Below are 288,358 nucleotides of genomic sequence, written 5' to 3' on the forward strand. Positions count from 1 at the left end.
ACCTCTTTGAAAATCCTATTCCCAAATACAATCACATACTGGGGATTAAGACTTGAACATATGAATTGGGAGAGGAGACACAAATCAGCCCATGAAGCTGGCCTATAAGGAAGACTCCAAAAATGCTGCTGCAGATTCTTCTATTGCTGTTATTGTCATGCTTCTTATTATGAGAATAGTTAATGAAATAACTGTACTACTCTCAGAAAGCAGTAAGTCACCAATGCCAAAGTAACAATAGGCTGGCTTCTTATATTTTATTTCACAGATGACATTCTAATCACCAAGATATTTAAATATGGCTTTCAGCCCCATCATGTGATTCAGGAAAATTCTGAGTGCAAGCTGTGGTAATTTCCCACAGTAGTCGAAGAACTAATAGGGTCAGGATCCAAGGTTCAGTTCATGCTTAGGCCAATTCCATTTTTTTCTGTTGTGCAGAATGTACCCCATCCTTGGTCAATCACACCACAAGTAAAAGTCATTGTTTCATAATGAGAACAGGGCAAGAGGTTGTGCATGGATCAGCAGAAACTTGTGGGCCGTGACCAGGAACACAGCCCTTCTCAAAGTGAATAAATGATTTCTTATAGATCTTTCTTTTTCAGAGTCGAATAGGAAAATGCTTGAGAAATGACGACTGTGCCCCAAAGAAGTAGCAAGTAGAAAATTAACTTTGACTTTCCCTTTTTAGAGGATTTAAGCTAATAAAATGAAATTATTGGAACCAATAGAAACATTGAATGGTCACCCTCTTAATTTACTTCTCATTCCTCTTATAATGTCCTTGGAAGATATGAAAGCATTCCACTCTGAGGGAATAATGGAGGAATAAAATCTTGGTTATACTTTTTGGCATGGATACACATAGTTTATTTTTCTATCAAAAACCCCTATCAACAATTCATATTTGCAATAATATTTGTTGCATAATAGATATAAATGAAAGGTTTATATATTCAATAACCTATCTTCAAAATTTTCAAATTACTATAATTTAGAATCAGACATTTACATAGAACTTCAGCTGATGAAGAAAATTTTAAAAGAATGATTCTCTTCTTTCCATTGCAAATCAATTGGATATTTAAATTAATCTCTTCTGTCCAAATATGCTTTTTTGTGACACTAAATTCAATAAACTTAGAAGTACCACTTGTAAAATATGCCCTAAAGAAATACTTCTAACGTGGTTCTCTCACTAGGAGAAAATAACTGATAGCACTCTGTGCAAGCTACAGTTTTATTGAATGCTATTTTTATATGTTTATGCTTCTGACATATTTCAACACTTAGAAATCTATCATTCAGATCACCACATAGAATTTATTAAGGTTGAACATCTCTTTATATCCCACCCTGCAAAGTCTCTCAAAGAAGTCATCAGGTCTTTTCAACTCAAAGTCCTTTAGGGCTACAAAAGACAATCACTAAAGCATACTCCCCATAGCGACAGTAACCCTGAGTTGGCCCCAAACTTAAGGTAGCTCTATAAACTTAACACAGCTCTACAATAACTCTAGATGCAAATGATACTCAAAATTTCCCCTGGCCAGGCACATTAGGGACTAGGAAATAATTAAGAAATATCCTTCTTCATACTGAAGACAAGACACCAAGAGTACAATTGTAGGCAGATTGTATTTGCCTTTAAAGTATTAAAGTGGCCTTTAAAGAAATCTAATTTACTACAAGCTTAAATACCAAGAAAACAAATTTTTAAGTACTTTGATTATCATACAAACTCCATAGATACAGCTAACCATAGCTTCTGCTCAGGGATATACCTCCCTAGTTTTGCATAAGAATAGTTTTCAGTTTTTGTATTAGCCATCACAACTATCTATTTTTCATTCTTATCGTTTAGTAAATGTTATAAGAAAATTATTTCTTTGTTACAAGGTGCAACTAAGTGAGTAAATGGACCTTCAAAAGATTAGGTAATTTGTGTAAGCTACCACATCTAGTAAATGCAAGTGTAAAGATCTCAACCCTGGTCTGAGCAACTCCCCAAACCTGTGTTCATTCTGGCATGCACAGGTGACACTAATTTTGTCTTTAAATATTTCGAGAACATGAACAAAGAGATAGAGGCTTTGAAGAAGTGATGTGATTGGAGTCTGCTTTAACACATGGTTTTACTTGTGCATGTATTTGATAATTTTAGAATATTGCTATAAACTCAAGATATATATTTTTGAAAAAGAAGTGTTTTTATAAATGAAATCAGTACTTTATTGATTTCATCTGATGTCATTTTTTTCTAGCTTGCTAACATTGACATAGGATAAAGAATTTTCTTTTTATGAGGAATTGCAAAGAAAACTTAAACATGCACAACATAAATTCATACCCTATTTCTTGGTCAGAATTACGTTTCTCTTAGAGCAATTCCTTTTATCCTCTTTCCTTCACTCTCACAATTGTTCTGCCTTTTCTATTTAGGTATTTCTTTGATGGTGCATTTTCAGGTATTAGGTAGCAAGAAGACAGGGGGCTGAATGCCATTTCAGACCCAGCTACGTAGCAACTTGGCTTCTGTTCCACATGGTTGGGTGGAAAAATAATTGTTTAGTATTTAGCCTAATACTTAAGACTGTGTCCATGTCCCGCCTCTGAACAGCTAGGCTTGATTCCTTACCCTAGGCCCTGACTTCAGCTTCCTGCTAATGCACAACCTGGGAGGCAGCAGTGATGGCTAAGGAGACTGGATTTGTGCCACCCACATGGGAGACTGCTTTTGCCCTGGCCCAGCTCCAGCTGCTGTGAACATTTGAACAGTGAACTAGTGGTCGGGATTCTCTCTTTCTCTTTCTATGTCCCACATCCCCAACTCTCAAATAAATGTAATGATTTTAGAATTTTAAAAGATAAAAATAAAACTGTGAACAATGGAATTAAAAGTTTATTTTTGTGCAAAAATTTTGAAATTTATGCATATGAGCAGTTTTCAAAAAGGACATGGAAAGTATGTATTATGAAGTAAACTATACATGGATTTTAATTTTTTTGCACCAAAATAAACATCTTTCAATTTCATTTTCCACTAACTTTTTGAAATACCTTTATATACATATACATGAAGAAATAAACCCCATTAGTTTTGTTTCTGTACAGAACTCCGACAAATGATTCCAGCAGTAGGGTGCCACTGAAACAAATTCCTAAACATATAGAAATGACTTTGGAACTATGGAATGGATAGCAGCTAGAAGAGTTTCGAGGTACATTCTGGAAACAGGGATGTGAAAGGCGATTCTGGTGAGTTCTCAGCAGGAAATGAGGAACACGTTATTGGAAATTGGAAGAAAGGCTAACCCCAGTATAAAATGGCAAAGGAAACAGCTGGTCTGTGTTCTAGTGCGTTGTTGGATATTTAGGTCAGTAAATTTTTAAGAAAAAAAACACTGAGGAAATCTCTTGGGTATTCCTAAATGCTTACAGTCAAAGGTGAGAAAAGAGAATTACAGGAATTGTGAAGCAAAAAATAATCACAACTTGGAACTCTGAAAAATTTCTCTGCATATCCATATTGCAAAGAAACAAGTTCCAAAGAGAACGCTATGAATATAGCTGGACACCATTTGACAAAATGATCCAGGGGGAGACCAATAGACTTAATCAGCAATCTCTGTAGAAGCCTGGACTAGAGCTGCATGTCAGTAGGCACACAGGGCACAGCAAGACTGGACACCACGAAGGAAGGCTGTTGGAATTCACAGATTTGACATGATAGGACAGTAGAGCTGTTTTGTTGCAAATGGGCCCTACTCTTGAAGAAGAGGGAAAAATGGCCCCAAAAGCAATTCAGAAATGATCAAGTCCACCACTTTGGTTTCAATAGGCCAGACAGCTTCTGTCTAGAGCTGTGAGAATGAGGTTACCCTGCAGATCCAAGTGGCTGGTACCACCTCCCAGGCAGAGGTAGTACAAACCCTACCCCAGTGGGTCAGGGAGGCAGGTCTATGGCGTGAGCATCTCCAAAGGTAAAGACAACTAACCGAAGAGGATTAAGCCATCGACTTCAATGGAATTTTCCTTGCTAAGTTTTGGACTTGCTTGGGAAGAATGACACCTTCTTTCTTTGCTATTTTTCGTTATTAGCATAGGGGTGTCTACCCTGTGCCTGTCCTACTATTGTATTTTGGAAGAGCATAACTTACCAGGAATGAAGGGTAATTTTGTCTCACCAGTTAATTGCATCTTGAGTCCCCTCCTTGTCAGATTTACATGATATTTATATGAGACTCTGGACTTCACCCTTTGGAGTTCATGCTGAAATGGGTAAGACTCTGAGGGCAGCCATTGAGGTGGAATATATGCATTTTCTATGTGAAAGGGACTGGTTTGGGGCATGGGGAGAATGGGTTGGGCAGAATCCTGTGGATTGAATTTGTTCTTGAAAAAGTACACTGAGGGAGGAAACTCTCTGAAGCTAAAAAGATTCAGTGGTTTATATTCCACAGATAGATCATCAGACCCTTTTTTTTGCATAATATAAGTTAAATATGCTGGGAAATACCCACTTGCCTTAGTCAGCGGTGGGAAGAAAGAGAGAATTTATACAGAAAAACACAAGGTTCATTCAGAGCCTAGAGGCAGAAAGTGTTGGCCTGTTTTTATCTTCCAGAGATGTTTAACAAAAGTGTGATGTCACATAGATCTTTCTGAGCTGAATAACTGCGGGATTCCATGGTGACCTTCACATTTGAATTCACACTCCTACTCAATGGGTGGCTTTCTTCAGAACAAAAGTTTTTATTTACATATTTGTTACAAAGTCCAAAAAGACTGCAAGGAAAGAAAATGGGACAATTGAACAGCAGCCCATGCAGAACAATTAATAATATGGTGACTGAGGGATGAAACATACATACACTGAGTGCGTTGGCTGTGATATAATTCCTATTTAGCTGATTTCCAAAGAACAGTGACTCACAGATGAGCTGTAAACCTTAGGCTTTATGTTTTGTAAAACACCAAACCAGTGTATCACCATTTTGTATGTGAACTTGGGCATAAAGTCATTATCTTCTGGTTTGAAAACAGAGCTGGTGGCCCAAGGGAAAGGATCAAATAGTCTAGAAAGATACTCAAATACCCAAAGGGGATATCGTATAGGAAAGGAGGGAGAGTAACACATTCCTTCTCTTCTGTTTCAATTCTTTCTTGCTAGAAAATAATTATTGTCATCACTTACAGGGGTCAAAAAACTTCACTGGATTTTCTGAAGGCTTCAACAGTCTGCACCGAAGCTGCTAATAATGTCCCCCAGAGTCTGGCTCTCAGAGAGTTTCTGAGAACTGAGAAAGCAGACGGGAGTGTATACTGCTATAAAGCTCAAGCATTGCAAACCATTCAGACCGAATGTTTCACAAATGTCAAGTTCTTTTGAGCACATATTGAAAACAAGTAGAGGACAGAGGGGAGTATCCTGCCCAGGCCTGTACCTCACCTCCAAGGAGTCTACCTCAATCCATGAAAGAAATCTCACACTATCTCCCATCAAATGTAAAGTCACCTATTAGCAAGCAGGATGAGCTTTCTGGAGCTGCAGGGTCTCTCTCTCTGTCTTAAGATACAGACAGCATCCACTTGTCTGGAATGCCCATTTCAAAGAGAACTCCGGATCAGTTCTGATCTTGACCCTCTTGGACAAGGGCGTCCACAGGTCCAGAGTGCACACTGGAGTCCACTCTACTGACACACAGGGCTTGGCCTGTGGATATCTTCTCCTGTACAGCCATTCAGGTAGGTGGTAGGTCCTGTATTGCCACTGTGACCCATCTCATAAGCCACATGTCACTCACTTCAATTAACTAAACCTGAGGCATTTGCTTAGAATAAGGAACTCATCTACTAATTAGCACTCCCCAGGGTGTTGACTATAGGTTAACTTGTATTTTACCATGAAGTAACATATTTAGGGTAAATTATTGCATAGATAATACTTTTCTCAGTAGAGGACTAAGCATTGCAGCTGGGGTGTGAAACTTAATTCTAAGTATTTTCAAGTTTTAAGACAACTAAACAAAAGGGAAGGAGGAAAGACAGGAAAAGGATAGAAAGGGAAGGGGAGAAAGGGGAAGGTGGGGGAAGGGAGGGGGGAAGGGAGGAGAGGAGGGAAGGGGAGGGGAGGGGAAAGGGAGGGAGGCAAGGAAGAGAGGGAGGGGAGAGAAAGGGAGGGAAGGGAGAGGAGGGAAGGGGAGGGGAGGAGAAGAGGGGAGAAAGGGAAGAGAGGGGAGGGAAGGGGAGGGGAGGGGAAACAGGGAAGGGGGAGGGGAAAGGAAAGGAAAGGAAGTTCTTTCCTTCCATAATTTCATCACCCATACATGACTGACACCCAGGATGGCTCTTTTTTTGGATAAGTGAGTGGAGTGGGTGCAAATAGAAAAATATTTGAAGTCAAGGATAGCCTAGTTCTACAGAACCCTTTATGTGTCTTCTTTTTAAGTAATCAATACATATTTGGTGATTAAGAATAACTGAAAATGTCTAGGAAAACTTTCCCATTTTTCTTTCGTCCCTTCCTCCTTCCTTTCTTTTCATTTTAATTTAAAAAGGGGATCATGGTCATCAAAAACCAAATGCACAAAGTCAAAACTCAGTGTCAAACTCGTAGGGGCTGATCAGAAAGAATCAGACCTGGGGGCCGGCGCCACGGCTCACTAGGCTAATCCTCCGCCTAGCGGCGCCGGCACACCAGGTTCTAGTCCCGGTTGGGGCGCCGGATTCTGTCCCGGTTGCCCCTCTTCCAGGCCAGCTCTCTGCTGTGGCCCGGGAGTGCAGTGGATGGCCCAAGTGCTTGGGCCCTGCACCCCATGGGAGACCAGATAAGCACCTGGCTCCTGGCTCCTGCCATCAGATCAGCGCGGTGCGCCGGCCGCAGCGCGCCGGCCGCGGCGGCCATTGGAGGGTGAACCAATGGCAAAGGAAGACCTTTCTCTCTGTCTCTCTCTCTCACTGTCCACTCTGCCTGTCAAAAAAAAAAAAAAAAAAAAAAAGAATCAGACCTGGGACTGGACATGGATGGAGATGTTTTCACATAGAATCTCTCTTTTGTTTGGTGGCCAGAACCAGTGCTCTCCTGTCTTCCCTGAAACTCAGTTCCCAAAATTTGGAAGAAATAATTCAATAGATAGAATGTTAAGACAAAAATGATAGCTTCATTAGGCAAAAACTCTGAGGCAAAGGTAAGATTTTCAGGAAGAAGCAGACGGTAAAGCCACGTGCTACAGCCCCCAGCCTCAAGGACTGCACAAGACTGGCGGAGCAACAGAGGTGCCACCTCACCCCAACAATGTGCAGGGTTTTGACAGGGGCTACATGCCTGGGTCCAAAGCTGGAGTCATGGAACGGCAGTCTCTGGTGTTCCTTTCTTGTCCTCCAAGTCGAAACACTTAGAACATAGTAACTTCACTTTGGACACGGTCCCATTATAATTTTCTTTTTTTTAAAAGAATTATTTTATTCATTTCAACATCAGAGTTACACAGAGAAGGAGAGGCAGAGAGAGAGATAGAGGTCTTCCATCCACTGGTTCACTCCCCAGATGACCGCAACAGCCAGAGCTGAGTCAATCTGAAGCCAGGAGCTTCTTCCCAGTCTCCCACACGGGTGCAGGCACCCAAGGACTTGGGCCATCTTCCACTGCTTTCCCAGGCCATAGCAGAGAGCTGGATCAGAAGAGGAGCAACCTGGACTCAGCCGGTGCCCATATGGGATGCTGGCGCTGCAGGCTGGGGCTTTAACCCACTATGCCACAGTGCCGGCCCCCACTATAATTTTCTTAAGTGTGACCAAAACCTCCAAGAAAACCAACTTGTTCATTTTTGCCTCAGGGATGTAGAATTAATCCCAAAGCGGACAACATTGGCACCAGGCAGGAGGGCGGTGTTAGGCTAAGTAAGAAAAAGATAATTCTCTGTTGGGAACAAAATCCAGAATTTGGTGAAGCATTCATTACAGGTTGGTCTTCATACATTTGCTCAATTTCTGTGTTGTATCAATGACTCCAAAACACATCTTAGTACTCAACAGTGACAACTTAGAAAAGCAATGGATAGAACCAGCACTGTGGCATAGTGAGTAAAGCTGCTGGCTGCAGTGCCAGCATCCCATATGGGCACTGGTTTGAGTCCTGGCTGCTCCACTTCCAATCCAGCTCTCTGCTATGGCCTGGGAAAGCCTAGAAGATAGCCTGAGTGCCTGGGCCCCTGCACCTGCGTGGTAGACCCAGAGGAGGCTCCTGGCTCCTTGCTTTGGATTGGCCCAGCTCCCGCCGGTGCAGCCATTTGAAGAGTGAACCAGCGGAAGGAAGATCTCTCCCCCCACCCCACCACCTCTCTGTAACTCTGCCTTTCAAATAAATAAATAAATCTTAAAAAAAAAAAAAGCAATGGAAACAAGCAAGCACTTCTGATAAGGAGGGAGGCCTAATAAACTCTCCAGCCAACATGTTGACAATGACTAAAAGATATAAGCTATAAATAGAAATATAAATTAAACAAAAATGGTAAGATGGTATAGATATAAATGTAGGCAGGTACTGTGGTGCAGTGGGTTAAGACATCACTTGGGATACTTGCATCCCATACCAGAGTGCCAGTTTGGGTCCAGGCTGCTCTTCTTCTGATCCAGCTTCCTGCTAATGCACACCCAGGGAGGCAGCAGATGATGGCTCAAGTACTTGTGTCCCTGCCACCCACATAGGAGACTTGGATGAAACTCCCAGCTCCTGGCTTCAGCCTGGCCCAGTCCTGGCTGTTGCAGGCATTTGGGAAGTAACTCAGATGATGGAAAATCTCTCTCTTATATTCTGTCTCTCGATCTCTGTTGCTGGGCCTTTCAAATAGGTAGGAATAAACAAAATTTCAAAAACAAATAAATATAAATGACAACAATGAACAGAAATAAAACAGAATGTTACCATAGCTAAAGCCTAAAACTCTGCGTGTAAAATATAGAAACAGATTTTTTTAATGTCAGGAAATAAAATTATCTAATTTAAAACCTAGGTGACAAGTAGATGGAAGAATAATGATTTTTAATCCCTCACTAGCTGATTCATTTCAGAAGGGTATGGCAATGTCAATCTTTAACAGAGACGCCCTCTAAGAACACACAACTTAGTAAAGAATAATGACTTTACAGAGGAAGTGAAATAATAGATGCACGAGGTTAGATTCCAACTTTGACTTCTGGCAGCACAAAACACCCTGAACAAAGTCAACTGAAACCCTGCACAAATGCATGTGTACAATTTAACTGCATTGATGAGTGCAGAACAGAAAAACAAGCATTCAGAAGGGTTTGTGGAGCCAGTCCCCATGTGGCCTATTTCCTCTCTAAGAGTTTCTACTCAACCCCAGACTCATGTGCTGCTCCCAGGGTCTGCACAGCACACCAGGGTCAGGTGGTCACGCCTAGCACACTGCTGAAACTGGGGAACCCACGTGGAAAGGTGAAGAGGAAAGAAAACCCAAGGCCCAGAAGGGCAAGGACGTGCACCTGTCTCCAGCCTGGTCCTGGCTGAGGCCGGAGAAGGGCTTATTGGAACGGGAGACTCTCCTGCATATCCAGAACCACCACCTTACTGCCATTAGGATTTACATGCAGAGTTCGTAGCACCTCTGTTGTTTAGAAAAATCTCTGGTGGCGAATAAAATTCAAAAATTTATATTCCAAGATGATTGGTAGAGGCAGGTAAAAATAAAAAGAATCTAAGGAGAGAACTAATAAACTGAAGAATAAATCTGAAGATATTATCCAGAATGCAGTCTGGAGAAAGAATACTGCAGAAAACAAAAGAGAGGGGCTGGTGCTGTGGCATACCAGATAAAGCCACCTCCTGCAGTGCCGGCATCCCATATGGGCACTGGTTCAAGTCCCTGCTGCTCCATTTCTGATCCAGCTCTCTGCTATGGCCTGGGAAAGCAGTAGAAGATGGCCAAAGTCCTTGGGTCCCTGCACCCGAATGTAAAGACCCAGATGAAGCTCCTGGCTCCTGGTTTCAGAATGGTGCAGCTCCAGCCATTGCAGCCAATTGGGGAATGAACCAGCGTATAGAAGACCTCTCTTTCTCTCTGCCTCTCCTTCTCTCTCTGTGTCACTCTGGCTTTCAAATAAATAAACAAACCTTTAAAAAAGAAAACAAAAGAGAGAGGTTAAGATGACACACACTTAACCAGAGCCCCTGAAATGGTAATAGAGGGAAAAAGAATGAGGAAAAGATAAAGGCTAATGATTTTCCAGGCATGTTAAAACACGGTCATGAGAATGAGGAATACCAACTATGAACAAAAAATCCAGTTGCACTTCCAAAAAGTGATCATTTCAACCAGTTAAAATTTTAAATTTCTGAACATCAGAAACGACACAATCCAACTTCAAAAATGATAAACTAGCAAGGCAGTAGTTAAAAAGAAACAGAAAGTCTAAACTTCTAAGGCACTTCGTCCTGTCACTTTCTCAAAGCATCTTGAACCTCCCCTCCTAACACATCACAGCTATAATTATAGATTTGCCTACATAATTCTCAGACTGTTGACCACCTGTCTGCACATTAGAAAGTCTCTGTGAATAAGGAACACATTCTTCTTTTTAATTATTTCATTCCATTTATCTTTATATCCCCAGCTCTAGCACACACTCCAAAAACTTGAATGACTGGGTGAGCCTTCTAATGTAAATATTTTAAAAGGATATATGTTAAAATTTCTTCATAACATCATTAAAGTGATGTGACCATATAATGAATTATTTAAATCAGAACAGTTTTGAACAACTATTCCAGAACAATAGGCACAGTTCAATTTTATGTACCATCAAACATGTAACACAGACAGGAAATACTTTAAAATAAACTAGAGAATGCTGTCTTAATATAATTAGGAACTGTGCCACATTAAAAAGAACAGTTGAGACATGACTATATTCACATGCAAGTATAGTTTCTCTTCTAATGTATTTATTACCCACATATGGCAACAAATTTTACTTTTTGTAGAGTATTTAATATCAATATACCATAAATCTGATACCAATAACTGGAAAGATTTAAACTGTACAAAGTCATCTTGAGAAACTAGAAAAACTACAGTTTTTAATTTTTTGCTGAATGAATTAAACTAAGCGACTTCAAGCAGATCAGAAATTATCCTACAGATTCCTAGAGATTTCATAAAACTGTTACTATAAACTATTATAGAATGTAATTGATTAAAGTTATTTTAAAGGAAAATGGTCATATGATTAGAAACACAATTTTAATTTGTACATGCAAACTTCTGACATGTTTCTTATTTTGTTTTTTTAGTGTTTCTTTAAAATTTTAATGTTTTAAAACATTTTTTAATTGACATAAAATTTGTACCTATCATGTGCAACACGTTTTGAATGTATATATACACATCATGGAATGGTTAAATCTAGCTAATTAACAAACACACTACCTTTGCTTTTTTATATTTTTGTTAACATTTAAATTTCCAATTTAGTATTTCCCATGTAATACAATCATATCTAACCATTAGGCCCCACAGGGATTTCATCCTTATATAAGGAAAATCATTCCTTTTTTTTTTTTTTTCAAAGAAATTTTATGTTTCTGTCTTTATAAGTTTGCTTTTCTGGTTTCTTACCCAAAGCAAGTTACAGTGCTAAAACATTATTTCACAGTAGTGTTAGCTAAGATCCCCAATGTAAAAGAGAATAATGAAACATGTGTGTGACTACAGAGCACAAGGAGAACCTTATATGTTACTTGTAATATATTGAATAAAATAAAATCAATCTGTCAAATTTTTCTTTGTAGGAGCATCACCTCTACTCTGGATTATACTGTAGATAAAATGGACCCATTTTATCTACATTGTCTACATCTCTTATTGTCTTAGGACTTGCAGGAAAGAGACATACAAGGATTCATATTTTGCTGTAAACTGTCCAGGATTGTTTGAATCACTAAGCCTCTGTCTATGATCAATGCAGTGTATTTTGAATAACTCATCAGAACTCAAAACTTGGGAGAATTTAAATAAAAATTTATCTTCCAGGAAAATATTTTATTCATATTCAAAGTGAACATTATATGCATTAGATCAGCCCCAAGGGCAAAAATCTTTGTGTACTGCATTAGGTGCTGATTCTCCAACACCCAGCCCTCAACCCAGCAAGTTTAATTGGCGTTGGCTGAATGAATGAATTTGGATAATCATCATAATGCTAATTTGTTTCTAAAACAAAAAGCATGCAGTCGAATAAACTCAGTGCCCCCAAGCTGATCAAACAACAAACCAGTATTTAAGAATCTACCATATAGGGGCCAGTGCTGTGGCACAGTGGACAAAGCTGCTGCTGTGGCACAGTGGGTAAAGCCGCTACCTGCAGTGCCAGCATCACTTATGGACCCTGGTTCGAGACCTGGGTGCTCCACTTTCAATCCAGCTCTCCGCTATGGCCTGGGAAAGCAGTAGAAGGTGGCCAAGTGCTTGAGCCCCTGCACCCACATGGGAGACCTAAAAGAAGCTCCTGGCTCTCTGGCTTCAGATCAGCCCAGCTCCAGCCATTCTGGCCATTTGGGGAGTGAACCAGTGAATGGAAAACCTCTCTCTCTCTCTGCCTCTGCCTCTCTATAACTCTGTCTTTCAAATAAATAATAAACCTTTAAAAAGAAAAAGAACCTACTATCATAATAGTTGTTATTTAAAGAACACCAACTACGTTCTGTACTTCAGTAAATTAACACATTGAATGCAATAGCAACCCTCTGGGAAAGACAGCTGATATTTTGTCCATCTCAACACTGAGAAACCACATTGACAATTACCCTTCTGAAGGTCTCAAGATAATTACAGGATCAATTTTGATTTCAGCTTTGCCTGACAATTGACTTTGTGGCTGTAACTTATGTCCATTGTTCCCTAGACCCAAACTGAACTTCCTCACCCTTTTCTAACTGATGCCTTCATTGGACGAACAAAGACCTTGTGCTTTTCTTGGCTATACATTAAACACTGTGAACACAAGCCATATAAGGAGAATAAACCTCAATATTTTCATACCAATGAGCCACTCACCCACATGCCCCCAAGAATCTGATACATGGCCCTCCCCTCATCATCCCAACCCCACCTCATTGCATTGAAAAGCAATCTTAAATGGCAGTTTTCATTAAGCTTTTATATGATTAGTTTATGGTGATTATATATATATAATATGATGTATATAATTACTTATTTTTATGTTTATTACAATAAAATCAATTTTGAGCAATCTGTGCCTTGGGGCTGGCATTGTGGCACAGTGGGTTAAGCTGCTGCCTGTGATGCTGGCATCCCATATGGGCCCCAGTTCAAGTCTCAGATGCCCCTCCTCTGATCCAGCTCCCTGGTAATGCACCTGAGAAAACAGCACAAGATGGTTCAAGTGCATGGGCTCCTGCACCCACATGGGAGACCTGGCTTCCATGTAGGCCAGCCCCAGCTGTTACAAGCATTTAAAGAGTGAAGTGGAGGATGGAAGATCTCTCTCTCTCTCCCTCTCTCTCTCTCTCCCTCTCTCTTTCTCTTTTGACAGGCAGAGTTAGTGAGAGAGAGAGAGACAGAGAGAAAGGTCTTCCCTTTTCCGTTGGTTCACCCCCAAAATGGCCACTACGGCCGGCACACTGCAGCCAGCGCACTGCGCCGATCCAAAGCCAGGAGCCAGGTGTTCCCTCCTGGTCTCCCATGCAGGTGCAGGGCCCAAGCACCTGGGCCATCCTCCACTGCCTTCCCAGGCCACAGCAGAGAGCTGGACTGGAAGAGGAGCAACCAGGACAGAATCTGCCGCCCCAACCGGGACTAGAACCCAAGGTGCCGGCGCCTCAGGTGGAGGATTAGCCAAGTGAGCCACCATGGCGCTGGCCCTCTCTCTCTCTTTATAATGTATTATTATAAATAAAGAAAACACTGGGCCAGAATTGTGGCATAGCAGGTAAAAGTCACAGCCTGCTATGCTGGCATCCCATATAGGTGCCAGTTCGAGTCCCAGCTGTTCCACTTCTGATCTGGCTCCTGGCTGATGCACCTAGGAAAGCAGCAGGGGATGGCCCAAGTATTTGGGCCCCTGCACCCATATGGGAGACCCTCATGAAGCTCCTGGTTCCTGGCTTCCACCTGACCCAGCCCTGGCCGTTGCGACCATTTGGGGAGTGAAAAGGCAGATGGAATATTTCTTTCTCTCTCTCTCCCCACCCCCCCATCTCTCTGTGATCTACCTTTAAAAAATAAAATAAATCTTAAAAAAAGAAAGAAATCTTTTAAAAATCTGATGATTTTAAAAATCAGGCTTCTTAGCAGTTTTAAACTCAATATGTTGCCATAAAACAGCTGAAAGGTGGTTCTGTTTATTTTATTTTAAACTGATTCTTGAACCTGATAAATATTCTAAAATCACAAACTCTCAAGTGGTGAATTCATTAAATAACTGCATTTAGCAGACTATCAAAGGACAACTGTGCTTTCATTTCTAGGTCCTGGCAATCCTAACTGCTAAGAAGCGTCAGCTTATGCCAGAGCAGGAGGGAAACTCAGAGCAGCTTTTCCTGCCATAAAGAAAGCTATCTTACTTAAAATGGTTGGTGGAAGGTATTAACGGAGGGCATTATTGGTAATAAACAGTACTTTTAAGTTTTAAAAGTGGAAATCATTTTCCAGCTAAATTTGAACCATACCTTTAAAACTAAAAAAAAAAAAAAAAAAAAAAAAAAGAAAGAAAGAAAGAAAGAAAAAAGAATAAAAACCTCAGGGTTTCAAATAATGCCATTTCCATGATCCTGGGCAATAGAATGCTAAGTTATTATTAGATCTAACATTTATTGAACACTTCACACGAGACAGGCACAGTGCTAAGTGCTCTACAATTATTATTCCATTTGAAACTCTCGGCAGCCCTAGGAAGGGAGACACTGCTATTCTGCTCATTTGCAGGTTGAAGAAGCCAAGCCTTGGACAGCATCACATTGGTCGGAGGTGCCAGGGCTGATCCAGATCCAGAGTGGTCAGACTCCAGAGTCTGAACTCTTAATAAGCTATTTCTTCCTGCATCTGGCATGCTCCACGTGGAAAATTGAAGTTTGACAGAGATTACTGGTGATATTAATTCCTTCTGTAATGGTCTAGGAATTTCAAATTCTCTCTCCACAGCATTCCCTTCAGTGATACAACTGTTAACCTTATCTTTCCCTGTTGGGTGAAGAGAGGAAAAGAAAGATACCTTCAACATCAGCCATAATTTTTAACTATACTTTTTATTTATTTGCAAGGCAGAGAGAGACACAGAGAGACATCTTCTGCTTGCTGGTGCAGTTCCTCAAATGCCCACAACAGCCAGGGCTGAGCTAGGCTGAATCCAGAAACTGGAAATTCAATCCGGGTCTCCCACATGGGTGGCAAGAACTCAGCTACTTGAGCCATGACCTACTGCTTCCTGTAGGGTGTACACTAGTAGGAAGCTGGAATTAGGAGTGCAGCAGAGACTCAAACTCAGGCACTTGGATATGGGATACAAGCATCTCAAGTGCACTCTTAACCAGGAAGTGAAACACTCACCTCGGTAATATCTATAAGTGAATAAATCAACATTTAAAGAAATAAGTTCAATTTCTTCAGGGCCATAGAACTAATTAATAATTTATAGGGGGTTCAACTCAATTGTTCTAAGTCATAGTGATTTCATATTATTACTTAATGAGATAGGTATTTGGGGAAAATATAACGCACATCAAACACTAACCATTAGAATATCAGCTGCTCCTGTAATCTGATAACATAATTCTTTAGGCCTTCTCAGAGCACAAGCAATGAAAGAAAATTTTCTTCCAGAAATATACACCATCTTAACTATATGACGATTTTCCAGAAATTTCCTGGAATAGTTCACATTTTGTCCCATCATGACCTTCTCTCTCTCTCTCTTTTTTTTTTTTAATATTTATTTATTTATTTATTTGAACAGCAGAGCAACAAAGGGAAAAGGACAGATAGAGAAAGAGACAGAGAGAAAAAGAGGTATCTTCCATCTGCAGGTTCACTTCCCAAATACCTGCAGTACCCAAGGCTGGGCCAGGCCAAAATCAGAAGCCAGGAGCTCTGTCCTGGTCTCCCACATGGATGGCAGGGGCCTGAGTACTTGAGCCATCATCAGCTGCCTCCCCAGGCGTGTTCATGGGGAGCTGGATCAGACGTGCAGCAGCTGGGACTCTCGCTGGGACTCTGATTCGGGAGGCCAGCACGGCAAGTGGCAGCTGTGCCACACCACCAGCCCCACCACCGCTGCCTTGCAATAGTGATGCTAAAGGAAATGGCTTCACTCATTCTTGAAAATGCAGTTTCTCCTTTCGGGGTATTATGGGCTGCAATGTATTCCTGCAAAGTTGAAGTTCTGACCGCTAGGACCCCGGAATGGATGGTATTTGCAGACAGCGCTCTGAAGAGTTTGGTGACCAGGCACTGTTATGGACCCTGGTCCAGCCTGACAGGTGTCTTTACAAGGAAAGGAAACTCAGACACCCAGAGACACCAGCGCACCGGCAGAGAATAGCGCATCGGGGAGCACAGGGAGGAGAAGGTGGCCAGGCAGAAGCCAACCAGAGAGGGCACAGGAGAAACCACAGCTGACACTTTTCGATCACGGACTTCCGGCCTCCATGGCAGTGAGACAGTAAGTTCCTCGGGCAGCCCTGTGAGCCCCAACTCATGACCCGCCAAGCTTTCCAATTTCTGCCACCAACAAAATCCCACATGTGACTCATGAACATATAAACTTCAATGTGTATCTAAGACAAAAGCACTTTTAAGTCTTATCTAGATATGACAGTCATTTTGAGAATGCAAGACACATTAGCAGCTACAAAATTTTTATATTTAAAAATGTTAGGGGGCCAGCACTGTGGCGTAGCAGGTAAAGCCCCAGCCTGTGGTACCAGTATCCCATATGGGCACAGGTTTGAGTCCCGGCTGCTCCACTTCCGATCCAGCTCTCTGCTTTGGCATAGGAAAGCAGTAGAAGGTGGCCCAAGTCCTTGGGCCCCTGTACCCACAAGGGAGACCAGGAAGAAGCTCCTGGCTTCTGGCTTTGGATCAGCACAGCTCCGGCTGTTGCAGTCACTGGGGAGTGAAACAGCAGATGGAAGACCTCTCTCTGCCTCTACCTCTCTCTCTGTAACTCTGTCTTTCAAATAAATCTTTAAAAAATATTTAGAAGCCGGTGCCGCGGCTCACTAGGCTAATCTTCCACCTTGCGGCGCCAGCACACAGGGTTCTAGTCCCGGTCGGAGAGCCAGATTCTGTCCTGGTTGCCCCTCTTCCAGGCCAGCTCTCTGCTGTGGCCAGGGAGTGCAGTGGAGGATGGCCCAAGTGCTTGGGCCCTGCAACCCATGGGAGACCAGGGTAAGTACCTGGCTCCTGCCACCGGATCAGCGCAGTGCGCCGGCCACAGCACACCGGCCGCGGTGGCAATTGGAGGGTGAACCAATGGCAAAAGGAAGACCTTTCTCTCTGTCTCTCTCTCTCACTGTCCACTCTGCCTGTCAAAAAATAAAAAAATAAAAAATAATAAAAAAATTAAAGTTTAAAAAAATATTTAGGACAATGCAGCTGTTTGACAATAGGAATTTGTGTGCAATATTTTATTGGAGGACAGAGTAATCTATGGGCAACACCAAAAAGGACAGGAATACAAATAAATAACTAGCATGAAAGAATGAATCCATCTCCATAAACACTTAATTAGGTGTCATTCTAAACCACTGTGTGTTCAGGATGGGGCCAGATGAAGAAGATCCATTTATAGATTGTTTTATATGTATTATTTACAGGTACTCAAAATATCAACACCACCCTAAACTCTATTAAGTCACTTAAGCACAGTCAGAAATAAGTCCCCAGCCAGGAGAAAAATAAAGGAACAGGAGGGTCCTTCAGAAAGTTACAAATTAAAGATAAGTTTACTTTGATGCAAAAAACTTTCAATCCACTTATGGTTTTTTCATAATTGCATTTGTCATGAACATTTTTAAGATCTCTTACAGAGTTATGATTTTTAGCAATTCCCAAAGGCAGCATTAAAAGCTTTCATGTAGTTATTTCATGCCATTTCCTTATCTTCTTAAGAGCAGCTGGCCTTCAAGTTCACCCATATATAGAAAAATCATGCAATTTTTCATCCAATGAGGGATACTACTGAGCATGAGAAGAGGAGTCATTACTAAGAATGCTAGAATGTGACAAATGAGTAGCAGATCTATGACAGCAAAATCAGTACATATGACCACACTTGCCTGTACATGGGTAGATAGCACCATAAGAGCCAGTTTGCTAAAATCTGATTGTCTGTTCAGTAACAGAATAGAACGGAGGGGCCAGTGTTGTGGTGCAGTGTGTTAACTCACTGCTTGCAACCCCAAGAGCCTATATATGAGAGTTGGCTTCATTCCCAGCTGCTCTGCTTCCAATTCAGCTTCCTGCCAACGCACCTGGAAAAGTATCAGATGATGGCCCAAGTGCTTGGGCCCCTGCAACCCATGTGGGAGACCCAAGATGGAGTTCCAGGTTCCTGGCTTTGGCCTGGCCAGGCCTGGCCATTGAGGTTGTTTGGGGAGAGATCAAGGATGGTAGATCTCGTTCTCTCTGCTTCTTCATTTTTTCCTGTCACTCTGCCTTTCAAGTAAATAAATAAATAGTTTTAGAATAGAATAGAATAATTTTAAGGATTATAGTTGCAAGTAGAATGTTGAACACACAGTGATTGACATCAACATCACCACCACTAGCAAAATGCATTTGTATGCATGTGTACAGAGAAATATCTGCAAGTAGAGGAGTCGTGGGATTAAATTCATCTACTTTTGTTGAAAGTGAATATTGGGAAAATATGTCACACCTTAAAATTTATGATTATATCTTCTTTCTTAGAAAATTTAAGGATAATATTTGCATTAGTACTATAACAAAATTGGACATAGTTTTTTTGCCTCCCAAAGATCTGTAAGGAGTTGGGCAAGGAATCACAAAACTAAAAAGTATTTCTTGGGGCCAGCATTGTAGCATAGCAGGTAAGGCTGCCTCCTGTGATGCTGCCATCCCATATTGGTGCTGGTTCAAGTCCTGGCTGCTCCTCCTCCAATCCAGCTCCCTGTTGACTCACCTGGCAAGGCAGTACAAGATGGCCCAAGTGTGTGCGCCCTTGTACCCTCGTGAGAGACCCAGATGAAGCTCCTGGCTCTGACCCAGCACAGCCTTGCTGTTGTAGCCATTTGGAGAGTAAATTATCAGATGGAAAATAATCTCTCTCTCTCTCTCTTTCTCTCTCTCTCTCATCTATTTCTTTGTTTCTCCCTTTCTCTCTGTAACTCTACCTTCCTTCCAGGTAAATAAATAAAACTTTTTTTTTCATAAAAAAAGTATTCCTCTACATCAGCAGGCTGTTTATGAAGGATCCCACAGCACCCTCAAGGTTTTGTTTGTTTGTTTTAAGTACACTTGGAACTGAAGTTGCAGTTCTTTATCTATTTTCAGCCATTTCTGTGCTATGAGGACTGCACAACATTTTTCAATGTGGCATAAAGTCATTGATTAGTAGCCTAATGCCATTGTCAGCTGCTCCTTTCTGCAAGTTCCCACTGACCAAGTTGACACTGCTGACCCTCTCTGTACAGCCTGCTTCCTTCTCTGTAGCCCCACCAGCACAGAGAGCTCCTAGAGGTCAAAGGTCCTCTCCTGGCCGGCACTGACTCATAACATGCAATGCACAGATCCCAGATGGAATGCGTGCTCCACAGTTTTGTCAAATGAACTAAAAGGAAAAAAATCTGCTCTTCTTGAGCAATGTCTTTAGCAGGAAGCAACTAAAAGGATACATAGAAAAGAAGTAACAAAAAAGGTTCCATAAGAAAAAGCAAATAGAGAAGTCTAGGCTTTGTTTGTCTCTTCTTTTGCTCAGTTTTGCAAAGAGAAGATGTCAGGTCCATATCAATGCCTTCAAGTTGCTGAGGCATGGTGACTAGGGAACTTCACCTGCCAAAAACTGAGAGGGACTTGAGCTTATTATGCAATTAAAGGACTGAAGTACTTTGAATTCCCCTAAGAAAGAACATTTCATGTACTCTAAAGGTGACTAAGTACTTGACCCAGGGAAGGCTGGCCCTTCTATCTCAGGGAGATTCAAATGAGCCTCTCAGTTTAGCTAAATTAGGCTTGTGTAGGCCTAAGACAATAGGGGAACCAAATAAATTCATACAATTCCTTCCAGCTCTTTGATATATAATTTACCCTTAGAGAGTAATTTTGAAACCACACACTAAACGTTGAAAAATTATAAGCAACTTTGAACTACAGAGCACATTTGACTTTTATGAGCCTGCCTTGAAATATTCTCTAAAATTCATTTATAAAAATATTAGTAGGGAAAAATATGTAGGGGCACATTTAGTCTCAAGGCGATTGTCCGAATTATAATAATAGTGTAAAAAATAGCTTGTGGTGTGAACAGCAAATGATTGTAGAAAGAATTTATCAGTATTTTTAGAAATAATCTCTGAGAGTTGTTAAACAACAAAACTAATTATTTTTAAAAACATACTAGGACATCTTGTGCACAGAGACTTGAATATGCAAAATAGTTAATTATGCATTCTATTTATAAATTTGCCTTAGTGCTAAAGGAAAGGTTTCTCCATTTGTGGTTCAGTGAAAAAAATTTTTTTTTTCTCATCATTTGGTTTTAATCAACATTTTAATTGTTAAGGAGCACCTCAAAGGCCTGCAATGGCAGGATCTGGGTCTGTTTGAAGCCAGGGACTTAATTCAGGTCCCCCACATGGGCGGTAGGAACTCAACTACTTAAGCCATCCCCACTAGCCTTAGCAGGAAGCTGGAGTCAGGAGCAGAACCAGGTATTGAACTCCAGCATTCTGATATAAGGTGCACATTAATTCTTCAGCTAAATGCCTGCTCTGTAGGCATTCCACAACTTTATTTTCGTACAAGAAACCATGGACAACAAAGGATCCCTCCTCCCCTTGCTAAACAGCAAGCTTCCTAAGGCTGCCTAATACTAGCAACCCCAAAACAGTCATTTGCCTGCCCATTGCATAGCAACTTCATCACCTCTGATGGTATTTCAGCAGCCATCTTTAAACATGTGATGTGTGTAAAGGCTTGATTAGTCCAGACCCATGTTCAGAGGATTGTATCCACCTCTTTGCACCTCTCATGTTCTATCCCTTTGTTTCACCCAGTTCCACACCCATAAATTCTCAAACTCCTTTCTGAACTGGGAGGCTGATTTTAGCTTTGACATGACCTGCCCCTTTCTCCTGCAGTCCTGTAATTAATAACAAATGCTCTCTTTCTCAGAAGGCACACTTTGCTTTTGTGTAACAGTAATAGTCTGCCCACAAGTAGGAAGGCCTGCCGTCTGACAACAGCCCTAATCATTTGCCAGGCTTTTCCAAACACTTAGATATCTTAGACCTGAGGTGGGTGCTATGGTTTGAACATTTAATGTCCCCCAGAGGCCCATGTGCTAAAGGCTTGGTCCCCAGGGTGGCTTTACGGGAAGGTGGAGGAAACTTTAGGAAGTGGGACCTCCTGGGAGGTCCTTAGATCATGCAGCCACGTGCCCTTGGAAGGCAATGTTTATGGAAGGGTTGCTATGGAGGCCTGAGTTTGGGCCCTGTCTCCTGCTTCCCGGATCACCTTGTGAAACTTCCTCAGCAAACACTCCACATCTGCGGCATGGCTATCACCTGGGGCTGCATCACGCCCCCACAACCTTGAGCCAAAACAAGCCTCTCTTTCATCAGTGGCTTGTCTTAGGCACTTCATTTGTAGTCATGAAAAGCTGGCTGACATAGGATAGCATTAATCCCCATATTCACTTATGTATCTCTGTCTTCTACTAGAATTGTACCTTTATGGGATGAACTGCATCTCTATTCAGTGTTTGGCATATAGTGGGTATTCAACCAAGGATTACTGAATAATTGAATAAATAATGAACAGGCCTCCTTATAAATGAAGGAGACCAAAGTACAAGTTATTTCCAGTGTAATCCTCACTAACATTATTTCTTGAAAGACCAAATGATGAATGAGATGAGATGGGGCCTGGAATTTGCCAAGGATGAGTTATTAAGCAGCCCTGCAGATAAGCATAGAAACCCAAGTTTTAAAAGAACTTCTGGCTGGCGCCACGGCTCTCTAGGCTAATCCTCCACCTGCGGCACCAGCAACCCGGGTTCTAGTCCTGGTTGGGGTGCTGGATTCTGTCCTGGTTGCTCCTCTTCCAGTCCAGCTCTCTGCTGTGGCCCGGGAGTGCAGTGGAGGATGGCCCAAGTGCTTGGGCCCCTGCACCCGCATGGGAGACCAGGAAGAAGCACCTGGCTCCTGGCTTCGGATCGGTAGTGGCCATTTGGGGGGGGGGGGTGAACCAACGGAAGGAAGACCTTTCTCTCTGTCTCTGTCTCTGTCTCTCTCTCCCTGTCTAACTCTGCCTGTCAAAAAAAAAAAAAAAAAAAAAAAAAAAAGGACTTCTTAGCTCTACCACTATGAAACAAGGTCACAAAAAGTACTAGATAACTGACACCATCAAGAGCCTATGCAATAGGATCCTTGGGGAAGATGACAGGTGTTAAGTTTGGATAGACAGAATGGTAGACAGGGGTCACTTGGCTCATTCTTAAAAGAACGTACGTTAAACTAACGTTAAACTAAGGAGTAAGCAAAGGGAAGTTGAAGGTGCAACAAATATTTGATAAGCAAGAAAGAGGTAGAAATTTTGTTTTTGTAGGTGGCTATCTCTTCCCAGAAGACAGAATGTGAAGAAGAGGAAAAAAAGGAACAGGAGGACCACAGAAAATAATTTTGCTAAGGTCGTGAGAAATGGACCCAATGAATATCAATGGGGAGAAAATGCTGAAGCTAGAATAATGAACCACGTTGGAGTTAGAACTTAAAAAACACAGTGGCTAGTTAGATACGAATTACGAATTCAAGGGTGAATCTGGGAAACCAAGTAGCTAGTGTTCCTCTAATTATGATTAAAAATATAAGGTTAACATTTGTGGTTTTAGGAGAGGGTAGAAAAAGGCATTTGGAAATGTTAGTTGTAGCAAAAGGGAAGACTTGGGCTGGGATATAGTCTTAGAAGTCATTTGCACATGGGGCCGGCGTTGTAGTGTAGCAGTGAAAGCCACCATCTGCAGTGTTGGCATTCCATATGGGCGCCGGTTAGAGTCCTGGCTGTTCCACTTCCGATCCAGCTCTCTTCTGTGGCTGGGGAAAGCAATAGAAGATGGCACAAGTGCTTGAGCCCCTGCACTGACATGGGTGACCCAGAAGAAGCTCCTGGCTCCTGGCTTTGAATTGGCCCAGCTCTGGCCCTTGCAGCCATTTAGAGAGTGATCCCACAAATGGAAGACTCTGTCTGTAACTCTACCTCTGAAATAAATAAATAGAATCAAAAATAAATAAAAAAACTAAACAAAGTTCACAGGGATCCGACCTCATGGGAAGAGCCAGGTAGGACTCCCTCAAGGATGTGCCTTTTTTTTTTTTTTTTTTTTTTAGGAAGTCCCTTTTGAGCTGAATGCGTGACACGCTTATGATTCAACAAGGTAAAGAACTGGACGAGAAGTTATCAGAGGGAAAGGCCTGTGTAAGGGCACTGGGAGCAAGCCTGGTGTCATTGAGAAAAGGAAAAATCCAGATGTGGTTGAAGGGCAGTAAAACAGGGCGGTGCCCAAAGACGAGCGGAATGAGGTAAGCCGAGGTCAGACCCTGCATCGCGCAGGTCAGGTGTCGAAGTCGCTCTGTAAGGTGTACTGGTTGTTCCTCTTGTTATCCGCCCAGCTCTCCCTTTCCTCAGGCTCACCCTGCGGACTGCATTCCTCAGGCTTCTTGCCCTGCAACTCCCAACTAGGCTTGGCCAGCGGGGGCAGATGAAGATGAGAGGGCTCCTGGGCACCTCCTCCGTGTCTCATGGCAGCAGCCCTGGGGGTGCGGTGGGCTGGCTGGTCTCACAAAGGCAGCTCCCTGCGGTGTGCTCTCTCCTCCTCCCAGTGAGCTCCAGTAACACAACGTCCTCTCTTTGTTTCTTCAAGGTGAGGAACAGTAAACAACTTTCACTTTTGTCTCCTTTTGTTCACAGCATCTCCTATGGGTCTCCTGCACTGGGACCATATTGCAAAGTGGCTCTTCCATGTTAACTTCTACATCCGAACCACTTGAACTGAAGTGTGCTCTCCGCTGGGCCCATGATTAACAACTAATGGTACAGCCATCACCCATTTGTATTTTTATGTTTTTTTCAACTTAACATTTATTTGTTTTTTGAGATAGCAAATTATTGTTACCTTATAGTTAAAGTCTTAATGGCTCTAGTAAATAGTCCAATAAATAAAAAGTAAAGAGACCGCAGTCCAACAAGAAAATAGGCAAGGGCTATGAATAATAATCAAATGAAAAGATGTTCAACTTCACTCACACAAATTTTAAAATAATCACAAAATCATTACAAAGACAGCAGTTATTAATTCCTATCAACTTGTTTGACAAAGACTTACAGCAAACTTTGACAAAACATTGTCCTCACAGTAAAGCAGATATACATAGGCATTTTTTCTTTTAGGTTATTTTATTTGTCTTTCTGTGTCTGCCTTATTGCACTTGACATGATAACCCCCAAATCCAATCATTTTGCTATTTGGGAAGGGAAAATCAAGATTTGGTCATTGACAGAATATGGAGGTTAAAAAAAAAAAGAAGACTCAATAATTCTGTTCTGAAACCAAATGAAATAAAAATATTGGTTGAAAGAAATCCTACATCCGGCTAAAAAGCCCCTGAGAGTATTTCAGGCATGGAAAGCCAAGACACTGTGGAAGAAAAAAAAAAAAAAAAAAAAAAAAAAAAAAAAAAAAAACTAAATGAAAGATCTCTGCAAGTGAGATCCCAGTGGAAAGAACGGGTCATCAAAGAAGGAGGTACCTTTCTCTGAAGGGAGGAGAGAACTTCCACTTTGACTATGACCTTGTCTAAATATGATCAGAGTCGGTGAACTCAAAAGGCCTCCACAGCCTTGGCAACTCATGACAAGAGCCTAGGGTGATTACTGACGCCATAAACAAGAGTGTCAATTTGTGGCCGGCGCCGTGGCTCAATAGGCTAATCCTCCGCCTGCAGCGCCGGCACATGGGGTTCTAGTCCCGCTCGGGGCGCCAGATTCTGTCCCGGTTTCTCCTCTTCCAGTCCAGCTCTCTGCTGTGGCCAGGGAGTACAGTGGAGGATGGCCCAGGTCCTTGGGCTCTGCACCCACATGGGAGAAGCACCTGGCTCCTAGCTTCAGATCAGCATGGTGCACCGGCTGCAGCGGCCTTCGGAGGGTGAACCAACAACAGCAAAGGAAGATCTTTCTCTCTCTCTCTCTCTCACTGTCCACTCTGCCTGTCAGAAAGAAAGAAAGAAAGAAAGAAAGAAAGAAAGAAAGAAAGAAAGAAAGAAAGTCAATTTGTTAAGCCAACAACAGGAGTCACTGTGCACTTACTCCTCACATAGGATCTCTGTCCTAAATGTGCTGTACATTGTGATTTAATGCTATAACTAGTACTCAAATAGTATTTTACACTTTGTGTTTCTGTGTGAGTGCAAACTGTTGAAAGCTTTACTTAATATATGATAAATTGATCTGTATATAAAGATAATTGAAAATTAATCTCTATGTGAATGGAAGGGGAGAGGGAGTGGGAGAGGGGAGGGTTGCGGGTGGGAGGGAAGTTATGGGGGGGGGAAGCCATTGTAATCCATAAGCTGTACTTTGGAAATTTATATTCATTAAATAAAAGTTAAAAAAAAGAAATCCTGCAATGTTTCATAGCAAACATATATGCCAAAAATTGCCTATGATACTGATAAGAATGACTGGAAACATCTTTAGTTCACTCCCTGCCCCATATCTTTAAATTCTCTAAATCAAATCCTGCAAAAACACTAATAAAACCAAACAAAAAAGTCAATGCCTTATTGGCATCAACCAGTGTTTACAGAAGGCCCAGGTGCAAAGCATCAGGAAAGGTTTTGGAACCTGGACTCTGTAGGTTTAATTCTTTTCATGGACTTAAAGGAAAGAAGGAGGCAAAGAACAGAGGAAGAGAAGGGAACAGCAGGGAGGACCATGGGGGAGGCATTTGAACATAAAATTTTCCTCTTCCTTTCCTGGCAATCTCTATCCTTGATATAAATTCATATGTAAAGTTATAGTCCAAATGGTAAGTGATTTTCTTAGTCCATTTTCTGTTGCTAAAACAGAATGCTGGAGGCTAGGTAATTTATCCAGCCTAGAAGTTTAGTTGAGCCCCTGGGTCTGCAGCTGGGGAGTCCAACAGCACGGCACCAGTCTCTACATGGCTTCTGCTGGGGACCTTGTACTGCTTCAACTCAGCATAGAAGCGGATGGGCAAGTGAGCACATAAAACATGAGTGGCAGCCTTTGCTTTGGGTCAACCCAGTTGCAGAAGAGCTTGATTCTCCCCCTACAGCCCCCAACAACCTAATTATCTCTTAAAGGCCCTGATATTTCTCAATACAGTTGCACTGGTAACTATGGTTCCAACACATGGACTTTTGGAGAACACAGTCACACCACAACAATGTGGAGGAATTTCTAGGTGCTAGCATGATTTTATTTTTTTTTATTTTTTTTATTTTTTATTTTATTTTATTTATTTATTTATTTTTTTGACAGGCAGAGTGGACAGTGAGAGAGAGAGACAGAGAGAAAGGTCTTCCTTTGCCGTTGGTTCACCCTCCAATGGCCGCCGTGGCCAGCGTGCTGCGGCCGGCGCACCGCGCTGATCCGATGGCAGGAGCCAGGAACCAGGTGCTTTTCCTGGTCTCCCATGGGGTGCAGGGCCCAAGCACCTGGGCCATCCTCCACTGTACTCCCTGGCCACAGCAGAGAGCTGGCCTGGAAGAGGGGCAACCGGGACAGAATCCGGCACCCCAACCGGGACTAGAACCTGGTGTGCCGGCGCCGCTAGGCGGAGGATTAGCCTAGTGAGCTGCGGCGCCGGCCTGCTAGCATAATTTTAAAAAATTGAATTTTGAAGATTGTGAAGTGCTCAGAAATTATTTTCTAATGGCTAACATTATAAGCTTATAACATTTTCATTTTTCTCACCCTACACATTCTAACCACATTTGCAATTGTGAACTAAAAGTACATCTTCCTTCTCTTTTTTATGTTTTAATGAATAAAAGTTATTTGCTAACCTTGCAACTGATCAAAATGTTTTGTTCAAGCAGATGCAGGTCTATAAGCCTCAGGGGCTGACTGCAGGGGCGTAACTGAAATACCAGAGTCCAGATCCTAGAGTAGAAAGGAATTCAAGACCACCAGCCAAAACAGTCAATTTTCATATCAACGAAAGCTCCACCTAAGTGGCGCAGCCATCACAGAAACCTGTTTGGTGACCTCCCCCAACTCCCCCTTTTCCTTTAAAAATCTTCTTGCTAACTTGAAAATTGGGAAGAACATATTTGAGACTAAAGAGTACACCTCCCCCCAGGTGGCCACTTGAAAATACCTGTTTCCATGCACCCAGCTCTCGTCTTTGTCACATTGAGGATCCAGCTTTGATCAGCCTGATAACAGAATGGCGAGCCAGCCAGGAGACAAGTGCATCTTTCAAATGGTCTAACCTCCTTCCTATGGAAAAGGGGCAAGGAGTGCTCTGATGCATAGGTTGCTTCTAGTGAGCTGAACTCCCAGCAGGGACGTTAGGGACTCCTCAGCAGCTTCTGAGGGTCCTTGTTCCCAGGGAGCCACCCTTACCTTCCTGACATGGATGAGCTGCCCATAAATGCTTTGTTGCTGCAAGGGAACAGGAATTGACATGGATTAGAATGAACAAGGGAGTGGATGAACTCTAAATTTGAGTAAGGAATTGATAAAATCCAGGACTGGGTAAGTCAAACTCCATTGCATATGAAGAATCCTCTTTCTAGGGTTGGCATTATTGTGTAGGAAGTAAAGTTGAAACTTTTGATGTCCAGCATACAATATGGGCAGTAGTCTGAGTCCTAGTTGCTCCACTTCCAATCTAGCTCCCTGCAATTGTGCCTGGGAAAGCAATGGAAGATGGAGCAAGTACTTAGACCCCTGTACTCACATGTGAGACCTGGAAGAAGCTCCTGGCTCCTGGTGTCTGTCTGGCACAGTACTGGCTGTTGCAGCATTTGGGAAGTGAACCAGTGGATGGAAGACTTCTCTCTCTGTGTGTCTCTCCCTCTCTCTCTGTAACGCTTACTTGCGAATAAATAAATTTTTAAAGGAACTTCTTCTCCACTGTTTGGGCTTTACACCATTTGGAACTAGCTTAGGTCGTTCTGTTGCTTGAAGTGAAAATTCTAAGACTCTTGCCCCACACCCTGCAACAGAACTTGATTTGGAAAAATATCTGTGGGTGTGTAGGAATTTTGTCCTCTTTGATAATCTATGGGCAACTCAATTTTTTTTAATTTTTTTTTTTTTTTTTGACAGGCAGAGTGGACAGTGAGAGAGAGAGACAGAGAGAAAGGTCTTCCTTTGCCGTTGGTTCACCCTCCAATGGCCGCCGCGGCCGGCGCACCGCGCTGATCCGATGGCAGGAGCCAGGAGCCAGGTGCTTTTCCTGGTCTCCCATGGGGTGCAGGGCCCAAGCACCTGGGCCATCCTCCACTGCACTCCCGGGCCACAGCAGAGAGCTGGCCTGGAAGAGGGGCAACCGGGACAGAATCCGGCGCCCCAACCAGGACTATAACCCGGTGTGCCGGCGCCGCAAGGCGGAGGATTAGCCTAGTGAGCCGCGGCGCCGGCCCTGGGCAACTCAATTTTAATCCCATCCAGAAGCCCCCTGAACCTTACGCTTGCTGATTGGAGCAGTCTATAAATATGATCCTATGACTAAGAAAACTATAGTAATATTGTACAGCCCATGTATGTTTAGATTCTAAAAATGAGAAGGCCCAGGGGCTCCCCTGGATCTCGTAAATCCAATTATATCAGAAGTCTCTGATGCAGTTGACAGTGGAGAATAGTAATCATAAGAATAACACATACAAAACAATCTAACTATTAGAGAGCCAACTGGAGGACCTGCACTTAAGACATAATTTTCTTTACATGCAAAAATGTTCAACTTCTTGCCTGGGACTAGAGTTATTTTACAAACTAAGAGCTCGAATAAGGGGCTTTTTCCCCCTTACAGGTGCCAGCTGAGATGTTGCTATGACAATTTAAACTTCCTTCCTTTGAGGCCAGCATTCTGGCACAGCACGTTTGGCCATGACTTGCACTGTCAGCATCCTATGTCTGAGCACTGGTTTGAGTCCTGGCTGCTCCACTTCTATTCCAGTTCCCTTCTAATGCAGCTGGGAGAGCAGCAGATGATGACCCAAGTGCTTGGAGCCCTGACACTAACTAGGAAGATGAATATAGAATTCCTGGCTCATGGCTTTAGCTTGGCCCAGCCCTGGCTGTTGTGGCCATTTGGAGAGGGAACCAGCAGATGGAAGATCTCTGTCTCTCTTTCTCTCTTTCTCTGTCTGCCTTGCAAATAAATGAATCATTTTTTTAAAATTACTATTTTTTCACTAAAAATGTGATTAAATAAGATTAAGAGCAAGAAGTATTTCTAATCACTTAGTAGTTATTTTTCAAAAAAGAAAGAGAAGATTTTAAAAACAATTTGCTACAAGAACTATCTTATTTTTCTTTTGATATGTTATATGTGTGTACATGTTGTTTATCTACATGACATAAATCCTTTTAGAGCTATGTTTTCATTGTCTTACAGGTAAATGAGCACTCACATAAAGTATAACTATTAAATTTACCCAAATACCTTTCAGTTCATATGGCTTGTATAAATCTTTGTTAAATAAGCTATTTTAAATGTGTTGGTAAAATAAGCTAAAGATGTCTTCGAATTTGCTAACATATGTTTGTGGCTAAGTATGATTACATTTATCTCTGTTAGATGTGTCAGATCATAAAAACATAAATTTAATCTAAGATCAGGTAAAAGTGAGCTATATATCAAGTATAACAATTTAATTTTTAAATAATGACTATGCTTGTCTAATGTTTCAGTTTTCATCAATAATCTAATTTCAATTGTTAAAAGTCATTTGGGTAAATGTAAATCAGATAAATGTTTCTAAATAAAAGTTAAAGGACTCTTGACAATATGTTTGTCTATTACCAAATATCTTTTATACATTTTTAATATATGATAAACAATTCAAGACTAAAGTCACTAAGTGTTTAAATTCTGTTTTTTAATTAATTTAATTTATTTATTTTGATTTTTCAGTTAATTTAGAGATTTATAAGGGGTTTTCTGAAAATGCAAATTAAAGGAATCAGTAGGCACAGGAGAGAGAAATATACAGGAAGCTATGATCTGACAATGTGTTTTCAGTAAGTGAAGCTTTAGAGTATAAGACCTGTGTTTCCATTAAGGGAAAAAGAGTAATATTTGCCCTACTAATAACTAACGGAATGTGAGAAGTTTGAAGAAGCCTGGTGGAAGATCAATCCTGTATTAGATTAGGTTGGCTGAGATTACAAGGGAACTATTTATGAACTTCTAAAAATTGAGCTTTAATAGCAAAGGCCTACTGACACAAAACTAGAATTTGACCCCTGTGTTTAAAGCAGCAAGGTTTTCTTAAAATATCAATGTTGATCAATATTTGCATTATGTCGAACTTTAATTTTTCAATCTGCTTGTTCACATTTTCAACCATATTCTGAACCACAGCCTGTCTTTCTCCACAATTTTCATCTTAGTGGGACTCTTTCCTCAACCATCTAGCCAGCTGCTGTCAGTTCCCTCCTCCCTGGCTCTGTTCTACTTGACATTGACTATCTCAGAAACCTAAGGGAACGGGACCATTTGACTCTTTTCTTTTGGCCCTTCCTAATGTATTTATTTATTTTTTTAAAAAAGATTTATTTTTATGTATTTGAAAGACATAGTTACAGAGAGAGGTAGAGACAGAGAGAGAGGTCTTCCATCTGCTGGTTCACTCCCTAGAAGGCCGCAATGGCTGGAGCTGCGCTGATCTGAAGCCAGGAGCCAAGAGCTTCTTCCCAGTCTCCCACATGGGTGCAGGGGCCCAAAGACTTGGGCCATCTTCTACTGCTATTCCAGGCCATAGCAGAGAGCTGGACTGGAAGAGGAGCAGCCAGGACTAAAACCTGGCACCCATATGGGATGCCAGCACTGCAAGCGGAGGATTAACCAAGTGAGCCATGGCGCCGGCCCCTAAATTTATAATAGACTGTAGCTCAACTTAGCCTAAGGAACCCTCCTTCTAAAATTCTCTTTGTTGCTCAAATGTGGCTAAAAAGGTTTTTGACACCAAATCTTGGTTGTCAATCTTTCCCCATCACCATGGAACCAGATAAGATCAACAACCAGAACCTGCTTGACAACCTCTCCCCTATCTCCCTTTTCCTTTAAAAGTCCTGTCCTCTTGCTAACTTGAAAACTGGGAAGAGCTGGGGCCAGCACTGTGGCACAGTAGTGGGTACAGGTGCCATCTGCGACTCCAGCATCTCATATCAGAGCACCAGTTTACATCTCAGCTGCTCTGCTTCCAATCCAGCTCCCTGCTAATTTGACTGTGATGGTCCAAGTGTGTGGGCCCTACCATCCATATGGGAGATCAGGATGGAGTTCTAGGCTCCTAGCTCTGCCTGGCCTGGCCCTAGATTTTGCAACCATTTTGGGAGTGAACTAGTAAACGGAAGATCTATCGATCTCTCTCTCTCTCTCTCTCTCTCTCTCTTTCTCTGTCTCAACTCTGTCATTCAAATGAATAAACACATCTTAAAAAGAGAACATTGGGAAGAATGTATTTGGGACTAAAGAGTCTGTGTTCTCCCAGGTGGTGACCACTTGAATAAAACTGTTTTCTTGCATCAACTGTTGCCGACAGTGTATTGACTGTCCAGTATTGACCAGCCCAGCCCTAATTGCAGCCAGTAACAAAATTAGCTCAGTTATTAAGCTAATTGCATTCCAAGCACTATGCAACAAGCTTGACAGATAGGAATAATATTTCCTTTCCCCTACACTAAGGTATCCAACATGTGTGAAATCTTTACTGTCAAGGCTCATGCGGATATTTATATCATTATTTGTGTGCCATAAAACATGAGCAACTTAAGAATCATCCTGCTTTAGGCCAGCGCCGTAGCTCACCTGGCTAATCCTCTGCCTGCAGTGCCGGCACCCAGGTTCTAGACCTGGTCGGGGCACCAGGATTCTGTTCCGGTTGCTCCTCTTCCAGTCCAGCTCTCTGCTGTGGCCTGGGAGTGCAGTGGAGGATGGCCCAAGTCCTTGGGCCCTGCACCCGCATGGGAGACCAGGAGGAAGCACCTGGCTCCTGCCTTCGGATCATCGCAGCGCACCGGCCGCAGCGGCCACTGGGGGGTGAACCAACGGAAGGAAGACCTTTCTCTCTGTCTCTCTCTCTCACTGTCTAACTCTGCCTGTCAAAAATTTTAAAAAAAGAATCATCCTGCTTTAGATTTATTGACATTCCAATTCCACCTGTGGTTACCCAGGCAGGGCCAGGCCAAATGTTTCCCACCCCTAAATGTATGTATCCATGAATTAGGCAAGGTCTGAACGAATAAAAAAACTGTGTTAGCAGTGTTTATTCATAAAAAGTGGAAATATAGGGGCTGGCGCTGTGGGTAGAGGTTTAAGTTGTCGCCTACAGTGCTGGCATCCCATATGGGCGCCAGTTGGAGTCCCGGCTGCTCCACTTCCAATCCAGCTCTCTGCTATGGCCTGGGAAAGCAGTAGAAGATGGCCCAAGTCCTTGGGCCCCTTCACCCGCATGGGAAGACCCAGAGGAAGCTCCTGGCTCCTGGCTTCGGATCAGCACAGCTCCGGCCGTCGCTGCCAATTGAGGAATAAACCAGCAGATGGAAGACCTCTCTCTCTCTGTCTCTGTGTCTCACTCTCTCTGCCTCTCCTTCTCTCTCTGTGTGACTCTGAGTTTCAAATAAATAAATAAATCTTAAAAAAAAAAAGTGGAAATATAAATAAAAGGCAGACAGGAGTTTGACTTTGTGATGTCTCTTTTGTTAACAACTACTATTGATATTTAAGATAGAAAAATTATATGTGTTATATATATATTCCATTTTAATATTTTATTTTTAGTATATTTGTTGTAAGCATATAAATACATATAGCTCATATTTTTTCAGTATTTTGAAACTTTGTGTTATCTCTGCTTTTAAAGTTGAATTTCTGAATCCGTCCATCTAAATGATTGTCATAGATTGTTTACTGTCTTGAGAGCATTTCATTAAATGTTAATGAGGGAAATTAGATCTCCAGCTGTCAAGCCTTTAGTGCTTCCAAGTGATCTTCATTTTTACCAGGTTTAACCCCAATTAACAAGAGTGCTAAAGTCTCCAGTTTTTTTTATCATAAACAACAAAAAATGCTTGATAGAAAAAGGAATTATCACTACAACAGAAAATTTTAAAGTGGCACCAATGCAATATGAGAATTTATAGCCTGGAAGATACGGTAAGTCAAATTTTGAATAACAAAATTTAACCATCTTACTCTTCCAGAATCAGTCTACCTTGTTTCGTTAGTGAAACTGTCACAGGGAGAGGCACTGGCAGTTCTTGTCTCATGCCGAAGAATTTCCATGTGGACAACAGTAGTGAGAAAAGCAGCTTTGCTGCAAGCATGGAGTCTGACCCAGCAATCAGGACAGGGCCTCCAGGGCAGGAGTCGCCCATATAGCTGGCAAGTGGGGGCTCTTTTATCACACAAGGTGGTGCCAAAAAAAAAAAAAAAAGAGTGTTCTGCTCCCTGATTGGATAGTTTAAAGGATTGAAACTGCATCCAATCAGCAGGGCAGAAAAAGGGTCATGGATGTGTACACTTTTGATTGGTCTGTGCAGATAGGGAATTACAACCAACCAGAGAGGCATGAATAGAAATTATTGTCCAATCGGCAAAGGATGGGCCTCATTGCTTCTGGAGGGGGTGAGGAGAACGTTTCTGGGCTTGTCACAAATAGGCACCAGGTGCTTCACTCATTGTTCTTGATGAAGCCAACTGCTGCCCAAGGCAGCTCCCAGGAGGAAGAGGGGTTTTCTGTCCACTCTTGGAAAGACCTTGCCCCTCTCTCACACCAGCAGGCTCTTACCTAACAGCCTATTTACCCATCTCACGCCTCAGAAAATGGGTTCACATGTAGTGAATCCGCACTTCACACAATTAAAATATGCCATTTAGAATCCAACAGAATGGTTTTCTACTGTCCTTACAGGATCATGACTACTTGAATCTTTCCTCTATTCCTGATGTGCCTTTTAAGCCTTGAGAGTTAGATAGTACTTCAGGGATTAGTTCACTCAAATTCTCACCCATTACTCACTCGGTATAGAATGAGTCCCAGAACAGGAAGTCACCTACTCAAAGTTAAACAACTGGCAGGTGTCCAAGGCAGAGCTTGAGTTGAGCCCCTCACTATTCTCTTAAACACTCAGTAATTCGCTGTATTATCATTCTCTGAGTTTTCAGCATCGTGTTGTAAAATGTTCATTGTATACAAACTTAAGTCAAAATACATTGTAATTAAATGATTTCTACATCCACCAACATTCTTTTTTTTACGTTTACCTAAAAGGCTCTGATATTTGAACTTGAATATGAAACAGCTCAGAAAAATAACAGGTGATAAGCCATGGCCCTTCGTTATTTGCTGTGTCAATAGCAGATGATATTCCACTTGGAAAAGTAAATGCTACTAAAGCTGACATTAAATAAGCTTTTAAGAAAGTTGGTGCATTTATTTTCTATCAAAGTGACCACAGATAAATCCCCAATCTTTATATGCTGCTGTTATAGTGCGTCTATTAATTTGATTGAATTAGTTTCCTCTTGGAGGGTGAACTTAGCATAAATCATTTTTCACCCTGTTATTTGCATCTGTGTGGTAGAGACAACTGTGGATTAATTAAACCACATTTCCTTTTCCTTGCAGGCACACTGCTCCCCAGGGACATCCCCCAGCTTCCCTTGCAGCTGTGAGTGAGGGGGACAAGTAATTAGGCCCCAAACAAAGAGGTCCAGGAATCTTCCGTTTATAGCTATCTCATTCTTCCACTTCCATATTATGTTTAGGCCGTGGATAGACAGTGCTAGAAATACAAGATGCTGGGTTTTTGCAGGATAATTTGCTCTATCTTTTCAACTTTCAGCCTTTGCAAGCAGCTCCAACAACTCCTCCTCTTATCCCCTCTCTCACAATCCCTTCCTTTCTCTGTCTCACCTCTTCCTTTCTTCATCACCTCTAAATTTTTCTCGAGCAACTTTATAAGCAATCGCCATGGTAACAGGCATTGTGGTGGCCCAGGGCCAAAGAGGGAACAGCTTTTAACTCAGAGCCCCTCCACTTTTCCTTTGTTCATCTCTTCACCCATTTGACATTGTGGCCCCTCCCATCTCTCTCTGGCCGCCATGATGACCCTTCTGCCTCTTCCCATGCATGGAGACATTCATTATAGATCTTTCTCCTCTCCCAGGGGGATCACAGGGATCAATATTTTCTTCCAAACAAGATTTTTATTCAAAATTAGATTTTTATCACTTGATGCTCAGTTTCTTTGTGGTTTTGCCATGTGGGGTCCAAGAAAAACAAAGTATCAAACTCATTTCTGATCTAATTAAAATGGCCAATGGTACTTGTCCTTTCCTTGGAGTTACTCCTTTAACATTGGACACCCAAATTTAAACACGTCTGAACCAGTGCATTTCCAATTTGGTTGGCTGAGATAGGAATTTGGGTCATTTTATCAAATCATCCTCAAACTTTTTTGGAAATTTTTATTTATTTCTTTTACAAGAAAGACAGAAATCCTATCTAAAGGTTCACTCTCCATATGCCTGCAATGGCCTAAAAGTGCCAAAGTCATGAGTGGGGAACTCAGTCCAGGTCCCCCCACTTAGGTGGCTGGAACCCAATGACTTGAGCCATTATTGTGCCTCCCCTTGGTCTGCATTAGCAGGAAGCTGTAGCCAGGAATCAAATCCAGGCACCTTGATGGGGGATGTGAGGATCTTAACTGGCATCCAATCACCAGGAAGAACACCCATTCCACATCCCCAACTTTTGACTGAATAGATGACCAGTAGACAGCAATGTGTTTCCCTGCATTGCCGCTCACTGTTTTACTCTTCGTGATCTATTCTATACCCAGGCTTCTCCAATTTGAACACGTATCAGAATTTCCTAGAAAATTTGTTATAGTGGTTTCCTGGGCATCTCCATAGATTTAGTAGTTCTGGGGGCAAGGCACATTAATTCGCATTTTTAAAAAAAGATCCATGATATCCTAGTAGTCTGACACCATTCTTTGAGTACCAGTAGCCTACAAACCAACTTGATGCTTACAGGAGCTGCAATAGAAAGGTCTGAGATAAAAACAGTGAGAGAGAGAGACAGAGAGAAAGGTCTTCCTTTTCCGTTGGTTCACCCTCCAATGGCTGCTACGGCCAGCACACTGCGGCTGGCGCACCGCGCTGATCCGATGGCAGGAGCCAGGTGCTTCTCCTGGTCTCCCATGCGGGTGCAGGGCCCAAGCACTTGGGCCATCCTCCACTGCACTCCCTGGCCACAGCAGAGAGCTGGACAGGAAGAGGAGCAACCGGGACAGAATCCAGCGCCCTGACCGGGACTAGAACCTGGTGTGCTGGTGCCACAGGCGGAGGAATAGCCTAGTAAACAGCGGCGCCGGCCCATCATTACATCTTACAATCCTACAGCTAAAAGGGAACTTATCAAGTCTGAGATTATCATTATGAAGATGAGGAAACTGAGACCTAGGAAGAAGGTTTCATACTTAAGAAGAGCCAGAAATAAAATATAAGTCTGGTAGAGGATGTTTGCAAAGATGGCCCGAGCAGCCCCTCCCAGCCCTCTTTCTCCATGGGACTTCACTGCTGGACTCTCAGGAGGCGGTATCTCCTTGCTTTCCTCTTTGGCCTTGCCTGGCCAGGGACACAGTTTCATCAGGTGAAGTGCAATGGAATGGGGATTGTGAGACTTTCATAGTGAGGCCTGAAGAGAACTCTTTTTTTTTTTTCTTTTGACAGGAAGAATTAGACAGTGAGAGAAAGAGAGACAGAGAGAAAGGTCTTCCTTCCATTCGTTCACCCTCCAAATGGCCGCTGCGGCCGACGCACTGCACCGATCCGAAGCCAGGAGCCAGGTGCTTCCTCTTGGTCTCCCATGCAGGTGCAGGGCCCAAGCACTTGGGCCATCCTCCACTGCCTTCTCGGGCCACAGCAGAGAGCTGGACTGGAAGAGGAGCAACCGGGACAGAATCCGGCGCCCCAACCGGGACTAGAACCTGGGGTGCAGGCAGAGGATTAGCCTAGTGAGCCACGGCGCCAGCCTGAAGAGAACTCTTTCTACCTAGATAAAAGCCAGTCAAGTTTCACCTGGAGAAAAGCCATTCCGAATCATGCAGCCATCCCAGCAACGGAAATAGAAGGATTGCCTGTCAACACACAGAATTATGAAGAATAATCAATTGTTGTAAGTCGCTGGCTTGGGGGAGGATTATTTTATAACAATTATAACCACAACAGTGGTCTCCAGGGTCCATCCAGAGGACTCTACTTCACTACATATGCATCATCGTCACTCCTTCCTCCTACTTCTCATTTGATCAGTTAACCAATACCTTTTTCAACTTTACAATATTTTAGAAACTCTTTACTCAAATATTAGGAAAAACATAATTCTTACCACCTTCAGCAACTTCATGATCAAGAATGGAAAATAGACCAAACAAATAATAAACTAATAGAACCATGTACAGAAATAAAAAATAGGAATGCTGTGCATGTGTGTAATGTTTAATGGTTGGAAAATCAAGCATGGGATGAACATAGGAGAGTTTGTGGAGGAATTGTTGCCTGGACATCATAAATTATATACCAGACAAAGACAATGATAGAATGACATAAATTTATTATCATTCCTTACCCAAATGTATTCTACTGAATTATTTGTATCACTGACTCCTCCCAATAGTATAGATAATATGGGATTATACTAATATATGTATTTACCTTGATTACTATAAAAAGAACATTTAAAGAAAAAAAAACACACATTTCCCATTATCTCTTCAACATTTTTGTCTCCAAAAGTATTCAGAGAGCCCTTCCAGTAGTCGGCATTTGGCCTAGTGGTTAAAATGGAGTTCCTGGGTTCAATAGCTCCAGCCCTTGACAACAACTTCCTGCTAATGCAAATCCCAGGAGGCACTGACGATGACTCAAATAACTGGGCTCCTACCACCTGTGTGGGAGGCCTTGCTAGAGTTAAAAGTTTCAGGCTCACAACTTTGGTCTCAGCCTGGTGTTGGGCCATTGCAGACATTTGGCAAGTGAATCAGAAGATGGGAGACTCTCTCTCTCTTTCTCCTTTCAAATAATTTTTAAGTTTTCTTATTTTTATTTATTTGAAAGGCAGCACAAAAAAGAGAGGAGAGAGAGAGAGATTAAAGTTAACTCTAGTTAACTCCCCAAATGCCCACAACAGCTGGAGCTGGGACGAACCAAAGGCAGAAACCAGGAATCCCATTGATGTATTCCACTTGGGTGACATGGATCCATGTATGAAGCCATCACCTGCTGCCTCCTAGGGTGTGCATTAGCAGGGAGCTAGCTGGATCAGAAGCAGAGGCCAGAATTCATCTCAGGCACTCTGACAAAGAATGTGGGTGTCCCAAATGGTGGCTTAACCCACTGCAGCACAACACCCACCCCTCAAATGAATCTTTTGAAGAAAATAAAGATGTTTTATTTGCCAGTAATACATTTACCAAACTGACAAATCAAACCATTTGGAACATCTGTGAGTCCCATCATCAGGAAAGAGTAAATCCCAATGCCCTTGACTGCGCCATCACCAAAAATTCCATTATAGTGCAGGTAAGCCTGTTATACAGATGAGGACATTTCACTAGCTACTCTGTGGCTTAGAAATCACTGAGTGATGAGATGGAGATCAAGGCAGATTAAGCTCTAGGCAGAGCATCCAAGAAGTAACCGACTCCACGAACTGACCCAGGGTGCTAGGTTTGAGGCTGCTTCACCTACCTCATTGCTGAATCAGGAAGGTGGTGACTCAGAGCCACACTGTCTATGACACCAACTGAAGAGCAGAGTCATGGTCTGTATCTCACCTAACTTAGTTTGGAATTCAAATCTCCATCAGTGTACAAGATCGAGGACACCCAAGCCTCACCTGGAATCTTAGCAATAGAACATCTGGGAAATGTTTTCTTTTGTTTTCTAACCTCCAGTCACTACAGTATTGGAAGACACAGTATAAAAACCTGGGAAGAGGGACTGGCATTTTGGTGAAGCAGACTGGGATACCACCTGTGGTTCCAGAATCTCGTATGAGCACTGGGTCAAGTCCCAGATGTTCCACGTCTGATCCAGCTCCCTGCTAATGCACTCAGTAAGGCACCAGAAGATGTATTGACTGTCTGGGCCCCTGCCACTCATACAGGAGATCAAATGGAGTTCCAGGTTCCTGGCTTTACCCTGGCCAAGCCCTAGTCATTGCAGCCACTTCTCTCTCTTCCCCTCTCTCTCTCTCTGTAACTCTGATTTTCAAATAAATAAATAAATAAGTCCTTAAAAGAAACAAACAAATAAAATGGGAATACATGTTTAAAAGAATCAAACCACCCCCAGAGGATGATAAATGTGACTTTATCAAAAGAATAAAGCCCAGAGTAGGTATACTCTCCCCCACTCTACAGAGAATATTAAAAAGGTCAGATCAACCTATAACAGTAAGAAGGGCCTATGTAGGAACCATATCCAAAACCGCTAGAAATCATTTCTTGAAAGATTTTGACATTGATCTTTGAAAATATTTACATAATTTCTGTAAAGCTAATGAAAACCTCCCATGAATTTCTTTTCAATGTTTAACCAAATTTATTTTTTGTTACAAAGGTTGACACAGTTCTGATATGTTTATAACAGAGGAATATTTTTAAAAATTGATCATATACTCCATATAATGTATGTGGTTTGATATATAAAGTTATGCTTTTGATTTTGAGAAAAATTTTGTCAGAAGATAAGCTTAGAAGAAAGGCAGCTCTGTGGTTCAGGGAAAAGTCAGATGTTGTGAACGAGTGTGGCCTGCAGCTGTAACACATGAATCATTATAAGGAGCTGAAAGTCTCATTGTGGAGTGCACAGAACGGTTAGTCTAAGCAGCAGAGCTTTGGCAAGAAACCAGCTGGAGAGCTGGATGCAGTGATAGTGATAAATTGGAATTTTCTTTTTTAAAACATAGGCAGCGAAGGCTCCTTCCCACCAAGACAGACTAATGATACTAAATAGAAAGACTAAAGATGCAGAATTGGCAAAGTCTGGAATAAAATTTTGCAGACTTTTTTTTACTCCCTTATTCAAGAAGAGAGACCCTAAAAAAACAAATAATGAAACTCAAAAACCCCTCACCATGTTTATATGCCAGCACCATGGAAAATGTTGTTTTCTTTCATACCTCCCAAATACCACCTCACATAGTATGTAGACTCATAGGCTATTGTTATTCCTCAAGGATGGATCTATGAGTGACTTCTAATAAAATTTTTGCTTATTTCTATTCTCCACGGTTAACACATATTTCTTTTGCAAAGAAAAATCTATAAAAGTAAAAGAAAGTTACTTTTCTACCCTCCTCAAAAAATCATTTTAAAATATTAGCAACAGAATGAAGACTTTTAAGAAATGAGTATTTTTTTAAGTTGAACTGTAATAAAAGTACTTCAGTATAGATTTGCCACTTAAAAGGAAATCCTACAGATCACGGGAATTTTTACTCACAGCATATTATTTGACCAACACAAAAATCTCATCAAGTGGGTGGAGTGAGTATAATGGTTTTCATTTTACAACGGAGATTACAACAGCTGTATGACATTTATGTTTACTTTACGCTGATACTAAATAAAAAGCTATCTCAATCCCCCACACACAACAAAAATGAGCAAGCAAAAAACCCCACAAAATATTTTAGGTTTCATTTATATCATATAATATATGGAAATCACTTTATGTATTACCTGAAACACACTACGATTGTTGTAAACAGAGAAAATTCTTTTTGAAGAGAACCTTAGGCAGTGTTAAAATGAGGAGGGAAGGTTTTCTCAGGACTTTCTTCCATCACCAGCAACCAATGGATTTGTTTCACCAGGATGCTGGCATCTCTGCGTGGCTATTTCGCCCAAATCAGTGACATTAATGGAAGAAATATGTCCAGATAAGAGAAGACATTAACACTGACTGACAGCACTTTTGTGGGCCTCATCAGTCCTCCTCAGAATTCCTTTTCCATTTTGGAAAAATAGGAATCTGTTCTTTATTTTTTGAAAGGCATAGAGATATAGATAGAAAAAGATCTTCCATCTGCCGATTCATTCCTCAAATGCTCACAACAGCCTGGTCTGGATCAGGTGCAAGCCAGGAGCCCAGGGCTCATCCAGGTCTCCCACGTGGTGGTCAGGGACCCAAGGACTTGAGCCATCACCACTGCTCCCAGGGTGCCCATCGGCAGGAAAGTGGAATGGGAAGCAGAGCCAGAACTGGAGCCCAGGCACCCTGCTGTGGGAGGGCGGCCTCCCTAGCCGCGTCTTAAGCACTGTGCGATGCCTGCCTCTCTGCAGAGTTCAGATCAGCTTGACTAAGGTGGAAGAGCAAAGGCTGTTTGCCCTGACTAATCACAATATTCCACGTCCACTTAGACTTACTTGGATAGACAAAAAAGAACAAACCAAAACTAAAATCCTTAGGGAATATTTACAATGAACACACAACAGTTGACAGGAAACTTTCTGATATATTCTGTATCTGTCCCAAAAGAGATTAATTGAAGAAAAGCACACAATCAATGGAGCATTTGAATATTGGAAATTAGAAATGCATCTAAATGTTCAGATTGAATGTCAAGTACAATTTTTATTTAAATTTTTTTTTTGCTCTGATAAAATAACAAAATGACTTGTGCCACATCCTACAGAAGCTTAAACATGTAAGCACAATCCTGTACTCAACTTAAGAAACAAGTAAGCTTGCCTTAAGCTATAGCGCCTTTTAACCTTACAAGAAACAACATTAAATTACATTTTCAAAATCTATTTCCACAGTGGCCAAAGGGCTTCCTATAAACACAATATTTTTCTATGGGTAGTTAAGCACTGCCAGGAAGCAGCATCTATGTCAAGAGGGGAAATGAAGCATTTATTTTAGGAAGGAGCATAATTTATCTTGTACTTTTGGATTATGATTAATCAAAAATTCCAATAATATACACTCATGTATAGCTTCTGAAAATAGTTATCTTCTTAACAAAACAAACCAGAACAGACATAAGCTATTAAAAAAAAGATAAGTAGAGTGAAAAATCAAAAGGCTATAGAAACAACAAAACTTTCTTTTGATTACCTTCTCTTGTACAAAGGAATTGTGAAGCTTTTCATGCCATCAATTTACCCTATGTCTTGTGTTTCCAAACTGAGCCATCCCCAAAGTGTGCAATAATGGCCATTCTTCTGACTAGAGAAAACTAGTGAATGAGCCAATGGTATGCAACACAAATTGGATCTTGAGGATACAAAAATAAAGGATTGAGAATTTATTACATTTTAGCAATAGAACAGTGTCACATAGAGCAGCCAACTCTAAATGTTTTTAAAGCCATTTGAAGATAATATCACCAATTACCACCAGATATAAGCAGACTGAAGTGAACCATTTTTAAACTCTCAAATTAGTGACAACAACAAAAATGTAGGTCCTTTCCAGTTCTAGTGATAATCTGAGGAAATATAACCTGAGTTTGTATATTCTGATGGGAATTTAATTGTCCAATCCTCTCATAAAACAAAATTGACAATATTTACTAAGAGTCACAAAAATATTCAAAGTTTTGATCCTGACTTCTCTGTGATATAAAAATTGAAACATTTTAAAAGTGAAGATGATCATTGCAGAATTGCTTTGATATTTTAAAACAGGAAACTACAAAAAGTACACAGCATTAAAGGTATCTGTAAGTCAATCTAGGGAAAGTTCTCATCAACATAAAGTTAAGCAACAGGATCCTAAATTGTATGTGCGTGTGTGTGTGTCTACACAAGACTACAATTTTATTTTTAAAACAAACTAAAGAACATGTTAGAATTTTAACTGTGGTAGGGCTTGGATAGTGTTAAGGCTATGGAATTTTAATGTAGCTACACATTCATTTTGCCTTATATGAATATCATTATCGATTCTTTTTTCAAAAATGTTTATTTATTTATTTGAGAGACAGGAAAAGACAGAGAGAGCTCCCACCTGCTGGTTCACTCCCCAAATGCCCACAACAGCCAGGCCTGGGCCAGGAGCCCAGAACTCCGCCAGGGTCTCCCACTTGAGTGGCAGCTCAGTCAACTGAGCTGTCAGCACTGCCTCTCAGAGTCTGCATAGTTGGTATGCATCTGTTATTTGATGTGACTAGCTTCTCCCCTCTTTTTTTTTTTTTGGATGTGATGAAATATGTTGACATGCCATAGATCTCCATGCTAAAATGCATTTCCAAACTGGCACGTGGAGTTCACTGCAAATCAAATAGTCTTCAGAGAGAGCCAATTGTGACCATCAGGCTCTTAGGATGATTTTCAGCTTTTAAGCAAGACGCTGGGGCGCCAGGCCCACTGGAAGAGTGGAAGGCAGCTCCAGGAGCAGGGAGGGGTTCCTGGGCAGGGAAGTGGACAGGATGAGGGAAGGCAGGGATGCCAGCAACAGAAGCTTCTTGGTGGCTCCTGAGAGGCTGCCTTGGTGCCCTTTGGAGGGGCAGTACAGGACTGTAGCATGCAGCCGTTCTAATACCAGGGACCTCAACAGGTGCGTGGAAACTGGAATCAAAACACAAGTTTCTTTTGGTGGCAAAGAATTTAAATATATGCCTAGTGTTTTGATGATATGCATTTCCTGTGAGCTTCTTAGGGACATCTCTTTATGCATGGATTTCTTTCTTTCTTTCTTTGAAACCAAATGAATTTATCTTCTAACTCCATTTTCCCTGAGCCTTTTGGAGTGACCTCACAGAAGCGGGCATTGAGACAGCTAGCTGTCCACTGTCTCTGTGCTGTCTGTGTTCCCACACAGCTTGGGTTCCCCATGAGAGAGGAGCTGTGGTGCTTTGTCACCGTGTAACCTGCAGAGGTGGCCGCTACCCCACCAGCATTCAATAATATTATTGACAGAATCGATTCCGTTACAACATTAATATTCCATCATCATGTTTGCTTTAAAACCCAGGTTGTTTCCATGGGTTCACATGTATTATTGCCATACCAAGATGGCCCTATCTGACACTCATCAGCAAACAGTGCCTGGAAACAAACACAATTCCTCTGTCATCCCCACAACCCTCCTCCCAGCCCCTGTCAAAAGAGAGAGAGAGAGAAAGCAAATAAAAAGTTTAAAACCATTTAAAAATACTGTTAAAGGAGAATAGGGGGAACCTCATTTTTTCAAGTTAATCCTCTGTGTTACATAGATAAGTATGTACGTAATTTTACTTTCTGCTTGTGTAATGATTTCATAATGGTCCAAATCCCTTGTGATGAGCTACTCTTCTCTACTCTGAAGCTCCATGTCCTATGGATTTAATCTGGAGGCAATGAGAATTCCTCCAAAACTAGGCTCCTAGGATGTTTAATCAGAGTGTAGGCAGCTTACTCATGGCTGGTTACTGCACCTGCCTTTGCCCCATGTTACGGAAAAACTTTCTGAAAAGCAGAAATAAATGTTAAGTGTTTAGATAGGGTGTTTAGTACATGCAAAGTCATGATTGGATGGAGCAGTACTCTTTCTTCAATACTATCTTTCACCTAGGATTCATAACTGAAAATATAATTCTAGAAGACTTTATTAAAACTGCTAATTTGGGGCTGGCGTTGTGGCTTAGCAGGTGAAGTCTCAGCCTGCAATGATGGCATCCCATATGGGCGCCAGTTCAATTCCTGGCTGCTCCATTTCCGATTCAGCTCCCTGCTATTGCACCTGGGAAAGCAGTGAAGGATGGCGCAAGAAGCTCCTGACTCCCGGCTTTGGCCTGGCCCAGCCCCAGCATTTGTGGTCATTTGGAAAATGAGCCAGCAGATGGAAGACCTCTCTTGGTAATTTTGCATATCTCTCTCTCTCTCTGTCTCTGTCTCTCTCTCTTTTTCCCTCTGTAACTCTGCCTTTCAAAAAAATAAAATAAATCTTTAGAAATAAAGACCCTTCCAATTTAAGGAAAAACTAATTAGGAAATAAGTGATGGAAAGAATTTTCTGTAACTTAAATGCAAGAAAACATCATTGGAGGCTGAAACACCTAGCATCTTACAAAGCTGACCATACAGGTCAGAATAGGCTAACTATCCTAACAAACCACATGAGCATCTCGGGGACTTAGCACACGGTTTTCTTCTCACTCATGTTGCACCTTTGGAAATCATTCAGGGGTGCATGTTTCTTCCAGTTAGTGGCTCTGCCCCATGCCCATGGGCCTCAGCGGGCTCACTGCCTCCTCTGCATCCCACTGCTGAGAGATGAGAGACAGCAGGTGTGGACTAAAGTCTTCCCTTTGAGTGGATGTGGTGGTCAAGAGATGGTTCCACCATCCTTTGAATTCTAATTCAAAATAAAATGTTTATTAAGATGTGGCTTCATCTAAAAGGTTTTGTAAAGGAAATATAAGAGCATCATTAGGTAATTAACATCAGTATTAATGATAACTAATATCCTCACTGGTAATGGTAAAAACAAATTGTTGGGAGTTTGTATAGCTGAGATATGACACCAAAGGTCTCTTCAAGGTAAAACTTCTGTTGCTCCGGGACCTGGGTCTGAATTCCTTCAAATTCCTCAGACTCAGGTAAGCGGTCCATGTGCCATGACCCATGGATTGGCCAAGGAAAGAGTTATGGGCAATGATGCACCCAGATCTAAAACCCAGCCAAGAGAAAGCGCAGCATGTGTCACACTGACCGCAGGGTACAGGACAAGCGTTTGCACACCCTACATGTATATGAAGGATCCTGGCTCTCCTTAGTCATTTAAGTACCTTGAAGCACATTTGAAAGTTCCTTTTTTTTTTTTTTTTTTTTTTTTACAGATCATCAAGTTTGCAAAAATTTACAGAAACCGATAGAAAAGTGAAGTGATACTTGAATATCATTATACATACTTGTTGGGCTACAGAACTGTCGCACTGTTTGCTTGTCTCTGACAAATTCTTTTTCTGTTGGTCTAAAGGAATAGATTCAGAAGACAGTTGCCCAAGGGTTACCCTTACTACAGACTGAGTTCTGTTTCCACTGAAGTCATGTTGAAGTTCTAATCCCCAGCACTTCAGTGTGTGACTCCATAAGGCGATAAGGTCTTTTAAAAGGTAGCTAAGAGGCAAGTGTTTGGCATCTTGGTTAAGACACCAGTTAAATGCCCTCATCCCATATTGGAGTGCCCGGGTTTGAGTCCTGGCTGCACTCTCCATTCCAACTTCCTGCTAACGCACACCCTGGGAGGCAGCAGGTGATGGCTCAACTACTTCAGTCCCTGCCACACACACGGGAGACTTGTACTGAGCTGCTGGCGGTTGGGGACCATTGTCAGCATTTGGGGAAAGAACCAGCAGATGAGAGCATGAGAATGTTCCCTCTCTCTCTCTCTCTCAACAAATAAATGAATAATTTTTTTAGAAAAAGTAGTTGAGATTAAATGAGGCCATTAAAGTGGATCCTTGATGTAACCAATTGTGTCCTTACAATCAAGAAGAGATTGGGGCACAGACACACACAGGGGATAGACCACACGAAGAAACAGGGAGAAGACAAACCTACTACACCCTAGAAGCAAGGCCTGAGAAGTAGCCAGGCTTGCTGACGCTCGGTCTCAGACATCTGGTCTCCAAAACTGTGAGAAAGGGAGGTCTGCTCCTGGCCGGTGGAAACAGGTCATGGACAACTTAGCAAACCAATACGCCTGTGTTTACTAAAATCCTACACCTCGGTGTGGTCAAACACAGGGCCCTTCTAGCTTTTAGGATAGCTTTGGCTTTCTCTAAAATGAATTTTTAAAATGCACTGAGGCCCAGCCATCCTTATCCGGGGGATTTTTTTCTTTTCAATGGTTCAGAAGAGACTAAGGTGGATTCACAGTTTTCCAATTAGGATGGCACTTTGAGGGTAGTTAAGCCTGGTGGTTAAGCCACTGGTTAGGATGCCTGCTTCCCAAATCAGAATACCTGAGTTCAAGACTGGGCTCCTACTCCCAACTCCAGTTTTTTGGGCAAAAGTCTCCAGGCACAATTTAATAATCGACTGTTCCCTAAGAGTATCCCAGACAGGAAAAGGAGGAGAGCTAAGCTGGGAAATTTTAAATTTGCATCCCTTTACCAGGGAGAACTTGGTCTTATTAGTCTACAAAAATTGTTTTAAAAGAAGTTAACCTTGAAAGTGAAACATTTTAATGTTTATAGACAATAGCCATTTCCCAAAGTGGGCCTCTTGTAATATTAGCTTCAAGTAGAATCCCTCAATAGGAAGCTTTCATGATCAAATGGATTTGGAAAATACTACACCCTTCATAACATACTGAGGACTCACAATTTACAGAAATATATAAAAGGCTCTAAGAAATCCTGCAGTTAAAAGATAAAAGAAAACTGTTTTGTTCAACTCAGAATTTTCCAAACTCATCTGACCATGAAACCCTTAATAAAATTATTAGCAAACATCCTATGCGGTAGCGTCTCAGACTAAAGTTTTGACAGAGAGACATGAAGATCCCTTGTTAAACAATAATGAAACAGGTAACAGATGGCTATGCTAGCATTATAATGTGAAAGGAATTGAACTTCCCTCTCCTAAAAAATAATAACATGTAGTGGTTTTGAGCAAAGCAATACAGTTTGCTTACTCAAATATACCAATTCTTCTTGAAATGCTAATTTGATTATGCGTTTCTTTAAATGCACGCACCATACTAACTGCCAAAGCACAAGCAAAACTCACAATTCAGCCATACGAGTGTTGTTTATTTCCAAAGAATGTCTGGCCCTGATCATGACTGGAGTCTTGGTTCTTCTGAAGTGAGTTAAGAGGCAGCATGAAGAACAAAGAGAGAATCTTCTGGAAGCCTGATTTGACTTCAATTATTTCTAACCAAGTAAGCTTTGCCGTGCTGTTCAATCTGTGTCAAATACATGACTGGCTCAGAGAGAGCTGGCCTTACCCATTGGCAACCATTTCAGTTTTTTCATTGTTTATGCCAAAAACAATCAGCCCAAATCAAACATATTTCAGACAGAAAAAGCCCTCTCCAAAATGGTGAGAAGTCAAGTGAGAAGTCAAATGGATTGATACTTTATTTACTTCACAATTTAATATTGAATATTTTCCTACCGGCCATGACTCAAAAATAAAGCACAACAGATATGTTTGAGATGTGAAATTAGCATTAGGTTGATTTTTGTTTAATATTAAAGTATTAATCTGTAGTTCTTAGAGAACTTGGTCTTCAGAAATGTTTTCATATTTATCTAAAATTTTAGGTGTTGTCAAGGCAGGGGAAAATATACCCTGGGGTGATTCATGGAAACTGGGTAGGTAGATGACTTTTATGCAAATTGATAAATTGATTTGATTCTAAAATTTATATTGAATTGTAAGGAACTTTGAATAGACAGAACAAACCTGAAAGAGGGCAAAGAAGGATTCAGACTTCAATTTTCAAAACTTAACTACAAAGCCACAGTAATCATGACAATGTGATGCTTATGGCACAAAGATAAACCCATAGATGGATGTAAAGTAACTGACAGTACTGAAATAAATCCTTACAACTATGGGCGACTGACTTTTTTACAAGGGTACCAAGACTGTTCAGTGTCAGGGTGGGGGGACAGTGAAAGTGAAAACATACAAATATCCATCAAAGGATGAATGGATAAACAAAATGTGGTATATCCACAGAGTAGAGTAATATTTATCCATGAAAAGGACTGAACTACTTACATATTTTACAAGTTGGATAAGAGTAGAAAACGTGATGTTAAATGAAAGAAACCTGTCTCAAAACCCACATACCCTATGTTCCATTCACGCAAAAAATCCCAGATGCAGAAACCTGTAGAAACAGAGTACACTAATGGTTGTTTGGGATTGGAAGTGGGCTCTATGGATATAGGCAGTGATAGCTAAAGGGTATGAAGTTTACTTTTATTTTATTAAAGTGTTTTAAAGTCAACTGTGGTGATGGTTGCACATATCTTTGAATATAAAAAAGCTATTGTATTGTACACTTTAAGTGGGAGAATTGATGAATTATATCTCCATAAAGATATTTCAAAACTTGATAATACAGGAAAAATGGAAGAAATAGACAATTTTATTGTCATAATGAAAAATTATAGCAAATCTTTTCTAAATATTAATAGAGTAAGCAGATGAAAATTCAGCTAATTGCAGAAAACTTCAAAAATATAATTAAATAAAACAGTAAATAGAACACAAAATAAAGTATCTTGCTGAAGGACACATGGAGTATTTGCAGAATTAATTATGTGTTAGTTCATAAAGCAAGGCTCCAAAGTTTCAGAAAATGAGTCACACAAAAAATCTCATCCTGTGACCACAATGCAATGAAGTTAAAATCTAATGACAAAAGAATTTTAATATCATATGTTTAAACACCAAGTGAGAACAGAAGTTGCAATAAAAGTTTGAAAATATTTTCACATATTTTGTATCCATTTTATAGAAATCCTAAATGTGATAAATATATAAATCTACCTATATACATTATTAAAATTTAACAAGTGCACAGGAGTCTTGCTGTTCCTAAGGTCTGTGTTCTAAGCATTAGTTCCAAAGCATGAGGTAAGCAAACATCTCTGGCCAGCAGACAGGAGAAGTCAGTCAGGTACTTGCAAATACCTACATGTTGCTGGGAAACTCTTCTATGAGTGGCTGTAGGGGTAGGTAGCAAGCTAGCAAAGCAAACTTTTTTTTTTAACTCTTCTATATATACATAATTCCCAGTATCCATTTATGTGGGAACCATGTTGGAAAGTTCCTGGTATTTTGTGTGTGTGTGATTTTTCTCCAGCAACATTTATTTTAACCAAAAGGCTATTCAAATATGAACTACCTGAAAAAACAAAGCCTTATGAGATTTTCCCTAAGATTTTCCTTCTCCTTTTCCGGTTCAAATCGGTCCACATTTAGGTGCACCTATCTTAATAACTCCCCTAGAAAGAACACCACAATGTTGCCAAGCAAAAAAATACCCATGTATATTTCCTGGAGCTTTGGTGGACATAATTATATAGATATTATAGGTATTTTACTGACTCAACTGAAAATAGATTTCCCCTAGTAAAAGTATGTAATATACTAGAAAAGTTCTACAAAACTAATACCTAAAGTACATGTAGTTAGGAATACCACTAAATTAAAACAATTTCTTTTAGGTTACATAGACACAACTTGCAAAAAAATCCCATTATTTTAGAACAACAGTGATGTTAAAATATGACAACCATGTATCTGATAGACATAATGTCCTAAGGTACCAAATGCAAATTTCAGAAGTGTAATTCATGCTTTGAAATTTAGAGCAAGCTTTTAGTTGTATATATCTATAAGAAATAGAAGGACTTCTGAACAAAGCTCCAACAAAAGTTTTGACAATATTATGTTACTATCTCAAAATCCTTAGTAACATTTCAAGATATGTGGGAAAGGATAGAATTATTTATAAAAAGTTTTGGTTTCCTCTGGAAAATTCTCAAGAAGAATATCTTTATATTCAATGGTTTACCACCACATGTGTCAATGCTGATTCTCTTAAACATCATATATAGAATGAGAACATTTCTGTTCTATTTTCTTTCTATAGTAAATGCTACTTATAATTAAAGATGATATGGGTTAACATTGATTAACTATTTTGTATGTATGAGGATCTAGGCCATGTGTTTTATATTTTTTATTTCTAATCTGCATAGCAACATGACAAAGTCATTGTTAGCATTATTTCATTATCATTTCATTTTCAAATGTAAAATCTGAGCCCACAAAAGTTTAATCAGCCAGAGGTCATTTACCCAGTAAACATTCAACCCACGCCTGTAGTTCTCCAAAGTCCAGGATCTTTCTTCCATTCTGTGATTTCATTTGATTCACCTTGTTGATCAAGCAGGTATACAACAAAATCCATATGGGTATTACATAGCCTACAATATTCAAAATGTAAGGAGCGGCAGGTGTTTGGTGTAGCCACCACTTGAGAGACCCACATCCCATAGCAGAGCACCTGGATGCAAGTAACAGCCAAGCTGTGCTCCCAGTTCCAGCATCCTGCTAACGTGCACCCTGGAAGGCAACAGTTATGGCTCAAGTATTTGGGTCTCTGCCACCCTTGTGGGAGACCTGGATTGAGTCCCCAACTCTTGGCTTCAACCTAGCCCAGCACTGGCTGTTGCAGGCATTTGGAATATGACTTGGGAGACAGGATATCTGTCTGTCTCTCTGCACTTCACATAAATCACAGACACACACACACACACACACACAAGTTCCAGATTAAAACAAAGAGTCAGCCTTGAGCAAGAGATTCCCACCCTACTTCTAGCCTGCTGAATTTGCCACTGAAGATCCACGTATGTCCTTAGGCTTTCTTCATGGAATTGTGTTACATTTGACGTTACATTTGACATTGCATAGCTTCAAAAGCTGTGATAATGCAAGTATTTTCAATTTGTCTTTTTCCAAAATCTACTATACCCTCTTTTGGAGCCACAGTCCTAAACTTTTCATGTGTATTATAATATGGAGTTGGCCCACTGCCAAAATCTGGTTTGGTAGGTCTGGAATGGGATTGAAGATTTCCAAATGATTCAGAAACCGGTGACACCAATATGACACTTTGAGAAAAATGACTGAATTTTAGCCTCCATGACAAACTGAATATAATTATCATGTTTAAATGGTAATGATAGCAATTCTATAACACAGGGTGACTATGGCTAAGAATAATTTATCATGCATTTCAAAATATCAAGAAGAGAGGATTTTGAATGTTCTTACCATAAAGAAATGATAAATATTTGAAATGATGGATATGCTAATTACCCTGATTTGATCATTATACATGTTATACACGAATTGAATTATCATATTATACTCCATACAAGCATATAATTATGTTGTATAAGTTAATTTTTTGGTTTAAGATATTATTTAAATAGAACCTTAAAAAAATAAGGTGTTAAGAAGATGGTTTCCAAGTTTGGATGCTTACACATAAATATAGTTATGATTTGCTCCTGTCACTAGATCTGATCTAGGAAGAATCTCTTCAACTCTCTGACCCCTGAAGTTGTGTGGCTTTAATGAGATCAAAAATGAAAGCCCTTCCCTCAGTGTCTGTCACTTAACAAAAACTTGAAAACACGCTTGGAGGCCAGTGTTTTGGTGCAGCTGGCTGGTTGGGCCACCGCCAGCAATGCCAACATCCCAGCTGCCCCACTTTCCATCCAGCTCCCTGCTAATACACCTGGGAAAGCAGCAAATGACCCAGGTGCTTGGGCCCCTGCACCCACATTGGAGACCTGGAGGGAGTTCCAGGCTCTTGACTTCAGCCTGGTACAGCCCTGGCTGTTGTAGCCACTTGGGGAATGAATCACTGGATGAAAGGTGTGTGTGTGTGTGCATGTGTGTGTGTGTGTGTGTTCCTGTGCCTGGCTGGAAGACTGCCTGTCTAGCCTATACAGGAGATCAAGAGGGTGTGGCACACCATGCCCTCTGGGGAGAACCCTGGTTGAAGACTCAGCACACTGAGACCTACCCATGACCTGACTTCTGGCAGGTGGCAGGGGCCCCAGGCACATTTCCCTCACCCCTGCTTCCTGTTGAGGGCCATGTAATTTTTCATCTAGGTAAACAGCTCCTGGGTGTGACCCAGACCCATAAGACCACTTGGAAGACTATGTAATCTTTAAGCTGACTGGAGAAGCATAGTGGCACTGGTATCGGCTTTATCCTATAGAATTAGTGTTGCTACCCTGAGCTAGCTACTCCCCTTTGCCTGCCCTATAACAGCTTGTGCCCGACTGTTAATAAATGGACATGTTTACAGAAACTGTCTCTGGTGCTTCTTGTCGAAGAACACTGTCACCCCATCATCCCAACAGTGTGGGCCTCTCAGGATGAGCCCACATGTATGTGAGGGTGTGTCTCTCTTCCTGTAACTCTTCCATTCGAATAAATAATTTTTAAACACATGCACACATGTGCACATTTGTTCCCATTCACTCTCCCCTTTTAAGGCTCAGATCCTCACACTCTGAATCTAGTGTTTTTTTTTTTTTCTAGTCCATATCATTACTGCTAAGAAAAATCAACATGCTGCCTGTTCAAAATATTGCAGTTCAAAAATGCTGCCTGTCTTAAACTGCTATGCATCAAACCAAGAATTCGTTTCCTTGATGATTAATCTTAGACCCGTCACTAGGTGAGTTTTCCACTGGCACCAGTTTGATTTGGCATTTCAAGCTTCCTTGGGCAATAACACCATGTGTTGGGAGGAAGAGAATGAGGATAGAAATTCAACACTTAACAAAGCAGTCTAGAAGGTACCACTTTCTAGGCAGCAACCATTCACCTGAGCTTCTTACAGAGACTCAGTGCCGCTCTGGTTCCTTTGAACATGGCTGGCAGGTAGCTTGATTCCTTCTGGCCTGACCAGCTTTTGCTCTGGCTTCAGATACACATAAAGTCCTTTCTGTTACTGGACACACTTCAGCAGACATAAGTGCCTTGGAAGAGGCTAAAAGAATAAATTCACTACACCGAGTAATAGCTGCTATGGAAGAGGACAAGAAAAAATGAAAAAGTTGTATAATTTACACTTTAATCTTTATGGATATAGATCCTTGGTGAAATGTAAAATAATGTTCTTAGATTTATTAACTTCTTGATAGCCTGTGGGCTTTCATATTACCAGGCTCTTAATTTTAAAAGATTTTCTAACAAAGAGTAAATTGTAGTAAATTTTACTAAAAAATAGAATGGTATAGTCATTAAAATGTGATTGAAATAATATGAAATACTTATTTGAAATAACAACTGGCATCACCAGAAAGCATCTTTAACCTTTCAGTAACTTTATAGTTCTGAGTATTGCTTCCAAATTTAGACTTCATCAGCAACAACAAGAAAACGTCCAAGAACACTGGTCTCATTCAGATTTGGTACATATTTAGAACATATTTTTGCCCTCTTTCACTTATAGTTTTCCTAAAGATCAAAAAACTCACAACAAAAATTGGGAACACAAAATACATAAAACAATGTTTACCAGTACTGTATCTTGTAGTCTATCCTTTCCTGGCAATCACTTACTCTCAGGGATCTAATTCACTGTCCTTATTTTCTCCAGGTCCATGTCTGAACCTTGGTTCTGCTGCTTCCAAGCTGTGTGACACTCACAAAATTACCCAACCTCTCTAATCCTCCATTTCCTTATGTGTAATAAATGTAGTAATTCCCACACAGAGTTACTGTATGGATGAAGTTAAGGCACCATCTAGGATGTAAGCTAGAAGACAGTAGGCACTGAACAAATAAGGGCTTTTGTCACATTATAAATATTAAACAATAATGTAAATAACAGTAAAGACTGAGTAAAATTACAAAGGAAGACAAGTAGGGCATTGTTATGCGATGTCTACTCATTTGAAACATAAAATCACAGAGTTGCTTTCCACAAGAACCCCAGGAAGTCAAAATGTATAAATTTATTTAGAACCAAATTTTTTAGAGTTTTTCTTTAATATTGCATTTTTACTGTCTCCAGAGTTTAGCATATTAGGCTATTCTTTGGTTTTGCTGAATTTATTAGTTTTTCTTCTTATAACCATTGTGTCTGATGCTCTGTTCCCCCAGTGTAACCTATGGACAAATACAAAGCACTTACTACTCCATTAATATGTAAATGCTGTGATTTAGATGATGGTCTATTCTGTAATACCTGAAGTCTGAAAGTGTATTTATTTTGGAGCCATTGTTGTGGTGCAGGGGGTTAAGCTACCACCTGCAACTCAGGATATGAGCAGGGGTTTGAGTCCTGGCTGCTCCACTTCCAATCCAGTCCCCTGCTTATGCCCCTGGAAAAAAAAAAAGGAGATGATCCAACTGCCTAGGCTCCTGACACTCATGTACAGGGACCCAGATGGAGTTTCAGGTAAATGGCTATAGCCTGACTCAGCCCCCAGATGCAGCAAACAATTGAAGACTGACCCAGAGGGTGGAAAATCTCTCTCTCTCTCTCTCTGTCTCTCCCTCTCTCTCCAACTTTGCCTTTCAAATAAGTAAATAAATCTTAAAAATAAAAGTGCATTTGTAGAAGGAAAATTTAGTACAATTATCATAAATTAAAGATATCATTTTTAAGATGTTATTGTTACATAGGCAAAATTACCAAACCCACAAAATATGTAGCAGTTTGGAGTTTAATTGCAACTGGGAGACTATCCCTTGGAAAGTGTATGTGGATGGAAATATTTATGAGTTGGCACGGACAGCTGGCTCCCTCCATTTGCTATGGAATGATTTTAACTGTTACCTTGTTTTACAAGCTGGATTTTATCTAGCACATTTATGGGAGGATTGGACAAGTCTATACGTTCACTCCGCATGCTGAGGTTGTTTTAGTTTTCAACTTCAGATACACTTGAGAAGCTTTTAATAAACATTTTACAGGAAAGTGATCAAATGAAACAAACTAGCAACATTTTCCATATAACAGTGATACATTTTACATGGTCTATTGTTTTATACATCATCCATTTTGTACCAGATTTTAGCAGAGGAAAAGATCCTACCTCAAGAATTTTTATTTTTGGACGGCAGGCAAACAAAAGTCCAAAAGTAAACAAACATCAAATCCAGGAAGAAGGCATAAAACAGCAAAAATCAAAACCATGACTTGCATGTTAATCTAAAAAAGAAACCATATAATGAGTTTTCTACTCATTCTGATTACAAAGTTTGTCAAAACAGAGGTCTTTCTCATAAAAGATTTGAGGCCCCTAAGTTACTCTTAAATATGGAAATAATTAATTCTCAGAAAATATTACTAAAGATAGGTAGCCAACTGGGAATGTATGTGTCTAAAATAGCTAATTAAATTTTAAGAATATATCTTAAAGAAATAACGTGGGTTCACCAAATCTACACACTCAAAAATGAGCTTATAAAACCATTAAAATAGAAAAAAAAAGTTAGCACCTTAATCTGTCCAAAGTAAGGAAATGACTACAAGAGTCACTTACAAGGGATGATCCTGAAACTACTAAAAAAATAATGTTAAAAGAAAATATAATGACATGGGGAAATGGGATGTTATCTCATAAGTAAAAAATATATAGTGTGGTCTGATTTTTGTTTAAAATCTGTACTTAGAGGACAGCATTGTGGCACTGTGGGCTAGGCCAACGCCTGTGACTCCAGCCAGTATCCCATATAAGTGCCACTTCGAGTCTCAGCTGCTCCATTTCCCATCCAACTCTCTGCTCATAAGCCTGAGAAAGCAGGGGAAGATGGTGCAAGCGCTAGGGTCCCTGCCACCTACGTGGGAGACCCAGATGAAGCTGCTGGCTACTGGCTTCAGCCCAGCCCCAGCTATTGAAGACATTTGGAGAGTGAACCAGTAGATGAAAGATTGATCTCTCCCTCTCTTTCTCTCTCTCTCTCTCTCTCTCTCTAACTCGGCCTTTTAAATAAACAAATCTTTAAAAAGAAAAAAAAAACTTACAGTTAATGCAACGGAAAGTTAGTTTTCAGTTCTATTTACCAGTAGTTTTTTTTTCTACATGAATCAGAATTTTTTACTTTGGAGTTCAATGTATTTTCTAAAGTTTCTAGCAATGGATACATATATTTATCATCATTGTGATAAATACTTTAGCACAATAATGAACAAGGGGGGAAAATGTGACTATCTCTGTACAAGTAATTAAACTATTTCTAGACAGCCATTTCTGCTTCCCTACTATGTCAGAATCATTCAGAGGTGTCCAACCTGAACCAGTCACCATAATTACCAAGTCATTAACCAAGGTGGAGAACTGAACAGGGATCAAAATAAGTTAGGAGTTAGGGAGTAATCTGGGGAACCTAGGTAGAATGTGGTAGGCCAGCCAGGTGATCAACGGGTCCAGGGCCCAAAACCAAGGGGTGGAAGCTAAATACCTGGTAGTCTACTATTCAATAGAGGAATAGTCTAATTTGATGATTCTTAATGGACCCTATCTTAAGTTAACTAGGCTTAACATACACACAAAAAAATATACATCATCATGAACACATCTTGCTTTTGAATGGGTAACATCTCTATCAATGTTTTAAGTCCTGTTCTTCTCTGAAAAACATTCAAAACTGCTTAGTGACTGTGAAACCCAGCAGATGCTAAATTTTCAGCAGAGTTCTAGGTGCGTCCTAATTTTCCTGGAATTATATTAGGAAAGCAACATTACAATGAATTCCTCAAGGGTGAACATTGCTGTAACCATTAGGACACTGCTAAGGATGCCTGCATCCCATATCAGAGTGCCCAGGTCTGAATCTTTAGTTCACCTGCTAGGTCCAGCTTTCTACTAATGGGCACCCTAGGAGGCATCAGGTGACGGCTCAAGTACTTGGGCCCCTGCCCCCTTATGGGAAACACAGACTAAGTTCCAGGCCCCTGGCTTCAGCCTGGCTTAGCCCCAGTGATTGCAGGGAGCAATCTAGCAGATGGCATATCTCTCTATGTCTCTCACTGTCTGTCTCTGATTCTATGCCTTTCAATAAATAAAATAAACAAGAAAAAATAGAAATAAATATAAACCTTAAATTCCAGTGGAACCCAGTGGCCTAAGTTTAAATTCTGAACTCCAAAGTAAAACTTCCATCCTTGTCTCCCAGTGCTTTTGCTGTGTCTCGTACAAGGAGATGAGGAGGTAGACACTGCTGGGGAATACCCTGCCAATGTCCCAGAAAACCATCAAAAGTCTTCCAATGTGACAATCTCTGTGGCAGGGAAATAACTATTTAATCTATTTTAAGTCTGATCTACAGATTAAAACAATCCCAGTTCAATTATATGTCCTTTATAAATTGAGTGGGTTTTTCTTTTTTTTTAACTCACCTCTAAATTTCTTCAGTTTTTTTGAAAATGAGATGCCCAAAACTGAACTTTGTACCAATAAATACAACGTACTGACCCCATGCACACTAATGCTGGGAGGGTTCCACTCTCAGCACTTGTTGAGAATTCATCTCAGATTATGAGTAGGTTACAGCTTTCAGAGCAGTCAGTGCTATGGTTGCAAAGGTTAAAATAGAACAAATCAGAGCAGAGTTGTATCTAACAATAGTTGCCATCTGTTAAATTGGTACTAGTAAGGAGACAGTTTTAATTCATTGCACCTGTGATAAAAACATGACCCACGGCCTGGCCGGTCAAGTTTCTCCAAGGGCTTCGCAGAGGGTACTGTCATGTCCCACTATTAGCACTCAAGGACAAAGCTTCCTCTTCCAGCACCTTCCTCCTAGAGGAAGGACCTTCCTTGAGCTCATCTCTGCAGAGCTAACCAGAGCAGCTAATCAGTGGCCAGAAGCCTTTCTCCGTGTGTGAGAGCAGATCTCCAGGAACAACCTGCATGGCAATCCCGTGACAGGCCATTCCCTGTATCCTAGCACAGGTCCACAGCCAAGCCCGGGCTTTACACCATCTCCCATTCCACTTTCCAGTTCACTCCCTGTGGTTTGAACACTTCATACCCAGTACTTGGCCACACCCCTAATGAGCCAATCTGAGCGATTACAAGTGGTCCACTAGGTGGCAGAGGTGTTTCCAAGAAAGGGAAGATGAACAATGTTCAAGTCTCTAATTAGCTCAGCAAACATGAAATGGAAGGGATCATAATTACAGAACTATATGACATTTCCAATAGATAATAAACAGATATTTAATAGATACTAAGTGTGAGGACATGTACACATATACATATACATATACAGGAGTTCCAGTTTCAAACAGGTTATGAAAGTCCATCACAAATAGCAACAGCTACTGGCTAAGCCAACACTGCTTATTTAAAATAATTTTTAAACAACATTTGCCTCTTTTTTTCATTCTCAGGAGAGAGTGAATTGAAAGGAAATCCTGGATTGCTGGTGCTCCAGGCATACACTCATTTATTTCCAGGCTGCACACTTACAAGCTCTGGGCCTCTTCCTGTGTCTGTCATGTACTGCATGGAAGAACTTGTCACTTAACCAGAACTAACATTTCCTCCCAGCCACACAGCTGGACTCTAGTACTGACCTAGTCACAGTTTTCAGGAACTTCTGTTTGTTCCCTTTCTGTAGTTTGTGTTCAAGCTACCTTAGACATTACCCTCTTGGTTTGACAACAACATTACCTCTATGTGAGTTCTATATGACAACAGACTAGATTTGAGGGCTGATTTTGCTGCATATTAACTAACTGATCTTGGACATGTTTTCCTTTATTTTTAAAATTTATTTAAGAGGCAGAGCCACAGAGAGAGAAAGGAAAGAACAGAGGGAGAGGTCTTCCATTCACTGGTTCACTCCCCTAATGGCTGAAACTGCTGGAGCTGGGCCAATCCAAAGCCAGGAGCCAGGAGCCTCCTCCGGGTGTCCCACATGGGTGCAAGGGCCCAAGCAACTGGGCTATTTTCCACTCTTTCCCAGGCACACCAGCAGGGAGCCAGATCAGAAGAGGAGCAGCCGGGACTTGAACTGGCGTCCATAAGGAATACCGGCACCACAGGTGGAGGCTGAACCTGCTATGTCACAGCGCCGGCATCTGGCTGTGTTTTCTGACATCCTCAAACCTTGATTTTGTTGCCAACAAAATGGAGAAAATAGGAATACCTATGGGATCATTTCACATGAGAGTATGTGAAAATAATTTTAAAGTATCATAGAAATGTAATTGGTCAAATATATGGATGCCCATGTGTAAACATAGAGATAAATGTATTTTGTCATTTAGTATTAAAAAATCAAATAAGAAAGAAACAAAGACCCCAGGAATATCGATATTGCAAACCTAGAAACATTACAAGGGCTTACAGCCCTTGTCTTGACTGTTTGCTTCTTCATACTCTCTGTTGAACTCTTTCCTTACTGTAGAGTGAATTTTATGAGTATAAAGTAAACTAAAAAGAGATCTTTGTAAAAATTAAGAGTTGGAATAGGAGAAGGAGGAGGAAGAGTTGCAGCGTGGGCAGGAGAGAGGGTAGGGTAGGAAGAATCACTATGCTCCTGTATCTGCATATATGAAATACATGAAACTTGTATGCCTTAAACAAAATTGAAAAAGAGAGAGAGAGACTACAAGGGCAAGTTCTGATGGGTCCATCTCAAAAGTCCTTAGAGGCAAGCACCTGTGTCAGTGGAAGGCCATGGCTGTGACAAAAACACAGAGGTTCACCTGCTGGAGAGCTTGATGGGACTTGGCAGGACACTGTGAGAGAAGAGGTGAGTAGCTCATTGATGAGTGGGACGTGTGCTCTGCTATGACTAGCTCCGTTCATCCAAATGTAGTAGTGTAGTCTCCAGAACTTCAGACCCAATTATTTGTTTTGAATTCTTGTCATAGTAATTGAATCTTTAATTGATTGCCTTCTCAATGCATGTCTTTGTTTTTTAATCTACCTTCTAGAGTGCCGATTACATTGGAAGTTTTTTTTTCATTTTTGATATAAGATCATCATGGAAAATGCATGTTTGCTATGCAAAAAGAATCAGGTGGTTTAAAGTCTTACAAAGCAGGAAGTGTGGCCCGAGACCCTGTAGCGCTGGCATCACGTTGGAGACTGTTGGAAATACAGATTCCCGGGTTTTACCCCAGAGCCCTTGAATCAGAATCGCATGTTAACAAGATTTAAAGGTTTGAAAAGAACTTGTTTTGCTCATCGAATATTTATGAGGGGAGTTCAAATAGGTCATGAGAAATGTGCATTATCTTTTAATTCAATTTTTCGATGGACATTTTAAAGTGCCCTCAGATCTTTACTTGAATTGTTTTGTCATTTGACCTCATAACACTAATTTTCTGTATCACTCCATTCGAGGTTATGAGGTTTCCCCTTTTAGCATTTATCCACTTTTTTTCCAACCCCCATGGAACACTCCATGGAACGTGAGGCCTCCTTTGGTTGGGCCCCCACCACCTTACGGAGCCTCTTTGCTTTCTCCTCTCTCTCAAGCGGTGTTTCAGATGTGTTTCCATGCTTAAAACTGACATCAAGACGCTAAATGTGCATTGCATAGGGTCCCAAGTGGGCATTCATTCTGACTACAGCATTGCTCAAAATATTAAATGCAGTGATTCTAAGAAGGTTGTTAGCCAGAAAAACATTAAAGAGGCAGTGGAAGTGGAAAGTATTCATGGTTGCACTGAGGTTGGCCTGAGGCACTGTGGAACATTCTCCTTCTTAATCTCTTTTCATTATATGAGTAGAATCTGTTTAAGGAATGCCTAATTCTGCATGACCTGCCTCCTCAAGGAATTGGGCTTGGCTTGGGGAGGTAAAGATGGGAACTTGATTTCATAAGAAGGGTGAATAAGGAGGGTGAGGAAAAGCAAGGTGCGATTCCGTCCCAGTGCTGACTCTGAGGACACGGAATGAGCCCTGGGCCTCAGCACCCAGAATGAACTCCCGGGTGGCAAGGAAGGAATGAGGAAATAGAGGGATCCGAGCAGCACCAAAGGCTGATGGTGGGGACGTGGACTCCTCCCCAGCGCATGCACAAGGCCTCCCGGGGATCTTTGTGGTGTGAGATGAGAGCACTGGGGACAGACTTCTACCATACTTTGATTTAAAAAGTGAATCAGTATTCAAAGGGATGATTTTTAAAAGCGTTCTAGGTGGGAAAACACTCAGAACTGCATTGCTAAACGTAACCTTTAAGGTAAGACAACCACCAGAATATTAAAACCCTATTAAAGTGTCATCAATTTGACCTGAAAATGCTTTGGTATGAGTAATTAGAAAGCAGCAAAGCAGCTTGGATTCTGTTCTTTCTATCATGATATATAAATATAAATACAGATATATAGATGATATAGATATACTGATATTGACATATATCTATTTATATATATATATAGAAACAGAATATTTCAATTGCAGATTAGTATTAAACAGAGAGAATGACTGAGGTGACTATGGATACCTAATTATAGGCTCACTATAATTAAGAGAACTCACAAGGCTGACTATTGTGTGAAGCCACAAATGACAGTGTAAGCTCATATAAGGATCTGACTGTGAAGGGGTTATTTCAGTCCCTGAGACTGTGTTTTCCCATGTGTCCAATGTCGATTGCTTTCACTTTGCCTGGCTTAATTCGTAGGAACAGATGGTACAAAAGACTCCTGTTTTCTGGTCAACAGTCTTACAAGGATTTTTTTCCTGACCTTTCAAAAAGTCATGTAAAGGAAAAGAATGAATATATTTATCAAAGCAGGTAAGAAATTATCTTGGGGCAGGTGTTGTGGCGCAGCGGGTTAAGCTCTGCTTGGGACACCTGCAGCCCATGTCAGAGTGCCTGACTGCAGTCCTGGCTACTCCGCTTGCAATACAGCTTCCTACTAATGTGCCTGGGAAGCAGCAGATGATGGCCCACATACAAGTGCTGAGTACTAGTGCTAAATGGAATACTCCAGCCTCCTGGCTCAGCCTGCTCCAGCCCTAGCTGTTGCAGGCACTTGGGAAGTGAACCAGCAGATGGAAATGAATCCATACAAAAATTATCTGATTAAAAAGCATAAAATTCTTGAAGCAAATGCTCAGAAAATCTGGAATAATTCATCATAACTGTGTCTTCAAAGTCAAATAATTGATGCAAAAAATGACTAAAAGTGTTTATATCATTAGATGCAGAATCTTAAATGCAGGCTTTTATACTCTACTGGGAAAGGGTCAAGATTTTTTAGTACTCAGAAAAGCAGAGCATGTTTAAGGCATTCCACTTACTTACGCCCTGTAGTTGTGTGAATAGGAAGGAATGTGGTGGGCATAGTCACATGATTGATCTCTTATGAGAAGGGGAAATGTGGGTCAGCACTGACCCAGTAGACAAAGCCCCAGCCTGCAATGCCGGCATACCATATGGGTGTCGGTGCCTGTTCTGGCTCTCCATTTCTGATCCAGCCACCTGCTGATGATGGCCTGGAAAAAGTGGCAGAGGATGGCCCACGTGCCTGGAGCCCTGCTACCCATGAGGGAGACCTGGAGGAAGCTCCTGGCTCCAGTCCCAGCCATTGTGGCCATCTTGGGGGTGAACCAGCAGATGGAAGATCTCTCTCTCTCTCTCTCTCTCTCTCTGTATCTCTACCTCTCTCTGAGCCCTGACTTTAAAATAAACAAATAAATCTTAAAAAAAAAAAAAAAGGAAGGAAGAAACTGGAAACAAATAAAACCTATGAAGAGGCAACTTCCCGCTGCTGCTCGCTTTCAGTGCAGACAGCAAGGAAGAGCTTAGGGAATCATTTCCTGTCAGTACGACAGGAAGTTGCCACGGCCATAATGGAAGTCTCTTGCCCCTCCTTGCCACCAGATGTCCTAAAATCAGAGATATGCTTTCTTGTTACATAATGAAATGCCCAGAGCAGAGGCAAGTGGCCATGCCTCTCTCTGGCCTAAAGAACACATCTGTTTTTGCTTAAGTGTTTTTGAAGGTACTTATTTTTTTTATTCTGGGATAATTTCAAATCTAGAGAAGAGCTAAAAGAATTACTAACAGCATTCGTGTTCCCTTCACCCAGATTCACCAGTTATTAACTTTGCCACATTTGCTTCATCTCTTGCTCTCTATTTGTGTGTAGGTGCGTTTTCATGTGCATTTTCATGTGAATTTTGTTTTCTGAATGGTCTGAAGATTAAGTAAAGACATTGGCCCTCCTTACACTTTAATTATTCGGTTGTGGCTCTTAAGAAAAGGACATTCTCTCACTCAGTTCCAGTATAATGAACAATCTAAGGAAATTTTTCAAAAATCTATTTTGGCCTAATGCTCTTACCTGTTCTCCACAGTCCATATTCAAATTGTACCAACTGTTCAGCCATATTATTACATTTTAATATGTAAATTTATCAAATCAACTGGATATTTGATTTTCCTTAAAGGACAATGGACAATCAGAAGTTACAATTATTTTCTAAAATTCATTAGGTACCAACACAGATATGTTACTAATTCATTGAACAAATATAACAGAATGTCTTCCATTGTTCATGTACAGTAAAAAATCCTGAATTAAGGTAACATAGCTTAGCTAATTAGTAGAAATCTAATTAGGAGAATATACAAATAAAAGCCAGAATTAGTCTCTAATAATTCATTTTACTACATGATAATTGTAGAAGAAAGGCTCGTTTGTTCTTGGAAGCCCAGTGAATTAATTCATGTGCCACATGATGACATTTTGGACGAAGATGGACCACTTATACAACGGTGATCTCATAAGATTATAATGGAGCTGAAAAAATTCGTATCATTAGAATTTTAACGTACCTTTTCTATGTCTGTTTAGGCACACAAATACTTACCATTGTATTATAGTTGCATGTAGTATCCAACAAGTATAACCTGCTGCAATAGGCTGTAATATATAGCCCAGGTGTGCAGTAGGCTGTACCACATATGCTTGTACAGTTACATTCTCTGATGTTCGCACAATGACCAAATCACCTAAAGACACATTTCCCAGAGCATACACCATTGGTAAGTAAGGCTAAACTGTATATTTAGAGGTTGTAAGGTTCTTTACAATTTAGCTCATCTATTTGCCATTTTTCAAAGCACAACAGTGTAAAGATCTGTTGGTGGCATAGCAAAAGCTAAAGCACTTTTTATCCAAATTTGAGTATGATACTTGGAAAAACAAAACAAAACAAAACAAAACAAAACAAGGATAAATTCCTTCCTTCTCCTGAAGCTTTCTTAAGGCACCACCTAAAAACTTGCTTTCATGCCAGGACTGTTTACAATGCAATCCCAGGTATGGGAGAAGGAAGATTAACAAAGCAGTCAGTGAGAGAGCTGCCACGAGCCATCTACTGGACAAGCTCCAATATTCTTTGTACAGCTGTATAGGTCAATTAGGAAACCCATGAAGACATCCCAAGGGGTCAAAGTAGTAACGTTAAGGCTGAGCCCCCCAAAACTGTTCAAATGCAGACATCACAGCCACTTTCCCGAACACACTTGCGGGACAAGAAATTCCAGCAGCTTTTAGGGGAAAAAATAGCCAATACACGACTTTGTAAATATCCTACCTAGTGATTTTTTTAATGAAGCTAGAGAATTCTAACCAAACAAAAATATGCTAAAATAATGTTTACCCTAACTGCAGCAGGACTAAGATGAGTATAACCTTGGAAGGGTCAAATATAGTGAAAACCTTAGCTGTCATGTTTTTCACTTGGATAATGTTTTTGATTTCATTTCTAAATCAACTTAGAGAATTTCAGTCACCCAAATGTTGTATTTCTTCATATCCGTAATAGAATCTCTTAAGTATTAATAAATAATAATTATGGGGTCTGAACCACACCTATGACACACGATCTATAAGTTACAGAATGTGAGTATATGTGACATAATGTGATCTATAAGTCACATTGCTCCAGAAACAATGATCTCTCAAATGTTTCTAAGGAAAACTAGAGAACATGAGCCCAGTAGGTATTTATATGTCTAAGCAATTTTCACTGCAACTGCTATTGTACTTTAAAATTGCATATATATTTAAAATTTTAAAACCAGTTCAAATTTTAAAAGATAATTTTGAGAGTTATTTCTTGTCTCTTCTAAAAATCGTGTTTCAGCCAGTGTTTTTTAATTTAATAATAAAATTCTTTTATCTATTTCTGACTAAATTAACAATTACTTCAAGGCTTTTATTTGCTATTTAAATGCACTTCTTAAAAATTACTATTTTGGTATTATGCAAATAATATTAATAACCCTTCACTACACTCTGTGTAGATATGAGAAGGAGTTTTGTATTGATTTTGGGTAATTACATTGGGGGGATTCTGCCAAATTTACAGAAAATGTGTATTGTGGGAAAACTATGCATGAACTTCAACTTTTGTACTAAACTAAACATCTTTTCATTTTGGAAGATTTTTTTTTTTTTTTTTTTTTTGGCAGGCAGAGTGGACAGTGAGAGAGAGAGACAGAGAGAAAGGTCTTCCTTTTGCCGTTGGTTCACCCTCCAATGGCCGCCGCGGCTGGCGCGCTGCAGCTGGCATACCACGCTGATCCGAAGCCAGGAGCCAGGTACTTATCCTGGTCTCCCATGGGGTGCAGGGCCCAGGGACTTGGGCCATCCTCCACTGTACTCCCAGGCCACAGCAGAGAGCTGGCCTGGAAGAGGGGCAACCGGGACAGAATCCAGCGCCCCATCCGGGACTAGAACCCGGTGTGCTGGCGCCGCAAGGCGGAGGATTAGCCTAGTGAGCCGTGGCGCCAGCCTAAGATTTATTTATTTATTTGAAGGGCAAAGTTACAGAGAGAAAGAGGGAGAGATAAAGAGAGACATCTTCCATTCACTGGTCACTCCCCAAATGACCACAACAGACAAGGTCTGGTCAGGTGCAAGTCAGGAGACTGGAATTCCATCAGGGTCTCCCACGTGGGTTACAGGGACCCATGCACTTGGGCCGTCTTCCACTTCTTTCCCAAGCACACAACAGTATAACCTGCTGGCCCAAATCTAAGCATCTTTTCATTCCATTTTCCATGAACTTTTTGAACTCCCTGTATGTACGAATATGTGTGTGCGTATTTTATTCAAAATAGTTTGTTCTTAAGAAAAGTAAATTTAGTTAAGTTACAGTTAATGATAGTAACTTAAAAGGCCTTGACAAATAATTTAATTATACTATTTATCCTGTAGATAATAAATTTTAAGTAAAGCAAGAAAACAAAATGTCTAAACCAAATCCAATAGTAACATGTCATTGGTGTATCATATTCCCATGAATAATGACTAATGTGGGAGAAAACAGAAATTTCACCTGGTACATAAATCTCCTGATAAAGGTTATTGGAGACACACCACCTGCAACAATGCAACTTACACTGTCCTTGCCTAATTCATCCAACCAACTCACATCCTTAAACTTTAATATTTAAAAATCGAAGTCAAAGTTTTAAAGAGTCCTCAGAGCCATCAGTGTGGCACGACAGGCTAAACTATCTCTTGGGACACCTGCATCCCACATCAGAGCTCCTGTTTGATCTCCGGTTGCTCTGCTTCTGATGCAGCTTCTTGTTAGTGGCCTGAGAGGCAATGGATGATGGCTCAAGTGCTTGGGTCTCCATCATCCACATGGGAGACCCAGATGGAGTTCCTGGCTTCTGGCTTCCACCTAGCCCCACCCCAGCTGTCACAAGCATTCAGAGACTGAATCAGCAAATGGGAGATTTCTCTTTCTCTCTCTCTCTCGCTCACTCTCGCTCTTGCTCTTTCTCTCCCTCTCTCTCTTCACTTATCTCTCTGTAGTTCTCCCGTTCATATAAATAAGATAAAATAAATCTTTAAGAAAAAATAATACTCAAGTAGAGAAAAAATCCAAAGCTCTTTGAAATAAGCTATATGAAAACATGGTCACCAGTACTGGACACAAATGAAGTTTTCTGTGTTTTTTTTTTTCCCCACAGTAGAAAATATCCCAGATGGTGAAGAGACACCCATGATTGTCTGGGCTCTTCCACTGCATCGCCCCTGAAGGGAGCAGCTGTATTTGACATTCACTGGATAGCTCTTGTTTTTCTAAAGATTTATTTATTTTCCTGAAAGGCAGAGTTACAGAGAGATAGAGTGAGATATTCCATCCACTATTGCACTCCTCAAATAGCCACAACAGCTGGAACTGGACCGATCCAAAGCCAGGAGTCAAGAGCTTCTTCCAGGTATCCCATGTGGGTGCTATGGCCCAAGCACTTGGGCCATCTTCTGCTGCCTTCCCAGGTGCAAAAAGCAGGGAGCTGGATCACAAGTGGAGCAGCTGGAAATGGAATCAGAGCCCACATGGGATGCCTGCATTGCAGGCAGTGACTTCACCCATTAAGCCACAGTGCTAGCTGCTGGATGGCCATTTGCACACAACAGGAGTTATGGACGCATGCCAAGTAGAATCAACCACATAATCCACATTTGCAGCTTCACGCTCTCAAATTTTCCATTCCCATGTTGCCGTGTCTTCAACCCATATCAGGAAGAACTGGGGTTAGGAGGTGAATTCACTAGAACAGAGTGGCTTTGGAGAAAATAACATGCACATCATGAGAGGAGACTGAGAATCTCTGTATCAATATGCCCAAACAGGCACAAGTTTGTGTGAATCCCATGAGTATGCATCAGCACTATGCACTAGAATCTGAAACTTTGATTCTGAAGTCCAACTGTATGTGGGGAAGATCCTGAAAGGGCAGTGTCGTTTACTGCATCCATACATAATACCCAACCGGTGAGGTTGTGAGGATGAAAATCAATCCAGTGTGTCACTTTGGTGATCCATCATCCTACTCAACTCATGCTTTTAGCTGCAAGGAACTGAGCGATTCACTTTTAAGTCCTAGAGTGAGGAGGCTGACGGTAGGTGATTGCACCTGTAGGTTCAGTAGTAACTCAGCAATGTCAGGGCCCCATCTTTGTTAGCCTCCTGGCCCTTTCCCCTGTTTGTAAATTTGTGGTCAAAAGATGGTCTCCTGGGCCAGGCATTTTCACCCGTTAAGACACCCATGTCCTGTCAGGGAGTGTCTGAGTTCTATTCCAAGCTCTGGCTCCCAATTTTATCTTCCTGCTAGTGCAGATGCTGGGAGGCAGCAGGGATGGCCAATATAGTTGGGTCCCTGTCACCCATGTGGGTGTCCCACATCAGGCTCCAACCTCAGCCTAGTACTGGGGAATGAACCAAAAGATGAGAAGATGAGAGGGAGATCTCTCTATGCCTCTCTCTTTCTCTCTCTCTCTCTCTCTGTCTCTTAAAGATGTCTTATTTCCAGTCATCACATTAGTGTTCTCTATCCCATTTCCTCTTAGGTCTCACTAACTGGAAATACATCAAATACTGAGTACTTCAAAAAGTTTGTGGAAAATGTTTATTTTGAAATCCACGCATAGTGTTTTTCATAATATGTATTTTTCATGAAACTTTTGGAGAGCCTTCATGTGCATGAATTTCAAAATGGTTTTGCACCAGAATTCATAAAAATGCCATTTCCAGGGCCAGCAATGTGGCACAGCAGTTTAAGCCAAAGCCTGTGATGGAAGTATCTCATCTCAGAGCATCAGTTCGAGTCCTGTCTGCTCCATTTCCAATCCAGCTACTCGCTAATGTACCTGAGAAAGCATCAGAGGATGGCCTAAATGCTTGAGTCCCTGCTACCCATGTGGGAGAACCTGATGGAGACCCAGGTTGCTGGCTGAGGTCTGGCCCAGACCCGGCTGTTGCAGGCATTTGGAGAATGAAGCAGCAGATAGAAGATTCATTCTCTCTCTCTCTGTGTGTGTGTGTGTGTGTGTCTCCCTCTCTTTCTTTGTAACTCTGCCTTTCAAGTGAATAAAATAAATCTTTAAAAAAAAGTCATCTTGCCAAAATTTTTTGCAGTACCCTCCTACTTAGCTCCAGGACCAGCTGGAGAATTTGGTAGTCAGCTTTTGCAGGTTCTCCAAGCCATGTGCTCAGGAGAGAGGGTGGTGGAAATAGATGTTCATAACCAACAAAGTCTCTCGTGTTTGCTTTGAAGAACTTTGAAAAGTGTGTTAGTAGCAGCAATAATTCCCTGAGGATAAAACATTTTGTCTGTGCTCTACTGTTGTTTACTTCAGTGGGCGTTTATTTTTCTCCTGAGGTTGTTTATGTTATCAGCTCCCATAACCTCTCCGAGTCACGTCTCAGTGGCAAGAGATAGCAAGTGTTGTTTTGCAAAAGTCAACAAGCGTGCCTTCTATGAAACCTGCCCAGGCATCACAACACATCCTAAGTTCATCCCAAGGGAGACAAAGATGCACATAATCAAATGTTTTATTGAAAGCATTTTCTTAAAATTTTAATTTGCTAGTAAATTTATTCATTAAATAAAATAATTAACACACAGCACTTCCTCTAAGTAACGACTCAAGCTAAGTGTGACAAGGTATCCTAAGCTTGCAATACCTGACTCGTCTTCCGTGTTGCTTCCTCTAGCCCACACTTGCTCAGTTAATCTTTATTGCCATCTTCTGGAAGATTTGTTTTTACATGCAAATAAGTTAATTCCAGGCCAACACAGTTCTTCTCTTAAAGGGACTCGGAAACACAGAGCCTTTTCAGAATCTCACAACACTGAAAAAATACATCAACTATCAGCACCACAGAGCACCTGAGCCCGGGCTGTGAAAGCAGTGCACCTGTTACAGAACACCCTCGAAACTGAATGAATTGATATAGAACCCCCAAAATTGGGTCCATTTTCTAACACCCAGGCGCTGGAAGAATGTAGTTTGTTTTGCAGCAACCAGAGCAGTCGTACACCTATTGCTCAATTCCCAGACTCCCTGAGGGATTAAGGGTGATGACTCTTATAGATTAAAGTGCAGGGTTGAACAGCAAACATGGAGGTCTCTGGTTGGTCCACCGTGCTAGTGGCTTCTCTTTGATTGGTCAGTGACAGGAGGCCAGCATATTTTCTTTGGAACAGCCGATGGCCTTTGCTTTGTCTGGGACTACAGGTAGACCAGGTATTACTTTGATCATAACCTGGGAAGCTCTTCAAATACAGCCTAACATTGAGATGGTAACTATTGAGTTCTGTGTCTTTGAAATTGGGACCTTGTGGAGCTGGCCACACGCATTTGCCACTCCTTATTTATTTCAAAGGCAGAGCAACAGAGAGAGAACGATAGACAGAAAGAGAGAGAGAGATCTTCCATCCACTGGTCCCAACAGCAAGGGCTGGACCAGACTGAAGCCAGGAGCCAGGAACTCTATCCTGGTCTCCTACATAAGGACGAGGCAACAAGCCCCTGAGCAACATCCACTATCTTCCCAGGTGCATTAACAGGGAGTTGGGTTAGAATTGGAACAGCCAGGGCTAGAACCAGCACTCAAATATGAGTTGCCAGCATTACAGAGGCAGCTTTACCCACTACATGACAAGAAAACTGCAGCTTTCCTGCAAAGCCACAATGTCAGGGAGAGAAGGGTGACAGTGCCCTTCTCACAAAGAACACCATAGATAAGTTTCGCCTAACATGTCCGTTTATTAACAGCACCCTGAAGTGAGTTAATCTTTGACAGGGAGCTGACTTGGAGTAAAACAGGAGAAGACAAAGTAACTACAAACTGAGGGAGAGAAACCGGGGTCTGACAGAATCTACATCAAGGGCATTAGCAGTCAGAGCTCCTTGCTACACCTTGGAATGCATTTCAGAAATGTCAGAAAAGCCACATCGCTGGAAAAACAACTTTCCATTTATAATCAGAGCCTGTATTGCCCTGTAAGAGTCCCTTTTTTGATGGTATAAAGCTTTGATCTATGTCAAAAGGCAAGTACCATTGGTAATAGCAATCTGTTGAGCCAAAATCCATCAGCTGTACTTTGGTATAAATGAGTTTGGGCTGCTTTCCTACTGTGGCAGGTCGAGTGGGGTGCCAAGGTGAAGAATGGAATTCATGAGTAATAGGACCGTCATGTCTCTGAATATCATCCATTACTGCCTTGATGTCCAAAAGGAAGACACAACAGAGCCACACTTTGGAGCTAGAACTGCACAGGGTGGGGAGAGAGCAAGCTGTGAATACACCAACGGCAGTCAAGAGGGTCTGGCGACCATGGTTAGTAAGCGGCTCGTACCTAGAAATCTGATCGCAATACATTGGATATCCTCTAACACAAGCTGAGCATTTGTGGAGTCTCCATTGATGGCAATGGTGCACCTTCGAGTGCAGAGGCGGGCAGTGATATCCAGGAGCCTTATCAGAAGAGAGTAGCATCTTAGCCACTCAGCCAGGCCTTAAAGATGGGTTCCAACCTCTGAGTCCAGGCATACAAAGAGTAGCACAAATACTTATCCCTAGACAGATCAGGGTTTCAAAAGCTTATTAGGACAGTGTATCTCCACTATATGTCATCTTGATTTATAAAGAAAATGGTCATATTTTCACCTCGGGAAAAATGTAGAAAGCTTCTGATAAAAGCAGCTCCAGCCCCTCCTCACACCTGCGATCCTCCATCTCCATGTAATAGACAAAAAGCTCTGACCTGGAGAGGAGGCAGGGCCTGGTTCTCTAGATGGGGCTCAAGGGCAAGCTACAGGAAGGAAAGCAAAAGAATTAGCAAGCTCAGGCCGGTGCCACGGCTCACTAGGCTAATCCTCCTCCTTGCAGTGCCGGCACACCGGGTTCTAGTCCCGGTTGGGGCGCCAGATTCTGTCCTGGTTGCCCCTCTTCCAGCCCAGCTCTCTGCTGTGGCCAGGGAGTGCAGTGGAGGATGGCCCAAGTCCTTGGGCCCTGCACCCCATGGGAGACCAGGATAAGTACCTGGCTCCTGCCATTGGATCAGCATGGTGCGCCGGCCACAGCGCGCCGGCCGCGAGGGACTTAGGGTTGAGACTGAGCTCTGAATAGAAGACAGATAGCTCCTTGATGTGCAAAGAGAAGACTTAAAAAGGATACTGAGGTAACAGGGAGCAGAAGAAGAGGCAGGGAGCAAACAGGCTTGAGTATTGCTATAGTTTGTATGTGATTTGTGCCTACCCACTCCCCCAACTCATGCAGGTGGTTAAACCCCCAAGCTCTATGTTAATTGTTTAGTGGGTTCATGTTAATGGTGGTTAGGTTAATGGCAGAAGCTTGATCCAATTACAGTGTCCCAGGGAGTGGGCCTAGTGGGAGATCCTTAGGTCCCTGGGGTGTACCCTGGGAAGGTAGTTCTCACATAAGAGGCAATTATCTGCTTTAAGTTCAGCTCAGCTCTTCTCTTTCTGCTTCCTGGCTTGCCATGGAATCCTCATATGCCACCTCCACTCCTAGGCATGGGTTCCACCATTCTCCACCCTCATCAGATGCCAGCCTAATGGCACTACCTGATCTTGCACTGTGCGGTGCTGAGTCTATGCGCAAAAACAAACCTTGTCCCTTCACCAGTACCTTTTCTCAGGTATCTTAGTGCAGCAACAGAAAGCTAACCTTGCATAATGATTTTTGCATTTTGGTATTTTGTATTTTGTATTTCTTTTTTTTTAAAGAACGTGATCAAGCATTCATTTGTGTAGCAGATACTATTGAATCTGTACCATATGTACATATATCCATTAACAAAACATTGCCTACAACCTTGACTCTATTGAGGAAGCCTAATATAAAGTAATAACCCAAACCTTTTCTTACACAGTGAAGTATGTATTCACTATAGAAGGCAAAAGAACAGCTTAGTTGCTCTGAGAGAGAACAGTAAGACCAAGTAGCCAACAACTTTAGATTAGCCAATGACATTTCCATGGAAGTTGTATTGAGGCATTCCAATAATGCACAATAGGTACACATTAGCAAATCTGTTTAAGTATTTTAGAATGCAAATTTAAACTTTATGATTCTATATGAGGATTCTTCAAAAGGTTAATGGAGAATGGAATGAAAAAATATGGTTAAGACATCTATATCCCATTTTGTAGCATCTGGGTTCTGCTCCCAGCTGTAGCTCCTAACTCCAGTTTCCTACTAATACATATTCTTGAAGGCAGCAGATGATTGCTCAAGTGGTGGGTCCCTGCCACATGGAAGACATGGGTTGAGTTCCTGGCTACTGGCTTTGGCCTCAGCCCAGCATTGGCCATTACAGACGTTTGGGAAAGAACTAATGGGTCAGAGCTCCCTCAGTCTTTCTCTTGTTTCTGTCTGTGTCTCTCTCAAATAAATATAATTTTTATTATCATTTTATTTTGGTGTAAAAGATTTTTCAAATCCATGTATACAAGAGATATTCAAAAACTTTGTGAAAAAATATGTATAAAAACTATGCATAGATTTCAAATTTCTTACATGAAATAAAATGTCTTTAAATTACAGTACTCAGAGCCAATGTTTTGGTGCAAGAGAAAAGCCACCATTTGCAATACCTTCATCCCATATCATAGAACCAGTTCAAGTCCTGGCTGCTCCACTCTGATTCATCTCCCTGCTAATGTACCTCGGAAAGCAGCTGCAGATGGTCCAAGCATTTGGGCCCCTGCCACCTATGTGGGAGACCCAGATGGAGTTCTTGGCTTCTATCTTCAGCCTGGCCCAGTCCCAGCCATTGAGGCCATTTGGGGAGTAAGCCAGAGGATGGATCTCTCTCTCTCTCTCTCTCCCCCTCCCCCTCTCTCTGTCACTCTGCCTTTCAGAAAAATAAAAAATCATTTTAATAAATGAAAAAAGTCAGTACTCTATAAACTTCATGAAGTAGTTTCATATAATATATACATATTATGTACATGCATGCATGTATGTGCATGCTATCCATGTACCAATATAAAGTGCATACAGATACATTACTATAGAGGGATTAGCGTACAGTGGCTAATGACAAACAACTAAAGCCTATTTTAAGGAAAAACAGCTTTTACTCGAGATATGACATACCATTGCTAGACTCTTAATCACTTTTTTCCTCATATGAGATAAAAGTTTTTCACCAAAAAAAATTTAGAGGCTGGGGAAGATAAGTTCCTAGATTCTATTTTTTAAAATATTTTACAGGTGCCAGTGCTGTGGCAGCAAGTCCTTGGGCCCCTGCACCCTCGTGGGAGACCCAGAAGAAGCTCCTGGCTCCTGGCTTCAGATTGGCGCAGCTCTAGATTTTTTGGCCATCTGGGGAGTGGGCCAGTGGATGGAAGACTCTCTCTCTCTCTGCCGCTGCCTTTCTGTAATGCTTTTTCAAATAAAGAAATAAATCTTTAAAAAATAAATAAATAAATATTTTACAAATGTATTTCATTTGAGAAGCTTAGAGATAAAGAGAGAGAACTTCCACTTGCTGGTTCACTCCCCAAATGCCCACAACAGCAGAAACTGAGCTGAGGCCAAAACCAGGCCAAGAATTCAATGCAGTTCTCCCACGTGGGTGGCAGGGATGCAGTTAACTTGAATCATCAATGCTGCCTCAAGGGGCTATGATGGCAGGAAGCTGGAGTTAAGGGGTTGAAGAGGGCATCAAACCCAGGTACTCCGATATGGGACACGAGGCCAAACACCTGAAATCCAGATTCTGCTCCTAAATGTATTTACTTTTATACATATGTATGTCTACAAATACACACACACACACACACACACATGCATACACATATATACTTCTCAAATTGGAATATTGAACCTTGGTTACTCTGTGTAATCATAATTTAATGGCTCAAATCTGGCTGTGCCTACAAACCCAAATAGGCATCCATGTTCATGATTAGAGGCTTCCAATTTGACACAAAATTCCAAGTGCCAGTGGATGTACTCGTCCTGGAAAAATATCAAAATTGTCGCAAATATCTCCAGAGCAAGCAAACAAGCTCATTCTGGCTTAACATATAATGTATCTCAAATGTGGTCAACTCCCACAGGAGGGTGAAAATTCTCTTCTTTCAAGTGTTCCAGCTGGAGGTTGATGGTCTCACCAATTTTGCTTTTCTATACAGAAATCAGTGAGCATCTAAGAGACTAGGAAGAGGTCCTCTGGAGTGCTTTTTATGTGGCATGTTCAATCTGTGGAAGTTCACTGAGCGAATATTTGTGATTTATACGAATGTCTCTGTTTGTATAATATTTGTCAATTATGATTGTTTTAGTTTTAGAGGGAAAATAATCAAGTCTAGAGAAAGAGATCTTTAGTAGGAGTCACAAGAAAAAAGTCTTAACAATTTTAATAGGAACGCTCATAGAATCTTCTACAAAATCGGGAATCAGTGGGTAAGACATATCTCCTGGCATGTTTATTTTAAATAATGGGAGAATATAGAGCAGGTGCACAAAAGCTAATAAAATCAGAGATCATCATATTCACCTAAAAGAAAATTTCACCTTAATTGTAGACTCTTAGAGTCAGCATCCTCCTCTAATCTGTATTCTTATCAGAGCTTTATCTCACATATGGCCTTCATTCAGCCACACCTGGAAGGTTTCAAGTTTGCTCTTTGCAATATCTATAAGCTAGTACTCATAAACACTGCATCTTTCAGCTGTAAATAAAGAGTAAAAGTTGTGGGTGCTCACTCTGGGATACAAGGAAGGATGATGTGAAACTGCACCTTCTTGCTGTCTTCCTGGAGATCTAAGGTCAATTTGAAAGTGTTTCTCTCTCTCTCTCTCTCTCTCTCTTTTTTTTTTTTTTTTTTTTTTTTTGACAGGCAGAGTGGAGAGTGAGAGAGAGAGAGAGACAGAGAGAAAGGTCTTCCTTTGCCGTTGGTTCACCCTCCAATGGCCGCCACGGCCGGCGCACTGTGGCCGGCACACCACGCTGATCCGAAGGCAGGAGCCAGGTGCTTCTCCTGGTCTCCCATGCGGGTGCAGGGCCCAAGGACATGGGCCATCCTCCACTGCACTCCCGGGCCACAGCAGAGAGCTGGACTGGAAGAGGGGCAACCGGGACAGAATCCGGCGCCCTGACCAGGACTAGAACCCACTGTGCCAGCGCTGCAGGCGGAGGATTAGCCTAGTGAGCCGTGGCGCCGGCCTGAAAGTGTTTCTCTTCCTTGGGACTCATTTTGCTGTCCTTTTCTATACCTTTTTGCATTTACAGATATTTGCAGACATGAAACAATTTCTTCTAAGTGTTCCTCCTTTTTGATACGTTCCATTTACTGAGGCATTTTTCAGATCTTAATCTGCTGGTCTGGATTTTCATCTCACATGTAAAGACTCCTCTACTCTATCTCCCACCAACAACTGAAATCGTGGATTTTCCTTAGACAGGTGAGACTGAGGAGGAATCGTGTAATTAGTACTGACTCCCCCTCCGGCTGCACAGTAGCTGTGAGGCTCTAGGTAAGAATCAGATCAAATGTATCTCCTCGTAAGTGGTGTATCATCAGCAACCTAGGACAAGAGTTACGCAGATTCACAACAGTCATTTACTTATAAACAAAAAAAAAAAAAGAGGAAAGAGCAAAGTTTTAGAATAATGGGAAATTGTAGTTTTCAACATCCATTATTTTCTTCAAGAAGAGAGCCTTACATTCACTGGAAAGAAAGAAAAAAAAATAAAGTCCTTGAGTCTTCACTCATGTTGTGGTTTCTCCCAAAAGTTGATTCAGATCGAATCATACAAGCCTTCATTCACTTTGTTTATGAAACCAGTTACTCATGGTCACTTCGGTTTTTTTCCCCCCGTGGAATCCTAACAGAAGAATTGCCTAAGCCTTTTGTTCTCAAAGGTTAAAAAATACCCCATGAACCACTACATCATTGCCAAACTATGTCCAGGTCAACAGGAGCAAACTCAGCAACATGATCTAAGATTCCTGGAGAAGGAACGGAGAGATCTGAATTGTTTAAATGAGCTCTGCAATTAACTAGCTGGAAAAAAAATGAGCCAACTGTCCTATGTTAAGTCTTTGCCACAGACTTTTTTTTTTTTTAAATGAAAGAGCAGGTGTCTAAGGGTAGCCTTTCCAAAATGTGCTCCAAAGCATCAGTTGCTTTATTAAAAGTTAGGGCAATTCGGAGACCCATATCTCTTTCCTGGAGCTTCACAAGGAACATTATCACAGTGCAGTTTCTGAGAATTCCTGCAGTTCTGCTTAACTCTGCTCAACTCACACAGAACATCTACATTTTTTGGTAACATAACACCCCTTCACATCTGTGGAGCCTGCGTTGCAAAACCCTGTACAGGCGATTTTCAAGTTCTGCAGAATCCATGCAGGGATTGCCAGGAAAACCTAGCAAGGACTGGAGAGCTGGGGGGAGGCAGGGAGGAAGTGCTCAGCAGGCAAGACATCGGGAGCTCCAGCCCCACTCTTATCTTCTTACTTTTGAGCCTCGAAATACAGAATCATTTTGAATAAAGGAATGCATGACTTAAAAAAAATTTGTATCTCCAACTGTTTGACTTAGAAATAATTTATTTCTGATCTCCGTTGACATGTTGAGCTTCTTGTGGGATTGCACAGAAAAGGCCTACGGTGTTACAAGACAGGTTCTTGCAGTAGATGGAGTTGTTATTCATGATTATTCAGAGCTGCCCAACACTTGCCGTGCTATCTTGGAGGCAGTTCAGTCCCCTGCCTCGTAGGTTTGGACTTGACCTGCATTGGCCAATGAGGTGTGAGTACTGAATGTGTGTTTGTGGCTTTCTTATGAGCCCCTTGACCTTTCTTCACCATGAGAAGGTCATGCCACAGAGCAGGTGCTCCTCAGAACAAGTCCAGAAACGAGACGATGCCTAAAGCCCAGCTGAGACCAACAGGGCTACAGCCAACCCACAGCCCTCACGCACTGTGAGCAAGAAAACCAGGTTTGCTGTAAGCCTCTGAGATCTGGGGGTTGCTTGTTGACCCAGCAAAACCTGATTGCTACAGTTCTAAATCAAGAGTCTCCAGTGTTACCGTTGAATAGCTTTAAACTATTTATATGGTCCAAGATAGAAGATGTTATGTTTACTAAGAGTTTTGCCAAGTAATTTGCATCACTTTCAAAAAAAAGCAATATGGTGTCTTTCCTCCCTGTACACCAGATCCCATTATTCTCCTTCCAAAGGATGTACTTTGGCCCCCACGACTCACAGAACAATCAGAAGTTGACAGCAATGCCAACAGTACTTACTGTATATAACTTCCCACCAGCAGCATCAAAGAATTTTCCCTTTGTTCACAAAGCCAAATACTGCACTGAGGTTGGGATTTGAATTAGAAAAGTTTTAATATTGCTTTATCCATGCCTGTAATTGTTTTCAGACAACTTAGTTGAGTCAAAATTAAAACTCAGCTATGTTTAATCAAGCTGGAAATCAAACAAGAACTTTCCCAACCAACACACATGAAAAGTCCAGAAAATAAAAAGCTGTGTTCCCCTGCCCCCTGATAAAAATTGAAAACACATCTCCTAAAATCAGGTACACTGGGGATGAATAAACTCTCACTTTATTCGAGTTCTTGAAATGTATAGGATACTTACACAAAAACAATGTTCCATAGTGTGTGAAATGATCTTGGGAGGATCAGAAAAACACTCACCTTGGAGAAAAATCAACTCATGGTTGTGCACAAAGAAAAGGATAAAGAAAGGCTATGGAAGTAGTCTGTCCTTACTGAGATAAACACACCCAAAAAACGGGTCCCCAAACTGAAAAGAGAATTTTGCAAGGACTAGAAAATACAAAACAACAAAGTCACATTCCTAAGAAGAGATTCCGGAGGGCAACACTGAGAGTTTGTGATTCTTTTAAAAAGGATGAGAAAGGATTTGTGACCTACTGAGGAGAGGAATTTCTCTTATCTGCATAATCAAGAAACAAAAACTTCTAATTAGTCAGCACCAACTATGTGACAATAAAGTTGAATGACACAATGTTAGTAGGGCATAGCAACCTGATGCAGTACATGATGTGCCCATTTCACAGATGAGACAAAATCTCCAACAGTTTAAGTCCCATGTTCTCTCAACTACAAAAAAGTAGACTGAAAAAGAGAGAGAGGTCAAAGATGCTAACAAAAACTTAGCCTGCGGCTCACTAGGCTAATCCTCCCCTTGCGGCGCCGGCACACCAGGGTTCTAGTTCTGGTCTGGGCACCGGATTCTGTCCCAGTTGCTCCTCTTCCTATCCAGCTCTCTGCTGTGGCCAGGGAGTGCAGTGGAGGATGGCCCAAGTCCTTGGGCCCTGCACCTGCATGGGAGACCAGGAGAAGTACCTGGCTCCTGGCTTCAGATCAGCGCGATGCGCCGGCTGCGGTGGCCATTGGTGGGTGAACCAACGAAAAAGGAAGACCTTTCTCTCCGTCTCTCTCTCTCACTGTCCACTCTGCCTGTCAAAAAAAAAAGAGAGAGAGAGAGAGAGATAAAAAAGAGAGAGAAGACTCAACTAGTATCAGAAATGAAAGAGATAACATTGTAACTAATGCCAATAGAAATAAAAGAATACTATGGAGAGTTGTAAACCAACAAGTTGGATAACCTAGAACGAATGGATTAATTCTTAGAAACACACAGCCATATACTATCAACCAGGGAAAATAAAAATTGTAATATTTTCTGCCCTTAGCATTACTAAACACTTGTCCTTCAAATCATATTTTTGAGGCATTCCACATAGGTGTTCACAATTTCACAAATTATACATTTCCATAGATCCAGCCTTTTTAGTTTAGTTGGTTGGTTGACGGCTAGCTCTTTTATATTTCATTTAGTAGCAGGGGGAAAAAATCAAGAAGCCGAGTCAGGGACAAGAGAAAGCTGAGAACATTGCTATCATGCTGCAAGTTTGTTCCCAAGGGATTTCACCACATCATCAGGGGAAAGTCTGACAGCAAAACTTTTCCTCAAAAGGTTTTAATGTTCTGGCCTGCAGAGTTACCCTGCACTGGGAAGTCCCAGAGTACTTTTCAAATGAAATTTTAAAAATTTTAAAACATTTCAGAAGGTTTTTTAAATATTCTAGATCAGAATGGGATTAAATTTTGTTCCCCAAGAATGTCAGATATGCGTTATTTTTTTCAAGTTCATTTTGGAATCATTTCTGTAAGTTACTCAATAGTCATTAATTTTCCCTTTGCAACTTTTACTTGATATAAATTCTTATAGTACCAGCCATCACCTGACGTAGATATAACAGACCATCTGAGTCAGCCATATTTAGCTGCATACACACACAGGTTATATCCTTGGCAAAATGCAACTCAAGCACTGTCTTTAATTCAAGGACCTAACTGGTATGTGTACGTGCATATTGGTGTGTGTGTGTATACTTGCTGACTCAGTTTCTCTTAAAGAAAACTCACAACATTGAACAGAAAATCCACTTCACAGCTTTTTATAACTCATGGGATTGTACAAATGTAAAGAACAGTAGAGGGCCGGCGCCGCGGCTCACTAGGCTAATCCTCCGCCTTGCGGCGCCGGCACACCGGGTTCTAGTCCCGGTCGGGGTGCCGGATTCTGTCCCGGTTGCCCCTCTTCCAGGCCAGCTCTCTGCTGTGGCCAGGGAGTGCAGTGGAGGATGGCCCAGGTGCTTGGGCCCTGCACCCCATGGGAGACCAGGAAAAGCACCTGGCTCCTGGCTCCTGGCTCCTGGCTCCTGCCATCGGATCAGCGCGGTGCGCCGGCCGCAGCGCGCCGGCCGCGGCGGCCATTGGAGGGTGAACCAACGGCAAAGGAAGACCTTTCTCTCTGTCTCTCTCTCTCACTGTCCACTCTGCCTGTCAAAAAAAAAAAAAAAAAAGAACAGAGAGAGACCATCCATCATAATAAGACCATCTTTGTTCAAGTAAATCTAATGTTTCCAACTGCTATTTCTTTAAAAGTACAAACAAATTTGTGAACTTTATACCCCAAATACTGTTCACGAAGGATCAACTCTTTCTTGATTTTATCTTATAAATATTGATCTGGATTGGGTATCCTTTAGAAAGTTACATATTTCTATGTGTAGATAAAAGTGCCAATTAAACATTTAATTTAATCCCTCTAATATACCAAAAAACATCCTCAGTAGATACACCTTTTTTTAAAAGTCACTCTAGTTTCTAATAGATTGATATAACATCAAAATTTTCTCCCCCAACCTGGTCCTTTTGTGCTTCTCCGAAAAATCAAGAAAACAAATCCAGCATAGTCATGGCAGGAATTCAGAAAGATGCATCAAGAAAATGAATGATGTCTCAAATGTCTCTCTTTTGCTTTTAACTTTCCTAAAGATACAGAAGAACCAATTTTATGACCCCGCACACTTAGATTGGACCCCTATATTCATTATAATAGCGTAAAATGGAGGAGGGGAGTAAAATGGAGATAAGCTATATGATTATATGGAACAGTCAACTTCCATCTAAGATCTGGAACACGGACTCCTGCTGGCTGCTTGCCTCTCCATAACAAGGTGAGTCTGAGCCTGGATACCCAGAAATATCCCTGCAGGCTGAAAACCGGGGAGCAGAAGCCCAGAACAGTCCTCAGAGTGAGTGCTCCACGCAAGGCAGACGTCTTCATCTCAGACTTGTCTCCATGCCCACAACACACGCTTGACCATCTTGCCTTGTCACTGATTTTGTGGTCTTACGTAAGTTCATTTCCATGTCAGATTAAGGAAAATACTGAAAGGAAAACAGGGAGCCGCGTGTACTACCTGAGTGGCTCGCATAAAAATGTGCCCAGGTGGTTTCTGCCGTCACCTTCCTTCTCAAATAAAGAGTTGATGGCATTTAGCATCGATGTCTGAGCCTCTACTGCACCATTTATCCTTCCCAAGTTCATCAACGACTCCGCCTTCGCTCTGAAAGCCTCTTCTGCCGACACGCCTATCTAACCTTCTAATGTTCATGTCGAAAAGCTGCCTTTCTGACTGCAGTTGACGGTTGGCAGGAACTGGGAAGGAAACGAGCTATCCAACAGCCACAGAACTAAGAAGGAAGGCTCCTTTTCCAAGACGTATTCCTAATTCTTGCGGGGTTACAGAGCACAGCTCGATAACAGCGAGGATCGGTCCCTACAACACCAGCTTTGGCCGGCTTGCCCCTCCTGACAGACTGCCCCATTATCTCAGGCACTGCCTGGGTCTCAGACATCGCCTTCATGTGAGTAACTAACCCAGCTCCCGCCCTGCCCTCCAGCCCTGCATTTCAACCTCCTGCTTGACTGACACTTCCACCTCAACCCAAACTCTTGATTGACACTTCCACCTCCATGTTCACCGACGCCTCTGGCTCCAAACTGTGTCCAGAAAGGAATTTCTCGTCTTGCCCTCCACCTACCTTGCTTTCTCCTGCTCAGAGCCTCTCCCTTCTCGCTCTTCTGCTTCCTATTTGCCACCAATATCTGCCACTCATCTCTGAAGTCATGTGTGGTTTCTCTTTCCATTGTCTCCAACACAGATTCTACACCAGTTTCTCTTTTCCAAGCGAGGCTCCTGTTTTGGTGTCTGCTAGGAGTGCTGTCAAAGTCTTCAATGTCTCCTTACAGTGATCAGTCGTATCTTCTGTTTTAAACCAAGTCTGCTTACAGCACAGCCCACACCGGCCACTGTGACCTCATATTCTATATTTGTACGAATTGCAAAACGCATCCCATCTTCAAGGCACTTGACTTTGGCCTCTCAGGAAACTTGACATTGTTTAATACACTTAGGACAACTGAAACATGGTCATCACAAATACAGACATCTACAGGGTCACTATGTGAGTGACCTGCTCTAAGATTGTGCAGTGCACAATCAGCACCCAACACCAGCAGCCTTGCAATCCTGCCATTCCTTAACTCCACACGCCTGAGGGCCCCTCACCACTTGTGACAGTGAATGCACACCCATTGTCCTAGAACAGGAGAGTCACCATACTTGTCATCAGCCTGCAACTCCAGTTCTCTCCCCTTCCTGCTTGCCTTCCCTGCTCTCGAACTGGTATAATTTCTCAGAACTCACTCACACTTGCTATCATCTCCTTAATTATGTATCTGCCTCTATGCCCTCTCCCCCCCCCCTTTTTTTTTTTAAATCTGTAAATATCCCACCCATTTTTCAAATGTCATTTCTTCCAGGAAGCCTCATCTCTTCCCCATCCCAAATAGGAAGTGAGTGTCTCCCACAGGGGCTATCTCATCTCCACTTGATTATACCCACAACAGGAAACTCACTATTTCACAAAGAAGTTCCTTCCCATTGGGGTTGGACTGAAATCTACCTTATTCTCTAACTTGCCGATGTTATTTTCTCCTTTGAATTAATAATGAAAACTTCCTCGTCCTCCCTTAGCTTGCAATCCCACCTCTGCTACTTGCCAGCTGCGGGAACCTGGCAAAGTTACTCAGTGCCGACACAATAACAGCATCCATCGAGATATTCCTGGAGAAAGGAGCTTGTAAGGGTGCGTCCCACCTTGCCAGTCAGCCCCTGTGACTCGGGGGTGCACTGGATTTGTAGCCCCAAGCATGTTCTCGCAGAAGCTTGCATGGGAATCTTGGCTCAGCCCATCACCATCTCTCCATTTGTATTACTGTCCAAATTCCCATTTCCACCTCCCTGGGAAACAATTCCTAAAGAGGTCGGGGTATTGCTAGAGCCCCCATAGAGTTTTGACGACCCCTGCTAACACATTCGAGTCACAGCCATCCCGTGGGTGAGGTCTACGCTCTCTGCAGCCTGGACGGAGCTCAGCACAGTGACAAAGGCAGCCATACTGGTCACTGGCATTGTCCACTGCCCTCTTGGTCCCTCATTCCAGCTTTCGGTCCTCAGGCAGAGCTGCAAAACATAGACTGGCACAGACATCCTTTCTCAGCCAGCTTCCTTGGGGCCTCAGCAAAATCAATCAATTTACATGCCCTGTGCTCTTTGCATCATTGCCCTGGACGGACCTGGCGCTCGCCAGATAATTTGGCAAAGTAATTGTGCTGTTGAGCCAATGGGAATTAATGGTTTAATTTTTCACCCTTCGAAGTCATGAAAAAAATGTTAATTTTAGGCCAAACTTAGGACCTTGACACATCCTTGGAATCACTTTAAGTCTTTGATAACACTTGATTTTTTACTGCAGGTATCATAACGATGCTTACAGGTTTTTCTCAGTTCTCTCGATTTATCTGTACCTTTGTGTTATGCATGTTTGTGTGTGTGTGCAGATGTGTTAACAAGAAGGGTATTTTCCATCACACGTCCTCATTTAAATGTGAAATCTGAAAAAAGGGAGAACCTGCAGAGGCAGAGAGCAGAACATTGGATACCAAAGCTAGGGGGAAGAGGGGAGGCAAATGGAGAAACATTGGTCAAAAAATGCAATGTTTCTATTAGGAGAAATAAATGATGAGCATCTGAGGTGATGAATATGCGAATTCACTTGATTGAGTCAAGCCATATGGTGTGCATTATTATAGCATCACTCATATGCCATGAACATGTGCAATCCTAACTTGTGAATATTCAACTTTTTAAAGTGGTAGCATCTTTAGGGAGGAAATGGTGATTAGCTCACTAGAAGAGGATGGTATGAGTTTCTCAATAAGAAATTCTGTAGCCCTCATAAAATAAATTTACTTCTCAAAAATGGCATGCATTATCTAAGGCTGGGTTCAATAATTAATCCACATTCATTTATATCCCATGCCACACACACTTACACATAAAGAGATATTTCACAAATACTGCTTGCTAGTTTTGGAGGGTGAAAATTTACTGCCAGCAGATAGTTCTCTAAAAATTAAGAAATCAGGGGCCGGTTCTGTGGTGTACCGGGTAAAGCCGCCACCTGCAGTGCCAGCATCTCATATGGGCTCCAGTTCGAGTCCCCGCTGCTCCGCTTCTGATCCAGCTCTCTGCTATGGCCTGGGAAAGCAGTAGAAGATGGCCCAAGTCCCTGGGACCCTGCACCCATGTGAGAGATGCAGAGGAAGCTCCTGGCTCCTAGCTTTGGATCTGTGCAGCTCTAGCCATTCCAGCCTTCTGGGGAGTGAAGCAGTGGATGGAAGACCTCTCTCTTTCTCTTTGCCTCTGCTTCTCTATAACTCTGCCTTTCAAATAAATAAATAAATCTTTAAAAAATTAAGAAATTAACATAAAAATATAAGGAAAGAGATCAAATACCTTGGGGCCACATCTGGTGAACTTCTCTTTCCTCAATATTTTGCTAATGCTTTCTTAATGCCAGACTTCAAATGAATCATCCAAGAAAATTAAAAGGCCCCTTATAATCAAATAGATTTTTCAACCAAAGTCAACAAAAACACAACTTTCCTGCATATTTCATGTATCCCAAAAACAGGAAATGACTGAAATTCCTCTAAAAGTTAGATTATTCTCTGAGCATAGTCCCTCAACTTTTTCCACTTAGCAGTTGTCCATGCTAAATGTGTTCGCTCCTTAAACTTACAGTTATATTTGCAAGCTGATTCTGCTCACTGCCTTGGCTGGCCTTCCTGACAAACATCTTCTACTGGCTTGCTCTTGTTTTGAGAGATGTGGCAAGTTTCAGAAAAATTGAAATGAAAATAAAATAAGGAAACAAATAAGAGACTCAAAAGGTTGTTCGCACCACTCATGCAGACACCACGGGTATTCTGTGCACTCACTGTAACATCCCTATCCTGAGTCCATCCAACTGAGTAAGGAGTTGGTCAAGACGAAAGCATCAGTGAGGTCCATCTTTTGTTTGCACAAACACCCAGCACTCTCATTAATTAAGCAAGGAGGAACATGCTTTTACCACACTGCATAATCAACACAGATATGTCATGGATAAAAGACACTAAAAAGAGATCTCTTTGGTGCAAATTGGCAGCTGGAGAAGAGATGGTTGGGGAGACATGAGCCAATCAGAATATTTATCTGGGGCAACCAGTTGACTAATCAACTGAAGTTGCTATCCAACACCCGGCATAAGTCAGAGGAGATATTTCCTAAAGTAATGAAGAAGAAAACACTTTCTCTCAAGACCCAAAAGATCACACACATCCTTAAATACTTTCATTGTTAAGGAGATTAAACTACATTTTCAATCAATATTGTACACATCCTAAATACTGCATTGTTTGAAGACTGTAAGAGTCTCCCCAAGGTGCAGATTGTCTTGCACCCTGGAAGCTTCTCTCTACCTCCTGACTCCCTTGCTGTTCCGCCTTGGGATCCATGTCACAGGGCCCTGCACAGCCACGCTCCAGCTGCCGAGACCTTGTACGTGGTGAGGGCCCCACGCACTGCCACTCACCTACTCTGCAGCTCCTTCGCCCATGCCTAGCAGGAACTGTGTGGGAAAGGTCTTTGGACCAAGAGTGAGCAGTCCTGAGTATCACCACCACTGTGCTATGTTAGCTGTCGGCTTCAGGCAAACCACTGAACCTCACCTGATTTCTGTTTCTTGAATGTGTCATAAAAAAAAAGAAAAAAATTTGATCCTTTGCTCACTCAAGAGGTAATATCTGAGGACCTCCTAAAACAAATATGATCCTGAAGGCTAGAGACACCCCCTAAACTAGACCCCATGTCTGTCCTGAGGAACATTCTGGGGAGACAGGCATTTGAATTGTTAAGTAGAATATAGGGCAGTAAGTGCCAACCGCAGAGAGGCAGCCAGTAACCCTCCTGGAAAATAAACACTCCTCAGTGTTACTGATAAAAGATATCCCTCATACTTAAACTTGTAGCAAAACAGATACAAATATGAGTCAGCTAACATAGATTTCAAATGCAAGCAAAGCCAAAAGGAAAGATGGAAATGTTTATGGCTTCTAGAAGGTTATCCTGTAGATATATGCATGTTCTTCCAAAAGTTCACAGAAAATGGAATTAAAAGATAAATTTATCTTGGTGCCAAACAATTTCAAACTCATGCATAGTCTTTTTCATAATATGCATTTTTACATGAACTCTCAGAAGTCGCCTCAAACATACATATATACACACGTGTGTATATACACACATATATACACATTTAAACAACATATATGCACACATATTTAAACACACATCCACACAAATGCATATATACATACACATCATCTCTGTATGTGATTTACATGCTAAAAATTGCTGATGCTTCTATACCTATTAGTACAAGACTCTTTCAAATATCTACACTCTATGATGTTGTTAAAATTTCCAAATCAACTAATATTGAAGTGCCTTTGAAGACAAAAAATTGCCGGAGTGGGGTGGGGATGGCATTTGGCACAGCAGTTAGATGTCCACACCCACATGGGAGTGTCGGGGTTCAAATCCCAGCCCTGCTTCATATTCCAGCTTCCTGCTAACATGGATCCTGAGGGGCAGCAGGTGGTGGCTCCTGTCCCCATGTCCTTGCCATCCCTGTGGGAGACCCAGCTGGAGTTCCGTCTCCTGACTTGTCCTAACACATTACCAGCTGTTACGAGCAGTACAGGCAATAAACCAGTGGATGGAAAATCTCTCTCAATATGTCTCTCTCTCTCTCTCTCTCCCATTTCTTTCTCTCTCTCATTCTTTTCAAATAAATAAAAGGAAATTTTTAGACTAAAAACCCCTTAGCCTATATAATCACTATTTTAATGGGGAAGATAAGTAAAGCCTTCTGAATTACTTACTTAAATTGATGCTTTCTACTGTAAAGCAGCTACACTGGAGATGTCCCACAAGCTCTCATCGTAAAAGAACTCATGTAATGAAAACACAGCTTCAATTTTCTGTGATTGACCTGATCTTATTCTCAAGCCACAAACTGCTGAACGTCAAGAGGAAAGAAACATTACATTTTCCAAGTAGAAGCATTAAGTTTCCTCCCATCTAAAAGAGGAGTCACACAAATACAAGTCTGTATGCTTGAAAGGTAACAGTGAAACATGGAGAAAGAAAGTGGCATGGTACCTGAGAGTTGCTTTAAAGTACGTTTGCAAGAAGGGGAAGGGAAGGAATAGAAGGAGAGAGAAGGAGAGGGCACAGCAGGCGAGAAAGGAGGGAAAGGAAGGAAAAGCATGATTGTAAATTGCCACCGGAACACAGGTGACATGAAAACTGTGCTAAATCCAAGCCAAAGTGGGAAAGACTCACATCGACATCATCATCCCTAAACCTGTAGATCCAGGCAAGTCCACACTACTGGCCATCTAATCTACAAATGTGGTGAAACTGACAGAAGAACACCAAAAATTTTGAGAAGGAGAGGCCAGCGTTGGGGTACAGTGGATTAGGCCATTGCCTGGGATGCCCACATCCCATTTCGAGAGGGCCTGGTTTGAGTTGCATCTCTTCTGCTACCCATCCAGCTTCCTGGTAGTGCAGCGGGGGATGGCTCAAGTGCTTGGGCCCTTGCCACTCATGTGGAAAACCTGGATGGGGTTCCAGGCTCTTGGCTTTGGCCTGGCCCAGCCCTCACTGTTGCAGACATTTGGGAAATGAAACTGCTAATAAAAGACGTTCTCTCTCTCTCTTTTTCCCCTCTCTCCCTCTCCCCCCACCTCTTTCTCTCTCTGTGTCTTTCTCTCTCACTCTGCCTTTCAAATAAATACATAAATACTTACAAAAAATGTTTAGAAGGAAGGTGCTGAGATTGGTAAGGGCTCCCCCAAGTAAGGCTGGGTCTTGGATGGACTGAAGGCTGAGCGAGAGCGTGGTGTCACCATTGACATCTCCTGTGCCAAGTTGAGACCTACAAGTGTGATGTGACAATTTGTGATCTCCCAGGACACCGTGACTTTATCAAAAACATGAGACTCCAGGCACATCCCAGACTGACCATGCTGCTGTCAGTGTGGGTAAGCTTGAAGTGAGTATCTCCAAGAACAGGCAGGTCTGTGAGCACAGCCTCCTGTTTACAGCCTGAGTGTGAAGCGACCCACGGCTGGTATTAACAAAGTGCATTCCACCTGTTGCCCTATGCAGCCAGAAGAGATACGTGGAAATCATGGAGGAAGCCAGTACCCACATAAAGAAGATTGGCTACACTGCCCAACACAGTAGCATGTGTGCCCATTTCTGTTTGGAATGATGACAACACACTGAACCCAAGTGCTGACTTGTCTTGGTTCGACAGCTGAAAAGTCACCCTCAAGGATGACAGTGCTAGTATAATCACACTGCTTGACGCTCTGGACTGAACCCTTCCCCCACCTCATCCAACTGGTAGCTTTAGTGCCTGCCTCTCCAGGAAGTGTGAGAGATTGGTGGTGTTGCTTCTGTCCCCGTGGCTCAAACGGCACCCAGTATTCTCAAACCTGGCATGGGATCACCTCAGCTCCAGCCAATGTTGCCGCTTAAGTCTGGTCTGTTGAGATGCACCGGGAGGCACTGAGTGGAGCTCTTCCCAAGGAGAATTCGGGCTTCAATGTTGAGAACGTGTCTGTCAGAGATGTTCATCACGCCAATGTTGCTGCTGACAGTGAAAATGACCACCAGTGGAGGCCAGCTGGCTCCACTGCCCAGGTTATCATCCTGAACCATCCAGTGCTGGCTCTGCCCTTGTACCATGCTGTCACACAGCTCATCTTGCCTGCCAGTGTGCTGGGATGAAGGAAAAGACTGGTGTGCATTCTAGTAAGAGGCTGGAAGGGAGCCTAAATTCTTGAAATTGAGTGCAGGCGTTTAGGAAGTGAACCAGGAGATGGAAGATGTTTCTCCCTCTCTCTCTTTCCCTCTCTCTCTCTCTCCCCCACCTTTCCCTCTCTCTCTCTCCCCCACCTTTCTCTCTCTCTCTCTCTCTCTCTCTCTCTCTCTCTCTCCCTCTCTCTCTCTCTCTCCATATGTGTGGGTGGCAGAGGGGTGTGCTGGTGTGTGCATTTAGGTGTGAATATATCAAAATTTTCCTGTGCTGATGCTGCATTGTGGCTCCAGATGAGGCTGTGTCTTCCAGGTTAATGTGTAGGTGGCCCTGCAGGATCTGCCCAGAACAACAGGCCACCAGCCCAGACATGCTCAGATTCCTCATGTGCGTCTGGAGGCTACCACTGCCACAATATCCAACTCCAAGAAAGGTGACAGCAAAGGCACTGCCTTGTACCCCATTTCAAATCACTTACTGGGAAGCAAAAATTGTATTAGATCGGAAGGAAGGAAGTTACAGAAGCTGAAGGTGGATGGCCTTTGTCCCAAGTGCATGACTTTGGATCGTCAGAGTCTCAATGAAGAGGTAGGGCTTCCAGTGCCAAGTTCACCATCTTTCTAGCTGCCTCTTCTCTTCTTGATTATGGGTTAAACCTTCATGAATCATAGCACCATCCACATTTAATTAGCAAGGAAGTGCACTGTTGTTTGCAAGGTGTTTTCTATGCCAGTCACATCAGTTTCATTCCTGTAACTTTGGAATTAGAATTGTGGTGTGGTGGTGTGCAGGGATGGCCGCTGGGCATGGTGGTTAAGCCACCACTTGGGACAACCATATCCAATATTGGGAGTGCCTGCTTTGAGTTTCAGCTCCTGTACTTCCCAACCGGCTTCCTGCTAACGCACCCCCTGGGAGGCAGCACACGTGAGAGAACTGGATTGAGTTTCCAGGCTCCTGGCTTTGGCTTGCCCTAGCCTTGGCTGTTGTGAGCATTTGGGGAATGAGCCAATGGATGGAAGTTCTTTCTCCATTTATCTATCTCTGTCTCTCTCTCTCTCTCTCTTTCCGTGTCTCTCTGCCTTTGAAATAAAATTAAAATTAATAAGTAAAAATTTAAAAAAAGAAAGGAAGAGGGACAGGGCAGAAATATTAGATCAGCAACCAGAAGCACTTTGAGTAAGAGCAGAAGCTCCTTCACCTCACAGGCATATATGGGTCTCTGCGCTAGGAAACAGATGGCCACGAGAGGAATGTTTTGTTACTTAAGCACAGAGCAAAGTTCTAAATATAGGAAACCACTAAGGATCCTTCATACCGCAGTTCGTTTTTTTTTGTACTTACATAGTCCTATAAATTACAAATAAACATATATTGCTGAATGAGGTGGGTTATATTTGGCTACATTAAGTTTCCTTGGAAAACTTTTCAAATAACACTAGATCTGACAAAAGAATCCAAACGCCATTATTATCTTTACATGTTTTCTCAAATGAGCAACACTGCCTTCGCTCCATGTGAATATGTAGTTCATAGAGTTCACAAGTGAACACTTTCAGCTCCATCAGAAATTCTTCAATCAACAAATAGGAATCATGTCCCAAAAAAGACGAGTATCATCTCTGCTTGACCCCTGAAGTTCAGGTGTTCCGTGAAGCAGTGCCCAGCATGGCGCTTTTGTCCCTGCTGGTTGATGGTTTGCTCTTTGACCTCTCCAAATACACACATCAGGAGACTGCCTATTTTTTTTTTAATTTTCCATGAGTTCCACCTTCCAAGGTTTCTGAAATTTTGCTGAAGATTTGTCTTGAAGATGCACTGAGGAATTAATTCACTGGTTCACATTTTGCAGCCCCTCAGTGAGTTCCTGAAGGCCATAGTGTAACATCCAGTTCCCTGGAATTTTCCACTCTGGAGGGATTAATATCCACCTTGGTCTACCACACCAATTTGCTCGTGATTATTTTTGAAAATATATGTCTTTATTTTTTATTTTATTTTATTTATTTGACAGGTAGAGTTAAAGACAGTGAGAGGGAGAGACAGAGAAAAAGATCTTCCATCCACTGGTTCACTCCCCAAACAGCAGCAACGGCCAGAGCTGAGACGATCCAAAGCCAGGAGCCAGGAGCTTCCTCCAGGTCTCCCACGTGGGTGCAGGGGCCCAAGGACTTGGGCCATCTTCTACTGCTTTCCCAGGCCATAGCAGAGAGCTGGATCAGAAGAGGAGCAGCTGGGACTAGAACAGGTGCCCATATGGGATGCCGGCGGCACAGGTGGAGGATTTACCAAGTGCCCCACAGTATCGAACCAATTGTCATTTTCATAATGGATGAGTTACCTACCAGGTCTTTCTTCTTCCATCTGGAACACCACACACCCCCCAACTCCAAACACACACACAATATGTTCTGCACACCACAGCGCTACTGTCAAAATACCTTTACTCACGTACTTGTATGGCAAACACTTCCACAGTATCTAGTAAGTACCAGGAACCACTCAAAATGCTTTCTAAATATTAATTCTTTTGATCTTTAACCTGATGGAGCAATTATCATGCCATTATCATCCCATTTGACAGGTAAAAAAACAGAGACACAGAGGAAAAAAAAAAAAAAAACACTTTGCCCAAAATCATTCAATCAACTCGTCAGGGAGCCAGGGCGCAACCAATGTAGCCACAGCTCCAGAGTCCCTTCACCCTGAGCGTGTCCTTGTCCTGCCTAAGAAGGCCCATGACCTCCCCATCTCCCGCACTAGGTCCTGCATAGCATGGGCTGTTCCCAGAAGAATCAAGCACTCTCTCATCTCAGGGTCTTGGGTTTCTCCCCGTGCCTAACACTCATCTCCCAGAGACCTGCTGCCTTGCTCTTTCCCCCTGAAGATTCCTCAGCAAACACTGGAGAGGCCTTTCTGAGTCCGCACCCAGGCATGGCTTGTCCTCTGCCCTGCTCTATTCTCCTTCAGAGAGCTGAGTGTTGCCTAATGATATGCATTTTGTGTATCTCCACCCATTAAAATGTGAGCTTGGAGTGGGCATTTGGCCTAGCAGTTAAGATGTCCACATCCTATACCAGTACCTGGGTTGAATTCCTGGCCCCTGCTTGGAATTTCCACTCCTGCAGATGCAGACCCTGGGAGGTGACAGGTGATGGATCAGGTGGTTGGGTCCCTGCCCCTACATGGGAGACTTGCATTGAGTTCCTATCTCCTACCTTCAGCCTGATCCAGTTCTGGTTGTTGTAGCTATTTAGAAAATGAACCAGTGGGTGGAACCACTCTCTCTGTATCTGTCTTTCTCTCTCTTTCTTCCTCCCTCTCAAATAATTTAATTTGCATAGGTTCCAGGCACTGTTCTAAGAGCTTTTTTTTTATTTTTAAAGATTTTATTTATTTATTTGACAGGTAGAGTTACAGACAGTGAGAGAGAGAGAGACAGAGAGAAAGGTCTTCCTTCTCTCCCCAAATGGCCACTACGGCCAGAGCTGCGCCCATCCGAAGCCAGGAGCCAGGTGCTTCTTCCTGGTCTCCCATGCAGGTGCAGGAGCCCAAGCATTTGGGCCATCTTCCACTGCTATCCCAGGCCACAGCAGAGAGCTGGATTGGAAGAGGAGCAACCGGGACTAGAACCGGTGCCCATATGGGATGCCGGCACCGCAGGTAGAGGATTAACCTAGTGTGTCACGGGGCCGGCCCTTGTTCTAAGAGCTTTAAAAATTCTTTTAAAAATTAACCAATTAACTCTACTGAACATCCCATGAGTTAGATGCTAATTATATTCCTTTTCCTGCATGAAAGCAGTGGAGCACAGAGAAGTTAAGCAACTTGTCCCAAGTGGCAGAGCTGGCAGTGGTAAATTTGAATCAGGAATCCATCAATCTGGTTCCAGAGTCTGTTCTGTGCAATACTTCTTTTCTCATAAGCCTTTATGATTGATGGGAAAATTACAGGTTTACATTTTCCTACTGGAATTTAGATCAGAACAATTTGACACAAGCAAAATTTTAGAGCTTGCTAGCCGGGAACCATATTAATTTAGAATTTTTTCTTGTTAGAAATGATAGCCACGAAAACTAAACACACAATGGCGAAAGCTAGAAACAGGACAGCTTGATATGAACTGTGATTTAATAACGTCCTAGAATCTACATAAAAACTTTTGATTGGTCAATCTTACCAAGGAGGCATGTACCAATGCCATCTCACTTGTTAAAGTGATAAGTTTAAGTACATAATTGATCAAAAAGATAGGGTAAGTGTCCAAGAGATTTCACAAATAAGACCAGTGTCTGCAAATAATGAAGGATAGAAATAAAAGGGAGAGAATGATCCTGCGGGGGAAGCGGGACACACAGCAGACTCATAGAATGGCAAATGCCCAAAACAGCACTCTGGCCTCAGAATCAACCCTTGGGGCATTCGGATCTGGCTAAAAGGCCCATGAGAGTCTCACAGGCATGGAAAGCCAAGACACTGTGGCAAAAACAACCTGAATGAAAGATCTCAGTGAACAAGACCCCAGCAGAAAGAATAGGCCATCAAAGAAGGAGGCACCTTTCGCTGAAGGGAGGAAGGAACCTCCACTGTGATATGGCCTTGACTAAACAAGTTCAGAGTTGGTGAACTCAAGAGGCTTCCATAGCGTTGACAGCTCATGGCAAGAGCCTTGGGTAATTACTGATGTCATAAATAAGAGTGTCAGTTCTTAAATCAACAATGGGAGTCACTGTGCATCTGCTCCCCACGTAGGATCTCTGTCCTTAATGTGTTTTACTATGAGAGTTAACAATAACACTACTAGTCGAACAGTCCTCTATATCTTTTGTGGGTGTGTGGGTGCAGTCTGTTGAAATCTTTGCTTAGTATATACTAAGTTGATCTTCTGTGTATAAAGATAATTGAAAATTAATCTTGATGAAGAGTGGGATGGGAGAGGGAATGGGAGATGGGAGGGCTGCGGGAGGGAGGGAGGTTGCGGGGAGAAAGCCACACAATGCAAAAGTTGCACTTTGTAAATTCACATTTATTAAATAAAAAAAATAAAACTTTCGATCGGAATAAAAGCAACTTCTGGGAAATCTGTGTCCATAGAATGCTATGCGAAGAATAACCGAAGACAAAATAGATTTCACAGTGCCTGCTCTTCTGTGCCAGCCAGGATGGGCTAAGCAATGTGATGCTTACAGGGGACAACAAGTTGCAGTCATGTCAAGGGTTTGCAATCGAAAAGGTTGTTTTTCTGCTCTTCTCTGCTCAAGTCTCACACATGTTGCAAGGGGTGCTGCTTCCAGTGTCCCCTCCTGGGACCCTCACCTCTGATGTGTCCTTAGTTGAGGTGACAAGCTCTCTCTTACTTCTTTACCACATTAATTCACTTCTATGCCTGCCTCTAGACGGGTTATGTTGAAGTGCCATGCCCAGGGTGCTTCAGAATCAAGAGGAACCTCTCATTACTAAGTATTTCACCCAATCAGAATCCATCATGTGCTGACATTGTGGTGTAACAACCTAAGCTGCTACTTGGGACACCCACATCCCATATTGGAGTGCCTGGGATCACTTCCTGCCTTTGCTTCCGATCTAACTTCCTGTCAATGCACCTAGGAGGCTGTAGATGATGGCTCAATAACTTGGGCCCTTGCCACCCACAGGGGAGACACAGATAAAGTTCCTGGCTCCTGACTTCAGTCTGGCCCAGCCCTGGTTGTTGCCGGCATTTGGGGAGTGAACCAGTGGATGGAAAATCCTTCTCTATGTCTCTCTCTTTCTCTCCTCTCTCTCTCTCTTCCTCTCTCTCTCTCTCTTTCTCTTTCACTCTCTCACTGTATGTGTGTTGCTCTGCCTTTCTAATAAATAAACAAATAAGCATTTTTAAAAATCAAAGCAAATGAAAATCAATCAGCATGTGGCACCCAGAAAACCACATGAACTCTGTGCTCTGATGACAAGGAAGAGCCGTGGCAAGGGGAGCGAGCTATCAGTGGGGCAGCCGGCAAACGTTTTTGCCATGGTGAGTGTTGGCAACAACAATGAGAATGCTAGCAAATTCAGCGGTCACTGGGAACTCACAAGAAGCCAGACAAAGGGCTGTGTTTGCCTTCCTTCACTCAATGCCCAAGTCCTACAAGGTCAGCCCTTTCTTTCCATGCCTATTTTACTGACAAAAACGCTGAAGAGCTAAGGATAAAATACCTTTGTGGGCCTTCAATCCAGTAAATATTGGGCCTGGGACAAGATCCCCAGGCAGGGATTTCACTTCAATCCCATCCAGGTGGCATGTACCAATGCCATCTTACTAGTCAAACTGATCAGTTTAAGTTCATAATTGATCGTAATAATAGGATTAAGTACCAAAGTGATCACATAAACAAGACTAGTGTCTGCTAATACTAACTGATAGAATAAAAAATGGAGAGAAAGATCCAACATGGCAAGTGGGATCCACAGCAGACTCATAGAATGGCAGATGTCCTAAATAGCACCCAGGCCTCAGAATCAGCCCTTAAGGCAATCGGATCTGGCTGAAGAGCCCATGAGAGTTTCTCAGGCATCAGTGCTTTGTACTTTGTGTGTTTGTTTTAGTGCAAACTGTTGAAATCTCTACTTAGTAAATACTAAGTTGATCTTCTGTATATAAAAATAATTGAAAATGAGTCTTGATGAAGAATGGGATGGGAGAGGGAGTGGGAAGTAGGGTGGTTGCAGGTGGGTGGGAGGTTGTGGGAGGAAGGGCCGCTATAATCCAGAAGTTGTACTTTGGAAATTTATTTTTCTTAAATAAAATTTGAAAAGATCCCTAGGCAGGCGGCTCAGTCTCCACTCCTGCAAGTGCTGCCCTCGAATGCTTCCCGGCCGAATTGCCCCAGAGTCAGGGCACTGGACGCTTTATCTCCGGGGATCGCAGGCTCTGCAATAGTATTCACCACTGCAGCTTGACTGCAACGTGAATTTGACCCTGGAAGCAGAGCTTCCACCATAAATTTCCCCAAGAGCCTGGTGCCAAGATCACGGAGAACAGCCTGTGCTCTTCAGACGACAGTGATAAGAGGGCCGACGCTGCTGAGAGCTGCAAGTGCTGACCCGGCAGCATGTCTCCAGGCAAGGGGCATTTCTGCTGCCTCACTGCAGCCTGTGCACTGGCTCCTCGGGGAGCAGCTGGGACGCGGCACGCTAGAGCCTCATGCTATTGCAAGGGCCGTCATGCTATTGCAAGGGCCGTCAGCAGGAAGTCCACTGAGCCTGCACTGGGTCCTGCCTGCCTACTCATTTGAAGGTTAAGAGACCCTTTCCATTCCAAAGTGAGAGCAATGGAAGAAAAAGGGGAGCCTCTGCCTACAAAAATTATGCTGAAATCATTCAGCCACCCCTGAGAATTCACACCAATGACACCAAAATAAAATGTAACTAGCAGAGTGTGTGGTGTTGGCTCTCCAGCAGGTGCTTGCTGTGCTGTGGTCACTGGCACAACACACACACACACACACACACACACATACAGCATGTCTTCTCTGTCCTGCCCCATGTCCCCATGTATGTTCCCTACACTCAGCTGGATCTCTCTCAACCCTCTGCATCCCCACTGGATTCTTTCCTTAACCCTTGGCTGCATCGGACTCTGTTAGGACGTATTAGTTCAGGCTTTTCATCGGCCCCTGGCTGGTCTGCTGTTCCAACCCCACGAGGACCAAGGAGGCTCTAACAGGTTCCCACTTTCCCCTGGTTATACCCTGGAACCCTAAGATATAAGGCATCAATTCTTTTCTGTTTTGGGATATGGGTGAGGTGGGGGAAAGGGCAGGATTGGGCTCTCTCCCATTCACTCCTATCACCCCTACATTATGTTGATTTTTGGTATAATCTCCATGCCTTGTTGCTTTTGAGACTTTGTATTCTGATATTCCCAAGCCAAACTTTTGAACTTTAAAACACATTATCTGTTGCAAGCACTTGGCTTCTATGAGTGTTGGCTTTGGTATGAATTTAAAAATCCATTCATCACTCCAGCTGACACCACCTCTTTCAGCTGTACCTGCCCTCCTTCTGAGAGCAAATGTGTAAAGAAAATTAGGTAGTGGGGAAAAGAGAATGAATTCAAAGCTGCCCAGTAAGGGAGCAGAGAAGCGAGGTCAGGAAACTGTGGTTGATGTACCTCTAGATACTATTCACTGGATCTGCTTTCTGGAACGCCGAGCGGGTTCTCTTATTCTGAGGTTACTCTGTCGTTGTAAACAGCTAAGTTGTACAGCAATTGCTCTGTGCCAGCACCTTGGACGACTTTATCCTTCCATCCTCACAAACAACACTACAAGTTGGAGGTTTTTATCTTGCTTCCCAGATAAGGAAGGGGAGTCTCCGGAACATTCCTCAACCATGTCCACAAAGGTTGCAGCTGGTAGAACCAGCCGCTATGCTAGTCCCTGGGTGTATGAAGATTAATGACATCAAGTTGAATAATATGAAGACAAATGCACTGACTGGTGCAGACACCAAACTTTTCAACGGATCCTGATGGCCCATTTGGCTGAGATTGCTGTTGAGACTTCTACAAACAGGAGGGCCATTTGACTAAGGATGATGGGACGTGTCCCACAGAGATTGGCACCTGAGCTATTCATGAAAGGTAAGGAGGAAGTTTAGACAAGTGGAGCAAATGAGAAGAGAACCAAAAGACAGGGTATTTTAGGTACAAGCAACAGTATCCATACAAGCAAAGAAGCAAAGTGAAACAGAATGCTTTGCTCCTTGCCTTAGACTATTTCTCCAGTTATCTACAAGTGACCCCAAAACTTCAGTTTATGTAACAACAGTTACTATATTTATAAGCCCTCTTTGGAACAGAGATCACCTGTGCCCTGCTTAGCATCATCCAGGATAGCGTTAATGCTGGGGACTGAAATCCAGGGAAGCCTCATTCACATGTAAATCCACACTGGCAGGCAGCTGAGTCCTTACCTGGGTCTGTGCAGGATCACCTTACTCCTGGTCTGTCCACGTGGCATGGACTTCCTCACAATATGGTGGCTGAGTTCAGCAGTGAATGCCCTGAGAGAGAGAGTAAAACAAGTGGAAGCCATAACACACTTTTAACAAGCCTTGTAAGTCAGGCAATGCCACTTCCACCATGCATGTCTGTTGAGACAGCTACGAAATGCTACCTGATTTCAAAGGAAAAAGAAAACATCTCAACGTTTGAGTAGTTGTGAAAGTTTTCTGGCAGAGTATGTTGAGCTGGAAATTTAGCTGTGGTCATTTTTTGAAGCATACCATAGGGCATAACTGTAACCGTGGAGCAACCATATATAATGCAAACAAAGCCACTACCCATAACTAACCTGTTTTATCCCGATCTAGTCACGCTATTAGCTGTGTGAGATCACTCACTGACTCACTGCTTACTAGGAGGGGGTTACCAGCAAAAGCTAAAAAAAGGATTGAAGTCAATCCAAGTCATCCTCCTGAGTTACCCACACAGTAGCTGGGCACAGGGACACCCAACCATCAGGGCACAAAATGCTAGTTGTGCTGTCTTGGCCCCTTGGCAAACAACACATGCATGAGTTGTCTGCTATAAATTGTCTGCAAAGGCGCACATTTGATCCTTGCAATTGAAAGACCATCTCAAGCTATTCGTCCTAGCTGCCATAGGGACCTTTTGTCTAAAAGCTGTGTTGATGAGTCTTGACCAAGAATCCCTCATGATTTTGCAGAGTTATTTAAGAAAAAGTCCTTACTGTTTGTGGAAATGACCCCAGAATGGCTTAAACTCTTTTTACTTCACCTCACTTCCTGGGTGCCTGCCATGCCATTTAATTGTAACAGATTGCAGGATGCTGTACGCCCCACGGGGACCAGAATGTGAGAAGCTCAGCATTCTACCCCACACTAACAAACTGGCAATTTGCCTCCCATTGGACTAGAGGGACACTAAAAAGATTAGAGCCCTCTCACCCAGCATCATTTAACTCTGACTTTTTAATTTCTTCACTACCTCTCCTCACCTCAGAGACCTCGAGTGGAAAAGCAAAGAGCGATTCTTTTCGGTCTCCCATGGCGATGAGAATCTGCATAGTGGTGAGCAAGTGACAACAGGGATCCTGTTACCATGGAGTTTGCATTTCAGCTGGAGTGACAGATGGTAATCAAACAGTCATGTAGATATGGGATATAACTGAAAAGGGAGAAGGGGTATGAAAAAAAGCACCTGCTTCTAGGAGAGTGTGTTATGCAGAAATGGACAAACAGAGAGATAAGGCTTTGCTGAGGAAGTGGTAGCCAACCTGAAGCTGGAATGGGAGAGAGAGGAGGAGGGGGAAGAGAGAGAAGGAGGTAGAGAAGGGAAGACCAGACAGAGAGAACAAAGCACAGGAGCGTCAGAGCAGGAGGTGCAAGGTGACCTCAAGGAACACAAAGGACGGCACAGCACACGATGCTTGGAAAGTGGTGCTGGGTGACCTGGATGGCCCTTGTCCTGAGCACACAGAAGAACCATTAACAAGCTTCAAGACTCCAGATGTGTCAGTCTGTTGCACTCAGGAGCACGTTGTTGTCAGATAGAAAAAAAAAAAAAAAAAAAAAACAAGTAAGAGTTGGAGAGCATTGTGCTGGCTTTCCCATCTTCTGCCACACCTGGACACTATAGCTGCTGCCCACTTTATTTAGGAACATGTGTCCTCCTTTCCATGATTCCATGATTGTCTGTTCCACCACTGACAATATCCCCAAAATGGAACGTTCATCCTATCACTCTCCTTAAACACCTGGAGAAGCAAAGTCAGGACGGAAGGTAAGTTCAAAGACCCCTCAGCTTTTTGTAATCCTACACAATCTGTCTACCAGACAATCAACGCCCACTCTTCCTCCAAATGAATCTTCCACTTCATCCCAACATTATATTTATTTCCACCTCGTGTGACTGTTCATGTCATGCCTCTCCCTTGGGATGATCTTGCTGTTTTTCTACCCTATTCTTAACTCATCCCTCAAAACCTCCCACAGGTTCTAATGTGTGGCTGCTTTCATGGCCACTGTAGTTCTCGAGTCATCTCCTTCTGAGATCTTAGAGCTCTGTTACCTCCACCCCCATATTTGCAACTGGTCACAATGAATGCAGAAGCTCACTGCATTCTCTAACTTTTCACATAGGTTGATCTTGTCTCTTCCAAGGAAAATGCAATTTCCTTTTAGGCAGGAAGTATGGGTTTTAGCTCCTTTGTATTATTTATAGCACTTTATTGAAGGGCAAACCTTGGGGAAGAAAACAGAAGTCTTCAACAAGCTCTACTGGTGGTGGGGGGGGGGGGCGGATGCGTTTGGCCTGGTGCTCAAGGCTCTGGTTAAGATGTCCAGGTCTGGTGTCTAAGTGCCCAGCTCTCGCTCCTGCCTGCAGCTTCCTCCTAGCACAGACCCTGGGAGACAGCACTGATGGCTCAAGCAATTGGGTCCCTGCCATCAACTTTAGAGACCTGGATTGATTTCCTGACTTCTGGCTAGAGCCTTAAACCCAGTCCTGGGTCCTCATACGCATTTGGGGAGTAGCTGAGACCAACTCTTTCTCTGTGTCTCTCTCTGTCACTCTCCCCCCCTTCCTCTCTCACTCCCTCTGCCTCTCAAATAAATACAAATTTTAAAAGAAGAAAAGCACCACTGGTACATAAACCCTTGAGTTGACCTGAGAACGCACAGCAGTTCTATTGTATAAGCAACACTGCCATCTAGTGGTGTGATGGACTCTTCTACCAATAGGCCAAGGACAAGCATTTAGAGGGAGGATGTTAGGGATTATTTAATGAACCCCAATTATCCTCGGCCATTACTCTTATTTAGGAAGGGATTTCAAGTACGGTGCTCTGTGCTTTTCTGCCCAGTGACTTCCCCACCCTCTCGTGGCCCAGCAGCCCACAACTGCTGGGAAGGGGTCCTTGCAAGCACTCTCGCAAACCACAGCTTCCCTTTCCCGTAGGAAGATCTCCAGGAGGTTTTGTGACAATTATGCAATTTTTAATTCTCTGCTTCCTGTGAAGATAGAGGCCTATGTGGATAAATATTTATTTTGGAAATAAAATATGTAATTCGGGAAGAACGTTGAGATGGTAAATATGATAGTGGGAGTAGACACTCACTTCAAAGCCAGATGAGAGACAAGGCAGCGTGGCTTGGAGGAGAGTTTGTGGATGTGGCTTCCTTGGGCCTCGGGGTCAGAGGCCAATCCTTCCCATCGAAGTCATGTGGTCATTATGGCAGCTATCTAGGGACTCATTTTCTTGCCCAAAGCACAAGGACAGCATACAGCTTCCAGGCTGCTTTCAGGGGGGTTAAACAGAATCCTGTACAATAAAACTTCATATGGCATAAGGGAGTCCACAATTAATAGCTGTTATTATTATTTTGCATTTTACTAGGAATAATTGTCCTTATGCTTTCAATTAGATTTTTCTTTTTTAAGAACCAAAATCCTAAAGTAGGCCTTTAGTCTAGTGGTTAAGATGCTAGTTTAAGATGACAGCATCCCACATCCGACTGTCTGGGTTCAAGTCCAGCTCTGTGCCTGACTGCAGTTTCATGTTTATGTAGACCCTGGGAGGCAGCAGGCAATGGCTCAAGTAATTAGATTCCTGCTACTCACATGGTAAACCCTCAGAGTGCACATCTCCTGGCTTCCAGCCCAGCCCAGGCCCAGCTCTGGCCATTGCATGCAATTTGGAGAGCGAATCAGTGGATGGGAGTGTTCTCTCTCTCCAAAATTAAAATAAAAATAATGATAATGATAATGTTTAAGCATGGAGTTGTCAAAAACTAATTCTTATTACAATTAAAATTACCTCTCTCCTGGTTATTTCTATGCTACAAAATAATATGTTTGGGAAAACTACCTTAAATCCCTTATACAGAGGTAGGAATTCTAATCCACCACAGTTCTCAAAGTTTGAAAACTAAAGGGTTGAGACGAACTGGAGCAGACTATAATTATCTTCAAACACAGCAGTTGAAAAATGACCTCTTTAACTCAAGAACTCTTGATTTGTGAAGGGAGAAAATAGGGACAGAAATAAGAAACATAAACAAAGTTAATCACAGCAAAAAATCCAGACTTGCTCATTAGTGTGGCCCCCCTGTGGACAGAATGTGAATCACACCCACCCTGCAAAATGCATGCATTTTGTTAGAAAGCTTCATCTGTGTCTTTTAAGTTTTATTTGAACCCTAAGATTAAGCAAGAGCTTATTTCAAACATTTTCCCTTTTTGTCCATTATCTAGAACTTAGTAAACATTTTTCAGATGAGGAGCATTACATATAGTGGTTTATTTCCTAGGCAATCACTCAAATTAATGACACAGACAGGTCCTCCCCGTAAACCCCGCAGGCCAGACTAGCAGAAGTAGCAGAGGAGGACAGTGATGTTTCTGTGGGATTTCAAAGAGTAATAGGATTTCTGGACTGCAAAAAAAATTGAAATTTCTACATTCTTGCCGAGTGAGCAAAATATACCCTTCCCCCACTTTCAGCGCTGACAAAGGAGCAAAAAAAAAAATCTCTCCATCTCTCCACCCAAGATGAACCATCATCTTCCTCCCCTTCTGAGAATGATGGTAGAAGCAGTGCCTGTGGGCCCAGGGCCTGAGATCTATTTCCCATGGGGATGTTTGTGATCTCAGAATCTGAGTGGTTACAGCAAAGGCCTATTCTGTGCTCTTGCAATGACCATCACAGTTTGGCTGCAGCTCTGTCTCAGTGTTCCTTATCCTCTGGGTCAGGCTGGAGCAGTAGCCACTGGGGCCGGTGCTGCGGCACAGTGGGTTAAAGCCCCAGCCTGCAGTGCCCGCATCCCATTTGGGTGCCAGTTCGAGTCCCAGATGCCCCTCTTCCGATCTAGCTCTCTGCTATGGCCTGGGAAAGCAGAAGATGGCCCAAGTTCTTGGGCCCCTGCACCTGCATGGGAGACCTGGAAGAAGCTCCTGGCTGCTGCCTCCTGGCTTTGGATCAGCTTAGCTCTGGTTGTTTCGGTCATTTGGAAAATGAACCAATGGAATGGAAGACCTCTCTCTTTCTGGCTCTACCTCTCTCTGTAATTCTGTCTTTTAAAATAAATAAAAGAAGCAGCAGCCACTAACAGACATGTGCTAGTCTGATGACAGAGGGGAAAAAAATGAAAGACTGATGAAATCAGTCTTCAAGTTTCCCTCTTTCACTCAACTCAAGACACGTTCCAGGGCCAGGCTGTCCATCAGGGGGACAGTAAGAGCCCTCCTCTGATAGGGAGGGGCTCCAGAGGAGGGGCAGCAAATATTTTGAGAAAATAATGAAACATGTGTCCTTTTAGGAACATAAGCAGATCACTTAAGATCTCTCAGTCTTCAGACTCAACCTAGAGATCAGAGGTGATGTAGCCTAAGCCCAGGTTTGCAGGGAGTCAAGCCTGCTTTTAACCATGGAGTCTCTTACCCAGAGATTCAGCCCTTAACCATGGAGTCTCTCACCCAGAGACTCAGCCCAAGAGATGCCAAATGGATCTCTGGCATCTACATTTTCAAAATGCTCCAGAATCAAGAGGCTAAACAGCAAATTTCTTGGCAATGCTCTCTAGACGCACTCAAAAAGCTCAGAAACCTGAAAAGCTCTTCGAAAATGCATTCTCCTGGGCCTGGCCACCCTTCTAACACCAAAATTCTGTAGCTTGTAGTCAATAACTTCCCTTTATTTTCAATTTTTTTTCAATAAGGAGGGACTTTCCTTGCATTGCTTATGTAATTTTAAACACAGGAGTTGACAACATCCGTGGTAAAATGGAATTAAAAGATAATGCGGATTTCTTACCAAGATGGCACCCAAGGCAAAGAAAGGACCTCTGCCCCTCCTCAAGTCAAAGACAAAGCAAAGGCCTTGAAAGCCTAGAAAGCAGTGCTGAAGGCATCCAAGTCTGGAAAAAAAAAATCCACAGGTCACCCACCTCACAGCCCAAGACACTGCAGCCTCCTGGGGAAAAACAGCACGGGGGGGTGGGGTGGGAGGTTGGGTCGGGGTTTGGTAAGTGATCTTGCCATTGTAAAGTTCCCCCTGTACTGGGCCTGCCTCAAAGAAGACAGAAGACAGCATCACATGGTGTGCATTGCACTCAGTGTCAAGGACAACCGCTTTGAAGCTGCACAGTGATGATGTGGCCAAGGTCAGCACCTTCATCAGAACGGATAGAGAGAAGTCACACGTCCAGTTGGCTGCTGACTGTGATGCCAACAAAACTGGGATCACCTAACCTGAGCCTAGCTGGCTATTCTAACAGATGTTTGCTCACTGTTAAACAATATTGGAGCACTTATTTTCCATGAAGTTTTTGAAGACCCTGCCTATGTTTGATACTTGATTGTGTCCCAATGTAATGAGAATTTAGATGGCTGATTAAACCAGGGAAAAAGAACAGGTATTGACTTGCTCATTAAGAAGTTGTAAGGGAAGGTGGCTTCACTGGGGAGTTAGGTGACAGAGGAGTAAAGGGCTATGATGCCTAAAGTGTGACACCAGTGTCCTTCCAAAAGTACGTGGAAAATGGAAGGTAAATATGTGTCTTTTGGTGGGGGAAAAAAAATAAAATCCATGAATTTGAAAGCTCTTCAAAGAGTTCGTAGGGATGTGCAATACAGAAAAACTATGCATGGATTTCCATTTTTTTTCCATCTAAAGAAATTCATCTTCCAACTCCATCTCCCTTGGACTTTGGAAGGAACCCTGTCTGCAGCTGGCTGCACACAATAATGATGACTGAGGCGATGATGAAGACCCTGTTGATTCTGTGATCAAATGCCCAACACAACATGAAACTCTTCCCTGCATCCTCAGGATGCCTCAGGAAGTAGGAAGGCCTGGCTGCCAGAAAGGTGAGAACACACAGCTCAGGTTCACCTGTCTGTCTCTCATCCTTTAAGGCTCACGATGCCAGCCACTGCCCAGCACAGACATCAGTGCACCCAGTGCCTTCCAGGACATTCCACCAGAAAGCATCTCTAAACCATAACAACACAAACAAAATAGCAACCCAAGTGTTGAGGAAGCAAGACTTCACACGGTTTTTTTCTTTGTTAAAGATTCATTTATATATTTGCAAGACACAGAGACAGAGAGAGGGGAACAGTCAAAAAGATCTTCCATCTACTGGTTCACACCTCAAATGGCCACAACGGCTGGAACTGGGTCAGGCTGAAGCCGGGAGCCAAGAACACCATCTGGATCTCTCACGCAGGTGGCAGGGACTCAGGTACTTGGACCATCATCCCAGGAGGCAGGGCAGGAAGCAAAGAAGCCGTGACTTGAAGCGACACTGATATGGGAAGCCCAGCATCCCACGCAGATCCTCAACCCACTATGCCACAAACGCTCACCCCAAGACTCAGTACTTGGTGGCATGGCAGTGGTCCACCTCCTCTCTGTGTCCGAGCCAGCTGCCCTCCTCTCTGCAGATGTACCATGCTCACATGGAACCCACATGCACGTGGACGACCACAAATGGCAGCACAGCATGTCACTTAGCCATGTGCTTCCACGGCTGTTGTATTATTCTCTTTAAGAAAAAAATCAACCACTACAACAGCTAAGGCTCATACAGACTGAAGTGGTTTGTGTAAATCAGGGTTATTTCCTAAGCATTGTAGTGTGTTTAGCAGCATCTGTGGGTTCTACCCTCTTGGTGCACACCCCCCCCCCCCGCCCCGTGTCAACTGTCATAATCAAAGATGTCACTGGGGCAGGGGTCTGGTGTTGCAGTTTAGCTATGGCTTGAAACACTCATATCCCATATCCCATATCGGAGTGCCAGGGTTTGTGTGCTGGCTCCACTCTCCACTCCAGCTTCCTGTTCACACACACCCTAGAAGGCAGTAGGTGATAACTGAAATGCCTGTGTCCCTGCCACCCTTATGGGAGATCTAGATTGAGTTCCCCCAGCTGCTGACTGTGGCTTGGCTCAGCCTGGGATATCATGAGCATTTGGGGAAATGAACCAGCAGATGGGAGATCTCTCTATATTTATACTTCTATCTCTTTTTCTCTCCCTCACCTACCAAATAAATAAATTTTTTAAAAAATGTCACCAGACATTGTCAGAGAATTACTAACCTAAAACAATGCAGCAAACAGGGAAAAGTGCATTCCAACTCAGACCCTCTGACTACACACTGGTGCACTCTCCATCACAGTTCTCAGACTAACCCTGGAGTCAGGGCATTTTGCTGTCCCTGTGACATCCGGACAACTCCTTCATTTTGCTGGTAAATAAACCAAAGTCCAAAGATGTGAGGTGACTATCACAATATCATGGCTCAGAATATTTTAAAAATAATTTTAAGTATTCAGTTCATTGAAAATAGATTTTAGGAGGCCGGCACCGTGGAACAGTAGGTTAATCCTTCACCTGAGGCGCTGGCAGCCCATGTGCACGCCAGTTCTAGTCCAGGTTGCTCCTCTTCCAGTCCAGCTCTCTGTTGTGGCCCGGGAGGGCAGTGGAGGATGGCCCAGGGGCTTGGGTCCCTGAACCCGCAAGGGAGACCTGGAAGAAGCACCTGGCTCCTGGCTTCAGATCAGCACAGCTCCGGCCATTGCAGCCATTTGGGGAGTGAATCAACGGAAGGAAGACTTCTCTCTCTGCCCCTTACTGTCCATAACTCTACCTCTCAAATAAATAAATAAAATCTTTTTAAAAAAGGAAGAAAAGAAAATAGATCTCAGTAAAAAATAAGAATGAGAATAGGAGAGCAAGGAGGAAGCAGGGTGGGAGTGTGGGTGGGAGGGCAGGTACCGAGGGAAGATCACTATGTTCCTCAAGTTATGAAATGCATGAAGTTTATATGCCTTAAATAAAAGGATTCTAGGAAAAAAGTTATAAAACAAATAGCCTTGTGAAAAGTCCTATCACAGATATGCATCATAAGAGACGGGCACATCTTGTCCTGAGGTCAACCCATCAGCCATTGCATATCTCGAGAGAGTGCTTCCGAGGAATGCCAGCTGTTGGATTAGAAATCCTCGCCAACCCCTGCCCCCACCTGTACCCTAGCTTCTCACAGAGTCCACAGCACTGCTGGTAACTTATTAAATTAGAGGAGTGGGCATTTAGCTTACTGGTTAAGATGCTCACATCCCACTTGGGAGTGTCTGGATTCGAGTCCTGTCTCAAGTGCCTGACTCCAGCTTCCTGCTGGTGCAAATGCTGAGTGGCAGCAGTGATGGCTCAAGTAGTTGGGTTCTTATCTGGGAGATCTGGATTGACTTCCCCAGTCCTGGTTTTGTGCTCGGCCCAGCTTGATTACTAAGGGCATTCAGAGAGTGAACTGGCAATTGGGAGCGCTCTCTCTCTCTCTCTCTCTCTCGCTCTCGCTCTCGCTCTCGCTCTCTCCACTCTACTCCCCTTGACTCTTTATTATTATTATTATTTTTTGACAGGCAGAGTGGACAGTGAGAGAGAGACAGAGAGAAAGGTCTTCCTTTTGCCGTTGGTTCACCCTCCAATGGCCGCCACGGCTGGCACATCGCGCTGATCCGATGGCAGGAGCCAGGTGCTTCTCCTGGTCTCCCATGGGGTGCAGGACCCAAGCACTTGGGCCATCCTCCACTGCACTCCCAGGCCATAGCAGAGAGTTGGCCTGAAAGAGGGGCAACCGGGACAGAATCCGGCGCCCTGACCGGGACTAGAACCCGGTGTGCCGGCGCCACAGGCTGAGGATTAGCCTATTGAGCCACAGCGCCAGCCTCCCCTTGACTCTTAAAAATTTAGCAGGAATAGGGGCTGGCGCTGTGGCATGGTAGGCTAAGCCTCCACTTTCATATGGGCACCAGTTCGTGTCCCTGATCTAGCTCCCTGTTTATGGTCTGGGATAACAGCGGAGGATGGACCAAGTGCTTGGGCCACTACACCCATTTGGGGGACCTAGAAGAATAGAAGAAGCTCCAGGCTCCTGGCTTCTGATCGGCCAAGCTCTGCGCATTGCTGCCATTTAGGGAGTGAACCAGCAGATGGAAGACCTTTCTCTCTCTGTCTCTCTGTCTATAACTCTGCCTCTCAGATAAATAAATAAAATCTTTTTTAAAAATTAGAAAAACACAGAAATTAGAAACTGAATTTAATGGCATGGATTCCTATGAATGAGGTGTGGTTTTGTTTGTTTGTTTGTTTGTTTTGTATTTAAAAGCAAGATTTATACAAGTCAGAGACTTCCAGCCAGAGTTGCCTGGAGGGGGGCTCCAAGACAGGAAAACCAAAAGGGGCTGGTGGTAGTGGGGTTCAATTACTTGAACCATCAGCCCCTGCCTACCAGGGTCCACATTAGCCACAGCCAGGCATCAAATCCATGCACTGCAATGTAGAATTCAAGCATCTAAATCACTGGCTAGATACCCACCCTCTCTTTTGTTTGTATTCTGATGGGCATCTGGTACAGCAATAAAGATATGACTTGAGGCACCCACATCCCATACTGGAATCCCTGGATTCAAATCCTGACTCCACTTCCCATCCAGCTTCCTGCTATGGCACACCCTGGGAGTCAGCAGAGATGGCTCAAGTACTCAGGTCCCTGTCACTCACGTGGGAGACCTGGACTGAATTCAGGGCTTCTAGCTTCGATAATGCCTGGTTCTGGCTGTTGTAGGCATTTGGGGAGTGGATTAGACACTGTCCTGGAAGTTCTCTCTGTCTGCCTATCGAATAAAGATTTTAAGTAAGTTGAAATTTTAAAAAACGAGTACTCCCTAATCTATTAAAATACTTAGGGAAAACTAGTTTCTAGTAGTAAATGTATTATTAAACTGATTTGTTCACAACATCCAGAGACTTAAACATTTAACTAAGGCTTCAAAAGAGAGGAAATGCAACTATATTAATACTATTTTGGAGTAAACCACTTTCATATTCTTTTGGAAAAATGTGGTAATAATCAAAATCGATTCAGTTTGATTTATGACATAATGCAACCTCTAAATTTTGTTATAAATAAAATATTGCAAGCCATCTAAAGAAAAGTAATTTCCCCCTTCTAGATTAGAAATTATTTCAGAATCCCTTACAAACCTAAATGGAAAGGTATTCCTTCTAACAATTTGTGTAACTATTCATTTACATCTGGTGGTTCAATCTTACAATTTATTTACAAAAGAGGCTGTTAGAAAGCAAGTGGCCCCACCTGTGACTGACTGACGCTTCTTCACCCAGAGGAAATCAATTTATAACCAATTACACCTTTTCTTGTACTTGGTGCTAATGCAAGAATGGCGTCCAGCCACTCAAGGAAGAAAACACATTGGTGAATGACTGGATGGTTGGCTGGGTTCACATGCACGTTAATTTAATCATTCATAACTCGTCTATTTTATAAAAATAGAAAGTTATTTCCCCCATTAGAAGAGGAACTTTAATTAAAAAAAGAAATCCATATACAAAAATCACCAGAATGATAGTCCAACTCAAATGCAATGCACTGTGTTATGCAATGGATCTCTCTAACTTGAAAAAAATAATTTGCAGAACTTGTTGAAATTGCATATTTGTGGGCATATCCTCCAAAGTTCCTGATTCGATATTCAGACAGAGAACTCAAGGATCTGAATTTTCATCATGCATCCTGACATCCACTGGCCCACTTTACCCGCTCCTAAGGACTCATTTTTGAGCTATGTATGCCAAGAACTATCAGCTTGAGAGTCTTAAAGAATCTCCTAGTAGCAGCTTCCCTCTAAACCTTGGACTGAAAAATTAGTTTCACATATGTACATATATATGTATATATACACATATACAAAAGTGTACTTCAAAAACTTTGTGGGAAAATAGAGTTAAAAGATGAGTTTATCTCAGTGCAAAATACTGGAAATCCATGCACAGTTTTTTCATAATATGTATTCTCTGATCTTTCTGAAGGCTCTTCACAAACATTTACACACTTAAATTTATATACCTGTAGATATCTATTTCTATCTATTTGTAATTAATACAGCTCTTCAGATACAGACATAAACAAACAAAAAGATCAGCTCAGTCATTAATTAGTCAAGAGAGGGCAAGTTAAACATTTTAATCCTATTCCCTCACCTTAAAGATGGGGTCACGAGCCGGCGCCGTGGCTCAATAGGCTAATCCTCCGCCTTGCGGCGCCGGCACACCAGGTTCTAGTCCCAGTCGGGGCACCAGATTCTGTTCTGGTTGCCCCTCTTCCAGGCCAGCTCTCTGCTGTGGCCAGGGAGTGCAGTGGAGGATGGCCCAAGTGCTTGGGCCCTGCACCCCATGGGAGACCAGGAAAAGCACCTGGCTCCTGCCTTCGGATCAGCACGATGTGCCGGCCGTGGCGGCCATTGGAGGGTGAACCAACGGCAAAAGGAAGACCTTTCTCTCTGTCTCTCTCTCTCACTGTCCACTCTGCCTGTCAAAAAAAAAAAAAAAAAAAAAAAAAAAAAAAAAAAAAAGATGGGGTCACAACACCACTGCATGTAACTGGGAGAAAAACTGAATGGGGGCAGTTGTACTTAGTCCAGAATCTAGCCAGGAGTGAGCATCTGTGAATAGTAGGAGCCTTTATCAAAAGAGGGAGGTAGAGGCAGGAAAACCCACGGATTAACCTCATCAGTAAAAACTGCATGGGGCCAGCATTGTGGTGTTAACAGACTAAGCTGTTGCAACACCGCCATCCCATATCCAGCTCCCTGTTGACAGCCTGGGAAAGCAGTGGGAGATGGCCCAAGTGCTTGGGCCCCTGCACCCACATGGGAGACCCAGATGAACCTCCTGGCTCCTGGCTTCTGACCCGCCCAGCCTCAGCTGTTGCAACCATTTGGGGAGTTAATCACTGGATGGAAGATTCTCTCTCTCTCTCTCTCCCTGTAACTCTTTCAGATAAACAAATACATCTGAAAGAAAGAGAGAGAGAGAGGGAGGGAAGGAGGGAGGAAGGGAGGAACTGATAAACACCTTCTAGAGCCCTTTCCCACACATCACTGTATTATGCCTTCACATGTATGTAGGAGGTGGACTATAAGAGACACTGTTCCAGTCTACAGCTGAAGTGTAGACTCAGCCCACGGCCAGACTCAGTGAAAACAATAAATAAGCCTAACACTGGGAAAGTGGGTGCTTCTTCCGCCTTTGAGCGTGCCTCCAGAATGCTGTTGCAAGTTTTGGAGCTCGGAGTGAGTTTAAACTGTGTGTCCAGCCCGTGTAGCACTGTCCTTCCAAGCACACATTTTTGAGGCAGACAATTTGTCTCTGCCACATTCATAGTTGCGGTACCTAAGCAACGTAATTACCTGTCTCCTAAGCTTCCATTTCCTCTGGTAAAAATGGGACCAATAAATCAAGGACTAAGGAGCACACTTGCGAACTCATACATTATCCAGCATTTACTGAAGCTTCCAAAGAATTGGTTTCCCAAGGCAAAGCCCAGAGTTCCGTGCTTGGACTTGGAGCTGTGGTTTCTGCCGCTAACTACCTTTCTCCTAGTGTAAACCGAGGGCTAAGGGAGAGACAACTGGTCACCCTTCTATTCGCTTACTTCATCAGGAAAAAGAGTGAGCAGTGCAGAAGAACTCATGGAAGAGTCAAATTTTCATCCTGTCCACCACCCTACCCGTCTCCAGAGACCACTGCTATTCTTTCACTTCCCTTAAAAACAAACAAACAAACAAGCTTTCTCTGGGGAATTCCCTTGTAGACTTTCATGGTTTTGTCCCCGATTCTTTTGGGGCTGAAAAATTACCCTGTGTGCCTGCGTTCAACCTTCTGGGTCTCTGTTACAGACGGAGAGCTGCTGGGCCGGGGGCCCACACAGAGCTCACAGGTTCCTGTTTGGAACTTTTTTGTGGTTTTCAGTTGGTTTTGGCAGAATGCTTCCAGGGTGGGAGGATGTGCGATGGGTTTCCTTCAAGAGTTCTTTTAGGCTCAAAGGAAACTGACCAGTCTGTTCCCAGGGATGTTAGAGGGACAAGGGTCAGAATGCAGGGAAAATGTGGGAAGCAAAGCCTATTGAGAATGTGGTTGACACTATGGGTTATAAAGCAGAAGCCATACTCTGGTGTCACCAAAAGAAACTTTCTCACAAAATCCTTTTCTAAAAGTGTATTCGTTGGGGCCAGTGCTGTGGCCCAGCATGACACCAGCTTCCCATGTCAGAGTGCTGCTCCACTTCTGACCCAGCTCCTTGCTACCACACCTGGAAAAGCTGGCTCAAGTTACTGGGCCCTGGCCACCACTGTGGGAGACCAGGATGGACTTCAGCCTAGCCCAGATCTGGCTGTTGCAACCATTTGGAGAGTGAGCCAGCAGATGGAAGATCTCTCTTTCTCTCTCTCTCACTGTCTCTCCCTCTCTCTCTTTCACTGTCTCCCAAATAACTAAATATTAAAAAATAACCTTTTATTCCTTCACGCTGCCCTATTACTTTGTAATACATTTTATGAATATACATATATATATGTACTTTGAATACATTTTATGAATATACATATATATATATACACTTTGTACCAATGCCAAAATGTTATCTGATAAAATTGATATTTTGCTGGAAATTAAATCATAGTATGGACTTCCAGTATGAAATGATAATTGTGTATGTTTATTGAAATGATAATGAAAATTTAGAAAGCTGACAAATAGCAAAGAACCACAACATTCCAAACATAGCTTCTCACAGTTCCTGCAGTCAGTGCACAGTACATCTCTCGACTCAACAGATATTTAGCTGAAATGAGTGAAACACACAGAACTTTTCCCTGCTATTTTCTTCTCTCCTTCATAGTCTGATGTCTGAAAATGTGTAGAATTGGGGTTTTTTTCATCTTCAGGAAATTTAAGGTAAGAAACTGATATTCTGCTCTTAATTCTTTCCAAACAACTTTTTTTCTTGAATGAACTCATGACACATATATAGTTTAAAAGTTAAAAATAAAATATGTTTTATAATATGAGATTATCTACTATGAATGTTAGTATCTAGTAATTCTATAAAAAAATTTTTTAAATGCCATTTTGATTTTATTACAATTCATCTTTCTAGTCATGTAATAATTATTTGTAATTTTTTAAATCTAGCTACAGTGCATTTTCTTCTATTAATAATCAAATTTATTTTGGCGACTAATTTGGATTATTTAATAATTTCTTTCTAGGGGCTGGCACTGTGGTATAAGTGGGTAAAGCCACTGCCTGCAGCGCCAGCATCCCATTTGGGCACTGGTTCAAGTCCCAGCTGCTCCACTTCTGAGCCAGTTCCCTGCTGATGACCTGTGAAAGCATCAGAAGATGGCCCAAGTCTTGGCCCCTGCACCCATGTGGGAGACCCAGATGAAGCTCTGGATGCTGGGTGTCAACAGTGGCATAAGCACATTGATGAACTGGCTTTCCCAACAGACGTTGAACATAAGCATACTCTCTGACCTTGTAATTTCCCCTTTGTATATCTCTACCAATAAGGGCAGTAAACCCTTGGTATCCATGAGGGACCAGTTTCAAGAGTCCCTGAAGGTACCAAGCTTCATTAAGTCCTTTATATTAAATGACACAGTGTTTGCCTATAATCTACAGCATCCTCCTATATACTTGAAACCATCTCTAGATTGCTTATAATCCCTAACACAATGTGAATGCTTAATAGCTGTGATACTGTGTTTGTTTAGAGAATGATGACAAGAAAAATAAGTTTGTACACATTCAATACAGATGTTTCCAACATGGGCCTAACCACACAGTACATGAGCTGCAGCAGGTTGAATCCACAGATGCAGAATCAGTGGATATGGTGACTGACTCTAGCATGTTCCCCCAAAAATGCATACAATAACTTTCATCACAATGCTTTGCATAACGAGCCCAGGAATGACACATATGCCCACCAAAAGTGCAATAAAAAATGAAATGATGAAAGATTATTCAGAAATTAAGATGAACAAACTATAAACATAAATCTACATACACATGGTCAGCTGATCTTCAATAAGGTGCCAGGAACACCCAAGGAGAAAAGGGACAATCTCAACAACGTTGGTGGGGAAACTGGGTATCTACACGTGAAAGACGAAGCAGTGCCGCATCCAACAACACTTACAAAAGCGAATTCAAAATTGATTACAGTTAAGACCTGAAACCATGCAACTGGTAGAGGAAAATACAGAGGAAACGCCCCCTTTACACAGGCAATGATTCCTCGACTATGGCACCAAAACATAGGCAACCGAAGCACAGACAGTGGGACTGCATCGAACTCGATTGTTTCTACACAGCAAGAAAAAAAAAAAAAACAGCACCAAAAGGTAGCCAACATAATGGAAGAAAATACTTACACGGTATGTTTCCAATGAGGTGATAGCCTGAAAAATGTATAGGGAATTTAGACAACTCAATAACAAAAACATACCCAATCAAAAGTGAGAAAAGGATCCAACTAGACTTGTTTCGAGGTGGTTACTTGTTGTCTAATGGGCACAAAGCTTCCCTTTGGGAAGATGAGAAAGTTCTGGAGATGGATGGTGATGACAGTTTCACAGCACATGTATGTGCTCCATGCCACTGAATTGTGGACTAAAAGCCACAATGTGAACTAAAATGTTACATTTTGTGTTTACGTATATTTTGACACAATTAAAAGACTTTTTTAAAAGTCTGCATTCTGGCCGGTGCCTCGGCTCACTAGGCTAATCCTCCGTATGTGGTGCCAGCACCCTGGGGTTCTAGTCCCGGTTGGGTCACAGGATTCTGTCCCAGTTGCCCCTCTTCCAGTCCAGCTCTCTGCTGTGGCCCGGGAGTGCAGTGGAGGATGGCCCAAGTACTTGGGCCCTGCACCCCATGGGAGACCAGGAGAAGCACCTGGCTCCTGGCTTTAGATCAGCGCAGCATGCCAACCATAGCAGCCATTTGGGGGGGTGAACCAACAGAAGGAAGACCTTTCTCTCTGTCTCTGTCTCTCTCCCTCTCTCTGTCTAACTCTGCCTGTCAAAAAAGAAAAAAAAAAAAAAGTCTGCATTCCAGGAACCAGTGCTGTGGTACAGCAGGTTAAACTGCCACCTGCAGCGCAAACATCCTATATGGGCACCAGTTTGGGTCTCCACTACTCTGCTTTTGATCCTGTGAAAGCAGCAGAAGATGGCCCAAGTACTTGGGCCACAGGACTCACATGGGAGACCCAGATGAAGCTCCTGGCTCCTGGCTTCAGCCTGGCCCAGTCCTGATCATTGCAACCTTTTAGGGAGTGAACCTCGGATAGAAGAGTTTCTTTTCTCTTTCTTTCTTCCTTCCTTCCTTCCTTCCTTCCTTCCTTCCTTCCTTCCTTCCTTCCTTCCTTTCTTTCTTTCTTTCTTTCTTTCTCCCTCTCTCTCTCCCCCCTCCCAACTCTGCCTTTCTTTCTTTTTTTTTTTTTGACAGGCAGAGTGGACAGTGAGAGAGAGAGAGAAAGGTCTTCCTTTTGCCATTGGTTCACCCTCAATGGCCGCCACAGCTGGCGCACTGCGGCCGGCGCACCACGCTGATCCGAAGGCAGGAGCCAGGTGCTTCTCCAGGTCTCCCATGGGGTGCAGGGCCCAAGCACTTGGGCCATACTCCACTGCACTCCCTGGCCACAGCAGAGAGCTGGCCTGGAAGAGGGGCAACCGGGAAAGAATCCGGCGCCCCAACCGGGACTAGAAGCCGGTGTGCTGGCGCCGCTAGGTGGAGGATTAGCCTATTGAGCCGTGGCGCCGGCCTCTGCCTTTCAAATAAAAAAAATTTTTTTTAAAAGTATGCATTGCTTGCAAGGTCTCAGGCAATACCTTTGCTTCTGATCTTGGTACCACACTAAGTAGTGAATTGTAGTAGAGAGGAAAAGAAAGAAAGCATATGAGTTCCTTAGGAAAAGCAAGTCTCAGTTCCAATAAACTGGTAGCCAGTGCATCATATAAACTTAATGCTTTTTGCAATTGCTTCATGAAGAAATATTATCTAATAGGATAAGTAGGATTTGTAAAATAAGGCTGAGTGTGTCACTGAACATAATATAGGTATTAGCAAAGAAAATGAGGAAATCAGAAGACGTGATCATTTTAGAGCCAATAAAGTAATAGAATCTAGGTTGTACATCAAGCAGAACTTCGGCTTTGTCCTGCAAGTGCACCATTGGCTTAGTAAAGACATTTAGTTTGCCTGTTATAATTACTTACTTGGCTAACTGGCCAAAAAGATACTTTGGGAGTGGGCGTTTGGCCCATCAGTTAAGATGCCACTTGGGAGGCCCACATCCGATATCAGAGTGTGTGGGTTCAAATTCTGTTTTGGCTTCTGATTCTCGCTTCCTGCTAATGTGCACCCTGGGAGGTGATGTCACAAGTACTTAGGCTCCTCCCATCCAAAGGAGAGATCTGATTGGAGTGCCAGGCTCCTGGCTTCAGCCTGGCCTTGTCGAGGCTATTGTGGACATTTGGGGAACGAACCAGAGGATGGAAAATCAATCTCTCTCTCTCTCTCTCTCTCTCCCCCCCCCACCCCCCATCTCTTTCCTCTCTCATTCTCTGTGTTTCTGCCTTTCAAATAAAATTAAAATAAATAAACACAAAGATGTTAAAATATATTGTGTGACTAAATAATAAAAAAAGTAGGCATGGAGAACTGAAAAAGAAAAGTGTTTTCAAAAAGAGAGTTTCTCTGGCTCACTGGGTTTCCTGAGTTCCTGTTGTCCTCAAGTGCAGTATGACGTGAAGAGCACGGTGTACCTTCCTGAGAAATCATCAGTGTTGTCCTCAGAGAGCACAGAGCGATCAGAAAACAAGTTTGGCAAAGCACAGTGCCAAACGTACACTCAGCTACTGTTGAGGAGAGAAACCACCCTTGAGTTTGGTGTGAAGGGACAGCAGAGCACACACATGCCAAGGTGAGCCTTAACTGCTATGATTTCTTTTTCTGGACTTATGAGTTTTATTAAATATATAATTGTTAGTGTCTATAAATGTAAATGTAGCTATAAATGTTGTCAATCATTTTACTTTTTCTATTTTATTATCTTTCTCACACATATGACAAATTATTGGGGATGTTCTGACCAGTGACTTCTATAAAAGGGAAAATATATGAAAAGGTGGCTTTATTCGTGCCATACATTCCTTCCTGTCATGAAAAGCATTTCTGACCCACAGGGACTCATTCATTCATGGAGATCCTTACTAACTGAAAGCTGATTAACTGTTTCAGAAGCTTAGGTACTATCTAATTCATTAGCAATTTCACTCCAGAGTTTAAATCTGTATCTTATAATTGCCTCAGTATAGTGCAATATGTTATATGGCCTGAAAAAGAAACTGAGTGACAAACATCTCTACCTGCAAGTAACAAAGTGATAATTTATCAACATCATTGGGATGTCAGGATAGCTAAGACCCTGAGTAGTGTCTGATGGAAGGAAGAATACATGATGGTTAACACAGCTGTAATGATAAGTGGGTATTCAAAGTAGCCCAAATTTTTGTGACGGTTGATCCACATATGGGGGAAGTTCTAATTTATTTAATTGTCATTCATTAAAAACCCCTACTCCCTCAAGCTGTTTCTAACAGACACTACTGCATTACTTTGTTATGGAAAATCGCTGAGTATGAAGGAGCTTAAGAGCTTTCATCAGGGCAGGCATTTTGGCACAGAAGGTTAAGCTGCCATTTGGGATGCCCACATGCTATATCAGAGTGCCAGGTTCAAATCCCAGCTACTCCCCTTCCAACCAAGCTTCCTGCCCATGTAATCCGTGGAGGCAACCAGTAAAGGCTCAAGTACTTGAACCCCTGCCATGCATGTGAAGAGCTGGATTAAGTTTCAGGCTGCTGGCTTAGACCTGGTGCAGACATAACTGTCATAAGCATTTGGGGAGTGGAGCAGTAGATGGAAGAGTCTCTCTCTCTCTCTCTGTCCTCTCTCTCTCTCCATTCTGCCTTTCAAGTAAATAAACAAACTTTAAAAAATATATTTAAAAAGTTTGAACCAATTACAATCAAAACACTGGCAGAGTGGGAATGGGAATACAATTCAGTATGCCAACAAGTCATGCATTTCCCATGGAATCTGGTTTCTTTTTATTCTACTTCTAAAATGTTCATTAGCTCCAAATCTAAGTCCAGAATGAAGGAAAGAAGTTATCCATTCAATGACAAGATCTGAGCAGGAAACTAAGTAGCTGGAAATTTCAGCTGGGTTGGGAGGTGGACAGGGTGTAATTCCCAGCAGCTAGCTTTTGCAGAAGCTGTTAAGGGTGTAAGGAATGCTGTGTGCATGACAAAATTCATACAAAGATGATATATTTGTTAATATGCTATTTCAGAAGAATTAAACTGTAAACTGAATGGCAAGTTTTGAAAGCACTGAAGAGATGCAAGAAATGGATCAGAGAAATGGGTAAGATTTGTCTAAATTCTACTAAGAGTATTTTTTTAGAAAGCTTTTACTTAATGAATACAAATTTCGTAGGTACAACTTTAGGAATATAGTGGTTCTTCCCCCATACTTGCCCTCCCACCCCCACTCTCGTCCCACTTCCTAATCCCTTTCCCATCCCATTCTTCATTAAGATTCATTTTTAATTAACTTTATATACAGAAGAGCAACTCTATACTAAGTAAAGATGTCCACAATTTGTACCCACACAGACATACAGAGTATAAAGTACTGTTTAAAAACAAGTTTTGCAATTAATACTCATAGTACAACTCATTAAGGACAGAGGTCCTACATGGGGAGTAAGTGCACAGTGACTTCTGTTGTTGATTTAACAATTAACACTCTTATTTATGATGTCAGCGATCACTCAAGGTTCTTGTCATGAGCTGTCTAGGCTATGGAAGCCTTTTGAGTCCACAGACTCCATCAGTATTTAGACAGGGCCATAAGAAAAGCAAAGTCCTCTCCTCCCCTCAGAGGAAAGTACATCCTTCTTTGATGGCCACTTCTTTCCACTGGGGTCTCACAGAGATCCTTCATGTGGATGGATCATTTTTTGCCACAGTGCCTTGGCTTTCCACGCCTGAAATGTTCTCATGGGCTTTTCAGCCAGATCCGAAAGCCTTAAGGACTGATTCTGAGGTCAGAGTACTGTTTAGGGCATTTGTCATTCTTTGAGTCTGCTGTGTGGACTGCTTCTCATGTTGGAATATTCTCTCCTTTTTAATTCTATCTACTGTTATTATCAGACACTTGGTCTTATTTATATGATCCCTTTGACATTTAATCCTATCTATATGATCAATTGCACACTTAATACTATCACTTTAACATGTGAGATGGCATCAGTATCACCCAGCTTAATGGGATCTGGAGCCCCATGGCAAGTTTTTAGCTTTACCCTTAGGGGTAAGTCTGTGGGAATGTACACCGAACTGTACATCTCCTCCCTCTCATTCCCACTCTATTTTTTACTGGGATCTATTTTCAATTGGACTTAAACACCTGAAAATAATTCTGTGTTAAGTAAAGAGTTCAACCAATGGTATTAAGTAGAAAAAGAAAATAGTAAAAAAAAATAATAAGATAAGATAATAAACTGTTCCTCGACAGGCAAAACAAGGGCTGCTCAAGTCATTGCTTCTTATGGTGTCAATTTCACCTCTACAGGTTTCCTTTTAGGTGCTCTGTTATTTGTCAGAGATCAGGGAGAACATATGGTATTTGTCCCTTTGGGGTTGGTTTATTTCACTCAGGATGATGTTTTCCAGATTCATTCATTTTATTGAAAATGATAGGATTTTTTACTGCTGTATAGTATTCCATAGAAACATATCCCATAATTTCTTTATCCAGTCTTCTGTTGACAAGCATTTAGATTGATTCCATGTCTTAGCTATTGTGAATTGAGCTGCAATAAACACGGAGGTGCAGATAACTCTTTTATTTGTGGATTTCATTTCCCTTGGGTAAATTCCGAGGAGTAGGATGGCTGGGTCATATGGTAGGACTATATTCATATTTCTGAGTTATCTCCAAATTGTCTTCCATAGTGGTTTTACCAGTTTGCATTCCCACCAACAGTGGATTAGGGAACCTTTTTCCTCACATCCTCGCTAGCATTTGTTGTTTGTTGATTACTGTATGAAAGCCATTCTAACCGGGGTGAGGTGAAGCCTCATTGTGGTAAGAGTATTCTTCTACACCTTCAAATACAGCTTATCATTTTCACAGCTACAGTAAAAATGTCTAGAACTTTTTCCAAAACTAGTAATTCTGTTTGCATTTCCCTAAACTTTAGCATAATCTATGCTTTGAATGGTTAAGGGTGACTTTAGAATGTATTCTAGCAAAAGGACTTACTAATTTAGTGCTTCACAGCTCTCTCCTGAATTTCTTGTCACTTACTAGGCTATAGAGGAAAGATGCCTCCATTTTTTATTTCAGTTCTCTATGGAGCCTTCATTCCATCTGGGTACATTTAATAAAAGAAAATATTGCATTCTGATTCTTTGGTCACTGAGTAGATATCTGAATGTATTGGCTATAAAACAAGGGAGAACCCCTCTAGCTCAAGTGATTCATTAACACAGAAAATAGCCACAGAGGGTGAGCCTTCCATGCCACTTCCTTGGAGGTCTGGAACCATTAAGGCTAAAGCAAATTCCCCTTGGGAACATTTTTTTAAGTTTTATAGTGTATTTATTACTTTTAATTTTTAAATTTTATTTTAATGGACAAATTATAACTGTATTTTATTATGGGTTACACAGTAATGCTATGATACACAAAGGTACTTCAATAAAGTTGTGAAAAATTAAACAATAAGTATAGGGCCAGGTATGACTCAGCAGTGAAGATGCTGCTTGGAATCCCACACCCCATATCGGAGTGACTGAGTTCAAGTCTTGAGTCCACTTCCAATTCCAACTTCCTCCTGAACGTGCACCCAGGGAGGCAGTAGGTGACGGCCCTGGTACTTGGGTCCCTGAGACCCACATGGGAGACCTGAATTGAGTTCCAGGCTCCTGGCTTCAGCCTTTTCCAGTTGAGGTTATTCTAGGCATTTGGCGAGTGAATCAGTTAATGGAAGTTCTCTCTGTGTCTGTCTCTCTGTGTCTTTCAAATAAAAATTTTAAATATGCATATTTTAAAGAAGATAAATTTATTACAGTGCAAAAACAAACTGGAAATCCATGCACTTATTCATGCTATGCATTTTCCTTGAATTTTTTTAAAGATACCCTCATTTTGTATAGTGTAGGATGATGGAACCAAGCTAACTAACACGCCCATCACCTTAAATACTTATCATTAATATTCATTCCAACTGCAACATTGCACCTTTGGCCAGTGTCTTCCTATTCCCCTCACTCCCCAGGCTCATGGAAGCATCATTCTACTCTCTGATTCTCTTAAGTTGACTGTTTTAGGTTACACATAGAAGTGAGGACATGAGGCTTTTGTGCCTCACTTAGATCACTCAGCATAACAGTCTTCAGGCTCACCTATGTTGTCACAAATGACAGAACCTCCATCTTTGTGTGTGTGTGTGTGTGTTGAACTTTTTTTTTTATTTAGTAAATATAAATTTCCAAAGTACAGCTTATGGATTACAATGGCTCCCCCCCCATAATTTCCCTCCCACTCGCACCCCTCCCATCTCCTGCTCCCTCTCCCATTCCATTCACATCAAGATTCATTTTCAATTATCTTTATATACAGAAGATCTATTTAGTATATATTAAGTAAAGATTTTATCAGTTTGCACCCACACAGAAACAATAAGTGTAAAATACTGTTTCAGTACTAGTTATAGCATTACTTCAGATTGGACAACACATTAAGGACAGATCCCACATGAGAAGTAAGTACACAGTGACTCCTGTTGTTGACTTAACAATTTGACACTCTTGTTTATGGCGTCAGTAATCTCCCTAGGCTCTAGTCATGAGTTGCCAAGGCTATGGAAGCCTTTTGAGTTCACCGACTTTGATCTTATTCCAACAGGGTCATAGTCAAAGTGGAAGTTCTCTCCTCCCTTCAGAGAAAGGTACCTCCTTCTTTGATGGCCCCGTTCTTTCCACTGGGATCTCACTCGCAGAGATCTTTCATTTAGGTTTTTTATGTTTTTGTGTTTGTTTGTTTGTTTTGCCAGAGTGTCTTGGCTTTCCATGCCTAAAATACTCTCATGGGCTCTTCAGCCATATCCGAATGCCTTAAGGACCGATTCTGAGGCCAGAGTGCTGTTTAGGACATCTGCCATTCTATGAGTCTGCTGTGTATCCTGCTTCCCATGATGAATCGTTCTCTCCCTTTTTGATTCTATCAGTTAGTATTAGCAGACACTAGTCTTGTTTGTGTGATCCCTTTGACTCTTAGACCTATCAGTGTGATCAATTGTGAACTGAAATTGATCACTTGGACTAGTGAGATGGCATTGGTACATGCCACTTTGATGGGATTGTATTGGAATCCCCTGGCATGTTTCTAACTCCACCATTTGGGGCAAGTCCGATTGAGCATGTCCCAAATTGTACATCTCCTCCCTCTCTTATTTCCACCCTTATATTTAACAGGGATCACTTTTCAGTTAAAATTTAAACACCTAAGAATAATTGTATATTAATTATAGAGTTCAACAAATAGTACTAGAACAAAACAAAATAATACTAAAATGGATAAAGTATTACATTGTATATCAACAGTCAGGACAAGAGCTGATCAAGTCACTGTTTCTCATAGTGTCCATTTCACTTCAACAGGTTTCCTTTTTTGTGGTTGGTTAGTTGTCACCAATAAGGGAGAACATATAATATTTGTCCCTTTGGGACTGGCTTAATTCACTCAGCATGATGTTTTCCAGATTCCTCCATCTTGTTGCAAATGACCGGATTTCATTGTTTTTGACTGCTGTATAGTATTCTATAGAGTACATGTCCCATAATTTCTTTATCCAGTCTACTGTTGATGGGCATTTGGGTTGGTTCCAGGTCTTAGCTATTGTGAATTGAGCTACAATAAACATTAATGTGCAGACAGCTTTTTTGTTTGCCAATTTAATTTCCTTTGGGTAAATTCCAAAGAGTGGGATGGCTGGGTTGTATGGTAGGGTTATATTCAGGTTTCCGAGGAATCTCCAGACTGACTTCCATAGTGGCTTAACCAGTTTGCATTCCCACCAACAGTGGGTTAGTGTCCCTTTTTCCCCACATCCTCTCCAGCATCTATTGTTGGTAGATTTCTGAATGTGAGCCATTCTCATCGGGGTGAGGTGAAACCTCATTGTGGTTTTGATTTGCATTTCCCTGATTGCTAGTGATCTTGAACATTTTTCATGTGTCTGTTGGCCATTTGGATTTCCTCTTTTGAAAAATGTCTATTGAGGTCCTTGACCCATCTCTTCAGTGGGTTGTTTGTTTTAATGTTGTGGAGTTTCTTGATTTCTTTGTAGATTCTGGTTATCAACCCTTTATCTGTTGAGTAGTTTGCAAATATTTTTTTCCCATTCTGTCGGTTGCCTCTTCACTCTCCTGTTTCTTTTGCAGTACAGAAACTTCTCAATTAGATGCCATCCCAATAGTTAATTTTGGCTTTGACTGCCTGCACCTCCAGGGTCTTTTCCAGGAAGTCTTTGCTGGTACCTATATCTTGCAGGGTTTCTCCAATGCTCTCTAATAATTTGATGTTAAAGAACTCTACTAAGAGACTATTGGAACTCATAGAAGAGTTTGTCAAAGTAGCAGGATATAAAATCAATGCACAAAAATCAACAGCCTTTGTATACACAGGCAATGCCACAGCTGAGGAAGAACTTCTAAGATCAATCCCATTCACAATAGCTACAAAAACAATCAAATACCTTGGAATAAACTTAACCAAGGACGTTAAAGATCTCTACGATGAAAATTACAAAACCTTAAAGAAAGAAATAGAAGAGGATACCAAAAAATGGAAAAATCTTCTATGCTCATGGATTAGAAGAATCAATATCATTAAAATGTCCATTCTCCCAAAAGCAATTTACAGATTCAATGCAATACCAATCAAAATACTTAAGACCTTCTTCTCAGATCTGGAAAAAATAATGCTGAAATTCATATGGAGACACAGGAGACCTCAAATAGCTAAAGCAATCTTGTACAACAAAAACAAAGCTGGAGGTATCACAATACCAGATTTCAGGACATACTACAGGGCAGTTGTTATCAAAACAGCATGGTACTGGTACAGAAACAGATGGATAGACCAATGGAACAGAATAGAAACACCAGAAATCAATCGAAACATCTACAGCCAACTTATATTTGATCAAGGATCTAAAACCAATCCCTGGAGTAAGGACAGTCTATTCAATAAATGGTGCTGGAAAAATTGGATTTCCACGTGCAGAATCATGAAGCAAGACCCCTACCTTTCACCTTACACAAAAATTCACTCAACATGGATTAAAGACTTAAATCTACGACTTGACACCATCAAATTATTAGAACCTCCATCTTTTTAAGGGCTGCACAGTATTTACATTGGGTATATAAAGCACATTTCTTCTTACCCATTCATCTGTTGATGAACCCTTAGGTTGACTCCATATCGACATGTTGCGAATATGCTGCAGTGAGTACATGAGTGCAGATATCTTTTTGGCAAGCTGAATTTGACTTACTTGGGTATATATCCCAAAAGCTAGATCACACAATGATCCTATTTTTAGTTTTCTCAGGAATTTCCATAGTATTTTTCAAAATGGTCGAACTCAGGGCCGGCGCCGCGGCTCACTAGGCTAATCCTCCGCCTTACGGCGCCAGCACACCAGGTTCTAGTCCCGGTCGGGGAGCCGTATTCTGTCCCGGTTGCCCCTCTTCCAGGCCAGCTCTCTGCTGTGGCCAGGGAGTGCAGTGGAGGATGGCCCAAGTGCTTGGGCCCTGTACCCCATGGGAGACCAGGAGAAGTACCTGGCTCCTGCCATCGGATCAGCGCGGTGCGCCGGCCGCAGCGCGCCGGCCGTGGCGGCCATTGGAGGGTGAACCAACGGCAAAAGGAAGACCTTTCTCTCTGTCTCTCTCTCTCTCTCACTGTCCACTCTGCCTGTCAAAAAATAAAAAAAATTTTAAAATTAAAAAAAAAAAAACAAAAATGGTCGAACTCATGGCTCTTCTCAAAACCACACAAGATAACAATGCTGAGAATATTACAAAAACCAAGAGAATTGGATTCCACACCCAATATATTTCCTTTAATATTCTGATGTTGTTATTATTTTCCCAAAGTAAATTCTCCCTCAAGTTTTGGCCAGACTTTCTGAACTTTTCTTCAAAAATTCAAAATAGTTTCTCTAAATTCTGTGCCCTAGAATGCTGTGTAGGGGGTGGTGAGAGGACAGACTGATTTCAGGTTACATTTGTGAATGTAAGCATTATCTGTGAGGCAAATACAGCATGTCTCCAGCATATATTTCACAGGCAGCTTTATAACTGGATAATAATGGTTCAAGGTCTGGAGTCAGACTCAAGTTCCAGCACTAGCTACCTATGCGAGGCTGTTTTCTCATCTTCCTCACCTTTCAAATGGTCACAACACCAGCATGGCCAGCCTCACTGGGGTCAACGTGATAACAGCACTGGCTGATACTGGTTAAGAGGCCAGTAGGAAGACAACAGCAGATTGCAACATCTCTGCACTACCACACAGGACACTGACATGGAGAGGCGACCTCATGAGGACCTGAGACAGCTACACCTAATTTCTTTTGGATGACTGTAAACTGGAAAGGATGGGAGAAAGCATTGTGAGAGAAAACAGCTCCAGGCATTGGCAACCGCAGTTGGATAAACCCTCTAAAGCACTGTATGACACAGGTCTTGGGTCTGGCCTTGAAAAATGGGGATTTTACTTGGGGGAGGAAATTCATTTGAAGCTGGGGGCAGATTTTGGGCTTGTCTGGTTTTTATTAATCAAATGGAAGTGCTGGGCTAGTCAACGCCAGTTTGCAAACCAGCCCTGGGCGTACTAGACCTGGGAGCTGGGCCCCTGGGTTTCCACTGCGTCAGTTTGCTGGCCCCAGGCTCCACCCCTCCACTGTTGCTGGACAACACTTGGTGGCAGGGAGCGTGGCCTGAGATCAGTGCAGGGCGCCCACCTGCCCGCATGTTGCTCTCACACTAGTGGAAAAGAGCCATGGAAGACCCAAGCTCCCTTCCAGAGCTTTCCATGAAAGTCAGGGGGAAGACAGAAATGGTTGTCCCCTGGGTCTTGAAAAATTAAAATCTGCATTTGGGGGTGAGGAAAGAGATTATGGGACTTTTAAAAGAACTTTTTGTGTGTATGCGTCACCCTAGAGTGAATTGGGCTGTACGCAAGTAAATTATTAACCTGATTCAGTTGCTTGTCGGTTATCAAAACTGTCAGAACAGGATGTTACAAAACTGGAGATGAATAGATGGAAATTTGTCCTCTTGTGATATCTTCATAGGAAAAAAAAAAAAAACTGCTACCCTTCAATCTTTCAGGTGTGTGTGTGTGTTGGATGGAGAAATTTCCAAGGAAATCAATGGTTAAGATTTACAAACTTTCATTTGGATCTCCATACACTATAAGCTAAGAAGTGACATTTCCAAATTGGGGACAAAATTCAAGGTATATTTATTTATTTGATGCATCCTTAACAGATTCATTTACTAATGCTCTGGAGCATTTCATGACAAAAGGTTAAAAACCTTAATCCACTACTTCATACCTTTAAGAATGACGATGAGAGTGAGAGAGAGAGGGAGGGCAAATAAGTGTTGGTGAAGATGTGAAGAAACAGGAACTCTTGTGCACTGTTGGGTGAGAATTGAAAATGGTGCATTCTCAGAAAATTCTGAATAAATACTCTGAATAAATACTCCAGATAATTGGAAACAAAAAGTCACCCTCACTTGCACACCTGTAATAACAGCTGCATTATTAAAGATAGCCAAGGCCGGCGCCGCAGCTCACTAGGCTAATCCTCTGCCTTGCGGCGCCGGCACACCAAGTTCTAGTCCCGGTCGGGGTGCCGGATTCTGTCCCGGTTGCCCCTCTTCCAGGCCAGCTCTCTGCTATGGCCAGGGAGTGCAGTGGAGGATGGCCCAGGTACTTGGGCCCTGCACCCCATGGGAGACCAGGAGAAGTACCTGGCTCCTGCCATCAGATCAGCACAGTGCGCTGGCTGCAGCGCGCCAGCCGCGGCGGCCATTGGGGGGTGAACCAACGGCAAAGGAAGACCTTTCTCTCTGTCTGTCTCTCTCACTGTCCACTCTGCCTGTCAAAAAATAAAAATAAAAAAAATTTAAAAAAAGATAGCCAAAATGTGGTATCAGTCCTAGTGTGTGTGGACTGATGAATGCATACAGAAAACATGGCAAACACATCTCCTAGAATAGTGCTCAGCCATAAAGAGGAGGGAAATTCTCACACACACTACAACATGGATGAACAGAGCAGATGTTACGCCAAGAAAATAATACAAGGATGAACCTGAAGACATTAGGCCAATCAAATACTGTCTGGCTCCCCCTCTGTGAGATACCTGGAGTAGTCAGACTCATAGAGATAAAAATTAAAATAGTGGTTGCCAGAGGCTGGTGGGAGGAGCAAATGAGGAACTGTTGTTTGATGAGTATAGAGCTTCAGGTTTTGCAAGACGAGGAGAGCTTTATGGATGAATGGTGGTGAGGGCACCACAACACACATGAATGCACTTGTTTAGCTGATTGGACATTTAAAAAAAGTTAAGAGGGCAGGCCAGCACCGTGGCTCACTAGGCTAATCTCCACCTGCGGTGCCAGCACCCCGGGTTCTAGTCCCGGTCCGGGCACCGGATTCTGTCCCGGTCGCTCCTCTTCCTGTCCAGCTCTCTGCTGTGGCCCAGGAAGGCAGTGGAGGATGGCCCAAACCCGCATGGGAGACCAGGAGAAGCACCTGGCTCCTGCCTTTGGATCATCGCGGTGCGCCGCCCGGCTGGTATTGCGGGGTGAACCAACGGAAAAGGAAGACCTTTCTCTCTGTCTCTCTCTCACACTGTCCACTCTGCCTGTAAAAAAAAAATTAATTAATTAAAAAAAGTAGTTAAGAGGGCAAACTCTGTGTTATGTGTGTTTTGTCACAGTGTTTAAAAACTCCATTCCAGATGGATGTCATCACTTGCTACCCAAATAAACTTAGAGACAGCAAGCGACAACTTATTCTCCCAGTGATTATTCTAAATTTTTGTACTGTTAATCATCAAATTTGTTTCAAAAATTTCAGTGTTGGTATAAATTTGCTGCCAGGAGTGATAGCTGACAGCTTTGCAGATCATTAACTTGGAAATGTTGAAGTTATACTCACATTGTAATTTTTTCCTCTTAAACATTTATTTTCCAGAACACCACAAGAACAATTGTCTAACGTCAGAAAACAAGCTGTTGGATGTGTTGAGATAGTAAGTGTACCCAGTTAGAAAATCTCTCTGTCAGAAAATTCTATGGAATTACCAGTAGTACATAGAGTAACTGTGTTTATTGGATAGTTTACATGCATCATTTGAGGGAAAGGAAATTAAAAAAAATTCATTGACATGTAATTTCCAGTAGGATAAAAGCTCAAAAGTTTCATAATGAGATAAAGAAAAAAGTAGCACAACACCCATACAATTATCAGTTTAAACAAAAGTGTGTGTATTATGTATAATTGTTACTAGAGGTTATTTCTGAGTGGTGGGGGATTATGAATGACTTTTGCTATCTGTGTTTGTGTTTCATTATTTTCCAATGCTTCTACACTGATAGGTGTTGCTGTTCCTATTTTAAAAGTGTTATAATCTTTTTGAAATAGAAAGTAATTAAATATTTTGTAAAGTCTAAGTATCATAAAATGTGTCAGCCACTTCTTTGAGATTATATTCAAGAAATATTTTCATTTAAAAAAAATTGAGGCAGACAGCAACCCCACTCACTGATTCACTTCCTAAATGCCCCCCAAAACCCAGGCCAGGCTCTCGAAGCCAAGAGCTGAGGACTCAATCTTTGTCTCAGAAGCCAACTACCTGAGCCATCACCACTGCCTCCCCGAATCCCCCATAGCAGGAAGCTCCTAGGAAACTGAGCCGTACATCAAAGCCAGGCATTCAAGCGTGGGCGCAGGCATCCTAACCACTGTCATAACCAACTGCATACCCCAAGGAACATTGTCATAGATGTGCTTCCAGACATCAGCTTTGCCAACTCTGGTCTCTGTCAGTGTCATGTCATTAGAAGTATCACGTCATTAGAAGGGCCTGTGCTGTGGCACAACGGGTAAAGCCACTGCCTGCAGTGCCAGCATCCCATAGGGGCACTGGTTCAAGTCCCCACTGCCTCAATTCTGATCCAGCTCTCTGCTATGGCCTGGGAAAGCAGTGGAAGATGGCCCAAGTTCTCAGGCCCCTGAACCCACATGGGAAACCCAGAACCTGGCTTCGGAAGGGCGCAGCTCCAGCCATTGCAGCCAACTGGGGAGTGAACTAGTGGATGGAAGACCTCTCTCTCTCTCTCTCTCTCTCTTTCTCTGCCTCTCCTTCTCTCTCTGTGTAACTCTTTCAAATAAATAAATAAATCTTTTAAAAAATTAAAAAGTGCACGTGAAATAGCACTTGTTTTCTCAAAAGCCAACTTTTACCAAAAACAAAAGCCTGGGAAGTATAGAACATGACAGAAGTTATCAAGGAGATTTATTCTGGGGCATGGGAGAGATTCCTTCTCTTCTGCAGTGCTGACGACAATGCTGGGGAAGTTACTCTCTGAATGTCTAGTAGCTTTTGCAGGAATGAATGGAAAAGCATGAAATGTTTAGCTTTCCGGTGTTTCTTATTCCAGATAGTCCTGCAAATATTACAGATTCTTACTTATAGGATAGAAATTGTTCTGGATAGAAAAAAATCCGAGGAACTTAAAATTTAAGAATCTAAAATGTACAATTCACTGTACTTTTACTAGTTGGTTAACTGTTCACTGCACTTAGTTGGCACATCGCTATGATGTGAGCTTAGAGTTCATAGTTTGCAGATGCACTTTCCATAAACTAAGACCTTGTCACTGCAGTTGTTTAAATATTTATTTATTTATTTATTTATTTGACAGGTAGAGTTATAGACAGTGAGAGAGAGAGACAGAGAGAAAGGTCTTCCTTTTTCCGTTGGTTCACTCCCCAAATGGATGCTACTATGGCCGGTACTGTGCTGATCCGAAGCCAGGAGCCAGGTGCTTCTTCCTGGTCTCCCATGCGGGTGCAGGGCCCAAGGACTTGGGCCATCCTCTACTGCACTCCCGGGCCACAGCAGAGAGCTGGACTGGAAGAGGAGCAACCGAGACTAGAATTGGCACCCATATGGGATGCCGGCACCGCAGGCAGAGGATTAACCAAGTGAGCCACGGCGCTGGCCCCAGTTGTTTAAATATCTTAACTTCCTCCAGAATCAACCAAGGGGAGCAAAGTTTCTGATTCTTGCCCGCCTCTTATCTGATGCGTGTCACCTCCTACAATTCATATGATGTAGACGCTTGGTTTTCTGAATTTCTTCTTCAAAGCAGATTGTAAATCCTTAAGATTCAGTGTTTACTTATTCTTTTTTACTTAATATATAAAAAAAAATCCATGATTTTATACATCTATTTAATCTCTTAATTTGGAAAGTACTCTACGACTCAAGCTGTGGGTTGTGTTTTGCTTGTTTTATAGCCTTAACTAATGCTCCCATGCCTTGTGTTCCTTAGTTCCGCTTTGCTGATGGGCTGGACATCACCCTCATGATCCTGGGGGCACTCGCATCATTGGTCAACGGGGCCTGTCTTCCTCTGATGTCGCTGGTTTTAGGAGAAGTGAGTGATCACCTTGTTAGTGGATGTCTAGTCCAAACCAATGCAAGTGAGTTCAAGATTTGTTTCTGTATTGCTAGGGACTTAAATGCATTGTATAAAACCATTAAACCTTGAATTCATACTGAAGCTTATTATATCATAAAATAATATGCATATAATATGCATTTAAGTCTCTTTTTAAAACATTAAAAGAGCTGTTTTAAAACAAAATCTGTATTAATCAGGGTTTTCAAGAGAAACAGAACCAATTGTGTGTGTGTGTGTGTGTGTATGTAGAATGATAAAGACAGATTTATTTTAAAGAATTGGTTCACATGAATATGGAGTTCAGAATATACAGGGCAGGGGCCGGTGCTATGGGGCAGCAGGTTAAGTTGCAGCCTCTGGCACCGGCATATGGGCAGCAGTTCGAGTCCTGGCTGCTCCACTTCCAATCCAGCTCTCTGCTATGGCCTGGGAAAAGTAGCGGAGGATAGCCCAGGTCCTTGGGCCCCTCCACCCACGTGGGAGACCAGGAAGAAGCTCCTGGCTCCTGGCTTTGGCATGGCCAGCCTCGATCGTTGCAGCCAATTAGGGAGTGGCCCAGCAGGTGCAGGATCTCTCTTTCTGTCTCTCCTCTCTTTCTCTGGCTCTGCTTTCAAATAAATACATAAATCCTGAAAGAAAGAGAGAAAGAAGGGAGGGAGGGAGAGTACGCAGAACAGATTGGAGACAATCTTGCAGTTCAAGTGCAAAGTCTGCTTGCTAATGATCAGTAAGAATCCTGTGAGATAAAGTTTAGCTCAGTCTGTCTCTCTAGGAATTCAAATAATTTACTGTTACAAGTGATTATATAAACACTTAATCAAACCCTTGGGCCTTCCTAGGCCACGTAGCTATAAGGTACCGCTCCAAAGGAAAAATCAAAAAATTAAGAATGGCTATGTCTTCTGGCTTACTAGATGCTTGGAGCTTCTTTAACAGAGAGAGAACACAATGAAGCAAGCAGGCAGGAAGTCGCATGCAGGAAAGGACAGTCACAGAGACAAATACCCTGAAGGAAGACGAGTGGAGGAACTGGCATCAGTGTGCAGTGAAGTGCTGCCACATTACCCGTGTGTGTAGGCACCCTTCTTTGCATTCAGCGTTTGTCCTTTAAGGAGACATTATTCTTTATGTGGAAATACACTGATTTCCCAATGCACTAACATGTGAGTGTCCACTCTTTATTTAGTGGATGTTCTCAACATGAGTAATTGCCTGATAATGTATTTTTTCCCCAAATTCCATGCGAGGAAGTAAAAACCTGGACTGTCTTTTACACACTAGTGTAGCTCTCTACCATGTACTTCCATCACTGCCCTATTCAACTTGAATACTAAGCTATACCAACTTGGTTTCACCCAAAGGCTTTTAAGTGTTCCAGTGTTCTTTGAGAGAAATAAACCCATTGCTTCCATCTCTCTACATCCTTCTATCTGGTGGTCTCCTGTCTAAACAGAAAATTTTTATGTAAGTATAGTTAATGAAAAGAAATATTACTTATATAATGTATAACTATTTTCATTGTATATCAATAATATAATATTGAATTGAAAATAATATAATATTCAAATTAACGATAATAACTTAAAATTTTTATTTTAGTGAAAAAGCTAAATATATAAGCTAATTTGTTGTTAAATAGATCCACCAATTCACTGAATGCATATTCACTGCTTGCCAGCTATGAATGAATGAATGAATGAATGATAAACCTAAAGCATTCTGTTGAGGACTATTCCTTTTTTAGATCTATTCTGTAACTCATTGCCTTACTACTTAACATAGGACAGGAGTGCATACCTGCTGTGATGTATTTTATCAGATATGCTGAACATATATAAATTTGTGTGATGAAGCTTTAGATAAACTCATGGATAGCAGTGATATTTTAAAACACATTATTAAAAGAGAAGCAGGGCTATTCATTTGAACATAGATTTTTCTGGAGAATAATATGAAAGTACTGCAAAAGTTTATGGAAAAAATTGAATTGAAAGATAAGTTTATTTTGGTGCAAAAATGAAATCTATGCAATTTTTTCATAATAAGTACTTTGAGGACCTCCTGGAAAGCTGTTGACCCTGCCAATAAAAGTATGAATAATAACTGCCCATTGGCTGAGACCATTTTTGTGCCAGCACTGTAGTTTTGCAACTATTGCTTCTATAAATATCATCTCCAAAATGAGACTATGGTATGTTTATAGAAATATAGGCACCATGTTTGGAAGGAGTGCTACTCTCTTTATTAGTTCAGTTAAACTTCATTAAAACTGTTTACTAGGTTTTACTACCTTTGCTCCTGCCAGGTCAATTCTGCTATTTTTGGAATAAGCTGCTTTAGAATTTTTCCCTCCCACAGTTCTATAAATAGAATAGGGGAAATGCTTGCACATAAATGAAGATCGAAGGCTTTATTCTAAGTGATGATGTTAGGGCAATGTAAGCAACGAAGGGTCATCATAACTACACATCATTGCAAATATTGATTATAGGGGTTTAAAGAAGAAAATCATGAAATGGTCTTACGTGCTGGTGAAATCAGGACCTTAGTCTACCAGTAAATGCACAATGTATTTCTCACTAGAAGATGTATAGCAAAATTTACTTGGAAAGTGTATAAACCAAGCATTAAACACTGTTGTATTATATTGCTATCCTAGTCTTAGCCAAGATATTTTAATGAATTTCCTTTCCATTTTTTTCCATGGCTACTTTTAGAGCTTCACGTGCTCTTTTTTTTCTTGGACTTTCTAAGCCATTCCCTTAGGTGACTCAATTAATTCTAAATACATGATCTCAGGCAGCAAGAGGCATTCTAAACGCAATGCTTTCCTAACTGTTGCCACATCAGACATGCCCCCAAACAATTTTTTCTGAGTATAAGCTATGGTTGATGTTTGCTTGTATTTTTTCACATTACATGAATATTTCTTAAGAGTGGAGATAATTATTTCAAGTTCCAGATTGAAGAATAGAAAACCAGATGATTGTAAGCCTCTGTACGGACATTGAGTCCATTTTCTTAATAATGCATTGTGTTTGCTTTGGAAGTCTACCTGTGAAACAGTAAGGCCAAGTATTAATTAATTTCTTTTATAAATTAAAAAACTTATTTTTACAGCAAATTATCAGAACTGTACTAAGTCTCAAGAGAAGCTGAATGAAGATATGATTGTGTAAGTCCAAATGAAATATCAATATCAAATGCATTACATGCTGCTGTATTCAATACTTATAAGAAAAAACAACTAAAAATTTTATCAGATTATTAATAGTAAATGTAAGTGATCAAAGCAAAAATGTCTACTTCTTTAATTAGGTGCATAAAATATAGTTAGTTCATAATTGTTTCTTGTATTTGTATAGGTTGTATGCTTTGAGCTGTATTTGACAAAATTTTCCTCCATAGAAAAGTGAGGATTTACATTTTAATTTTTTTATTTAATTAATTTTTAAGAGGCAGAGAGAATTCCCATCTGCTGCTTCACTCCCCAAATGCCTTTGTGGGTCAGGGTCAGGATTGGCCCAGGCCAAAGCCAGAGGTCTCCCATGTGGGGGCAGGGGCCCAACTACTTGGGCCATGGTACTTGGAGATACTACCTCCAAGATGTGCATTAGAATAAAGGTGGATTTGGGAGCAAAACCAGGACTCTACCGCAGGCCTTGTGATATGGGATGTGAGTGTTCCAGATGGCATCTAATTGCTGCACCAAATGCCTGTCCCAGAATTTGCATTTTATACGAATTTGACCTCCTAGAATTGAAGGTATACAACTTAGCAAAGTTTTTAAAATTATTTCCTCCAAGCTTTATAGAAAATGCCATCTCTATAAATGTTAAAAATAAAAATTAAAAAATGTTAAAAATAAATAAATGTTATCAGATGAAAATTTTAAGGTTTTATTCAGACTAATTTTGGAGACTCATTGTTCAATCTATATATTAGTCAGCTTTTTTTACTTAACTAAAATACCTGAGAGGAATTTCTTGGGAAAGAAATGGTTTATCTTGGGTTATAATTTGGAGGTTCATGGCTCAGGATCTGGAGGCCTCATTAGTCTGGCATCAGAGGAGACTGGCAATGGTGGAGCAGGTGCACAGGAATGGTCACACAGTAAGCAGATGCAGAGAGAGAAGCTAGGCCCAACCTACATTAAATAACCAACCCATGGAGTTAGTGTAGTGGGTAAAGCTACCGCCTGTGGCATGGGCATCCTAAATGAGCGCCAGTTCAAGTCCTAGCTGCTCCATTTCCATCCAGCTCCCTGATAATGCACCTGGAAAAGTAGCAGAAGATGGCCTAAGTGCTTCCCTCCCCTCCCCTCCCCTCCCCTTCCCCCATGTGGAAGACCCAGAAGAAGCTCCTGGCTTCAGCTTGATCCAGCCCTAGCCATTGAGGCTATTTGGGGAGTGAACCAGCAGATGGAAGATATCTCTCCCTGTGTCTCTCCCTCTCTCACTGTAACTCAGCCTTCCAAATAAATAAAATAAATCTTTAAAAATAAATGAATAAATAAACAACACTCTGGTGAGAAGCACCTTCCGAGGGCAAGTCCTCAATGAGCTAAGGACCTCCCAACAAACCCACCTTTCAGATGCCACAATAGGTCAAGTCTCCACTCTTAACCAATAACCATTAATAAAATCAGACTTAATAGTTTAAACATCTTCTGAGTTTAGGAAGCTAAGTCCTGTTAAATCCATAGTAGACCATTATAGTAAAGTTGTATCCAGAGTAAAAATTATTAAGTCAGAGTGATAATTTACGAAGGCACTCTATTTTTGTAATTCTATATATTGGTCAATCACTTGCTTCTTTACTGAGTATTTTCACTGGATTTCCATAGTGTCTTACTAAAGTTATCCATCTTTGCCACAACCTATGTGTGCTCTATTATTTTCCCATAGAAGTGAACGGTTCATGTTGTACAATCCCAAAGAACACCCATCACATTTCAGTGATATTTTGGGGACCACAATTCTCTTTAATTTTACTTATTTACTTTTATTTACTTGAAAGGCAGAGAGGGAGAGAAAGAGAGAGAGAGAGAGATCTTCCATCTGCTGGTTTACTCCCCAAATGCCCAAAACAGCTAGGGATGAGTCAGGCTGAAACAGGCAGCCTGGAATTCAATCTAGGTCTCCCACGTGAGAGGCTGGGACCCAAGCACTTGAGCCATTACCTCCTTCTTCCCCAGGTTTGCCTTATGAGGAAGCTGGAATCAGAAGTGTTGGGACTGGGAAACTCAGGCACTCTGACAAGGGATGCCATACTGGATAGCATGGATGTTGAACATTTTCTTGGTCACAGAAAGTTCTATCAGAGAATACAATTCTGGACCACAGTATGAATGGTCGTCCTTTGCATTCAGTTTTGCTATTCAACATTCTTTGTTCTCTGGAGGGAAGTTCTTTTTTTTTTTTTTAACAACTTTTGCATAGCATTTATTTATATTGAATCTTTCAAAAATTTTCCATTACAATCCAGGATACTGTCTTCTACTGAATTTTGGTCTTACATTATTGACTTAGAGTGCTTATATATAATATGAAGTATAAATTTCTTACAAAAATACTTAGAAAAATTTTAAATTGAGATATTTATTTTTGAGACATGCAATAAAGGGTTAGATAAGATGAAATAATACAAGGAATATTTGAAAATTTCATGGAAATGCCAATTAGGAAAAACTATGTCTGGATTTAAAAAGCTTTTACACCAAAATAATATTTTAATCTCATTTTCTATGAACTTTTTAAAGTTTGTGCATGTCTATGTACAGTTATTAAAAGCTGCTAAATTTATAAACATTTTTGACATTTATGAAGTACCACTGTATTTGTTATAATATTGTTTTTAAAACCAGTGTCCTGTTTTGGAACTATCTGAGCTCCATGATGGAAAAGGTTCCTAATTGAGTTGCTTTGGAAAACACCATTATATTACAGCCTCCTATAGCTACACACAGGGAAGATAAGCAGAGCAAAGGTTCTGCTTAGTTAATTTTGTTTAGTCCAAGTTTTCCAATCCTGACTACGGAAACTGATTTTTTTCCCTCTAACATCTATTAACATCTTGTGGAAATTACATTTTGGAGAAGTATTTATTTATATCACCTTTTTCTTGAGCACAAGGTAATACTTTTTTCATCCATAATCATCAGGAACTATAGAATTCTACTCTACCTAAGTTTTTTTTCCAAAGAAAATAACTCATAGCTTCATATCATTTTAATGTTGTTTGTACCTTTGTGTTATCAGAAAATTATTCTGAAATAACTCAATCTTTTCTTGCTGACTCCAAATCAGAATGACTAAATAAAATTACTATTGCTGAATATGATACCTCCTTTTCTGCTCTCAAGAGTTAATTTATTAATTTTATATGAACTCCTAAATGACTTTTTCCTTCCCTTTCACTACTTCTGATTCATCTATTATATCCTGCTTTGAAAGTGAAAGGGAAAACTGGATGATCAACTCATTTAAATGAAGTTCAACTGCACTTAATGTAAGGTTCATCATCAGAGTAGCTTAACTATATGGCAGAGATTTATTTTTATTACACATAAAAATCTGAAAGCAAGCAGCCCAACGACAAAATATGACTCAACAGGCACAAGGTACTTCTCTTTCTTTCTTTCTACTCCCCCCTTGTTGTACTGGCTGCCATTATCAGTATCACCTCCTGGTCTTCAGTGATTGTATAGGAAGATAAAGAAAAGACCCCAAAAATCTACATTCCTAGGTGAGTCAGCTATGTTAATCAGCCTGTCAGAAATCCCACACAACAATTCCACTTACATCTGAAACTATCCTTATATTGGGCATATGGTTGCCTCCATTTTAGCTGAGCATATTCTCACTCCAAACAAAATGGGAGTTCTGTTACCAATAAAAAGAGATAAGGACAGCTATTGGGTGACAGATTAGATAAATAGCAATTTCTGCTGCATCAAGTTGTAGCCTAGAATAAGTTTCAAAGAGTGTACAGCAGAGTTAACAAATGTGAATAGATGATACATTTTTAAAAGGAGATGGCGCTCTTTCTGGTCAAATGGTCTGAAATAGCCAGGGTGAACAACATTATTTCTTTGCTTTGTAATTTTTTAACATGCATAGAGACATCATCAGTCTCCAGGCTATGTGTAGGTAGTAAGGTTTCCCGTCTTTGGAAGCATCTCCAGAATTATTCAGATCATAAGCTCAGGACTCTGATCATGGGCTCTGCCACTCATTTTTTTTTTTAAGATTTATTTATTTAAAAGTAAGAATTACACAGAGAGAGGTCTTCCATCCGATGGTTCACTCCCTAGATGGTCTCAACGGCCGGAGCTGTGCCTATCTGAAGCCAGGAGCCAAGAGCTTCTTCCAGGTCTCCCACGTGGGTGCAGGGGCCCAAGGACATGGGCCATCTTCTACTACTTTCCCAGGCCATAGCAGAGAGCTAGATCAGAAGAGGAGCAGCCGGGATTAGAACCGGGGCCCATATGGGATGCCGGCACTTCAGGCAGGGCGTTAACCCGCTGTGCCACAGCACTGGTCCCCTGCCAGTTTCTTGCTTGTAGCAATTGTTGAGTAACTTCTTTTTTTTTAATTTTTTTGTTGTTGTTGTTTAATTTTTTGACAGGCAGAGTGGACAGTGAGAGACAGAGACAGAAAGGTCTTCCTTTGCCGTTGGTTCACCCTCCAATGGCCACCAAGGCCGGCGCACTGCACTGATCCAATGGCAGGAGCCAGGTGCTTCTCCTGGTCTCCCATGCGGGTGCAGGGCCCAAGCACTTGGGCCATCCTCCACTGCACTCCCTGGCCACAGCAGAGAGCTGGCCTGGAAGAGGGGCAACGGGGACAGAATCCAGCGCCCCGACCAGGACTAGAACCTGGTGTGCCGGCGCCACAAGGAGGAGGATTAGCCTAGTGAGCCGCGGCGCCGGCCATTGAGTAACTTCTATAAGCTTCAGTTACTTGGATATGTAAGGGGCCTGTCATAATGTTTAACATACAGTACAGGCTCAATATGTGGAACAATTAAATCTAAATTTCCATGATAGTTTGACTCAAGAAGTTTTATTTCCTGGTGCAAAAAAAAAAAAAAAAAAAAAAAGAATTGCTTGGACTCTTAGACTTTATATCTTCTTCTGGGTCCCAAGTAGTTTGGAAGTCTGCTTGCTGGACAATGAGAAGTTACCTCACATGGTTCTTCCACATTGAAAAGTTAGATGTGTTATTTTGGTTTTGTGGTTCTTGTTGTGAAAGGATAGTTTAAAAAGGGAAGCAGTGCTTCTATAAAAATTATTTTAAATTACTTTCTCTGTTGAAATATTGGCAAATATATTCTCCCACCTGTAAGTAGTCAGTCTTTTTGTTTTATTAAACATTTCTTCTGCAGCACAAAAGTCTTAAGTTTTGATGAATTCCAGTATATCAAGTTTGTCTTATAGATTGTGTTGTGTTTTTGGATTTAAGAATTCTTTGCCCTATGTAGGATCATTAAGATTTTCTCCTATATTTTCTTCTAGAAGTTTCAAAGTTTTAACTCTTATACTTTTGTGAGTGGTGTGAGGGAAGGATCTAAAGCCATCTTTTCCACATATTACTATCCAGTTGTCTCAGCACTCTTTGTTGAATAAATTATCTTTTTCCACTGAACTGACTTGCCACCATTGCTAAAATCCAGTCTGTAAAGTATCTGTTTTCTCAGTTCTGTTGCATTTCTTGATATATGTGCTTTTATCCCAGCATCACATTGTCTTGACTACTGTAGTTTTGAAGCTTACAGAAATAAAATCAGAAAGTTTAAATTCTTCAACTTCATTCTTCTTTTTAAAAATTGTTTTGGCTATTGTTAGTCCTTTGCATTTCTATGCACCTTAGGATTATCTTGCCAATTTCTGCCAAGAGTCTTCCAGAATTTTTACAGGGATTGCATTGAATCCATAGATCAATGTGAGAAGAAATGTCATCTTCTTCTTTAAGATTTATTTTATTTATTTGAAAGACAGAGTTACAAAGAGAGGGGGAGAGAGAGAGAGAGGTCTTTCATCCGCTGGTTCACTCACCAGAAGGCCACAATGGCTGGAGCTGTGCCAATCTGAAGCCAGGAACCAGGAGCTTCTTTCGGGTTTCCCATGTGGGTGCAGGGGCCCAAAGACTTGAGCCATTTTCTACTGCTTTCCCTGGTGCATTAGCAGAGAGCTGGATCAGAAGTGGAGCAGCCAGGACTCGAACCAGTGCCCATATGGGATGCTAGCACTGCAGGCCAGGGCTTTAACTCACTGCACCACAGCGCCTACCCCCAAACGTCATCTCAACATCACTGCATTTTCCAGTGCAGAGCATGGGTTACCACTCCCATTGTTTTAGCCCTTTTCCTCCTTCTGATAAGGTGTCTTGTCTTCAAGGCAGGAACCGAGCTTTTTGTCTTCTTAGTCATCTTTTTAGCAGAGAAGTTTGTGGGAGGGGTCCATGAGTCCGACAACTTTTATTTCCAAAATACATCTAGAACCTATCTACTTCTGTGTATCAGGTCGCAAACATCTTCCTCCAAGTCCATTGCTGTCACTGCATCTGTTCTCCACAAGGAGCTGGAGTGATCTTTCATACTGTTGAACACATCTGTTCATCTTATACTTCAGTCTCCCAGTCATCACCTGTATCTCACAGAATCAGATCTCCACAGTACGCTGTAGCTGAGCCCCGTGGTGTGCCACATTCCCCAGCCTCATCCTCTCAGCCCCAGTCTGGGATTTGTTGTTGTTGCTCGTTCAGCTTTTGTCAGCCTCAGACTCTCCTGGGAGAGACTCCTTCTGTCTCCCTGGAATACTCTTGAAACGGCTGGCTCATTCCAACTTTGGAATCCCAGCTATGATCTTGCTTCCTCAAAGAAACTTTCCTGACCACTCTGTTCATGTGCACCAGCTCTCTCTGCCCAAGTTTATCCACCACTTACCTTGTGACCACCATCCTGCTTGCTTCTTTGGTGGAACAGCTTGAAACTGGGTGTTTTGTCTGCCACTGTCCATCAAAATAGGAGGACTTCTTGTCTTGCTCGTGGCTGTGTCTGTAGAACTTCACATTTAGAGGGCAGCCCGTAGATGCTTAGTGATTGACTACATGTCTATCTGACCCCTGCTGTTAGATACCTAGATGGTGGGGCTGGCACTGTGTCATAGCGGACAAAGGTGCCACCTGCAGTGCCATCATCCCATATGGATGCTGGTTCGAGTCCTGGCTTCTCCACTTCCAATCCGGCTCCCTGCTAATGTGCCTAGGAAAGCAGCAGAAGACAGTCCAAGTCCTTGGGCACCTGTACCCACATGGGAGACCCAGAAGAAGCTCCTGGCTCCTGGCTTCTGATTGGCCCAACTCTAGCCATTACAGCCATTTAGGAAGTGAACCAGCAGATGGAAGATTTCTCTCTATCTCTCTGACTCTGCCTCTCTGTAATTCTGCTTTTCAAATAAATAAATAATCTTTTTTTTTTAAAAGACACCTAGATTGTTACAAGCTCCACAATGACCCTCCATTCTGATTAACCTTAGTATATTATTATCTTAGGATAAATTCCTTAAGTTGAATTTTGGGTTTAATAATACATATATTTTCCAGCTTTTTATCAAATACTTTTTGACTACTATGATTTTCTTTAGCCTCTTATTACACTATGGATCCTTTAATGACCTCAATGTAACTTTTTGTACCAAAATATTACAAACACTGACTTAAGATACAAGTAGAAAATATGTTTTTAAAATACTAATTTTATTAATAATATGAGAAACATGTTCTAAATTTTTTACAAGTGAAACCTGGATTTTTAGAATCAGTATACTTCACCCTTTCTAGTGGTAAGTTAACCTTAGTTGAGTTATTTTTTTTCTTTAAAGATTCATCAATTTATCTTACAGACAAAGTGACAAAGAAAGAGGGAGGTCATGGAAAGAGAAAAATTTACCATACACAGATCCAATATCTAAATGGCCACAATGGCTAGGGATGGTCCCAGCCAATGTCAGGAGCCCAGATCTCCATTTGCATGTCTTACATGGGTGGCAGGGGGCTCAAGTATTCGGGTCATTCTCCACCACCTTCCCAGGTGCATTAGCAGGGAACTGAAGCAGAAGCAGAGCAGCGAGGGCTTGAACTGACTCTCATGTGAGATGCCAGCATTGTAGGTGGCAGTTTAACTCACAGTGTCACAGTACCAACTCCTCTAGTTATCTTCTAAATAAATTCTCCCTAACAAATATTATCATGGGTTCATAGATTTTTTTTCTTGTGTTTTTGTTTGTTGGTTGTCTTTTCTTTTCTTTATTTATTTATTTATTTATTTTTTTTGGTAACAAGAGGAAAATGTTGTGTTTCAAAAGTTTAACGTTTCCAATCTTTCTTTAGGTTGACGCTGTATTATGTTGGCATAGGAGGCTCTGCCTTGATTTTTGGCTACATGCAGATTTCCTTTTGGGTTATGACAGCAGCACGACAGACCAAGAGAATTCGCCAGCAGTTCTTTCACTCCATTCTGGCACAAGACATCAGCTGGTTTGATGGCTGTGACATCGGCGAATTGAACACTCGCATAACAGAGTAAGAGGAACATGCGTAGGATATCAACTTTGTTCTCCTATACGGCATGTAAATGACTTAACTACATTTGTTTACTTGTCTCAGGGACATCAGCAAAATCAGCGACGGTATTGGAGACAAGCTTGCTCTACTGTTTCAAAACATGTCTACTTTTTCCATTGGCCTGGCGGTTGGCTTGGTGAAGGGCTGGAAGCTCACCCTGGTGACCCTGTCCACATCGCCTCTCATTATGGCTTCTGCAGCAGCGTGTTCCAGGGTAAGTGAGGCAACCAGGACACTGCTGCCTGGAAGCAGAAGGATGAACTCGATGGCTTACTGAATTTGCCCAAAAAGGTACAAATGCAAAAGGATCTTGTATCCCATGACTGCTGTTGAGTAGACAATAGTTATAAGCACACAGGTCTGAGGACAATGTCCCTATTGGTTCCCTTTCACTGTCCTCTTGTGCTAATTACTAAATTATAAAGAAGTAGTAAGTGGGACATATAGTAGAGGAAAGAACACATTCTAAGTTCAAATTGTGAGGAATCAGAAAAACCTGCCTCTTCTCCCAGTACTGATAGTCTCTGCTTTTCTCTGAAATTTCACTTTTTAGTGTTCAAAGATGAAGCACTTTCTAAACAGGCGGCACAATGCAAAAGCAATGTCACATCCACGTGCAAGATCGTGTTCCTCCTCTCACACCCTCTAGAAGCCTTGCTCTGTGCATGGGAACAATCAGATCAAGCCAAACAGGCTCACTCATTTCCAATAAGAATGGTGCCCCGAAAATTTTTCTCCAAATCAGGGCTTGTCCAATTGTGCCAATGTAGAAACCTATTTCTAATAGAGTTTTTAGGAATACATAGAGAAAAAGTCCTTAAATAGTAAATAATTTTTAAATTGTAAATATATATATATATATGAGAGAGAAAACAGCAAAAGAGCACAGTAGAAGAAAACATACATAGAAATTTACATGCTAGGTAATACCAGCCTATCTAGAATGCAGACTCTGTTGGAATGAACTCTTTTGCCCCTTGTCACTACCCCAGAGCCATTCTTTGGTGAACTGTGGTCATGGCTTGTTACAGATAGTCATCTCACTGACCAGTAAGGAATTAAATGCCTATTCCAAAGCTGGGGCTGTTGCAGAGGAAGTCTTGGCATCAATTCGAACCGTCATAGCCTTTGGAGCCCAGGAGAAAGAGATTCAAAGGTCTGTTCCTTTAATTGTAATAAAATGGGCTTGGTTTTATGTTCCCCTCTGGCTATTGCATTGTGTTTTTACCTTTACCAGGTATACAAACAATCTAAGAGACGCAAAGGATGTGGGCATAAAAAAGGCCATAGCTTCTAAACTGTCTCTTGGTGCTGTGTACTTCTTCATGAATGGAACCTACGGACTTGCCTTCTGGTATGGAACTTCTCTGATCCTTAGTGGAGAACCTGGTTACACCATCGGGACTGTTCTTGCTGTAAGTCTTGTTTGAGAAGAAAGGTAACTGGCCCAGATAACCTTTTCTTACCCAGAGTTTAGTCAAAACTCCTCTGGGAATGAATATGTGTATTCATAGATAAATAGTTTCAAAAAACATACCTTTGTTTCTCTGAAATGATTTATAACTATGAATTGATGGAATTTACTCCTCTCACATGCTTTAGCGTCTTTGTTTGCCAAGCAGTGTGCTTTTAAGAGAATCATGATTGCATGCCCTACAGGTAGACACAGAGCTTTCTTAATCCATCAGTCAAAATTCCCACTCTCTAGAAAGACTTTCGCTCCCATCTGTGCCCAGATAAAGTGGAACTCTACAGTTCTTGCTAAACAGCTTCCCTCTGAAATAATCTGTAGATTTGACTCGCCTGTTCTTCCTCCAACCTTCCAGCATAATATTAGAAACAGATTCCATACAGCTCTACCCAATATTCCAATTATTATATCATAATTTATTCAGTGCTACCCTTCTAAGTTTCCGCAATAAATAGATCAGTTCAGGATGAAGAAATGTTTCTCACTGTGAACCAAATTGATCTGCTGTAAAAACTTCAAGTAGTGTTTGGCTTTCCCATTATAAATGACTTTTCTTCTTTCAACTAAATTCATTTCTTTAAAAAAATATGTATTTAGTTGAAAGGTAAAGTGACAGAGAGAGGGAGAGACAGGGATAGAGGGGTCTTCTATCTGTTCATTCACTCCCCAAATGACCACAACAGCCAGAACTGGGCCAGGCCAAAGCCAGGAGACAGGAACTCAATCAAGGTCTCCCATGATGAGTGGCAGAGACCCAAGTACTTGAGGCATCATCTGCTGCTTGCCCAGGCACATTATCAGGAAGCTGGATTAGAAGCAGAGAAGCCAGGACCAGAATAGCACTCCAATGTGGGATGCCAGTGTGGCAAGTAGTGGCTTAACCTGCCGCACCACAATATCAGCCCCTAAATTCATCTCTTGAATTCAAAATGTTCATAGGTAAGCCTTGAAACTATTCATTTAGCTGATATAAAGTGAAAGCTAAGCATGAAGAATTTGGGGCTAATCCTTGCTCCTTGATTTATGTGTGTCTATGGGCCAATGATTTGTTAAGTCTTAGTGTCTTCATCTACGTGCCTGGAGTAATAGCACCCAGCCAGCTTGTGGACTTCTTTCCTTGTTTGACTTTTTTACAGAGATGGGTCTGTCTGAAAATGGGAAGCTTCCCAGTAGTACAAGGATTCAAAAAAAGTATGGGCACAAATAATGCAACAGCTCTGTGTGAGTGACATCCGTCACACTCTTCTCATTGAATCTCAGGGAGCTGACCAGCAGGGAGGGGAGTGCAACGCTTCTCCCCAGCAACAGGTGCATGCGTGACCACCAGATTTGCCTGCTGAGACTTCCTAACAGGCGACAACCACAAGACCACAGCCAATCAGCGGTTATTCCACAATAGGAAAAGACCAGGAAAACCTGGATTCATTAGGGTCCTTATTTTTGCCTCTTCCATTCTTCCTTACCTAATTACTCTAATAGCTCTCTGTGAGCATAAACCAAGTATAAATGAGGAATCTTCAAAAAGCTTATAAAAATGCATATTATGAGAAAAACCAATGCATGGATTCCAAACAATGTCTGCACCAAAATGAACTTATCATTTCTGTTCCCTTTTGCATGAACTTTTTAAAGGACTCTCCTACTTCACTTTGCTGTCTCTCTCGTGTCACTGCAGAGGAGTAAATGTTCTCTCCTGCCCTACAGGTGTTCTTTAGTGTGATCCACAGCAGTTACTGCATAGGAGCAGCAGCCCCCCACTTTGAAACTTTCACTGTAGCCCGAGGAGCAGCCTTTACCATCTTCCAGCTTATTGATAAGGTAAGACCTCTCCTTGCTTCCAAGGACGCCCACAGTACTGCAGGAAGACCAACGAACAGCCACACTCATTTCACTACAACACCAGGATGGGCAAAATCCATGCTGGCCAATTGGCCATTGCAAGAGAGATTGTTTTTAACTCTTTTCTATGGGGAGTCATTTGTGGGGGGATAGTTTTCATTGAAACCTTCATGGCTAACCCATTGCACTTCTAATGCAGAAAGGAAAACGTGGTAAAAAGAAAAAAAAAATCCTTACTCTGCTTTTAGGATCGGAGAGTGTTGGCTTAGTCTTTTGAAGATTTATAACATTCTTTTTGTGTTTCAAGAAACCCAGTATAGATAACTTTTCAACAACTGGATATAAACCTGAGTGTATAGAAGGCACTGTGGAATTTAAAAATGTCTCTTTCAATTATCCATCAAGACCATCTGTCAAGGTAGGTTAAAACTCTCGGTTTTCTGATATTGTCTTCCACTAGCTAAACTTTTCTCTTATGAGATTATTTAATATTATCTTGACCAAGATTTTGACTACTGTGTGTAGAGATTTTGATAGTTTGATAATGGCTATATAATTCTGGAACACCTGGTTATATTCTGCAGCCTCTTTCCTTTAGTTGAGGGACCAAAGAATGTTCAACCCCCAGGAATTCCTCCACTCTGGATTTTGGGAGCACACCAAGATATCTTGGAATACTGATGCCACCTATTGGTATCCTCTGGATGTTACTCCACTCAGCAGAGACTTTGTTGACTTTGTGGTTTCTTACTGGGAATATCAGGCACATGTGGCTTTCCCTTTCCTGGGAGTTTTACTGCACCAGCATTTGTGCCACATGTACACACACACATGCACACACACACAGGACACCCATCCATGCACAAAACACACACACCTATGTACACAAATACATACAAACACACATGCACACCTGTACACATACAACGAAACTCACGCAAGCACCATACACATGCACACGCACACACACACACACAGTTCCTCTCCTCCCCCTGTCATTCAGCCTTTTCATGTTCTTCCGAAAAGCTGTCTCGTGGAAAGGTATATTTTGTATTCTTTCTTCCATTTTACTCATGTGTTGACCAAAAAAGAGTATTGTTAACAACCGCAAAGGGGGATAACTAATCAAAACACCTGTCTCACAGAAAACAAGGAGAACATGATTTTAAGTGTAATCAATAAGATTACTAGTATCATCAGTCTGCAATGTACCTATGTGCCTATTTCCCTATTTTAAACTGGTGATTGAAATTTTCTTTTCAAATCTCTTTTAAAATATGTTGTTATTGCTTAGCATTATTGGAATAATAGTGCCTTATACCAAAATTTTGTTCACGTAGAACATGTCAAGCTTCACTCACACATACATGTAGCTGGCATTTGGAGTGACAACTCTATATACTCAGGGGACACCGTATATTAAAGTGTCCCCTGGGACCTAAAAAAAAAAAATGACTTCTGAGTGAACTTCTGAAACCTCACCCTTGGTGCGAAGCATTTTTTAAAGGTCCTCCCAATTTAAATAAATAAAAACACCGATCCCCCCCCCCCCCCCAGGAATGAACAGAAACTAACTTTGGAGCCAAAGTGCTGCTGGGAGGTGAGGTGATCCTGGATTTATCACCTTCTTTAGGGAATCTTCCCTGCTTGGCCCTTTGAAGCCTTTGTGTATGGTTAGCTGAAGGGTCAATTCCTTTACAAACGGTAAGATCAAAGTAAGAGAATGCAAAAGCAGGCTCCTTTGTTTGGGGTGAAAACACAGAAGCAAGCCCACAGAGGTGAGAGGCTCTCAACAGGATGGCTTATTGTCACTTGCGGGAGGGTAATTACCAGGAGGCTCCTCGCCCTGGGCAGGTGCCTGGGACTTTAGCTGTGAGCATCTCTCAGTCACCGAGAAACGACCCCCTAGGCTGAAAGTCCCTGGGACAGTCGCCAAGGGAGAATGAAGAACTCAGGGTGAAGTCTCACCCATGGGAGTGGCTAAGAAGCTTGGCCAGTTGCTTTACTTAGGAATAGATTTTGTAACAAAGTCAAGTATATTCCAAGGAGTAGCTCACAAAGATTCCAGCAAGATTTCATTCAATTGTTGCAAACTGGAAGATAAAACTCACTTGGTAGCCATGAGATTCTTGTAAGGTATGTTAGTTGAAAATGTGAATAGTTTATCATAACTGGTTAACATTCCATGAGTACTCCTCACTTTATCCCATCTCATACGGAGACAGGATTTTACTATATTTTCCAAAATTATGTGCGTTTTTATTATGCACATGCGTGAAATAAACATAACAAGATCTAAACTCATCTTTGGGGTCCCTGGAATGATGTGTTTTCTGGAGATCGTGGCTGATTATTCCTTCACATCAGAGTTTGTCCTAGCTGTATCTTTTTCCCCTCCTGCATTCTAACAGGTTCTGAGAGGTCTGAATCTCAAAATTCGGTCTGGAGAGACGGTCGCCTTGGTTGGCCCCAGCGGCAGTGGGAAGAGCACAGCAGTCCAGCTTCTGCAGAGGCTGTACGATCCCACTGAGGGCTCCGTAAGTGCAGCTGGCAGAAGCAGGTGTGGGGCGGTCCACAGCAGGGGGCGGTGTGGAGTTGCCACCTGTCCCAGAGAACTCTTCACAGCGCAGCCGTGAAGAGAGGAGCCACATTGTCTGCTGGGGGTTCACTGCTTCTACAGATATTTATTTGGTGCCTACTTTGTGTCAGGCACTGTTCTGGGTTCTGGAAGCACATCAGTCAACCCTCGTGACATCTAATACATAGAGCTAGACAATCAGCAAGACAAATGAATCATATAGCGTGTTAGAGGGGCACGGATGCTCTGGGTGCGAATTGCAGCACCCAGCATTGATGGAGACTCACAGTTTGTCCAAATAGCCCAGAAAAGTGAGCTGTGCAGAAAGGTCCCTCCCTGCGTTTTTTCCTACTGTCTGTGCATTCGCACGTAACCTTTCTCAACTCTATCACTGGCGTGGAGTGTGAGCCTATGATATCCACAAGGGCATAATTCTTAATACTTCTGTTCAAACTTTCAGCCGTTATTTTCAAAAAGGAAATCTACTCTGTCAGACCTGTTGTTGTTGTTATTTTTAATTTCACTTCTTAGTCCTTGTTTGAAGTATCCTGGGTGCACAAGTCTCTGCTAACATTGGCTGAATACTACATTATGGGATGAGGACTCTCTATGTAAAGCACTTAACTTCAGGGCCTGTGTCCAGCCAGAGTATCAGAGAGACAAAGAGACTCGGGCGCCATAATTCCCACCCTGGCCCTGCCCACGGGGTTGTGCTAGGATTTTGGGTAAGGGCATCATCTATAAAGAAGTCAGGCTCAGTTACTTACAGTGGCGATGAGCAGAAGACGCTTCTGTGTTTCATCAGGGCGTGCCGTGCAGGAGAGCAGGCAGGCTATGTCCTGAAAGAATGTAAAGGTGGCATCAGGCTTCGAATAACAAAACTGAAGCTCGCCACGTGTGTCTCCCTAATATCTGTGACAGCTCTATTGGTGGATCTTAGGCTAAAGATATCCAACTAGGGGGGTTGATAGGGTTATGGGTTCCCATGTACTAGAAAAAGCCCATTGCTACCCGGATGTTACTACTATTCTTTTCCCAGCACCCAGGCACACGCGCTACTTGCTGAGTGTATGTGCAAGACGCTGGAGCTGTTGGACTGTGTCAGCGCGCGGCTGCTCTTTTTTGCGTTGATTGGCAGGTCACAGTGGACGAGCGGGACCTGCGCGCCATGAACGTGCGGTGCTACCGCGAGCACGTCGGGGTGGTCAGCCAAGAGCCTGTCCTGTTCGGGGCCACCATCAGCGCCAACATCAAGTACGGACGAGACGGCGTGACCGACACGGAGATGGAGACGGCCGCGAAGGCAGCCCACGCTTACGACTTCATAATGGAGCTTCCTCACGTGAGTACACCACGTGGGCCGCGTCCCGGGCTCCGCGCTGCAGCCAGGGGCCCACGGGCGACACTACGAGAATGCATCGCCCCAGCACAGAACAGGGGCAGCGGGGCCAACGATCCTGCGTGTCCCAGACCACACGTCTGCAGAGGAGGCTGGCACGCGTGGGAACAAAGCAAAGAGGGAATGCGTCGTAGAAAGGCCTATTGAAAGGGAGTTGTGTTTGGTTCTCCCTGGTTCTTCTTGCAAACGCGAGACAAGAAAGGATATATCAAACCCCAGACAAAATCACCAGCTCCAGCGGCTGCTAAATGTGGGTTTGCGAGGCCATCTGGTGGCTGCGAGTGGGAATGTCACGCTGACAGCAGGACATTTTGGGAGCTCCTGTTGGATAGGAAATGTGAAATCATACTTGGAATGGGAGCGATACACTGAACCCGGGGGACTACCAGCGCTCAGTGAGCGATTAGGTTGGAGAGGCAGCCGTAAAACCATCCACGTCCGTTTTCTGAAACTCTAGTTCCCCAGTATCACCTGACAGTGATGGAAAAAGAATGAGATTTGAAACTGATATACGAGTAAGGTTTCCTCATCCCAGGAGGCCACGGTGACAGAAACGTGCATTTTAACGGGCAGAGTTTACAAAGCAAAATAATTTTTTTTCTTTTTTTTAAGCAAATACTTTTATTATACCAGTAATTACTTGCTATCTCATGGTTTAGGGTCGTACTTACGCAGTTATTTAGGCAAGCAAAACCATTAAGGGCAGGAGGTGATTCTTTGCTGTGTTAGTCAGGAAAACAAACACCCACTTCCTTTTTGCTGACCTTTTGCCCCTGTCAACTACTTCCTTTCCTCAAAATGTCCCATCCTGCTCAGTTTCCCATTTGGAATTAGGGAGCGCTCCGGTGCCTTTAAAACACACCTGTACGCACCTACTTGCTCTGACTAAAAGGCCAACGCTACTCAGAGGTGCACCTTGCTATAAATCCCACAGTAAAGCCTAAAGAGACAGTCCAAAGAACAAATTAAAGATAGTAAATTCCACAGTCATGATTAGCCAGAGAAACAGGAGGAAGCATCAAAACAAATAGGCTTTCTAGAAGTGGTTAGTTCAGGTCAGTGGAAAATTAGAGAAAGCTGTGCTCAACATTGAATTCATTACTTCTTCTATTAATGAGTACCTGTTTTTAAATGAACAGCTTAGGGCTGGGTGAGGCTGGCTAGCCTTCTGCCCATAAACAAGAACAACAACTGATAAAACATCTGAGGCGCAGGACGGGTGTTTCCAAGCCTCAGTCCAGACACAGGCAGTGAGAGTCCGTGATTCCCGCAAGGAAGGAAACCACACACTTGCAGCACCGTGCGTGCGAACACAGCCTAACCTCTGGGAGCTGCAATCAAGAGGAGCATGACAGGCCTCCGAGGGAAAAGCAGAAACCAAAGCTCAGGCCGCTGGAGCAACGGGGGAGGCAACCTAAGGGCTGTGAGGTTGAGCTGAGGGCTGGAATCCCATGTGGGTATCCCTTGGGAATTCTGTCTGAGGCTAAGCCCACCGTGATTTGCCGGAGAGCAGCAGCCCCAAAGCTGAGAGGCAAACAGAGATGCTGGAGATGACACAGCACTGGGTGGGAGATTGGGGGTGGGGGGGGTTGACAAGTGCAGCCCAGCCCAAATGGCCAGATCACATTCACACCTTTTTAACACCCCAGGCATGTAGCTAAGACACCAAAAATGCCACTCCTTAGGAATAAGGACCACACCTTAAAGTCAGATCAACTCTAGACCTGCCCTAACCTAGCCTAAAGCCAAGCTCTGACAAGATTCCCCAGAGGAGGCACAATTTGGGGGTTGGGGTCCTGCCAAGCTACAAGGCTTTCTCCACAGCTTCACCCCAACAAAGCACGCAACTGAGAATGCCCAAGTTCATTATGAACAACCAGTGTCGGAACTGCCTACTCCCACCAAAACCGGCCTGTTTTTCAAAAGAAATCAGAATTCAAAGTCACTCCAACATAAACAGGTTAACATGCAAAGAAGCAGAGAAGTATGGCCTTAGGCAGGAAACACAATTCTAAATGTGTGCTCACTTAAGAAAAGAGCTTGAAGATGCATGAGGTGAAAACTTACATCTGGGGCCAGCGCTGTGGCATAGCCGGTTAAGCCACCGCCTGCAGTGCTGGCATCCCATATGGGCACTAGTTAGAGTTCCGGATGCTCCACTTCCATTACAGCTCCCTGCTAATGTGCCTGGGAAAGCAGCGGAAGATGGCTCAAGTGCTTAGACCCCTGCACCCATGTGAGAGACCCAGAAGAAGCTCCTGGCTCCTTCAGACTGGCCCAGCTTCAGCTTGTCGCGTTTTGAGAAGTGAACCAGCGGGTGGAAACTCACTCGCTCGCTTGCTCTCTGTCTCTCTCTCTTTCTCTTTCTCTCTCTGCCTCGCCCTCTCTGTAACGCCATCTTTCAAATAAAATAAGTCAATCTTTAAAAAAAAATAAAACTGATACATCTGAAAGGAGAGAGACAAACCCACAGGTGTAGCTGATAGAACAAGCAGGCACACTATCAACAAGCAAATGGGTACGCCAGGCAACAGTATCAAGCCACAAGATTTAATTGGTGAGTAGAGAATATTCCACTCAATGACAGCAGCATTTACTGTTCTGAAATGCCCATGGAGAATTAGCTGAAATAAACACTATCTGGGCCATTACAAACACAAACAAAACAATACCTTAGCAATGTCAAAGAAGAGAAAACATATATATTCTCAGACCATAAATACAACTAAACTAGAAACCAAGAACAGAGGCATACTTGAAACATACATAAATCTGCCGGCGATGTGGCTCAATAGGCTAATCCTCCGCCTGCGGTGCCGGCACACCGGGTTCTAGTCCCGGTCAGGGCGCCGGATTCTGTCCCGGTTGCCCCTCTTCCAGGCCAGCTCTCTGCTGTGGCCAGGGAGTTCAGTGGAGGATGGCCCAAGTCCTTGGGTCCTGCACCAGCATGGAAGACCAGGAGAAGCACCTGGCTCCTGCCTTCGGATCAGCGCGGTGCCCCGGCCGCAGCGCGCCGGCCCCAGCGGCCATTGGGGGGTGAACCAACAGCAAAAAGAAGACCTTTCTCTCTCTGTCTCTCTCTCTCTCACTATCCACTCTGCCTGAAAAAAAAAAAAAAAAAAAAAAAAAAAGAAACATACATAAATATTTGAAAACCAGATAGTACGTATTTATGACTCCAAGAAGTCTCAAGGATCATTATTTTGAACTCAGTAAAAGTGAAAATGCAATATTATCAACACTTGTGGAACACACTTAAAGCACTGCCTCGAGAGACACTTACAATGTGAAATACTTACCTTTAGAAAAGAAAAGGTTAAATCATCTTCAAACCAAGATTTTTTTCTTGAGAAACGAGAGAGAGAAAAACAAATTAAACCCAAAGCAAGCAGGAGGAAGGAAATTAGATCAGAGCAGAAGCTGATGAAATAGAAAATTGGGAAACATCAGAGATAATCATGGAAATCAAACACTGGCGGGGCCGGCGCTGTGGCACAGAGGGTTAAAGTCCTGGCCTAAAGCGGTTAAAGTCCTGGCCTGAAGCACCGGCATCCCATATGGGCCCGGTTCTAGTCCCAGCTCCTCCTCTTCTGATCCAGCTCTCTGCTATGGCCAGAGAAGGCAGTGGGGGATGGCCCAAGTCCTTGGGCCCCTGCACCCATGTGGGAAACCTGGAGGAAGCTCCTGGCTCCTGCCCTGGGATTGGTGCAGCTCCAGCCGTTGCGGCCATCTGGAGAGTAAACCAGCGGATGGAAGACCTCTCTCTGTCTCTGCCTTTCTCTGTAACTCTGTCTTTCAAATAAATCTTTAAAAAAAAAAAATCAAACACTGGCTCCTTGAAAATATCAATAAAATCAGTAAAACTAGCAAAGTTTACAACGAAAATGAAAGACAAAATAACTAATATCAGGAATGAAAAAAAGTGTATCACTAGCAATCCCAAAGAGAGTAAACAATCAACAAGGGAATAGTGTGTGAACATCGCTATGCCTGTGCATTTGACAGTGTAGATGAGGATCACTTCCCTCACAGATACAAACCACCAAAACCTCAAGAAAAAAATAGATAACTTCAAAGAAGTTTTATATATGTATTTTATTTATTTGAAAGGCAGAGAGCCACAATGAGATCTCCCTTCCGCTAGTTCAGTGCACAAGTGTTCACAACACCTGGGCCGCACCAGATGAAAACCAAGAGCCAGCAGCTCAATGTGGGTCTCCCATATCACCTGCTGCCTCCCAAGGTGTGCATTACCAAGAAGCTGGAATCAGGAACGGAGCTGAGACTCTAACCCCAGCACTCCGATACGGGATGCAGGTGTCCCAACGGCATCTTAACAATGGTCAAAATACCCACCCACAAAATGGATAATTTTAATGGACCTATAACTACTAAAAATCAACTGGACCTTTATATAGCAAGAGTTACAAAATGAAGCTACAATTGGGGCCAGCGCTGTGGCACAGCGGGTTAACGCCCTGGCCTGAAGCGCCGGCATCCCATATGGGCGCTGGTTCTAGTCCCAGCTGCTCCTCCTCCGATCCAGCTCTCTGCTATGGCCTGGGAAAGCAGTAGAAGATGGCCCAACCACTGCACCCATGTGGGAGAGTCAGAAGAAACTCCTGGCTTCGGATCGGCGCAGCTCTGGCCGTTGCAACCATCTGGGGAGTAAGACAGCGGATGGAAGACCTCTTTCTGTCTCTACCTCTCTCTGTAACTCTGTCTTTCAAATAAATAAAATAAATCTTTAAAAAAAATGAAGCTACAATAAAAATTGGAATTCACAATAGCATCAAAAGTCAAAATACTTAAGATTAAATTAATGAAAGGTATGCAACTCTTTCTGTGTAAAAACTATAAGACATTGTTGAAGAAATGAGTGATAATCTAAGGAAGCATAGGGTATTCTATTCATTGATTCAGAAACCAAAGACGACATTCTCTCCGAGTCAGCCTTTAAATCTGATGCTTTACTAGGCAAAATTTCACCAGTCTTTTTTTCTCCCCGCTAAGGGTAGAAGTTGAATTGGCAATCTCAAAATGTATTTGGAAATTCAAAGGACTAAGGATAGCCTACACAATTTTGAAAGAAGCATAAAGCTGGAGGAGCTACAGTATCTAATTTTAAGGCAGCAATTAAGACAGTGGTGGTGCTGTGATGATGCATCTGTAGATCAGCACAGTGAACAGAGACCCCAGAAATACAAACACATCAAGTCAACAGGTTTTTGACATGGCCAATGGGATTCAAAGGGAGAAAGGGAGATCTTTTCCTCAAACGATGCTATAGGCATTGCTTATCCATGTTTGGGGTGGGTGGGGACGGTGGCAATGTGACCTTTCCATCATACCCCAGTCAAAAACCAATCTGCCATAGACCTAAGACCAACCTTCTCAAGATTGAACTTTGCAAATAAAAACTTCGAAGAAAATTGTGACTTTGAGATCAGCAGATTTTTTTTAGGCAGAAAAGCATGTATACCTTTAAAAGAACAGTAAACCGGACCTATTTCTTTGTGAATTTTTTTCTTAAAAATAAACAGGGAAGAAGTGGCTCCTTAGTACAGTCATTATTTCACATGGCATGGGTTTAAGTTTACTGTTGGCTGTGAACTCACTAACCTTTAAAATATTCTTTTTAAAGGAAGGAGAGGGGGACAGAGGTTAGGAGGGAGGGATTGAGGTAGGAAGGGAGTATCATTATGTTCTTAGAATTGTATCTACAAATCACATTTAATTTGTTAAAAAGTAATTAAAAATTAAATTAAATTTTTAAAGAGAGATGAGAAGAAAACATTTTTTAAAAAAGAAAAATTATTATTTTTAAAAGACATCATTTAGAAAATAAGACAAAGTGCAAGAAAATATTCTTAGTACGCACATTTGGCAAGAATCTAGAATATATGAATAGTTACAACCCAGTCACAAGACAAAAATAATGCACTGGCAATAACAATAATAGATTGACAAAAAGTGAAACACAAACAGATTCAAAGAACAGGATACACACTGGAAAATACTCAGCATCGTTTGTCACTAGGGAAATCCAAAGCAAAACCACAATGAGATACTGTTTCACACATGCATTTTATTGTGCATAAATCACTCATCAATGAGGCTGATTTTTTTAAAATGTGAAGTTTAAATCCTAGAAATGCAAGGTTTATAAAGATTATTTAAATTAATACCCTTGAAGAAATGAACTCTGAATCAGAAATACAGCCATGCTTCACTGGGGCTAAAAGATTTGTGACAATACAGACTTTTTGAAAGATGCATTTACAATTTAAAAATAATTTTTCATGCTATCTTTATTTTTTAAAGATCTATGTATTTATTTGAAAGGCAGAGTTACAGGGAGAGAGTGAGGGAGAGACAGAGAAAGAAATCTTCCATCCACTGGTTCACTCCAGAAATGGTCGCAACAGCTGGGACTGGGCCAGACAGAAACCGGGAGCCAGGAGCTTCTTTTTTGAGTCTGCCTCACGGGTGCAGGGGCCCAAGCACTTGGGCCATCTTCCTCTGCTTTCTCAGGCATATCAGCAGGGAGCTGGACTGGAAGTGGAACAGCCAGGACTTGCCCATATAGGATGTCACCCATGTGGGATGCCAGTGCTGCAAAAGGCAGCTTTGCCCGCTATGCCACAGCAGTGTCCCCACAAAAATACTTATTTAAAGAAGACCTAAAGTCTCCCAAGACTGAAACAAGTTTTGGACAGAAGTTGGCTTTTGAAGCAATTATTTTTCATACTATTTTTGAGAGTGTCCAGGAAGAAAACTCTGGGTCATATATCAAATAATACTTAAGTATATATTTGTATATTTTTTTTTTTGACAGGCAGAGTGGACAGTGAGAGAGAGAGAGAGAGAGAAAGGTCTTCCTTTGCCGTTGGTTCACCCTCCAATGGCCGCCGCTGCAGCCGGCGCACCGCGCTGATCCGATGGCAGGAGCCAGGATCCAGGTGCTTTTCCTGGTCTCCCATGGGGTGCAGGGCCCAAGCACCTGGGCCATCCTCCACTGCACTCCCTGGCCACAGCAGAGGGCTGGCCTGGAAGAGGGGCAACCGGGACAGAATCCGGCGCCCCAACCGGGACTAGAACCCGGTGTGCCGGCGCCGCTAGGCAGAGGATTAGCCTAGTGAGCCGCGGCGCCGGCCTTATATTTGTATATTTTAAGGGATTCTTTTAAATATCTCAAAGCATTCTAAGAATGTCTTAAAGAGATTTGAAAATAGTTCAAATTATTACTAACTTTCTAAAATTCCTCAGCGGTCATATTTTCTAATTTCTTTTAGTCCTAGACAAATATTTTTTTTTTCTTTGACAGGCAGAGTTAGACAGTGAGAGAGAGAGAGACAGAGAGAAAGGTTTTCCTTTTCCGTTGGTTCACCCTCCAAATGGCCACCGGCGCACTGTGCTGATCCGAAGCCAGGAGCCAGGTGCTTCCTCCTGGTCTCCCATGCGGGTGCAGTGCGCAAGCACTTGGGCCATCCTCCACTGCCTTCCCTGGCCACAGCAGAGAGCTGGACTGGAAAAGGGGCAACTGGGAAAGAATCTGGCGCCCCAACCGCGACTAGAACCCGGGGTGCCAGCGCCGCAGGCAGAGGATTAGCCTAGTGAGCTACAGCGCCGGCCCCAAATATTTCTTACTTCCGCTCTTCATCAGTGTATGTTTTCATAGTTATTTGTTTCCTTTTTTTTTTTTTTTTTTTTTGAGTTTAGAGTTTTATTTTATTTTATTTTATTTTTTAACTTTTATTTAATGAATATACGTTTCCAAAGTACGAATAATGGATTACTATGGCTTCCCCCCCATACCGTCCCTCCCACCCACAACCCTCCCCTTTCCCACTCCCTCTCCCCTTCCATTCACATCAAGATTCATTTTCGATTATCTTAATATACAGAAGATCAGCTTAGTATACATTAAGTAAGGATTTCAACAGTTTGCTCCCACACAGAAACATAAAGTGAAAAATAATAGATGATTTTTTTTAATGATGATGAAATCAGATCAGACCTATTGTCATGTTTAATCCCAGTGAGAGTCAAGTTGGGAGTTGATAGTTTCTTTTCTTTTTTTTTTTTTTTTTTTTTTTTTTTTTTTTTTTTTACAGAGGATCAGTTTAGTATGCATTAAGTAAAGATTTCAACAGTTTGCACCCCCATAGAAACACAAAGTGAAATATATTATTTGAGTACTCGTTATAGCATTAAATCTCAATGCACAGCACATTAAGGACAGAGATCCTACATGAGGAGTAAGTGCACAGTGACTCCTGTTGTTGACTTTACCAATTGACACTCCTGTCTATGGCATCAGTAATCTCCCTATGCTCCAGTCATGAGTTTCCAAGGCTATGGAAGCCCCTTGAGTTCTCCGACTCTTATCTTGTTTAGACAAGGTCATAGTCAAAGTGGAGGTTCTCTCCTCCCTTCAGAGAAAGGTACCTCCTTCTTTGAAGACCTGTTCTTTCCACTGAGATCTCACTCACAGAGATCTTTTGCCAGAGTGTCTTGGCTTTCCATGCCTGAAATACTCTCATGGGCTTTTCAGCCAGATCTGAATGCCTTTAGGGCTGATTCTGAGGCCAGAGTGCTATTTAGGGCATCTGCCATTCTATGAGTCTGCTGAGTATCTCACTTCCCATGTTGGATCACTCTCCCCTTTATTTATTCTATCGGTTAGTGTTAGCAGGTACTAGACTTGCTTATGTGCTCCCTTTGACTCTTAGTCCTTTCATTATGATCAATTGCGAACTGAAATTGATCACTTGGACTAGTGAGATGGCATTGGTACATGCCACCTTGATGGGATTGAATTGGAATCCCCTGGTATGTTTCTAACTCTACCATTTGGGGCAAGTCAGCTTGAGCGTGTCCCAAATTATATATCTCTTCCCTCTCTTATTCCTACTCTTATGTTTAACAGGGATCACATTTCAGTTAAATTTCAACACTTAAGAATAACTGTGTATTAATTACAGAATTAAATCAGTCATATTAAGTAGAACAGACAAAAAAACTACTAAGAGGGATAATGTATTAAGTTGTTCATTAACAGTCAGGGCTATGCTGATCAAGTCACCGTTTCCCATAGTGTCCCTTTCACTTCAACAAGTTTCCTTTTTGGTGTTCAGTCAGTTGTCACCGATCAGGGAGAACATATGGTATTTGTCCCTTTGGGACTGGCTTATTTCACTCAGCATGATGTGTTCCAGATTCCTCCATTTTGTTGCTAATGACTGGATTTCGTTGTTTCTTACTGCAGTATAGTATTCTAAAGAGTACATATCCCATAATTTCTTTATCCAGTCTACCGTTGATGGGCATTTAGGTAGGTTACTAGAACTAACTCTCATAGTTATTTGTTTCCATAGAAAGCAAATTGAAGTGAGGAATGGAGGCTGGTGTTGTGGTGTAACAGGTCACCACTTACCGTCCCGTGTGAGTCCTGGCTGCTCCACTTTTCATCCAGCTCCCTGCTAATTCACCTGGGAAAGCAATGGAAAATGGCCCAAGTGCTTGGGCTCCTGCCACCCACAAGGGGGACCCAGATGCAGTTCCTGGCTCCTGGCTTGGTCCAGCCCAGCCCTGGCTGTTGCAGCCATTTGGGGAGTGAACCAGTGGATGGAAGATTGATCTCTCTCTCTACCTCTATTTCTATCTCTCTCTCTCTTTCTGTAACTCTGCCTTTCAAATAAATCCATAAATCTTTCAAATTAAAATAAAATAGTCTTGACCAGCCCAGCTGAAGCAGTGACTATGCTGGTATGACAAACGGCTGTGACTGTTGGTTGTTTCCAGTTCCACTCATCTGATCATGCTGTCTTCTGCTTCTGTGTTTCTTTCCTATTTCTCACCAGAAATTTAATACCTTGGTAGGGGAAAAAGGAGCTCAGCTGAGCGGAGGGCAGAAACAGAGAATCGCGATCGCCCGCGCTTTAGTTCGAAACCCCAAGATTCTGATCTTGGATGAGGCCACGTCTGCTCTGGATACAGAGAGTGAAGCCGTCGTTCAAGCTGCACTGGAGAAGGTAGGCAGACAAGAGCACTTCCAATGTGCATATTCCTGGTTCGCTGTTGTTAAATACAGGCAGCTTGGCTGTCCGGTGGCTCACGTGATGAGCTCAGAACCCTCTTAAAGATGCAGGGTGATCAGCCTTGTAAGAACTTAAATGATGGCCTAGAAACATGGCCTGGAGGGAAGAAGAAGATGCTGTAGTTCTGGCTGAAAATGCATCTCTGAGGCTGCCGTGCCAGGAAGCATCCTGCTCAGCCCTCCCTCCCGACAGGTGCACCCCCTTCCTACCACCCCAAAGCAATCCCAGTACCACCGGCGCCACTGTAACCACATCAAGCTGAGGGCTCTTCCCTACTCACCCTTGTGATGCTCAGCTCTGCCCAGTTTTCTTCTTTCGGGCCACAAATGGAGAAGCTCTATGCTTGAGCCACCCCGTCCAGCACCCCGGGCCCTTCAACCCTCACACCAACCTCCTGTACATGCTTCCCAGTCCCAAGACCGCTAGGGCCCCGCACCAAATTACACTGCATCTGGAAGGCAGGTTGAAAAACCATTGAGTAGCTTTCTCCAAGGTCAAATCCTCTTTTAAATCACAGCCTTCAGACCCCTCCGAAGGCGTCAGTGGTGCAGGGTACTTTGTGTTTGCTTGGAAATGCATGAAGTGCAGGCTTCTGGTTTTAAATACTGATGTTATAGGACCAGCCATGGCACCTGGCAGCCAGAATGTCCGCTGCTTATTTAAAAATCTATTACTTACTCGAACATCAGATGGGGTAAGGTTCTCTCCTTGTTTTGCCCCCATAATGAGAGTGGCATATGGTATTTGCACGGTATGAAAATATGTGTCGATCTGGAAACTTTGCCAACTTCATTCATCTTGGTAGAGAAGAAACACGAGCAGAGTTAATGTTTTATTCATTTTTTAGTAGTTGGTAACTAGAACAGGGATCTTTATTTAGAATTCACTTTATTTAGAATTCACTTTATTTAGAATTTTTTTAAAGATTTATTTATTTGAAAGGCAGAGAGAGAGAGAGAGAGAGAGCATTTCCATCTGCTGGTTCAGTCCCCAAATGGCCGCAATGACCAGGGCTAAGCCAGGCCAAAGTCAGATCCAAGAGCTGCTTCTGCGTCTCCTGCATAGGTGCAGGGGCCCAAGTACTTGAGTCATCTTCTGCTGCTGTCCCAGGCTCATTAGTAGGGAGCTGGATCAGAAGCAGAGCAATCAGGACACGAGCCCACGCCATATGGGATGTGTCACAGGCGACAGTGTTACCCACTACGCCACAACACTGGCCCCAATATTTTTTATAATGGTGACACGTAATTACTTAAGGCTTGAAGACACTAAAATTACCCTTAACAAACTTAAGTTAGATAGCTTTTTTTGTAATGTGTTGTAATGGGCTCTCAGATGGTTTAGAGGTTAAATGTGCCTATTGTCTTTTCATCCAGTATGTTAAGGACTTGGGGCAATCAAAATTAGTCCCAATTTTTAAAGTAAACAATTGCTTGTCGACATGAAAAACTCCCGAAGATTTCTGTTTCCTACTGGTTAAAGTGAAATTTCTATTATAAGTAAGAAGAAAAGAATGCAGCAAAGAGTTTGTGAGCTGTGAGTCCAGGGACATCAACTAGGCGTTGCCAGTGAACAGAGGTGAAGACGGCCATAGCTGAAAATACTGGTGTGTGCCACATCACAACAGGGATGTGTTCTGAGAAGTGTGTCACTAGGCAAACACCACAGCATGCATTCACACAAACCTACGGGGTGGAGCCTCCTGCACACCTAGGCAGTATGGTATAGCTTCCCGCTCCTATGCTACAATCCTGGACAGCAGGTTACTGTCTTGGGTGGTCTAGGCTATTGTGACACAGTGGTAAGTCTTTGTGTATCTATAAATTTATCTGAACAGCAAAAATACAGCATGTAAACAAAAGAGGGCGCACCTGTGCAGGGCACTTACCATGCCGGAAGAGTTCAGGAGTGAATGGGAAGTGTGTGTGAGGGCCCGGGACAAGACTGCATGGGAGTAGAGGCTGTAAACTCTGGACGGTTAGGCTATACTGAAGTTCTCAAAAATATAAGAAATATTTCTAACTTCTTTACCCAATAAACTTTTTTTTTAACTTTTTGACCTTTTAGTAATAACACTAAGCTTAGAACACAAACACATTGTATAGTTGCACAAATATATTCTTTTGGGGTGGACATTGTGGCAGAGCAGGTTAAGCCACTGCTTGGGATCAGAGTACCTGGGATGGAGTCCGACCTCTGGCTTCCAGTCTAGCTTCCTGCTAATGTGCCTGGGAGGCAGAGGATGTCGGCCCCAGGGCTTGGATTTCTGCCATCCACGTGGGAAACCTGGACCGAGTTCCAGGCTCCTGGCTTCAGGGTGAACCAGCAGATGGAAAATCTGTCACTCTGTATTTCAAATAAATAAAATATTTTAAATTTTTCTTTCTTTATATCCTTATTCTACAAGCTCTTTTCTGATTTTTTTTTAACTTTTAATCTTTTTTATTCAAAACTAAGACACACACAGTAGGCTAGGCACCCACAGGGTCAGGATCATCGATGTTACTGTCTTCCACCTTTGCAGTGTGTCCACTGGGCGCTTGCAGGGGCTGTCATCTGCGGTGACCGAGCCTTCACTTGGATGCTCCCTGAAGGACCTTGTGCATGGCTGCAAACGGGGATGCTTCCGAGACCTGCAGTGCTCTTCTCTGAACTTCCTGATTTAGGATTTCTACAAGCTAGTTTCACATCACTAGTTTTCAGCAGGAGGTCCAGGGAGACTGGGTAAGGCTGAGTGCTGTACGGTGGGAGCTTCCACTGGCTCTGGGGTTTGGCCCTGGCGCCCATGCAGCGGGCTTGCGAGCTCTCCCAGGAGCCGGAGGCACAGCGGTGTGCACCTGCGGCCCGCTCTGGCTCTGTAATAGGACCTGGATTGGAGGTGTTCAAAGTGGGCCGAAAACCTCAGGAGGGATCTTTAGGAAGGCAGGTCCAGCCCCAGCACCTCCGTGGGGAACCTCTCCACAGCCGTATTCCTGGTCACGAGGAAAGGGGCCCCATCAGAGTTCTGTCGCGTGAAGATGCAGAGACACTTTGTGGCAGCCTCGGCAGGCAGGATTTTACAGTCTCTGTCCTCTCTCGCCATGGGGCACCTTGCAGGTAGGTAGGTATCTGAGACCCCGTCCGTTATAGTCATTCTACTTAGAAAACTGAACAGGAAAATTCACGCGTGGCATTAAACGGCAGACTATTTTATTAAATTAACTGCCCGAGTCAGAGCAAGGCTAATTTTTACATGAACACACATTTCGTTATGTCCATATCATTTCAATGTCATACTCAGAATTGGGGATTTCAGGAAACCCCTCGAGCTGTTAGCAGCCACACTGTGACAGCTGGGAGCGGAAAGGGAATCCCTCCAAGGGGGTTCCCGGCTGCAATCAAAGCCAGCCGAGCAAAGGTTGCGAAGGCACAGACTTCTGGAGCCTGCAGGATCAAGCTGACGACTGGCTGCAAGGCTCGGGCTTAAATGCTAAGGCACCAGCTCCCTTTACGGTACTGCTTCTCTACCTTTGACAGATTAAGGCTCCTTGAGAATCTGGTTGAGAAAGAGAAAAAAAAATAAACCGCTAAACTCTTGAGGAAAACGTACGGTAATCTTGTATAAAAAGACTGACAGGTACTATTGAAGAGCTCCTGGACCCCAAAGCCATTATTTTAGACATTAGAGAGATAAGCAGCTGGTCTCACAAGGACCCTTCCTTATCGTCCTGCTACCCAGGTCGGCACACTGAGGCCCAAACAGGTGAAGGAACGGCAGGGCAACGGTGAAGCCAGAAGCCAAGCAAACACAGTCAGCCTTTGCCTCATTTGTGTCATCTCCATGCTGTGCTGTACCCGCTCAAAATAGCACATCTGGGAGGAGATGGAGGGGACGCTGAATCCGATCAAGCTTAAGAACCAGCCCCTTATTAAACCTGCTCCAGAAATTCCACTTTGCGGTGTACACCAAAAATCATGTAGAAATAAATTGAAATCATTATTGCTCAGTAGAACATTTCAAAGTCTTAGGAAATGCGGTAAAATATTTTTTCATGATATGGATAAATTTCTTGGTGATTTGGGTACATTTAAATTATCTCTCAGCCTTACTCTCTCCCACCACCAAAGAAAACACTTAGCGAATATATTGATTTTCCTAATTCTTACTGAATAAGACATCTCTTATGTATTACTTATTGGTCAGCATTCTGGGTTGGGTAATGAGTTAATTATCGTAGCATTCTTCTTCCCCAACATCTGCTCCATCATTTTTGTTGTGTTGTACATTTCTTTACAAATACACGAATGATTAGCTTGTTAATAAAGTGAGGGGGAGAAGGTATTAAATGATGATAAATAATTTTATGCTAACTCCAGTGGTTAACTTCTTTGTGAACTTACCCAGAAGTGAGAATGAAGATATTTCAAGACACAAAGAGAAATGTCTCTAGGACACTATGTGATGTTGCTAATTAGATTGTACATGGCCTCGGTGAAGAGTTTAGACAGATTGTGAATGTATTTTCCTGTCCAAAGGGTCTTAACCTAAGCATATATTTGAGTGGATTCCTGCATGTTGAGAGGAGGGAGGGGAGGAGAAGGTGAGTCACGCATTGCTCATGGCTTCTAAGTGTTGATATTTGGCTTTTTGTCGCTTAATCTGACACAACACAGAGCTGGGCAAGACAGGAGGGCCAGCCTGACAGTAATCCCACACTGTGCAGCCGCGGAACCAGGGTTGACCCAAAAGAACACTGAGCCAATTGACTTTCAACATCTTAGGGAGGTAGTTAAGAAACCAAAACCCTGGATTCCCCCTTTGAACCAGCCTAGCAACCTCCTTACAGGAGATGGCCAGTGAGAGTCCAACAGCCTACAGGGGAGGAATCACTAAAAGAGCAGGAAGGACCAGACCTCAAATCTCCTGACAATGCAAATAAAACAGAAGCCCATTCACCTGGATGTCTTTTAAAATATATATCCAATTCCCACGTGCGCTTTCATTTCATGATGAGATCAAGATGTTCAACCTGACTTGGACATCATACAATGCATACAGGCATCAGAGCAGCATGTATGGTTCTTGCATGGCCACTAATTAAAAAAAAAATAGGTGAACAAGGCCCCAAGTCCAGCTGAAGCAACCTGCTCAGAGGCAGTGTGTGGGAAGCTGTGCTCTGCTCATTTTCCCACACTAAACCTGCACCCGGCACACTGGAGTCTCTGCGTCTCCTGCTTCTCCAGGGAGTTCATTACTACTGTTCACGGTCCAGGCAGCGAAACGCAGGCCCCTTCATGCTCACGGCTCTGGCTCATGTTGCTTTCCCTTCCTGCTGCTCACCTTCTTTCAGAGCCCACGGCCATCGCTGGTGAGACTACAGGTGCTGTCCTCAGCAGTGAGGGAATCGCCTGGTGATTTATGGCTGTGCGTGGAATTGTGAAGTCATCTGAGAACTGTCAACCAAGTGTCAAGTAGAGACCTACCTTCCTGCTGACCTTTGTTCGGGCAAATACCTAATTGTTTGGCTTGTAGCTTTGTGTAATCTGTGAAGCAGAAGAGGAGATACCAGGGCATTCCTTCAGAATTGTACTTTCTGTAAGAAGTAAGAGCAACAAAGGCATTTGAAACCCAACCTGCGTCCCCTGGGAAAACAGTGGAGGATTCCTGCACTGTCTCCCTTATCTTTACAGTAATTCCTAAGCACATAGTGTCTGGATCCATATGTTGAGAGCCCCTGGTTGCCAAAATCTCTCCAATATTTTACAGCCTGGAATAGCAACTGTTGAGTGTTTTTTTTTTTTTTTGGTTTTTTGTTTGTTTGTTTTTGGTTTGTTTGTTTGTTTTTTGGTTGATTACTATTGCTATGAGAGCAGCCTTAGATCACATTTAGAATCTAGAAGGGATGCTTTTCTTTTTCTAAAAAAAAAAAAAAAAAAAAGATTTATTTATATATTTATTTGAAAGTCAGAGTTACACAGAAGAGAAGGAGACAGAGAGAGAGAGAGAGAGAGAGAGAAAGGTCTTCCATTCGCTGGTTCACTCCCCAATCAGTCGCAACAGCCGGAGCTGCGCTGATCTGAAGGCAGGAGCCAGGAGCTTCTGCCGGGTATCCCAAGTGGGGTGCAAAGGCCCAAGCACTTGGGCCATCTTCTGTTGCTTTCCCAGGCCACAGCAGAGAGCTGGATCAGAAGTAGAGCAGCCGGGACTGGAACCGACACCCATATGGGATGCCAGCACTACAGGTGGCGGCTTTACCCTCTTCGCTACAGCACCAGCTCCTAGAAGGGATGTTTTTCTATGCAATTCATAGTACTTTGAGTATGAACAGAAAATGTAGGCCCACTGTAGAGACCTCTGAAGCATGGTCTTTCCCTTCCAAATTATGAGATGGTTCTGTGATCTATTTGATATACTCAGATACATTATATATATACTTGCTGTAATAAATTAACTGTGACATACTTTAACCCAATGCTTGTAGTTTAGACTAGAGTGTGGCAGAGTGGAGAGATTACAGAGACACAGATGGCTTCTGTCCCGCTTGGACACTAATGGTCTCCGTCACAACTGTAGAAACTGTCTTCAGGTGTCAGACAAGAGGGGCAGGTGGGTTGTGGCACAATGGCTAGGGGTAACTTGGGACACCCACATCCAATGTGTTAAGTACTGGCTTGTGTTCCACCTGCTCTGCTTCTGACCCAGCTTCCTGCTAATGCACCGGGGAATGCAGCAGATGGTAGCCCAAGTACTTGTGTCCCTGGCACCCACCTGGGAGATGTGGATGGAGTTGCAAGTGTCTGACTTTACTAGACCCAGACTTGGCAGTTGCAGTCATTTGAGCAGTGAACCAGCAAGCGGAAGATGTCTCTCTGTGTCTCCATCTGTCTCTATCACTCTGCCTTTCAAATAAATAAATCTCTTTTAAAAAGGTTTGAGACAGCAGCAAGCACATATGCAAAATAAGTAAACCTGTTGTCTATGTAATGCCTAATAAAAAAGCATGTGTGTGTGTAGACAGATAGATATACATATACATGTATATATATATATATATAAACACCTGTGAAGTGAGTCCCCTGTGAGGGAGAGAAGGTCTAGAATATTATAAACCTGCATCAGGAAACCGTGTGATTCTGATTCTATGAACAAAAGGATCACACAATCACAATTTTCAGGCCTTTTCTTGTTCTAACCTCCTAATTGTTAATTTTATAACATTCTCTCCCCCACCGCTACACCATAGAGTATGATGTGTTATATGCCTCCTTTGATATCATACATCTGTATTTGCTCTGAAAAATGTTTGACAGCATTGTGAAGTCATTGAGTGTTTGCTTTTAGAAAATGGCATTTGTGCCGGCGCCGCGGCTCACTAGGCTAATCCTCCGCCTGCGGCTCCGGCACCCCAGGTTCTAGTCCTGGTTGGGGAGCCAGATTCTGTCGCGGTTGCCCCTCTTCCAGGCCAGCTCTCTGCTGTGGCCCGGGTGTGCAGTGGAGGATGGCCCAAGTACTTGGGCCCTGCACCCCATGGGAGACCAGGAGAAGCACCTGGCTCCTGGCTTCAGATCAGCGCGGTAAGCCAGCCATAGCGCCATTTGGGGGATGAACCAATGGAAAAGGAAGACCTTTCTCTCTGTCTCTCTCTCTCACTGTCCACTCTGCCTGTCAAAAAAAAAAAAAAATGGCATTTGTAACTTTAAGGAAATGTAATTGAAAAATGGGAGAAGTAGTGGTTAGTATCCGGTTTTCATTTTCCCAGAAATCATCTTTCCTTTTATTATTATTAATTGGAAAGAGAGAAAAAGAGAGATAGAGATATTTCATCCTCTGGCTCACTCCCCAAATGCCCACCACAGACAAGGGTAGGCTAGATCAAACCCTGGAGCCTGGAACTCAAGCCAGGCCTTCCCCATGGTGGGCAGGGACCCAAGTACTTTGCCATCACTTGGTGCCTACTGGAGTGAGCATTAGAAGGAAACTGGAATTAGAACCAGAGCCAGAACTCAAGGCCAGGCACAGTGGTATGGAATGCAAATGTCTCAAGTGGTTTCTTATTTATTTATTTGAGAGTTAGAGTTACAGGCAGTGAGAAGGAGAGACAGAGAGAAATGTCTTCCATCCGCTGGTTCGCTCCCCAAATGGCCACAACAGCCGGAGCTGCACCAATCCAAAGCCAGGAACCTGGAGCCTCTTCCAGGTCTTGCATGGGGGTGCAGGGGCCCAAGGACTTGAGCCATCTTCTGCTGATTTCCCAGGCCATACCAGAGAGCTAGATCGGAAGAGGAGCAGCCGGGAGGGACCAGAACCGGCACCCACATGGGATCTGGCACCACAGTCAGATTAACCTACTGCGCCACAGCGCCAGCCCTCCAAGTGGTTTCTTAACCACTGAATCAAATACCTGTTCTTGTTTGAATTATTTTTATAAGTTTTTTTTACATTTAATTGCCATTACAGTACACTGCACACATCAAAACACAGAATTTGAACACTTTGGGCATATATGTACACCGTGAAACCATCACTGCAGTGAAGATAAATCAATCAAGATTTTCATGATGTTTTTGTAACCACTCCATTCCAACTCTCTTCAATGCTCAGCAACCACTGATTTGTTTACTATCACTATATTTTAGTTCGTATTTTGTAGAATGTTCTATAAATGAAGTCATACAACAGGTAGTCCATTCTATATGGCTGACTTCACTCAGCATAATTGTTTTGAGACCAGCCCATGTTGGAATGCAGTTGGTGAGTAGTATTCCATTGTATGGTTATACCACAGTCTGTGCTAATTGGTACTAGTCCTCATATGAGTTATTTTTTTATAAAAAGACTTATTTATTTATTTGAGAGGCAGAGTTACAGACAGAGAGAGGGAGAGAGAGAAACAGGTCTTCCATCCACTGGTTTACTCCCCAGATGGTCGCAATGGCCAGAGCCAGGCCAATCCAAAGCCAAGAGCCAGGAGCTTCTTCCAGGTCTTCCACGTAGGTACAGGGGCCCAAGCACTTGGGCCATGTTCCACTGCTTTCCCAGGCCAATTGCAGACAGCTGGAATAGAAATGAAGCAGCTGGGACATGAACCAGCACCCATATGGGATGCTGGTGCCACAGGCAGAGGCTTAATTTACTAAGCCACAGTGCCGGCCCTGAGTTATTAGGTTTATTTCCAATTTTTGGATATCCCAGACCAAGCTGCTCTAAACATTCTTATGCAAAATGTTGCTGGACATGTGCTTTTATTTCTTTTAGGTTAATAGATACTCTTTGGATGGATCTTAGGCTGGGTGCATGTTTAACTTTTTAGTTAAGTGCCAAAGTATTTTTTGTTTTACATTTCTATCAGCAACATATGAGAACTTCAGCTATCCCACAAACATGTCCACACTTGGTGAATAGCCAGTCATTTTAATTTTAGCCCCCTGAAGAAGCAAGTGGTAGTAGTTCATTTAATCCATATTATCCTGAGGACTAATGATGTTAAGCAGTTTTAAGTGTCTTCTTTGTTAAAGTGTTTGTTCAGATATTTTGCCCATTGCTCAGTTGTGTTGCTTGCTCTTTATTGAGACTTCAGCATTCTTTATGTGGCAGATGGTGGCCTGCCTTGGTAAATGCTCTATATATAAACACTTGAAGATAACGTGCATTTTGCTGCTGTTGATTGTAGTGCTCTGTGAACATCTATTACTTCCAGTTAGTTGATATTTTTTTCATGTCTGCTTCATTCTTACTATTCCCTACTGAGGGTGCTGAGCATGTGATGGAGTCGTTAAGACATCACTTGAGATGCCCACATCCCACATTGGAGCACCTGGGTTGAGTCTTAGCTTCATTCATAATTCCAGCTTCCTGCTCCTGCACTCTCCCTGAGAGGCAGCAGTTGCTGGCTCGAGTACTTGGGTCCATGCCACGCACATGGGAGACCCAGAATGAGTTCCCACATCCTCTCTCTAGCCCGGCCCATTCCCAATCGTTGTGAATATTTGAGGGGTGAATCAACAGATGGGAGATCTCTGTATATCTGTCTGTCTATCTCTGTTTCTGTGTCTCTCTCTCTGCCTTTCAAAAATAAAATAAGTACATAAATAAATAATTTTTTAAAAAAAATGAGAAATGTTTAAAAAATAGGACTAAAAGTAAAGATTTTTTTTTTTTTGACAGGCAGAGTGGACAGTGAGAGAGAGAGACAGAGAGAAAGGTCTTCCTTTGCCGTTGGTTCACCCTCCAATGGCCGCCGCGGCCGCCGCGCTGCGGCCGGCGCACCGCGCTGATCCGATGGCAGGAGCCAGGAGCCAGGTGCTTTTCCTGGTCTCCCATGGGGTGCAGGGCCCAAGCACTTGGGCCATCCTCCACTGCACTCCCTGGCCACAGCAGAGAGCTGGCCTGGAAGAGGGGCAACCGGGACAGAATCCGGCGCCCCAACCGGGACTAGAACCTGGTATGCCGGCGCCGCTAGGCGGAGGATTAGCCTAGTGAGCCGCGGCGCCGGCCAAAGATTTATTTTAAAAAATATTAAGAGATATATTAAAATCTCCAACAGCTATTATTGATTCATAAAGTTTTCTTTTCAGTTATAGATCCATTTTGGGTCATATGTCTTGTAGCTCTGTTAATAGGTGAATAAGCACCTATTCCATTAATAGGTGAATAAGCATTTTGGATTGTTACATTTTCTTCATGAATTAACTCCATCATTAATAAATAAACACCTTTACTCTGGTTATATTCTTTGCTCTTTAAAGCACTTATATATCTACTCCATCTTTCTCTTACTTAATGTTAGCATGATATATACTTTTCCATCTTTCGATTCTTGGCCTGTTTGTGTATTTACATTCAAACTGTGTTTCTCATAGGTGGCATATACTCAGCTCTTGGATTTGTATTTGATCTGACAATTTCTAACTTTTAATTGCTATTTGAGAGTTCCAAAAACATACAATGGGTAAAAGATAGTCCGTTCAACAAATGGTGCTGAGAAAATTGGACAGTCACATGCAAAAGAATTGAGAATTTGACCCTCATTTTATACCATACACAAAAATCAACTTGAAATGGATTAAAGATTTAAATGTAAGTCCTGAAACTGTAAAACTCTTAGCAGAAAACAAGGGGAAATCTTCATGACATTGAGTTTAGCAATTATTTCTTGGATACGATACTGAAAGGACAAGCAAGAGAAGAAAAATAAGACAAGCAGAACTATATCAAGTGAGGCTTCCGTACAGCAAAGAGAACTACAGAATGAAAAGAAACGTACAACATGGAAGAAAGCATTTGGAAACCATATATCTGACAAGGGATTAAAGTTGAAAATATATAAGGAATTCCTACAAATCAATAGCAAAAATAATAAATGACAATAATAACAATCCAAGAAAAAATTGGCAAAAATCTTAAAAAGACATTACTCTAAAGAAGACATACAATGGACAACAGCTATATAAAAAGATTCTCAAGGCCAGCACTGTGGAATAGCAAGTTAAGTCACCGCCTGTAGCACCTGCCTCCCACTGGTTCAAGTCCCAGCAGCTCCACTTCCAATCCAGCTCCCTGTTTTTGTGCCTGGGAAAGCAGTGGAAGATGGTCCAAGTGCCTGGGTCCCTGCATCCTGGCCCAGCCTTGGCCATTGCAGCCATTTGGGGAGTGAACCCGCAGAATGGAAGACTTCACACATGCGTGCCTCTCCCTCTAATGCTGCCTTTCAAATAAATAAATCTATTTAAAAAAAAGATTCTCAACAGGAAAATGCAATTCCAAGTCATGATAATATATCTCCTCATATCTGTTAAAATGGCTATCATAAAAGATAATAGGGGCTGGTACTGTGGCATAATGGGTAGAATTGCCACCTCCATTGCCGGCACCCCATATGGGCACTGGTTCCAGTCCTGGCTGCTCCACTCCACTTCTCTCTGCTATGGCCTGGAAAAGCAGTGGAAGATGGCCCAAGTGCTTGGGCCCCTGCACCCACGTGGGAGTCCTGCAAGAAGCTCCTGGCTCCTGGCTTCAGATTGGCACAGCTCTGGCAGTTGCAGCCAACTGGGGAGTGAACCATCGGATGGAAGACCTCTCTCTCTCTCTCTCTCTCTCTCTCTCTCTGCCTTTCCTTCTCTGTGTAACTCTGACTTTCAAATAAATAAATAAATCTTTATAAAAAGATAATACAGATAAGTAAATAAGTATTGGCAAGGTTGTGGAAAAGGTAGAATCTTTCCACATTAATGACAGGAATGTAAAATGGGGCAGCCTCTATAGCAACCAATGCGTTCATAACACAAAGAACTAATAAATGTTTAACGTAATGTAAATGCTAATTATCTTTCTTTAATCATTGCGTATTGTGTGCATGCCATGAAAATACCACACTTATCTCATAAATATGCATGATTTCTATGCATACACTTAAAATTAAAATGTATTTATTTTTAAGATATATCGTGTTGAACAATATACCAGCCACAGAAGAGTATATAACTGCATGTATTCATTCATATATGGCACATTTAAAATATCAAAACTAATCTATGCAGTTAGGTGTCAGGGTGGTGTTTAGCTTTGGTGTGGGTAAGTGGTAAGAGCAATGGGTGGGGAGCAAGTGGTGGGTTTCTGGATTCTGTAATGATCAGTTTCTGGGTCTGAGTGCTATGAGCTGGGGGTTTTCAGTCTATGAAAATGCACTGAGTCGTACCCTTTAATGTGTATGCTTGTTCACATTTTTATGATCCTTGCAAAAAAATTAAACGCATATATGCCTTTGAATCTTTACCCAACTAGTTAAGTAATATCTCCATTTTATAGATGAAATGGTATGTGTAAGTTATTTCTTTAATTTGAGTTACTTTGCATAGCTATTAGGTGCCTCAGAAATGGTCTGTAGGCTCTTTTCACATTCCAAGATACAATGGGTTTACAAAGCCACCTATTTGGAATCTGATTAGCTCTCTGAGTCTCTTTTGGTTATAATCTCTGTTGACTTCCCTAATCTATAAAAGTTTCCAAATTTCTATATCCAAAGATGAGACTCTTTGATATTTTATATCACAAAAACAAAGTTTTCTTGAATAGTAGAAAAGTGGGATTTCTTCTACTAATTTTAGATTTATTGCCTGTACTTGTTTTCTGTAGGCGAGCAAAGGTCGGACTACAATCGTGGTAGCTCACCGACTTTCCACTGTCCGAAGTGCAGATCTGATTGTGACCATAAGGGATGGGACAGTGGTGGAAAGCGGAACACACGCTGACCTCATGGCAAAGCAAGGGCTATACTACTCACTTGCCATGTCACAGGTAATGTGCATGTCACTCGGTGTTTTCTCAGTGGGTTTCTTTTTAACTTTTCAGAAGTCCCAAATGACAAGTGTGAATTTCACAAAGTAATCAAGATTTGCCTAATACGAATATCAATAAGAGAAAATAATAATAGTCAAATTAACCCTATTTGAGATTTTCTTTAAAGACTACAACTCTAAGATCCTTCCTTAAGGTAACACAGCTTCATTCTTTATTACAATTAAACCAAAAATTCATAATTAAGTCTTAAGTTAGAACATTTCATGATGTAGAAGAAATAAAAATTATGTGTGGTATAAATGTATAAAAATTTTAAAACTTTTATTCCAAATTAGCTAGTATTTTTCAATTATCTAAAACTATGTCCATTCAGATGTCACCATACATTTTAATTATTAATACTCAATGAGCAACTATAATATTCTCAGTATTATATAGTCAGCATAACATAAATAATATATACATAAACCAGTAACTCTTTTTTTAAACTTGGAGACACTTGCTACCTGTAGCGTCAAGGTGAATCTACTTATAAGAATTCATGAAGGGGCTGGTGCTGTGGCGTAGTAGGTTAAACCTCCACCTGTGGGGCCAGCATCCCATATGGGCACCAGTTGGAGTCCCAGCTGCTCCTCTTCTGATCCAGCTCTCTGCTATGGCCTGGGGAAGCAGTGGAAGATGGCCCAAGTCCTTGGGCCCCTGCATCCGTGTGGAAGACCCAGAAGAAGCTCCTGGCTTCAGATGGGCTCAGCTCTGGCCATTATAGCCATTTGGGGAGTGAACCAGTGGATGGAAGAACTCTCTCTCTCTCCTTCTCTGTCCCTCTCTCTGTCTGTAACTCTGCCTCTTAAAAAAATCTTTGAAAAAGAAAAGAATTCATGAAGACCTCAAGTATTACAAAGTGAATGCTGCTAAGAACCCCTGAGAAGCAGCATAGCCAAGTGGCTAAGATGATGATCTCTTGAGTGGCAAGCTGACTCTGCCACTTAATAATTTTAGCATCATGAGCAAGTTAGTCAAATTCTCAGTGCCTCAGTTTCCTAATCACTAGCATGGAAGAAATAATAGCAACCCATTAATGAATTATTATGAATATTAAGTGGGGTAATTCACGTAAAGTGCTTAGAATTACTGTTGGCATAGTAGATTTTATTATATTATTACTAGCATTAGCATGATTCCATAAGACTTTTCAGAAAAGCTCACACCAGAGAGATTAATGTATAACTATTTTTCTGTTCTGTACACAATTTTTTACAGATGTATTCCTTTAATGAGCTTCTATGTGAAAATGAAATGCAAAGAGGTAGAAATATATGCACATCAAAACTTACTGCCATCGTTGTTATTTTATCTAGCAGCCTTCCCAAGGGTAGGAATTGTTGTTGACCTGGTAAAGCACCTTCCTTAAAAGATTTGTTATGAGAAGAGGTCACAGTTTTATTTTAAACTTGCCACAAAGTAAATAACCCCTGGGAGAAAAAAAAATAAAGCCAAATAAAATATCTCTTTCTTGGGAGAAAAATGTATAGGGAAAAAAAGGTGACAGCACAAAGGAGTGCCTGATTCCAGGTATCAGGAGAGTAGAAGGCCAGTTAAGGGTCCTTGTCGCTTTAAGCGACTGTTAAACTGTTGCTAAGCTTGTGGAGAACCTCAGTGAACCTGGAATGTCTTCCATGCAAGCACTGTCTTTGTGCACAGAAGTCTACACACATCTCTGCATCTCTACACCCTGAGCCTGGTCTGAGCCACTCCTCACTTCTCTCTCTCTTTCTCTGAAATATTTATTTATTTGTTTGAAAGGCAAAGTTACAGAGAGGGAGAGACACAGAGAGAGAGGGATCTTCCACCTGAATGGCAGCAATAATCAGGGCTGGGCCAGGCTGAGGCCAGGAGCCTGGAACTCCATCTGAGTCTCCCACCTGGGTGCAGGACCCCAAGTACTTGGGTCATCATGTGCTGCATTCCCAGGCACACTAGCGGAGAGCTGGATGGGAAGTGGAGCAGCCAAGACTTGAACCAGTGTCCACATGGGATGCTGGCGTTGCAGGTGGCGGCTTAACTGGCTATGCCACAATAGCAGCCCCCTTCCTTCTCTCTTATCCTCCCCTCTTGTTTCTCCTTGGAAGTCACAAATTTCCTCCCATCCCATGTGGATGAAGAGAGACGTTGCAGCTCCTTTACGTCACTCAAACTGGTCTTGTTTCTTGGAGGAATAAGATAAAGAAAAACGAGAGCTAAAGCAAACTGGTTTAGAACTTCATTCTGGTCTATAGTTTTAGGATACTTTGATTTCTAGAATTTCTTAATCTTTTTGAATTTTGTTTTTAAGGCATTTATTAATATATTAGATTCTCAGGGTCACAGTGAATGCATGATAATTACTATAAGACAATTCTCATCAATCTTCATGTTAATATTGCATTAATACAAACAGAACAGATCCCATGTCGTTCACAGATACAATTCCAATGATATAAGATACTTCCTCCCTCTTTCCCTCTCTACTTTCTCTTTTTCTCTTCCTTTCTTTCTGTCTTCTTTACTAATTTTTGAGCTAACATATTTTTAATTCATTATAGTCAAAAGCTTAATACTCCATTAAATAAAATAATTCAACAAATAAAAAGCAATAAGACCATATTTCCTTGGGAATATAGGCAAGGGTTATAAATAATAATCGAATGAAAAGATGTTCTTTTCACTCATATATACTAAATTTAAAAACAATCACAAATCATTAACACTACAATAGTATATCATATGATTTCTTATTGTTCAGGAACTGGCCAATCCATTTTGATTTTAAAAAAAAAATTTTTTGGGAGCCAGCGCTGTGGCACAACAGGTTAATGCCCTGGCCTAAAGCGCTGGCATTCCATATGGATGCCAGTTCTAGACCTGGCTGCTCTACTTCCAATCCAGCTCTCTGCTGTGGCCTGGGAAGGCAGTAGAAGCTGGCCCAAGTCCTTGGGCCCCTGCACTCATGTGGGATACCCGGAAGAAGCTCCTAGCCCCTGGCTTCGGATCGGCACAGCTCTGGCCGTTGTGGCAAATTGGGGAGTGAACCATGGCATAAAAGACCTCTCTCTGTCTCTCTTTCTCTCTCTCTCTCTTTGCCTCTCCTCTCTCTCTCTCTCTCTCTCTCTGCCTCTCCTCTCTCTCTCTCTCTCTCTGTAACTCTTTCAAATAAATAAATCTTCATAAATTTGTTTTTATTTGAGAGGAAGAGAGAGAGAGAGATCTGGTCTGCTGGTTCAGTTCCCAAATGCCAGCCATGGCCATGGCTGAGCTGAGACAAAACCCTGGAGTCGGAACCCCAGGAGCCACGAATGTGGATGGCAGGGATCCAACAACTTGAGCCATGGCCTCGTGCCTCCCAGTATGTGTATTAGCAGCAAACAGGAGTTAGGGATCAGAGGTGGGAATTGAACCCAGGCCTCAGATATGGAATGCAGATGTGTTAACCAGGGTCTTAACTGCTAAGCCAAATCCACCACCCACCCCGCCTCCCACCACCAGTTTTGCTTTTTAGGCAGTTTGGAAAGAACAGCAGCAGCAGGCCTGGAAATCCCTGCCTCAGGTCCAGGACCAGCCTCACGTATAAGCTCCTCGTTATACATCATAAATGTAACAGCTCTGGAAAAGGCCAGGAGGAAGGGATTAGAACGTGAACCCTGAGTCTCAAAAAGCCCCCTCCTTGCTGGTGTTCTAATTGTTTTGGATTAAGGCATTGCTTTCTCCAGCTAATTAGATAGGTTTTTAGAAAAGAAAGTACCATGAGCTACTGCCGGTCAAGTAAGCTATCAGTCATTAATATTTTAGTAGAAGTTAGACTTAGTAGCTCTCAGTCAAACGGAAAAACTGTGCAGCAAGAATTACACAAGAAAATGCTGTTTCCTATAGCAAAGGCAGTGACCGCTTTAAAGGAAGACCTGATAAAATTCCCTTGTGTTTTTAAGGCGTCATCCTAACAGCAACCTTGTGCCCTCCTCATTTCAGGATATTAAAAAAGCTGACGAGCAGCTGGAGTCAAGGCCATGTTCTTTGGGCAGAAATGCCAGCCCTGCTCCTCTGTGCTCGACACATAGCATCAAGCCAGATGTTACCGAGAGCTCTGAGGACTCCACCCCTTATAAACAGGTAATGACGCGGCCATGAGCAAGTTCTGTCCATGTGTCCCCCAGTTTTGATTTGGTCCTCATAAAATTCAGAATGCATTTATGAGAAGACATCACTATAGCAGTAAGTTCACAAAACACGTCTTTTCCAAACTCCACTCTAGCATCCCTGTGACCCCCTAAGAAGGAGGCTGCCCTATGAGACTGCATTTATGTCAGAGGTCCTTGTAGAGACAAAAATATCTCATGAGACTGTTGCATTACATTCCTCAGAAGGATCCACGGGCCAAACTAAGGCCTCAGGAAGTGGGGTACAGACGTACAAACGAGGTTCAAGATGGACTTTTGTTTTTTTATTCAAGAGGTAGAGAAACAGAAGCAGACAGACAGATTTGTCTGCTTGCAGTGACCAGTACTGGGCACAAAGTGGGAGCTGGGAATTCAACGTGGGTCTTCCCAGTTACTCATGTCATCAGCTGCTATCCCCCAGAGCCCGCATTAGCAGGAAGCAGGGGGGCACAGCCAGGAATCCAAGCCAGATACTCCAAGCTAGTACGTGGGCATCTTCACTGGCTTCGCCTCCAGAGGATGCCTGAAACTCCAGATAGGACCCAACCCCACATGTAGTATGTTCTTTCCTATTCATAAATACCAATGATAAAGCTGAATTTATAAATTAGATGCAACACAAGATTAACAAAAATAGCTAGCAATAAAATAAAACAATTTTAACAATATATGAGTACCATGAAAACAAAAGTTATGTAGGGTTTCATTGAAGAAAGCAGGAAGGAAAGAGTTGCATGCATCACCCCTCCCCCAACTCCAAGGAATGCAGTGTGGAGAGACTACTCCTGCTTGGGAGAGGGCAAGCAAACCTCAATGCCAGGCCCACCTTAAGTCAGTGGGCTGAGTCTACTTGGTCCCTGCCCCCAGGCCTTTAACCCATGGAGTGAATATTTGGAGCCTCCACAGTCTGGTGGTCTCTGGGCACCCCTTCCTCAACTGCCAGCAGAAAGCAAAACCCCAAACCCTATAGAGAGGCAGAGAAAGGGAGCTTAGGATCACACGATGTAGCTAAAAGCCAAGCCTACTGCACCAAGACCTAGAACCTGTAGAACCTGATAAAGCCCAAAGGCCTCTACCACCCAGCTGGTGTTCACAAACTGAGTCACTAGATCTCCCCAAACATCAGGCACACACTTAAACTCTAGTGGTTGTTCTCAATTTGGTGTGTGTTACTGTCGGCCTCAGGTGGGCCTGGTAGATACTCCCAGGACTTTTTGGGGACCAGGGACTGTGGGACCTAGGTGTGATCAGCCTGGGGCCAATCTGGGTGCTGAAGTACCCCAATGTTGAGCAGACAGCAGGGGACCAACGCACTGTGTCCTGGAATGCAGTGCTGGACTGTTAAATCCCAATGCTGGGCAGATCCTAAGTTTCCAGGCCCAGGTGGATGGAGCTCTGGACTTGCCCCAATGTCAGGCAGGGAGACACATTTGTTTTGGTATATAGCACCATCAGCCTCTTGTGGGCCCAGAGTGCACCCACAAGATTGCACAGGCCCTGGTGACAGTGACACCCAGGGGTGACAACCTAGGGCTTGCCTGAGTGACAGGAGCTGCCTCTTTTACGCCTCCTACAACCTCAGGAAGACAGAAAGGAATCACAGGATTGCTCGGGAACTCAGTGCCAGGCTGATGAAACCCCGCGGTGAGCAGATACTAATGGTCCCTGACACCAGACCCCAGTGCCTGAAGTGTCTGGACCTATTTCAGTGCCCAGTGGAGTCCCACGGTCCTGGTTGAGCAATCTTATACCCCAGCATCACCAGTGGATGACAGGTGCAACATCAAGCAGTGAGCTCCCCTCAACAGCAGACAGAGGACAGCACAGCTCTGCACAGGAGCATACGGCTTAGAAGTTCAGGGCAGCCACAGATGAAGCTGGATTACTAAAGCTAATTCTTCAATGAGCAGATGACAACATACTCCAGGCATCAAGAACTCCCAGAGAACCACATCATCCAAAGAACAAAATAAGGTGCCAGAAGCCAACCATTTAGGAAATGAAATTTCAAAATGCTCAGATGAAGATTTCAAACAGGCTATTGTAAAGAAAACCAGCGAGGTTCAGGAGGAGAATATGGAGAGAGGATTCAAGAAGCTGGCGCTGTGGCGTAGTGGGTAAAGTCACCGCCTGCAGTGCCAGCATCCCATATGGGCACCAGTTCGAGTCCCAGCTGCTCCACTTCTGATCCAGCTCTCTGCTATGGCTTGGGAAAGCAGCAGAAGATGGCTTGAGTCCTCAGGCCCCTGCACCCGTGTGGGAGACCCAGAAGAAGCTCCTGGCTCCCGGCTTCGGATCAGTGCAGCTCCAGCCGTTGCAGTCAATTGGGGAGTAAATTTGCTGTGGTGTAGCAGGTAAGGCAGAAGACTCACTGGACAGAATAACTACACCAACAAATACAGAGTGCCCCAATATTGTAAACATGATGTGTAAAGTATTTATATCTTTACTGTGAATACTAAAACAGAGTATAATTACTATGCTAAAATGTTAAGAGGCAGGCTGTATGGAAAGAAGTTAAATGCAGCATCAAAAACTCAAAATGTGAGAGCACAGATGTAGAATGCTTTATCAGAATTTCTTGTATCTTTGGTTTTTGTTTGTCATTTTTCTTATTTTTATAACCAATGTTAAGTTGTTATCATTTCAAAATAGCTTATTATAGCCAAAAGAAGTTTTTTGCAAGTTTCATGGTATCCACAAAGCAAAAACTATGCATAGACTTACCAAAAGCAATAAGCAAGGAATCCAAGTACACTACTAGATAAAAATTACTCAGCAACAAATGAAGATTGTAACTTGGGGGCAAAGAAAGAGATTATAATAAAAATATAAAACAAATATCAAATTGACAGAAGTAAGGCCTTACATATCAATGATCAACTTAAATGTCAGTAGACTCAATTTTCTAATTAAAAGTTACAGAGTGACCAAATGGATTGAAAAAAATGCAACTCAACTGCACTCTTTTAAAAAAATTTATTTATTTGAAAGGCAGAGTTACAGAGAGACAGAGACAGCAAGAGAGAGAAAGAGGTCTTCCATCTACTGGTTCACTCCCCAAATGGTCACAATGGCCAGAGCTGTGCCCATCAGAAGCCAGGAGCCAGGAGCCCCCTCCAGGTCTCCCACATGAGTGCAGGGGCCTAATGACTTGGGCCATCTTTTACTGCTTTCCCAGACTATAGCATAGAGCTGGATCACAAGTAGAGCAGCTGGGACTTGAACCAGCGCCCATATGGGATGCTGGCACTGCAGGCGGCAGCTTTATGTACTACACTACAGTGCCAGCCCCTCAACAGCACTCTTACAAGAAACATTCTTCGGGCCGGCGCCGCGGCTCACTAGGCTAATCCTCCGCCTAGCGGCGCCGGCACACTGGGTTCTAGTCCTGGTCGGGGCGCCGGATTCTGTCCCGGTTGCCCCTCTTCCAGGCCAGCTCTCTGCTGTGGCCAGGGAGTGCAGTGGAGGATGGCCCAGGTGCTTGGGCCCTGCACCCCATGGGAGACCAGGAAAAGCACCTGGCTCCTGGCTGCTGCCATCGGATCAGCGCGGTGCGCTGGCCGCAGCGCGCCGGCCGCGGCGGCCATTGGAGGGTGAACCAACGGCAAAGGAAGACCTTTCTCTCTGTCTCTCTCTCTCACTGTCCACTCTGCCTGTCAAAAAATAAAAAAATAAAGGTAATCTTACAAGAAACATTCTTCACCTTAAGGACACAGATAGACCAAAGGTAAAAGGATGGAACCAGGTTGCCCTCGCTGGTGGAAAGCAAAAGAAAATAGAAGTACCCATACTTCTATCTGATAAGATAGATCTGAATTCAAAAGTGCCGGCACACCGGGTTCTAGTCCCGGTCGGGGCGCCGGCTTCTGTCCCGGTTGCCCGTCTTCCAGGCCAGCTCTCTGCTGTGGCCAGGGAGTGCAGTGGAGAATGGCCCAAGTGCTTGGGCCCTGAACCCCATGGGAGACCAGGGGAAGCACCTGGCTCCTGCCTTTGGATCAGCGCGGTGTGCCGGCCGGAGCGCGCCAGCCGTGGCGGCCATCGGAGGGTGAACCAACGGCAAAAGGAAGACCTTTCTCTCTTTCTCACTATCCACTCTGCCTGTCAAAAAAAAAAAAAAAAAAAAAAAGGGGGACAAAAAGAGACCAGGAAGAAGGCCATTATATAATGCTGAAAGGTTCAATGTTATAAAAGGAAATAACACTTGTAAATACATATACATCCAATTTTGAAACACCCATATACATGAAACAAATATTGGAAGTGGCTGCTCCACTTCCAATCCAGATGTAAAGGGAGAAATAGACTCCAATACAATAAATAGAAGGAGAATTTAACACTCCAGTTTCAGAAATGGACAGGTCATATCGACAGAAAATTAACAACGAAACAGCAGAGTTAAATTACACCCTAGATCAACTGGACCCAACAGTTGCAGACTACACATTCTTCTCAATAGCACATGCAATATTTTCCAGGATATATGGTAGGTTACCAAAAAAGTCACAACAAATTTAAAAGTATAGAAATCATATCAAATTTCTTTTCTAACTGTAGTGCAATAAAACTAGAAATCAATAATAAGAAAAATGTTGTAAGCGACACAAATACATGGAAATTAAAAAACTTGCTCCTGTACAACCAATGGATTAAGAAGAAATCAAGGAATAAATTTAAAAATTTCTTCAAGCAAATGAAAATGGAAATACAGTGTACCAAAAACCTATAGGATACAGCAAAAGTAGTACTAGGAGAGATGTTTATAGAATCAATGTCTGCATTGAGAAAAAAGATGGAAACCTCAAATAAGCAATTTAGCTCTCTATACTTCAAGAAACCAAAAATATAAGAACAAATCAAATCCAAAATTAGAAAGAAATAGTAAAAGAGCACAAATGAATGATAGATTAACAAAACAATACAAATAAGTCAATGAAAGAAAGAGGGTGTTCTTTGAAAAGATAAACAAAACTGATAAAGTCTTATCTAGACTAACCAAGAAAAAAAAGAGAGAAGTTTCAAGTACATAGAATTAGAGCTAAAAATGGACACATTCTCACTGACATCACAGAAATACAATTGTTACTCATTACTATGAACTACATGGCCACAAATCAAATAACCTAGAAAAAAATAGAAAACGTCTTGGACACATAGCTTACCAAGACTGAATCATAGGAAATAGAATATCTAAACAGACCATCAGTGAGCAGTAAAATTGAATCAGTAATAATAATAATTTTTAAAAATCTCATATTGAAGAAAAGCCTAGGACCAGATGGCTTCATTGCTGAATTCTACTGAACATTTAAAGAAGAATTAACACTAATCTTTCTTAAATTATTTCAAAAAACAGAGGAGGAAGGAATTCTTCCAAATTTATTCTATGAGGCCTACATTACATTGATGGCAAAATCAGACAAGGATATGACAACATCACAAAAATGTTCATGTATATCTGCTACCCAACAGAGTAAAAGGCACAAAGTCCAGCTTCCCATCAGAAATCATCAGATGAGGGCTGTCGCTGTGGTACAGCAAGTTAAGCTACCACCTGCAGTGCCAGCATCCCATATGGGCGCCGGTTCAAGTCCGGCTGCTCCACTTCTAATCCAGCTTTCTGCTAATGCATTTGGGAAAGCGAAAGCAACGGAAAATGGCCCAACTCCTTGGGCCCCTGCACCCATGTAGGGGATCCAGATGAAGCTCCTGGCTTCGGATCGGCTCAGCTCTAGATATTGTGGCCATTTAGGGAGTGAACCAGTAGATGGAAGATTCTTTCTTTCTCTCTCTCTCTCTGTCTCTCTCTCTCTCTCTCCCCCCACCCCCCCTGCCTTTCTGTAACTCTGTCTTTCAAATAAATAAATCTTAAAATAAATCCTCAGGTGAATGGACTCATCATGCCATAAGTGAGAGGAGATGCTGGTTCATGCAACAGAGTGGCTAAATCTCAAAATAATTATGCTCAACGAAAGAGCTAGATGAAAACGCATACATAATATATGATTCCGTTTATATAAAATTCAAGAAAATACAAACGAATTGGCAGGACAGGAGGTAGGTCAGTGGTTGCAGAGGGAAGGGCTGGCAATGGAGAAGGGTGGGAGAAAAACATGACAAAAGCAGGAGAAACCTGAGGGTGATTTTCACATTCATTATCTTGACTGGGGTGATGGTTACACAGGTGTTCAGTTACTCCCAAACTTACCAATACATGAGATGGTGTGTTTTGCATATGTATAGTTAGTTGTATGAAAATAAGGCTCTGGGCCGGCGCCGCGGCTCAATAGGCTAATCCTCTGCCTTGCGTCGCCGGTACACGGGGTTCTAGTCCCGGTCGGGGTGCCGGATTCTGTCCTGGGTGCTCCTCTTCCAGGCCAGCTCTCTGCTGTGGCCCGGGAGTGCAGTGGAGGATGGCCCAAGTCCTTGGGCCCTGCACCCCATGGGAGACCAAGAGAAGCACCTGGCTCCTGCCTTCGGATCAGCGCAGCGCACCAGCCACGGCGGCCATTGGAGGGTGAACCAACGGCACAGGAAGACCTTTCTCTCTGTCTCTCTCTCTCACTATCTACTCTGCCTGTCGAAAGAAAGGAAGGAAGGAAGGAAGGAAGGAAGGAAGGAAGGAAGGAAGGAAGGAAGGAAGGGAGGAAGAAAGAAGAAAAGAAAGAAAATAAGGCTCTGAAATACATAAGATTAAACTTTAAATTCTCTAGGAATTTGTCTTATGACTTTTTACATCTCTGTTATCTCTTTATAAAATCCCTATTTCATATTTTTGTATTAGATTACCTTAAAATATGTTATGAGCTGTAATAGATTCAGGTAACGTGGAATCTTTCTTAATTTTGTTCAGTTTTTCATTTTGTTTTTTAGCTTATTTCTTATTTTATTCCTGTATCTTATTTTATTCTTTCCCAGATTGAAAACACTATTTAAGAGATACCCATTTTTAAGCCTGTAAATGTCTATTTTTCCAGAAGTGAAGGACATTTCTAAAGGATCTCTGTAATTCAGATTATTCTACAGGACCAAGATGCACCTCCCCTCCCCCTCTCCATTTTATGGCTCTGTAGTTCATTGGTGACATTTCCCGAGACACGCTATGCCTTGATTTCATTATAAAATGAGATAACTCTGTAAAGCATTTAGCTTGGCTTTCAGTGCTCAACAAAACTTGGTGCACAACTTTTTAAACTGCTTAACATTCTTTTGGACAGTCACCTCACTGACAAGTGAGCTCTTCAGTGATGATGAGCGTCAGGAAATTTCAAGCTGAAATATGAGAGATACGCTCAAATTATTAGACAACCTAGTAAAACTGTGGTGTAGCTACTCTGGAAACAGAATTGAAAGGTTTTGGAATTTTTAAAAGATAGATTGTTTTAAAAATAACAGAGTTTGCATTGTAGTTGCCAGACTAAGATTGCAGCAAGAATTATAAACTACTTCATAGTCTTTCCTGAGGAATTCTCTGGCTATCAGCTTTATAAATGTCAGTTCTTTAGGAGTGAATGTCACGAGGACGTTTTGTTTTGTTTTGTTTTGTTTTTATTTATTTTTTTGACAAGCAGAGTGGACAGTGAGAGAGAGAGAGAGAGAGAAAGGTCTTCCTTTGCCGTTGGTTCACCCTCCAATGGCCGCCGCGGCACTGATCCGAAGGCAGGAGCCAGGTGCTTCTCCTGGTCTCCCATTGGGGTGCAGGTTCCAAGGACTTGGGCCATCCTCCACTGCACTCCCTGACCACAGCAGAGAGCTGGCCTGGAAGAGGGGCAACCGGGACAGAATCCGGCGCCCCGACCGGGACTAGAACCTGGGATGCCTGCGCCCGCAGGCGGAGGATTAGCCTAGTGAGCCACGAGGACGTTTTAACGGTCAAAACACCGAATAGTTCACTGCCACTTCTCTGTTCAAAATAGTTACTCGTCACAAAGTCATTCACAAGACTATTTCAAGTTTCTGAAAATAATTCACTACAAGTGCCAAACAAGAGCAGGGAGAGAATTACTGTGACCACTAACTCCCTAAGTCAACCTCCGCATAGCCCAGGAAGGACTGGCAAATACCAGTGTGGTGACCTGTCTTGTGCTTTCTCGGTGGAAGTCCTGGGATTCTGTGTAATATAACCCTTCCTCTCTAATAACTCAGCAGGAGCAATGTCTGCTAACATTTATTGGGTGCTTAGAGGTGGTAACTACTGGGTTATGCTTAATTCTAAAAATAACCCTATAAAATAGGGACCGAATGCATCCTCCCCGAAAAGATGAAGAAACCAAATAATATGCTCAGGTATTGCAGTATTTTATTTGTAAATAGGAACCCCCAAATAAGCTTTTAACCAACATGGTAGAACACTATTTTTGTAAAGAAATCATGAAACTCAGGGCAGGCATTTGGCCTACTGGTTAAAATACAAGTTAAGATGCCTACATTCCAAATTGGAGTATCTGGGTTAGAGTCCTGGCTCCACTCCCAACTTCAGCTTCCTCCTAACGCACATCCTGAGAGGCAGCAGATTATGGCTCAAGTAATAAAGTCACTGCCAACCTAGTCTGGACCCAGACTGATTCCCAGCTCCTGGGTTTGGTCTGGCCCATCTCTGGCCATACAGGCATTGGAGTAGTGAACCAGCAGATGGAAGATTCCTCCCTCTCTCTCTCTCTCTCTCTGCCCCTTCCATCCCTCCCTCACAAATAAATTTTTTAAAAAATTAAGAAATTATGAAAATAGAAAACATTCAAGTTTAACTCCTAGTAAATCTTCTGGCTTTTGTATTTTCTCTGTTTAATTATAGATTTATCTTCTCCTAGAATGTTATATTCAGACTGGTTTAACTACAATACAAAATATACCCATTATTTTTTCCATTTTTTTTTTTAGGTAAGAAAACATATAAGCTAACTTATACTTTTATAACGATAGCAATTGAATGAAATGCAAAATTATGATACTACACGAATAGTCACTTTGACATAAGACTATTTTATGTTTGGGCTCATCGTTAGTAATTTGGGCAGTGTCGCTCCCCCTCTTCGTGGAGGAACGACACTAAACCCTGCCTAGGTTTCCTATCCGAGTCACAGCACCATTATGTCGCTCCCCCTCTTCATGGAGGAACGACACAGGACCCTGCGCTGTTCTTTTGTCTGCTCGGCCCTCCCCGGGTTTGCTGCTGGTTCTTCCCGGGTTGGCTACTGACCCTCCCACCTCCGTGGAAGGGCGATTCCCCCTAGCCACTTTCCCCACTTCCGCGGGGGAGCGGCACACCGCCGGCCGGCTCTCTCGGGGGCTGCACAGGTGTTCCTCTTAGATGTTCCTGGTGCATGTTGTCTCTCTCCTCCTTTATAGTCCTCTTCCACCAATCCCAACTCTGCTACCCACATGCCGAGTATGCTGCTCTCCTCCAATCAGGAACAGGTCCTGCTGCTTATTGGTTGAACTGGAGGCAGCTGCGCAGAAGTTGTTACTCCCTTCTCAGCGCCATATTGTGGGAGAGCAGATGCATAGAATAAGTCTTAATTCCAGTAACAGTCTAGTCCGAGTTGCTCCCCACAGGGCAGTGAAATTTTTCTAAGAAAACTTTCTGCTCTGATAGTTGATATTTTACATTTTAGTTCTGTTTATGGTTGGTTAACTTTTCTAGGTTTCACTATGCTTATAAAGCAGGGTTTTTAACTGTGATGTTCTTATTTATAGACAAGTCTTCCCGAAGTTTCTCTATTAAAAATTTTTAAATTAAACAAATCCGAATGGCCTTTTGTGGTTCTGGGGACACTGGCTTCTGTTCTCAATGGAACTGTTCATCCCATATTTTCCATCATCTTTGCAAAAATTATAACTGTAAGTAAAACTAATTTACTCATATTTTGAGCAGTTTTGCAGAAGGGATAGCCTGGAAGAGCTGACTTGTTGCCCTCTGATGAGCGAGGGGTAAAAGGTGGGATTTCTGTGGTTGCCCCTGGTGTGGGATGCACAGTGGAAAGTTAACCAGTGTTCTCAGTGATAAGCCCATATCCACTGTGCAGTGTTCCGCTGCGTCTGTCAACTGGGCAACCAATAAAGAAATCGCTTTGTATTCTAATTTTAACTCCATTTCTATATCAGCATTCCAAAGCACAGAAGAAGCAATAAAGTTGACAAATCCAATCACTCTCTATTCAACTCATCGGGGCAGTGGCAATTTTTTATTACCAGCCAGGGAGAGGAAATAAGTTTGAGATGTGCCAAAGGACCCAGGATTGGTGGTAGATTCAAGAGCTGTCCTAGATCCGTGTTCAGTCTCCAGGCTCCCTGATTTGTACAGCTGCCTTTTGTCAATCTGAACACCGGTGTGCATTTAATTCCTAATTTTCAATTTGTAGAGGCGTATGTCAAGGTCTCACATTGCCAACTATAGGCTAAGTAGAGGAATAGTCAGAAATTCAAGTTATGAGGAATAGTAATTCAAGCTGGTGGTTCTCTGAAAATATACTGTTAGAACAGCATAGCAATGATTCATTCGTTTGACCTGATATTTATATAGTTCAAGTGGGATAACTTAAAGGAAATTACTTTTTAACAAATGTAATGAATGCAGACAATGGAATAACAGTGCACTTTTTTTTCTCGCAGAAATGTGTGTGTACTCTTACTCTCAGGTTGAAATTCATCCAAAAATCCTGATGCATACAATCGTTGTAGTTGCTTTTCTGTTTCTTTTATATCTTCCTGCAAACACTAATGAGGGGAAAAAAAACTATTCTTTTTCAGATGTTTGAACATGATGACAAAACCGCACTGAAGCATGATGCAGAAATTTATTCCATGATATTTGTCATATTGGGTCTCGTTTGCTTTGTCAGTTATTTCATGCAGGTAATCTTTTAATAAATTGAACAAGTGTAAGCATGATGACTCATCCCCTCTGGGTTAAAAATCTAATAACTAAATGTTACAAGAAAATGGAAAAAAGATCTCAGAATAAATGTTGGTTTCTTTCCTGTTTTCCAGGGATTATTTTATGGCAGAGCAGGGGAGAATTTGACCTTGAGATTACGACACTTGGCATTTAAAGCTATGTTGCATCAGGTCAGTGCGTTTGGTTGACTTTTTCTTATTTAAAACTTGTTGTGGGGCTGGCACCATGGCTCACTAGGCTAATCCTCTGCCTGCGTCGCCGGCACACCGGGTTCTAGTCCCGATCGGGGCACCAGATTCTGTCCCGGTTGCTCCTCTTCCAGGCCAGCTCTCTGCTGTGGCCCAGGAGTGCAGTGGAGGATGGCCCAAGTGCTTGGGCCCTGCACCCGCATGGGAGACGGAAGCACCTGGCTCCTGGCTTCGGATCGGCGCAGCGCTGGCCGCAGCAGCCATCTGGGTGGTGAACCAACGGAAGGAAGACCTTTCTCTCTGTCTCTCTCTCTCACTGTCTAACTCTGCCTGTCAAAATAAAATAAAATAAAAATAAAAAATAAAAAAAAAAAACTAAAAAGGAGAGGCAGGGGCCGGCACTGTGGTGTAGCAGGTAAAGCTGCCCCCTGCGATGCTGGCATCCCAGATGGGATGCTAGTATCTCAAGTGGCAGCTTATCCCACTGTGCCTCAATGGCCACCCCCACTGATACTGTATTTCATATCTGTTTATTATTTCTGCTCATTTTTGAGTTTTATCATGAACTTATTTTTTTTTTACTGTTCAAGGACATTTATTTTAAATTTCCAGAATAGATTTTAAATGCTTTCTGAGTGTCTGGGTGTTTTTCTACCGGAGAGTATAAATTTCAATTTTTTCCAAGTATGACTTTGAACTTGCTCTCTATTCATGCGTTAGTGGAGGAACCTCAAGGCAATGTGACCCAGTGACCGTAGTGCTAATTAATACTGGACATGAATCCTCAGGCTGATAAGAGATGGCAAGAGCCTTGGAGAAAGCAGTCTCTGCCCGTGAGATCGCTCCAATCCATACAAACACTTAACAAAGACAAGCGCAGCAGCCCTGTGCTACTGAGCAGAGCTTATTAAATTCCCCCTGAGTTCAACTCAGTTCCCTTCCGGATGGGGTCGTCTTCCTTCTCCCCCCTTCAGCATTCCTCTTGCTTCTTATCTTTGCCTTTTATAGCTGGAGGAGAAGATAGCAGGAGGGCACTTGGTCTTTTCTTCGCATCTTCACAAGTTCCTTCTGTCTATAGTCAGGGAGGCTCCTAATGTGTGGTTTTTGCCTGACTCTTGTTATTCCCTGGTTTTCATCCTAAGATAAGACTCTGAAGGCTTAGAAAGCGTGCCGAAGCTTGCCGTGCTTTTTATAACCATTTGAAACATCATTTGAGGTGGAGGTATTTATAGGATCAGGTGTGGTCCCTTTATAGGTATAAAATCTAAGTATGTGATTGCTTGAGGTTCTTCCAGTTGAAAAGGATATTCTAGATGTTGCTGACATCTAACGTTGTAAATAATTTATTGTTCATTAGGTCTCAAAGCTGGGTCTGTATTTCTTCTTCTTTTTTGTCACTTGAGAGACAGACAAGGATAGACAGAGACAGCTCCCGTAGGCTGGCTCACTCCCTAAATGCCCACAACAATCAGGGCTGGACCAGATGGAAGCCAGGAGTCAGGGACAAAATCCAGGTCTCCCACGTGGTGGCTGGCACCCAATCACTTGAGCCATCACCACTGCTCGCCAGGAACTGCATCAGCAGGAAGCTGGTACTGAGACTCACACCAGGCACACCAACGTGGGATGCAGGTGTCATAAATGGCATCTGAACCACCAGGCTAACTGCTCACTGCAGCTTACATTTCCTAATGATAATATTGACCTACAGAACTAGGAGGCTTTTGAACTGATAGAAATTTGGTTTTGTCCATTTCTCTCTAAATCAGCTAGGACTTAGGGAGGGTCTTTAATTCATGAAGATGATAGCACTGGTGGTGACCACTAAGGTCTCAAAAAACATTTACTATTTCTCAAATGTGAACCACAGTAGTCTAACATTGCTTTGTATACACTGTAAATGCTACAGTCTCAGCACTGAACATGTATTGATACCTCTCAAATGAATGCAGCCTTTGATGTAGGTGTTTTGATGCATCTCAGAAAGTATCTGTCTGTGAATGTGTTTATCTGTTTGATAATGAAGATACTTCCCATTCTTTTGTTGTTGTTCCATATTTTCATGCTTAAATTTGAATTTTTAGTACTGTTAATTTAAGTACAGTTTGCTCAGTGGTTAAAATGGGATTCAGTGAAGAAACTTAAAAACAGCCTCATTCATGTAACTGCTTAAGTAAAAACTACATTTTGTGTTCTATCTTCATACACTTTTCATGATCTGTATCTCTGTTTAAATATAGTGATGATGTTTAGGCTTTGTTTCTGTTTAATAAGGCTTTTTACCACTGACTAAATGAAGGGCTGTATCTTTTTGAAGAGATTTATATTCTGTAAATAAAAACTGGTTGAAACAATTAAAGAACCAGCTTATAGGAGGAGAAATCACACAATGGGGGACAGTGGAGGAGGACCCTGAACACTTTCTTTTCATAATTGTAAATAGAAGGAAGTGAACAAAAGCTGGAAAGGAACTAATAAATGTAACCAAAATAGAAAAAAATTCAAGTTTCTTCCAAGAGGATTTGAGGTGATGCGTCCTGCAGTAAGAGAAGCAGGTACAACACTCAACCATCCTGCCTCAGTCAGTGGCGAGACAGGACAAGATAACTGCTTAAAAACTCTGGCCTCAGTATTTGACAGTTGTGTGTTCTTGGACAAGTTGCTTAATCTTTCAGTATCTCAGTTTTCTCATTTATGAAAGTGCATAATGGGGTCGGCATCCCATAAGGCCACCACCTGCGGTGCTGACATCTCATATGGACGCTGGCTGCTCCACTTCCAAGCCAGCCCCTTTGCTAATGGCCTGGGAAAGTAGCAAAAGATGGCCCAGGTGCTTGGGACCCTGCTACCAACGTGGGAGACCTGGAAGAGTCTCCTGGCTCCTGGCTTTGGCCACCTGGCCCAGTGCTGGCTGTTGTAACCATCTGGGGAGTGAACCAGCAGATGGAAGACCTCTCTCTCTCTCTCTCTCTCTCTCTAACTCTGCCTCTCAAATAAATAAATAAGCTTTGAAAAAATGTGCATAATCATAGTATCTACCTCTTATTAGAGTTGTTGTGATGATGAAAGGAGAAAATACATACCAAGCACTTATAGTATGATGTAACTTTCATTTCTGTTAGAATTATTGGCAAGGGAAAAATGAATTTGCTAGTGACAAAAAGTCTGACAGCCTTACTTATGTTTACTTTACTATGAGGAAGAGAGAGAGCAAGCTAATTTTTACCCAGCACCAACTATGTTCCAGAAACTCTGTTAAATCATCATTGCCTCTGCTGGAAAACTTTCTAGTCTGTTGGACATGGGGCTGACTGAACACAGGATGATGACTAAGGCAGTCACATTTGTTTCCTGCCTGTTCTGTTGTAGCAAGTTATTGTTGAATCAGGAACAGGCTATTCAATAATAAATTCCTGCTCTGTGTTTTTTCTTTCTATTGTATCTAAAAATTCTTCACGAAGTCTATGTCATGTTGGAACCTAGAAACAATTAGGAAAGAAACCGCATCTCCTAATGGGCGAGGTTATCTGTAACAAAGCAGGTGACATCCTGCAGCTCAGTGGTACTGTAGCTCCTACCGTGGCTGATGTGAGTTCACTCTGTGAACACTCTTGGCTGGGGTGATGCTTCCAAAGCAGCCCCTGGGAAGCTGTGATCTCTGCAGGATGCCCTTTGGGCCCTAAGCTCACCGGGACAGCTTCTCAAGGCAGTAGGTCCCAGCGTGCTGCTATCTTACCCACGCCATGCCCACACTAGCTCCTGCCACATTCCTTCCTGAGATTTGCCTCGAACATGACTGCACAGTTTAACTCACGGCCCTCAAGTCTTGGTTTCCTTAGTTGGCAGCAATGTGAAACCCTGGGCCTCAGAGCCCTGGCTGGGTTGCAAGTAAGCTAACAGTTTTTTCATTCTTTACTGCTTAAAAATAAACCATTTTTAAGAGACAGTCTCCACGCAGTTTTCATACAAGAGGATGGAGAGACTGAGAGACATTTGATAGGAAATGAGGATTCCTCGGGTTGGGAAGTGCTAAGAGCTCTGTTTGCTCTAGAAAATCCCATCGGCCAGAGGGCAAAGCTTGTGTTTCTGACTCTTCCTCTTCTTGAGGGAGCATGCCTCTCAGCAGCAGGGTTCCACAGTCTTCTGCCTTTTTGGCTTCTCGCATAGCCTGATGCTCGCAGGATCTAGGGGGCCGTGTGGAGTGTCAGAGAGAATCTTAACATGCGGATCCCGAAGAGAATGAGAGGAGCATGTGTTTGGCAGAATTAAGACGCCACTCGGGACACTCTCATTCCACATTGGAGCGTCTGGGCCCACTCCCTGCCCCAGCTCCTGATTCCGGCTCCCTGCCACTGCACACCCTGGGAGGCAGCAGCGATGGCTCAGGTAGTTGAGTTCCCGCCATCCGCTTGGGAGACCTGTATTGAGTTCTCCACTCCTGGCTTCTTTCTGGCCCAGCCCTGGCTGTTGTAGGCATTTGGCAGTGAACAGTAGATGGAAGATCTTTGTCTGTCTCTCTCTCTCTCTTTCAAAGAAATAACAATTAATTAATTTTTAAAAGAAGTGCATAGACTTTCTTATTAGTTTAAGTAGAAAGATTTGAATTTTTGTAAAGATTTATTTATTTATAAGTCATAATTCCAGGGAGACAGTCAGAGAGACAGAGAGAGAGATCTTCCATCCCCTGATTCACTCCCCAGATGGCTGCAACAGCCAGAGCTAGGCCAGGCTGAAGGCGGGATGCCGGAGCTTTATCCAGGTTTCCCACGTGGTGTAGGAGACCATCTTCTACTGCTTTCACCAGGCCAGTAGCAGGGAGCTGGATCAAAATAGACCAGCCGGGATATGAACTGGCATCCATATGGGATGCTGGCGTTGCAGGCAAAGGCTTTACCCAGAACACTGGCCCCTGAATTAATTATTTTTTTTTTAACTGTGATATGCTTTGCTTCACTATGAAGTCTGCTCTCCACAATTCGCTTGTGGAATAAACCACAAATTACAGGACAGCTCAAAACAATCATTTTTTTTAACAATGATTACAATGCAATACATTGTAACCCAGCAAGGAGGCCAAACTGTAGGACTTAAGTTCTTCATTTTATATCGAAATAAAGACCTTGTTGAAATAAGAAGTCACTTGATCTATAGTATCAAGAAGAATTAAGTACCTGCAAGTAAGGAGGCAGGTAAATGCCTTCTGATTTACTACAGCAAAAGCACAAACCAGAGAAGACAGTTCTGATAAACTTACGCTCATCCTTTTTTTTCCTCCCTAGGATATTGCCTGGTTTGATGATAAGGAAAACAGCACGGGAGCCTTGACAACAATACTTGCCACAGACATAGCTCAAATTCAAGGAGTATGTATATTTCTTAAATGGGGTGTGTATACGGTGTATACATGTGCATGTGCACACGTATGTCTATAAATACATGTGATCCATACATGAGAATACATATCATGTACATCCATGAGATGACTCACATCATAGTTAGTTCATGGCTAACAGGGAACTCAGTGGAAGATCCAAGAAAGAGTTTCAGTTCTAGGTATTTTTAACCAAAGATAAAAGGCATTTGGCACATGTAATAGAATAACCAGAGGACTATAGACTATATCAAGAGGGCCAGCACTGTGGCGTAGTGGGTTAAGCACCAGTTGGAGTCCTGGCTGCTCCTCTTCTGATCCCTGCTAATGGCTTGGGAAAGCAGTGAAGGATCGCTTAATTGGGCCCATGACACCCATTTGGGAGACCTGGGTGAAGCTCCTGGCTCCTGGCTTCAGCCTGGCCCAGGCCTAAATGTTGCAGCCATTTGGGGAGTGAACCAGCGTACAGAAGCGTGAGCTTTCTCTCTCTCTCTCCCTCCCTCTCTCTTTCTCTCTCTCTCACTAACTCTGTAACACTACCATTCAAATAAATAAGTAAATCTCTAAAAATAAATGAATGAAAAATATCAAGAATGAGTTCAAGAAAAGAGCTAATAATTAAATAATAAGAAAAAACTGAAAATGCACCCACTTTGAAAGTTTTAATAAAAGAAAAACATTCAGCTTCTTCTTCTCCCAGATAATCAGATCTTATTTAAAGCAAGAGCTAACAATTGTGATTCATGCATGCATCTGGAAATGTTAGCTGTTAGATAAAGTTAAGTACAGGTGTATAATCACGATCAATCACATTATCACTAAGTGAAATGTTTATGTATCATATTCACACTCAGCAATGGAATGACCAGCATAATGTACGCCAAAGAGCTGAGATAAGTGTGGAAAAGATAAATAACAACATTGATTTTCTTTCAACTAGTAGGGTTTTAAAATTTTTGGTTGATATATAAAACTTGTGTGCATTTTTATGGAGTACCATACAATATTTCTATGCATGTATATGGCATAAACTGATCAAATCAAGCAAGTAGCATTTCCATTTTCTAATCTTTTTTTTTAAGATTTATTTATTTATTTGAAAAAGTTACACACAGAGAGAGAAGCAGAGGTAGAAAGAGAGAGAGAGGTCTTCCATCTACTAGTTCACTCCCCAACTGGCCTCACCAGCTGGAGCTGGGTTAATCCGAAGCCAGGAGCCAGGAGCCAGGAACTTCCTCCGGGTCTCCTATGTGGGTGCAGGGACCCAAGGCCATGGGCCATCTTCTGTTGCTTTCCCAGGCCATAGCAGAGGGCTGTATCGGAAGTGGAGCAGCCAGAACTTGAACTGGCACCCATATGGAATGCCAGCACTGCAGGCGGCAGCTTTACCTCCTATGCCACAGCGCTGGCCCCTAATCCTTTCTTTATACTTCTTTATACCACCAGGTCTTCTCTTCCACTTTTTATGCAATATCTAATACATTTTCGTGAACTGGTGCACTGCAGAAATCTACAAACTTTCGCTTCTATCTGACTGTGCTTTGTTACACCTTACCCAACCTCGGTCTTCCCCTACACCCTCCTTTTCCAATCATTTGAATAACATCACTCTTCTAACAAGTGGGATTTCAACTCTGAGATAAAGAGTACAAAACAGGGTTTCTCGCTTTTAATTGAGATGCAATTTTCCATCTCTTTGTTAAAATAAGAACTCTGGTAGAATCACAAGCCTTCCTTTCACCTTCTCACGCATGTTTGCTGGAGAAGTGGAAAGCATCAGTGATCAACCTGGGAATGACAGAGAAGTCTTTAAAGTGTTTATTCCACTTAGAGACGCCGAGATGTCAATTACAGCATCGTTGCTAGAGCAACAAAAAACAGCTGTCAGAACTGCATGTTTCCTCTGGGAGTTATTTCCACCAGAGGTAGTAGCTATTCTAAATTTGGTAACTTTTACTGCACTGCAGAGCCCTTCAAAAGGTTCATGTAGAATGCGATTGAAAGACAAACTGTTTTAGTGCCAAAAAATTGATATCCATGCATAGTTTTTCCATGACACTCATTTTCCATGAACTTTTTGAAGATCCTGCAAATTCATGATTTCAAAATTTTTACCCCAAAATAAACTATTCCGTTCTTCAAGAAATTTTTAAAGTACTTTCATAGTTACCTCCATGGATAGATTTATGTTACTGAGGGAATGCAACAGGTTGGTCGCAGTTGTGAGTATTCACATGCATTCAGACCAGCTTGGAAAATTAATTTTATGACAGAGGAGGAGATCAAGAGGAAAGGGAGCATCTTGATTTCTTCCAAAAATTCTACTGCCATTTGAGAAGACCAGGCTCTAGAATTCCATTTCAGAATAGTAATTACAATTTTAAGAAGAGTGAGGAGCTCCGTTTCTGTGTTTTTCGCTTTGAAGGACAGAGAGAAAGAGAGACAGACATGAAGAGACTTTCCATCCACTGATCCACTCCCCAGATGCTCTCAACAGCCATGCCGGGGCCTTGTGAGAGCCAAGATCTGGGAACTCAGTCCCGATCTTCCACTTGACCCATCACCACTGTGCCAGGGCATGCGTTATCAGGGAGCTAGAGTCAGGAGCAGGGCTGTGACCCAACCCGGACACCCTGACATGGGATGCAGGGGTCCCCAAGTGAGGTTTTATCTGTAGCACCAGCTATCTGCCCCTGAGAAGCTCAATTTTTCAGGCATAAATGAAAAAATATTAATAGAACTCATTAATAAATAATAAGCATATCATTGAGCTCTGTAGCCCAATAGAATTATCTGAATAACACTACATTTAGGAATCCCAGAGTTCACTACTTCAGACAGAAATACCAATCCTTGTAATTCCATCTGAATCCCCATTCCACAAAATTTCCTATTTTTCTCTTAGTTTTTTTTTACAATTTATCTTTCAAATGGATATGTTCTCAATGGAAGGAAGAGTTATTTACCAGTCTTATTTGTCCACTATTCACTGTGTCAGAGAGACATTCTAGACTAGAGATGTCAAAGAATAATAAATTGGGAACATATTTCCCACTGCATCAACTTAAATAAGTCATACTCCTCCTGAGCTGCTTCATCATGTAATTCCAGTTACATTGTATTTTATCAAATGTATTAGGGAGAATGTTCACAAAACAGCTCCTTAGTAATAATAAATCTTAGTTTGAAACCTTTAACGAATGACTGAAAAGATTTGCCTCTGGCCATTTTGAAAACTGATACTTTGAGAGTCATGATTAAAAACATGTTAGTGAAAAATAGTCATAGGACACCATGATTTCTAGAATAGTTGACTGAATATAACCAATTTAACTGGCATTGTTTTAGCCCAAGGTAATGGCTTCTTGCCAGTACATCTGTCAACAGACTTTTTGCTACGCAACAGTGCTTTCATTAAAGGTATAAACCCATTTTAGATTCTTTAGTCTAGATACCACAAACTACAAGGCATTATTTCTGTACATTTTAGTAACTCTTTTTTATTAGCCAGAAACCTTACCTCATTTTTGTCCACAAGAAAGCATGTCATTGACACTATAGTGTGTGGATTTTATATGCCATTGACAAACACAATGTTGGTGCCAAGAATCCTTCTCAGGAGAGCTATAATTATGTTGCCCCAAGAAATCATAAAATTTTTCATTTATTAATTCTAAGAGCCAAATGAGCTGATTAGTTAGAAGTAGGACAATGGTGGCCACATTTCTTGATTTTACTTTTCAACAAAGAAAGTGTCAAAATCAGCTTGACACAACTTTTGATTCAAAGAATGTCAGTAGTCTTTGAAATGACTTCACCACAGCATCAGGTTGGCATGTGGTTGCTGCTGTCTTGCAGCTTTCAACTGAATTAATTAAGAAGAACTATCAAGTCTACGGCTGAAGTTAATGTCCAAAACCAGGCAGGATATGATACTGGCAGTTAATAATGGTTCATCTTCTACAAAGAAGTTTCAATCTTGGCTTATAAGACCAACTGAACTCAGCCACTGATATGGCTACTCTAATGATGAATGATAAATTCAATTATTTTCCACAGAATACATATTAATGAATAATAACAATGAACAATCATTGGCTTTAAACATTTTATATTTTCACAAGCTTTGTAAATTTTTCCCACTAAGTCTTTTTTTTCCCGTTCTACAATACTTATACATCTTAGCAGATTCCACTTCAGGTTGTACTGAGTTAGTTGTTATTGGCTTTTTTTCCCCAAACTTCTTTAAAAATACTTTCACCAGAAGTTATTCCACAAAGACTATTCATAGCACCTATCTTTTAGGTCACTTCAAAATCAGGAATAGCTCCTCAAAAACCAACTAAGCAGTATCACTAACTAATGTCAACCTGTGAAGCCCCAGGAAAACTATTCAGAATAATATACCTTGCTTTTTAAATGACCACTGGCATTGCTCTCTACATCTTTAACTCTGAGCAACTGTTCTTACCAGATGGCTGATGGTCTTAGATAGGCTATGACATCTGAACACACTTCTTCCACTTCTGCAAAAAACTATTACTTAAATAACTCACTAACTATTCAAAATAAAAACTTTGTATACTTCGCTGATAGATATGCCACTTAGGAAATTGCTCTGGTTTTTGTCTCATTTCATGTTTTAATGTGATAAAGAATTCTGCTAAGATGAGAGATTTCATTTTAAATGCTCTAATTTTTCTCCACATTGCTTTCCTGTGAATTGGGGATATTAAGGAGAGTGTTTGATCTAATAATGTTGAAATATTTTGTAAATTTTAGCATTTTATGGTGTCATGGCATAAATAACACCACCCTGTGGCATCTAACTAGAATACAAAGTAATTCAAAGTGCACAGTTCATTTCAAAGAATGACATTCAGAGACAAATTTACTCTTCCTTTCTTTATGCACTGGTAATTTTATTTACTCATTTATTTTATTATCTGAAAATGCAAGAGACAGACAGAAAATTCTCATGCTCTGACTCATTCCCTAAATGCCTGCAACAGCCGGGGCTGAGCCAGGCCAAAGCTGGGTGACAGAAACCCCATCCAGATCTTCCACATGGATAACATAGACCCAACCACAGGAGCCATCACCACTGCCCCTCCAGGTCTGCTTTAGCAAGAAGCTGGAATTGGGAGCTGGAACCAGGACTCGAACACAAGATTCTGAAACGGGACACAGGCATCTTAGCATGTAGGCCAAGGGTAACTTTAAAAACTAGGAAAGGGACAGGCGTTGTGGTGCAGCAGGTTAAGCTGCCATTTGGGATGGCCATATCCTATACGGGAGTCCCCAGTTCAAGTCCTACTTCCTGATAATGCTCCTAGGAGGCAGCAAGTACTGGGGTACCACCAAGTACTGGGGTTCCTGTTCCCCACTTGGAAGACCTAGATGGAGTTCCTGGCTCTTCGCTTTGGCATGGCCCAGCCCTGGCTGTTGTTGACATTTGGAGAAATGGACTAGGGGATGGAAGGTCTCTCTGTCACTCTGCCTTTCAAATAAATAAATAAATCTTTAAAAACAAAATTAAAAAAAAAAAAACTAGGAAAAATGTTTCAATATATTTCTCCTGTTCCAAGAAAAGCAAACAGAAAATGCCAAGTACTTGGCCTTGAAAAATACTATAGGAACTAAAGGAAAATGTAACGTGGAATAGTATACCTCTGGACAGAATTTTTAAAATTTAATTAAACTTTCTTAGATTTTTAGTAACAAGCACAAAGGTAAAGTTTTTTTTTTTAATTTAAAACAGAAAATCATCATTAAATAATTCTTCAGATAACAATTATTATAGAGTAGGAAAATTACAGCACATAAAGGAATATCTAGCTTAAGAAAGGGAATGGAAAGCAGCTCGGTCACAATTGTAAAAATGCAATTCTATCTAGTAGGATTTCTGCTTGTGGCCAAAATAGAATAACGAGAATTTACCCTCCCATCTGAAGCAAACAAAAAGTAGGCAAACACATGAACCAGATGTGTTTCCAGGCAGCGGATATAAGGGAATCAAGGGCAGAGATAGCAGAATGACATAGTGAGCTCTAGGATGGCTCTAGCTCACTCCCTCGAAAGAGCTTCCAAGTGGCAGTGTAGGGAGGGTGGACAGAAGCAGAGCTCTGCAGACCCCAGAGTTCAACAGGCAGAACCGAGCATCCGAGGAGTTTGAGTCGGCTAGAGTTTGCAGCACAGAATTCCAGAGAAGAGAGGGGAGCCCAGACAGGAGGATACGGCATCATGCCTGTCCTTGTCATCCTTAAGCTCACGAGGTATGGCATGTAAGTCAGCATTATGTAACAAGTGGGATTTCCATTTGGGCCCCATAGTTCTTGGAGGTGGTATATAATTCCCTCAGACACCTAACAGAAGTTACCCGTCCCTCCTAGCTTTCAGTATTTAGTATCTTACTGGTGTTATTTGTTGCTCTTGTTTTTTATTATTTTGGAATCTTCTTAGATATTTTAGTGAAAAAATGGAAAATGACTAAGTCCTCACCAGATGAAGGCTTAGCAAGGAATAAGATTATATATATATGTATATAATACATATATACATATACATATATATATACATATATACATATATGTATATAATACTGTGGTTGATTTTAGATGTTTCTAGGTAAGTGGGTGTCTTCTCTTTTTTTTCATCCCAGCACTAAAGGAAATTCATGTTTTGATTTTATTACTCAGGTATCATTTGTGCCCCTGAAAGATGCTTCATGATTCACATAGTTTCTATAAAACAGTTATAAAGATAATTCTACTTAGTTGAAGATTTTTTATTTCAAATAAATTTGAAGAATTTATTTATCTTTCCTTTTACCATGGTGCTTTTAACTCCTTTTCTATTTATTTATTTTTTTAAAAAAAGTATTTATTTGAAAGAGTTACACTGAGAGAGGGAGAAATAGAGAGAGATCTTGGACCTGCTGAGTCACTCCTCAGATGGCCACAACAGCCAGCACTGAGCCAAGCCAAAGCCCACAGCCTGGAGCTTCATCCAGTCTCCCACACGGGTGGCAGGGGCCCAAGCACCTGGGCCATATGCTGCTGCTTTTCCCAACTCATTAGCGGGGAGCTAGATCGGAAGTGGAGCAGCTGGGATTCAAACTGGCACCCATATGGGATGTCAGCATCACGGGCAGTGATTTTATCTGCTATGCCAAAATGCTGGCCCCTCTATTTTTTTTTTAATGGTCACCAATAACTAGGGCTAGACCAGGCTGAAGCCAGGAGCCTGGAACACCATCTGGGTCTTCCACATGTGTAATAGGAGTCCAAGTCAGTGGTCCATCTTCACTGCTTTGCCAGGAATGTTAGCAGGAAGCTGGATCAGAAGAGGAGCAGCCAGGACTCAAACTGGCACTCGGATATGGGATGCTGGTATCACAGGCAGCAGCTTAACCCACTGTGCCACCATGCCAGCCCCTCCTTTTCCATCTCAATATTGCTTCTTTAGACTTTTACTCAGTGACACTGATTTATAAAGTGAAAAAAAAAATGTAATGAGAGGTATCATATCCAAAGTGTACACTTTAATGGATAGCCTTAATCATTCAATTCCACACTACTATGATACAGTGGCTCATAATCCTGGGACTGCATTAGTGTGGAAGAAGGGACAGGGTCCAGACATGGTGGGCTGGGCAATCAGAGGTGGTGGCAGCCCAGGGTGGGGCAGGGGCCAGGACAGCTGACTGGTTACACCCACAGAGAATAACCACACAAATCAATCCATTAAGGGAAACAGGAGCCAGGGTTCTCACTTATGAAGACAGGATAACTAATACAGAAGGGGAGAAAACTGGAAATAACTTTGTGGTATCAGATTGGAATTGGAGGTATTGAAGTGACTCATGGATTTTAAGAAAAATAGGTAGGCTGGGGGCTGGGACTGTGGCACAATGGGTTTAAAGCCCAGGTCTGCAGCGCCGGCATTCCACACGAGCACTGGTTTGAGTCCTGGTTGCTCCACTTCCAATCCAGCTCCCTGCTAATGCATCTTGGAAAGCATCAGAGGATGGTCCAGGTCCTTGGACCCCTGCACCCATGTGGGAGGACTGGAGGAAGCTCCTGGCTCCTGCCTTTGGATCGGCTCAGCTCCAACCATTGCGGCCATTTGGGGAGTGAACCAGCAACCAGCGGATGGAAGAGCTCTCTCTCTTTCTCTGTGTCTCTACCTCTCTCTGTAACTCTGTCTTTCAAATAAATAATAAAATGAATCTTAAAAAATAAGGAAAAGCAAAATAGGTAGGCAGATAAATATAGATATAAATGTGTGTGTGCACCTACACACACACACACACACATACACACTCCCTAGGTCACCCAATGACACCCAGTAATAATCAGCACTATGTCTTGAGTCCTGAAAAATGTTCCCCCCTAAAAGGAACCAGAGAGCAGAGATCTTTGGAGAAATGTCTGATTCCAGGACAGGGCAGAGACAGGATAGGATGAACCTGGAGAATCTGGGTGTGTGAGAAAGTGAGAACTTAACAAGCGTTCAAAACCCAGGAAGGGCATGTCAAAGGTCAACAAGGCTGACTTTAGGCACCAGCTACACCTGGACAATCTGAGTTTCAAAATCAACAATTAAGTCGCTGAAGGAAAATAAGAAACCCCTAGTCCTTACTACAGTGAGCAATGAGTTTGATGAAAGAGTGGCTATTGCATAGCTTAAAGTGCCTATCTGAGGACATTTGCTAATTACAAAGGAAAAGATAGTCTCATGGTGGAGAGGGCTAGAAGACTCTTCTTAATCAGTTATAACAGTGAACAGCACCAGGAATAGGACAAAGCAAAACTGAATGCCCCAGACAGGTGCACAGCATCACCCCTGGGGTATTTCTGCCCAAGACCCATGATCTGAACTTGATCATGAGAAAACAGCAGACAGGCCAACACTGAGAGACATTCTACCAGCTGACTTCAAAAAAGCCGATTCTAATTTTCAAAAAAAAAAAAAAAAAGTCAAGGTCATAAACACCAAGGTAAGAATGAAGAGGTGTTCCAAACAGAAGGGAATAAAAAGACAAGAATTAAATGCAATAATGATTCTGAATTGGACATCCTTTTGCAACAGAAGGCATTCTTAAGACAATTGACAAAACTAGAATTGGGTCTAAGAATTAGATGGCAGTGAAAGTATGAAATGTCAGTTTCCTGGTTTTTGATGATGGTGTTTTACTTGTAAGAGATACCGTTCTTGTTTATAACAAACCATCCCTAAGTACACAGGGGTGAAAGGGCATCGGGTCATCCACCTACTCCCAATTGTTTCAGGGAACTGACAGCTCTCATCCTCCGATTGCAAGCTGTACATCTAGGGGCAAATGATTTCACCTCTCTGCCTCGGTTTCCTCGTCTCTCTAATTGGTATAGTGAGAATATCTGTTTCTTAGCATTGCTATGAGATTAAAAGACATTGAAAGCAAAGTGCTTATTTCATGCTCAGTAAAAAAAAAAAAAAGGCTATTTTTGAGTGCCTGTATGTATCAATTACAATTATGGAATACAGTTGTAATTATACAGAAATACTTGCGAGCAGAACTGTTTTGGATTTCAGATTTTCACAGATTGAAGAATATTTGAATATACATAATGAGATATCTTCTACAAGAGACTCAAACCTAAACACAAAATTCATTTATGTTTCATTTGCAATTTCTTATAGCCTAAAGGAAGTTTTAAATCTATTTTTAAATGTTTTATTTATTTATTGGAGAGGAAGAAAGAGGGAGAAATAGACAGGAAGGGAGAGCTTGCATCCACTGATTCACCTCCAAATGCCCACAACTTCTGCCTCTCCAACACCGAGCTTGGTACTTCTAGGGTGGGGTGTTTGCTACAGCAGTTAAGACACAGCCTGGGAAGTCTGCATCTGATATCAGAGTGCCTGGTTCGAAACCAGGAGCTGGGAATGCAGTCCAGGTGTCCCATGAGGGTGGCAGGAACCTAAATACGTGAGCCATCACCACTGCCTCCCAGGGTCTGCATTGGTGTCAGGAGCTGGAGCCAAGAATCAAACCCAGCCACCCCACTGTGCGATGTGGGCATCTTAACCGCTGGGCAAAATGCTTACTCCTGAAGGTGATTTTATACAGTATATTTTAATACTTTTTATTTCAGAATAGTTTCACATTTGTGGGGAGCAGCCCGGACTGGACTGAGTTACTGGAATTAAGACTTATTCTATGCATCTGCTCTCCCACAATATGGCGCTGGGAGAGAAGTAAACAGCTTCCGCACAGCTGCCTCCAGTTCAACCAATAAACTGTAGGACTTGCTACTGATTGGAGGAGAGCAGCGTACTCGGCGTGTGGGCAGCCGAGTTGGGATTGGCAGAGGAGGACTATAAAGGAGGAGAGAGACGGCATGCACCGGGAACATCTAAGGGGAACATCTAAGGGGAACACCTGTGCAGCCCCCAGAGAGCCGGCCGGCGGTGTGCCACTCCCCTGCAGAAGTGGGGAATGTGGCCAGGGGGAACCGCCCTTCCACGGAGGTGGAAGGGTTAGTAGCCAACCCAGGAAGAACCAGCAGCAAACCCGGGAAGGGCCGAGCAGACGAAAGAACAGCGCAGGGTCCTGTGTCGTTCCTCCACGAAAACGGGGAGCGACATAATGGTGCCGTGACTCGGATATGAAGCCTAGGCAGGGCTTAGTGTCGTTCCTCCACGAAGAGGGGGAGCGACATAATGGTGCCGTGACTCGGATAGGAAACCTAGGAGGGAAGAAGTGGAAAATACCGGAGAGAGAGACTAGCAAACAGCCTAGGGAAAAGCTGGACGGAAAAGGTGCCGGAAGAAGCTATTGAAAGCCTAGGCATAGACTCAGATACGGACTACGGGGGGAAGCTGGGAGAAATCTCTAAGGTTGAAAGCGAAAGTGAAAGCTAGAACAAACAGACTCGGATGCGGACTGTGGGGAGAGGCCAGGAGAAATGAGGGAGGAGTATTGTTGGAGGAAAGCTTGGGGAAACATACCGGGTAGAGAAAAATGTTAGGGAAATTGAAGCCGCGGGGGGCAGGCCGAGGCGGAAACGAAAGCCACTTTGGGATTCTCAAGTTAGCCCGGGAATAGGGGGCAAAAAGTTGAAACCAGAAGCTGAAACGTAAGCCAGATTGGGATCCGTCTGATTAGCCCGGGGAGCAAAGGACGGGAAGCCAAACCGTGGGGCGCAGACGTAAGCTGGGTTGAATTCGCCAGGCTAGCCCGGGGAACTTGGATTGAATGCTAGTGGTGGAGACGCAAGCTACGCTGTGTGACTCGCGGAAGCCGCCGCATGCAGAGAGAGCACGGGGCGTGAATAGATAGGGAACGCGGGGCTGGCGCGAGGCCGTGGTTCAGACGCGAAAGGGCTAGTGCGTAACCGCGGAGTGTGCGCGCAAAGCCGAGCCGCGCAGATGAGAGAGGCGCGCGGGCTGAAGCGGCTCAGAGCCGGCGAGGCGCCGAGAAGCAGCCTCGGGGCGGAGCCTGCCGGCAGGGCGGGCACCAGAAAGCCACAGGGATAAGAGAAACAGAAGTTTAGAAGTAAAATGAAAGAAATAGGAATGTTGGCAGACAGAAGTAAAATGGGAGAAATAGGAATGCCCGGAGATAGAGAAATAGAGAAATAGAAAGGCCTCCCCTCAACAAGGCAATGAGAAAGCTTGGATTCGGTCTGCCTGATTAAGTGAGGCGATGAGCACCTGCGGGCGGCTAGCAGCTTATGCGCCGCAGGTCACCGAAGACAGGCACGAATTAACATCAGTAAGGCCTCCCCACAATACAACAATTAGGAGGCTTGGATTCGGTCTGCCTGATTAAGGCGGTAAGCGCCAGCAGGCGGCTCGACCAAAGTATGAGCCGCAGGTCACCGAACACAGGCACGCATCAGCGCCTAAAAACCTCCTCACAACATGGCGAAGAGAGGACCCGGATTCGGTTTGCCTGATTGATAGGACTTGTAAGAACCTGTGGCAACTCTAGCAAGTAGAGCAGAGTGTGTGCCGCGGGACACCGGAGACAGGCGCATATCAACGCCAAAAAATAAAAAGAAAGGGGGATCTGTGGGGAGCAGCCCGGACTGGACTGAGTTACTGGAATTAAGACTTATTCTATGCATCTGCTCTCCCACAATATGGCGCTGGGAGAGAAGTAAACAGCTTCCGCACAGCTGCCTCCAGTTCAACCAATAAACTGTAGGACTTGCTACTGATTGGAGGAGAGCAGCGTACTCGGCGTGTGAGCAGCCGAGTTGGGATTGGCAGAGGAGGACTATAAAGGAGGAGAGAGACGGCATGCACCGGGAACATCTAAGGGGAACATCTAAGGGGAACACCTGTGCAGCCCCCAGAGAGCCGGCCGGCGGTGTGCCGCTCCCCTGCGGAAGTGGGGAATGTGGCCAGGGGGAACCGCCCTTCCACGGAGGTGGAAGGGTTAGTAGCCAACCCGGGAAGAACCAGCAGCAAACCCGGGAAGGGCCGAGCAGACAGAAGAACAGCGCAGGGTCCTGTGTCGTTCCTCCACGAAAACGGGGAGCGACATAATGGTGCCGTGACTCGGATATGAAGCCTAGGCAGGGCTTAGTGTCGTTCCTCCACGAAGAGGGGGAGCGACAACATTAACAAAATAAAAAGTATGAAGTAGTGCCATCAGTTCCCATACAGCCCATACCCGACTCCTCCTACTGCTACCCTCTTAGGTTAGTATGATATATCTGTCACAATCTATAAGCCACACCAGATTCTTCTATTATTAGCATCTAATATTAGTACATTTGTCACAATCAATGAACTGCACGCTGCTTCTCTTGTTCTTTATCCTATTTTTATAAGTGTGTGCCTGAAACAAAGTTACATGATCTGTGACTTTCCACCTATGGTGTCACATCAGCATTCAAAACTGTCTCAGATTTTGCAGCATTTTGAATTTTGGATTTTTGGATTAGGGATGCTTAATCTGTAGTATGACAAGTTTGCCTGCTAATGTTTATTTTCATCCTTTCTCCTGTTTTGGCCCTCTTTGGGTCTTTAGTCTTTCCTACTTTACTCTGTTCTCTCCATGGTGGTCTCCTTTCCCTATCAACTCTTGCATTTTCAACAGCAGGAGGTGATAGTCTAAGTGCTTAGGGCCCCTGGGGAGACCCAGTTGGAGTTCCAGTCTCCTGGCTTCAGTCTGGCCCATTCCTGACCATTGTGAGCATTTAGAGTGGACCAGCAGATGGAAGATTCTCATTCTTTCCCTCTCTCTCTCTTTCTCTCTCTCTCTCTCTCCTCTCTTTCTCCCTTCCCCTTCTGCTTTTCCAATAAATAAATAAAATATTTTTAAAAAGAAGCTTCATATCCCAAAAAAGCACTGAGTTTGGACTCAGATGGCTTGAGTTATAGTCCGTGCAGGATAATAGCTCCACCAACAGACACAATTGGTGTGAAACGTAAATGAACAGAAAACATAAAAAAAAAAACCTTATCTTTATAGATTGCAAAATATTTTCATTAAAATAGAAATTCACGATTCACTTTGAATTATTGAATTTGAATTAGTCTATATTAGTAAATATGTAAGCTAAAACACAAGACTCTCTTCCTTTTAACTCTCTGTGAAATAGAACATGAAAACCTTCAAAAATAATTCATATGCATAACTAAAATCATCTTTCCAAACACTTGAATGCTAAGGGCATGTCTGTGTACATGTATGTAAAACTGGCACTTTAATACTATTAATTATTAAAGTTTACTTCCCATAAAATTCCTAGTAAATATGACAACTTATAAAAAAAGTAAACAGTGAGGGGCCAGCACCGTGGCTCACTTGGTTACTCCTCCGCCTGCGGCACCAGCATCCCATATGGACACCAGTTCTAGTCCCAGCTGCTCTGCTTCCGATCCCGCTCTTTGCAGTGCCCTGGGAAAGCAGTAGAAGATGGCCCAAGTCTTTGGGCCCCTGCACCCGCGTGGGAGACCCGGAGGAAGCACCTGGCTCCTGGCTTCGGATTGGCCCAGCTCTGTACGTTGTGGCCATCTGAGGAGTGAACCAACAGAAGAAAGACCTTTCTCTCTGTCTCTCCCTCTCACTGTCTGTAACTCTATCCCTCAAATAAATAAATAAAATCTTTAAAAAAAAAAAGTAAACAGTGAAAACTGCTGAACTAAAGGATCTTGTTTTAATTTTCTAACACTATGATTCCACTATTTCCAAAAATCAGTTTTACCTGTTTTATCTGTAAGTTGAGGTGGAAGAGGGGGGAGTGCGCATGTGCACACACATGTATATCTGTTTTGTTTTATTGTTGTTTTATGGGGTGCAGGGAAACAAAAAGATTCAGAAGACAGAAAGCAATCCCATAAATTCAAACTCGGATGCACTTAATTTGGATTGGGGTGTAAAATTCTGCAAACTCTTCAAGGAGAGCTATCAGAGTGATGTAACAATCTCCTTTAAGCAGATGGTATTTCATTTCCAACCTGCAGTGCCGGCATCCCATATGGGTGCCGGGTTCTAGTCCTGATTGCTCCTCTTCCAGTCCAGCTCTCTGTTGCGGCCCGGGAGGACAGTGGAGGATGGCCCAGGTGCTTGGGCCCCTGTACCCGCATGGGAGACCAGGAAGAAGCACCTGGCTCCTGGCTTCGGATTAGAGTAGCACTGGCCATAGTGGCCATTTGGGGAATGAACCAACAGAAGGAAGACCTTTCTCAGTGTCTCTCTCTCTCACTGTCTATGACTCTACCTGTCAAAAAAAAAAAAAAGCCAGTTCATTTGGATGTCTCATGCATATAAAACATAATGATTCTTTAGTCAAGGACATTTTAAAAATATGTATCAATTTCATTTCTAAGTATAAATCCTCAAAAAAAAAAAAAAAAAAAGAGGCCACAGGTTTTGCAAGGAACTACAGCAGGAATTCTTGTCAATTTTATGCTAACTGAATTTTTTTCTCTGAAACGTGTCTGATTATAGGCAATCGGCTCAAGGATTGGTGTCTTCACACAAAGTGTAACTAACATGGGACTGTCAGTTACCATTTCCTTCCTGTACGGATGGGAGATGACACTCCTGACTTTAAGTATTGCTCCAGTACTAGCTGTGACGGGAATGATTGAAACAGCCGCGATGACTGGCTTTGCCAACAAGGATAAGCAAGAACTGAAACGTGCTGGGAAGGTAACATGAAGACCCTATTAACCATAACCGTTTAAGAGAGAAGTTCATCAGAGTTCTTGTGTTTATGAAATGTTAACTTCATCTCCACAAAGTGGCACAGGTACACACACATACACACACAGAGACCAGTGTGGGATACAGGTAGGTATGTTGTAGCAATAGGGTTTGTGATTTAGAATGCAAGTTCTGGAATAAACCTGTCTGAGTTAGGATCCAGATTCTATCACTAACAAATGTGTGAAATGAGCAAGTTAGGTCAACCTTTTAGACTTCTGCTTTCACACCTGTAAACTGGGGGTAGTGATAATAGTATCCACTTACAGTTTTGTGTGTTAGACAAAACATTTAGCACTGTTAGATCCAGAATGCTCAGAACAGTGTCTGGAAGACAGTGCACACTTAATAACGTCAGCCATCATTCCTGCTACTCTATAACAGCAGGGCTTTCAATCATCATGATGCTCTAATTCTCTGTTCATTGAATAGTTACACTTTCTCTTTTTTATGATTTATTATTTATTTGAATGTCAGAGTTACACAGAGAGAGGAGAGGCAGAGAGAGAGAGAGGTCTTCCATCCGCTGGTTCACTCCCCAATTGGCCGTAACGGCCAGAGCTGCGCCAATCCGAAGCCAGGATCCAGGAGCTTCTTCCGGGTCTCACACACGGGTGCAGGGGCCCAAGGCCATGGGTTATCTTCTACTGCTTTCCCAGGCCATAGCAGAGAGCTGGATAGGAAGTGGAGCAGCCTGGACATGAACCAGCGCCCATAAGATGCCAGCACTGCAGGCGGGGGCTTTACCTGCTACGCCACAGCGCCAGCCCTGAATAGTTACATGTTCTTTTTTTTTTTTTAACTTTTATTTAATAAATATAAATTTCCGAAGTACAGCTTTTGGATTACAGTGGCTTCCCCCGCCCATAACTTCCCTCCCACCCGCAACCCTCCCATCTCCCGCTCCCTCTCCCAGTCCATTCAAGTAGTTACATTTTCGTGAGCAGTTTTTGTTTTGTGTTTTACTTTTCAAAATGAACAGGAAATTCAACAATTCTTGAATATAAGGCAACACCCTGATATTGATAGCATATAAGACAAGATTTTCGAGACAAGGACCATTTTTATACTAAACAACTGACTGAATTATTTAGAAAGCTCTTTGGCCCCTCTTCCAGGCCAGCTCTCTGCTGTGGCCCGGGAGGGCAGTGGAGGATGGCCCAAGTGCTTGGGCCCTGCACCCCATGGGAGGCCAGGAGAAGCACCTGGCTCCTGCCTTCGGATCAGCACGGTGCGCTGGCTGCAGCGCACCAGCCATGGCGGCCATTGGAGGGTGAACCAACGGCAAAGGGAAGACCTTTCTCTCTGTCTCCCTCTCTCACTGTCCACTCTGCCTGTCAAAAAAAAAAAAAAAAAAAAAAAAAAAAAAAAAAAAAAAAGCTCTTTGGCATATTCAAGCTTCTCAGCATCAACAATATGCACAGAAATAAGCATTGGAGATTCAGGGAGACTCGGAAGAGACATCGAGTCTACTCTCCCCCAGGGGCAGGCAGTCCATTCGCTTCCTAGGGCCCATCCTGTCTAGGCTTTGTTGGTAGACAGTTCTGCTCTGTTATGTTCTGTTCATTTTGTTCCTGGTAGCCTTCTGTCCTGCTCTCCTTGGCTTTCACTTTTTTTTTTTTTTTTTTTTTTTTTTTTTGACAGGCAAAGTGGACAGTGAGAGAGAGGAGAGAAACAGAGAGAAAGGTCTTCCTTTTTGCCGTTGGTTCACCCTCCAATGGCCGCCGCAGCCGGCGCACTGCGCTGATCTGAAGGCAGGAGCCAGGTGCTTCTCCTGGTTTCCCATGGGGTGCAGGACCCAAGCACTTGGGCCATCCTCCACTGCACTCCCGGGCCATAGCAGAGAGCTGGCCTGGAAGAGGGGCAACCGGGACAGAATCCGGCGCCCCAACTGGGACTAGAACCCTGTGTGCCGGCGCTGTAAGGCAGAGGATTAGCCTATTGAGCCACAGCGCCGGCCGGCTTTCACTTTTAATAGAGATCCAAAACCTGTTTTTCACGACAGGCTTTCAGAAGCTGAATCGTGTCCACACTCAGTCTTCTCAAGGCCACGCTTCCCAGGCCCTTCAGCTGCCCCTCGCATGATAGGGCTTCAAAGAACTTGACCTCACCGGGGAGCATCCCCTGAACAGGAAAAATGATTTTAATACTACTTTTGGTCTTCTCGCCATAATCTGGTTTGACTGGACCCATGGAACATTTGCTGCTTCTGTACAGACCCAGCTACTTAGCAGGTGCTTGCCTCAAAGATAGTAAGCAGCTGCTTAGCTCTTCTTGTGTAAGCGAAAAACTGTGATAATGTACAGGTTTTAAATTAAGGGGACACAACGACTTATATGCATCCAGTTTTAGTTATGTCCTGAGCTTTAGTTGTAAATATCCTCTTAGACTTTTCCTTTTTGTATCACTGCGATAACCCCAACTCTGTTCAATCAGGAACTCTAATCAAACAGACAATCTTGCCCTCTTCCTCCAGCTTCTAATAACTCAGTTAACCAAACACCCCAATTTCCAGCATAGACCAACAAAATATACTGGTCCTTTTTTAGTTGCAGGTGTAAATTTGGAAAAATCATCAAATGTTTTATTGTTTCAGACTTAAAGCGGCTGTATTCGTCTTCTCTTAAAAAAAAAAGAAAGAAAAAGAAAAAGGAAAAACTATTTTCTAAGGTCCTGTAATGACATTAGTCTTTCTCCTTGCATACTACAGACTATGTTAAAAATAGGTTTTTTTTTTTCAAAGTTCATGCTGAAATTAGTAAGAACTTGAAACAATTAACATCAAAATTGGGAGCAGAAGTCAGGTATTCTGACCACTGTCTAGAAATCTGGTTCTCTCCTGCACCTCCAATTCTCCTTCAGATAACTCTGATGTCCACCTAGCTCTCTTCGTCCCAGATCTGCGCTGCCACTCTGGGAGCAGAAATGTGGGAACAGGAAGTTTTGCTTTCAAGCCAACATGTATTCACATGTCTGGGAAATTCTTCTCAGCCAGAAACTCCTCTATTTTGGATCTCATGTAAAGACACATTCCTTTTAAAAACTACATACATACAAAGCGCATTCATCATATTTGAGTTAAATATCTTTTTAAGTTCACGGACATCAAAATGAAGAAATGGCTTGATCTGATAAAGAATGTTATAGTGACATTACTTTTCCAGAATGTTCCTGAATCCTCTTTGGTTACTGCTTGCATTTATGAACTAAAATAAAATAATTACCTATTTGATTCTCTCTGCTTTGATTTGAATTGTTTTATAAATTCTAAGAAGCTATTTTACATAAGAACACAGACTCCCTTATGTGTGATGGCTGGGCTTGTGGAACCAGTTTACTTTTAAATTCAGTAAAGACTTATAGGGAGCTAAACCAAGATCAGCAGACTAAATCTTTTCAAAAGGAATTTTCCTTGAGCCTCTAACCTGAAGGATCATTTTTCTATTTCTTTGGGGATAGGAGGACAGTGGGGAGGAACGAGGGAGGGAAGAAGCTAAGAGCTAAAACTATTTGTCAACTAAACGTATTAACTTGATATATTTAATTGTTGATGTTCCTAAGTGACTGGAATTGACAAGGAGGAAAAGTTGAAAGATTCCTAATGTTACTTCTGCATTTTATTATCCTGTTTTATAAGATAGCAACGGAAGCGGTGGAGAACATACGTACTATCATGTCATTGACAAGAGAGAAAGCCTTTGAACAAATGTATGAGGAGACGCTTCTCACTCAACACAGGTGACTGTAGCACCCTTCTGTCCCCAAAAGCTGGATTTTGCCCTGAATGACTCCAGTGGTGGACCAGCCCGCCCATGGGGAAACTAGAGAAGGAACAGGGGCATGCACAATTAGAACAACGTTAGGCTCCACCTCACGTGGACTGCCTCTCACTAAGGGTGCACGTTTTTCTTAGCTTCCTGAAGGAAGATAGCAGAAGTAGCATATTAAAGAAAGAAAACAAGATCCTTTGACTATTTACATTTAATACCTAAGTCATTTACATTTTAGAGCAAACGCAGGCACAGAAAAATGTGCCCATTGCTTTTTATTGTCGGTTGCTCTTCCTTGTAACATTGGCTTAAGGATCCTCTTTCTAAGACTTATCACAGAGACAGCCTTGTGTTCTTCAGCACACATGCTTGTGGTTGGCACCACTCTTTTATTTCCACTATTGTTATTTTTTTTTTAAGATTTATTTATTCATTTGAAAGGCAGAATTACAGAGAGGCAGAGGCAGAGGCAGAGAGAGAGAGGTCTTCCATCCGCTGATTCACTCCCCAAATGGCTACAACAGCTGGAGCTGCGCCAATCCAAAGCCAGGAGCCAGGAGCTTCTTCTGGGTCTCCCACGTGGGTGCAGAGGCCCAAGGACTTGGGCCATCTTCCACTGCTTTCCCAGGCCACAGCAGAGAGCTGGATCGGAACTGGATCAGCTGGAAGGAACTCAAACCGCACCCATATGGGATGCTGGCACCGCAGGCAGTAGCTTTACCCACTAAGCCACAGCCAGCCCCTTATTTCTACTATCCTATTAATGAAGATTATGACAGAGAATCAGAGAATATTGTTATATTCCTATAAACCAAATTTCTTCCATTCTTACATCAGCTAAACTTTCCCAGACTCGTGCATTCATTAGAAATCACACAGAGGCAATTTTGCTACCCTGAACAATAGCTTACACATAGCTAATAGAAAATCATTATATCACCTATCTTCTCTATAATACTTCTCAGTAGTAAAATCAAAATCATATTCTCTTTAATCACCCCAAAAATATATTTCCACCGAACTGTAACAGTTGAAAATGCTCTATATTCTTTACATTTATTGAATTGTCCTTACTCAAATTCATTTGGGAAATTATATGCATTTCAGAAACACCCTGAAGAAGGCACAGATCATAGGGAGCTGCTACGCATTCAGCCACGCCTTTGTATACTTTGCCTATGCCGCAGGGTTTCGATTTGGAGCCTATCTAATCCAAGTTGGACAAATGACCCCAGAGGGCATGTTCATGTAAGTTGTGCGTGTGGATCATTACTTATCAACAAGGAAGATTTCTAGTTTGCAGTGGGTTATCATTTCAATCACAGAGGTGGGAAAGCCATGCTTAGTAAATTAGAAAGTATGTGTTTTTTTTATTTTTTATTTTATTTCTAACTAAAATAATAATTGTATACATTATATATTTATGGGGTTTGATAATAATGTTTTTGATGCTATTTTTAAGATTTATTTATTTATTGAAAAGGCAGAGGAACCAAGAGGCTGGGGAGAGTGTGCCAGCCACTAGTTCCCTCCCTAAATGGCACGAGAGCCTGGACTTTTCCAGGCTGAAACCAGGAGCCAGCACTCAAATCTGGTCTCTGAAGTGGGTGGCAGGGCCCACGTATTTGTGGCATCTTCTACTGCTTTCCCAGGTGCATTAGCAGGGAGCTGGATTGGAAGCAGGGCAGCTGGGACTCCAGCCAGCACTCCAATATGGGATGCCGGCCTGGCAAGCGGCAGCTTAACCCACTGCACCACAATGCCGGTCCCAAGATGTAAAGTTTTTAGGAGTTTACGTTACAGAAGGACTAAATCAAACTAAGCATTTTAGCTATTGTTATTTAATATTTATAAGAAGTACAGCACAGCAGATAAAATATTGATACTGATATAGTAACAGTATTCATTTTTTAAAGATTTATTTATTTTATTTCAAAGTCAGAGTTACACACAGAGAGAGGAGAGGCAGAGAGAGAGAGAGAGAGAGAGAGAGGTCTTCCATCCGATGGTTCACTCCCCAATTGGCTGCAACGACTGGAGCTGCGCCGATCCGAAGCCAGGAGCCAAGAGGTTCTTCCAGGTTTCCCACATGGGTGCAGGGGCCCAAGGAGTTGCACCATCTTCTACTGCTTTCCCAGGCCATAGGAGAGAGCTGGATCAGTAGTGAAGCAGCCAGGACTAGAACCAGTGCCCATATGGGATGCCAGCGCTTCAGACCAGGGGGTTAACCCGCTGTGCCACAGCACTGGCCCCAGTAACAGTAGTCTTAGTTAAACTCCCAAATGAATTGCTCCCTGCTCTGATTTACCAGAATGTGGGAATGTGGGTTCAAAACATGCCTTCTTGTCCTACATTCCTTATGGAATTTGTGAAACATCATGTAATACCCAGTATGGAGTGTACATTAAAAATGACTGTGAATCAGTAAGATTGAGTTCTTTGATAATAAATAGTCCAGAGAGAAACACATATGAGTGTTTTCCTTCTAAAAGTCAGTTAGGATGGATCATAGTATCTTAAATAGGCTGTTTCTTCCTGAAGCAGTGGATTGGATCCTGTATTTTGAAATTCTGTTCACGTAGTTATGGATTTCTTTACTTTAGTGGAACATCTAAATGCAGCTGTTGAAACTAGGAAAACTAGTTTTGAGTGCTAACTCCAAGCTTCCTAAGCCTATAATGCTATAAATGTTGCTCATCTATATCATACATGTCACTGCTAAATACTCAGAGTTAGGGAAACTCAAAATATTTGATTCAAAAAAGGTCATTATCTTTATCAAGTCCACCAAAAATATGCACATAGAAGCAAGGTTCAGCCTCTTCTTCATAATGGCTTGAAGATTACACCTGTTTCAAGGACACTGCCACTTAGCACACACACAGTTGAACTCCTCTTTGGCTTTTGCCTATCGGGTTCCAGAACATTCCTTTGACTATTTCTTTGACACACTCACATTTGTACCTTAAGGAAAGAGCCAAAAGTCATTGAAGCCAAATGATTTCAGAATAACTTGCAATAATTTTTAGTTTCTCTTCATATGAAAATGTATGCATTCATTCATTAAGCACTGAGACTCCAGCAAGTTTCCCTGCTAGACACTGAGGGGAAAACAGTCCATAGTGCATCCTACCTGATTGTGAGGTGAGAATCGGCAGGAAGCAGCCCTTAGCGATTTCCTGGTAGCAGATTTCCTTATATGAAATGCTTGCATTTAAATTTTCAAAAAGGGCCGGCGCCGTGGCTCAATAGGCTAATCCTCCACCTTGCGGCGCCGGCACACCGGGTTCTAGTCCCGATCAGGGCGCCGGATTCTGTCCCGGTTGCCCCTCTTCCAGGCCAGCTCTCTGCTATGGCCAGGGAGTGCAGTGGAGGATGGCCCAGGTGCTTGGGCCCTGCACCCCATGGGAGACCAGGAAAAGCACCTGGATCCTGGCTCCTGCCATCGGATCAGCGCGGTGCGCCGGCTGCAGCGGCGGCCATTGGAGGGTGAACCAACGGCAAAAGGAAGACCTTTCTCTCTGTCTCTCTATCTCACTGTCCACTCTGCCTGTCAAAAAAAAAAATAAATAAATAAATAAATAAATTTTCAAAAAGGGGAGAGCATTTGTCCTAGAGGTTAAGACATCATTAAGTCACCCACATCTGAAGTCAGTGTGCCTGGGTTGGATGCCTGCCTCCATCTGACTCCACATTCCTGTTATGGGACAGCTGTGATGGCTCAAATAGTTGGGCTTCTGTCACTCATGTGAGAGATTTGAACTGAGTTCTCAGCTGATGGCTTCGGCCCCCGGATTAAGCTCTAGTTGTACCAGGCATTTGGGGAGTGAATCAATGGATGGAGGCTCTCTCTCTTCCTGTCTATCTCTCCCTCTCTGTCATCTACCTCTCAAACAAATAAATACTTCTTTAAATATTTACTGATTTATTTTCAGCTACTTGAAAAGTGAAACAACAGGGAGAGAGACAGAGATAAACACAGAAAGAGAGGCAGCGTGTGAAAGAGATCTTCCCTCCACGGGTTCACTTTCTGAATGGCTGCCAACAGCCCTGCGGAAACTAAAGCCTTTTCGCCCAAGATCCTAAGCCATCATCTACCGCCTCCCATGATGCATTTGCAGGAAGCTGGATCTGAAGCAGAGCAGCCTAGACTCCAACTAGGCAGTGGCTTAACCAGCTGCAAATGTCCACCACCAATTTTTTTTAATACAAAAATAAAATTTCAAAGAAAATGCAGATTCGCCATTCTACTGTTCTAAAACAGCACACAGCGTTGCCTGTTTGTACCTCTACAGACCACAATTTTGACATTTACCCTTGGGCTTCATCGTGATTTCAAAAAACTAATTAGTCATACAGATTAACAAGAAACAAAACCCAAATCCTATAAACTAATGTATTTAGTTTACAGGACCCCCGTTAAAGCCCATTTACCCCTGGCTCTCATGGAACGCAGGTATTCCCAAGCCTAGAAGTTAGTTGCATTCCAAAGGCTTGTTTGCAAGCCAATTGCTTGAAACTTCAAACATTTTTTCCATGTTTCTGTGAACTTTGAGGCCTTCTTAAATTCCCAAGGCTCCATTCCTTCAGTATAATTGGTCTTGGGTATTAGTAGAAAGCAAATCAATTAAACACATTCAGACAAATGTCAAATTTCTTGTAGAAAATCACAACTCTCACTGAAGAGTTTTCATCTCTTTCCCATCAATTTCTCCGTCACTGCCCTCACTCTTGCTTTACAATAACCTGTCTTAAAAAGTGAAAGCCATCTCTCCTGGACCACAAGACCTCCTTTGCTCACTTCCAGTGTCTCTGCTTTCCATAACAGCAAAACCAATGCCAAAGTACTGTCTGTTCTTTTTCTCCACACTTTCTCCTCTCCAACATCTCTCTAAACTCAGCCCAATCAAGTCTTAGTCCCCACCACACCATAATAAAAGCTCATTATCAAGGTCAACAGAGACATCTAACCCATCCACCCACACTTGGGCATCCACTTCTCCAATTCCCTGTAACTTGACTGTAGCATTTGACCACTAGACACCTCCTTTCTGAACATTTCTTCTCCAGGTTTCTCTTTTTCTCCTTAAACATTGGTTCCTCCTCTGCTTCTTTTAGAGGCTCTGATTTTGCTGCAGGACAACCATGTTGGAGGGTTTTTGAGCACTCAGATCTTTGTACGCTCTCACTGGTGACCTCATCCAATCTGGTGATGTTAAATACCCCCTGTGACCTGATAACTCCCCTCTGGGTATTTCCAACTCCGACTCTGCCCTCAACATCAGTCTTACACAACTACCAACTAGACACACACACACACACCCGCCAGTGTATCTGATAATATCTTACTGCATCCAACACACAAGTCAAGCTTCTTCCCTGCCAAGGTTCTCCTTCCCACTTAAATTAATTACTCCATGTACCCCATCCCTGCAGGTGCTCAGCCCCACAATTTGGATTCATCTTTGTTGCTTCTTCTGCCCTCACCCACTACGTAGAGCACCAACTCCTGACAGCCCAGATTCCAAAATACTTCTTCACCCTCTCCACCCACGTTACCCTCATCCAGGCCTCTGCCTCCCTGGACTGGATCCAGGCAACAGCATTCTCCCTGTGTCCACTCTCACCTTCCCTCAATCCATTCTCCCCAGAGCAGCCAGGCTGATCATTTAAAGCACAAATATCATTCTATCGGCTTAAAGACTGTGATGACTTCTGATTGAAATTTGAATAAAGCCAAGTTCTTTACTAGGCCGTGAAACCCCTCCACGATGATGCTTCTTGCTGCCTTTCCAACTTCCTCTACCAGTCTCCTTTTGAATGGTGCCTCAGCCCCACACTTGCTGCTTCTGTCCCCGAAGCTCTCATTTCAGCATCTCCACACTCGCTCTTCCCTCTGCCTAGGATGACTGTCTCCTAGCTCTTGACTGGGCTGCCTCTTTCTCACTGTCCAGGCTTCCACTCCTACGTCCACTGTGCAGAGGCCCCTTCACTCATGTCCCCAGAAAGCCCCCATCCCTCCATTCTCATCCCTCTCTTCCATGGTATCATATTTTATTTCATTTGAAGCACATACCACGACATGAAATGATAATTTTTGTCTCTGGAATTATGGAGTGCATAAACCATAAGCTTTTTGGTTTCTATAATTATTGAGTCCATAGACTTAGGTCAGATCCTAAACTAGCTTGTTCACTGATGTTCCCCTAAAGCCAAAAAAAAAAGAAAAAAAGAAAAAAGAAATAAAACAGAAGGTTGGCCCAAAATAGGCACGCAATATAGATAGATAGATAGATAGATAGATAGATAGATAGATTTATTTGAAAGTCAGAGTTACACAGAGAGAGGAGAGGCAGAGAGTATTCCATCTTCTGGTTCACTCCCCAGATGGCCACAATGGCCAGAGCTGTGCCAATCTGAAGTCAGGAGCCGGGAGCTTCTTCCGGGTCTCCCACGTGGGTGCAGGGGCCATCTGCTACTGCTTTCCCAGGCCATGGCAGAGAGCTGGATTGGAAGAGGAGCAGCCAGGACTAGAACCGGCGCCCATATGGGATGCCGGTGCTTCAGCCCAGGGCATTAACCCACTGCGCCACAGCGCCAGCCCCAGTAAATATATATTGAATGAATGAGTGGGGAGAAAAAAAGAGGGAAACTTGAAATGCTGCATAATTGGGCAGTCCAGTTATGCCTAGGAGTGTGTTTCCTGGGCCAGCTTCACACTGCTTCTGTTTTTCATAGATGGTTAAATTTTCCTTCTCTCTACACCCATACATCCAAAAACCGAGTGCTTAGGACTGGGCCTAAGTCAAGAAAAATCATTCAGATAAAAATACAGTTGTGGGCCGGCGCCGTGGCTCAATAGGCTAATCCTCCACCTTGCGGCGCCGGCACACCGGGTTCTAGTCCCGGTCGGGGCGCCGGATTCTGTCCCGGTTGCCCCTCTTCCAGGCCAGCTCTCTGCTATGGCCAGGGAGTGCAGTGGAGGATGGCCCAGGTGCTTGGGCCCTGCACCCCATGGGAGACCAGGAAAAAGCACCTGGCTCCTGGCTCCTGCCTTTGGATCAGCACGGTGCGCCGGCTGCAGCGGCGGCCATTGGAGGGTGAACCAACGGCAAAGGAAGACCTTTCTCTCTGTCTCTCTCTCTCACTGTCCACTCTGCCTGTCAAAAAAAAAAAAAAAATGCAGTTGTGCATTTGGGAATCCACTTCTGCATACTGAGACTTGATTATGTTAAAACGAAGCCAGGAATTCTTAACCTAGTAGGTCTCAAGTTTTCAATTATGCAAATACTTCAGTGACATTTATATCAAAGTTACCAGGGGTGGTATATTTATTGCTCAATTTAAGAATATTTTGTTTAGCCGGCGCCGCGGCTCACTAGGCTCATCCTCCGCCTTGCGGCGCCGGCACACCGGGTTCTAGTCCCGGTCGGGGCGCCGGATTCTGTCCCGGTTGCCCCTCTTCCAGGCCAGCTCTCTGCTGTGGCCAGGGAGTGCAGTGGAGGATGGCCCAAGTGCTTGGGCCCTGCACCCCATGGGAGACCAGGAGAAGTACCTGGGTCCTGCCATTGGATCAGGGCGGTGCGCCAGCCGCAGCGCGCCGGCCGCGGTGGCCATTGGAGGGTGAACCAACAGCAAAAGGAAGACTTTCCCCTCTGTCTCTCTCTCTCACTGTACACTCTGCCTGTCAAAAAAAAAAAAAAAAAAAAAAGAAGAAGAAGAATTTGTTTTGTTTTAAAGATGTATGTATTTGAAAGGCAGAGTTTCAGAGAGAGAGGGAGGGAGCGACAGAGATCTTCAGCTGGTTCACTTCTCAAATGGCCGCAATATCTGGAGCTGGGCCAGTCCAAAGTCAGGAGCCAGGAGCTTCTTCCAGGTCTCCCAGGTGGGTGGAGGGGCCCAAGGACTTGGGCCATCCTCTGCTGCTTTGTCAGGCACATTAGCAGGGAACTGGATCAGAAGTGGAGCATCTAGCATGTGAATCATCATCCATATGGAATGCCAGTGTGGCAAGAGGTGGTTTACCCACAATGCCACAGTGCCAGCCCCTCAATTTCAGTTTTCATAGAGTGTGTTTTATAGGATGACGGGATATATTAAAGAATGATACAACCTCACAGCCACGCACATTAGTGACACCAGGGAGGATGTTTCCTGAAAGGAGCCTCCCAAGACTGCCAAGCATTCCAGCGCACAGGATACTCCCTGCAACAGCGAACCTGGACGGAGTCCTACTCAGCATTATCTGCTCATCCTCTGAACCGCCCTGTAAAATATAATGTCCCCATTTTACAGATGGAGAAAATTCAGTAGAAAAAATTGTATCTAACCTGCTCCAAGTCATGTAACCAGCAAGTAATAGGGCACGGATTCCAGTTCATGACTCCAGATGCCAGAAGCTTTGCTTAGTTAACGTTTGCTGTTATTATTATTACCATCATCATCATTACTATCATTACTAAGTATGTGGTCGAAACTTCATAAAATATTCCCCGAAAACTTTTTTTTTTTTTTTTGACAAGCAGAGTTAGACAATGAGAGAGAGACAGAGAGAAAGGTCTTCCTTCCGTTGGTTCACCCCCCAAATGGCTGCTATAGCTGGTGCGCTGTGCCAATCCGAAGCCAGGAAGCAGATGCTTCCTCCTGGTCCCCCATGCGGGTACAGGGCCCAAGCACTTGGGCCATCTTCCACTGCCTTCCTGGGCCACAGCAGAGAGCTGGACTGGAGAGGAGCCAGGTGCTTCCTCCTGGTCTCCCATGCGGGTGCAGGGCCCAAACACCTGGGCCATCCTCCACTGCCCTCCCGGACCATAGCAGAGAGCTGGACTGGAAGAGGAGCAACCGGGATAGAATCCGGGACCCCAACCGGGACTAGAACCCAGGATGCCAGCACCGCAGGCAGAGGATTAGCCTAGTGAGCTGTGGTGCCGGCCGCCAAAAACTTTTAATAGTTCTTGCTTACTTTTCCAAACATTTGACTATTCAGAGCCTGGCTGGCTGTTAATCTAAAAGCAACAGGTGATCTGCCCTAAAATATAGGAGAATGAAAACGTCCCAATCCAAAAACCCCTCTCCGTGCTGGCCTTTCAAACTTCCTGAATTTCTTTAGCAAAATCCATTAAAAAGGATCATCTTTGGCCGGCACCGCAGCTCACTAGCCTAATCCTCCGCCTGCGGCACCGGCACCCCAGGTTCTAGTCCTGGTTGGGGCTCCGGATTTTGTCCCAGTTACTCCTCTTTCAGTCCAGCTCTCTGCTATGGTCCGGGAGGGCAGTGGAGGATGGCCCAGGTGTTTGGGCCCTGCCACCGCATGGGAGACCAGGAAGAAGCACCTGGCTCCTGGCTTTGGATCGGCACAGTGCACCGGCCATCGCAGTCATTTGGGGGGTGAACCAACAGAAGGAAGACCTTTCTCTCTGTCTCTCTCTCACTGTCTAACTCTGTCGAAAGAAAGAAAGAAAGAAAGAAAGAAAGAAAGAAAGAAAGAAAGAAAGAAAGAAAGAAAGAAAGAAAGAAAGAAAGAAAGAAAGAAAGAAAGAAAGAAAGAAAGAAAGGTTGGTTTAAAAAATACATCAATAAAATAAGGTGACAGCATTTTCATTCTTCTGCCTTATAGCCAAGTTATAAGGACACTTAGAAAATCTGTTTGTGGGGCTGGTGCTGTGGCAGAGCATATTAATCAGCCTCTTGTGGCACCAGCATCCCATATGGGCATGGGTTTGAGTCCTGGCTGCTCCACTTCTGATCCAGCTCTCTGCTAATGTACCTAGGATGTCAGTGGAAAATGGCCCAAGTCCCTGGGCCCCTGCACCCCCATGGGAGACCCAGATGAAGCTCCTGGCTCCTGGCTCCTGGCTTCGGTCTCGCCCAGCCCTGGCTGTTGCAGCCATTTGGGGAGTGAATAAGCAGATGGAAGACTTTCTCTCTCTCTCTCTCTCTCTCTCTCTCTCTCTCTCTCTCTCTTTCTCTCTCTCTTCCTCTCTCTGCCTCTGTCTCTGCCTCTCCCTCTCTGTAACTCCACCTTTCAAATAAATAAATAAATCTTAAAAAAAAGATTTTGTTTGTTCTCCTATATATATCCAAGGGGTCCTAGAGAACTTCATGGGAAATGCACACCATAAGTAACTCATGCATGGGTTTCAAAACTTTTTGGCACCAAAATAAGCAGTTTTACTTCCATTTTCTATGCCCTTCCTGCAGTCCCTCTCTCTGTACGTGTAGTAAGACACTCTCCCCCTCTTTGTGAGCGCTGGCAACACCTTCAATTTGTTGCTTCACTATCAACGCACAGACTTTCAGAAATATGAAATAAGCTTATTGTCTCCTCCTTTCTCGTTTTACAAGAGTTCCTTTAGGCTATTTTCTTTTGCAATATGAGCCAGAAACCATTAACAAGCAGTGGAGGTTTCCCTACATCTCCACCACCCATGCCAGAGGCTTCCTCTACCTCTGTGCTGCTTCCTTCTGTACATATCGGCCAGAGGCTAAATAGAGAATATGGGTAAGAAGGAACCAAGACAAGACAGTCTTCAGTGCAGGAATAATAAAAGCAACAGCTCTGAAAACCGCCCAAGAAGCAGAGCCAGGCAGCTTAAGTGTTTGTGGTTTCCTACTCTTAAAATGCATATCCAAATACCATCTTGACTTTGGACTTTCAATATTGGATATGTTTATCAACCCAAAAGGCAACAGAAGTGAGTTTTCTGTGCCTGTCAATGGTTTGTCAATACCTTGAATTAGTAAGGGATGGAAAGAGGCAGCAAGCCATGCCTTCATCACCGTCCCTTCTTGGAGGGGCTGGGCGGCTGTGGAAGAACCATATCATTGTTATCACTGGAGAGGCAACCTCAGCGAGCCAAAGCAGAGGAAACAGGAGAATCTTCTTCCCATGTTCCCTGCCATGCAGTCACCCAACTCCTGCCTGGCTTGTCCCCAGGGGTTCTCTGGAACAAAAGAAAAGACTATACAGAGGGATCTAAGCAGAGAAACCACCAAGAGGAACAAGCAGAGAAAAGCCAGCATGTAAGGAAAGTGCATCAGGCCAGCTTCCCACTGGAGGGAGCACCGTGTAGGTGAGGCACCCAGAGCAAGCACACTCACAGTCCAACCCCACAGTTGCACAGCTGTGTGATCCTGGGCCAACTTCTTATTTTCCTCAGAGTGTCAGTCTCTTCATTTGTTGAGTAATAAGATCTCCTGCTCTACTTTTCTCCTAGGTGATCAAATGGCACCCTTTATGTGAAAACACTCTGTAAGACCCAAAGTATCCAATAAATATAAGTGGCTTATTTTCTTTTTCCTGTGTGTTGAGGAAAGGATTTAGGGCGAGAAAAGGAGACCGCTGGGTTGTGTGTGGATGACAGGAGAAAAGAGTCTAGCATGGGAAGAGTTTTAACATTCACCTCTGTGAGGAAAGAGACTCTGCCTTTCAATCAGAAAAAGAAACTCACTGTGCAGGGACTTTGGAAGCTGTGATTTGCTGTTGTGGGGAGCAACTCGGACTAGACTAAGTTACTGGAATTAAGACTTATTCTATGCATCTGCTCTCCCACAATATGGCGCTGGGAGAGGAGAAAACAGCTTCTACACAGCTGCCTCCAGTTCAGCCAATAAACTGTAGGACTTGCTCCTGATTGGAGGAGAGCAGCGTACTCGGCGTGTGGGCAGCAGAGTTGGGATTGGCAGAGGAGGACTATAAAGGAGGAGAGAGACGGCATGCACCAGGAACATCTAAGGGGAACATCTATCTGAAGGAACACCTGTGCAGCCCCCGAGAGAGCCAGCCGGCGGTGTGCTGCTCCCCTGCGGAAGTGGGGAAAGTGGCCAGGGGGAACCGCCCTTCCACGGAGGTGGAAGGGTCAGTAGCCAACCCGGGAAGAACCAGCAGCAAACCCGGGGAGGGCCGAGCAGACGAAAGAACAGCGCAGGGTCCTGTGTCGTTCCCCCACGAAGACGGGGAGCGACAGCTGTGCCACGCTAATCTAATTCTATAGACGTGAGAGCTTATTTTCTAACAGAAAGTGTCCCATTGGTTTCCAGTTCTATGAGAGAACCAATAACAACTTAACATTTGCTGAGCATTTACTATATTTCAGGTACTATACTGAGCACTGTGTGTTAACTATGCATGTAACTCTCACAACAACCTCATGAGATGTGGGTATTCTTGTCAATCTTCTGTTCGCCAGTAAGGAAACAGAAGCACAGAGAAGTTCAGTCACATTCTGAAGGTCACACAGCTAGTAAACAAATGATGGAGTTTGGATGTGATCCCAGTCTTCTGGCTTCATAGCTACTACTGCTCTCAGACTAAGTCACAACAGGTCTACACACTGGATAAGGGAGCAGCATTCAGGCAAGACAAGTCACCCAGAACCACTACCTCTGCAGGGTATTCCTGTTTGGATTAGTTGTATTAGAACTAGGATGATTCATGTCTAGGTTTTATATGTTGTTTCTAGCCAAAGGATCTTTTTATAAATACCAGTTTTATGTCAACAGTAATGACACATGAAAGGATTTCCCTATTACTCAGACTTTCTAGAAAGTATTGATGTAATAGGAATGCCATGACAAATCTCATGCTGAAGAACTCAGAAAACTAGGGAGGAGAGGGACCAGCACTGAAGGTGCCGGGCTGCTGTCTCCCAGACCTACTCCTGTTCAGTATCCTCCTCCTTCTGACCTGGGCCAACCCAAAGATTTTTGCTAGAAAATCAGTTCCATACAAGAAAAGATAGAGAAGTGTTCTTCTTTCTTGGTCAGTTTGAGGTTCTGAAATTTATGGAATTTAAATTTCAGCTTTGCTTAATTCCTATCTTACATATTTGTGCATCAAAAGTTAGCTCAACATGAAAACCATGTCTGAACTCTAGGGTATTACTTATGATCTTATTTATAGGCTTAAAGTGGATATAGAATCAATTGTTCTTGATCATATGAGAGTATTTTGAGAATTCATACAAAATGCAATTAAAACATAAGTTTATTTTGGTGGAAAAATGTTGACATTCATGTATAGATTTCTTTTCATAATACACATTTTCCATGAACTTTTTGAAGTCCATCCATCCCTGTACATGTGTATTTCAAATTTTTCTGCACCAAAATAAACTAATCTTTTAATTCCATTTTTCCATGAACCTCTTGAAGTACCCTCATGTCTTGATAAATATATTATTACTAGTTATTTTGAAATATTTATCATGACAGCAGGTGATTACTCTTCATATATACCCAATGGGTGAAATGCCTCAAACCAGCAATGACAAAGGGAGTTGGCCTGCACATTTCTCGGCAGCAGGTTCTCAATTCATATGCTTCCAAGAGTTTGAACAAGACTTGAAGCGTCTGGCTCAGTTGGTATGGAGTTGCAGCACTGGTGTTGTTGCACCATAAAAGCTTCTTGAGCAGGAGAGAACCTCCCTTTGGCTCATTCTGGCTCACTGAATCAGGCTAGTTCAGGGCTGATCCTGTAGGCGTGTGGCCCTTGGCTTATTACCTTTATACAGAGTCTGTGTGTGGGAAAGTCTGAAGAAGATTATTAGTGCCTTTGACTCAGCCCCAGACAGACCACAGCCACAATGACCACGCTTCCCCTCTAGGTTCCTCAACATCAAGTCCCATCTCACATCCTGACCCCTCAACACTCCCACAAGAAAGACAGGAGCAGGGCTTTGGCTGCTCTCTCTCTGCTTTACCAAAACCCTTCTTCTCTTAACCCTCTTAAACCCTCTTCTCTAACTTCTCTTAACCATGCCTTCTGATATCTTAGCTCCCACAGACACAAGATTTAAATGGAAGGGCTTTTACTCCTTTTCAGTGTATTTCCATTTTAGTAAGAACCAAGCAGGCACATTGGCCTCTGGACATGTATGTCCAATGCTCAGAAATACTTTGGTGGTAGAAATTTTATTCTAGGTACATACTTTCACATCTCCCCAATCTTAGGATAAAGCTATTCACTTCTTTTTTTTTTTTTTAGCATGTATTTTATTTTTTTTTTTTTTGAAAGGCAGAACTACAAGACAGAGAGAGAGAGAGAGATCTTCTATTCACTGGTTCACTCCCTAAATGGCCACAACAGTCAGGGCTAGGCCTGGCCCAAGCCAGGAGCCTGGAACTCTCTCTGGGCCTCCCATATGAGGGGGCAGGGGCTCAAGTAGTTGGGCCATCTTCCACTGCTCTTCCTGGGACATGAGAAGGTAGCTGGACCAAAAGTAGAAGCCAGGACTCAAACCAGCACCCATATGGGATGCCGGCATTGCAGACAGAGGCCTAACCCACTACACCGCAACACCAGCCTTGACTTCTGAAATGTTCACACTCGTGGAACTAGGACATAGGTCCCCTGACTCCTAATCCATTACCTTCCCACTTCACCTGCTGCCCCTTGGATCACCCTGAGGCTTAAGTCCGACACAGTCCAGTTTTTCTTTGTATTAAAGATAAATAAATAAAAAAAACTTTGATTGTGTTACCTAAACTCAACAGCCACTCCCAATGTTTATACTTAAGTATCACATATTTTGAATGGCATTTTGACCTTTAAACAATGTCTGTACACATTAGTATTAAAAGTGCCTTGACATCATAGAACTAGTGACTACATAATTTCAGCATCAGACAGTCCAGTAAATCAGTTGCTCTTCTATTTTATAAGGCTCAAGATCTGAAGTCTAGGTCACTGAAGAGATTGCATCAACACCACCCTTTGGTAGGTGCCATCAAGGGAGACATCCACGGGGTCCATCCATGTTTATCTGGCTGTGATCCAACAGGGCAAACAGGCACCTGGGTTCCCTGATATCCTTTTACTGCCTAGTGTTTAAATATTGCCAGTGAACCCTGTCCACTTATACTTGAGTTTTATCTTTAGCTCAGTTACTGAGATGGGCTATTTTTCCATTCCAGTAATTTTGTCCAGTACGAAATAGAAAATAAGAGGAAACTGTTTAACCCTGATCAGATGATCTAGCTCAATCCTGTGAATATTCTGCATGCTTCCAAACATTATTTGCATGTTCACATCTTATAATCAACATGTTTTGAAACTGCAACCATGATCTATAACAAACCTAAAAGATCAAAGCTCTCTTTCCAGTCTCAGTTAAGGTGTATTTTAGTTGGGTTTTGTTTTGAAGACCTTAAGAAAGTATTATCCTCATGCTTTGCTGTCTACATGCGGTAATACATCAGGCCGATAATCCAGCACTCAACTTCAATGATCTGTTCTAACTACATTATATGCAAAGAGAGAGAGAGAACAGAGAAAATACCCTAGGTGATATCTCCTGTGTCAATTCAGGTCTCACCACTGGAGCCCCATTCCTGCCTTTTCAGTTGAATTCTCTATCAAATCTCCAAGCAAGCAAACCTTCTTTCAAGATATTGACTAGTTGGGGCCTTTGATCCAGGCCTCTAGTTGGAAGAGAAATTTTTAAGATTACCCAAGCTCCCAGGATTTCTTTGGTGACACAGCAAGAGATGATAAGCCCTTGGCAGAAGAGTTCAAGTGACAAAAATGCTATTGAGCTTTCAAGATTAGTAGTGCTATCTGGACCAAAAGAATATCTTCTTATACTCACTTTTTCCTGTACTTGTAGAGCTCCACTATTCAAAAATGGACTTAACATCCGAATGTTTTATCTTTCAATAGAGTCTTCACTGCAATTGCCTATGGCGCTATGGTCATTGGAGAAACACTTGTTTTGGCACCTGAATATTCCAAAGCCAAATCTGGGGCTGCACATCTGTTTGCCTTGTTGGAAAATAAACCAACCATAGACAGTTACAGTCAAGAAGGGAAGAAACCAGTAAGCACCACTATGTTTTTAAAAGTCTACTTATTAAGTGAAGGCATTATCTAATAACTTTGCAAAAAGATCATGCTACAGTAACACAAAGAGTTAAAAGCTGGCATAAAATAATTTTGCAGCTACAAAAGGGACAAAGGGAATTTGTCTTAACTAACTTTCACCTCTAGTACTAAAATGTATATATTCTATAGTAAAACATACATGCTTCTAGTTTATTTGCCTGATGCCATGAGAGTGTTCTTGAACAAAGGATTCCTATATTGAATTTTGTTTAGACAATCAAAGTTTTAGCCTTGGATGAAGTTTTCCTTTAGGGTTTATTAGTATTTTTCTCTAATAATACATACAAAGTAAATAATGTCCTGCTTCAAACACCATTTTTCATAGCAAAATCTATCTGCAAAGGTAAGAGAAAGAAAGGAACTATAATTACTAAATTCACACACACACACATGCTCATACCCACAAATTAGTCCCAAACTCTAGAAGAACATGAATATTAAAGGGAAAATAATAGGGAGATTGCATAATTTCAAAATAAACGTCCAAATAACAGTCTTATACAATAAATATATATTCAATGTTAAGATTTTTTAGAGATTTGAAATTCAACAATAAGAACAGCTATTAAGTATATACTTAAAAGAAAATTTTCATTTAAAATTATTTCTGTCTAGAATTTTAATAATTTTATGCATGACAATTTCAAATAATACAGCATCACTAGATCTACATAATTATGAAAATTAATACCCACTGCTAGTGAATGAAATAAAAAGACTTGAAATTCTCAAAATAGGAAGCTCAGAGACATGTAATAGTCAAAATAACATTTCATTTTTTGTCTTAAGATTTATATGTGTATTAGTACTATTACTTCTTTTTTTTTTTTTTTTTTTTTTTGACAGGCAGAGTGGACAGTGAGAGAGAGAGACAGAGACAGAGAGAAAGGTCTTCCCTTGCCATTGGTTCACCCTCCAATGGCCGCCGCGGCCGGCGCACCACATTGATCCGAAGGCAGGAGCCAGGTACTTCTCCTGGTCTCCCATGGGGTGCAGGGCCCAAGCACTTGGGCCATCCTCCACTGCACTCCCTGGCCACAGCAGAGAGCTGGCCTGGAAGAGGGGTAACCGGGACAGAATCCGGCGCCCCGACCAGGACTAGAACCCGGTGTACTGGCGCCGCTAGGTGGAGGATTAGCCTAGTAAGCCACGGCGCAGGCTTGTTTCTAAGCATAACAGTAGAAGAATTGAGTGTCTCCTGATATTTGTATGCCCCTATAAAATAGAACTGTATCCATCGCATAGAATATAGAAATATTTCTTACAAAGACCATAAATTAATTTATGTAGCCTTTGTTTTATTTAATATCGAAAATCACCTCAATACCACTCCTATGCTTTTGAAAATTAAAATCAAGCCAAACAAAATGGCAAATACAAGTATTGAAGCAGGATAATAGACCTATGGCCAACCACTACATTTTTCTCTACTTTATGTTTGTTTATTTACTTTCATGTACTTGAAAGGCAGAGAGCATACACATGAGAGATCTCTTCCATCTGCTGGTTCACTCCCCAGATGCCTCCAGCAGCCTGGGCTAGGCCAGGAACCCAGAACTCCCTCTGGGTCTCCCATGTGGGTGGCAAGGGCCCCATCATCTGGTGTCTTTCTAGGTACATTAGCAGGAAGCTGGATTGGAAACAGAGGAGCCTGGACTCGAACCAGTGCTTCAGTATGGAATGCTGGCATTCCACACAGCGGCTTAACCCATTGTGCCCCAACGCATGCCCTTCTCTACTTCTATATATGCTTGATATTTTTCATAATAACAATTTGAAATAGTAAGAAGAGACTCTAAAATGTATTAAACTCTAAAAGTCACCTGGAATATCTCTGTATACCTTTTCCAAAGACACCAGACCCTACACAAATAATTGCAGCCTCCACTGTCCTGTAGCATTCTGGTTCCTTTTGGAACCTGTTTTTGTGTGTGCACAATAATATTTACATATCATGGAGGCAAAATGGGAAACACTGAATAGACAAAAAATAACCAACTCTATATTTACATTTGGTTATGTATCCTTCCAAATTATTTTTCTATTCCCAGTACCCTTAACCATATCTAAATATTTCATCATTTAGGATACTTCCAGAAAGTCTTCTTGAAACACCTCAAGCATAGATAAGCACTGATTTACAAATCCTGAGCCTTTGAAAAGACTGACACATGGAGAGAAAACTAAACTTAAAGGCGAGTGTCCCTGCCAAATAACAGTCAATCGAAAATGAAGATGAATCAGAGTTCCAAACTTTGTTTTTAAAAGATTTATTTATTTATTTATTTGAAAGTCTGACCATTGCAGCCATTTGGGGAGTGAACCAATGAAAGACCTTTCTCTCTGTCTCTCCCTCTCACTGTCTGTAACTCTACCTCTAAATAGAAATAAATAAAATCTTAAAAAAAAAAAAAAAAAAAAAAAAACCTCTATATTGCCAATCTTTGAGGGGAAAGAAAGGACCCTACATATAAAATACAAACAGAAGTGACAGACACCAACATGCTGTCAGCACTAGAGAGATGAATATGATGCTTTGAAGTTAAATGGCTGTGGAAACTTGCCCAGTTTTCAGATGGGGCTTAGCCAGTGTGCTACTCCACGTCCCAGCCTCCGCCAGCCATCGCTCTGAACGCTGTCAACTTCCTCCCGCAGGACACATGTGAAGGGAACTTAGAGTTCCGGGACGTGTCTTTCCTCTACCCCTGTCGCCCAGACGTCTCCATCCTTCGTGGCTTGTCCCTCCGTGTCGAGAAAGGCAAGACAGTAGCATTGGTGGGGAGTAGCGGCAGCGGGAAAAGCACTTCTGTTCAACTTCTGCAGAGATTCTACGACCCTACGAGAGGACACGTGGTAAGGCTGGAGTTTTTTTTGTTTGTTTGTTTGCTTGTTTGTTTGTTTTTAAGGCTGGAATTCTAAAGGCTCCTCATCTGGGTGTTAGCGGGAGCTTTTCTTAAACAGTCACCCGGGCTTAAGCATCGTCTTCGGTTTGGGTGGGGAACACAATGCAGAAGTTAAAAACGAAAAAAGTCTCTATCCCAACCCATAACTAAGAAAACAAGAGGAGCTATGCTAAAGATGATGGTTAGGGCTTTAAAGTTAAGTTCAAAGACCCGAAGGTTCTTCAGCCGATCTGGCCAATTTTGATCCTGGAAGCCCTAGGATTCTTTTGGAATATGGGTGTGGAGTTCAGGTCCGAAGTCCACATCACGGCTCTTCATTCTGCTCTGATTTAAGACACAGATAGTGGCTGTCCTGCTGTTCGGCTGGCCATCCCCACCCAATTGTCAGACCGAGGAGAGAAAAGGTGTATTCAAACGAGCTCCGTTAGCTCCTGTGTCCTAATCTCAAAAATGGTGTCACGTCTTCCCCCCTTGACTCCCAAGGACTCTGTTTCTTACCTCACCTAGCATTTATTTATTATTTTATATTCTGGTTTTCCATTCTCCTCTCCCTGCTAAGCATCGTCAGAGCACGAACCCACACAAACCCACACTGCCTCCTCCCCAGCACACAAAAAGTGGGAGCCCTTGAAAAAAACCGAAGGCTGTCATGTTAATCCACATTCTCCTGCAATTCACCCCTTTTCCTCATTACGGATTCTCAGTGAGTTGTCCAACCAGGTAACACTCCTCCGTTCTCCCACAGCATGCTTCCTCCTGGAAGCCCTCCAAAGGTTTCCCACTGCAGTCAGAAGCAGCCTCCGTCAGCCCACACCGTCAGCCAAGGTCCCCACGATCTGGCTGCTGCGTCCCTCCCCAGCCCTCCCCTCTCGCTCCCACCTCCATGTGCACTCTCCTTGCGTTCTTTAAACACACCCATGAGTCTGTGTTCTCGCCATCACCCTGCCCACACGGCCCTTGATCTGCCTTCCTGGCTGGCTCGTTCTCATCATTCTCATCCCAGTCTGAACGGCGTCCCCTTAAGGCCTTCTAAAACAATCCAGAGATTGTGGCCACCTCGGCCACTCTCCCGAGACCTAGTCTCTATGGCACTTTTGTCCTGAGTTCACTGAGTTATTAGTTGGTGTGCTCTTGCCTGCCCGTCTCTACTAGAACATAATCCATGGGAGACCAAGAGTTTCCCCCTACTTACTTCTATGTCTCCAGTGCCTGGAGAGTGCCCATCACGTACCAGGCATGTTCATCAAATACCAGTCCTTACACGTCCACGTGAGTAACACAGTGGTGAGCACAATACTTTATCAGTACCGATGGGGGCCTGCGCTGTGGTGCAGCGGGTAAAGCCACCCAACCTGAGACTGCCGGCATCCCATATGGGCGCCAGTTTGAGTTCCAGTTGCTCCACTTCTGATTCAGCTCCCTACTTGTGGCTTGGGAAAAGCAGTGAAAGATGGCCCAAGTCCCTGCCATTCATGTGGGAGACCCAGATGAAGCTCCTGGCTCTTGGCTTCAGCCTGTCCCAGTCCTAACCATCACAGCCATCTAGGGAGTGAACCAGTGGACTGAAGATCTTTCTCTCTCTCTCTCAGAAAAATCTCTCTCTCTCTCTCTCTCTGTCTTTCTCTTTCTCTGTAATTCTGACTTTCAAAAATAAATAAATCTTTTCTAAAAATACATGTGGACTGCTGTGTCAGTCTACACATAGAGGCTCATCAGGCTTTAGTCACGTGGGGCCATGTCCCAGTAGCAGGGACCGTCTGTCATTTCCACCTGACTTCAACACCGAGCACCAGGCTTTCCTCCAAATTCCAGGCTGCCGTCCGGAATCCGTGTCCATTCCTAGGAACATCGGCTGAGCGTAGCGAGTCACACGCCGCTTGCTTCTGCGCCACGCGTGATTGATGAGCCTTCCCTGGGTGACATTAGCCTTGGAGACAGCTGGAATTCCTTAGCTTCTTGTTGTGATTTGTGTCGGCTGGAATACAGTGCGTGTAACGTGATGCCGCCATCAGATCTTCACATACCATTCTCCATTCCGCTGTTGGCAGCTGCTGGATGGCGTAGATGCCAGAGAGCTGAACGTGCAGTGGCTCCGGTCCCAAATAGGGATCATCTCCCAGGAGCCCGTGCTCTTCAATCGCAGCATAGCCGAGAACATCGCCTATGGCGATCCCGGCCGCGCGGTGCCTTTGGAGGAGATCAGAGAAGTCGCCCGGGCGGCCGACATCCACTCTTTCATTGAAGGCCTCCCTCAGGTAAGACGCACCTGAAACGTTGAACAGCACAGCTGCCCCGTGAGCCTCGGCACTTCCTGGGCCTACATGCGTTGTATGTATGCCTTGCGTTGCACAATTTCTTTTTGCCTAAGCCCATGTCTCACTATGTATGGGATTAACTTTCCTATGCCTTCTCTCCATCGCTGCCATCTTGTCCACACCACCATCAGCCCTGTGTGCACTGCCTCCTTCGATGCCTTCCAGTCTTGCTCCTTGGCAATCCTTCCTCACAGCAACTAGGATGCTTTGCAGCCATAAATCAGACCATGTCCCTCCCAGCTTAACACAGCCGCACGGGGTCTCTTCACACTGGAAGTTCAGTCCCCTCGTGTGGCTGGCAAGACCTCTGTGGCCTGGCTCTGCCACCTCCACAGCCCCGGCCTGGCCACCTCCTCGCTCTCTGCAGCCAAGCAGATCTCTCTGTTGTCTCGTGAACACGCCCACGTGTTCCCCACCTCAGGACATTTGCACTTGCTGCTCCTTTAGCCTGGACCTCCCTTCCTCTAACTTTCTGCATAGCCAGCTCCTTAATTTTCACACCCTTTCAAAGGTCCCCTTTGCAGTAGCCTCCTCTGGCCACCCAACTTAAATAGTCTTTTCTGTTCCCTTTCCCCCCACAATGCTTTGAAGGCACTCACCACAGTCTGAAGTGACCCTGAAGACTTATTTATTTGTTTAAAATCTCCCTTCCCTGTTAGAGACAAAGCTCCCCGCCTGCCATTTGTGTTGCCTTTATCTCTGTGATTGGCTGTGACAGGTGACATAAAGTCTCATAAAAGTCAAAACTCTTGGCTGGGATAGGTATTTGATATAGTGGTTAAGACGCCACTTGGGATGCCTGCCTCCCTTGTTGGAGGGTCTGAGTTTCAGTTCCAGCTCTGAATCCCAGCTTCCCGATTCCAACTTCCTGCTAACATACACCCTGTTAGGCAGCAGGTGACAGCTGAAGTACCATGGGTCCCTGCCACCTGTGAGGGAGACCTGGATTGAGGTCCTTCCTGGCTTCTGGCTTTAGCCTGGCCCAGGCTGTGATTGCAGGAATTTGGGAAGTCAATCAGCCAATAGCCAATAAATCAAAACATGATTTGCACGCTCCATTTTCTCTGAGCTGCTGCTATAGGATTCACTTCCAGCAGGTTGCACACTTGGATCTGCTTTCCCGTTGAAGCTGATTCATGCCTGGGTACCAACAGCACGCATTCCTTAGACAACTGCCGGAGGCTCCTGGAAAGCAAGGTGAAGCCTTGCCTGGAGAGAAACAGAGTCAATGGGACAACCTACGAAGCAGAGAGAACTCCCCTCCCTTCCAATGGAGCTGCCCAGTGGAGATTTAGGGAGCCAGGATAGCTTCAGGATAAGAGTGAATGTCTTTTACTTTCCATGGCAGAAAGCACTGGAGAAAGGGGATATGAATTGAGGGGGACCCATGGAAACACTGTCAAGTGCTGAATGCCATCAGTAGCACCTGCTGGCCTGAACAGGTGAACGGACACCTTCAAACAGCCATGCCACCTGATGTCCAGGAAGACGTTGCCCCACTGAGAACGGATTCCTCTGAGCATCTGAAGGGAGAAGCTAAGAGAGGCGGAACAAGAGCCAAAGTGACAGAACCCCAAGATGTCCTTGTGGTTTTTTTACATACTTGAAGTCATTTTGACCTGTAAATAGAAGGTCATGTAACCTAATGGAAAGGATTCGTGGTTACCGGGGAACTCGCTCCTGCCAGTAATTCTTCATAGCCTTCAACATGCAAACTTGCTTTGCAGAACTAGGGGTCTGCTGTCTGGGATCAGATTTAATATGCAAATGAGACAGTAACGGTAGTATTTACTGCCCATTGGATTTTTTTTCTTTTTTTTTTTTCTTTTTTTTTTTTTTTTGGACAGGCAGAGTGGACAGTGAGAGAGAGAGAGAGACAGAGAGAAAGGTCTTTCTTTACCGTTGGTTCACCCTCCAATGGCCACCGCGGCTGGCGCGCTGCGACCGTCACACTGCGCTGATCCGAAGGCAGGAGCCAGGTACTTATCCTGGTCTCCCATGGGGTGCAGGGCCCAAGCACCTGGGCCATCCTCCACTGTACTCCCTGGCCACAGCAGAGGGCTGGCCTGGAAGAGGGGCAACCGGGACAGAATCCGGTGCCCCGACCAGGACTAGAACCCGGTGTTCCAGCGCCGCAAGGCAGAGGATTAGCCTAGTGAGCCACTGCACCGGAGGCCATTGGATATTTATTTGCAACAAGGTCCAAGAATAGATTTCAGCACTTGTTGGGACACAGATTTCCAAGAGTAGCAAAATGTGAGATATTTTGATGTTTCTTGCCCCCGGTTGCCATGCTAACTTAAATAACCAAGCCTTGCTCTTTTGATGGCACATCCCTGCAACAGAAATACAACACACGCATTGGGCGGAGAGGAACACAGCTTTCTGGAGGCCAGAGACAGAGAATAGCCATTGCAAGGGCTCTTCTCCGGAAACCAAAAGTTTTGCTGTTGGATGAGGCCACTTCAGCCCTTGACAATGAGAGTGAAAAGGTAACATCTTGTTCTTTCATCTCAGGATATACCACCAGATGTGAACGTGCAATACCAAGGAAGGAAACAAGGCCAGTTTGGGGGAAAGACAGGCCTGGAAAATAACTGTAGTCACGTGGCCACCAGCTATAATTAAGGTGCTGGTCTGTTAGCATCAAGATCAGAACACAATGGGAAGGTAGGAGTCAAGGCAAAGGGCATCTCAGGTTCTGGAAAGATTCTCTTGCTTGAGTTGGTCTCATTATGGACCCAATGTTTGCTATATTTCCCCACTCAAGGAAAGAGCCCAAGAAAAATGAATTATTGCTGTTATCATTATTATAATGATGCCAGTTTACTAAATAATGTAAGTAATTTGCTAGATATGTAAGAAAAGTAACCTATACTGCACAGTCAGCACCTGCTAGTTATTCTGCCTTCTACTGAATGGTAGTCTGAAGCTTAGCTTAGCAGGAAACAATGAAGCAAAGTATGACAAGTTCTCAGATCTAATTTTGGTATGCCCTCAGCCCCTGGCAGTTTCTTAAGGAAGCACTTATTTCATAAATGCACATTGGCTAAATAAATGGTAATTCTTGAAAGCTATTCTCTCAGTCCTCACAATTTAAGGATTAGCTTCTTTTACTGGTATGCCCATTTTACAGATTAGCATGCTGAAGCTTTGAAAGATTAAGTGACTTCCCTAATTTCTATAGAGGATGTCTGGCTCAAGCGCACAGACAGCTAAGCCATATATGATTGTTATTTTTAGGTGGTAATCGTTCTTAATTCCCAAAGAGTGTGATATGAAAGAAAAAAAACACAACTTTTGGAATCATACATATCGGTCCGTAATCTTAAGATTCATTAGTTGCTAGTAGTGTGGGCCTAGGCAATGTACTATAGTACATTTAACAGAAAAATGAGAATACCTCTACCTTTTGTAGTGGGTTCAAATGCAAGCAAGCATTTAGACGAAACATCCATCCCTGGAACACTGTACACACTTAAGAAACACAGGATTTCACCCTCTATTCCAGTCCTGTTTCCTCTATGCAACATTATTCCCTCGCTGTTGGCTGAGACACTGTTTTAGCCAGGACAGTTTTACAGCTAAACTGTGCCAAGCAATACAAAAAAAGCAATGAGAGGGAATTAGATAAATAAATTCAACAGCTTTGCTTAGGTATCCAATTCCTGGCTTTGAGTTCAGAAACACACAGAAACAACCATTTCCTTTTCATTCATTGTCACAAATTCTCTCCCAACTGAAGTCTTATTTCATGTATCTATAATTGCTTATACCAGATGTCTACCGAGTAGAGGGAAATTTTCACAAAGGTGGGCAATTCCTGTGGCGGATAAGCAAATAAAAGGAAGAATGTGATCAGAGCCCCTTAATCTATTTGACTTAGAGAAGTTGAACAGACTCTAATCCAAACTGGCAGTCACGAGACCAACTCTCTTCCAGGTGGTCCAGCATGCTCTCGATAAAGCCAGGAGAGGCAGGACGTGCCTCGTGGTCGCACACAGACTCTCCACAATACAGAACGCAGATTCCATCGTGGTTCTGCACAACGGAAAAATAAAGGAACAGGGAACTCATGGCGAGCTCCTGAGAAATCGAGACATCTACTATACATTAGTCAATGGGCAGTCAGTGCAGTGATGGCGTGGAGCTACACATAGTTTGCTCTTTGTGTAATGCAAAGAAAGAGTTCTTAGTAATTACTTGGCATGCTTTGATCTCTTTTATTGCATATATCAATACCCACAATCATGCTACTCAGGTGCAGACATGTTCTGATCACCCATCACCTTCCCCTTGGATTTTTAAAAAGGCAGCAAACGTCTCTGCTAAGTTTGTTGGGTGAGATAATGCCTTTATTCCTCACATGCTGGAAACGTTCTGGCTCCTACTTGCTTATAAGCAGTTTTCTGCAAACTGAATCTGTTGACCAGTTCCCCATCAACTTCTCCTATCAAATTGGAAATGTGTCACATTTGGGAGTGCCATGCTGCTTTCCTCCATGCACACCAACTCTCTCTCAAGAAATATCCATCATTTCCCCCAAACTCCATCCCATCCCTCTGTTGGTGGGGAGGGAAGATCACAGTGTGAAATATCTGACAGAAAGCACTGAGCGAAGCGTTTCGCATATCCATCCCCAAGTCCCATTGTTCCAGCCTTAGGGTGTGCAGAGTGAATCACAGAACTACCTGTGTATGAACACTTACTTAAAATGAGAATTACTCCTATTGCTTTCTGTATTATTACTTGATCAAAAAATTTATTTACATTTTAGATATACTCTATTATATGTATGACTTTAAAATTCTATTTAGATAATAATATTGGTAAGTTGAGTCATATTTTCCATTTACTTAAACATGCAATGAACATTTAGTGGTTTTATCTTTATTCTTAATTGTATTTTCTTTACTGACAACTATAGTCAACCTCTGAAGGGTGTAGTCTACCAATAAAGTGCAATCTTACAAAAAAATTAAAACTAGTTACATGTTCGTGTCACTCTTTTAAAAATGAAAAATAAAAATAGGATTGGGGATTGAGAACCAGATGCATTGCTTAGAAGCATGGGCACTGACTGCCTTGCAGCCCTTCTGCTATGCATGGATATGGGGTTCTTGGTTCTCTCTGTAGTGGGGGAAGCAAAGAGGAAGCAGGAGCATCCCAGGTTCCAGCTCTGGAATCCCCCCGAGACATGCAAACCCGCAATGCCTACTTGGCCCTAAACCAATCAGCATCCATGTCATACCTCTTGGTGTCAGGAAGACACTTCCTTTTCTAGTTAATAGCCCTGAACATTTTTTTTTTCACAAAATGAAAAATATTTAAAAAGCAAAAAAATGCAATGAAATCAAAAGGTAATACGAGCATGACATAGTGCAAGCACCAAGACAGAGCTGTTAACTTAGCGGTGTTTAAAAAAACCAGGCAAAAAACCATGCCTGACAGTGTCTCCCCTGGCCTCATTTAGTGACTAAGCTGCTAACAGGTATGATGCATTTATCAAAACACATTTCATAATAAATTTTATCTCAACAAGAGAAAAAGAATCATAGGTTTAATTGGAAGCAAAGCACCTTGTCCCCCAGTTATTCCAGTCAGCTATGTAAGCTATTATTCCAGTAAGCTACTTACTTAGGCAAACTCCACATTTTAGAAATACTTGTAATAATTTTTTCACAATCAAGAATTATTAATGTGGGGCCAGCGCTGTATCATAGAGGTTAAGCCTCCATCCGCATTGCTGGCATCCCATATGGACCCCGGTTTGAGTCCTGGCTGCTCCACTTCCAATCCAGCTCCCTGCTAATGTGCTTGGCAAAGCAGTGGAAGACGGCCCAAATCTTTGGGCCCTCATACACATATAGGAGACCTGGAAAAAGCTCTAGGCTCCTGGCTTCAGCCTGGCCCACCCCCGACCATTGCAGCCATCTGGGGAAAGAACCAGCAGATGGAAGATCTCTCTGTCTCTCCTTGTCGCTCTGTAACTCTTTCAAATAAATAAATAAATCTTTTAAAAAATTATGCATACACATCTTGTATCAACTTCTTAATTCTTGTACTTTTTCTTAAGACAGAGTACTCTATAGCCAAAAAAAAGAAGCTAAATTAAGAATTGGTATTTTATTTGAAATAAAGGGAAAGGTGGGAGGAAGAAGGAACCAAAGTGAAATGGCGTTTTCATAAATTTAAATCTAGCTTTCAAATCTTAAGTCACTCACTCATTAAAGCTCTTTATAAATTAATAACTAAATAAGAATATATTTAGGTGCACATTCTACAACTTAATATTTACCAGATTTTCTGAGATACCAAAGTTAAGATGTGCTGTGTTCTTACAGTGGCTTGGGTTTAATAGATATTCAATAAATATTAGATGATTTCCATTCAGAAAGGCGTAAATCATAGGCATGCTGGGTCACACTAAGACGTTTCCTGAAAGGAGCACCTATGGGCTGTAGCTGTGTGGTTTCAAGAATCCTTCATGGCCTTCTTGTCACAGGTGCCATCCGTCATCAACTCTCTGGGTAGTGTAAGTCCATAAAAACTTTCTTTGCACTCATATGGCAGTATTAATCTTAGCTAAGTTAATTTTTTAAATTCACTCTTAATCTTTTATCATAGTGCATGAGCTAGCTGGTTTAATTTTGAAAGAATTTGGTACTTGTGCACACACTGCCTAATTTGAAAATCCCAGTAGGCCTAATTTCCCAGAAGACTTGTCAACAGGAAGGCATAGTCTCAAGGACTTCCATTCTCAGAAAAAGACCCGATTTCTATTGATCGTGACTCCCAGCCTACTGCATCCTTGTCTCTTGTACCTCCTCCACCTCTGGGCTTGCATATAGGATAGAGTCACAAAACAAGACACAAGAAGAATGGTGTACCAGTTAAAAAGAATACAAGGAGGAAAAAACCTAGATTAGAAAGCCCTAAATATACCAGGAATGCATCTGTGCAGAGTGGTGTGTAAGTGTTAGCGTGCAGCCCTTGCTCGTGGCCACATCTTATATTCTTGCCACTCTTCCTTCCTGAGAGGAAGGGCTGTTCAATGAGTCTTAAAATAATTGAAACACCAATGCAGGTTATCAGGGGAACAGAAATAATTTAACAAGGATAAGGCAAGACAGATGTCAGTGCAAAGAGAAAAAGCAACAACAATGTCACATCTGTTTTACACCAAACCCAGCCAACTTTACATTGTGCCACTCCTTAAGACAAGTTGTGGTGTGTCTCCATGTTAAGTCAGCTTAGGTCATAGCTAATAAACTGATTTTCGGATTACTCAATGTGTCTGTTTTACAGTATGTCACCAGGCTTTGCATATGACCTATTCTATGAGAACATTCCCAAAGTCAGCATCAACTTATATACCCATTGTTTTAGTTTTGAGCTCTTATTCCAAGAGGGCTTACAAAGTAGAATCATAGATTGATTGACAGTTTCACTCACACATAAGAAACAATCAAGGGATGAAATGGGAAAAAAGAAAATGGAGAGCTGAGGATAGAGGGTTTAGAGTATGCAGTAGCTTTCAAGCCTTTATTTATTTCTCCACATTTAATAATAATTACCAGAAAAGCTCACTTAAAAAATATCATTTTAAGAAGTGCACAAATCATTCAGATCTGGCTAAAAAGCCCATGAGAGCATTTCAGGCATGGAAAGCCAAGACACTGTGGCAAAAAATGACCTACATGAAAGATCTCTGTGAGTGAGATCCTCATGGAAAGAAGGGGCTATCAAAGAAGGAGGAGGTACCTTTCTCTGAAGGGAGGAGAGAACTTCCACTTTGACTATGGCCTTGTCTAATAAGGTCAGAGTTTGTGGACTCAAGAGGCTTCCATAGCCTTGGCAGCTCATGACAAGAGCCTCAGGTGATTAATGATGTCATAAATAAGAGTGTCAATTGTTAAATCAACAACAGGAGTCACTGTGCACTTACTCCCCATGTAGGACCTCTGTCTTTAATGTGTTGTACTATAACAATTAATGGTAAAACAAGTCTTCAAACAGTACTTTATACTTTGTGTGTCTGTGTAGGTGCAAACTGTTGAAATCTTTACTTAGTACAGAGTTGATCTTCTGAATATAAAGATAATTAAAAATGACTCTTAATGAAGAAAGGGATGGGAGAGGGAGTAGGAGATGGGATGGTTTGTGGGTGGGAGGGCAGGTATGGTGGGAAGAACCGCTATGATCCAAAAGTTGTACTTATGAAATTTATATCTATTAAATAAAAGCTTTCTATTAAAAAAGAAATAATAGCAAAAAAAGAAATGCACAGATCAACCAAATGTCTCTGCATGGTACCTAGGGTAACTCAACTTGTGTCCCTTCAGCAAAATCAACTGAGAAACTTGCACTACTATCCCGTTGCTGCTAGAAGAAATTATCATTAACTTGGCAATGTGAAGCAACACAGATCTATTGTCTTCAGGTTTGGATGCCAAAAATCTAAAATCGTGTTCTGAGGGTGGGCTAAGCCTCTGCTTGGGATGTGGCATCCCATATCAGAGTGTGGTTCAAGTCCCAGCTGCTCTGTTTCAGATCCAGCTTCCTGCTGATTTGCCTGGGAAGGCAGCAAATAGGACCTAAGTACTTGAGTTGTTGCCATCCACCTGGGAAATGGAAGGAATTCCTGACTCCTAGCTTTGGCCTGGCCCAGCTGTGACTGTTGCAGGCATCTGGGAAGTAAATCAGTGGATGGAAAATCTCTGTCTCTCCCTCTTTCTCTGTCATTCTGTCTTTGAAAGAAATAAGTAAATCCTTTAAAAAAGAAAAATCATAATCTGTGGGGTAAAAGTCAAAGGCTTCATACCTTGCAGACACTCTATAGAAGCATCTCTTCCTGGTTCTTTTCCAATTTCTAGAAACTTCTAGATGGCCAGTATCTCTTTGACCTCTGTTTCCTCCATCATTTTGCCAACTGTCTCTGCCTCTCTTCCTCTACGATTATAAGGACTCTTGAGATTACACTGGGCCCCATGGGTAAACGAACACCGTCTTCCCATCACGATTCTGACATTTAATCCCCTCTGCAAAGCCCCTTCTGCTGGGTAAGGTCCCGGAGTCAAGGTTCCAGGAGTGAGGATTCAGGCATTTCACAGAGGCTGTTTTGTGGCCTACCACAAAGCCTATGTATTTAAATGCTTCTTCCATGGAGAAGGCAAGCAAAATTTTTCAGATTTGCATTGTATAAAACCTCAAAGCTCTGAAAACATCGAGTCCAATGTCATCATTATACACAGAAAGAGCAAAACCTTTCCTATCTTGCCTGCAAGCCCTGCGCTTCACCGGCTGTAGTGACATGTTACCTACCCTTACTGCTAGGCCAGAACTCGGAAGATGTTCTTCTCTTTTGCTATCTGATTCCACTAGGGTTGCTGTTCCTTTTACCAGGAGACTAGATTTATTAAACAGAAGTATACACTAAATTCTACTTTCTTAACTTCCTAAGTGGATGATGGCCCAGGTGCTTGGGCTCCTGACCCACATGTGGAAGACCAGAATGGGGCTCTTGGCTTCTGGCTTTGGCCTGGCCCAGCCCTGGCTATTATGGGCATTTGGGGAGTGAACCTGAAGGTAGAAAAATCTGTCTCTGTCTGTCTGTCTCTCTCTCTCTCTCTCTCGTGGGCATTTGAGGAATGAAACAACAGATAGAAAATCTCTCTCTTATCTCTCTTCCTCTTGCCACTCTGCCTTTTAAATTAATAAATAAATCTTTTTTTAAAAGGTGGGGGGGGGGGCAAACTTTAAGAATGAAGCCGTACTCTGAGCCCAATTTATTAATTAGCCAACATGTACTCCTGTGAATTCTGATGGTACACAGTCTAATTAAATTAAACACCTGCATCCAAAACATATTCTTCATATCCATAACACTGGAACAAGACTGAATTTAGGTGAAGGTGTGAAATCTGTGTTTCCTTTAGTTTTTACTCACATAGACGTGCTGGGGATTCAGACAATTTTTGCATGGGCAAACATTGGAAAAATAGGAGAAGTCTAGGCTAAGAAAAATGTATAAAGAGGCACACTTTTCAGACCAGAGCAGACTACCCTGACAGTAGCGCCTATGGAGAACCCCTGACAGGCACCTCCAAGGCAACAGACATTATGGGACCTGGTTTCTCAGCGACTTACTCCTAATTCCCAGGGTTCCGTTTAATCCTTCCAAAATGCTTTTCTTCTTAAACCGCATGAGGATCTGCTCAAAGGTGTCTGGTGAAATTTCAGAAAACTAAAATACAACCGGGTGTCAGCAACCACAAATGAATGCATTTGCTGCTGCTCAGGGAAAAGTAGGGTCTGGGGAGCTGAGCTACGCCTTTGTGGATGTAAATGAGGGCTGCCCTTCCTGAGGAGCCAAGAAAATGTGCCACAGTATGGAAGATTCTGTTTCATCGTCAACTCTCCTACATCACACTAACGTAATATGTGGCTGAAATATTTTCTGCCCAGTTGAAAGTCAAAAAGAAAGTCTAGGAAAAAAGGTGAAGCTGTCGATTAGAACATTCTGGACAACTGTAAAGCAAAAAGACAGACAGGATGGACGGATGGATAAATGGACAGATGGATGGATGGATGGATGGACAGACGGATGGATGGATGGATGGATAAATGGACAGATGAATGGATGGATGGACGGACGGATGGACAGATGGATGGATGGACGGATGGATGGATGAATAGGAAGTTAGACAGCAACTTGCTTACAACTAGAAGGAAAAAATATTCCACCATCAAGCCCTCAGAAAACCTAAAATAGAAGGCAACATAAAATTTAAATTTCAATTCCTTGTCCCAGGGCCCCATGCAGGCAGAATTACTCCTTTGCTTACACTATTTTCATGAATTCCTGTAATCCCTAATTTCCTAGCACTAAGTCCCCCTGAGCAGAGAAGGGTTAACGAGTGACAAATGAGCTAAACAGTAAAGCCTGGCTCACACAGGAAGCTGCAGGAAAACAGCAGCATGGGCAAGAGGAGGTGATGGGGGCTGAGAACAAGAGGAACACTGCTCCCAAGGATGGAAAGGAGGAAGCTCCCAAGGCCACAAAGGCAAGGTAAACGGCTTTCGATCAATGCTCGCGGGAATCCACGTGGGTCCTAAAAAATGCACAGGGAATTATAAAAAGGCACATTTCCAGCACTTACTAGTGGTAATAAGATTAAAAGCATAAAACAGAGGCAGACACTGGGCACAGGGGCAAGATGCCTTTTAGGGCACCTGCATTCCATACTGGAGTGCCTACTTCAAGTCCTGGTTCCTCTACTGTCCAGCCAGCTTCCCACTAATGCACACTGTGGGAGGCAGTAAGTAATGGCTCAAGTACTTGGGTGTCTGCAACACAGGTGGGAGACCTGAACTGGGTTCCAGGCTCCTGGCTTCAAGTTGGCCCAACCCAGGCTGTTGCAGGCATTCACGGAGTAAAACAGGGTGGATGGAAGATCTCACTCTGTCTTTCTGCCTTACAAATAAAATGAAAATAAATAAGTAAAATGTAAAACAAATATATATATATATAAGCTGAAATTACTAAATAAGTTCATGTTCATTGAGCAGTCAACTGTCAGACTAAACAAACTGCTAAGTCTTACAGGTATTAACTTACTGACAATCGGATACATTTTATTATTAGTCAACGTTTATCAACTAGGGAAACTGAGGCTGTGAGTAATTAGGTAACCTTCTCCTGGTCAAACATCAAGGGGGTGATGGATGGATTGAACCCAGAAAATTTGACTCTCCAGCCCACATTCAGTGAAACCATTTTCCTCTAAGATGGAACTGGAAGAAAAGTCACTTGTTTTTGCCTCCTCTTAACACCTCAAAAATACAAAGAAACGGGGTCTTCTTGGGCTAACATTTTGGCACAAAGTTGAATTTCATTTCTGCCACACTGATACTCTGAAAAAATTCTTGCACATAACCTGTTTACAACTTGGAAGGCTTGGTAATGTACAGCTGTCCCAGCAAGCCCTTCTTCCACACCACTCACCCCTCTCCCTGGCCTGTGACCCAGGCACTCCCAAATGTAGGAGGGATTAGACACTGGTATCTGCATAGATTGTTTCTCTCTGTTGAATCACCCTGCTCTCTTTCTTTTCAGAGTGTTAGTCATAATTCTTTTGTTCTACTTACAACCCACTTGATAGCATATCATTCTTCTCTTTGGCTGAGATCAAACAGATCCTGATAGCTGTATCATGCAAAAACAGAGACAGATGTACAAATGTTGTGACTGAATGAAAACACACACACACACACACACACACAAAGAGCAATGTCTACATTGGGTGAAGTATTGGCTAAAGCAAGGCCATCAGAAGTGGCTCAAGCTTGCTTAACTATACAGAGGCTTTTGAGGATGATAATTTCCCAGACATTGTGAAATAGCTACTGCCTTGAATAACAAAACTGTTTTAAAATTGGGATATTTAGGGACCAGCACTGTGGTTAAGCCATGGCCTGCAGTGCTGGCATCCCATATGGTGTAGGTTCAAGACCCAGCTGCTCCACTTTCGATCGAACTCCCTGCTAATGCTCCTGGGAAAGCAGGGGAAGATGGCCCAAGACCTTGGACCCCTACATCCATGTGGGAGACTGGGAAGAAGCTCCTGGCTCATGGTTTTGGACAGGTCCAGCTCCTGCCTTTGCGGCCATTTGGGCAGTGAACCAGCAGATGGAAAAGCTTTCTCTCTCTCTCTCTCTCTCTCTCTCTCTCTCTCTAACTCTGCCTTTCATATAAAACTAAATAAATGTTTTTTTTAAAAAAAGATTTATTTATTTATTTGAAAGTCAGGGTTACACAGAGAGAGAAGTAGAGGCAGAGAGAGAGAGAGAGGTCTTCCATCTGCTGGTTCACTTCCCAGTTGGCTGCAACACAGAACCAAAGCCAGGAGCTTCCTCCAAGTCTCCCACATGGATGCAGGGGCCCAAGGACTTGGGCCATCTTCCACTGCTTTCCCAGGCCATAGCAGAGAGCTGGATCGGAAGTGGAGCAGCCAGGACTCAAACGGATGCCCATATGGGATGTCGACACCGCAGGCAGCGGCTTTACCCACTACGCCATAGTGCCAGCCCCTAAATAAATGGTTTCTTTTTAAATGAGATAGTTAGTCATGGACCATACAGTTCTGTAGATCTCTACATATTGGCAGAAGTCCTTATGACAAAAATCAAAGCATCTGGTGTGACCACTAAGAAATGATCTCAACTCCTGCACAGACAGAACCAGCCAGAAAAGTGCAAACACCACAAAAATGTCATCATACGCTTTTGAAATAGAAAAGACAACCCTTCCCCCCGAGCCCCCTGCGGGTTTTCTCTTATGGTATCTACTGTATTTCAAATTACTCCTTCAGTGAAAACTGCAATCTTCACTGAAAATACAGCCTGGCAGACAGGGTTAACCTTTCTTCTTTCTCCATGTTAATTTTTTATCCAGGTAGACTGGAGAGCCAAAGATAAGAGCCACTTTCTTTGATTTACCCAAGTAAATGATTCTAAAATGTGTGAATTTTACAGACATATATAAACGAAGGTCCCAACAGCTTCCTTCTTGCTCTAGCTCCGGAGACCCTTGACGGACATCAGAGAGACGCAATGAGGAGCATGGTTTTAAGAGAGGGTCTGTGGCCAGCAATAGAGTCTCAAAGGAGATCATCAACCAAAATTAAATGCTGAGAAGCACTGCTCTAGACAAAAGAAGAAACCTGCATTCAGAATCCTTCAACATAGGGGCATACTGGAGTGCCAGTTGAGTCCTGGCTGCTCCACTTCTAATCCAGCTCCCTGCTAATGTACCTGGGAAGTAACATATGACTGTTTCCAAGTACCTGAGTTCCTACCACCCACATGGGAAACCCAGATGGAGTTCCTGGCTCCTGGCCCCACTCTGGCTAATGTAGGCATTTGGGAAGTGAAGCACTGAACAGAAACACTCTTCTATCATTCTGCTTTCTGCCTTCAAATAAATCAATAAATACATCTTTTTTTTTTTTTTTTTTTTTTGTGACACGCAGAGTTAGACAGTGAGAGAGAGAGAGTGAAAGGTCTTCCTTCTGTTGGTTCACCCCCCAAATGGCCGCCACGGCTGGAGCTATGCCGATCCGAAGCCAGGAGCCAGGTACTTCTTCCGGGTCTCCCATGAGGGTGCAGGGCCCAAGCACCTGGGCCATCCTCCACTGCCTTCCTGGGCCACAACAGAGAGCTGGACTGGAAGAGGAGCAACCAGGACAGAATCCAGCGCCCCAACCGGGACTAGAACCCAGGGTGCCGGCACTGCAGGCGGAGGATTAGTCTAGTGAGCCACGGCGCTGGCCAATAAATACATCTTTTTAGAAAATCAATCACATATAGAATTCATGAATAAGAATTTTAAACTTGATCATGGATTGAACAATTAATGAAGTCCAAACAAGAGCTGACTTATTTTCCTCCTACATTAGTTTTAGAAAGACATAGGCTCAGGGCCGGCGCTGTGGTGCAGTAGGTTAAAGCCCAGGACTGCAGTGCCGGCATCCCACAAGGGCGCTGGTTCGAGTCCCAGCTACTCCACTTCTGATCCAGCTCCCTGTTAATGTGCATGGGAAAGCAGTAAGCATGGACCAAGTGCTCAGGCCCCTGCACCCATGTGGGAGATCCAGAAGAAGCTCCTGGCTCCCAGTTTCAGATAAGCTCAGCTCCAGCCATTGTGGCTATCTGGGGAGTGAACCAGCGGATGGAAGACCTCTTTCTCTCTCTGTCTCTACCTCTCTCTGAAACTCTTGTCTTTCAAATAAATAAAATAAATCTTAAAAAAAAGAAAAAGACATAGGCTCTTGCCTCTACTCTTTCATCTCTTTCCAGTGTGTTCTGGATTCCCTTTGTGTAGTTAGATGAAGAGCTATTATTTTCCTAAAAATCTATTTAGCACCACCAGCAAACTCTTCTAGTTTTGCTATACACAACAGAATATTTAAATTTGCTTACTAATCAAGTAACTTCATTTGGGGAACAAACTAACATCTGTCCCTAGTAATAGTCTTCGACAAAATTAGAAAGGACTTAATTCTGGGTAAATACAAGTATACTCACAAACAGAAGTTTATTTTAACACTGAGCATTTTAAAGTTATAAGACTATAATCCCTAAGCACTGTTAAATTTTTAATAGCTAATCTCAGAGTCATAAGGATAGCACGATTATTATTTTTTCAGATTATCTTTTTTCTTAAAACCTATGAAATATTTTACTTTTATAAAGAAGTTCTCAAATTATGACTGTGATTCATGATCATGCGCATGGCTTATTTTTAACAACCCAAAAAAAGGACTGAAAACAGAGTAGGCATTCAGTATTTGTTGATTCGATTGTTATTTTTGAACAAATGCAAATATATCATTTGAATCATGACTGTGGAATGAAACTCGGTCTCTACAGGCTGAGGCTGTCTGAAAGAAATCGTGTAGATCAGTAATTCATCACCTTCTTCCTGTCCCTCCCCCAAATAGTGCAAAGTTTTGAACATTCTTTAGCGGTGTATATAAGCATTTTTTTTTTCAAGTGTTCATGAATATGTCATTCTTTATACTTGGTGAAGAATAACACTTTCAAGTATATAGGATGATGTAAGAAATTAAAAGACTTAGAATTAATTAAGAATCAAGTAGACCTGATTTTACTCTTGGTCATCATATCTCTAATGGCCATAAAAATCAGAATTTTAAAATCCATCTTTGCAAGGTGGGCATTGAGATGTAGGTTAAGACACTGCTTGGGACAACCATATTAAAGTACCCGTTTGAGTCCTGGCTCCTCCGCTTCTGATCCAGCTCCCTGCTAGTATACCCTGGGAGGCAACAGAAGATGGCCCAAGTACTTGGGTCCCTGCCACCTACAGGGGAGACCAGGAGGAGTTCCTGTCTCCCCGGCTTCAGCCAGGCCCAGACCTGGCTGCTGCAGCCATTTGGAGAGTAAGCCAATAGAAGCAAGATCTCTATTTGTCTCTGTCTCAGTCTCTCTGCCTCTGTCTCTCTTTCTCATTGTCACTCTGCCTTTCAAATAATAATTTTTATTTTTATATTATGGATATATATGTGTGTGCGCTTAATGTAGGACTAACAAAGGGAAGCTGACTTTCAGGGAACCGTGTGGTACACAGGCTTGATGGGAGTTTCTCAAGGTGCTAGCTCTGTGATACATTGGGTTAAGCCACTGCCTGCAATGCCGGCATCCCCTATGGATGCCAGTTCATGTCTTGGCTGCTCCACTTCAGATCCAGCTCCCTGCTAATGGCTTGGGAAAGCAGTCAAAGTGCTTGAGCCCCTGCACCTACTTGGAGGACCCTGATGAAGCTCCTGGCTCCTGGCTTCAGTCTGGCCCAGTCCCACCAATGAGGCCATTTAGGAAGTGAACCAGTAGATGGAAGCTAGCTCGCTCTCTCTCTCTCTCTCTCTCTCTCTCTCTGTAACTCTGCTTTTCAAATAAATAAAATAAGTCTTTAAAAAAAGAAAGAAATGAGGACTGCTGAGATTTAAGGCCAGTCCTTTCAATCATTGTTTGTTGGAGAGTCATTTGCTCATCTCTCTCTAGAGCCTTCAAAATGTTCTTAACCTTCATGAACCCCTCCCTCTTCTACTACCCTAAGTAAATAATCAGCCACTATGACAAAAAGTCATGCATAAAGATGTTCAATGCAGAATTATGTATAATACTGAAAATGCAGGAAAAGAGATTTTAAGTGCCCACTATTAGAATAGTACATTTTGGGGGCTGGCCTGTGGCTCAGTGGGTTAAATTTCAACCTGCTATGCTGGCATCCCAAAGGGCGCCAGTTCAAGTCTCAGTTACTCCACTTCCAATCCATCTGCTTGCTAATGCCTGGGAAAGCAGTGGAAGATGGCCCAAGTGCTTTGGTCCCTGCATCCACATGGGAGACATGGAAGAAGCTCCTGGCTCCTGGCTTTGGCCTGGCCCAGTCCAGGTTGTTGTGGCCATCTGGGAAGTGAATCAGTGGATGAAAGATATCTCTGTGTGTGTGTCTCCTTCTCTCTCTCTCTCTCTCTCTCTCTCTCTGTAACTTTCAAGTTAATAAATAAATCTTTTAAAACACAGTAAATTTTTGATACATGCATCTCATACAATATTAGCTATTTAATATTATGCTTGTGGAGAAGTTTTACTATAAGAGAAAGTCATTTTACTGTAAGAGAAAGTTATTTCCATATTCATGGAAAAAAGTAGATTACAATTTGCCATGTACAAGTAAGAAAATAATCACATAGAAGAAGAGATTGTAAGTAAAGACACAATTATGGCTGGCGCTGTGGCTCACTAGGCTAATCCTCCGCCTGTGGTGCCAGCACTCAGGGTTCTAGTCCTGGTTGGGGCGCCGGATTCTGTCCCGGTTGCTCCTCTTCCAGTCCAGCTCTCTGCTGTGGCCCGGGAAAGCAATGGAGGATGGCCCAAGTGCTTGGGAGACCAGGAGGAAGCACCTGGCTCATAGCTTCGGATTGGCTCAGCACACCGGCCTTAGTGGCCATTTGTGGGGTGAACCAAAGGAAGGAAGACCTTTCTCTCTGTCTCTCTCTCACTGTCTAACTCTGCCTGTCAAAAAAAAAAAAAAAAAAAAAGACACAATTATGCAGTCTAAGCTGGGGTTAAGGTAATTTGTTTCCCCTGTGTTTTCACAGTCCCTGGTATTTGGGGGATTAGGATGGATGTAGTAACATGAGTAGATAGATAGTATGTGAATGCCTCCCTTAGAATTCACAGAAGTAACTGCATTTTTAAAATAGCAGTCAAATGAATATCTAGTTGGTTTCCTTAGAATTCACAGAAGTAACGACATTTTTCAAAATGGCAATCAAATGAATATCTAATTGGTTCTATAAAACAAAGTAAAATGGGGGGGGGGAAAGTTGGGCAATTTGTGGGTGCCCACACAGAAATGTCTTTCCATGGGTGCAGCCATCTGGTCAGCCCCCACAGGAAGTTCCCAGAGTTCCCCACCTGCCAGTGACTCCTGAATTGTCACATCAGTACCCACAGCTCCTGGTCAAAGGTGGCTCTCCTATAAGTCAGGGTCCTCGATGGGTCCACAGTTTATGGGTAAAACGTTGCCTGCCTTGTTCTTAATGATTTATCTGACTGACACATCTGGCCTTTTAGCAGGGTTTTTATTTATCCTGAGCCATCTAAGTGCAGACAAGACACATAAACCTGAGTTACCAGGGTGCCCCGGGCCCCATTAGCCCACACACAACTGTGCTTGTTACTTCTGGAATAGTCACCAACACTAAGTGCTAAAGTGTGGATGAACCACAGGAGAGCAAACTGTTAACACAACTATGACACATGGCTTTTTGAGAAAACATCCTTAATAAATGAGAGGATAGTTCCTCTAGTCCCTAACAGCAAAACTCGTTTCAAAGAAAGAAAACGAAATCTTCCCAAGATTTCAGCTCTGATTATTTGATTACAACGTATGGAGTGCCTAAAAGCAAGTGAAGCTGACGACAAGCACTACCGCCCCAACTTCTGGGCATGCAGGAGTGCACATGTGTGCAGTTCCAGAGACGGCATTGGAATCGGGGTGAGCAGGAAGTGCCTTCGGAGCAAAGCCTCGGGGGTGGGGGGGCTCAACCCATGGCCCCAATGAACAGAAATTAGACTTTTTTTTAACGTAGACGTCTCCCATTTTTACAGCATTAATATCAGGGAGGATTGTGGAGACTTGGAGCAGCAACCATCGGCATAACAGAACTCCGTTTGAAGCCAGGGAGCTGCACTTTCTTAGTCAGATAGCATGTTCCAAATATGTAAGGAGAGCCCAAAATGAAGCCTGATGAGCTGAAGCAGCACAAGAGAGTAACAGGAAAATCAGTTATTTTCCTTGCTCCATGAAAGGAGGAAATCTGGCTTCTGTGTGCCCTGAATTCCCCTTTGCGAATAGTGCAGAATGCTACTGAACAAGTTCATGAACAGGTGCCAGCTACTTTGTTTTTATATAGACTTCTTGTTTTGCTGTTTTGTTCTCAGAGATACCAAAAACTGTATTTTTAATGTGTTTGATAAAGAAAGTAAAAAAAAATGAAAAACTAGGACATCCTTTTAGATTTGGATTTGAAAACCAACAAATCATTTTTAGTATTAATATGGCCCAAATATTACAGGAGGCATACTGATATACTAAAAATGTAATTATTGTTTATCTAAAGCTCAAATTTAACTGGGTATCCTATATTTTATCTGACAACCCTAGGACAGTGAAAATATATTTCAATAAAGAATATTTTCCTTTTTGACAGAACCCCTTATAATCTTATTTAAATAAGATAAAATACATGCAAATTTATTGCTCCATGGAGTGTAAAAGATAAATTTTTCTGTGCTAACAAAATAAACAGCAAAAAGAAAACACCTTAACTATTAAGTTTAAAAGCATTCTAGACTCTGGAAAACTCAGCTCTTTAGCAAAAATGATCCCCAAATTGAGGTTGAAAAACCTTGGAGAAATGTACGAAATCACTAAGTGATTCATATTTTATAATTACTGTACTGAAGAAAACAATGAGTAAATGCCATTTGCAATCATAAAAATATAGATATATGCTATAAATAGAATATTATTGAAATATAGTTTTGATAATTTAAAGTAAAATATCGGTCATTCAAAATTTAATATGATGCTGCCACATATGAAATAAAAATGCAAAACTGAACACCATGATGTTTTCTGAGACTTTAGTTAACTGTGAAAGAAACAAAAATTCTTCATTCTGAAATTGTCTTACCATCACACCCCTAAGGAGCAGCTTTCTCCCTGAATTACTGCATGGGTTAGCACAGGCCAACCAATCATAAAAAGATCAGCGTTTTCTAAGCTACATCCAATCACTGATTGATGGGCAATGCAATATGTTTTTGCCTTTATTTCCTTATTTAAATTTAAAAATAATCTACCCATATTGATTTCTTAGGTTTGACAAATATACCTTCATAAAATAGTGTGTTAATAGTGGCAACCACAAGAAGTTTATCTGGGATTCTGTAAATCCAAAATTATTCCAAGTCAAAAATTTCACTTAAAAAAAATGAGGAAAAACAAATACGTTGTTGCCTTTTGGAGCATAAAATAATAAAAGCAGCTCCAAACCACTTCCTGGCTATAAGTACAATTTATCTACAACAGAGCTCTGTCATATTCCTTTTGTGAAATTAATATTCTCTCTGCCTAACAGGTAGAATTTAAGAACAGAAAACTTCACTGAGTATGATTTTCCTGTATGTATGTACTAAAACAATCAAGTAAACAAGTGATGTATTTCACATTTAATAATTATATGCTACATAAATCATATCATAAATTTTCTACAAGGTTTATGTAGCCAAAGAAGATACAATGTTCTCTTGCCAAAATATGTGCAAGGTTGTTTTACAGTTGTCTTTTCATTACTGTTACAATGTTCCATTGTGATATTCACTGAAATATGTCAATAGTGAGGACAGACACAGGAAGCATAATACATGGGTTCCTCACCTAAAACTTTACCAAGCGTAGTTTTAAGTCAAATAGTTATTTACTCAGAAATCTTAACTTCCCTGAAAGTACAAGGGTCACCAAGTTAATCACCCATAAGAACCTTATTTTCTTAAAGTTTGATGGATAAATATGACGTAACATTACAAAAAAAGAAAAAAAAAGATCTCCTTGAATTCTACTGCAGCATCCGTAAATCAACATGAATGTCTTTTAAACACATTTCCACCTGCCCCGAGGTTTCCCCACCCTCAGAAAAGCCATTGTTTGTGAAATTGAAAGGGGATAGAACCTGCTTAGGAAAAAAAAAATACACACACACACACACATATCTATCTATCTATCTATATATATATATATCTCCAGAATAAGGGCTGGGTATGTAAGAGAGAAATGAAGCATTGATCAGTGTGCGAGAAGGAGCACAGAACTTCCTGAAATGATGGGAAACCTAATGACAGGGTGCCCGCATAATTATGGGCATTAAATTGGGTGCAAAATCGGGGAGTCCCAATCCTTTCTTTTCAGTTGAACCAGACAATCGCTTGAACTCTAGGGGGAAAAAGAAAAACATCTACTTTCTTTCTTCTCTTTCAGCACTTAAAATGGAGTGGGTAAAAAAACTCACAGCTAGGAGGATTGCTTCCCCCAAAGATGTAAAGATAACCCAAGGAGAATTATTGAGGGTTTTTCAACATTCACACCGAGTTCAGGGTGAACTGCGCATAATGTAAATCAACTCATTGTTTGGGCCCTTTCAAATTAGTTGCCAAGAGAGGAGTGAAAACTTGATAAGCAGGCTCCAGTTTCTACGTGTTGATTTAGAAATCTGAAAGCTTGTGGGAGCTCAATTCACTTAAAAGAAAAAAATTTCAAGGCAAGAAAAGTAAACAAGGAAAACCCCATGCAAGGAAGCACTGGTGTGAATGGGGTACAAAGGATTTTCTTTAAAAAAAAAAAAAAAAAAACAGTGAAGAGTGCCATTGTGCTTTTAAATTACAAATGTAGGGTTCTTTGGTAGGGGTGAGGAGTATGATTTCCTTTTCAGTATCAAAATGTTGTGACCCGTTTGCAAAATGCAAACTGTTGATGCTGTCTCTTATGGGGGGGAGGGGGATTAAATAGTAATTAAGCCCACCTTTGCTGGTAGGGAGATGGCTATTTAGAGGGAACAGCAGAGGCATTTTCCTCTGAAGCTTTTCCCATGGAAAGTCCCATTTCCGAAATGCAAACCAGGTGGGTTTAGGACACTAACGACCACATAGGATGCCCGCCCTTTTCCTCAGAAATCGAGCAAAAGAAAAAAAATCAAAAACTCACTGTAACTAGTCAAAAGAGGTGGCAGGCCACTGGGAGATCCATCAGCCGAGGTGGCTTGGCTGACTTTGGCCAAGGAAAACGCAAAACCCTAGCTTTCATCACTGTGTTTCGCCTCGCTGATGTCATCATCAAAGCCGAGAGGTTGGGATTTTTAGTTTCAAAAACAAGATCTCTTAATGCTGACCTAGAAAAAATAAATAAATAAGAAGGAGGAGGAGGGCACCTCTGAAGCCGCGCCCGCAGGTGCGAACCACCGTCGAGGCTCCCTGGCGGGGCTGCGGGCACCGGGGAGATCCTGCTCCCGCGGACTGCGCGCTGAGAATTCCCACTGTGACAACCCCTGCAAAGCTACTGAATAATCATTCACCTTCGGAGGCCATTAGAACTTATCAGCAGAGACAGAGAGAGAGAAAAATTTAATTTAAACTCACCCCTCTGCGCCAAAGAATGGCGGGGCCATGAGATCAAAGCGCGCGGCCCTGTCCCCCCCAGCGGCCCGCAACACCTAGGCACAATAGGGTGAGCCAAGGCGACATTCCGGCGCGGCCCGGCTTTCCGGAGCCCGGGGAGAGGGGGGTGGGGAGGGGGCGCAGCGCCAGCCGGCTGCGGGGAGGAGGGCGGCGGCGGCGGCGGCGGCGGCTCCGGGGTGGACCCCGTCGACGACTTCCCGCGCGAGGCCAGCGCTGCGCACAGGCCGGGCCACTTCCTCCTTTTGCGCGCTTAGGGGACCCGTGCTGGCCGGGGAGTGAGCCCCGCAGGTGTGACCACAGGCGGGACGTGGCTCAGGTGGCAGCTGCGAGCGCTCACTGAACGTGTTTGCTGGAGCCTCACCGCGGGGTCCCTTACAGACGCACGGACTCGTGGACGGTGCGCGCACGCTGGCCCACCTTCTGCGTTCGAACCTGCACCCCGACCTTCAAGACCACAGGGCTGAAGGCCTAGAGTTGGGGGCAGGGGCTAGGGTCCTTACCTCAGGCAGGTACCTCCTCCAAGGAAAGACCTTCAAAGGGAGCCGGAGGCTTGGGGCTGTCCTCTGTCACATTTCCTAGAGCTCCCCGTACACCCGGAAGCCCCAAGGCTTGCGGTGGACCAGGGAGCCCTCCAGGGGTTGCTGGATTTTAGGCGCATCTAACAGGTACGAGGCTTGTATACCTGTAACTGTGGACAGCCCGCCGGCTGGCCAAAGCTTAAATCCAAAAACGCAAAAAGTTTTTGCAGCCAATGACACTTTGGTTCCTTGGAGGATAGCCGTGTTCGGCACAGGTGCGCAAACGCCCCCCGTCCGAGGCTGGGGAACTCAGAATGAAGTGACACGAATAAGCTTCCCACTTGGCGGGAGAGGAGGCAGGTGCGGGGGGGGGGGGTGGATAACACGGCAGTTTGGCCAAGGAGAAATGCCCTGGAGGTGACAGCGGGCAAGTAGCCGTGGGCAAGGCCTAAGAGAATGACCACGGCCTGCCCGCTCCGCAGCAGGCCCTTGGGGGTCCCGGCAGGACGCGGCGAGCCGGGCCGGGTGCCACGGTGTGGGTCTCGGAGCTGCAGGGCGCCAGGATGGCGACAGGCAGCTGGCTGGTGCCAGGGATCTGGAGCGCAAGGGCAAGGAGGGGAACCGTCACCCTCACCCCGGTCGGCCCCGAAAGGCTCTTGGCAGCTCCTGGGCGCGAGCGCGCGCGCGGGGGAGGCTCCCTCCCCGGGCAACCCCAGCGAGGGTTCGCCCGAGGTCAGAGGCTCAGGCCGGGGTCGGCCGGCGCGACCCGTGCGGAGCGCGCTGCAGAGCGGGCGCGGGGCGCAGGGTGGCGCTCGCTGCCCGCGCAGCGGGCGGAGGTGGCCGCGGCGTCTTTGTGTGCGCCCGGTTCCGGCGCGCGCGGCGGGCCGGGGTGCAGGGCGCGGGGCTGACGGGCAGACCCCGCACCGCCGGCCCAGCGTCCACTGAGCCCCGTGGGGCTCGCCAGCTCTGAACTCTTCCCGAGGGGCCCCACGGTCTTCCTGAGCGGACCTCCGCGCGTCGCGGAGACGGAGAGGAAGGCGGGTGGTAGCTTTGAGAACAGCTGGGAACTACTCCCGGGCTCCAAGCCGCCTCCGAATCCACTGTTTGGAAAGGAGGGTAACTTTGGGCAGGCTGGGCCTCAGCTGGAGGAGCAGAGGCCGCGTCGCGCGCGCCCTGCCCGGGAACCCCAGAAGTTGCTAAGTGCGGAGCCAAGTTGGGGAGTGACTCGGATTCACCGCAGCAGCCCCGGCCAATGCACGGAAAAGCGCGGTGTGCGAGCAGCGGCGGGTCGTGGCCGGCCTTCGTCCCCCTGGTTCCAGGTCACCCCACACCCTGCTTGTCGTTCCCCAGAGTTCCCACCGTTGTTAGGCACCGGAGCTAAACGGTTCAGGCTGCTGCTGTGCCGCTGGGAGTCTCCGCAGAAAATTAAATTAAATTAAACACGCGCCCAGGGACCAAGGAAAATAGATCCCACTCTCCCAGCTCTCCCCACCCTGCGCTAGCCTAGCCGCCTCCCTGAGCTCACGGAGGGTGCGGCAAATGCGAAGGGCGCGCAGCCGATGGGGTCTCGGGTCTGGCAAGGAATACAGAGGGCGCAAGCTAGTTTTGAGTCTTTTCTTTTTTAATAACTATAATGGTATATGAAGAGAGTCTTCTTACAATGCCACCCGAAAGGAGAGCCGAGAGAGAGAGAGAGAGAGAGAGAGAGAGAGAGAGAAATTGGTAATACCTGCGTTTTTCTTAGGAGTGTAAGGAAAAATGATGATGCCTGTTTAGCAGCAAGATTCAGTAGGAAAATTTTAACACCGAAGTTTCTTCAGGACACTTGCCGGGTCCACCCCTCTTTTTGCGACTCAATGCAAAATGGAGCAAGATGTAGACATTCTTTCACTATCATGCCTATCTCTACTCTCTTAGGCAACCAGAGAACAATCCAACTCTATCCTTAACTGTACCAGCCCAAACCATCACCTGACCTGGGAGCTAATCCTCCACAATAAAATATTTATAAAGAAATTCCTCCACTGGCCTTTGTGACATTCCACACAGTGACCCCACCAGAAGATCTGCAGGAGATCTGCCCGGCCTCATCCACCTGCCCGGCTTTCACCTTCCATCTCAGCATTTTCCACCCAGGGGAGGGAGGAGTGAGTGGCGGCCATACTGGGCTAAGAGGGTAGCAGAGAGAAAAACCCATCTGGTTTCTTTCACCAGTACCGGCTGGTGCAGGAGAGTGAGCACCAGCAGCTCCTGGCATTTCTTAACGAAGTTTTCAACATAAAACCTTCCACTCGAGGGTCCAACCTTACCAAATCACACTCAGGATCCCTGGATCAGAGATCAGGAAAGTGAGGAAGGAGGCCGAAAGGGAGAGAGCCTCGGAAGGGAACAGGCACTCAAGTGTGGGCGAGATGGGAAGGTTGCTGGGAGCCGGGCAGCCCTGGGCCCCGCTCTGGAGGCTGGGCTGATAGATGCCGGTCTGACCCCTAGGTCAGCAACTCCTTTAACTCCACCTTGATCCGCAATACCGGACGCTCGCCATTCAGAATGAGACCAGCATCTGGCTCAGTCTGCCCCTGAGCCAGCCTCAGCCGCGGTTCCAAAACACCTGCTTTCCCACAGACAAAGCAGGGGGAAATTGTCATTTTGTATCCCTTCCTCTGCCCTCCCAAGAGAGAATGCTCCTTTCCCCCCAAGGGCCACCCAGCGCACTCTGCAGAAATACTGCTCAAAAACCATCAAAACAAAGTCCATCAGAGCCACCGGAGCGAGGGGGAGCCCATGGAAGAAAGTGAAAGTTTGCACAGCTATCCAAGGCAAAGAATTCTCCCTTTAGACCCCAGCTCCTCCTCTCACAACCCACCTCTCACACCAAATGTCGCTTCTGCACGGGATGCAACCCGTATCATAAGTGACCCCCGCAGCTGTCCCCTTACCTGCCGCTCTCTCCGAATCCCTCAGCACTGCAATTTTCAATTAAAAAGAAACAAGACTTAAAGTGTGTTCTGCGTGTTATTCCTAGGAAGAAAGTGACAGAGAGAGACTGTTTTATTTTTTTAACACCATGGCTGAGGGTTGTAGTACGCTAAAGAATCAGAGCTAACTTGCTCGTCTAAAACCGCAGACACAGACAGGGTCATCAAGGTGACCGGTTACTTAGGCACAAGCCGCAAGGTTCTAACACCTATTTTATCCCTACCCGCGGTTTTTCCACCGGGATTTCTAATATTCCCCAGCATTCCGTGCTTTCATTTCTACTTCTATGGATCGCAGCGACTATAGATACATACATGATGATAGAAATGTTCCAGTTCAAGATGGAAACCCAGACTACACTTGAGAGGAGGACAAACCGAAAGAAAGAAGCTAAACTTATAAGAATCTGAACACACTAACTTTTTATTCAGTTTGATTCAAAATAATATTAATCTAATAGTGAAATAGTTCGATATAACATCAGTCAACATTTATAAGTACTTTAGATTTCAAAATATGGCTCGAGAACACCCATTGCTTAAATGCACTTAAACATAACAAGACAGCATTTTTATTGGCATCATGGACACCTATGAACAATACCCTAGTCAACAGATTAAGGTTTAACCTTCCTTTTCTTTGGTGGCTGTTTAGAGACTTTCAAAGAACAGATAACTCACTCCAACAGGAATCTACACCTCTACAGGAGCTCTACAGGAGCTCCAGCTAAGACGTGGAATGCCAAAAACAAGCTTCTGTTAGCTGGATGACCTGACAACAGAAGCCATCCCCTCAAGCCCATGTTTTCATTTTCGTTGCATTGATCTCCCAAGGCAAGGCTTGGCCTTTTAAATGCTAAAAGCAACCAGTGGCCCACAACCCGGCTCCAGCAGAACGAGATTTCTATGAATTGTTTGGTGACTTAGCACAAATTTTAAGGTCAGTAAGTCCTGATACTATGAGCTAAATCTACTGGTAAATAATTAATTATATTTCGTAGACACTATAATCTTATCTCAGCAAATAGAGAAAACACGGCTTTGCCAAATAGATCGGTCCATCTAGGTAACAGCTTAAAGGCAGTTATTTAAATATCACCACAAAACAGGGTTATATTATGTTTAAATTAGACATTTTACTGAAGATAAAATGCAAATGTCCATAGTTTTAAAAGAGGAAAAAAAATACAAGTTAACTGGCCTAGTCTTTTATCTGTTTATTAATACCATTTAAAATATTACAAATAAATCAATTACATTTCATGCATTTAAAATGCAAGTCTAAAATGTTCCAGAGAAAGGCTTTCATTTCAATGTGAAATATCCAAATTATTTCAACATTACAATGAGCAATTAGTTTGCAGAATCTGCAAACATTTAAATGTAGCATCAGGAGTGTTCATTAACATTTAACAATATTACCCTCAGGAAATACACAAAGGCCAAAGTTAGTCGAGTTTCACTTGGACAATTTATTTAATACATGGGTTTTGGTGGACCCAGTTATTATGAAATATAGGCGAACTCTCACTTCAACTATGCCTGAACTGCCAGCAAATGCAAATAAGTACATGCTCCATTAAATTAAATGTCATCCAACATTTATCAAATATTGTCTTAGTTACAGTTTGACACCTATCTAAATTCGTATTCGAGCAAAACTCGGCCCCGAAAGTGCGTTGGTGGCTCTGCACCTCCAGAAGTGAGTTGAGAAAACTCGCAGCTCCTCAGAACTGCAACAATAACTCTTAATAGTTTCTCGTGACCAAAAAAAAAAAAAATCAAGTTTACGTCAATATATTTTTCAAATATTTACTGGAAGTAATGTACAAGAAAAATACTATACAAAATCGTCTCCTGGACAACCTCCCACCCTGACTCTGGTGGAGTTCTGTTTAATTGGTAACCAATCTAGAACGATTCTCCAGTGGTACAAACCATTAGGTTCAGATATCGTTTACAATTGGGTTTTTTTTCCCCCTCCCCTATTTTTTCCTTCTTTGGGCATTTAAACTACAGCCTCATCTGAAAGAAATGGTAGCCTCTTCGGTTGTTTATAAGTTTAAATCCAAACAAGAAAAAAAAAAGTTTAACCCTAAGAATTTTAACGAATTGCAAGAACTTACAGGAATGGGTTCTATACAAATTGACAGCTGGAATAACAACAACAACCAAAAAAAAAAAAAAAAAGAGTTGGGAAATTACGCCCGGGAGTGGTGAAAGCCGAGGTAGAAAAGAACACAGAGACAGTTAATCTGGTCTCACCGGAAAGGGGTAGCTTTGCATAAGAAAAAGACGCCTACCCCGCCCCCACCCCATAGTGAATGCAATCAAAATAACTTTGGGATCAATATGAGCAGTTTCCAGAGAAAGGCTTCGCATTGCTGGAGGAAAACCTATCTAGACGGGAAATCTAATGCAAGGGTGACTTTTTTTCTCCCTCCAGTTTTCTCATTAAAAAAAAAAAGTTATAAAGATGGGGGTAGGGGAAAGAGGCTGTTGCAGCGACTCGCCAAAGACTGCACTATGCCGAAACTTGCAAGGGTTCCACCCCGGGGAACAAAGGAGAAGACGCCGAGCTGGCGCAGGGAGGGCCCAGCCTGGCCCACGGGGGCCCGAGGGGCGCCCCACCGGGCCCGACCCGCTCCCGCCCCGGGCTGGCCTCGGCCCCGCGGCCTCCCAAGGCCTCAGGCTTGGCTCCTGCTCCAGCACAACGTGCGGCCCGAGCAGCTGCCCGGCGAGGCGCGGGTGCCGGTGCGGGCAGCGCGCCCCGTGGGCAGGGGCGGCGCAAGAGCTACTTACATGGCGAGAGCCCCCTGTTACACAGCTAAGTCACAGAGGGGAGCGGGAGAAAGAGGGGCCGGGGCCGAGCGGCGAGCGGGGTGCCGTGGAGGGAGGCCGGAGCAGAGGCCCAGACGCACGGGGGCAGCTGGGGGCGCGTGCGTGCGCGCGCGTCACTCGAGGCCGTTGCGGTGCCCGGGCTCCGGGGGCTGCAGCAGCTCTGGGGAGTGGCAGGGCGGGCTGCCCGCGGCGCTGTGCTCGCTGTCGGTGTCGCTGCCCTTCTTGCCGCCGCCGCCGGGGCCCGCCGCGCCGCCGCCGCCGCCGCCGCTGTGCGTCTTCACGTGCTTGCTGAGGTGGTCGCTGCGCATGAAGCGCTTGTTGCATACGGGGCAGGCGAAGCGCTTCTCGCCGGTGTGGGTCCGCAGGTGCCGCTGCAGCTCGTCGGAGCGCGTGAAGCGCTTGCCGCAGAAGAGCCAGTTGCACACGAAGGGCCGCTCGCCCGTGTGCCAGCGCAGGTGCGCCTTGAGGTGCGACGTCTTGCCGTACACCTTGCCGCAGCCCGGGATGTGGCAGCTGTGCAGGCCCTTGCGCCGCAGGCTGGCCCCGGCCGGGCCCAGGCGCTCCGCTTCCTGGCAGTTGGGGCAGTCGCAGGTGGCGCGGCCCGAGTAGCGGCGCGCGGAGGAGCGCGGGGAGCCGCCGAGTGGCGCCGAGGGCCCGGCGCCCAGCATGGAGCCACCCGCGCCGGCCAGCGGCGATGGCGCCGAGTCCGGGTAGGAGCCGGGGAGCACGGGCTTGAAGCCGTCCATGAGGTGCTGACCTGCGGGGCTGAGCAGGTGCGAGGAGGCGCCGCTGCTGAACGCAGAGTGGCTCAGGCCCGAGTAATCCGAGTTGTAGCCGCCGAGCGGCGAGTGCAGCGAGCCTTGGAGGCCCCCGGCGGCCGGGTGCAGCGAGCCGGGCAGCGCTGCCGCGCCATTCGGGTTCTGCACGTCGATCCAGCCCGCGCCCACGTCCCACCAGCTGGAGGCGCCGGCCGCGCCCACGTCGCCCGCGGCGCCCAGGCCCGGGTGCGAGGGCTTGAACCACGACTCGTACGGGTGCGCCATGCCCACGCGCGGGTAGATGCCCTGCAGCCCGTCCACCGACGCGTGCACCTTGGAGATGAACACGGGCTGGTGCGCGCCGTCCTGCGAGTGCGCCGCGGAGGAGCCGCTGCCGCCGCCGCCACCACCGCCACCACCGCCGCCCCCGCCGCCGCCACCGCCGCCACCGCCGGCCCCCGCCACGCCGGGCGCCTGGAACACCGCGTAGTCGTTGGCGAACGGCGAGCTGGAGGCGGCGGCAGCGGCGGCGGCGGCGGCGGCCGCGGCGCTGCTGGAGGTGAGCGAGAAGGCGCTGGAGCCCGGCGAGCCGCCGCAGCCGAACGAGTCGGACACCAGCGCTGCGGCCGCGGCCGCCGCCGCCGCGGCCGCGGCCGCCGCCGAGGACGAGCCGCCGGTGCGGGCGGCGCCGGACACGCCGAAGCCCGCGAGGCTGGAGCCCACCACGTTGCAGCTGCCCGAGGACGCGGACGACGAGCGTTTCCAGGGATGGAAGCCCTTGCCGAAGGACGACGAGCTGTCCGACAGCGAGGAGGGGGACGGGCTGGGGCTGCCGATCTTATTGCAGGTGGCGGCGAGCATGGCCAAAGGAGTGGAGCCCAGCCTCGGTTCTTCCTGCGGTTCGGGAGCAGAGGGGACGCGGTGGGGGAGGGGAGAGAGGCGCGTTAGTGCCCGGGCGGCTCCGGGCTCCCCCCTACCCCCAGCCTCACCTAGCTGCCCCGGGCGCCCCGCCGCACACCCCCGGACTCACCTGGCTGCCCCGCGGCGGGAGGGGACGTGGCGGGGCCGCCGGGAGCCGGACGCCAGCGCTACCCGAGGCTGTCCGCGCGCTCCTGGACTCCAGCAAAACGCCAGTAGCGCCGCGGCAGGCCCCAGACGCTCGGAGACGAGCGCGCAAAAAAATGTCCTGGCCGCGGACGGAGTAAGTTTCCCGGGCCGAGAGCCCCGCGAGGGGTTGGCTTTGAGGAGCCGGTCCCCAGGCATCCGCAGGGCGCTTTGCACGGACCAGTCTCGTGCCCCGGAAACCCACCCTGGGCTGTGCACCCCCCCACACACACCCACACCCAAGGCCGTTCGCTCCTCCTGCGTCTCCTTTTATTTTCTTAAAAAGCAAAAAAAGAAAAAATTGAATCTACAATCTTTTTAAGAAATAATGAATTCAACGTACCTGCAAGACCAGGCGGGCTGGATTGAAGGGGAAGGGGCAGCCCCTGCGGTTTGCCCGGGGAGCAGAAGCCTGCTCTCGGCACCCCCAAAGTGTCGCGATTTTTTTTGTAGTTTTTTTTTTCTCTCTCTCTCTTTTTTGCGCCGAGGGCTGGGCGCGGGTGCCCCGGGCCCGGAGCGGCGCGCGCGGCGAGGCGGCTGCTCCCCAAGCGCCCTGCGAACCGTCTCCAGCGCCGGAAAAAGTGATCTGCCCCCTCCCCCTCTTTCCTGTCTCCAAACTGCCTTGTATTTAAAGAAGGGGAAGGGAGGGAGGAAAAAAAAAAAAAAAAACCTCAATAGAGCGAGACGGACAGCCCGTGGCCCGGCCGGGGCGGCGGGGACCCCCTCGGACCCGCCATGAAAGGAGCGCAATTAAAGCCGCGAGGACAACGCAGAGACTCACCCCCAGAAGTGAAGTTGCCATCCCACAAAAGCGCCCTCCGCCTCCCGGAGGATCTTTTTTATATTGATAAATCAGAGGCAGTGTTTTTTTTTTAAGAGGTGTGCAATACAATGATCAGTTCCGCCCATTCCGCCACAATTGTAGCTCCCTCTCCGGCTTTGAAGTGCCGCGGAGGCGCCGCCAGCCAATCGCCGGGCTCGCCGGGGCCGCGCCGCGCGCGCGCCGTGAGGTCATCGCCGCGGCCGCCGGCGCGCTGGGGGAGGGGCGGGAGCGCGCGCGGTGCGGGGGAGCGCGCGCGGGGATGGGGGCGCTGTGTGTGTATGTGTGTGTGTGTGTGTGTGCGCGCGCGCCGCGACCCAGCCGGCCCACCGCCGACCGCACGCGCACGGGAGGGGTGTGTGAGTGCGACGCAGCGGGGGTGCAGGTGACAGGGTGTGTCACTGGGTCTGCCCCACCCGGGGAGGGGGCGGGCGGCTGCAGAGGAATGATGGCGTGCGTGAGAGGGCCCGAGAGAACTGGGTGTGAAGCGGTTGTGTGTGCACGCCCCGAGAGGGCAGGCGTGGGGGGGAGGGCGCACGCTCCAGAGCCGGGTGTGCCAGAGCTGGGTGTGAATTCAGTGGATTGTGCAGACGGAGGAGTGTGTGTGTGTGCGTGTGCACGCGCCAAAGCTGGGTGTGAGTTTGTGCAGAAGGTTATGTGTGTGCACACGTGCCAAAGCTAGTGTAGGTGTGTGTGCACGCGGGAGAGGGCAGGGATGTGTGTGTGCACGCGCCAAAGCTGGTGTGGGGGTGTGTGCAAGAGGAGGAGGGTGTGCACGCGCCGAAGCTGGGCCTGCATGTGCGTGTGTGTGTCCCACGGGAGAACGTGTGCCAGTACGTGTGCGTGTGCGCGCCCCGAAGCTGGCTGTGAGTTTGTGTTTGTGTTTGTGCAGAGGGACGCGGTGTGTGTGTGTACGCGCGCGTGCACCGAAGCTGGGTGTGAATTCAGGAGCCTGTGCAGACAGAAAGGGAAGGTGTGTGTGAGTGCACGCGCCAAAGCTGGTGTGAATGTAAGTGCAGAGGGAAGAGGAAGAGAGTGGGCGCGCGCGCACAAAGCTGTGTCTGAGTTTGTGTTTGTGCAGAGGCAAGGGCATGCGTGTGCGTGCGCCGAAGCCGGGCCTGTGTGTGCGTGGGTGCCACAGGAAAATGTGTGCACGCGCGCGCCAAGGCCGGGCGCTAAAGGGCGCGTGTGTGCGACGCACTCTGGGGACTGAAGACTGAAGCTGGCAGAAAGTTGAGCGACGCTGAGTGAATAAACGCTTGCGAGTGCTGCCACGGTTGCCAACTTCCTGGGGCTCACTGTGCCTGAAACCTTGGGGTTCTTCCTTCCCGCACCCCCACCCCTTAACTTCCTGGACATTATCAGACCAGTTTGGGGGGGAAATCTTGACGCCCGTCTTCTCTCTCCGGGGCTCCCAGTAGGGGCAGAGCAGAGGGGTTTGGCCACCGGGGTGCTTTTAGGGGCGCGGCGGGGCGCGAGTGCGCCTGCGTCAGCATGGGGACTTTGATGTGGTCGCCTCCGCTCCCCTGCTCGGAGGTGGGATTCCGCTTAGGAAGTGCGCGTCTCGCTCTGGGGAGGAGGTGTGCTCGTCCCTTGGCGTTGAGTCCATTTCAATACAAAAGGATTAGAGCGAGCAGGGAGAGAGGGCTGTTTTTCCCCTCTAGGTGAGAAGTTGGGGGGAATGTGGACGTATTCCCAGGAAACCTCAGGGCCTCTTTCTGAGAACCGAGCCCGGGGCTTTGATGGGGAGCGGTGGGCTCTGTAAAAACGAGCATGTGACAGGTCTTGGGCCCGCCTTTATCCAGGGTCTGTGTCTGCAGGCGTGTGCGGGTTAACAGGTAGGAGCAGTTGAGATTGGGTGGATGTTAGTCACTTGTTTGCCATTTGCTCTGTTCCTCGCCTTCGGAATTGTCATTGCAATTACTGCCACCACGAGGGGCTTGCTTAACTTACAGAAAGCACAGTGTAGCAGAAAGTCCAGAGCCCTGCTGAATATTCCTACGCTTAAAGAAAAAAAAAAAGTAACGCATATGTTTCAGTAGTCACAGCTGCTCTTGGAAGTCTGGTTTTCAGTTGGTTAAAATGTGGCTAGCTGGGAGAAGCGTTCGGGGTTTATTTATTTATTTTTTGACCGGGGAAACATTTGTATTTTACGGTTGCATCGCAGCTCCTGAGAGGTCAGAGGAACCTCCTGGGGTTTCCTGAGCTGCACTCGGGTCGTGTCGCTGGTGGGAATTTCCTGCAGGCGGCTGGTGTGAGCCTGTGTGTTTCTGACCCCGTTTTAGCATGTGGGGATATTGACTGTACATCACATGTATTGATTAAGGGGGGTAAGGGACACTCCGGTACCTTAAAGGAGGTGAGAAGTAAATTAATGAACTACTTGCTTTCTCCGACGGCTGACGCTTACCATAAATGTCGAGTTTCTCCCTGCATGAAGCTCCCAGTGATTTCAGCGTGTTGAGAAGGCGTGCCAGACCAGCCCAGAAGGAGGAAGGGGTGGGGAAGGAGGGAACTCCGTTTAACAAATAAAAGAGAATTAACTTCATTGCTGTGGTCTTCTTCTGTAATGATATTCATTTAAAGGACCTAATACACTGTTCAAATTCGGGGCTTAGTTCTAGTCAATGCCGGAACCCTCAAAGGTGGGGGAGGGAGGAGGCTTGGAGGGAAAGATTCCCTCCTAGGAGTAGTTCTCCTTTTAGCCTCCTATCTTTTGGAAGGAAGGGGGCAGGACTAATAAAAAGTTAAATGCTGATTCCAAGAGTAAACAGAGGTGTCAACCACTGTTTGCTCAAAAAAAAAAAAAAAAAGGTACCCCCCCCATGATTGCAATTTTTGAGCTACCTAATTCTAAGATTTTTCACTTGTATAAATTCACTTGAGCTTCACATGTCATTCCTTCTATAACAGGAAATCACAATATCGGTTTGGATTTAATGAGAATATGGGATACTCCAACCTGTATCCCTCCTGGCTGTTAGCAGTTGAAGACCCTCACCAAAGTTTGTATGCACAACTTTCTTCAGGAATATATGCATAGATGAGTAGGAGAATATAAGCATATATTCCTTTATTCCCACTTTTTTTTTAAATGGAGGTGTTTATTTCATAGTAGCATTTGGTCCAAGGTTTGTTTGTTTTTTTCTGCTCAACCCACTCCTCCCCACCCAAAAGTGGTGTTTGTATCATAGAGCGTAAAGCAGCGGAGTTAAAAAGACAAAAGAGCACGGTTTCATTGACCAAATATTAAAAGAACCCAACTTTTGCTTGGAGTTTCACTGAAACCATCTAGGTGGCGGCAGGTTTGCCACCAAGTCTTTCATTCTCAGGGATGTCTATAACCCACGCATGGGGGAGCCAGCCAGCCTGGCACAGGTTTTCAGGGTCCAGAGAGTTCAGTGTGTCTTTTATGATATTGATCACTACCCTGGAGTATTATGTCATGATAATATAGACGTTGGGACTGGAAGAGAAAGAGGAAGTCCCCGGCTTCCAGACCTCATTAAAAGTTTCCCCACCCCAAGTGAAGCTTCCTGTGCTGCGGGGTGGGGGTGGGGGGGTAGGAGTAGATGGATACTGTGCTGTTTCTTGCGAACCTGTGGGATCCGCTATCAATAAAGCTAAAATCTATTAGCATTCTGTATGCATCTGCAGCATAAATTTCATTTGAATTTCAAATTTAATAAACCGGGAGGTTTTTAATCATCCCTGGTTTTATTTGTTTGATATTAACATGCTTATTGACCGGGTCTGGTGACCAGTTTGATCATTACAGGACAGCAAAAAGTTAATTAAAACGACCACAGCCCCTTAATCATATCATCTGTCTCATCCGTGTCGCTCTCTTTATTACCGGTGATGATGGATAGTCTCCCAGATTAATTTCTCTGTTTCTTCGATTTGGACAACAGCTTTGGGGACCTAATTTACATCCTGGGAACAACTTGCTCGAGTATATCTAACACCTTGCAGCTACAATATACATCAACATCTCCTGGACGGCGCGGGCAGGGGAACCGCTCCGCAGGCGGTGAGAGCGCGCGGTTAGGCCCGCGCCTGCAGCCCCTAGGGCTTTCACAGCTGAAGACGCTGGCCGGACCGGAAAGCACATTAAGGGGCCTTCGATCCCTGCTTTTCCTTTTTGGGGGGAGGGGAGTTGGGGAGTGAAATATGCCTCCGCTGTTTGGTTAATAGATTAAAATGTGTAGATACAGCCACGAGTAAATAAAGCCATTTGTAACCATTAAGTACAATTAGGGATTTATAGTCGAAACATCAAAGTACCCGGGCTTTCAAGGGGCCGGCCACGCACCTACAACAAACACGGTTTTGAACGTGTTAAGTGTGGTGGTCCGGTATGTACACAGCGCGAAAACAAGGGGGGAAAAAATAAAATAAAAGCAAAAGTCTAATGGAGAGAATGGAAAAGGATGCAAACGCGCTGCAGCGCGCACCGCCGCCGGGCGCTGGGCTCCGAGCCCCGCCGGCCCGAGCCACGGCTTTCGGGCCGCGGACCCCGAGGACGCGGTGCGCGCGACCCCGGGCCCTGACTGGGTGCGGGCACTTCGCGCGCCCCCCGCACCGGCCACCACCGAAAGCGTAAAGGCGCGGGTTGGAGAGCCGAGCGCCGCCGGCGGCTGCGGGGAGCAGCCGGGGTTTGGGGGGCTTGGGGAAGTGGGGTGGGGAGTGGGAAGATGGGGGTCCTAGGTCCGGAGCTCTTAGGTCCAAGTTTCCTTCCTGCTGAAAAGCGCGCGGACCTGTGGATTCCTGAGGGGTGTCCCTCTGCGGCCCACTGCAGCCCCCCCTCCGCCCCCACCCCGGCTTTGCTAACATTTCCTGGGAAGAGAGGAAAATAAAAGCCCCTCGCTGGTGGCAGATTGTTGAGCCGTAGGTGGGAACGGATCAGTCGGCCAGAGCCGAGAGAGGGCTGTATTTTCCTGATTGGAAAATGGGAACTTCCACGCTCAACAATGGCCCCTATTAGGGAGGTGATTCGGTTTCAAACTGTCCGGCCGCCTTTACGGCTCAGGCCTGACTTTCCTGCAACTGCTTAATTGGATGCATTTGCTGACCACAGCGATGCCGCCGCGACTCTTGCTCTGCTTGCACGGGAGCGCCTTTGCCTGGGTGCCTCTGTTTTATTCGTGTAAGAAACGGCATCACTTGAGAGTTGTTTTTTTTTTTTTTTTCCCTGAATGGAGTCGATATTTTCTCAGCTTTTTACGCTTTACATTTCTTCTCTGCCAGTCAAAACGTGCAAAAGTTAGAAACAGTTTCATTAAACACGATTTACCCATCTGAGTAAGACTACCAGCAGCCTCGATTTCCTTCCGCTGGGGTATTCAAATTGGGTATTTTCATGGTACAAGGAGAAGGACTTTTCCTGCGTGTCAAACAATGTTGTTCCGAAATGGGCAAGTTCCTAGTTAGGACAGACACCAAGGTAATTTACACAACAGGTCTTTGGAATCTCCATCTACAGGGTTAGCCTCCAGTGCAGGGAGAGAACACAGGTTTTGTATTTTATTGCCGGCTGCTGTTCACGGCTTCATACTCTGCTGCTGTGTCGGCAGGCCAGTTCTGCAGGCAAGCTGGACTCTTCGGTGTATTTCATGTTCAACTCTCAGCCAGCCCAGAGATGAAACTGATAATTAATCCCAGGGCACTTGGTATGTCTCCTTCCTCCTGGAAATGAAGGAGACAAGTGAAGGGAAAAAGAGTTTGGGTATTGGGGGTATATGGGGGGTGTGTGTGTGTGTCCTTGTAGGAGGCCAGAGAAAAGCCGAAGCGTGGACATCCAGACGAGCATGGTGTCTGATTTTTTTTTTTCCCAGAATGGATTTGTGGCGGCTGTTTTCTCTTCTGGTATTATATATCACTTTCTCACCGCTAACGCAGAGAGTTAAAAACTACTAAATTCTTATGTGCCACACTATTGATTTCTTTTCATTCTGTTCTGTTGCGAGAGGAGGGAATGCTCCCAGATTACCCCGTCGTCTGCTCCAGACGGTTGACAATTGCAGTCACAGTTTCGGGAAGATAAATGTTACTTTGGGAATTGTGTTTAATTACAAATAATCTAGGATCTGCTTCGGGGCTCCAGGTTTAACCACACACATGTGTTCAAATCATTGTACAAGGTTTACAAAGGGGTGCTATTCATGAAAGGATATATAATTCGCTTTCTCAAAGCAGAGGGAAAACTGGGGTGCTCCTGCTTGGGGTTTGTCAATAGACCAAAATAACCACCACCACCAATGAAAACGTGGGGTACTCACGAGACTAAGGGGAAAGAAAATGCTCATCAGGGTTTACCTTCAGGTCCATTTTATTAAGTTGAAAAGCTGAAAACAAGCTATTCTTTGTTGGAGTTCTTAGAATCCCTTACATCAGTCCCCTGGGGTAGTGAATTTTGTTGATTTCTTTCATCAGTTTATATTTTTCTGCAGGAAGTTTTGTAGATATATTTCCCCCGTGGTTTACTATTATTATTATTATTATTTTTACAGTTCCTCTTGTAATTCAGCTGCCACCTTTGCGTGCGTGTGTGTGTGTGTGTGTGTGTCTTTGCTTATATGGCAGCTCAATTAGTGTTGTTTGTGTGTGTGTGTGTGTGCTTGCTTTTTTTCTAATAGTCTTATTAACAAGAAAAAAGGTGGTGAACAGGTTATTCTCTTCACCTGCCCTGGCTGTAGGAGTAAGATGAGCAGCACTGAACAGATGTCCCCATTTAAGCCGCTCTTTTCCCACATGCCTGCTGGATATTGCAGGCGCGCAGGAAGCTCGCTTCAAACCTGGCCCATTTCAGGCCATAATGGCCACGTTATTTCGGCCCAGTGAACACGAACAAAATCGCGTGCTTTAGAATCATTCGACTCCGAGTCCAGGAAAAGCAGGGGGTGTGGTGGCAGTGGGGGTGGCTAGGGAGGGTTGTGCGGGTTGGGGGGGGGGGCGATTTCATCTCAGATCGCAGGAAGAGAACTTGCTTAAAAGAATTTTTCCCCAGCAAATATGGTATAATTTACTGCGCAACTCAATAATCCGAGGGGCAATGCAAAAGCCCTTTGCGTTGTAAACCGCTTCTAATTACCTGCCAGAGCAATTAGCTGACTATCACGAAGAAATTAGATCGCTCAATGTAGCATAAATAATGCGAATAATTTTGTAAGAAGAATGGAAAGCGAGACCTGGTGTTTCTTTATAAGGAAATAACACCTCGTACTGTACAAGCCCTCCATGAACACACACTACTGTCGAGGCATGCATGGCAATGAGTCCGAGCAGGAGCCCCTGGCTGCGGTTCAGCACTTTTTCCGTTTACGTATGCGGGGTGAAAGTCGGCTTCCAGGCGCTCCGGCTCCAGCCTTCCAGCTCGCAGTAATTAACACTTAGCGACTTCAGTGGGAAAACCTGTTTTCCAGATGATTTTTACAATGCAGCTTTATGTCTCATTTGGCAGTTGAAATGGCTGCAGTTGTTTCCTGGCCTCATCTCTACTATCATCTGTTGAGCATATTTTGCTTAGAATATTGACTCCCAACCAAAACTTGGGTGCAGGCTTTTGCTGACTTTTATTTTCTTAAGAAGCAGGGCCATCAGGAGCCACTTTGAAAAGACAGGAAGGCAAAGAATTATTGTAATGACGTGTAAGTGCCAGCAGATCGCTGCTTGGCCAAAGCTCGGTCGTAAAGTATTGTTGGAACGTTTGGTGTGTGTGCACTTGAACGCTGTAGTACAGATTTACCAAATATTGCATATTATGTTAAGCTCACTTCCTTTGAGTCTTTCCTACAGGGGGTGAAGGAAAGCAGGAGAAAAGCCAAAACCCAATTTTGGAGGAAAGCTGAACATACATTTAGGTGTTGAAAAGTACTATCAAGTTCTTGGAAATGTACTAGGTGTGTAGATTACGAATGAGAAAACAGCTTCAAAAGATGATTGGAAGAACATGTGTGAGAACGCCTACACACACACAGTGGGGGGGGGGGAGGGAGAGAGAGAGAGAGAGAGAGAGAGAGAGAGAGAGAGAGAGGCTGTTGCCCACATTCACTGGTTCCAAACCTGGTAAACGGGGTGGGTCACCTGTTTGGGTCGATCTGAATCAGCCAGGGGCACTTGTGTGCAAGTCTGTGTTGGCGGCAGCAGAGTGCCAAGGGAACCGGATTTTTCGTGGTCCGGGTGAGCCCCACTCCTCACCAAGGGCTGGGTCTGGCGCTGCCTCCCACCTGCCTTCCCCCACCCCTAGTTCATGCCTGCACATCGGAAGCTTTGGCCCAGGTCATCTAACGAGCATCTTCACAACTGATTTAAGTCAATTTGATAGGCTTTCGCAATGGTCTTGGCCCGAAAGCGGCACACATCCTGGTTCTTCTCCCTGAGAATCATCTGAAGGTTTTTGTGGATGGAGACTGAGGGGATCCAGGTCATTCATTAACTCAGGGTGAGGTCTGATGCAGTTAGTCATGGAGTCCCTTGCAAGCCCTTTCCGTGGAGAGCCGCTGGCCACCTTAGTCTCAGGGCTGCAGGGTTGGAGGGAGGTGTGTGGCCACAGAAAGCATGTCCCTACCCTACCCCACCCTGGCTCCGCTTACCAGAAAACAGCTCCCAGTTAGGTGTTAGAACTAACGTGTCCACATCAGTTCTTGGAAACTCTGGACAGGACGCGCTAATCACTGGGTTCCAGGGCATCAGCTTGAAGCCAAGCCAAGTCCCCTCTTCCAATCCCAAACAGTTCAGGGGCACACTTTTATTTACAGTTTGACAGGTACCAAGTCCTGTCCTCGGGGAGGTTGGGGGGGTCATTATTTTTGAAGAGGAAATAAAATCTGGGCTCTTGTTTATCCCCCCAACACCCCACAACCACACATTCCTCCTGGCTGAATGATTTCAAAGCGTCACTTCTCCCCAACATTTCCTACCCCAATAAGGGCTGTGAAGAGTCTCCTCACCTTCATTGACAAGGACCCTGCTGGCTACCCCACGGTCACACAGAACAAAGACCAGGGGTGCAGGCAGCTGGGAAGAGAGGACCAAACTTTTTCCTGTTGAGGAGCGGGCAATCAGCCACACCAGCGAGACAGTGCCTCCTGCCCTCGCCTTTGTCTTTCTTAAACGCTCGCTCACTCTCTCCCTCCTCTTCTTCCCTCTCCTTCTCCTCTGGTCTCTCTCTCCTCTCTATTCCTCCCTTCCCTTTATCTTTTTTTTTAGGGGGGGGGGAGTGGGGGAAATAAACTGGACTGATTATTGTCATGTCTGTAGTTGCTCTAAAAACATTTTCCAAAGGCGGCCTCTTCAGGCAAACACATTGGTCTTTGATCAACACTGAAGAAAGCAAACACGGGAAGAACTTAACCCACTTCTCTGGAGTCTACACTCGGCATTTACAGCCCTGAAATGGAATGCCCATTACCTCGGGAAGGGAGGCTATTAGCCGAAGAATTCCCCAGGCTTTCTGCAGAGGGTGCTTTCCAAGTCGCTGACAGTATCTAACCTAGGCAGTACTTGCTTCCCTTCAATGAAGCTTCCGGGTGGAAAGCCGGAAGATGAGACGGATATTGCTCACTGTCGGTTGATTTGATAAAAACAAAATGTTACGGATAAAAATGTGGGGGAAATGCATACTTTCCCTTCTTTGGGTTCCAGGCGTTCTCTGATCTTACAGAACAAAAAATGACTTGCAGAAATGAACTCTGAGAAGAGAGAGGTGGCAAACTAGCAAGCACCCAAGTCAAACCCAAAGAAGCTTTTTTCTTTCTGCTGATTTTTCCGATCGACTGGAATTAGAATATTAAAGAGTGGTTTGGGTCGAATTCAGTGTTTCAATCCGCTTTAGAAAAATTAACTGAAAATGGGTTCCTATACACGTACAGTGTTTAAAATTTCAAAATAAGCCTCGGACGGTCACGGGTAAGTTTACCAAGCGCTTGGCTGTTGCTCTACCAACTAAGCCAGAACTTTCTTAACTTAGGCTGCAGCCATCAGCATCTCGTCCTGCCCCTCAGCTTCCTCGGTGAGGACTTAGGAACTGAAATTCCAAAACGGCTCAGGCACGGACGGCGGGAACCGGCTTTACTTCGCTGCGGGAGGAAGCTGCGGGCCTCCAGGCCTGGTTCACCTGCGCCCGCACAGGAGCCGCGCTTCCGCACCCCCCACCCCAATGTCGGCGTCCCCAGCGCCCCGGGGAGCTATGGCTCACGCTGGTGCCCAGGCCGCGCCCGCCTGAGACACCAGGTCCGTGGACAGGCCTCGGGAAACGCAAGGCAACCGGCGCCCGGGACGCTGCGGGGCTTGGAAGGACGCAGGGCGGCCACCTGCCCAGTGCCCGCCAGGGAAGGCGCTCGGCTCCGTCCGAGCGGGCCAGCACAGCAGGCCTAGTACAGGGGCACGGCGCCCCGCAAACCACAGCAGCGCCGCTCGCCAACCCCGCCCCGCAGCCACGTTCCCCTCCGGCGCGGGCCGCCCGCCGCGGGGCACACGCGCCCCCGCCCGCCCGCCCGCCCTCCGGGGGCCCGGGCCGCGGCAGCCCCGGGCGCGGAAGGAGGAGGAGGCGGCGCGGGCGCCGAGCTCCGCCGCGGCCCGGCCCAGCCCCGCCCCGCCCCACCCTCGGCCCTCCCCTCCGCTTAGCCGCGCTCTCCCGCCGCCGGCTCCGCGCTCGGCCCGGCCCGGCCAGGGAGGCCGCGCCGGCTCCCGCCAAGGGGGAGGCGCCACCCCGCCCCGGGGCGGTGGCTGCGCGCGGGGCCCCGGGCCGGGCCACAAAAGCCGCTCTCGGCAGCCCCGGCGGGACGGAGACCGGTGCGCGGCGGCCGCGCCCCACCCCTGCGCTCAGCCGCCCGCCCCGCTCCTCCCCCTGCCCTCCTCCGCGCCCACCCCCCGGGGCGCGCACAGCCCCCGCGGGCGGGAAGGGGCGGCCCTCGGGGCGGACAAAGGGGCCGGCCGGGCGCGGGGGCTGCGGCCGGCACGCGCGGCCGCGGGAGGGGCCCGCCGCGCCCCGGGGCCGCCGACCTGGCCCCTGCCGGGCCCGCGGGCGCGTGCGTGCGGGAGGCGCTCGCGGCCCGGGCCGCCCCCACCTGCTGCCCTCGGCCTGCGGGGCTGGATTTTGAAGCTGCAGTAGAGAGATTATCCTCCGGGCTTTCTGTCCAGGTTGCACGTTAGGCTCGCCCCAGGTGGCCCCCTCCCCCGGGGTTTCCACTTCAGCGAGGGAGGCCCGGGAACCTGCATTTCTGCACAGGTTCCCACGTGACGGGCAGCCCCGCACGGCCCTTGCGCGCGGCAGGGGCGAGGCCCTCCCTGGGGATCCCCCCAGCGCCCCGCGCAGGCTGTCCTGGCCGGCCTCTGTGGTCACTGCACCGGGAGGCATTGTGGACCGGTCGGGCTGGACGCTGGGGCGGGCTCGGCTCGAGAGTTGCAGGCACCAGGGTCCGGCCGGTCGAGACGTGCGCTTCGCCGGCCAGCACCACATCGGAGCACCGAGCAGCTCCCGTGGGCCGTCACCGCTGTCTCCCAGGTTTTTGGGTTTTTTGCGATTTTAAAAAGCCAGTCCTGTGTTCACGTTTTTACCGTTTTGATCTTTACTCGGGGATCTCAGCGCTCTGAAAACAGAGCAAAAGAATTAAATGACAGAGGAGAGGTTCTAAGGAAACCTTTTTTTTTTTTTAAGGCCACCGAAAATTTCTTTAATGTTTTTAAAAAGCGTAGCTGTGTATGTACAGGGAACATAATGACTTTTAGGTTAAACGCATGTCCTCTGAAATCTGCTCGCTCCGGAAAAAAAAAAATAAATAAAAGCCGGTTTGAAAACTTCATGTGGAATGCATTTGATTCTGCAGCGCTGTGCGAGTGCGCTGAGAAAAACTCCGGAAAAGAGAAGCGCTCAACTTTCTGATCCCCAGGGTCGTGTTAATCATCCAGCCTGAACCTTGTCGTTCTCATTGTCAAACACTTAGGTTCTCTCAAAGGGAAGAAAGTTGGGGACTTGCATTCACTGGTTTTCAAGAGGAGATTAAACACAAAATCGATTTAATGGGGCATCTGTAATCTTAAATACAAGAAGTCAAGAGCTAAAGCTATAATAGAAAGGTTAGCCTTCCTCCATTGTTCACGCCATCTAACTCATATTTTTGGAACTTAATTATCAATGAAAGCTAAAACGGCAAGGCAATACAGTATAGGCAAATTACAAGACCTTTTACTTCTCCCAACTGGGTTTAAATTGCAAATCTTAACACTGAACAGTGTGCTTTTGGCATTGAATATTCAATACAGTGAAATGCGTTTTAAGCGAACCACCCAAGGGCCCAGGAACATTTGCTTAATAATGATACTGTGCAATTCTATAGGGCCTTTCAGGCAAGCATCTCAAGTGGAATGCTCCTTAACTATACCCTGCATGGGAAACCTTGGGACTATTTTAAAGTGCTCACTTAAGGCCTATTGGAAAGGATCTTTTAATATAGATTTCACAGTATGGTTTTAAGAAATGAGGTACTGCAGAGTTTTCAATCTCGGGGGTATCATATTCATGGGGATTTGATAGGTACTGAATATTTATTAGTTATTTCATATGAAGCTTAAAATGTACATTTCCCCCAACTTTGTTCTTTGAAAAATTTCAAAAGTTGAAATAATGGTACAATGGCACATTTCATTTCAAAGCACACTTGCATTCCCTTTACCTAGCTTCTGCAATCTGAACAATTTTGTGGCAACTGCTTAGGAATTCTCTCTACATAAAGAGATATTTGATTAGATAGAGAGAGGGAGAGGGAGAGAGAGACAGGCAATATCCATCCATACATGGGTAGACAGGTAGATGTAAGGACACAAGTATTTGCTTGTTTGCTTATTCATGCACACACATACACTTCTCTTCCAATTCACTTACAAGTAAGTTATGACATCACTGCACTCATTCCTAAGTCCTACAAAGGATACTTTAAAATTAAGAATGCAACCATAAACCATAATGCCAACATAAAGAAAACACTGTTATCACTGAGTTTTTAAAAGCATGCCAACTACTTAGTGTTTGTGTTCAGAGTGTCCATGCATTTCATCAGTGTTATGAGAATTTAGGAAGTGAGACCAGAGCTATTCTGAAAACAAACAATTCTGAAATACTCTTCTGTAACATGAGCATCTTGCAATTTTCCCACCTGAGATTCTGATGAAGGAATTACTTGCTATATAAACAGAATTCAAAAATAATTGAAGATTCAGGGACGTGTGACATTCAGAATACAAGCAGGACATTTATATTTCAATCCAAACCAAAAATAAAATATGCTTTTACCTTAATTAATGTTTGATCTAAATTATCAGAATAATTGTCCTAATTATCCACTTCATTTTGCCAGCTAGTGTAGACTTGACCAAAGTGAAAATAGCATTGGCAGTTATGTACTCTGAGAAGTGTATGTAGACAATTTACATAATTTAACCAAAATGGCTAATTAATTGGTATAATCATGGGTGTCTAGGCTTATCCTTTATGGGAAGGTAAGAGAAGTAAAACCTCTCATTTTTCCAATGGTGGCCCCCTCTAGCTTTAAAGATATGTATTTTTTCCTGCATTGAATATTTTTACATTCTTAATTGTAAAAATATTCTCACATATTTTTATAATATAAACATGTTAATTAAAAGTAATTAGCCAAAGACTATCAAGTAGATCTTCTTGTCTATTGCAAGTCCTTGAATTATTACATAACTTAATGTGTGATTTGTACCACTTTGGAAAACATATGTAATTACATATTTATCTCTGTAGTGTTAGTGCTTTATACTTAATATTCACTCATTAGCATTATTCTCTTTTCTATAAAAAAACAGCTTCTAACTGCGTGAAATTCCTAAAGCTTAAAATCATCTTACAAATAACGTAGATGAATTTTTGCAGTTTGCTAGGTGTGAAATTCATACAGCCCTATGTAAAAATTAGCAGGAACAATAAAGTTATTTTTTATCATTTATTTATTTATTTGAAAGGCAGGGTTACAAACAGGCAGAGGCAGAGAGGTTTTCCATCTGCTGGTTCACTCCCCGACTGGCTGCAGTGGCTGGAACTGTGCTAATCCGAAGCCAGGAGCCAGGAGCTTCTTCTGAGTCTCCCACGTGAGTACAGGGGCCCGAGGGCCCAGGCCATCTTCCATTGCTTTCCCATAGCAGAGAGCTGGATTGGAAGTGGAGCAACTGGGACTTGAACCAGCACCCATATAGGATGGGTGGCAGGAGGCAACTTTACTCGCAGTACCACAGCACTACCCCTAATGTTTTATTTTTATGTGGTTCACATTTAAAAAAATATTTATTTGTTTGAAAGGCAGAGTAAAAGAGAGAGAGAGAGAGGAGAGGAGAGAGAGAGAGAGAGAGAGAGAGAGAGAGAGGAAAAAGAGAGAGAGAGAGAAATTTTCCATCTGCTGGTTCACTCCCCAAAGGGCCCCAATGGCTGGAGCTGGGTTGATCCAAAGTCAGGAGCCAGGCACTTCCTCTGGGTCTCCTGTGTGTACTTGGGCCACCCTCTGCCGCTTTCCCAGGTGCATTAGCAGGGAGCTGGATTGGAAGTGGAGCAACTGGGACTCCAACCAACGCCCATATGGGATGCTGGCATCGCAGGAGGCTTCTTTGCAATTTTCCCACCTGAGATTCTGATGAAGGAATTACTTGCACTACACCACAGCACTGGACCACATTTTTAAACATGAGTCTTTCTGCTACATTTCAACAAAGATGTCATTTTCTAAAGCTTCTTTTCAAGGCAGAGCAAAAATGTTGATGAGTGTTAATCTTATTAAAGAACTGCAGTATGAATTGGTTTAATTAGAACTTAAGATTCAGAAACAGTCTAAATTATGATACATGATTTTTGACAACTTCTAACTTTTCATGTCTCTGTCCCTGAGAAATATATTGCTGATCAACTTTAAGAAATTGAGAATAAAAATGCCTTTAAATAAAAAATAAAATACCTTCATATATTTGAAGATGTTATATAATATAATAAACCCCAAATTATAAATTGGGAAAACTAGTTTCTATTCCCAGCTTCATTGGTTTTCTGTTTTAGATCTGATGACACATCATTTAATCTTCCTGAGCCTCAGATTGCTAATTTATGAAATAGTGATATTACTGCCTTGCCAATTCCACAAAATCGCTCTGAGAACCAATGAGATAATACATGTATGTTCTTCTATGTATTGACTGCCTATTCAACACAGATGTAAGCAATGGATGCTTGATTTCAAGATATTTACAGTCCCTGAGTAGAAGAGCAAAAATGCAGGAGGTCACCATTGCAACTTATGGTGAAAGCTGGGATGAAGCTCCTGGTTCCTGGCTTCAGCCTGGCCCAGCCTCAGCCATTGTGGCCATTTGTCAGTGAACAGCAGGTGGACAATATCTTTATCTCTCCCTCTCTCTATCTTTCTCCCTGTGTATCTCTGCCCTTCATCACAGCAGTAAGTTAAGCCACCACTTTCAACCCTGGCATTCCATATCAGAATCCCAGCTGCTCTGCTTCTGAATCAGCTTCCTGCTAATGCACCTGGGAAGGTGGCAGATGATGGCCCAAGTGTTTGGGATCCTGCAATCCACGTGGGAGACCTGGATAAAGTTGCTGACTCTTGGCTTCCACCTGGCCCGCCTTTGGTTGTTGCAAGGATTTGGAAAATGAACCAGTGGATGGATAGAAGATCTGTCTCTCTCTCTCTGTGTGTGCCTTTCATATAATAAGTAATAAGTAAGTAAATAAATCATTTTAAAATAAAAAGTAAGTTAATTTCAGTGCAAAAAATAATCGAAATCCACACTTTTTTCAAAATACCTAGTTTTTTATGGCTTTTTTTTTTGATGAACTCTCATATTTGTTTAATGTGCACATCATTCCTTTAAGTAAACAAGGACTTAGCAGAAGACAAAACCAAGATTCTTTGGTGTATTGTAAGAAGTCACACTGGGCTGATGTTGTGGTGTAGCAGCTAAAGCTGCCACCTGCGATGTTGGCATTGCATATGGGCACCGGTTCATGTCCGCTCTGCCCACTTCCAATCTACCTCCCTGCTAATGGCCTGGGAAAAGCAACAGAACATGGTCCAACTGTTTGGGTCGCTGCTGCCCACATGGGAGACCTAGCTGAAGCTCCTGGCTTCAGCCTGGCCATCTGAGAAATGAACCAGTGGATGGAAGCTTTTTATCTCTCTTTGTAACTCTGACTTTCAAATTAATAAATAAATCTTTATAAAAAGAGAAGTCGTACATGGCAAATGCGGAACACATTGGGGATTAAAGTTTTCACTTCTTAGATTTTTAATGGGGGAATCTTAATAAAGCTGAAGCAGCTCTTATTATTTGAGAAATGTGCCAAAGCTATGGATGGTGCAATAAACTACAGCATATACACAGTAAAGTTTAGATAGAATTTTTAAAAAGGTAATAGTAATGAGTTCCAGAAACACTGTTGGTATCTTGCTCGGATTGACAGGTAAGATGGTGTTCTGAGAATTAACAGGTAAGATGGTGTTCTGAGAATTAATCGGTAAACACTGCTTTGTAACACAATATATATGAAGTATCATCTATAAAAAAGACAGCTGGCTTGAAAATTTTTTATTGAAGTAAATGGGGCTCTGAGACTGTCACTGTCTTTTGTTTGTTGGGGACAAGGTCCTGCCCACTTTGGGGCATTGACTCTGCATCTGTCACTCCATTCACCAGTGAGGCTCAAAGTCGGGACACTACAGCTGTCCTGTTCTTTTCAACCCTTTCTGGGGTGGAGGAGATGAGACGACTGGCTGGCTGGTCAGGCTTCATCACATATTCAGCAAGTCCGTACAAGCTCCATCATGTAATTGTTTTGTTCTCTCCTTTGTTTGGAGAGCAGAACTTTTCAGTTTAAAAGGTCATTGGAATGTTTATTTTACTATGTGTCCCTATTTAATTATTCTACTTTGAATTGTATTTGTTAGTAAAACAATGCTGTCAGATTGTTGGCCATAATTCATGTTTGCTGTGCACATGCGTCCGTTCACATAGCCAGAAGCCATTATTAGTTCGGGGAGAATCCAGTTGGAAGGTTCTGATTAGGTTTCCTTCCAAGTAAGGACTAAGCTGCCCGAATAAGACATGTGGGTGCAAGCAAAGAGTCTTTTGTGTTTGGAAGCAGCAAATTCTACTGATCCAGGACTAATGGCGTCAATCTGTCACAGGAACTTGAATGTGGAGAAATCAAATGGTCTTTCTATTGGTTGGTGACTGGACTGCTTCTGGCCACCCTCTGCAGCTTTGCATTGGAATTCGTGGAGACCAGATCAAAGTTCACTTGGGTTTTCCTTTTAGGGGCAGGTGTGCTGGGTGTGTGTTTGAATTTGCCTTTAAACATCCTGATACTCCTGGTAATCCTGAGCAATGCTACAGGAATTCTCATTTCTAGTCCCAGAAACAGATGATTCCACAAGTGGACTGAGGGTTGTTCCAATGAAATAGCCACCCAATAGTATGTTCCCAGGAAGACACACAACTAGCCATTCTGGAAGAAACACATGCATTCTGTACATACTTTCCATCTGGAAAAATAAAATTTTCTTCCTGGAGTTGAGAGAATTTTCCCAGAGAAATCCAGGCTCAGCTGTTTATCCTAGAAAATGCACTGAAGGGGGTGGTGTTGGGGCACAGTCTGTTTCATCTCTTCTTGCAACACAGGCATCCTGGCTTCAGCCTGGCCCAGCTCTGGTTGTTGAGGCCACTTGAAGAGTCAACCAGTGGATGGAAGGTAACTCTCTCTCCCCCTCTCGCTGTCACTCTGCCTTTCAGATACGTACGTCTTTAAGAGAAAAGAAAATTTATTGACATATATAATGAAGGACATAAGATTTCTATATACACACAGTAAAGCAGATGCAGCTGGAATTAATACTGTGTAATACATAATAAGAAAGAGAAAAATGTGAAGACTTTTGTATACTTCTTAATTGTTGGAAACAATTAAGAAGCCCCTCTGTTATTTGGAAGATCCGTGCATCAGCAGTAAGTACAGCCAGCTCTTTCCTGTAAGTCTTCAGTTAAGGGTGACAATCTGAAATACGTACATGAAAGGAGCAGAGAAGATAACCAGAGTTCCCTATGTCCATTTAGAGGGATCTGCTGTCACTGGGTTGTTGCCAAATATTGTGTGTTCATTGTGAATCGATCTTTCAGTTCTTTAATAATAACCAGAGGTTTGGGTATTGTGGCACAGCAGGCTATTCAACTGCTTGGAACACACCTGTGCCCCCTATCAGAGTGCCAATTTGAATTCTGGCACCTTTAATTCCAATCCAGCTTCCTGCTAATGCATCCTGAGAATCAACCTTTGATGGTTCCAGGGCTTGGGCTCCCACCACCCACCTGGGAGACCCAGATGAAGTTAAGGCTCTTGATTTCAGCCTGGCCCAGCCCTGGCTGTTGCAGATATCTGGCGAGCAAACCAGTAGATGGGAGATTTCTTTCTCTTTCTCACTCTGTTGCTGTCTTTCAAGTAGATGGAAAAATATTTTTTAATGGTAACTAGAGATTTGTATCTTTATTTAGTGACTACTTCAAAAAAGATATTTTTGTGATATTTTGAAGCATTGCCAACCCATTCTACATGTGTGGCCAGTCAAATGCTCTGATGGCTCCCATTTGGCACTGTTCACTTCCTGTAAAGCCACTGTCTTAGCTGTCACCTTTTGTTCTCCACCAGTATTCACCCTTGAATTTGCAACAGCCTCTTACAAATAGAGTCCCTCATTTGTAAGCCTCAGAGAACCTTTGTATAGGAATGTGACTGGGGTGCAACCTCATCTGGAAACTCAGTTGGGGAAGAAGCCACTTCTAATACCATCATTTGTGTGGCTAATAGAATTCATTTCCTTGCGACTGTAAGACTAAAGGCCCCATATTTTTGCTGGAGGCTGGAGGCTGACCTCAGTCTCCACAGGCTGTCAACAGTTCCATGCCATGTCTGCTTATTTCATCGAGTCAGTAGGAAAAATGTCTAGAAGAAGTGTGTAACCCATAGGGAGGCTTACAGAGTGGACTATAACCGAGGAATGATTCCCATCACCTTTGCCACACTCTCATAGTTAGAAACAAGACACATGAGGTCAGGGTAATGGACACCATCTGCGATGCAGGCATCCCACATAGGCACTGATTTGTGTACCAGCTGTTCTTCTGATCCAGTTCCTTGCTAATGGCCTGAGAAAAGTAATGGAGGATGGCCCAAGTGTGTGGGTTCCTGCCATTCACATGGGAGACCTGGAAGAAGCTCTGGCTTCAGCCTGGCTCATCCTTGGCTCATCTTTGGCTGTTATAGACACTTTGGGAGTGGATAGAAGATCAATCTCTCTCTCTCTCCGCCTCTCCCTCTCTGTAACTCTACCTTTCAAATAAGTCTTTTTTTTTTTTTTTTTTTTGACAGGCAGAGTTAGACAGTGAGAGAGAGAGACAGAAAGAAAGGTCTTCCTTTTGCCATTGGTTCACCCTCCACGGCACGCTGCAGCCGGCGCACCGTGCTGATCCAAAGGCAGGAGCCAGGTGCTTCTCCTGGTCTCCCATGTGGTACAGGGCCCAAGCACTTGGGCCATCCTCCACTGCACTCCCTGACCACAGCAGAGAGCTGGCCTGGAAGAGGGGCAACCGGGACAGAATCCGGCGCCCTGACTGGGACTAGAACCCAGTGTGCCGGCGCCGCAAGGTGGAGGATTAGCCTATTAAGCCACGGCGCTGGCCAAATAAGTCATTAAAAAAAAAAAATAAAGAAATGTCATAGATCAAGTTCACACAGATCAAGTTCACACTCAAGGGGAAGAAATTACACAAGGCCATGAATGCCAAAGGGCATCCTTGTTTGTCGACCACAGAGGGTCTCAGAGTCCTTATACATTCTACCTTGACGTAGGAGTCCATAATAAAATTGCTAAAAGTCCAGTGTTTTTATGTGGTAGACATCACATCGGCTATACATATCAGGGATCTGGGGACATGGTAAAGATTGTTCATCAACATTTAACAACAACCCAATACAGGACAAAGAATGGCTAGACTTGAACACTGCCTATAGAATACCCAAAATAGGACAAAAGAAGTATGGTCAGAATTTATGATGAGGGCCAACCTTGCAGTATATCATGATAAGCTGCCTCCAAAGCTAGTATCCCACATGGGTGTCAGTTTGAGTTCTGGCTGCTCCACTTCAGATCCAACTCCCTGCTAATGAGCCTAGAAAAGCAGAGGAAGATGGTCCAAGTGCTTGGGCCCCTGTACCCATGTGGGAGATTCAGCAGGGGCTCCTGGCTCCTGACTTCAGCCTGGCCCAGCCCGGGCAATTGTGGCCATTTTGGGACTGAACTAACAGATGGAAGATCTCTCTCGCTCTCTCTCTTTTTTTGTCTCTTCCTCTCTCTGTAACTCTTTCAAATAAACAAATAAATCTTAAAAAAAAAAAAAAAAACATAATAGGAGGTAAGGCATGGACCCCTTTTATTAAGTTACAGATTTCAGTAATAAAAGTGTTTTAAAAAATCACAGTGCTAACCTTTCAGTTAGGTTATGCTGGTCAACAAAACGAAGGCAAAACAACTTCTGTAACTTTGTTAGTATAGTCATTTCAAATGATAGGAAGTGGACAAGAGGGCCTGTCGAGGAAGACAGTGACTCAGTCATAACCTGAATCACTGGACAACTGTGAGTAAGACCGTTGGACTCAGCAATTGTAAGCATGGCCAACGTGACTAGTACACACTCATTACCTCCTGACAAGGTAGGTTTACTCTCTTTCATAAAGGGAGGAAATACTCTACCACTGCAAAGTTTTAATTAAAGAAGGATTAATGATTTCTTTAGTACTAGACACTGAAGCAAGATAGGAGGGGGAAAATGTCATTACATATCACAGAGCTAGGAGTTCTTCCCTGCCCCATGCTTCCATACACTAAATCCTTCTAGCTGATTTTTACTCCTTTCTCTCCTTTTCATAATGACTGAAATATATATATATATATATATATATATATATATATATATATATAAAATAGCTTTAGTCATTGGTTGCTTTAAAATTAAATGGTAGGGGGCCTGGCGCTGTGGCATAGTGGGTAAAGTTGCCACCTGCATTGCTGGCATCCCATATGAGCACCGGTTCAAGTCCCAGCTGCTCCACTTCTGATCCCGCTCTCTGCTATGGCCTGGGAAAGCAGCAGAAGATGGCCCAAGTCCTTGGGCCCCTGCACCCACATGGGAGACCTGGAAGAAGCTCCTGGCTCCTGGCTTTGGTTTGACTGTTGCAGTCATCTGGGGAGTGAACCAGCAGATGGACAACCTCTCTCTCTCTCTGTCTCTGCCTCTGCCTCTCTGTAACTCTGCCTTTCAAATAAATAAAAAATAAATCTTAAAAAAAAAAAAAAAAAGAAATGGTAGAGCAGGGAATAGCAGGTTAAACTGCAGTTTGCAAAGGCCAATATCCCGTAAGGGAGTGCCAGTTCTAGTCCCAGCTGCTCTGCTTCCAATCCAGCTTCCCGCTGATGTACGTGGGAAGGCAGCAGGTAATGGCTCAAGTAGTTGGGCTCCTGCCACCCACATGGGAGACTGAAATGATGTTCCTAGCTCAGACCTGGCTGTTGCAGTCATTTGGAGGAGTGAACCAGCCAATGGAAGACATCTCTCTCTCTCTCTTTCTGTTTCTCTCTCCCTCTCTCAAATAAATAATACATCTTTAAAACAAATAGGT

At 43.5% G+C, this 288,358-nt stretch overlaps 2 protein-coding genes across 2 annotated transcripts; one reads left to right on the forward strand and one right to left on the reverse strand.

Moving 5' to 3' along the window:
- The first annotated feature begins 118,153 nt into the window (after positions 1-118,153).
- Positions 118,154-240,218, forward strand: ABCB5 (ATP binding cassette subfamily B member 5). Its single transcript, XM_051852797.2, has 28 exons — positions 118,154-118,323; positions 119,758-119,831; positions 129,762-129,819; positions 132,128-132,278; positions 135,380-135,434; positions 143,653-143,844; positions 143,929-144,100; positions 144,918-145,042; positions 145,124-145,301; positions 147,062-147,175; positions 147,504-147,614; positions 149,608-149,733; positions 150,913-151,116; positions 161,040-161,210; positions 174,388-174,549; positions 178,555-178,695; positions 188,436-188,579; positions 189,489-189,593; positions 189,729-189,806; positions 195,104-195,187; positions 210,149-210,352; positions 214,044-214,144; positions 215,284-215,424; positions 229,835-229,991; positions 232,712-232,909; positions 235,008-235,214; positions 237,620-237,766; positions 239,217-240,218. Exons 2-28 carry the CDS (start codon positions 119,779-119,781, stop codon positions 239,412-239,414), a joined length of 3,777 nt encoding a protein of 1,258 aa, XP_051708757.2. The 5' UTR covers positions 118,154-118,323; positions 119,758-119,778; the 3' UTR covers positions 239,415-240,218.
- A 22,591-nt stretch (positions 240,219-262,809) lies between these two features.
- SP8 (Sp8 transcription factor) lies at positions 262,810-266,692 on the reverse strand. The gene is made up of 2 exons (XM_051852798.2): positions 266,575-266,692; positions 262,810-265,583 (listed from the first exon to the last, which is right to left on the reverse strand). Exons 1-2 carry the CDS (start codon positions 266,593-266,595, stop codon positions 264,045-264,047), a joined length of 1,560 nt encoding a protein of 519 aa, XP_051708758.1. The 5' UTR covers positions 266,596-266,692; the 3' UTR covers positions 262,810-264,044.
- Positions 266,693-288,358: the final 21,666 nt, after the last annotated feature.

Source organism: Oryctolagus cuniculus, chromosome 16, assembly GCF_964237555.1.
Source record: "Oryctolagus cuniculus chromosome 16, mOryCun1.1, whole genome shotgun sequence".
Classification (NCBI taxonomy): Eukaryota; Metazoa; Chordata; class Mammalia; order Lagomorpha; family Leporidae; genus Oryctolagus; species Oryctolagus cuniculus.

Bases quoted from the DNA above. Each gene is read 5' to 3' on its own strand.
- ABCB5 (XM_051852797.2), top strand. From the start codon at position 119,779: ATGGCAAGTTTTGAAAGCACTGAAGAGATGCAAGAAATGGATCAGAGA. The intron at 151,117-161,039 runs GTGAGTACACCA...ATTTCTCACCAG, and splicing joins TCATAATGGAGCTTCCTCAC to AAATTTAATACCTTGGTAGG. The intron at 195,188-210,148 runs GTATGTATATTT...GTCTGATTATAG, and splicing joins ACATAGCTCAAATTCAAGGA to GCAATCGGCTCAAGGATTGG.
- SP8 (XM_051852798.2), bottom strand. From the start codon at position 266,595: ATGGCAACTTCACTTCTGGGG. The intron at 265,584-266,574 runs GTGAGTCTCTGC...CCCGAACCGCAG, and splicing joins TGGCAACTTCACTTCTGGGG to GAAGAACCGAGGCTGGGCTC.